Here is a 241,557-nt window from a genome sequence, read left to right as displayed (position 1 = left end):
TCAGTAGCTCATTCCTCTTTTAATAACTAGTGTTCCATTGTATGGCTTTACCACAGTTTGTTTATCCATTCACCAGTTGACGGATGTTCGGTTGTTTCCAGTTTGGGATCGTTATGAATGAAGATGCTGTGAACACTCATGTAGAGTCTTTGTGGGGACATATGTTTTCTTTTGTCTTGGGAAATACCTGTGAGAGGGAACTGCTAAGGCAAACTCTATTTTGTAAGAACCTGTTTTTTATTCTTTTTTTTTTAATTTATCATTGGAGCATAATTGACATACAGTGTTATATTAGTTTCAGGTACAGAAGATACTGATTTGACAATTCTATCAATGTATACAACAGTCACCATTGCCCACAACTACTGTTTCATATCCTTATTTATTTTATATCTGGAAGTTTGTGCCTCTTAATCTCCATCTATTTTGATCAACACCCCCCATCCACCTCCTTTCAGCAACCACCAGTTTGTTCTCTGTATTTAAACTGTTTATTTTTTTGTTTTGTTTTTAGATTCCACATATAAGTGGAATTATGTAGTGTTTGTCTTTGACTTATTTCACTTAGCATATAATAATATCTCAAGGTCCATCCATGTTGTCACGAATGGCAAGATTTCACTTTTTTTTATGTCCAAGTAATATTCTAGTGTGTGTGGCACCTGGGTGGCTCAGTCGGTTGAGCGTCCGACTCTTGATTTCGGGCCAGGTCATGATCTCAGAGTTTGTGATCAAGCCCCACATTGGGCTCTGTGCTGCTTAGGATTCTCTCCCTCTCTCTCTGCCTTTCCCCCACTTAGGTGCACATGCAAGCTCTCTGTCTTTCTCAAAATAAGTAAACTTAAAAAAAAATTCCAGTGTGTGTGTGTGTGTGTGTATGTGTGTGTGTGTATCACATTGCTATTATAAATAATGCTGCAATAAAAATAGTGCATACATCTTTTCAAATTAATGTTTTCATTTTCTTTGAATAAATAGTGGAATTATGGGATCATATGAATTCTATTTTTATTTTTTTTGAGGACCCTCTACACTGTACCGCACGATGTTTGCACAAATTAACATTCCCACTGAGAATGCCTGAGGTTCCCTTTTCTCCACATCCTTTCAGCATATTATTTTTTGTCTTTGATTCTAGCTATTCTGATACATGTAAGGTGGTATCTCATTGTGGTTTTGATTTCCATTTCCCTGATGATGAGTGATGCTGACCATCTTTTTGTATGACTGTTGGCCATCTGTATGTCTTCTTTGGAAAAATGTCTATTAGGTCTTCTGTCCATTTTAAAATCAGATTATTTAGTTTTTTGCTGTTGAGTTGTATAAGTTCTTTACATATTCTGGATGTTAACCTGTTATTAGTATCTATCATTTGCAAATATCTTCTCCCATTCAGTAGGTTGCCTTTTTGTTTTGTTGATAGCTTCCTTTGCCGTGCTTTTTATTTTGCTGTAGTCTCAGTAGTTTATTCTTGCTTTTGTTTCCTTTGCCTGAGGAGACATATCCATAAATACATTGCTAACGCTTATGTCTAAGAGCTTACTACCTATGTTTTCTTCTAGGAGTATCATGGTTTCACATCTCACAAATAAGTCTGTAATTCACTTGGAGCTTATTTTTATGTGTGGTTTAAGAACGTGGTCATTTCGGGGGCGCCTGGGTGGCTCAGTTGGTTAAGTGGCCGACTTCGGCTCAGGTCATGATCTCATGGTCCGTGAGTTCGAGCCCCGCGTCAGGCTATGTGCTGACAGCTCAGAGCCTGGAGCCTGTTTCAGATTCTGTGTCTCCCTCTCTCTGACCCTCCCCCGTTCATGCTCTCTCTCTGTCTCAAAAATAAATAAACGTTAAAAAAAATTAAAAAAAAAGTGGTCATTTCGTTATTTTGAATGTGGCTGTCCAGTTTCCCCAATTGTCTTTTCCCTGTTTTATATTCTCAACTCCTTTGTCATAAATTAATTGACCATATAAGCATGGGTTTATTTCTGGGCTGTGTATCCTGTTCCATTGATCTGTATGTTTATTTTTGTGCCATTGCCATACTATTTTGGTTATTATAGCTTTGTAGTATATTTTGGAATCTGGGATTGTGAAACTGCTAGCTTAGTTCTCTCTCAAGATTGCTTTGGCTATTCAGGGTCCTTTGTGGTCCATACAAATTTTAGGATTGTATGTTCTAGTTCTGTGGAAAATGCTATAGGTGTTTTGGTAGGGGTTGCAATAAATCTGTAGATTGCTCTGGGTGGTATGGATATTTTAATAATATTCTTCCAATGTACAAGCATGGTATATCTTTCCATTTGTTTGTGTTGTCCTCAGTTTCTTTCATCAATGCCTTACAGTTTTCAGAGTAAAGGTCTTTCACCTCCTTGGTTAAGTTTATTCCTATATTTAGTGCAATTGTGAAAAAGATTGATTCCTTAATTTATCTTTCTGCTTCTTCATTCTTAGCGTATAGAGACACAACAGATATCTGTATGTTAATTTTGTGTTCTGGAAGATTAGTGAATTCATTTATGAGTTCTAATCGGTTTTTTTGGCAGTCTTTCTGGTTTTCTATATACAGTGTCATGTCATCTGCAAATAGTGACAGTTTTACTCTTTTCTTAGAATTTGGATGCCTCTTATTTATTTATTTATTTATTTATTTATTTATTTATTTATTTTTCTTGTCTGGTTCCTACAGCTCGGACTTCCCAACACTATGCTGAATAAAAGTGGTGAGCGTGAACACCCTTATCTTGTTCCTGATCCTAGAAGAAAAGCTGTCAGTTTTTCACCATTGAGGATGATGTTAGCTGGGGAGTGTTCATTTATGAACTTTATAAGGTATGTTCCTACTATGCCTATGTTGTTGAGAGTTTTTACGGTGAAAGATGTTGTATTTTGCCAGATGCTTTAACTGCATCTTTTGAGAGGATCGTACAGTTTCTATCCTTCCTCTTGTTAAAGTTATGTATCACCTTAATTGAGTTATGAATATGAACCACCCTTGCATCTTGGAATAAATCCTACTTGATCATGGTGAATGATCCTTTTAATGTCTTGTTGGATTTGGTTTGCTAAATTTTTGTTGGTTATTTTTGCATCTGTGTTCATCAGAGATACTGGCCTATAGTTTTTCGTGTGGTGTCTTTGTCTGGTTTTGGTATCAGGGTAATGCTGGTCTCATAGAATGAATTTGGAAGTTTTCCTCTCTCTCCCTTTTTTTTGGAGTAGTTTCAGAAGAATAGGTATTCGTTCTTTAAAAGTTTGGTAGAATTCACCTATGAAGCTATCTGACCCTGGACTTTTGTTTGTTAGGTGTTTTTGTTATTACTGATTCAATTTCATTACTGGTTGGTAATTGGTTTGTTCAGATTTTCTACTTCCTTTTTATAAATTTCTTTTTGTTGTTGTTGTTAATGTTTATTTATTTTTGAGAGCAAGAGGGACAGAGCTTGAGCCAGGGAGGGTCAGAGAAAGAGAGGGAGACACAGAATCCGAAACAGGCTCCAGGCTCTGAGCTGTTGGCACAGAGCCCGACGTGGGGCTCGAACCCACGAACTCTGAAATCATGACCTGAGCCAAAGTCAGACGCTTAACCACTTGAGCCACCCAGGCACCCGTCTACTTCTTCCTGACTCAGATCAGAAGGTTATGTGTGTCTAGGAATTTATTCATTTTTTTTAGGTTGTCTAACTTGTTGGCATATATTTTCCATTATATTCTCTTATGATCCTTTGTACTTCATGGGATGTCAGTTATTATTTCTCCTCCTTCATTTCTGATTTTACTTGAGTTCTCTTTTTTTATTGATGAGTCTTACTAAGGTTTATTAACTTTATTTTTTCAAAGAACCAGTGTTTAGTTTCACTGATCCTTTCTATTGTTCTTTTAATCTCTATTTTATGTATTTCCACTCTTTTTTGTTTTCCTTGCACTAGCTTTGGGCTTCGTTTGTTCTTACATTTTTTAGTTCCTTTAGGTGTAACGTTTGATTTTTCTTGATCTTGATTTAGGCCTGTATCATTATAAACTTCCCTCTTAGAACTATTTTCACTGTGTCTCAAAGGTTTTTTGACCACTATATTTTCATTGTTATTTGTGTCCATGTATTTTTTTAAATTTCTTCTTCATTTATTTGTTGACCCATTGGTTGTTTAGTAGCATATTGTTTAGCCTCCATGTTTTTGTGGGTTCTTTTAGTTGTTTTTTTTTTCTCGTGATTGATTTCTAGTTTCATACTGTCGTGAGGAAACAAGATGCTTGATATGATTTCAGTCTTCTTAAATTTATTGAGACTTATTTTGTGGCCTAACGTGATCTATATTAGAGAATACTCCATGTGCACTTGAAAATAATGTATATTCTTCTGTATTTGGATGGAATGTTCTGTATACATCTGTTAGGTCTGTCTGGTCTAATGTGTTATGTAAAGCCACTGTTTCCTTGTTGGTTTTCTGTCTGGGTGATCTATTCATTGATTCGATAGGGTGTTTAACTCTTGCCTGTTTTTCCTTTATGTCTATTAATATTTGCTTTATGTATTTAGGTGCTTCTGTGTTGAGTGCATAGATATTTACGGTTGTTGTATAGTCTTTTTGGACGGATCCCTTCTATCTTTATGTAATGCCTTTCTTTGTCTTGCGAAAGTCTTTGTTTTAAAATGTATCTTGTCTGGAAAAGTATTGCTACTCCATCTTTTGTTCCACTTCTATTTGCATAGAATCTCTTTCTCCATTCCTTCACTTTCGGCCTGTGCGTGTCTTTAGGTTTGAAGTGATCTCGTGCAGGCAACACATACATGGGTCTTGTGTTTTTTTAGGGGGGGTGGTCTGGTGGTTTATCCATTTTGTCACCATGTGTCTTTTGATTGGAACATTTCATCCATTTACATTTCAAGTAATTACTGACAAGTATATACTTGTTGCCATTTTGTTGATTGTTTTATGGTTTTTAGTTCTCTGTCCTTTTTTGCTCTCTTGCTCTGTTTCCTTGTGGTTTGATGGCTTTCTTTAGTGTATGTTTTGATCAATTTCTCCTTATTTTTTTTGCGTATCAGAGTTTTTTGATTTGTGGTTACCATGGGTTTCATATATAACATCCTATGTGTATAGCTGTCTATATTAAGTTGATGGTCACTTAAGTTCAAACACACCATTAAAGCACTCAATTTTTACTCCTTCCTCCATGTTTTATGTCTATAGTGGCATATTTTACATCTTTTTATTTTTTTGTATCCCTTGACTAATTTTTATAGACATAATTGATTTTATTGTTTTTGTGTTTTATCCTCCATACTGGCTTTATTAGTGGTTAATCTATCATTATCATTATTGTATGTTTGCTTTTACCTGTAACATTTTTCCTTTCATAATTTTCTTACTTCTAGCTACAGCCTCTTCTTTCAACTTAAACAATTCCCATTAACATTTCTTCAAAAAGTGGTTTAGTGTGATGAACTTCTTTACCTTTTGTTTTTCTGGGAGTGACCTTTCCTTCACTCCCACGTGATAACCTTGCTGGGTAAGGTATTCTTTGTTGTAGGTTTTTTCCTTTCAGCACTTCAAATACATCCTGCCACTCCCTTCTGGCCTGCAAAATTTCGGCTGAAAAATTAGCTGATAGCCTTCTGGGGTTTCTCTTGAATGTAGCTGTTGTCTTTTGCTGTTTTTAAGACTCTCTTTTTATCAGTACTTTTTGTTATTTTAATTATTATGTGTCTTGGTGTGGACCTCCTGGGGTTCATCTGGGCCTCCTGGACCTGGATGTCTGTTTGCCTCCCCAGATTAGGGAAATTGTCAGCTATTATTTCTTCAAATAAGTTTTTGCCGCCTTCTGTCTGTCTGTCTGTCTGTCTGTCTCTCTCTCTCTCTCTCTCTCTCGTTTCTCCTTCTGGGATCCCTTTAATGTGAATGTTATTCTTGATGATGTCACAGAATTCCACTAACCTAGTCTGATTTTTTATTCTGTTTCCTTTTGCTGTTCAGCTTGGTTGCTGTCCATAACCCTGTCTTCCAGGTCACTGATCCGTTCTGCCTCCTCTGATCTGCTATTGATTCCCTCTAGTGTATATTTTTCCTTTCAGTTAATTAATTCTTCAGCCCTGACTGGTTCCTTTTTAGATTTTCTAGTTCTTGGTTGACTTTCTCACGGAGTTCATCGACTGTACTCAAGTCCGTGGAGAATTTTTATGACCATTACTTTTAATTCCTTATCAAGTATATTGCTTATCTCTGTTTCATGTAGCTGTTTTACTGTGATTGTTTGTTGCTTTTTAATCTGGGGTCTATTCCTCTGCCTCCTCATTTTGTGTCTGTATTTGTTTCCATGTGTTAGGTAGGTCAGCTCTGTCCCCTGGGCTTGGAGGTAGTAGCTTTATGTAGAAGAGGTCCTGTGGTGCCCTTGGGCACAGACCCCCGTAGCCGCCAGAATGAGGTGCTCCAGGGGCTTCCCTGTGTGGGCTGCAGGCATCTTCCTGTTGTGGCTGGGGCGCCGTCGCCTCCAGCCCAGCCTGAGGCAGTGACCCACTCTGCCTGCAGTGGGTAGACTGAGCAGTGTTTGTTCCCCACACTGTTGGGAGCCCAGTGGTGACTGCCGCAGGCTTCCTGGTGGGCAGGTCGGGCAGTGAGCCTGGCCGTCTGGAGTCAGCCTCGCTGCCACAGCTGCAGGTGCACCGGAGGTCGGGGCTCGCTCCCCGCACAGCCAGCTAAAGGGCCCAACTGCAGTAACCCGGGCGCGCGATGTGGGTGGTTATCTCCCTCACTCCCCAGGGAGGGAGTCACTTGGGAGTGGTGCTGGTCCTGGCCGGGCTGCCTGCGTGTGGTGGGGCAGAGGTAGGGTGGGTGGGTCTGTAGGGGACCAGAGGGGGAGGGCCTGCTCTGCCAGCCAGGTGGATGGAATGTGTTAGCATTGGCTCCTTCAAGCTTCTGGCTCTCCAGGCTGGGGCAGGGGAAGAAAACTGATGCTTCGAGCACTTTCATTCCTGAAGAAATGCCCTACAGATCCCTGCCCCCTGGCACATTGTCCTTCACGAATACCACAGGGACTTTTCACACTGCTTCTCCTGTGCTGTGCCTTGGGCAGAGCTATGTAGTATGCCGGCTCTTCAAGGCTGAGGACTCCATTGCCTATTGCCTTCACACTCTCCTGGAGTAAAACCTGCTGATAATTAAAACTTATGAAGTTAAGATGTCCTGATTTTTAAACTTCCTGGAGTTAAGCCCCACTTGCTCTCAAAGCTAGTTTTCACGGGAACTCCTCTTCCTTATTGTCTGTTCCCGTTGTGGGGGTCTGGGCGGGGGGGTGTCTCCCAGTGTGGGGTCTGATCCTCCTGCTTCTTCCTGCTGGTGATGCCCCTCCTGGTTTTGGTTAGTTGCTTGGGGTGGGGGTATGGAGTGGTAAAGGGGTTCCCAACAGTGTCTCCACCCCACCTTCCTTTTCTGGTGTGGGCTTCTGTCGAGGACGAGCTGTGATAGACCTGTTCTGCCAGGCTGCAGTCTGTTTTCAGAGTTTGTTACAACACGTGGAGTTGTTACCTTGGTGTGTCTATGGGACAAGGTGAGTCCAGACCCTCCTACTCTGACATTTTCCCTCAGTTGAACTCAAGAATCTGTTTTTTAAAGTGGCTGTACCATTTTGTATTCCCACCAGCAGTGAACACATTTGACTTGGCCACTTGTGCTTTGTCTCTTAGTGTTGTAACATGTTTTAACTGGTCTAGTGGATGTATAGTGAATGGCATCTCATTGTGATTTTAGTTTGCATTTCCCTATGACTTAGGATGGAAGGTTCTTTAATGTGCCTGTTTGCCATTTGGATATCTTCTTGTTGAGGTGTCTTGTAAAATCTTTTGCCATTTTTAAATTAGATCGTTCATTTCCTTACTGTGTTAAAATATTTTTTTAGGGGCGCCTGGGTGGCTCGGTCGGTTAAGCGTCCGACTTCGGCTCAGGTCATGATCTCACGGTCCGTGGGTTCGAGCCCCGCGTCGGGCTCTGTGCTGACCACTCAGAGCCTGGAGCCTGTTTCCGATTCTGTGTCTCCCTCTCTCTGTGACCCTCCCCCATTCATGCTCTGTCTCTCTCTGTCTCAAAAATAAATAAACGTTAAAAAAAAATTAAAAAAAAAATATTTTTTTAAAGTGTGCTCTAAAAACAAATCCTTTATCTGATACTATTTTGCAAGGCTTGGCAGTTTTTATTAATGTCTTTTAAGGAGAAAAATGTTGTCATTTTAATAAAGTCCAGGTTATCATTTTTTTTTTCTTGCCAGTGTTTTAATGTGTTATATACAAAATCTTTGCTTAAACCAAGTCACAAAGGAGTTCTTATACAAATTTTATAACTTTAGCTCTCACATTGAGGTATATCATCTAGTTCAAGTTAGTTATTATATATAGTAGGAGAGAAGATTTGAGATTTGTGAGTGTTTTTGCATATAGATATGTTTTGTTGTTGTTGTTGTTGTTGTTGTTTTTGCAAACACTGTCTTTTCCCTATTAAGCTACCTTGGAGCCTTTGCTGAAAATCAGTTACCATATATAAGGGTCTATTTCTGGATTCCTTATCCTGCTCCATTGATCTGTATGTCTTATCTTTATGACAGTACCATCTTGTATTTGTTTCTGTGGCTTTAGTGTATGTCTTTCAAACTTGTATTTCCTTTCCAAATTGTTTTGGCTTATTCAAATTCCTTTGCATTTCCATTTGGATTTTATAATCCAATTGTCAAGTTACAAAAGGAAAGAAAAGAAAAAAGCCTGCTTGTATTTAGATTGGATTGCATTGATTCTATGTATCAATTTGGGGAGAATTGCTATCTTAACAATATGGAGTCTCCCAATCCATGAACATAGTACATCTCTCTGTATATTTAGGCCTTTGCTTTCCTCATTAATGTTTTATAAATTTCAGTGTCCAGGCACCTAACATATTTTACTGAACTTATGCCCAACTATTTCATCTTTTTGATGGTATTTTTAAATTTCAATTTTAAACTGTTCATTACTGGTGATAAAGGAAAATTTCACAGATACATAATTTCCAGATGTAATTGACTATCATTTAGCAATTCATGATTTGGGAAGAATCCAGTCTAGAAAACCAAAAGGAGCTTCTTAAAGCAAGAGGGTTTCACAGACCAAAGTGAACAGGAAGTTGGGCATTTAACTGGTTAAAGTAAGATTACTTTGTTTATTTTTTGATTTTTTAATGTTTTTATTTATTTTTGAGACAGACAGAGCATGAGCAGGGGAGGGGCAGAAAGACAGGGAGACACAGAATCCAAAGCAGGCTCCAGGCTCTGAGTTGTCAGCACAGAGCCTGACGTGGGGCTCAAACTCACAGACTGTGAGATCATGACCTGAGCTGAAGTCAGACGATTAATCGACTGAGCCACCCAGGTGCCCCAAAGTAAGATTACTTTAAATGGAGTAAAGGGAAATCTTGGAGCTTGGTTAAGAAACTTCTGCTGAGCAGGTAAGTGCCAGGTGGTTGGCTTGGGCCTTCTTTTTCTGGGAGAGCTGAGCATTGGTTTGCTGATATGGGACTTAGAATAAGTGACTCCATCTTGGGCCTAGTCTGGACACTTTGACACTGATACACAGAAATATTGTTGATGTTTTGTATATTGGTCTTTATTATTTGATCTTGTTAAACTCACTAGTTCTAGAACATAGGGCGCTTTTTAATATACAGAATGCTGAGGATTTTCTACATATGAATGATGAGGATCATGTCATATGCAAATGGAAGATAATTGTACTTCCTTTTCAAATTGTATGTCTTTTCTTTCTGTTTCTTTGCTCAATTGCATGGGTAGAAACTCCAGTACAGTGTTGAATAGAACTGGTAAGAGTGGCATCCTTGCTTTGTTCCTCATCTTAGGGGGAAAACATTTAGTCTTTGACCATTAAGTATGAAGTGAGCTGTGAGTTTTTGTGTGTTTTTTTTTAATTTTTTTAATGTTTATTTATTTTTGAGACACAGGGAGACAGAGCACGAGTGGGGGAGGGGCAGAGAGAGAGGGAGACACAGAATCTGAAACAGGCTCCAGGCTCTGAGCTGGCAGCACAGAGCCTGGTGCAGGGCTCAACCCAACGAACTGTGAGATAGTGACCTGAGCCGAAGTCGGATGCTTAACCGACTGAGCCACCCAGGTGCCCCAATGAGCTGTGAGTTTTTAATAGTTCTCCTTTATCAAGTTGAAAATGTTCCTTTTATCCCTAGTTTGATGAGTTATCATGAATGTTGAATTTTGTCACATGCTTTTCCTGCATCTCTTGACATGATATGGTTTTTCTTTGTTAGTTTATTAAACTGACAGCAAATATTAAGCCAACCTGGTATTTCTGGAATAATGTCATTTGGTCATGATATACTTTTTGTTTTTTATTTATTTATTTTTTAATTTTATTTATTTATTTATTTTTAACGTTTATTTATTTTTGGGACAGAGAGAGAGAGCATGAACGGGGGAGGGGCAGAGAGAGAGGGAGACACAGAACCGGAAACAGGCTCCAGGCTCCAGAGCCTGACGCGGGGCTCGAACTCCCGGACCGCGAGATCGTGACCCTGCTGAAGTCGGACGCTTAATCGACTGCGCCACCCAGGCGCCCCTACTTTTTGTTTTTTAATTGATGGAGTTGATTCACTAATATTTGTATCATGTTCATGATACTGGTCTTCAATTTTCTTGTAACTCTTGTAATTGTTGATATAAAGGCAATACAGGACTCATAAAAGGGCTCTTACTAATATCAGGAGCGTTTCTGTAGCAGTGGTGTCATTACTTCCTTAGAAGTCGAGGGCATTGATTCATCAGGATTATTTTCATTGTATTTTATCCTTTCCATGCTATGAATATGTTTGAGAGGTAGGAGATCCATTTTCCAAGTTGGTTTACACTGCAATGACTTTCAACAAATTTGTAATCAGCTGATTACCCATTTTTCTCTTAGAGTATTTCCAACTTTTATAATCATGAATATCTAAAAGAAAGTTCTTGAAAAAATACTAAGTTTAGAGTGTGTGGGTGGCTCAGTCGGTTGAGTGTCTGACTTCAGCTCAGGTCATGATCTTGCAATTTGTTGGTTCAAGCCCCGCATTGGGCTTTGTGCTGACAATGTAGAGCCTGCTTCAGATTCTCTGTCTGCCTCTCTCTCCCCCTCCCCTGCTTGTGCTCTCAAAAATAAACACTAAAAAAAATCTTTGTAATATTAAGTTCAGCAATATTTACAAAGATTTATAAGTCTACAGTGAATATTCAAACACTACATATACCACCAGGAAGCATTTTGGGGTGGTTTTCAAATAACCTAACATTAAAATCTACTAGCAAAGTTAACAACCCTACTCAGAATCTGGTTTCAAAATTGTCAGTTGGAGGAGATATTTTGCTTCTAGAACTTCTCTTTTTCTTTTCTTTTTTTCTCAGCTCTAGGGTTAGAGGCTTAGGAGATATTGTGCTTCTAGAACTTATTTTTTTCTTTTTCTTCTCAGCTCTAGGGTTAGAGGGTTAGGGTTAGTTTATGTGTCTGGTATTTTGCAGTTCAGAGACTACAGAGGGTTAGGGTTATAGTTATGGTTATGGGTTAGGGTTAGGGATTAGGTGTGTACCTGGTTATCCTGCGGTTCACAGACCACTCAAGAGACTAAAACCACAGATTTCTGCCCGGGTGAGAATAGATAGACATAGCAGCCATCCACTGAGCTGAGGCAAGGAGGGATCGGCGGCTCAAAATACTCTAAATACCTATTCAGTCGGTCCTTCTGTTTTTATGTCTACTGTCACAACCATTTTCCGAAATACTACTAATACCTAAATGGGGTCTTCTCCAGGATAACTAGGCCGCTTTTCTCATAGTGTATTCAGGAAGCCACTCTTTTCACATCTCCAGTTAGGTTACTTTTAGGGATCTGAGTTAGGTGTTAAGTGTTAGATTCAGGTATTAGTGTATGTACGGGCCTGAGATTTTACAGCTCAGAGACCTCCCCCAGGAATAAAACCGTAGACCGCTGCTGGGGCCAGGGGTAGGGCTAGAGGTCCCCGCAAGGACTGAGTGCGGGGCACCGGGCTGGATCTGGGTAGCTGGCTCCCCAGCTGACCTGCGTACAAGCTGCCTGTCTGCTCCAGACCCCCGGCTCTTTAAGGGTCCGCTGTGCCCGCCTCTTGCTCACCGTTGTCTTCCGGGAACTAGCACCATGCCTGGCACACAAGACAAACATCTGAATAAAATAAATGAGTCTTAGCATGTATTTTCTTTTAGAACATTTTATTCAAAAACAGGGAACAGTGCAACAGGCTTTAAGAAATACATTCAATGGTACTAAAATCAATCTACGGAAAATATATAATTTCATTAAAGTGCAATTAAAATACTTGAAATGGCATATATTTCTAGATTTGAAGTCAGTATACTAGCTTTCTACTTTCTTAAAGAATTGCCTACTGTAACTAAGAAATCCACAGCTTTTCCTATTTCCTTCATACCGTATTTCTAAGTGCATATGTTTTAAGTATATACTGTAAGGAGAGCGGGACTGACCACAGAATGAGGCAGCGCTTTCTCTCCTTTAATCTAGACACGAGTGTTCAGTCTACAATCTATTAGCCTTTCTATTGGCTTTCATTGAGCAATTGGTGACGCCTAGATTCTTCTTACTTGAAAGCTTCTAAAGTCAGAGATTGTCCATTTACACTTGTACCTTCACTGTACTATATTCCGGTCTTGGACAGGTTACTTTTACTTTCTCTCAACTTCACTTTCTCCAGATGTAAACTGGGATAAAATCACTAATCTTCCAAGAGATGCTGCATATATTTCCGGTACTCAGCATGCAACAAATTGTATATTCATTTCCAGACAGTGTTCCTGTCAGAATCTTTGAGAAGCTTAATTCTACCGCCTGTGAATTAACTCTTCCTCCTACATTTGTTATCTGCAAATTTGGCAGACTGGACAAAGCCATTATAATAAGAATATGTGCAACAGGACAGAAAACTTACAGCATACCTCAAGGCACCTCGAGGCTGAAGCGTAGATTAATGTTATTCAAAGCTCTTTGTATGCATCGACTAGCAAGAATTGGCCACAGTTCATTTACCTATACTGTCATCTAGCTCATAATCTCTTACTCCATCCATGAAGATTCCAAGGCTTTCATAAAGACGTAAGTTTACTACATTCCCTCGATTCACTATAGTAATAAAACTTCCTATATATACCAAATTATTCATGTAGGCAGTGTATAAGACAAAGATACGTCAAGATTAAGTTGGTTATCTGAAATGCAAAATAATCATTTCAAGATGAGTTCTCCAGAAACCTAATCTGGAAGGAACTGTTCTTAACCCTGGTCACTCAGGATTCCCACAGAGAAAGCCCAGCTGAAGCTCACCTTACAAAATCACAAGACACACGAATCAACAGTCCGCCACATACGAGATTCAACAGACCTTACAAGCGCAGGAATGTGATTAATGTAGAGCTATCAGAGAGACTATAAGATTAGTGACAGAAAAAGAACAGAAAAGTTAAAAACAAGTGGATGTTAAAAACAAGTAACAGATCTGACGAATGATTCAGAGCTAAGAATGAAAAATTATTCCTGAAAAAAGAAACCCGATGAATGGTCTAAAAAGGAGATTATGCATGCTAACAAGAGAATTCATAAACTAGAAAAGGGATACAAGTCATCAGAGAAAGAGAAAAGAGCACAGAAGGGTTTCAAAGATGAAGAGAATAGAATGAGAAGGGCCAGTATACATTTTTAAAAAGAGAAACGATACCGTGTCTTTGAAATCTGTTCTCCATAACGTAACAACTTCACAATCTAGTAACGCTGAGGAATCTTCCTACTGAAAACCCAAATATGTTTAAGTACTAATTTGCTTTTAACGTTGATTATATTTTTTTCAATTTACTTATTTTTGAGAGAGAGAGAGAGAGAGCGTGCACGCAAATGGGCGAAGGGCAGAGAGAGAGGGAGACAGAGAATCTGAAGCCAACTCTATGCTCTGAGCTGTCAGCACAAAGCCCAACGCTGAGTTCAAACTCACAAACTGTGAGATCACAGCCTGAGCGGAAGTCAACGCTTAACCAACTGAGCCACCCAGGTGCCCCTCAACATTGCTTAATTTTATTGTAGCTTTACTATGATATATAAACGGTTACAATTGTAAAAGTTTTTTCCTTTTATAAATATCAAATAACTTATTCATACATAATACCTGAGAAACAAGTTTTAATTAAAAGCTACCTCAAACCTAGCAGTTTATTTCCTCTAATTCACTGTCAGTTATGTTCCTGCCCTTAAGCTGAAGCAGAAGTCAGTGGTTCTACTGCGAACAACACAAGTATGTACTTGGGAAGAAAAAATACATGTTCAGCCCAGAAGTACAGCATGAACGACACTTCTAAAATGTGAGAGAAGAGATTTTCATGGAGACTGTCGAGGCATCTTCTGGTGACCAAGGCAAGTATTAAACATTTTTTAAAAACACAGTACACGGTTCATTTGGTTGTACATTAACGCCTATTCCAAGTACGCCGGCTGCGTTAAAAATGAAGGCCGCGATGTCATTTCTAAAGGCTGAACCGCAGGGCGAGGCACGTGCTGCCTCACACCCACGCTTTCCATCCCGGGAAGAGCCGGCTGAGGTTCTTGGGGTCCATGGCCTGCTGTATGAGCAGATTCACCTGCCCCCTGACGCTGAGCACGGTTCCTTCCTCCACCCCTTTCAGTTTCTCTTGGAGCCGCATCAGGACGCGTTCGGCCACTTTGTTCAAACTCTGGTCGATGTCACTAAGGACAAACACAGAGGCTGCATGAGGCGGAGCGGGTTAAAGGGCCTTGGGTAGAGGAGGGTCTGAGCAGGCGACAGCAGGACTCACCCGAGACCGCGTCTGCACTCCTGGTCGTCTGCACTGGGAGTGGAGTGGAGCTCCGCGTCGTCCTCCGGCCTCTGCTGTAAATACAGAGCTTTCAAAGGATTCATGGTCCAGTCAAAGAGGGGATCGTACAGGAGGACCTAGGCAGGGAGAAGAACAATATGCATCTGGACGTGTATTTAGACACAGAAGAATCCGCGTGATAGAGGTAACGGAGGTCAAATGCATAGAGGTAGCAGAGGTCAAATGCTAGGCAGAGGGATGGAGGGGGGTGGAATGGGCCAGCCTATGGCAGGCACCCCCCCACCTCCTTGTGGAGGAGACCATGCGAGCACAATGCTCCGGGCTTCTCACCCCCCCAAACCATTCTTCTTGTGTAGGGGTGCCGAACTCCCCCCACCTGGAAACTGCTCTATTCAAGAGCTAAGGACTAGTCACTTTCCTCCTCCTCTCTCCTCCTCACTGCTATGGTCCTGGGCAAGGGCACCTGCTCTGCCCACCCCAGCTCCCCTCGGGCTGGACCCAGGCAGAAGTTAGGTGTGGGATGATTTTATCTGTACTATCCCAAACATTTTGATTTCTACCTTATTCTTAAGGCTTTTTCCTTTTCTCTCCATAAGTTTCAAATTTGGAGAAAAGAAAGGGTATACTTTATTAAAAACTCCTCAAAACCGAAGGTCTAGTGCAGTGTGGAGACAGATCTATGTAGTAGAATTTGAAAACCAAAACAACTGGCATGGCCAGAGCAAGGGACTTTAGGTCTTAAATTTTAGTAAATGAGGTCATGAGAGATTTTTGACCTTGGCAATGTAGAACAGCTAACTGCCCCTGCTGTTTATAAGCACAGACTTTTTTTTTTTTTTAATACTCCTTAGCAAAAATGCTTACCACACAGGTCTTAATAAGTGCAAACTCATTTCCAGGGGTGATGACTACAGAACTGTACCATTTTTTTGCTGCTTCGTGTTTTCTCAGTTCTGTGGGCTGCGACTATAAATTGCCTTTAGCGTTACATGTTCAATTCTAAGACATGTACTGATTCAGCAGTACCAAAATTGGCTCATCCATTTCATGCTTTCCACTGTTTTAAGCAACCCCCAGAGCCATTAAAAACCATAGGGGCACCGACTCTGAATATATGTGGTTTGTCTGCAAGTTCGAGGATTCCTGTGTGACATTAAGTTGGGCATTGACATGCTCTAGAGCTGAGGCATCCAAACCAGATTCACCCACACAAGGGAGGTACATTTTTTAAAATTCCAGTATACTTAAAACACAGTGTAAGATTAGTTTCAGGTGTAGGATACAGATATTCAATACTTGTATACATCACCCTTTGCTCATCACAAGTGTTCTCATTAATCCCCATCCCCCCACCCACTCACCTCCCTTCTGGTGACCATCAGTGTGTTCTCTACAGTTAAGAGTCTATTTCTTGGTTTGCCTGTTTCTTTTTTTTCCCCCTTTGCTCATTTGTTTCCTAAATTCCATATGGTATTTGTCTTTCTCTGAATAATTTTGCTTAGAATATACACTCTAGCTCCATCCATGTTATTGCAAATGGCAAAATTTTATTTTTTTATAGCCACGTAATATTCCACTGTATATATACATCACTTCTTTATTCATTCATCTACTGATGGATGTTTGGGCTGTTTCCGTAATCTGGCTATTGTAAATAATGCTGCTGTAAACATAGGGGCGCATGTATCCCTTTGAATTAGTGCGTTTTTTTAGGTAAATACCCAGTAGTGCAATTACTGGATCATACGGTGGCTCTATTTTTAACTTTTTGAGGAAACTCCATAGTGTTTTCCAGAGTGGCTGTACCAGTTTGCATTCCCACCAACGGTGCAAAAGGGTTCCTTCCCCCTTTCTCTGCATCCTTGCCAACATCTACTGGTGATTTTACCATTCTGACAGGTGAGAGGTGATATTTTATTGGGGTTCTGATTTGCATTTCCCTGATGAGTGATGTTGAGCATCTTCTCGTGTGTCTGTTAGCCATCTGGATGTCTTCTCTGGGAAAATGTCTATTCGTGTCTTCTGTCCATTTTTTAATTGGATTATTTGGTTTTTGGGTATTGAGTTTTATCAGCTCTTTATATATTTTAGATACTTACCCTTTATCAGATATGTCATTTACAAATATCTTCTCCCATTTAGTGGGTTGTCTTTTAGTTTTGTTGATTGTTTCCTTCACTGTGCAGTAGCTTTTTACTTTGACAAAGTCCCAACAGTTTATTATTTTTACATTTGTTTTCCTTGCCTCAGGAGACATATCTAGAAAAAAAGTTGCTATGGCCATTGTCAAAACAGTTACTACCTGTGTTCTCTTCTAGGATTTTTTTATGGTTTCAGGTCTCACAGGTTTTTAACCCATTTTGAATTTGTTTTGTGTATAGTGTAAGAAAAGGGGTCCCGTTTCTTTCTTTTGCATATTGCTGTCCCGTTTTCCCAACACCATTTGTTGGAGAGACATTCTTTTACCCGTTTTATATCCTTTTCGACTCTGTCAAAGATTACCATATAATTGTGGATTTGTATCTGGGTTTTCTATTCTGTTCCATTGACCTATGTGTCTACTGTTGTACCAGTACCATACTGTTTTGATTACTACTGCTCTGTAATGGAACTTCCAAGCCTGGAATTGTGATGCCCCCAGCTTTGCTTTTCTAAGACTGCTTTGGCTATTTGGGGTCTTTTGTGGTTCCATACGAATTTTAGGACTGTTTCTTCTAGCTCTGTGAAAAATGCTGGTGATTTATTAAACGTGTAGATTGCTTTGGGCAGTATAGACATTTTAACAGTATCTGTTCTTCTCATACATAAGCACGGAATGTCTTCTTCTTTCCTTGTGTCATCTTCATTTCTTTCATCAGTGTTTTATAGTTTCCAGAGTACAGCTCTTTCACCTCTTTGGTTAGGCTAATTCCTAGGTGTCTTATTTTTGATACAATTATAAAGGGGATTGTTTTCTTAATTTCACTTTCTGCTGCTTCCTTATTAGTGTATAGAAATGCAACAGATTTCTGCACATTGATTCTATATACTGTGTGTTTACTGAATTCATTTATCAGTTCTAGTCATTTCTGGAGGAATATTTTAGGGTTGTTATCTTTTTTGGCACCATGTCACCTGCAAATACTGAGTTTTACTTCTTCCTTACCAATTTGAATGTGTTTTCTTTCTTGTTGTCTGACTCCCATGGCTAGGACTTCTAGTGCTGTGTCGAATAAAAGTGGTGAGAGGGGCCATCCTCATCTTGTTCCTGATCTTATTAGGGGGAAAGCTCTCAGTTTCTCACTATTGAATATGATGTTTCCTGTAGGTTTTTCACATAAGGCCTTTATTATGTTGAGGTATGTTCCCTCTACACCTGCTTTATTGAGGGCTTTTATGATGAATGGATGTTGTACTGTGTCAAATGCTTTTTTCTGTGCCAACTAAAATTATCATGTGGTTTTTCCTTTTATCGATGTGAGGCATCACGTTGATTGATTTGCAAATACCAAACCTACATCTACATCTGTTTGTCAGAGATACTGGCCTGTAGTTCTTTTTATGGTGTCTTTATCAGGGTGATACTGGCCTCATTGAATGAATCTGGAAGTTTTCCTTCCTCTTCTATTTTTTGGAATAGTTTGAACAGAATAGGTATTAACTCTTCTTTAAATTAACAGTCTTTAAATGTTTGGTTGAAATTGTCGGTGAAGCTGTCTGGTACCAGACTTCTGTTTGAGTCGATAATCAAAAAATCCCAACAATTTTCATTGCCGGTAATCAGTCTGTCCAATTTTTAAATTTCTTCCTGCCTCAGTTTTGGTAGGTTATGTTCCTAGGAATTTATCCATTTCTTCCAGGTTGTCTAATTTGTCTAATAGTTTTTCATAATAATTCTCTTATAATTCGGTGTCTTTTTTTTTTTAAGTAGGCTTCATGTGCAGCGTGAGCCCAACGTGGGGCTTCAACTCAAAACCCTGAGATCAAGACCTGAGCTGAAATAGAGTCGGATGCTCAACCAGCTCAGCCACCCAGGTGCCCCCAATTGTTTGTATTTCTGTAGTGTTGGTTATTTCTCCTCTTTCATTTGTGATCTTGTTTGAGCACCCCCCTCCCTTTTTTTTTTTTAAATGAGTCTGGCTAGAGGTTTATCAATTTTATTGATCTTTTTAAAGAAATAGCTCCTGGTTTCATTGATCTGTTCTCTTGTTTTTCTTAGTTGCTATTATCATTTATTTCTGCTCTAATCTTTATTTCCTTTCCTCTGCTGGTTTTAGGTTTTGTTTGTTGTTTTTTTCTAGCTCCTTCAGATGCAAATTTAGGTTGAGATTTTGAGGTATTTGAGTATTGCTATATACTTCCCTCTTAGAACTGCCTTTGCTGCATCCCAAAGATTTTGGACCATTGTGTTTTCTTTTGTTTCTTTGATCTCTTGGTTGGCCCATTCATTCCTTAGTTACTTAATGTCCATGTATTTGTGGTCTTTCCAGATTTGGGGGTGGGTGGGTGGATTGACTTCTAGTATCCTAGGCCAGAAAAGATGGATGGTATGACTTCAGTCTTTTTTAATTTCTTAAAACAGAAATTTGTGGCCTAATATATGATCTGTTCTGGAGAATGTCCCATGTGCACTTGAAGAGGATGTGTAATCTGCTGTTTTAGGATGGAATTTTTAGATATATCGGTTTAAATCCATCTGGTCCAGTCGGTCATTCAAAGCCACTACTTCCTTGTTGATTTTCTGTTTGGATAATCAGTGTGAATGGGATGTTTAAAGTCTCCTTCTGTTATTATATTACTGTTGATTAGTTCCTTTATGTTTGTCATTAACTGTTTTACGTATTTTGGTGCTCCCTGTTATGTGCATGCTTACAATTATTGTATCTTCTTGTTGGACTGTCCCCTTTATTATTATATGGTGTCCTTCTTGGTCTGTTCTTACAGTCTTTGTTTCAGAGGCCATTTTGTCCGATAGAAGTATTGCTACTTCTGCTTTCTCTTGACATCCATTTGCGTGATAAATGTTTCTGCACCCCCTCGCTTTCAGTCTGCTTGTGTCTTTCTTTAGGTCTGAAATGAGTTTCTTGTAGGCAACATATAGATGGGTCTTTTTTTTTTTTTTTAATCTACTCTGTCACCCTCTGTCTTTTGATTGGAGCATTTAGTCCATTTATATTCAAAGTAATTACTGACAGATATGTAATTGCTATTTTGTTATTTGTTTTGTGTTGTTTTTGTGGTTTTTCTCTGATCCTTCTCCTGCTCTTTCATGGTTTGCTAACTTTCTTTAGTAATTATAATTGGATTCTTTTCTCTCTACTCTTTGCATATCTATTAGAATTTTTTGATTTGTGGTGACCATTAGGCTTATATATAATATTTTCATATAGCAGTCTATCTGAAATTGATGGTTGCTTAAGTTTGAACCCATAGGGAGGTACATTTTATTAATCAACCAAAAGAAATGGAGGCTTCTACTATTATAAAAAGCCTGTAAGTTCTTCTTGGGCTGAAGAAACATAAATTATTTCAAATTCTAGGGCTTCTGTTGGAGTCACAGTTGCCAACTCTGAAATCAAGGAGGAACCAGAGTATTTCAAAAATTGACTTTAGTCTTACTATCAGAATGGAACACAATAAAGGGACACAGCCTGATTAAGCTAGAATAGGGTTTCTCAGTCTCGGCATTACTGACATTATCGGGCTGAACGCTTTGTTGTGGGGGTGTCCTGTGCACTGAAGGAAGTTCAGCGGCATCCCCAGCCTCGACCCAGTACAGGTTGGTAGCTCATAAAAACCACAAATGTTCCTGCCCTATCCCCAGAAGTATGGTTTGAGTATGGTCAGCCTCAACATTTTTTTAAAAGGAGTGCAGGTGATCCTAAAGTACAGCCGGTCTGGCACCACCAGGTAAAGGAATAAAAGCTGAAGACTCTAAGTAAGGGAGGCTCGCCTATACTCTGGCCCCCACGTTGCCTTGTGGAGGAGATACTACTACCTCTTGCTCCACACACCCTTCTCGCCAGCATGGTGAGTGCCTGCTCTAGGTACACAATTTTGTCCTGGGTAGAGCTGGTGTCACAGGCACTGGAAATCTGCTTTCCTTCCTTCCCTTTCTGCCTGATCAACATGAGTCAGTGACTAAATGGTTCTGAACCTGGGCAGGAAAAAGGAGATACGACTTACTGATTTCTCTTAAAACTCCAACGGAAACCATTCTGAAAGCAAGTAATGCCATAGGAGAGATCTAAGACGTCAAAGTGCTGATTTATGAATTAAAGACTAGAGATTACTTATACTGCTGTAAAATGCCCAGAAATTTGAGAGGACTGGAGGCATTTCTAAACCATGATTTACTCATTTATGCATCCCACCCCCCTCCTGCTGCCCGGCATCTTCCCACCACATAAAAATGAAGCACCGATCCTCAAACCAGTCACCTTCTAACAAGATCCACAGTCTCTCAACAGAGATTTCCTTAGAATCCGCCTTACCTCCACGATGGTCAACAGGGTTTCCTGAGAGCTTCTCATAACCTCCATGGTTTTCTCACAGCATCTACAAACACGTTATAAATAGGGATTTTGTTACACAACACTGTTTCCAACATAACTTCATCTGTGTACATTCACGTATACCGTGCTGAGATTATTCTTGTTAATAATTCCCAAATTAGTACCTCAAAGAGCAGAGTACTGGGCAGACTGTTTTCAGTAAATGTTTTTGAAAGGAATAGAAGTATGTAGGTGAACGTAAGCTAAGCATTATAAGGATAACACAGTACTACTATGAAACATTTCTCTGTCCTTGATTATTGTGGTAATTTTTAGCTCTAAATTTTAACGAGAATCTACTCTATTAAAAGCGGAGTACACGGCCCAATGCTGGGAAAACTATGGGGAACTGCGAGGTGCTCTCAGCAGGAACTGGTACATCAGACACTCCTTCAGCACAGGTTATAGGCCCGACAATGAGCGCCCAACGGAGTTCTGGGCAATAACAAGAGAGTTCACTGGGGCAGAGAGAGTTCACCGGGACAGGGGCTTTAAAGGTGGAGGCTACTGCTTCCAGAGGGGGCTAGGAAGGAGGTTAATATGTCCTGTGAGGTGAGGTCCCGGATGGTCAGAAGGAAGGGAGAAACTATTACTCTTTCTATCTCAGGTTTCTCCTTTCTACCAATAAAGCACTGGAACATAATTTAGCAGTGAATTCTATAATCTACAGAAATCAATCATCCAAATAATTTTGACACCAAAAGCCATCTGCTTTACCTATCTTTTTAAACACCTTTTGCGGGAGGCAGGCAGGGGATGGGCTACATGGGCAATGGGGACCAAGGAGGCCACCTGTGATGAGCACTGGGTGTTGTAAGTGATGAATCACTGAATTCCAGTCCTGAAACCCATACTACACTATGTGTTAACTAGAATTAAATAAAAACTTAAAAAAAAAAAAAACCGATTATGTTTAATGTTAAGGGATTATAAGTAAAATTCTGTTTCTCTCAAAAAAACCCCCAAAACAGGCCGGTGGTCACCAGAGGTGGTAGGTGGGGGAAGGGACAGGGAGGAAGGTGGCGAAAGGTACAAACTCCCAGGTAGAAGACAAGTACTAGACACGGCAAGTACGACAGGAGGACACCAGTTAACACTCTAGTTCACCCTCGAACACAGCTGTGTGATAGAAGAGGGAATCTTAAGAGTCATCACAAACTTTTTTTGTCTTTTTCTGTTCTTCTTTGCTTTTTATAGTATTGGTATGGGATGATGGATGTTAGCCGAAGCTACTGTGATCATTCTGAGCATTCTCTCTCTCTCTCTATATATATATATAAATCAAACCATCATGCCGTGTGCCTTAGACTTCTACAGTGATGGATGTCAGTTATTGTTTAATACAACTGGGGAGAAAAAGAAATAAATACACACTTACCTTCTGAAGACCCCTTCAACACCAGTAATGCCCATCCCATCCACAATATCTCTGGTGAGTCTGAAAGGAACCGTCTCAGGAGTAGGCAGGATTTTACCCTGTTCAAAAGCGACTCCTAAAGTCAACAGTACAGCAGCGTTAGGAGCTTCCCTCCTCCTGTGTGGCACGTGAGCTGTGCATACATCCCAAATAATCTGTCACCGACAGTCCAGAGCACCAGAACCCACAGTGGTTTATTCTCTTTCTGCTCTGTTTGCCTAGGAGGTGCACCTCAGATTGAAAAAGCGTAACTACTCTAGACATTAGAGAAGTTCCAGATTAAACAGTGATTTTTTTTAAATGAAATAATGATGGATAAGATTTAAAATGCAAAACATACTATGTATGTAATCTTAATTTATATTTCTTTATTTAAATATACACAGGGGGACCTGGGTGGCTCAATCGGTTAAGTGTACAACTTTTTTTTTTTAATTTTTTAATGTTTTATTTATTTTTGAGAGAGAGAGAGCGTGCGAGCAGGGGAGGGGCAGAGAAAGAGGGAAACACAGAACCTGAAGCAGGCTCCAGGCTCTGAGCTGTCAGCACAGAGCCCGACACGGGGCTCGAACTCACGGACTGTGAGATCCTGACCTGAGCTGAAGTCAGATGCTTAACCGACTGAGCCACCCAGGCACCCCTAAAGTTTTTATTCTGAGACAGCTATAGATTCATATTCAGTTGTAAGATACAATACACAAAATACAAAATTTCTCGTATACCTTTTATCCACTTTCCCCCAATGGAACAGCTTACAAAACTATATAGTACAGTATCACAACCAGGATACTGACGTTGATCGAATCAAGACACAGAGTATTTCCATCACCACAAGGATCCCTCGTACTGGCCCTTTTATAGCCACCCACATCCTCCCGCGGCCTATCACCGCCCACCCTGTGCTTCCAGCAATCACTACTCTTTCGTAATAAATGCATTCTGGGGAAAACCACATAATATCCTTGATCTCCTCTATTCTAATGGAAATCAGCCTTACTCTCTCTTGGCAAACCACTTATGTGGCTACTACAGAACTTGTAATTTCCTAAGACTACACCCTTTTACAAATCTTAAATTCCACACTAAGTGAAATCTTTTCTTTTCCCTTGTCTACCTCTGCAGCTGCTCAGCGACATGCGGCCTTCACTCGGCCATATTTCGTGTCTCACCATTCCCGCAAACTCGTCTTCATTCTTCACCCCTCCGTATTTGCTCTCTCTCCTGTCCGGATGATCCTTGCTCGCTCACTCTAAGACCTGCCTTAAACGTCCTGTTCTAGAAGAACCACCCGTTACGCCAGCAATCAGCCAGTCCCTCCTGCACATGCTGATGCTATCTGAAACATCTCCTGCTGTGGTGTATCTATCTCCTTCTCACCTGTAATAAGCTGGGGGCAAACATCATTTCTTATGACACCGTATTTGTTAAACAGAATAAAGACACATTTCTCATCTTTCGCTACTTACCTAAATCTATGTGTACGAGCTCTGCGGACTGCTCATTTATCAAGATGTTCTGTACGTGTCTATCACCAAGTCCAAGTATGTAACCGACTGGGAGAAAAAACAACCTGAGATCACTGGTATCTATTTCTAGAACACATTTAGCCACAATGTCAACTAATACCACCACCACATGACTTTTTAGTGTAGAACATTTAGCCTAAAGGCAGATATGTATATAACTTGCCACTTTGTGTTTTAAGTCAAGTCTTGCCAGCTATTTTCATTTATACTGCATTTTACAAATCCTAGATGATGTGCTTAAAAAAACAAAAAGCTTTGCCTTTACAAATAAGCATACATCTAAAAATATTAGTACATACTTCCAAAATTAGTGTGGTTAAAGTCGAGACCCATTATGTGGCAAGGTCAAAGCAGTATTATATGCATTCGAATATTTTACTCAGTATACTTTTAAAGTGAGAAGCCTATGGGTAAATTCTTCATTCCTCAGTGAAACTTTCTCCCCTGTGATGAATTACATTTCACACAAATTAATCATTAATTCATTTCATCAGATATCTATCCAGGAAAAACTGCATTTCTGTTTTTAACATAGATGATGGCATGCATGAATGCTTTTAATCCAATGAAAAAACACCGTGCGGTATTGCGGAAGCAGTGAATAGGGTTGTATGTGTAGCCACATTAACTGGCTCTACTTTCTTGTTTATAAACTAAATTAGCTGAATCAGATTAGAGATTCTCAGTGTGGAAAAGAAGAGGGTTTTGTATTGCCTAGAACTTTTTCAAAACGTACATGCCCTGCCCTCCTGGAGTGTGGTACCTAAGTGTTGGAGGAATGGTCTTTATTACTTTAACATCAATAGATTAAGAAATCTCTGGTGTTCAACATGAGTTTTCACAGTTTAGGATTTTATTAATTGCCCTATCTAGCTATTCCAATCTCTTACCAATTAAAAAAAACAAAAAACAAAAAACAAAAAAAAAAAAACAAAGCCAAAATACGCATTTGTGGCATATTTAAATATATACCATGATTTCCAATGCAAAAATAAAATTCTATTAAGCAGATTCAATTACTGCGTGATATTAGAGATTCTGTACAGAACAACAACAATAATTAAAGGAGACAAGTTAAATATAGTTATTATGGGTTTTATGATTTTCCAAAGAAAATGTGAGAAAACAGTGTATCGAGGGAAGGGAAAATACACCATATGCACTATGCAACAAAGAGGAATGACCAGCCTGGTCTCTCTTCCTTAGAGGAGAGGAAGCCTTCTGCGCAAAAGCTCGCAGGAGCTACACTTAGAAGCTGAGAATCAGGGTGAACCAGAAACGAGATCTCACGATGAGGATCGCCCAGCTGACAGCCACCACCACGGCCGCCCCCCTGGAGCTCAGAAAGCACGAGTGCTGCATCTGCCCGAGTGTGTGAGAAGCTTACCGATAGAAGAAGTAGCCACACTGCGCGTGTAAGCCAGTCGTTTCTCGAACCAGACAGCCGGGTCCAAGAATTTTTCCATGCAGAAGTAACGGAAAACCGGTTGAAAATTTTGGCAGATATCCGTGAAGGTTTTATATTTCTCTTCGAAAGACTTCTTTTGTACATCCTTTTGAAAGACCCAACATAAAACTTTCTCAACGCTGTGTTCAACTACTTTCAACACCTACTTGGAGTTCATTTTCGATAGAACCTAGTTCGACAGACGCAGAGGCGACGAAGAGGTGAACGAGGCATCACCTCCGCCACCGGCAGCTGCCAGTCTGCTCAGGGAAACAATTACAAGTCAGAATCCCTTTAGGGTTCACGTGTCAATCTCGGGGGACACCAACAGTGGCTGTTCTTCTCTTAATTCAGTTCTAAAATGTATGTGGACATATACACAAAAAAGCCAGAGGCAGCTCTAGCCTCACAGCACCAGGGTCAAGAGGAAACAGGAAGAACGGAAGCGTCACCGATGGACGGCAAAGCAGCTCACGTGTTTCGGATCTGTCCTCCGAGGCCTTCTGATGGTGCTTCGTCCTTCCCTGAAGCAAAGCTTAACTAGTTCAGTGGGCCCAACTCGCAGCTCCGTGCTGACGAACCGAATCTGCGTCTCTGGCCCCGTGTCTTTATTAAGCTCCAGCTCGATGTGCTTCTCCAGCGGCTCACTCCACACGTGCGCGGGGAGCACTTCCAAACCCAAACCTCTTCCCCGTCTCAGCCTCGGCAAACCTCAGCCACTTCCTCTCTCCTTCCACCCCCTCACCAGAAAACCGGGTGCCTCTAATGACTCTCTTCCCCAAACCCACTTCTAGTCAGCAACCAAATCCCATCAGTTCTGCCTCCTTACTGTTTCTGGTATGTTCCCCCATTCTCCGTTCCTCTGGTTATTAGTCTTAATTCAGGACCCCTGTGTCATGCTTCTCGTCAGCTTCTCAAAAATGTAGCCCACGGTGCCGCCAGAGTCGTTTCTCTAAAATGCAAATGTGGTACCAGCACCTTCTCGAGGGTTCTCTACTGCCCACAGGATAACGTGCAAATTTCCCGGCATTTCACGAAGGAACCTTCCATTTTCTGACAACTATTGCTGCAAGTCTCACGTACACCTCCTCCTCAAAGACGAGGCCTAAGCAGTCTCTAACTGCCTCTCCGTGCCCCCTCTTGCCCTTTGACTGCGTGCTCCTTCTGCTTAGAAAACCAGCTCGGGCAGTAATCTCAGCTCAAAGGCCACTCCTCCATGAAGCCCTCCAGAATTTGACCCCACCCCTGTCTGTCTCAGGTAGAGCTGCCCACCTCCCGCCCTGCGCGGCGCCGTGGACAGCCTTCCGTGACAGCGCCCATAGAGCTCTATCACACACCTCACATGTCTATAGAACAGCACAATGAAAGGAAAAGCAAAGGACTTTAGAGCTGGACAGACAAGAGTCACATCCTTGCTCCACCATTTATTGCTCACTGACCGCGGGCAGGTTACATTTCTGAACTTCCTCTCGTTTTAAAATGGGAGACGTATGATGATGATTAGTCCTAACGTCTGTGACGTGTCAGCACAGTTGCTGGGAGACAGGGGGCATTCAGTAAATGTTGCTGACTGGCTGAATGACCGTCAGGCCAGATGGCGTCTTGTGGCACGTGTCTTTAAAGGTCTATCGGTTTCATATAAAAATTACTTCATAACCTGTTTTTGGCTTTAGTCAGCGCTTGAATCAGCTCACCCCAAACTGGAAGCAAATTAGCATTCCACTGAATGTGAAATCTCTCATCAGACCAAGGCTGACACTTTATATAGTTGAACAACTTTCATTTTTCACTCACACAAACTTCCATTCCGGTGAGCTGAGCCCACTTTCTCTTACTTCGTATCATTAACCTTAGAATCGTTAGCCGATGAAATTAAAATATTCTGTACTCAGTAACATTCGGTAACTGCCAGCTTTAATAAGCTATTAAATAATCTTGCAATGATTCGTACTTCTGAGTGTCACTCACCATCATTTTCTTTTGGCACTGAAGGGCGCTGAAATCCTTCGGCCTGTATCGCTTATGAGCGCCATTCTCGTTGTTAACAAGAAATTCACCGATAGGGACGGTTCCCGTGCACCATTCGAGAACTCCACTTCGCTGGGAAAGCGGAACCACCTGAGTCCCAGATTAGATACATTTTGATTATGCAAAGGTATCGCCGGGCACGCGGCGGTCACTCAACCCTCAGAGTCCGCACGAAGCAGCTCTTCAGGTGGGACCGCTATTTCCCTGTCCAAAGGAGACAAAACTCCTTGGAGGAAAATAAACTTATACTCCAAGAAAACGATTTTCCAGCCCGCCGCGTGGACTCCTGAGGGCCTGCTCCTCTCTCAAGCTCCAGGATTCGCTGAGGCCGGTCCTGCTAACTATACTTTCCTGCATCGTCTGTGACGCAACGGTTTGCTCCATTTAGCAGGGAGCTGCCTGCTTTCCTTCTACTTAATAGCAAACAAATTTAAGCAATGTCACTTTGAAAAATACTGAATATAAATCTTAATACTTTGATCATTACAAGTACATATATTCTTGCTTTGTAGTCTTGTTCGCTACACCAAGAGGAAATCTATTCCTGAACATGAAATGAGCAATTTTACCGCAAAGATTAGAAATTATGACACATGTAGAGATACGTAAAGTACAGAAAATGATATAAACATCCTTTTACCCACTAATCAGGTTTCTCAAATCTAAAGATTTTCTCCTATGTGCTGCAGAGAGGAAGCTCCCCTTGAACCCCTCACTGGTCCCATGCCGTCTGCCACCAATAACTTTATCGTGTTCATGTATTTTCTGCTATATTTTTATTTCAAAGCAATGTATGCATAAATAGTTGTAAGCTTTAAGTGAAGGAGTATTATACTCGGTGAATGGGCCTGCAATTTGTTTTTTTCTCACTCAACACTATTTTACCATTAGTTGTGTGAGTACATGTAACTAAATCGTTTAACAAACATACACTGCAGAAGTACACCATAATTATCCACTTGCTGCAATCTGCATATTAATTAAGATTACATTCTGTCCACATTCCCCTGAAGTGTTGCTACAATGCCCTAGTGTACTGGTTGGTGACAGTATCTCAGTGTCTCCCGGGTACGTGCATACCTGGGAATCCAATACGTGGGTCACAGGGGATGTACATCTTAATTTAGTTAACCAGATACTGCCAAATAACTACCCAGAGTGCTTATGCCAATCTATATACCCAGAAGTAGAGTTCATTCCACGACCTTCCCGACACAAAGTACTGTTAAGACTTTTATTTTAATTGTGCTAATCTGGGGCACCTGGGTGTCTCAGTTGGTTAAGTATCCAGCCTGGGCCCGGGTCATGATCTCACGGTTTGTGAGTTCAAGCCCGAGTTGAGCTCTGTGCTGACAGCTCAGAGTCTGCTGCCTGCTTCGGATTCTGTGTCTCCCTCTCTCTCTGCCCCTCCCCAACCCATGCTTGCTGTCTGTCAAAAACAAACTTAAAAAATAAATAAATAAATGAACTGTGCCAATCTGAGACTGGTAAAATGGTAGCTCACTGTGGTTTCAATTTGTATTTTCAGATTCCCAGTAAGGCTGAGTAAAATTTGGCAGGCTTATTGGTCACTCAAGTATTTTCCTCTTGTGACTTGTCTGTATTCTTTACCGGTTTTCCTACAGACATGTTAGTCTTTTTATAACTGATTTTTAAGAGCTGTTTATATGTTCTGTATATAAATCCCTTGTTATTAATATTACAACAATTTTTGTTATTATAATATCCTTAAAGTCATTTTTCTCAGTTGGCCACTTGTCTTCATAGAATATTTGATTCTATAAAGGCCTTACTTTAATGTGCTCAAATAGGCTGCACCGTACTGTTTTATGGTTTGTGTCTTTAATTTACTACGTGTGTTGAGGGTCTGTTCTGTGCTCACTGGTGCCCACGTGCAAGAGAGGGGCGCGTGAGGTAGACGAGGACCATGCTGTCCGACAGATTCACGCCGGCGATGGAACATATGCGCTCACAGACATGTAATGATGCCAGAGAACAAGGACGAAAGAATGAAACAGGCACTGAAAATAGTAAGAGACATCTGGTCAGAGAAGGGCTCCACGAGAAGGTGACCGGAGAGAACCTGAATGACATGAGGGAGGGAGGCATGAGCTGAGGGAAGAGCATTCCAGGCAGAGGGGAACAGGGAAGCCCTGAGCTCAAACAAAACTGGTGCCTGTGAACAAGAGAGAGTGGGAAGACCAGGTGGGCCCAGGGGAGGTGACGCCATCACGAGGAAGAAGTGAGGGATGAGGGTGGGAGAGGGGCAGATAAAGGTGGAAAGGGAGCAGGAGAGGCAAATCCCTTTCCTTCAGGGACAATGTGAAGTCATCTGGAGTTCCGAGCAGGAAACGGACATACCGATTCAGTCTTGGACTCTTTAAACAGATCATTCTAGCGGTTGTGAGAAAACCGCTAGCTTTGTGGGGCCGAGGCCAGAAGTAGGGGCTTAGCCAGACGCCAGTGAAGAGATGTGAGTGCAGGGCGGACTGCCAGACGTGTAAAAAGTGGGTCGAATGAAAGCGGACGGGTAAGGAAGTGCTGATGGAACAGATGTTAGATATGAGAGATGGGAGGGGTTAATATGCTGAATATTTGGTGATATTTAGAAATTACTGCTAACTCTCCTAGGATGACACTACTGTGGTTCTCTTTTCCTTTTTTTTTTTTTTTAATTTTTTTTTTTTTTAACATTTATTTATTTTTGAGACAGAGACAGAGCATGAACGGGGGAGGGGCAGAGAGAGAGGGAGACACAGAATCGGAAGCAGGCTCCAGGCTCTGAGCCATCAGCCCAGAGCCCGACGCGGGGCTCGAACTCATGGACCTCGAGATCGTGACCTGAGCTGAAGTCGGACGCTTAACTGACTGAGCCACCCAGGTGCCCCTCTCTTTTCCTTTTTTAAAGAGACATCTAACTACACATTGAAATAAACGTTTACAGATGAAATGATATGACATTTTGCTTCAAAATATAATTATCAGAGAGGAGGGAATGGGTGGAAGAAGAAATGAAACAAAATTATCCGTGAGTTGACCACTACTGATCACTGAGTGATGGTACAAGGGAATTCATTACAGTATTCTATCTACTTTTCTATATGTTTGAAAATTCTAGCAGTATTAAAAGTAAAAAGGAAACTGCACCTCCAGGATATGGACGGAGGACCGGGGTGAACTCAGGTCCCGCTGAGCTGAGGAAAAGCAGTTGTGTTTGGCTTGGGTGTTGGGGGGTGGAGATATTAATTCAGTATCTCTTAGACCTCGACATGACTCCCTGATCTGGTCAGGAGCCAGGCCTTCCAAGTGCTGTATGTGACCTGACACAGACCCTCATCACAGACCAAGCAGGGGAGGAGAAGCAGGGAAGACGGCCAAAGGGGGAAGGCCTGGGACTGCAGACCCGCCGTCCCCAGCGTGGACGCTGCCCGGGACCAGGCTGCAGAGACCTTACGTGGCACACAGACTCTAACGTGTTTACTATCCCAGGAAACACTGGCTGGCCCCTAGTCTGAATAATGGCTTCTTTCCTATGCTCTTGATGAAGGAGCAGAGGCCTGAGGTACTTACCTTGTATGTACAGATAGTCAATTTCCTCTTCCTGGTCTCGGTGTTTCTCTGCAGCAACGTGTTACACATCTGGAACACCTGCTGCATGACGGCGTCTTGTCTCAGGTCATCACGGCCCTTCAGGACATCAAACGCAAATAAGGAGGCTCAGTCCATTTTCTTTATTACAGGACCATACAGAGGGTCACATCAGGACAATGACAGGGCTCTCAGAAATCAATCCGGGCAGAGCGCCTGGGTAGTTCAGCCGGTTAAGCATCCAACTTCAGCTCAGGTCATGACCTCACAGACTGTGGGTTCGAGCCCTGCATCGGGCTCTGTGCTGACAGCTCAGAGCCTGGAGCGTGTTTTGGATTCTGTGTCTCCCTCTCCACCCCTCCCCTGCTTGCACTCTGTCTCTCAAAACTAAGTAAACCCTGAAAAAATTTTTTAAAAACCCCAAATCAATCTGGGCGTCTGTACTCCTCACAGTCTCTTAAAATAATTAAGACCTATCGCTACTCTTTCATTTAGAATTAGCTCTAACCCTGGGTAGCCAGACCGATTCAGGAAAAAGCTTCCCTCAGCTGCGTCTGTAGCCAGGCTAACTGGAACCCCTCTGTTCCTCCACTGGAGGCACAGCACTGTTCTCTCTACTCCTTCCCAGCAAGGCCCCCAGGACTTGGGAGCAGAGTCAGGGAGGAAGGCTGTCCCCTTCCTCATACAGTTAAGAGCAGCTGGCACAGTGCCAGTCTCAGGATAGGGAAGCAAGAGCCCTCAACTTGAACTATTCAAGAAAATAAGCAACAATCACCGAACAGATTTTCCAGAATAAGCAAGCTGTTAACCTCATCATACCTGTGCATGTTAAAGGCATTTTTTTATTTCAATCAACTTTTCTAATGATGGCCTTCCAAGAGACACAAAAAAATCAGGAAAAGCAATCTGCTTCTAGACAATGATGTAATTTATATTTTGTAAGTTTTCCTCACTTATAATTTTTGAAAAGAAAAATAAAGACCCAAGCAGGAAGTTGTGCTGTGACTTTTCTCACTAAGCCTGTAAGGACCACACCACACTCGAGGGGAGTCTCACCTTGACAAGCTGTCTCCTTTCCTTTCCATCAGAGCCCAAACAATCGATTATTTTAGGTAAATTTAAACCTCCTGCTAAATGAAATTCTGCTTTAAATGACTGTATAGTCACCAGATTTCCATATTCTCCAGTAGGATCCACCTGATAAAAGTATAAATGTGATAAACAGGTCAGGTATATTATGGGCGTTTAAAGACGAATTATAAATGACAATTTTACTCTTATTTTTTACTCTTTTGTTAAAGTTTGTTTATTTAGTGAGAGTGCATGAGTGCAAGAGGGGCAGAGAGAGAGAGAGAGAGAGAGAGAGAGAGAGAGAGAATCCCAAGCAGACTCCATGCTCAGCATGGAGCCCAGACATGGGGCTCGATAACCCACGAACTGTGAGATCATGACCTGAGCCAAAATTAAGAGTTGGATCCTTAACTGACTGAGCCACCCAGTGCCCCTATAGACAACAATTTTAACATGAAACACAGGAATGAATGACAACATGCTGCGGGTTAAGAGCTAGAGTGATAATTTACTTCCTGTTTAAATGAAGGAAACATGGGGTGCCTGGGTGGCTCAGTTTGGGCAACTGACTACTGATTTCAGCTCAGGTCATGATCTCATGGTTCGTGAGCTCAAGCCCGGCGTGGGGCACTGTGCTGACAGTATGGAGCCTGCTTGGGATTCTCTCTCTCCCTCTCTCTCTCTGCCCCTCCCCCACTTGTGCTCTGTCAAAATAAACTTAAAATGTTTTTTAATTACAAAAAATAATAAATGAAAGAACCAAAATGCAACATGGAAAAAGTTTATAAACTCCCACAAGTTACCTCCCCTAAGTACCTCTCACTAAAAGAGGGGCACACAGTGTTGGAAAGGGTAGCCAAAATGGTGCTTTCAGGTCTGACCAGTGACTGTGTCTATGTTCAGTCATCTGAGAAATAGTGAAATTTATCACAACAAGATAGGAAGGTAAATTTTAGAAAAGTGTGGAGAGTGGTTTCCAGGGTTGTAACTGCTAAATCTGGCATTTTCTAGAAATACTCAGCTAACTACCTTTGCTATTGTCGTTGGAAAGGTATTATTAGTCCAGATGACGGAGCTACATTTCAAATCAAGTAACTACGTATACCAAGAATGTACTCAAAATGATTTTTCTTTCATTAAAAAAATTTCTTTGAAGTTTTTATTTAAATTCTACTGGTAGTTTCAGGTGTACAATACAGTGATTCTGCACTTGCACACGTCGCCTGGTGCTCATCACAGCAAGTGCAGCCTTTATCCCCATGACCTATTTCATCCATACCCCCCACCGGCCTCCCCTCTGGTGACCACCAGTCTGTTCTCTAGAGTTAGGAGTCTATCACTAAACTATAACCTTTATTATTACTACATGTATCCCTGCCAACGTGGTATTTCTAGCATATAGCCAGGAGTATCACATATATTACAGTTACTACCATAACCTGTACCGTGTTACTTAATACCGTAGCACTTCACGGTCACTACATTCTAACGCATCCAGAATTTTTAAAATATAAAGTATTTAGGGACTTTATTGCCAAGTTAAAAATTAGTCTTGGCATAAGCACGGGAACCTTTCCTTATTTTGGCCAATGAAGGTAACCGTCTACAGACCTTCCCTACAGGGAAGATGGGAGGTACAAAACTGAAGGCAAAAGAAAAGAAAGCAGGAGAGTCCTTTAAGTATTTTAAGGGCTGGGTCAACGGAATGTAGAAAGAAACTGTATGCTGAAACAAATGAAAGTGCTAATTTTGGCAAAAAAAAAAAAAAAAGAAAAAAAAAAGTCTGTTTCAAATGGTTTAGCCTAATCAAGAGAAATGTGAATTTAGTTCAATAAAAAAAAAATCAAAACAGCTAATAGTAAAATACCTTAATTTCCATAGTTGGGACAACAACGTCTTCTAAATTCTTCAGTTTAGTAATTGGCTGGTCTGCTGGGATATTTATGCCTTCTGTATTTAAAATAAAGAGGTTCTGGTGAACACCTGGACCCTGACCAACAGCTCGGAAGGGAAAGCAGGAGAGTTCAGCAGACACCACAGACCCCAACCTGCGGCTCAGGCCCTGATTCAGGAATCAAGAGCCAGGGCTTGCGACACAATGTAGCTCAGAGCAGAGCATGGCTGACACACGGATTTGCAGGTAACCTGGCGCTAGTGATTAGGTCCCATTCCAGCTGAGGGTCCAGGCTGAGCACCTTAAGATAATTCCACAAGTTTGCACAGCACACAGATTAATGTACTCCTGCCACATCACTATCAAATGTAACCAAAGGATGTGACAATCAATACTCTTTGTTTGCTTACACAAATACCAGAAAGGTCTCGTTCTTATTTTAAAGTAGCAAAAACGTAAATATGAAGAGACAGTCCTGAACGGAAAAGGGAATATAATTGTCCAAGAATGCGGAGAGAGACTTTCGAGTGTATGCACATAACCAAATGTTATAGCAGCTTCTGATTACTGGAAGAGACACGGCAAGAAGAACGAGGGATTATATATGCGCCAGATACTCTAACACCTGTGGAGGAAATGGTGAGGGCTTCTCACTCTTAAGTACCAGAGCACAGTGAGTAACTGACATCATTTTAAGAACTTTCGACCCTGAAAATTGTCAGTTATTTTAACGCACTTGTCTCTACACAATGAATTCTCTGCGACAAGTATTTGCACCAGAATATTACCCAGAGAAACCAATTAATTCAGCGCAGTCATCTATCATCAGATAGATATAAGATATTAAATGAGAAGTGACAAGGGGATGTTGAAGTCACCGGGTAAAACTTAAGCTGTGGATCACATGTGAATCGTAATCATAAAGACCTTCATGTCTATAATTAATATTATGTGTATAAGTTAAAAGAGATTACATATTAAGCTCTATAATTAATATATCCCTACAGAGAAAAACAGCAAGAAAACAACACTCTTTCTTCCCAACACATACTTCTCTGCGTCCTCCACTGAGTGGCATCTAAGTTTGCTAATATGATGTAAGCATCACAAAGTGCCTCTACACTTCTGACCATATGAGGTCTCCTACTTCTGATAGTACATATTATTCTGTTTGCAGCCTCGGTTCGATCCTGTTAGTAAAAAAACAAACAAAAAAACATTACACAAAGGAATACCCGACACTGGCACTTTTCAGAGTTATAACAAAAAGAAACACCAAAGTTAATGGACTGATCTAAGCACCGGAAGGACTCGCATCCCCCAGAAATGAACAAAACAGTCACCTTGTGAATGCAATACATCAAAGGTATAATACTATCAACAGTAAATGACTTAGGTGTGCCTTGAAATGTTTTTTCTTTGCTCAATGATGTGAGGGAAAAAAAGTATTGGTATGTCCTATGCTTTGAGAATATTCAGGAATTTTGAACCATTTTTAGGTGGCATGATAACAAAGGATTTACAAACGGAGTATGAACAACACACATTCTTAGAATCCCTGACAATTAAGAAGAGAATATTCTGGGAAAAAATGAATACTATAATTCAAAAAGGTATGTATGTTTAATCCAAATACCTCATCCAGCTGAGAGCTTTGTTTAGGTGCATTTTTACTTATTCTACTCCTTCTTGCCGCCTCTGGTTTGGTCAAAAATTCATCTTTGTTTGCATTTGCTAAAGCCAGTATAATAAACAAGGTATGATGGGGGTGATCCATAGCAATTGTAGAGATAAGCTGTCAGAAAATAAAGAACTATTAGTTTTATGCAATCAATCAACCAAAAAACAAAAATGGAAAATCCATTACGTTTTTCATTTTGTTTGACGCTAAGACACATAGGGTACCAGATGCCATAGTGGGTAGAGCGTTGTATTATGTGTGGGACAGAGGAATGTGAGCACGATACAGAAATGGAGTAACTTACGTGGAGAGACGAGACAAAAAGCGATTTTTATTCCCGCCCTTTTACAGCATAATAAATGCAACTGACTGGGATATTTTTTATCTTCATCTCCTAGAGTGGGACATTAGTATACAACACACGAAAGACAACCAATTGTGCTTTGATCTGCAGGTGTACTTACGTTATTGAGGACTTCGTGGAATCCTAGGCCCCCCATCATTTTGGTCCCCATTCTAGCAGCCAGCTGGTACATAAGAGGCAGGAATTTGTATGACGGAATGTTCATTCCTTTGCTCTACGATTAAAAAAAAAAAAAACAAACCTTAAGAAACAATGCGTTTCAAGAAGCCTCACATCTAAGCAAATAAATTAGTCTAAGATAACGCTGCCAGCACAGTCATCTGCTGGTTACTAAAACTGCACTAGCTACGTTTTTCCCCTTAAGATTCATCTTCTCTTAGTTTCAGTGGTATTCTGGATTTGATTCACTGGTGAGTCCCAGTGCTTGATCCTAAAGTAAACTGTTCAGACCTGGAACACCTGCACTGATTACATTCCATGAGATGGGAGGGCTGCTGTGATGGTGACCCCTGGGAAGTCCGTGTATAATAAAATGGGGTAACCGGGTACCTTGACGCCAAAAGTTAACAGGATTGAATGTGCACTTGCAGCAGAGACTGCTTGCTTGTAACTACTATGTGTCTTATCATTCTTCTCATCCAGAAGAACCACTTTATTTTTAAGCTTCAAATGGATTGCCGATGTAGATCCTGTAAGCATAACTTTAATATTAGGTATCCTCACTGAAATCTAAAATTTTTAAGTAAAAACTCAGGAAATACTACTGCCTTAATGTTTCTTAAAAATGTGTTTGTCATTTGCAAAAGTAATTCACTGTAAAAATCCCAGAAAAGTTAAAGCCAGAGGAAAAACCTGCCTGAAATCTCCCAATCTGGCATTCTGGTACTTTCCAGCAGTAACTGCAAAGGTACAGTGAAAGACTGACCTAAAGGCTCTCGTCTCCGCATAAACCTGCATCATGAGAGCTGATCAAGTATGTAGGAGTAGAGCGCCGAACCACATGGCAGGGATACAAAGAACACACAAAATCAGTAACACTGGCAGGCTCTTGTCTAAGCTTTTCAAGCGCAGGCTGGAATCTGGGGTTTACAAAGACGACTTGCCTTCATCATGCCATTGACTTCAGAAACTCCAGAATTTTCAAGCCAGAGAGAACAAAGACGGAATATCCACATATCATGCGCTTCTCCACTCAATAAGCAACTGATGTAATTTTCAACTGCTTTACATAAGAACCGCTTACGATCCTCCTTCAGGGCACGGAGCGCACACTCATCCAGCTCCAGCTCTCGCTGCACCTTTATCGTGTATCTTGTGTTGGATAATTAAAGGAAGATGCAAAACCCATCAAAATGTATAGAACTACATCATACATGATATACAACATAAATGAAAAGTCAACTGTCCATCCTAGGAGAAAAAGCAAAATTCTAAAAATTATAAGGGAACAAACTTAGTATCTCAAAGTAAGTCTGGGCAATTCAAAAGTCATTGTAGGGGCGCCTGGGTAGCTCAGTTGGTTAAACGTCCAACTCTTGATTTTGGCTCAGGTCATGATCTCACAGTTTGTGAGATCAGCCCCGTGTCGTGATCTGCGTGGAGCCTGCCTAGGATTTTTACTCTCTCTCTCTCTGCCCCTCCCCACTTGTAAGCACACACGCTCTCTCTCAAAAATAAAAGTAAACATCAAAGCCATCCTAGGCAACCAGGGGCCAAGTGGACTCCACTCAAGATACCTACTTAACTTTATTCTCCACTTTCACTATCCTATTCAGACAAAAGGGATGCCTGAAGAAAGGGTTTAAAAAACACACACACATCAGAATAGATAACTCTTCTGTATTTAATTTCACCACCTATCTCCTTTTAACTATGATACCAACAAACCCAAAAAGCAAAACAAAAAGCTAACATCCATACAGTCTACAATGAGCTTAGAACCACAGTGCGCAATCACACCCTGGTTCTGTACATCTTGTCTATACATACAGTCACTGCATTTCTGTGCATCTTGTCACTTATCACTGGTGGACATGTAGTTACCTGGTGGTCTGAATTTTATGCTCCCTAAGAAGGCCCACTTCCTCTTTGGCCCTTTTCAGGAGAGCCTGCTTGTTTTCAAATTCTGATGATTTCATGTAGTTTTCAATTCTCTGGTACTGCGTATCCGAGAACCGTGCTAATGAGAGAAATGCCTTCATTTTTCCATTTCTAAGCTCATCACTGCTTTCTCCGTCATAATTTCCAGCAACTTCCACTGCCTTCAAGAAAACACAGTGATTTATGTTATTTACACAGATCCTAAACGTATCTAAAGAACCACTTAAAAGGACAGTCACAGTAAAGTTCAATTTATACATATTTTTATGGATTAGCTAAATTATATGAAGCACAGTATTTTGAATTTTCAAACAACTTTGACAGTGTAGAAATAACCAAAACAGCTAATATTTTAACAAACTGTAGAAAACAAAGGGCTTCATAAAATTTAAAGACGGTCATATTATACTTTTCATGCAATACTTATTTATAGTGAGATAGCTACTTCCAAAATTAATTAAACTACAGGAATAAGGGGAGAAACAAGAGGGAGAGAGGGGCCGGAGCACAAAGTCCTGATCCTGTTTGTAAGGCGGTTGGGTTACAAGTGCACAGTCAAGACTAACTTGCATGTTCCTTAATCACCTCTTCTTGTAGATAAGTAAATGAAGAAATGACCAGAAACAACTTCAGAGAGTAGGTGGGGGGGGGGGGGCACTAAGGGAAGACACATCTGGGCTTCCTTTCAAAACAGGGTCCTTCTTTTTTACCACTGTTTCATCCTGCCCTAAAAATTACATGGAGCTGCTATAGTAATAAATACCCCAAAACTGAAATCTTCCTTTTATTTGCTTTTGAAATGCACATGGCCTTGATGAAAGATCAAGCGTACTCATGCTGAACAGCTCTCATAAGGGTTGTGAGAAAACCTTACCTTTTCCAGGTAGGTCTGCATGATGACCGCAGGGTTTTCTAAGCAAGTTTCCGCCAACCAGGTGCCGCAAACCCTCAGACATTCTGTGTACAGAAGTCTTAGGCTGGGATCATTCTGTATATGAAAAGCAAAATCTTAAAATGTAATTCACTATCATGACTATGCGGAAGTATCTTCCATGTAGGGGAAAAAAGCAGGTTAAAAATATTTTTCCTCGTATATGCCAGGCACTTTAGCAAGGCTTGATTTCTGTATGTTACCTCATCTCATCCCCACAAGAACCCTGTGAGGGGAGGACTCTATTACCCTTCATCTGCAGAGTGCAGTGGCAGTACGGACGTACATACAGAGGTGGCAGGTACCTGGAGCCAGGCTGATTCCGGGCCCCACTTGTTAAGCAACGTGTAAACATCATACTGTATCAGCTCCCGGAGCTCTGGTATAATGGTAAAACTCTCCGATGAGGATGTCCTAAAGTGCCCAATACCGGAAAGGCAGGTGCGTGTCAGAAGGAGAGCACTGTGGCCACACCTGCAAACACCGCACGACTCCCGCAAACACCTCTACTGTGCCCATAATACGCTGGAGAGACAGCTACAGAGGCACACAGATTTCCAGTAACCAGTGGGTAATGTTAAATAAAATATGAGACATTCTTTTTCCTAAGTATGAAGACTGACAACTTAATTGTTCCAACTTGCTTCCTTTTTAAACTTTGGTTCTCTCACACATTTCCATTTCTTTATTTTGAATTTATAGTAGCTATTTCTTCCCCCTCCACCTCCTGTACTGGCTATTTCATGTTTGTTTCCATCATACTCTTCTCGAATTCTATATAAAGTTTAAAAAAAAATGCTTAACACTGGGTTAAATCAAATAAATCTACCACAAGATGGACTAACAGAATTATTGGAAAGAGAAACTAAAATTAGTATTTCTAAACTTCTTTACAAATAGTAATTTTCCAGGCTCCTTTTTATAATTTCTTGTTCATAGATAAGCAAATTTCAAGGCTTTAATAAAACTGTGGACTTATTAAAAATATTTTAGGGGGCACCTCAGTGGCTCAGTCGGTTGAGCGTCTGACTTGATTTCGGCTCAGGTCATAATCCCAAAGTCGTGGGATCAAACCTCCTGTTGGGCTCCACACTGAGCATGGAGCCTGCTTAAGATTCTCTCTCTCAGGGCGTCTGGGTGGCTCAGTCAGTTAAGCGTCCGACTTGGGCTCAGGTCATGATCTCACGGTTCGTGAGTTTGTGCCCCGCATTGGGCTCTGTGCTAACAACCCAGAGCCTGGAGCCTGCTTTGGATTCCGTGTCTCCCTCTCTCCCTGCCCCCCCTCCGCTGATGCTCTATCTCTATCTCAAAAATAAACAAACATTAAAAAAATTAAAAATATATCTATTTTAAAGCTCAGTGGTTGCTTTACAACAGTAAAATACTAATTCAGCCAATTAAAAAAAAACCAGTAAACCTCTGCACCACTGGAGTCCAGCTTCTTGATCATCTGCTTGAGGACACTCAGGGCGAGACTCCGCTCGTTTCTTGCCCAAAATACTTGGGCCTCCTCCAGCTGCCACTCGGAGACACCACGACCAGGTGGGTTGTACTGTTTAATGTGAAATATTGCCCGTTCGGGGAGCTGAAATGAAAACGACATATGGGAATAAATACCATTACTGTTACTACTGCTAGTACGAATCATGGAAGCAGTAACTCCCATCACTGACGACGGTTTGTCAGGACGGTCTCAAGTACATCTGTGCCTGCCTCCCTCAGCCCCGCATCCATCTGGTTCTCTCACAAATACATACATATAGATGTATACATAAGCACATGTACGAACACACGTGTGTGTATGCGTGCAGTATATAAGACCACTGAATTGTTATCAATATAGTCAGTTAGGTATCTTCTCATTTCAGAACCATGAGATTGAGGCTTAGAGAAGTACCCTGTCCAAGGCTTGAACTCGGGTCTGATGCCAAAACGGGAAATCTTGAACAATTATCCTAAGCAATATTTTTATAGCAATCTGTTTCTCGGTGACACTTCTGTTTTACTCGTGCTTTCCATTTTCTGGGTCATAGAAGAAAAAGTCATAGGGTGAGACGACATCATTTTAAATCTTATTACCTGAGTGTTCTTAAAAGTTCGGGCTAGTATGGAGAGTTCTACAAGGTGCGTGGTGAGAATATCCTTAAAACATTCTCTCTGGGAGTTTTCCATTTCCTTTTCCATCAAGATCTCCAAAATGACTGTGCGGAGAGCCATGATGGGCTCCTGAAAACTAAAGTCACTGTCTTTGAGAAGCTGGGAGTGTTTCCGCCACTTAGCGTAGACTTCGGAGGGCTGCCTACCGGGGACCGATCTGAAAGCAACATCACAGAAGCCACGTAAGCAAGAGAAATGAAGGACAAAAATGCTACCACACAGCTTCTGCATTTAAGATAAAACACAAAGGAGTTTTGACAGTAATGACATGAGAGCTTAAAAAGGATACAAAGTAAGCACCAAAGTTTAGAAAACTACAAAACCATCAGACTTGTGAGGGTCAGCACAGGGGCTACAGATGATGAATGTTTTTAAAGATTTTCTTAAAAATACTCTTAAAGCTCACAAAAAGCAGCATTTCTAAGTATATATTCTTCTGAAACGAGAACACCTTCATGAGGCTTGGTATCAGAACGCCGACACCTCTAGTCCCGCTTCAACGTTCCCTGTGGCAAAAGGCGGCATGTCAGCAAGGAAAGGGAACAAGTGTATTAATTTCTGCTGTGCCCAAGTGGGTGCAGGGGAGGACTCTATGCATAATTACAGCTGCTAAAGAAATCACAATTCAGGGGGAGAAATGCTGGTAGCCGGCAAAGGTCTCACTCCCCAACATTATTTATTAAAGGAAGAGAAAATGCATATTCTGCAATTAGTTTACATGAAAAGGATGCTTCCCACACGGTCACACTAAGCAATACCGTCCAATCCTTGAGGGCCACTGTACTGACAGGAATCAAGATGAAGAAGGGACAGTAAGAAGATGACAAGGTGATGACTAGGAAATGAAAGCTCCTTCAGGAAGCTTCCAGATGGGAGGGGCCAACATGGCAGAGAAGTAGGGGGATCCAAAGTTCCCTCCTTTATGAAACAAAGCAGTGTTGAAACTAAAGGACTTTGAATTCTCAGAGTTCCAGGGACCCACAGGGATAACCTGACTGCCATAAATGCGTGATTCTGAACTGGGAGAGATGAAACGAACGGAGGAGAGGGATCCCCTTCTGCAGAGACACAAAGGGAAGAGAAAGTGCAGCTGGGGAAGCATAGGACTGTATCTGGACAAGAGAGAAACCTCAAACCAGGACGGAGAAAAAGCCCATCTCTAACTGCAGGGCTTGCTCCGGACTGGGCCAGCTGTCCGGATCATGCGACTGGGGAGGAGGGGAGCCAGCCCCAGGCTCGGGGACTAGGTCGCGGGTGCAGTCCGCAGTAGGAGAAAGCGATCCCCTCCCTGGAGTGCTGCGGGAAAGGGCAAAGCCTGCTGCGCCTGCCAGTCGGGGACCACATATCTGGCGGCGTGCAGCGGCACTTCGCCAGTACCCGGGCGCACGGAGCGGGAGTTTGAGTCCCAGCCAAGCCCCAGGCATGGAGTCGGTGGAGCAGGACAAACCGCCTCGTCTGCGTCCTCATTTGTGTCCGTGGCACAGTGAGGACGGCTCGAACAGAGTGGTTTGGAACACCAGGTCTGTGAAGAAGAGACTGGGGGTTGCCATCACCACCAAGGGGGGGACTTCAGCTAACAGACGGCAGGGCCCACAGTGGAGGCGGGACCCGCCTACACCAAACCACGCCCCCCGGCGCCGGGTGCTGTGTATCTACGGGAACAGGATTGGCGCTGAGGAACCGGACGCCCCCTCCTCCAGACCTGAGCTGCTGCATTGCCTGGATTAATTCTCGGATAATTCTAATTATAGACATATATTCTTCCTTCCTTTTCGTCTTTTTCTCTCTTCCCTCCTCCAGTCTGGTTACTCTGGTTGTTGCTTTGTTTAAGCAGACATATTTAATCCATTTCCTTGATACATGTTCCACACCTCCTTCTTAATTCCCCATTCTCTCTCTCTGGATTAAGCTGTATAGTTTCTCTGTCTGGATAACTTTATTTTCTTTTCTTTTTCCCCACTTCCTTCTTTATTTTCCCTTCTCTCTCTCTGGATTAAGCCACAGAGTTTCTCTGCCTGGTCAATTTTTATTTTTTCTTTCTCCCCGGCCCCTGTCATTTCTCTCTCCGTATGCGATAAGGCCTCTTCCAACAGAACTGCCTCTACCCTATGGTTTACTTGCAGCTGGTGTTTCTGTTTCTGGCTTTTCGTTTGTTTGCATGTTTTTGTTTTCTGAGTTTTGTTTGTTTTCCTTTCCAGGGCTACTTGAATGAACAAATGAAAGCACACTTAGTGGAGGGTTCAAAACACCACTACCGTAGGGAGATTTAGAATTTAGAATAATAGTCATAATACTAATCGCTGGTGGGCGCCTGAGTGGCTCAGTCGGTTGAGTGTCCGACTTCAGCTCAGGTCGTAATCTCACAGTTCGTGAGTTCGAGCCCCGCAACGGGCTCTATGCTGACAGCTCAGGGCCTGGAGCCTGCTTCGGACTCTGTGTCTCCCTCTCTCTCTGCTCCTCCCCTGCTCACACGCTGTCTCTCTCTCTCAAAAATAAATAAAGATTAAAAAAAATAAAAAAAAAAAAGATTAATCGTTGGACTTGAAAAAAGCACAGAAGACAGCAGAGAATCTACTGCTGTAGAGATCAAGGAACTAAAAAATAGTAATGATGAATTTAAAAATGCTGTAAATGAGGTGCAAAATAAACTAGAGGCAGTCACAGAAAGAACTGAAGAGGCAGAGGGGAGAATTAGAGAACTAAGTGACTCAATGAAACAGAACAACATCCGTATCATAGGAATTCCAGAAGAAGAAGATAGAGAAAAGGGCCGAAGGTGTGCTTGAAAAAATCACAGTTGATAACTTCCCCAATCTGGGGAAGGAAACAGACACTGAAATCCAGGAGGCACAGAGAACTCCCTTCAGACGTAACTTGAATCGATCTTCTGCATGACATATCACAGCCAAACTGGCAAAATACAAAGACAAAGAGAGAATTCTGAAAGCAGCCTGAGATAAACAGACCTTAACCTACAAGGGTAGACATATAAGGGTAGTAGCTGACCTATCTACTGAAACTTGGCAGGCCAAAAAGGAATGGCAGGAAATTTTCAATGTGATGAAAATGAAAAACATGCAGCCAAGAATCCTTTATCCAGCAAGCCTGTCATTCAGAATAGGAGAGATCAAGGTGTTCCCAAACAAAACTGAAGGAATTCATCACCACTAAACCAGACGTACAAGAGATCCTAAGGGGGACTCTGTGAGTGTTACGGAGACCACAAAGGATCAGAGACATCACTAGAAGCATGAAACCTACAGACAAGACAATGGCTCTAAACCCTTATCTTTCAATAAGAACACTGAATATAAATGGACTAAATGCTCCAATCAAAAGACACAGGGTATCAGAATGGATACAAAAACAAGACCCATCTATTCGCTGTCTACAAGAGACCCATTTTAGACCTGAGGACACCTTCAGATTGAAAGTGAGGGGATGGAGAACCATCTCTCATGCTACTAGAAGTGAAAGAAAGTTGGAGTAGCCATACTTATATCAGACAAACTAGATTTTAAACTAAAGACAGTAACAAGAGATGAAGAGGGGCATTACATAATAATTACAAGGTCTATCCATCAGGAAGAGCTAACAATTATAAATGTCTATGTGCCGAATATGGGAGCCCCCAAATACATAAAACAATTATTTACAAACATAAGCGATCTTATTGGTAAGAACTGCAGGGGACTTTAATACTCCACTTACAACAATGGAAAGATCATCTGGACAGAAAATCAATAAAGAAACAATGGTCCTGAATGATACACTGGACCAGATGGACTTGACAGATATATTTAGAAATTTTCATCCAAAAACAGCAGAATATATGTTTTTCTCGAGTGCACATGTAACATTCTCCAAGACAGATCACATACTGAGCCACCAAAAAACCCTCAATAAATACAAAAGAATTGAGATCATGCCATACACACTTTCAGATCACAATGCTATGAAACTTGAAATCAACCACAGGAAAAAGTTTGGAAAACCTCCAAATGCATGGAGGTTAAAGAACATCCTACTAAAAAACAAATGGGTCAACCAGGCAATTACAGAAGAAATTAAAAAATGTATGGAAACAAATGAAAATGAAAACACAACAATCCAAACCCTTTGGGATGCAGCAAAGGCAGTTCTAAGAGGGAAATACATTGCAATCCAGGCCTATCTCAAGAAACAAGAAAAATCCCAAATACGAAATCTAACAGCACAGCACACCTAAAGGAACTAGAAGCAGAACAGCAAAAAAACCCCATACCCAGCAGAAAAAAAGGAATAATAAAGATCAGAGCAGAAATAAATAATGTAGAATTCAAAAAAACAGAACAGATCAATGAAACTAAGAGTTGGTTTTTTGAAAAAATAAGTAAAATTGATAAACCTCTAGCCATGTTTCTCAAAAAGAAAAGAGAGAGTGGGGCGCCTGGGTGGTGCAGTCGGTTAAGCGTCCGACTTCAGCCAGGTCACGATCTCGCAGTCCGGGAGTTCGAGCCCCACGTCGGGCTCTGGGCTGATGGCTCAGAGCCTGGAGCCTGTTTCCGATTCTGTGTCTCCCTCTCTCTCTGCCCCTCCCCCGTTCATGCTCTGTCTCTCTCTGTCCCAAAAATAAATAAACGTTGAAAAAAAAAAATTTTTTTTAAAAAAAGAAAAAAAAAAAAAAGAAAAGAGAGAGGACCCAAATAGATAAAATAACAAATGAAAATGGATATATCACAACCAATCCCTCAGAAATACAAGCAATTATCAGGGAATACTATGAAAAATTATATGCCAACAAACTGGACAACCTGGAAGAAATGGACAAATTCCTAGATACCCACACACTACCAAAACTCAAATGGGAAGAAACAGAAAATCTGAACAGACCCATAACTAGTGAAGAAACTGAAAGTTATCAAAAATCTCCCAACAAATAAAACTCCTGGACCAGATGGCTAGTCCCGGGGAATTCTACCAGACATTTAAAGCAGAGTTAATACTTATCCTTCTCAAGCTGTTCCAAAAAACAGAAATGGAAGGAAAACGTCCAGATTCATTCTATGAAGCCAGCATTATCTTGATTCCTAAACCAGACAGAGACCTCATAAAAAAGGAGAACTATAGGCCAATATCCCTGATGAACATGGATGCAAAAATTCTCAAGATACTAGCAAATCGAATAGGTACAAACAGAGAGGGAGGGAGGCAAACCACAAGAGACTACTAAATACAGAGAAGAAACTAAGGGTGGATGGGGGGGTAGGGGAGAGGGAAAATGGGTGATGGGCACTGAGGAGGGCACTTATTGGGATGAGCACTGGGTGTTGTATGTAAGCCAATTTGACAATAAATTATATTCATTAAAAAAAAAAAAGTATGCTTTTAGTACAGCATGGCAGCATAAACCTAAAACAACACCAATGCTAACACAGTGCTGAAGACAGAATGGCCGATCACGTGCTATGGCGAAAAAAACCGTGGAAAAGCAATTTTATCTGGGGTAGGAAGGGGGGAAAGCTGTGAATCAGTACAATGATGCTAAATTTTAAAAACCGGAATTTTTACAATAAATATTTTTTAAAATGTTTCAGCGGTCAGCGCTCACCTCCCGTCTCAGTTCTCTGGTCAGCACTCACCTCCTGTCTCAGTCCTCCGGTCAAGGCTCACCCTCTGTCTTAGTTCTCTGGTCAGGGCTCACTGCACACAGCAGACCTGCCCTCGGGGGAGAGGTACAGCATCACAGGAACCACATACCTGGAGAAAAGCTCCCCGATGTTTTCGAGCTCTCCAATGGCCTGCAGCCTGCTGAGGGTGGGGTAGAGCGAGTACACGGACTCGAGGCTGCCCCTACACAGCTCCTCCACTTCTCTCACCCTGGGGGCAAAAGACAAGACACTTGGGACACGAAGAGGCTTGCAGAAAGATCAAAGTTCAAATCTGTGGATACAGAGTTGCTTTGCTGGCTCTGCTGTTGACCTAATGCTGTGGGGGCTCCAGCATCCTGAGGCAGAAACACCATCCTCGCATGGACCTGTACTGCAACCCAGCCCTAAGCCGCAGGCTGTCTAACCTGCACTCCCCTGCACCTAGGTTTCTTCGCTTTCAGAATTCTTCTGAACATTAGAGAATACACAGAGAAAGAGCCTAACAAAATGGCCAGCACATAATAAGCACCAAAATAGCAGCAAACATTTTTGTAACCAAATATAGGATTTAACAGGTCACTAACTACTGTTAAATAAATAGTATGTTACCTGTGTTTAACCTATTATAGTTAAGTACCTTCTGGTGTATTATCTGATTGCGCCTCATAACAAGCCTAAGTATTGGTAAGTACTAACCACAGTCAGCACTTAACAAAAAGAACACCAGTGCTAAGAGGTAAATGCCATACAACTACCAACGGAGGCGAGGTTACAACTCTTGAGACACAGAGGCCCAGGAACAGGACAGAGAGGTGGGAATCTCGTTCTCGAGGGCTCTACATAAAGAGCTGACCTGGTCCCAAAGGGAATTTTTTTTTTTTAAGGAAAGAATAGATTTGAACCACATGAACAAGTAAAAAGATCTTATCAGAAAAAAAGAATGTAACAATTTATGTAAGCACCTAACATGAGCAAGCTCCTCCATCTAAAACAAAAAAATAAAAAGGTACTATTATAGTATGTGTGTGTGTGTGTGTGTGTACCTATATATACCTGACAAATATGAATAGAGAATTCTCTCATATAAAACCGCTGAAACACAGAGAATACCCTTCCAAGAGACGGAAAACACCCACAGTTCCTATTAAGAACATTCCTGCAGAAGATAAAACTCATCTGAGCACTTACTTCTCAGATGTACATAAGCTACAAAATTGTTACAGGATTTCGCCTCCCCCTTCTGCACTGTTTGAATCCCAACACTGACTGGCATGATTTATTCCACAGCGAAGGTGCTGCCTGACAAGAGGGTGGGAATGACGAAGACACAACCTGACCAAAGCCACCAAGTCCTTACCCTTCAGCAGTGCGAATCCGCTTGCTGAAATTACTCATCAAGTTTTCAGAAAAGCAGCCAGGACACTAAATGTTAAAATACAGTAACTCTTTTTACAATACCTGGCATATTTGAGACTTTCATAAAATGTGGAGAATTCTCTATCTCTCAGAGACTGTAGAGCATTGTACACGGATTCATGGTAACTGGTTCCCTCCATTCCTTTACTGAGATAATTAAAACATAAGAGAAAAAAATATATTTAAAAACAAAAAGTCTTAAAATGTACATGTATATACAATAAAACTGCACCAAAAAAACAAAATTTGACAACTAAAATTAAGGCGTCTCCATTTCAAACAATGCATTTCTAGAAATTCTGGCAAGAAATACAAAGAATCTTGTGGGTCATTTAAGTTATTCAAGCAGAAAAAAGGGTATTTCTCAGATCTTTGGCCTGGTTCTCATTCTCACTTATTCAGCGAACACCGACTATGTGCCAGGGGGCACCAGGCTCCAAAGCCGGGGCAGAGCGGGGGAAGGGGGCCCATGACTGGACAGGTCAGATGAGGTCGCCATTCCCATGGAGTTCATGTTGTGGTTCAGAGAAGATGGACAATAAATACGCCAGACGCTGACAAGGAACGTGCAGAGAATTAAAACGGTAACAAAAGAGAAGGCCCGGGTGGCAACCTGAGATGGGTGGTCAGGGAATGTCTGAGACACGACGCTGTCCAACTAGAATCTGCATGACGAGAAGCCACACCCGGGGCAACAGGGGCAACAGGCAGCAGATACATTCAAGGCCTTTACGTACCAACAGCCTGGTGTGCAGGAAGAACACAGAGAAAGCCTACGTGCCTGAAATACAGCAGGCAGCGGGAAGAGTATACGGTGACTTAGAGAGGAAGCAAGAGTAAATGCTATAAAAATATGAAAGCGTATCTCTCTAATCACACAGCAATCTAACAGTCTGAAATCTGAAAGACACTCCAATTGACGAAATTTTTTTCTGTGAAGGCAATTAAACATACAATTAATATGGTTTCGTTTTTTGGTGCCTATGTCATCAAAAGACTTTTTACATAAATGAGAAATCTTTTCTAAGATCAGGTGTTTGGCTTTCCATTCGGAGCAAATGGTGATGTTACATACAGGGCTACAAACGGTATCTTCCCATGTTCCTGGATTAGCAGTATTTTTTCATGAAAGAAAATATCCCATCGCTAAAGATAAGAAGTCTTAGGAGTGCTGTCCAGCCGCGATGGTGCTACCTGACCGCGGGGACTGGGAAGCGGAAAGGCTATACTTCTCTTTGGGTTCATAAACAATCAATGAGAAGATTCTCAGGAGAAAAAACATTTTACATTTCTATTTTCAAGTATGTCTGGCAGCAGGCGGGGGTGGAGGGTGGGGTGGGGGCGGGGAGGGGTGCCCTGATGGAATTAGAGGGTGTAACTCAACCCAGGTAGGTGAACTGCTTACTGCTGTCATGTTTAAGCCACTCGGGCATCTCTATAGCCTGCAGCATGTATAAAACATGAGAAACCCCCCAACTCTTGTTATGCTCACAGAGTAAGTTTAAAAACAGTTCATTATAGGGGTGCCTGGGTGGCTCAGTCCGTTAAGCATCTGACTCCTGATTTTGAGTCAGGTCACAGTCTCACGGTTCATGAGTTCGAGCCCTGCGTCAGGCTCTGTACTGTCAGCACGAAGCCTGCTTAGGATTCTCTTTCCTTTTCCTTGTCTCTCTGCCCCTCCCCTGCTTATGCACGCTCTCTCTTTCCCTTTCTCTCACTCAAAATAAATATATAAACTTAAAAAAGAATAAAAACAGCTCATCGGTTACAACCAGAAGAAAATGTCCAAGCTCTTACTTGGCAGAAACACAGTGGTCCCACTGCATATTCCTCCATGCTGCTTGGTAACAGAGCTCCTGCAGCTCTGCACACCACTCTTTATTTTCAAGGTCTAATCCTTTTAAATAGACGGAAAGGATATGGCAGAGTCCCAAATTCTGCAGGGCCTAAGCAGGAGTTTAAAAAAAAAAAAGTAGTCAAAGATAACAAAACTAGCGAAAAAAATAACGGCCAAACATGAAAAGTAGGGGCGCCTGGGGGGCTCAGTCGGTTCAGCAACCAGCTTCAGCTCAGGTCATGATCTCATGACTTGTGAGTTCAAGCCCGGCAGTGAACTCTCCATCCTCAGGAGCCTGCTTCAGATCCTCTGTCTCCCTCTCTCTCTGCCCCCTCCCATGCTTGCTCTCTCTCTCTCTCTCTCTCTCTCTCTAAAATAAACATTAAAAAACAACAAAACATGAGAAGTAACTTTCACAACACCATCACTGAAAATCCCCAAGTACCATTTCGTTTGCTCTCCCCGAAACATAAAGACAGACTGAAGCCCGGCTGAGGGGCGCCAGCCAGCAGCACAGATGACAGCCTCCGGACCACCTGACATACAGACTACGAGCAAGAGTTTACGTGAGGCTTTCCACGGAAAGGGTGTAATCCATGACCTGCCACACTGCGTGCTGGCAAGAAATGTCTTCTGCTGGCTAACGAGACTGTGATCAACAAACCCACACCACCTTTCAGGTCAGTGACCCTCTGGGTTTTGACCCCAATGCCCGTGTCCAGAGTTTACGTGGCCGACTGAAGACGCCACCCATGTACTGAAATCCCCTCACGTGACACGGGACTTCACCAGAGCAGAAGAGAACTCACCTGGATGATTCCTGCCTGGCGGGTGGATGAGGAGATTGCCGTCTCAAGGTCATATGTCACCAGGGCTTTCCCCCACATGGCTTCATGCTCGTACGTTCGCAGCCTGTAATTACAGATTCCCAAGGTACCTCTGAGTTCTACCTGCGTGTGGCTCCTTCACAGACAGAATTACCATCCCGCCATCCAGAAGCATGGGTTTTACCTGGTAAGGGGCTGCAGCATCTTCCCCCCACCACAGCCGTACAGGCTATCTGGCTCTCCGATACTTCTATAGATTTCTAAGAGCAGATCCTAAAAACAGGGCAGCAACAAAAATTGGAGATGGGAAAAATACCACTTTATGAATTCAACAAATTGGAAATTATATCATTACCAACATGTCTCCCAACTACACATTATTGTCATAAACGTAAAAGATAGTGATATGGAAATGTATACCAAAGATGTGAATCGGCAACACAACAAAATGATCCCAGACAACAGAATGACTCCCTGAAAAGAAGTGCTCACAATTTCATGCATTAAATAAGAAATCAACCTCAATTTATCAGGCTTTCAAACACATGCATAAGTAATCATTAAAACAAAAACAAAGAATCCTATCAACAGCTAAAAATGGACACAGGAAAATGACATCTGCAAAGTCTGACTCTTGGAAACTGAACGTAGTAAAAATAAAGGTCATGAACTTTTCTTTCAAAGAAAACTCGAAACTGAATTATGTTACAATTGGTAAAACAAAGTAAGGATAAAGAAGCAGCCTGATGACTCCAATCTTTGTTGTAAAATGTACACAGAATGGATTCTGTTTAAAACCATCTCAGTAAAATAAAAATGAAAACAGAAAGACAACAGAAGACTGGAAAAGCTAGAAACGTCTGCACAGAAAACCATTCAAGCAATTTTACTGCTTAATGGTGCTTGCTCTGGGAAATATTTACTAAATACAACTTCACGGATACTGGCATAAGTCTGTAATTCTGATTCTTTTTTTTTTTGTTAATGTTTATTTATTCTTGATAGCACAAGTGTGAGTTGGGGATGGGCAGAGAGAGAGGGGGAGACAGAATCCAAAGCAGGCTCCAGGCTCTGAGCCATCAACACAGAGCCCAACGCAGGGCTCAAACCCACGAACTGTAAGAACATTACCTGAGCTGAAGTCGGACACTCAACCGACTGAGCCTCCCAGGCGCCCCTGCAGTTTGAATTCTAATGAAACTGTTTCTATTCATGAACGTGAAATTGAGCCCTTGGTGCTGGAATGCTCAGTACCCAGCTTAGCGCAGTAGCCAGCCTAGCACAGAAAATACTGCAAAAACTCAGCAAAAGAGGGTAAAATATAAAAAAGCACAAATGGAAAAGAGAAAGGAGAATGGGATCAACAGTAGAGAACATACAAGACGCCAGGAGAGGCTAATGGTGCTAAGGGTTAGTGAAACATCAGAGAAGATGCTGAAAGGAAGGCGACCCCCATGCTAGTAACACAAAGTTCACAGGGCCCACGAGCAAGTGCTGCTTCTGGGAGGAGGCTAGTCTTTCACAAGTCCAGCTGTTAAGGAAAAGGAGGCCAGAAAGGGTGACAGAAGAGAGAAATGACTTATTTTTTTTTTTTTAATATTTATTTTTGAGAGAGAGAGAGAGAGAGAGAGAGACAGAGAGACACAGAGACAGAGAGAGACAGAGAGTGAGCTGGGCAGGGGCAGACAGGGAGACACAGAATCCAAAGGAGGCTCCAGGCTTTGAGCTGTCAGCAGAGAACCCAACGCAGGGCTCGAATCCACAGACTGCGAGCTCCTGATCTGAGCCGAAGTCGGACACTTAACCAATTGAGCCAACCAGGCACCCCGGAAATGACTTTATTTTTAAGTAGGCTCCATGCCCAAAGTGGGGCCTGATCCCACGACCCTGAGATCAACAGTCACGAGCTCTACCAACTGAGCCAGCCACGCGCCCGTGCAGGAGAATGACTTGAACAGAAGTGTGACAACATCTGGACACCTCCAGAGGGAGCAGAGCACAGTGAAGAGTAACTGTTCTGAGAAAGAACTCATAAACAACGAAGCACAGGAAGGACTGTGTTGACTAGAAGGAGAAAGTGTTTCTCCACTTTAACAACAGGAAAGGTTACACTGAGCGATGCAGGGGGATTTCGTGTTTGATGCGGAGATGTGCTGGGACTTCCTCTCTACCTCCCCGGTTTTCTTCGAGAAGCAGGAGGCAAGCTACAAGCAAAAGGGAAGAGACAAAGTGGAGAGGTAGAAACGGCCATTTCAGAGGACTGAGCCGACCAAAGAAATTCAGTGAGAATGGCCAACTTAGGAGTAGGCATGAAGAGATTTATAGAAGGGGTTCCTGGGGGGCTCAGTCGGTTAAGTGTCCAACTCTTTGTTTCAGCTCAGGTCACGACCTCATAGTTCATGGGATCGAGCCCTATGTTGGGCTCTGTGCTGACGGTGTGGAGCCTGTTTGGGATTCTCTCTCTTTCTCTAAATACATAAACATTAAAAAAAACTTTATAGAAGGAATCAGCCCTGCGATGTGACATACAGTAAACAAGTAAACAAATGAATATATGATTACAGATGTTAAATTCTATAAAGAAAAAAAACAGGCTACTGTGGCAGAAAAATCTGTGGTATAAATGTGCTGTATGAGATAGGTGGTTTTACTTCCAAGTGTCAGATGAAGGAACTCAAGGTTGGAAAGGGGGAGTAATCTGCACAAGATTCTACAAGTGGCAGAGTCAGGATTAGAACTCAACTCTGTCTACCCCGAGGCCTAACGTTCAGACCGTGAGCTTACGTACAGGGCACTCAGCCCAAACAGTAACGTCAGTCTGAAAATCAAATGATGTCTCTAGCATCTCTATAATAAAATAATAATACAAAATAAACAGTATCACAAATAATAAGGTCTCTGTAATATTTACCTGTAAACTTATTCCAGTTTCTTCTTTACTTTTTTCACTCAAACTAGAAATCGTTGTATTCTGGCTTGCTTCTTCAAACATAAGGCTTCTGTTTGTCACAAGAGCACATCTTTTAATGAAAATATACTATTGTGAAGCTTACTAACACACACACTATAGCCTTGAATGAGAAAAACTAACCAAGGTGACAGATAAAACATAATGAACCATTTATACTTTAAAATGTAATACGACTCACACCTAGAATGGAAAAAAATTGTGAATATTAATTCTTCTCATGATTATCAAATATTAATGACAATCTCATAGACAGGAAGGCCATATGTCAAATTGTGCTTATTTATAGGGCCAGGCCTGTTTAAAAATAAATGGTCTCCAACTTCTAATGTTTTGTCAGGGGTTTTACCCGAAGTTCAACCTCATTAATAATCACGGGCACACAAGACCACACCGAGACACCACATAACAAGTGATAAATCGGTAAAAATTAGCAAGTGTGATAATACTAAGTGTTCACAAAGAGGGGCATGGGTGGGATCCACCCACCCAAGGTTATAAAACCACTAAGTGACAGGATGGAGGCACAGATCTGGGCACCCCAAGGCCTCAGCTTTCAGCCCTGCACGTACATACAGGATATTCAGTCCCATCAGATAATTTCAACTCCCAAGTCGTGTCAGCTATAAAGTTGGTGACAATAATTATCCCGTGTATAAAATCAATAGTAACCCAAGTGGGAGTGCCTCTGTTATTACTTATCAATCGATTCCTGTTTGGCTCCCTCCTTCAAACGTAAGGCTTTCTACGGATCCACTCCCATAACTCCATTTCTGACAAGTATGCAAAGGGCTGTGACCACTTTCAGAAACAATCTGGCACTATCTTGGCAAGGCTGAACTTCTGCATCCCCTGCAGCCCAGTAGTTTTCCCCTTAGACACAGATCCTGAACCGGGGAAGGAGGAAACGAATCGTGGTGCACCGCCCCCCCCGCTGGGACACGCAGTGGCAGTGACAAAGTACTGACCACAGCAACACACGACATAGATAAATCTTACAAAGATACCGAACGGAGAAACAAGTTCTAGAAAAGCACACACGTAATTTGTCGTGAAGCTCAAAAATGAGGAAAACTAAACTATATTTATGTATTCATACTCCTAGGATAAAAACAGCACCTATAAGAATGAACACAAAACACGAGCTCATGTTCACCTCCTGGAGGGAAGACAGAGGGATGGGACAGAGGAGACTGCTGCCTGACAGAAGAGTAGCGACAACGTCCAATTTATGTGTAGCTATTACATCTATTTTCCTTATTGGCAGGTCATGCAGAAGACAGTTTTCAGAAGAGAAATTTGGAGAGCAGGGGAGACAGTACTAGAGGTTGTTAACTTTGTCCGTCTAAGGCTGTAATTAATCCAGGAAAAACAGAGCCGCCAGGACCTGGCAGACGCTGCCTCAAATACCAGTGACACTCCCATAACCAAGGTCGCGAATGAACACCTTTGGCCTAAATCTGTTTGAGGGAGTTTTACACTTCTTTCTGAAAAATTATGGACACTAGCTTTGAAATCTCGTATGTTCTCAGGAGCAAGTTAACAAAACTTTATGGTACCTGACTGAGTCACTGAAGAAAACCAGCGTTCCCTACCCTCCGTCAAGCTCATCCCTCTGTCTGCCCTTCCTGTCCCATCAGGCACTTGGGGAAAAAATCGAAAATCAAAACCAAACTGTTAAAGCAAATTGCAAGCCTTCTCTGTCAAGGACTTGTTCCTAAAGTTAACCAAATCAAAATCTGGGCCTCCTGCTTGTTAAACAATTCTGCAAAAGTTTCCCAAATTCTATCCAATCACCTATCTACAAATTAAGGTGATTTTATTTACACTCATAGACGAGTGGTGCCTGGGTGGCTCAGTCTGTTAAGCATCCGACTTCGGCTCAGGTCATGATCTCACAGTTGTTGAGTTGGAGCCCCACGTCAGGTTGTGTGCTGACGGCTCAGAGCCCGGAGCCTGCTTCGGATTCTGTGTCTCCCTCTCCCTCTCAGCCCCTCCCCCACTCATGCTCTGTCTCTCAAAAATAAATAAACATTATACTACTAGACAAGTGTATTCACTCCCGGTTACAAAGAAATACTAATTAGAAGAAATACTAATTAGAAAGAAACATACAATGAAACCAAGATACTGAAACACATTCAGATCATAATTACTACTGCCAAGTATGTAGACCCTGACTCAAATGTTAAGTCTCCAAGAATGGGCAATGATCCATTTCTTACTCATAACATATTTAACGAACATAACTGTCTTCATACAGTCTATAGTGATGATGAACCAATTACATATTATACATAGTATCTACATATCATAGATTTTTGTTTTCATTTGAAAAGGAGAAATTAAATACCAAACCAGAGACTTAAGAAATCAGTCCAAGTAACTCATTTATTTATGTTTGGACGAGGATCTGAATTCTGGCTCCTGGTTTTCCACAGTCTAAAAACCACACTGTTTCCAGCTTAAGGACAGTCCAAGGTAGAAATCGTTCAAGCATGAGAAATATAGCAACATATTATATCTTTGCCATTGCAATTCTGTAAGAGGAGTGATTCTGTGGTGGGAAAATGAGGCTAAGAAGAAAAATAAACACTAGGCTACTTCAAATGAGTAAGATCTCAGGAGTGCAGCTGGAATAATACAGTGTGCATTCTCTACTCTTTAACCTCCTTGCTTTCTTGTTTTTCACTAAGATCTAGGACAACACCTATTCAACTCCTATTAGAATTCTAACTCAGAGGACAAGTTAATTAAGTTGGTAGAAATACAGGTAGATAGCAAAGTAATGAAAGTAATTGAGTCACAGAAAGAAATCACTACATTACTTTATAATAAACAAGGAAAATGGACCTTGGACAAGCTGGGGGATTAGTGGTAAAAGTAATTTCGCTGAAATCAAGCAATCACTCAATCATCTGAAAACCATTTATTGATCACTTCTATTAAATTCCCAAAGCTACCGCTAGGGGGAAAAGAGAGATGAATAAGGAGTTTGCTATGTAGAATTTCTACAATTCTTAAGGAATAAACATCTGTGTTTTATTTCAGAGCAGAATTATTTATATCTTTTAAAATATTATTTCACTTTAATAGAAAACTTCTATCTAAAATGTCTTTTAAATGGGGGAATGGGAGCAAAATAAAATACATACCTTTACTGAAACAATGTCAACACTGATTTAAAAAACCAAGTGTCTAAATTCCATTACCTTTTCTCCTGGTCATCTGTGCTCTTCTTATCTGCATAAATTTCCGCATAGAGCAATGCTGTAAAGTGAGCAGCACAAGACTGAGCCACCTTAGCAACCTCCAGGTAATTCAACTCCAGCCAGAAAGCATCATCAAAAACCGTTCCTAAGGAAGGTCTAAGGAAAAACTTAACATCAAGTCATGTCCATTTCTTTAACTTCAATATCAAAAGAAGAGTATGCTGATATAGAACACAACGGTAGCAAGCGTTAAAAAGAAAATTAGATTCAAATAGCCAAAAACCGCATGTCCCCAACATACAGCTGTAAACATGTTAACATACTACGGCTGAAGAGCCCTATCTGACCCCTTTCGGATCACAAACCCCGTACGGAATCTGAGGAAAGCCATGGATCATCAGAGCTCATACAAATTTGGGGTTCACACTTACCCTCCATCAAGGGGTCTATGGACTCCAGGCTAAGGGTAGGCTACACAGAATACCCAGTAACACCTAGAGAAAACTTTTTTAAGAAGTGGCCAATTTAATGGAAAAACTGTTTCTTCAAAACACAAGTACATGTCTTTCCTAATGCAGTCTGTTTTCTCTTTGTTTTTTCGCCTAAGTTACTTAATAAAAACCTTCTGGGGGTAACAGTGGGTCACAATCGGAAGGGATCATCTATCTCTCTTAAAACCAGCATTATAAATGAAATGCGACAAGGTAGTGGGTAACAACACTGGTTTTAGACCAGCATATGGCCTGGTTCAAGTCCAGTTGGACCCCCCACTACAAGATGTATCACCTTCAACAACTTCGATTCTGAAGGTTTAATTTTCTCATTTGTAAAACCGGGGAACAATAGCCATCTTCCACGGAATTTGCAATGATTAAATAACACGTATCAGGCTGATGAATACAGTGCCTATCACAGAGCTGACGCTTAACTGTAGCTACGGAGGGGCGCCTGGGTGGCTCAGTCGGTTGAGCGGGGAGCCTGCTTGGGATTTTCTCTCTCCCTCTCTCTCTGCCCCTCCCCTGCTCCCACTTGCCCTCTCTCTCCCCACCTGTGCCCCTCCCCCAATTGCATGTGCTCTCTCTCTAAAATAAAAAACAAAACCACCACAAAACAAAAAAACCCTGTGGCTGAGGAACCTGAAGTTCAGAGATCACAAAGCTTCTAAGCACCAGAATCGGACATAAATTGAGGTCCTTTACATTCCTTTGTTCTGTTCATATTCTCTCAAGGAATCTTCCATACGGCCTATTCAGAATGAAAACTAAATGTGAAGAATGTTTATCTTCTCCAAGGACTGGAATGTCAACACCACTCTACCTTGATGACGAATCTGCACTGAACGATTCAGAGGTGAAACGGACTCCCAGCCCCAAGAAATAACATGCTTCTGGCTACAGCTACAGCTTTTTATGGGCTTTCTCGGGAAAGGATCTCTACGCGACAATATAGCGTGTCGGTAACATGTTGGAAACATACTGAAACTCTAACATTTCTAAGAGTGGTGCGGGATGGTATGCGGGGGACAAAGAGGAATTCATTTGAAAACGTAAAGGCATTTAGGGATTTTGCACTCCTCCCCTATTCCCCTTCCCACCCTTCGTCAACCACTGCCGCCACCAGCATACACGCACATAAGACGCCACTTCCTACCTATCCAAGCTGCAGGCCTGCTACATTGTTTCTTCAGAATTCTCTACTCCGGAGCAGTAGAGATCAATGAGACCTCTCTAGCAGTGTCTGCCCTCAGGGGCAAAAACCTCCTGACGAGTAACAGGAACAAGACACTACCCTGTACAACGAGTTCTCACAATCAAGGAAACAAACACTTCCCTGGCACAGTCTTACTCCACGGAACCGTACATTTTGAGGACCACAATGCACAGCCAAGAAACTTTCATGAAGTTCCCAGCGCTGATTTAACCAAAGTGCCACCTGAATATGGGTTATTTCAAGAAGACAGAAGCATCACACAAAGTACATACAGCACCTTGGAAAGAGCACCACCTCAGAGAACGGGACAATGCAGCCGGCAGTAACAAGTGACCCTTCTAAGTCCCCAAACCCCAAAAGCCATGTTCACTCCATTACCTCCTTTGTCTCCTCATGTAGTCCACAACAGCAAGCATGGTCCTCTGGGACTTTTTATCCACACAGCATCGGAAAAAGTGCTCTGAGTCTGACAAAGAAAGACAGCTCCCCTTAGTCTGGGCAGACTTGCTTAAGCTTAAGGGCATCCTTCCTTCTGGGCATGCGTCTGTCTCCCTCTACACTCTAAGCTTCTGGTGGGCAGTCACCTGGCACAAAACTGGTTCTTAATAAGTATGAATCGATAAGAACTTAATGGCATTTCTTACTTTTACAAGAAACTGTGCTTATTAATAAAACTGAGAATTTAATTACACTTTATATTTTATTTCTGAAGGGGGCTAATTCACTGGCTCAGTAAATACTTACCGAGGATCTTTTATGTACTGGGCAGTTGGGATACAACTCTGAATAAGAGAGACTGTTTTTGTGCACACAGAAGTCACTGGCTTGCCTGAGAGTCTCACCTCTGTGTGATGAGGATGTGACAGGGAAGTGGAGAGTGGACAGGCACAAAGGATGGAACCTAAACAAGGAAAGGTTCACAGAGAAAGGGGTATCCGATGGAAGAGTGGCAGACAGTGTCCCAGGCAACAGAAACAACCACCTACGGCGGCTGCAACAGGAACTCACTGTAAGAATTTCAGTTGTGCTGATAGCAGCAAGGATGCTGGGGGCAGACACAAACAGAGGGACTGCAGGATTTATAACACAGAAGTGGCAGGACCTGGCAGTCAGGTAAACATGAGAGAGGTCTAAGTGGGTGCCCTTCACTGACGAGGTGCATGGTCGGAGAGGCCGAGGGGAGGGGATAGGAGGAAGATGGCAAGTTTACTCTGGAGAAGTGAGTCCAAGGTGCATGGGACACAATCAAGTGAGGTCAGGGAGACTTACAGACATCAGATCTGATGGAAATGTGTATTTACTTTCCTTGTAAACAACAGATTTCTACAGGTGAAATTTAAATTTTCATTTATAGTCACAGATACTGGCACTTTACACAGAGATAAAATAAAATGGGCAGATTTCTACCAACGAATGGTGATAGGACACATATACATATATACACATGTATGTATATAGGATAAATATGAAAACAATTATCATGTTCATGATAATGAACTGCCAGGTCATCACAAGCAATGATTACATTAAAGTTGGTAATAAAATCGTCTTTAACAGAACTTTAAACTTTTTTAACATTTAAAGTTTAAACGCTTACTGGTAATTGAATCACTTACACCATATTTCCCAAATTAAGGACAGGAGACATAGTTTAGTTTGCAAAGTCTCTACGAGATTTCATGAATTTCATTCCAATAATCTGAAGACAATTCATGTAAGCATGTTTTGGGTCATTTACATGACAATGTATAATCTACTCAGACCACAGAGTGAGCTCCCAGGACTAGGTTTATAATTAGAGTATTTCACATGGTGGGGTGAAACATAAGCCTAAGTGACACCTCAGTCGTGTCGAAGGTTTTAGCAGTAAAGAAAGAAACGAGTGGGACAAGTCACAGCTTCTGCCAAAGTGACTAGAACCGAATCAAGACTGGGAAGAGCAAGTCAGTTGCAGCAAAACAGCACGTAAATCGGTCCTTCTCTTAGAACTGCACTGGTCTCCAGCACACCAAGTGAATTTGCACCTGGTTTTGTGTTTGCACATAAAATACGTTAATGACACATGTTAAAGACAATAAGTTACCATTACAGATTTGTGATTTGTTTTGCCTTTATTTAATCTTAGGTTTGAAAACCTGACCCAGAAGCAGCCCTCAACTATGCGCATATATATATATATATATATATATATATATATATATATATATGTATTATATACCCCCATAATACAGTGCTCCTGTTCCCGGTGGAATTTCTCCCACTATAAGCTCTTACCATGGGAAACACTTATTATAAAGCATGAAAAGAAAGGAGGTTATGTGATCAAATGAAGTATAATCTAATTTTTGTTTACAAAAACTCCAAGGATATGTACCACATGTGAATGGTTGTTACCCTTGACCATGGAATTATGGGCAACTTGATTTTTTAATTTCTGCTCATTTCTATTTTCCACAATAAATATTTGGTAATAAAAAGGGTTGTTTTCAAACAAATGAGTCGGGGCGAGAGCTTTAGCATGAACATTTCATCATCTTTCCAACATGGTACTCCTAACATTTGCTTGCATTTATTAGCCTGCTTTTTCCACTGCTAGACTGTAGGGCGTCTTCTCCGTGTGGCTGGTGTCTGTGCCAAGCCTAGTGCCTGACACACACCGAATGCTCAGTTAGTTGCTCCCTTATTAAAAGCCACAACTTCCTGAGGGAGTACTGTGCATCAAGTGTTATCCCAGGTGCTTTATATGTTATCTCATTGAAAACTGGCTACAACCTTCATCTCCATTCTACAGATGAGGAAATAGTTATTTAGATGCTATGGAATTAAGCCAATAAAGCATCCTGAAGGGATTCAAACAAATCCACCTTTCTCTAGAACTGAGAAGTTAAAGTATAAATGCTAGAAATTGAACAGAATACCTGAATCCAAATTTGCAGGGGTTGTGGATCGGCTCGTTTGTGAGGAGTGTCTGAAACAGTTAGTGAAAAATCCCTGAATGTGTGTAGACAGCAGAGTTCTCCATGATTCATTTGTATCTTGGAGTAAAATATCATGAATCAAGTATGGAAGCACAGTCTGACAAAAGTCAGTTTTCACCTAAAATATACAAGCATATCAAATCAAGAGTTTGAGTGAAAATAATGTACTTAAAATTTTCAATCCGTTACTGGCCTATTAGACTTAAAAAAAAAAAAGATAGATCAATCTGCCATGAACTCAACGTACCTCTAAAACACAACCAAAATACATGTATCAGGCAGTGCTTAAACAAATCAAACTAATCTAGAGTATCTATGTCAAACATGTGCCAATTACATGACAACTGTTCATTTCCGACCTGGGCCACCTGCATGCAATGAAACAGGATACTGTTTACAAGTGAAATTATTACGTCACTACAGCAAATAAAATTTCACTGTTGACAAGTGTTACTAATAACAAGCAGCTTTCAGGGAACCTGGAGAGCTCAGTCGGTTAAGTGTCCGACTTTGGCTCAGGCCATGATTTCATGGTTCGTGAGTTCGAGCCCCACATTGGGCTCTATGCTGACAGCTCAGAGCCTGGAGCCTGCTTCAGATTCTGTGTCTCCCTCTCTCTCTGCCCTTTCCCTCTCACTCTCTCTCTCTTAAAAATAAGTCAACATTAAAAAAATTAGAAAAAATAAAGCAGCTTTCTAATTTGTTATAAAGGAAAATGGGGATTGAAGTTAAAGAAAAAAGCTGGAAAGCTATGTTTGTACATTTTCTACACTCAGTGAAAAGCTACAACAGTCATGTTAAAATGTTTATTATTTTAAGAAACTCCAATTTATGGGTATATGATGTGGGTACTTGTTTGTGATCTACTCCAAAGTACAGATAAGTACTTTAATACCCGTGGTACACTGAAACAGCATACAACCTTGTATTTGTCAAGGCACTCTCTTCATTATTCATCACATACTACACACACAAAACAAATGATAGATTACCAAATGCACACTTTATCTTTTCCTTTTAGACTAAAGACAAATCAAAATGGCAGTTTTAGAAATAAAGAATTTAAGGAATTTGGAGCTGGGGTGTTGTCTCTATGTATATTTGGAATATTTTATCTTGTGACCCAAAGTCAGGACTTTATAAAAAATCTCAGGTATGTTCACTAATGGGAAATGCGATGTGTGTGTGTGTGTGTGTCCAGGGTTATCACCATGCTGACGTAGCACAAATGCTACGTAGTAATGCAGAGAGTGTGAGAATTTATTCACTGCCAACAGTTTTTCTGTAGAAGTAAGGACCGTTTTTTAAATTGCTTTCAATCAGGGCACTTTACCAAAATACTCATTTCTCTATCAGTACTTTGAACTGGCAGATGTCTGAACCAGTCAGATACTCTGTTTTCACACTGCTATTGAATCATGCAGCTTTTGAAGCCTTAGAGCATGATATTGTACTGTTTGGCACACTTGATAAAAGCACACAAAGTTCGTGTTTAATTGGGTATGTACCTTTACTCTCTATTGAAATAAACTGTACTGTACCTTCAAAAATAAAAGAGCAATGCTAACTGCTACCCTAGTTCTTTTTCTCACTCAAGAAAGTATATACCAGGGAAAGAGAATCACAAACACCTTTTTAAAAAAAAAGTAAACTAACAAAAAAGCAGGAGACTTTTGGTTCACATAAATAATTTACAACCATCCGTATTTTAACTATCATTAGTGGCACCCTTTAGAGCTCATCTAGGAGGTAGCTAGCCCACAGGAGAAACCGATTGCACCAAGTTATAGCTAAATATTTAAACACGTCCGTGCAATGGCTTCCCAACAGCCAAGCGCGGGCACTGCTCCATGGAGATGACGCTCCATGGAGATGATGTGAGTACCACAGATCTGCAGACCAGTATCGTGTACACAGAAGCCGAACGGGACGTGACCAGCCACGAAAGCTATTAAGAGAAGGCTCAAATAAAAACGGCAAAGGTAGGAAGGGAGTAATTAAGTCAGACTAACTAATCTTACTTCACACATTGGCTTTAATAATTGAAGAATTTCACTCTTTGTGCCTCCACTATCCAAAAATGCACAAGTCAGCCTCTTTATCCAACTGTCATGATTTCCACTTTGAGGAGTCCACAGGCTCGTATCATCCAGGCCTTCTAAAGGACTTTCTTTGTCCAGTCTGGGTACTTCTAAAAACTAGAAAGAAAACAGTCAACACATGTAAGTAAGGCAATTAGAAATACATTCTATCTTTCTTATGCAAAACAAATATCCAGACATAAACAAATCTGTTTCCAAACCAAACTACAGTTAAAACTAAATCTGGAAGCAATGGGTACATTTTAAAATTAAAATACATTTATGTTTACATGAATGGCACAGTGGTATGCCAAAAAGTTACTGGTCTACACAGCAGGATGCATGAGTTCGAACCTGAGCTCACTAGTGTGTTATATGAATCACAAACTCTCTGCGGCACCTGTCTTGTGGACAGAACCAGTCAGGGTCCACCACACAGAAATGATTTCAAGACCAAATCAGTTCTCAAAATGTTAAAACTACAGTATTTTATAGCTTAGGTGACTGGTTTTATTAATACTTTATATTACCAGTAACTTCACTGAGACCAAAACTGTATTGATGATCTATTAAAAAGACTATTACAATAATGGGTATATGTCCTTAAGTTAATTTGGTGAAAATTCTACTGTGTATTTCCCAGATGCTTTATGAAAAGAAAATACTAAAGAGGAAAGTTTAGACGAAAAGAGAAGGAAGAGTTCTTATGTATTTACTTTCAGTAGAACCTTGCAATGGTTATTACCGTGGACAAAGGAGAAATCTATAGGTCATCTTGTATTTCACTACAGATGGTGCTGGTTTTTTTTTTTTTTTAACATATGTAATTTACTGTCAAATTGGTTTCCATACAACACTCAGTGCTCATCCCAACAGGTGCCCTCCTTAATGACCATCACCCACTTTCCCCTCTCCCCCACCCCACATCTGCCCTTAGTTTGTTCTCAGTATTTAAGAGTCTTTCATGGTTTGCTTTCCTCCCTCTCTGTAATTTTTTTCCCCTTTCCCTCCCCCATGGTCTTCTGTTAAGTTTCTCAGGATCCACATAAGAGTGAAAACATGGTATCTGTCTTTTCTCTGACTGACTTATTTCCCTTAGGATAATACCCTCCAGTTCCATCCACGTTGTTGCAAATGGCCAGATTTCACTCTTTCTCATTGCCAAGTAGTATTCCATTGTACATATAAACCACTTCTTCTTTATCCACTCATCAGTTGATGGACATTTGGGCTCTTTCCATAATTTGGCTATTGTTGAAAGTGCTGCTATAAACATTGGGGTACAAGTGCCTCTATGCATCAGTACTCCTGCATCCCTTGGGTAAATTCCTAGCAGTGCTATTCCTGGGTCATAGGGTAGTTCTATTTTTAATTTTTGAGGAACTTCCACACTGTTTTCCAGAGCGGCTGCACCAGTATGCATTCCCGCCAACAGTGCAAGAGGGTTCCCGTTTCTCCACATCCTCACCAGCATCTATAGTCTCCTGATTTGTTCATTTTAGCCACTCTGACTGGCGTGAGGTGATATCTCAGTGTGGCTTTGCTTTATATTTCCCTGAAGATGAATGACATTGAGCATCTTTTCATGTGTCTGTTGGTCATTTGGATGTCCTCTTTAGAAAAGTGTTTATTTCATGTCATCTGCCCATTTCTTCACTGTATTATTTGTTTTTCAGGTGTGAGTTTGGTGAGTTCTTTATAGATTTTGGATACCAGCCCTTTATCCAGTAAGTTGTTTGCAAATATCTTTTCCCATTCTGTTGGTTGCCTTTTAGTTTTGTTGATTGTTTCCTTTGCTGTGCAGCTTTTTATCTTCATGAGGTCCCAATAGTTCATTTTCACTTTTAATTCCCTTGCCTTTGGAGATGTGTTGAGTAAGAAATTGCTGCACTGAGGTCAAAGAGGTTGTTGCCTGTTTTCTCCTCTAGGGTTTTGATGGTTTCCTGTCTCCCATTCAGGTCCTCTATCCATTTTGAATTTATTTTTGTGAATGGTGTAAGAAAGTGGTCTAGTTTCATTCTTCTGCATGTTGCTGTCCAGTTCTCCCAGCACCATTTGTTAAAAAGACTGTCTTTTTTTCATTGGATATTCTTTCTTGCTTTGCCAAAGATTTGTTGGGCATACATTTATGGGTCCAGTTCTGGGTTCTCTATTCTATTCCATTGGTCTATGTGTCTGTTTTTGTGCCAATACCATACTGTCTTGATGATTACAGCTTTGTAGTAGAGGCTAAAGTCTGGGATTGTGATGCCTCCTGCTTTGGTTTTCTTCTTCAGTATTACTTTGGCTATTTGGGGTCTTCTGTGGCTCCATACAAATTTTAGGATTGTGTCTTCTAGCTTTCAGAAGAATGCTGATGCAATTTTGATTAGGATTACACTGAATGTGTAGATTGCTTTGAGTAGTATTGACATTTTAACAATATTTATTCTTCCAATCCAGGAGCGTGGAATATTTTTCCATTTGTGTCTTCTTCAATTTCCTTCATAAGCTTTCTATAGTTTTCAGCATACAAGAGTTTTACATCTTTGGTTAGATTTATTCCTAGGTATTTTATGGATCTTGGTGCAATTGTAAATGGGATCCATTTCTTTATTTTTCTTTCCATTGCTTCATTATTGGTGTATAAAAATGCAACCAATTTCTGTACATTGATTTTGTACCCTGTAACTTTGCTGAATTTATGTATCAGTTCTAGCAGACTTTTGGTGGAGTCTGTTGGGTTTTCCATGTAGAGAATCATGTCATTTGTGAAAAGTGAAAGTTGGACTTCTTCTTTACCAGTTTGGATGCCTTTTATTTCATTTTGTTGTCTGCGGATGCTAGGGCTTCCAACACTACGTTAAACAAGAGTGGTGAGAGTGGACATCCCTGTCGTGTTCCTGATCTCAGGAAGAAAGCTCTCCCAGAGAGGGGAAAGTTTTTCCCTAGTGAGGATGATATTAGCTGTGGGCCTTTCATATATGGCTTTTATGATGTTTAAGTATGCTCCTTCTATCCCGAAGGATGGTGCTATTTTAACTTCCTTTGGGAATAAACTGTTGCTTGTTGCACAATACCTACACTACACACCACACCCAACACCAAAGGCTTTCAAGGGATCAACGTAAGGGTTTTCTACTCCTAAGAAAAAAGGCCTATCACTAAGAACTCCTCCTATCCCCTGCGTCAATCTGAAGTTGAGCTTTCTATCTCTCAACTATTCCACACCGCTATAATTAAAAACAAATCCCCTAGATTCAAGAAGTACAGTTGGAATTACTTATGAGAAAGGTTAAACGTTAGTATAATGCTACTTAAGAAACTTGACAGTCATATCTCACAGCACATACAACTGTTCTAGACAGTGTGTATTCAATAAACATTCACTATTTGACAGACCTTTTTTCTCGATGTTCTAAAAGGCTGTAGATAGATCAGCATGGGATCAGTTGTCGTCTTATAAATCTCCCAGAAAGTATGTCCAGTCTTTGTGGCTAAGATGCTTTTCAAACAGGTAACAGCAGCTGATCGCACTTTGACACTGAAAAACATATATAATTCAAATGCCTATACACTATATCAACTATGGTCATGAAGCAACCTCGAATAAAAAATTTAAGTAAATTTACATTACAGTTGGCCCTTGAATAAAACAGGAGTTAGGAGTGCTGATCCCTCCACAGTCGAAAATTTGCATAAAAATCTTGACTCCCCCAACACTTAACCACTAACAACCTGCTATTGACCAGAAGCCTTACTGATAACATAAACAGTCAATTAACATATATTTTATATGTTCTGTGTTATATACCGTATTTCTACAAAGAAGTAAGCTAGGAAAAAGACGTTTTTAAGAAAATCATAAGGAAGAGAAAATATATTTAGAGTACTGGGCTGTGTTTATCAAAAGAAATCCACATAGAAGTGGATCCGCAGAGTTCAATTCTGTGTTGTTCAACTGTAAACTGTAAAAGCCAACTGTGTTAGGCAGTTTTAACATAAGGAAAGTTTACATCTATAAAATTCTACAGCATCAAAGCCAAAATTATCAGTGAATTTTTAATATTCCTTCAGTAAGCCTGAGTTATTAATCACTGCAGCAATTCCCTTCAATGACTACAATAAAGTTTACATTATGACTGCTATAAATCAAAAGTACTCAGGAAAAGAAATACTTGGAAATAACAATGGCTAATAAATATGGGCAATGAGAACCACAGAATACAAATTCACCTGAGAAAACAATACTTTGATAGCGCTTTATCTAAAAGATATAAATAATTTGGGCAAAAAAGAATAGCTTTTCCCTCAAATGATAAAATTATTGTCTGGAACAATTTTATTTATTTTCTTGTAATGTTTATTTATTTTTGAGAGAGAGTGAGTGTGTGTGTGAGCAGAGGAGGGGCAGAGAGAGAGGGAGACACAGAATCTGAAGCAGGCTCCAGGCTCTGAGCTGTCAGCACAGAGCCTGATACGGGGCCCGAACTCACGAACCACGAGATCATGACCTGAGTCAAAGCTCAACATTTAGCTGACAGAGGCACCCAGGCGCCCCAAGTCTCCAACAATTTTAAACAAACAGTAAGTACACACGTATTCTGACCAGAACCTAGTTGAGAATCATGAGGTAAGGCATCTGAAACCTGTAATAAAACCCTGAAAGTCCCTTTGCTTTGCAAAATATTAGGAAAAGGAGGGCTGTGATACAAGAAAGCTGAAAATACAAGTGGACCAAAACATCAAAAGCCTGACCCTGTAAACTGGCGATGAGCCTTGAAATAAAGGCTTGTTCCTCCTGGGTTTCTCAATTGAAGATGTGGAAGCACAAACCCTAAACCTGGACTCACCTTTCATCCCCTCTCCCTCACTGCTCCACACCCGACTCACGGGCAAGTCCTGCCGGCTCTCCGTTAAAAACACACCTTGGCTCCAGTAAGGTTCCACCTGCCCTCTGTCCCCACCACCCTAACCCGAATCACCATCATTTCCCCTCTGGACCACCCCAGCTGCTCCATAACTGGGCTTCCCGTTTCCCCTCCACAAGCCATCTGCCACATACAAGCCAGAGTGAAACAGTAGGCTGCATCCTGACACTACTCTGCTCAAAACTCTATGGCTTTCATGTATGTTTCAAATATAATCCAAATTTCTTAATCAGAATTAGTCCTACCTTTTTAATTTCAAACATACCATCGTCTTCCATACCAGGCTTCTTTCTGCTCCTCAGACACACCACGCTAATCCCCGCTCTGGAGTTATCTCCCAGTCTGGAATGTTTCATCCCTTATCACCTACACTTCATTCCCGCTCACACCCATCAGTGATCAGTGGGATGACACTTCTCACACAAGCCTTCCAGGACCAGCTCTTGGGAGAATCCTCTGGTCAACATTCCCTTGGTAGACCGGAGGCCCTCAAACGTAATGATTTGTTCCCTCTTACACAAAGAGGTTCCTTATGGTTTACAGTTTAAGTCACATTAAATATCTTTGCCCACCCTTTTCAGAAGAGCCAATTCCAAATTACCATGTAGTGAAAGCTGCCTGCCAATTTTCTGTGGAAACATCTTCAACGACTATGTCATATACACTTTGAAATACAGTTTGACTAATGAGATGGATTACTAAGGATAGAAGGATGGCTTGAGGTGATGAAGCAGAGACACAGTGAAACAGTAAGGGTAGAATCTAGGTGGTGAGCATACGGGCATTTGCTGTAAAATTCTTTCAACTTTTATGTAGGCTTGAAAATTTTTAAAATAAAATGTTGAGAAAGAAATGCTGTCAGCATTTTTATTGTAACAAGAAAAGAGAAAGATACATGCCCATTAAATGAACAATGAAAACATGTCATGTGTCTACATTACTGCCAGGTATTTATTCTATCAGAGGTGGGCCAGTTGTAGGCAAACACAGGTAAGACACCTTATTACCTTAGAAGGGTGTCTGGTGGTGGGCAAAACTCCTCTGAACCCACCCTCCCCAAAACGGTGGTGATGAGGTGCTCACATACACCAAAAATAGATACATAAATGGGGCAGGGGTGTGCAGAAAGAAAGCCAAAGTGAACTCATAGCCACCAAAGCAGTAGTCAGGATAATATGTGTGGCACTTTTGTTTCGCATAATGAATAAATGGGCAAAAGAAAACTCTGTCTAAGCTGAAGACTGTTGGAGTTAGGAAGCTTCTGCTCCAGGACTTACTGGAAAAGGATAATTCTCTAAATGAGAGGAGAGCAGCACCTGTGATCTTGACAAGCATCCTCTTTGGCAATTCTATTTTAATGTTCTGTACAGAACCACGTGGTACTTTCCTTACTGTTTCTCTAGTCTACTCTCACTAGAATTTAACATGGACCTAGTCTGGTGTGCTCACCAGTGAATCCAGGGCCTGGCACCTAGCAGGGTTTCAGCGATTATGTGAATTAATAAAAATACACCAATTTCATTAAAATACCTGAGATTACAAGTATGGCAGTTTATGGGATGCCTGGGTGGCTCAGCAGGTTGAGCGTCCAGCTCTTGACTTTGGCTCAGGTCATGGTCTCATGGTGTGTGGGTTCGAGCCCCATGTCAGGGATTCTCTCTCTCCCTCTCTCTCTCTGCTCCTCCCCAGCATGTGTACATGCTCTCTCTCAAAATAAATAAATAAACTTAAAAAAAAAAATATGCAGCTTACAGGGGAAAAGTTTAGTTAGGAGAGATGTTTGTTTATATAAAGTATTATTCTTGGGGCGCCTGGGTGGCGCAGTCGGTTAAGCGTCCGACTTCAGCCAGGTCACGATCTCGCGGTCCGTGAGTTCGAGCCCCGCGTCGGGCTCTGGGCTGATGGCTCAGAGCCTGGAGCCTGTTTCAGATTCTGTGTCTCCCTCTCTCTCTGCCCCTCCCCTGTTCATGCTCTGTCTCTCTCTGTCCCAAAAATAAAAATAAAAACGTTAAAAAAAAAAAATTTTATATAAAGTATTATTCTCCTTGAACATAGGACAAGGTAGGTGCTATCAGATATAAAGTATCATTAAATACTCACCAATCTTCTACTAGCGTATTATTCAGGTAGGTCAGCGTTAGGAAGGTCCACTGAAGTTCTTTATCTTCAAAGAACTCCAGGGCCTTGGTAGAAGATGTATCTCTGCTATGCTGGATAGCTATCGTCGAAAAGTCTATAGGACCCACTTCTCCCAGGCAGCTTCCAACAGCCTCTGTATAGAGAAATTCCTTGTCAGTACACTTGTAGCTTAGAGTTCTTCCATAAAACAACTTTTCTAACTTCAAAAATAAAATGTTTTGTCATTCTTCAAGATTTAAGTGGTTAACCAAAGACTGAATAAAGAAGCTGCAATACATTGTATCACTGCCTTTATACATCCATGTGGGCAAAGGTATTTTCCCATATAAAATCATATCCAGGAGAGAGAAGTCATTAACAGAATGTAGGAATTAAGAATGAAAGTGTAAACAGAGCTACTGTATGAACGTTATCAACAGACTTAAGCCTGTTAAAATTTTAAGTATTACACACACGAAGCACACCAATCTGAAACACTTACTTTAGTGAAAATTCACACATGTTTTTTTCCACCTGTGTTATCACTACCCAGATGAAGATAGGGAGCAGTTTCTGCATGCCAGAGAACTCCCTCACGCTCTTTTCCAGGAGTGATGGAATTTATTAAAGTATGTTCACAACTTTTTTGATAGTTCTCTTTTCCAAAGGTGGAGCCTGATTCCTCTCCCCTTCAATGTGGGGTGTCCTTGGTAATTCAATTGTAACAAACAGATCATGTACAAGTATTTCACTTCCTTCTTTAAATTTATCCCCAGGTACCGGATTCTCTTAGAGGCTATTATGAACAGAATGGTAAATGAAATGAAATTTTCTTTTCAGATTGTTCACTGCTGGTGTACATAATCACAACTCAATCTTGTGTATGGATCTTATATCCTGCGATTGTGATTCATTTGTTGGCTCTGTTACAGTAGCTTTCTTGTAGATTCTCTAGCATTTTCTAGATACAGAATGATGTCATCTGTGGATAGAGACAATTCTACCTCTCCCTTTCCAATTTGGATGCTTTTTCTCTTCTTGTCCCACTGCTCCGGCTAGAATTTCCAGTACAACTTGGAACAGCACTGGTGAAGAGGGCAACCTTGTCTCTTTCCGGATCTGGGGGTGAAAGCTTTCAGTCTCTCACCGCTAAGTATGATGTGAGCTGTGGCTACTTAATAAAACCATGTTAAGATTTTACGCTACACAGGAAAGCCACTTAGGGCTCCTGTAGCAAATCAGGTTTGTCTCTAGAAACAGTGCCACCATGGACAAGGTATAAATTCCTTGGTCAAAGGAAATTTCTAGGGCGTTAATAAGATTCTGTTTCCTGGTCTGGATGCTAAAAGCACAGGTGTGTTCCATTTGTGAAAAGTTTTGGAGTTACATACTTATCATTTGTATACTTTTCTGTATGTAAGGTATATTTCAATAAAAAGTTTACAAAAAAAAAAAAAAAAAAAAAAAAGAAGTGCCCCAGATAACAGGCTCCTGCTGAGATGTGAAGGAAGGCTTCACTGAAAGGAAATAGTATCTGAAGGACCTCTTATTCCTCCATTTTTCTTATTTGAATCAAGGCTGTCATGACAACTTCAAGCTGACTTCAATCATTCAGTGTTTCCAGCCTGGGATCACTAAGTCTAAACACCTCTTCTAGGCAGGATGTATGGTGGCCATTTATCTTATAATAGGATACCCTACAAATAGTATAGGACTTGAATGTGGTTTTAATTTGGTTCTTTTTAATGTTTGAGAGGGAGAGAGACAGTGTAAGTGGGGGACAGGGAGAGGCAGAGAAAGAGGGAGACACAGAATTTGAAGTAGGCTTCAGGTTCTGAGCTGTCAGCAAAGAGCCTGACACAGGGCTCAAACTCATGAATGGCGACATCATGACCTGAGCTGAAGTAGGACATTCAACTAGCTGAGCCACCCAGATGCCCCGAATGTGATTTTAATATCTGAGTTTAATTCATCTAGCCCTCCAAAACCTCATCTTATTTCTGTCCTACAAAAAGACTAAGTACTAATCAGTTATATTTACAAAATGTATCAAAAGTTGATTTATTTGCAACTTAATGCTACAAACAGGTATTTCAGACTTTCCTAAAGATAACCAAGGCCTTTTCAAAAGAAAGGCTTTGCACACGTGTATATCACTAACTTTTCACTTTTATAAATGTTTAAGGAAAGTACGAAAGGAGGGCTGCTTCAGGCCATCTGAACTAGACAGAACTATACCTCAGCTAGCACCGAACGTTTCCCTAATAACCCAAATGACAAACTTCTACTGATTGTGAAAACAGGAATGGCCACTCAAACAGAAAAACTCACATTCATTTAGCCAGAGATTACCTAAAACTTCTCTTTCACCAGTGTGGCTCACTGCCATCTTGCATAACTGCAACAAGCTGACGATTAGTTTCACCATTATGCCATCTTGTGGGTTTTCTAGGAGCAGTTTTAAAAAAATTAGTTTCAACTACACCGGAGAATACACATTTCTTTACAATAGGCTTATATATCAAATTATCTATAACACTTTTATCAAGTTTTTTTTTTTTAAACAAGGTTTTAAAACCATAAGAAGGTCAAAAAATATATAGTGAATAGATCTCGACTTATAAAACAGGACCATGTAAAAATGATTGGCAATATTTGGCAGAGAGAGAAAGAGAAATGTCTTCATATGTTGCACAGATAAGTCAATACCTTAGGAAAATCACAGTAAGAAATACAAAAATCATTCAACATCAACCTGAAAGAGACCTTGGGAGCATGTCTTGTTCTTCAACATCTAGCATTTAGTCTAGAACAGCAATATCCAATAGAACTTTCTGCAATGACAGAAATGTTCCATAATCTGTACTGTCCAACAGCAGCCACTAGCTCACTTACTCCTGAGAACGTGACATGAGCTAGTATAAGAAACTAAATTTTAAATTTTATTAAACTTTAATTCACTGAAATTTAAGTAGCTATGAACAGCTACTGGACAAGAGAAGTCTAGACCAATGAATGACCCAAACATACGAGAACAAAAGATACAGTTTCTCATCTTTACACATTTTTACATCTCAGAACAAATGTGCTACGAGCTCTGAGCTCAGGTGGTCAAAATCAAAATTAGTTTTTATTTTTTTTTTTAATTTTTTTTAATGTTTATTTATTTTTGAGACACAGAGAGACAGAGCATGAACAGGGGAGGGGCAGAGAGAGAGGGAGACACAGAATCTGAAGGAGGCTCCAGGCTCTGAGCTGGCAGCACAGAGCCCGACACGGGGCTCGAACTCACGGACCGTGAGATCATGACCTGAGCTGAAGTCAGACGCTTAACCGACCGAGCCACCCAGGCGCCCCTAACGTTTATTTATTTTTGAGACAGAGAGAGACAGAGCATGAACGGGGGAGGGGCAGAGAGAGAGGGAGACACAGAATCGGAAGCAGGCTCCAGGCTCTGAGCCATCAGCCCAGAGCCCGATGCGGGGCTCGAACTCACGGACCGTGAGATCGTGACCTGAGTCGAAGTTGGACACTTAACCGACTGAGCCACCCAGGCGCCCCCAAAATTAGTTTTTAAAGTTACTGGGAAAAAAATCACAATGGAAATATGAAATTAATGGGTACAAGATGAAAATCAAAATGTAAGTAGAGAAAATTTCCAAGTACAATATTAAAGTAACCTAAACTGAAATCAAAATAACATAAAAATGAATGTTTTCTTAAATGAGAAAAAAGTAGAAACACATATACAAATATGTGTGTATACAGAAAAACACACACATATGCACACAATTACATGCACACACATGGCTAAGAGGCTGTAAGTGGGATACATTTCTTCTATGAACATGAGTTGGAGCAAGAGGCAGAGACACACTGCCTGTATGCCTGGCTTTAAGGAACTCAAATTTCTGTCTCAGGCAGCAGGAAGTGATTAAAACTTTTCAAGCAAGAGAATAATGCAATCATGTTTGGGTTCAGAGAAATCACCCTGGCTGAGGTGCAGGGGATGGATGAAATGAGGGTAATTCAAGGGGAGGAGGCCATGTAACGACCTCTTTCCCAGTTAGAAGAAAAATGATAGAGGTTTGAACTAAAGGATCAGAATCTAAACTAAGTCCGTGGCAATTAATCAAAGAGTAAGAGTTTACCAAAAAAAAAAAAAAAAAGTTTACAAAGCTCTTTCCCAAAGAAATAGGTGCAAATAACCCGGGTCGTTGACATCAGTACCCTGAGATGCTCTCATGAGATCCATCATCTGATCTTTATGTTGTGCCAGCTGTCTGCGAAGGTCCTTCAACCCTTCGAGCCTTGTCAAGGGAAGTGCATCATAAACACTCACGGAGAGAAAATGATTTATTTCCTGAAAGAGAGCATTAGTTAAAAACATAACCGGTTTTTTGATTTGTATGAAGTCTGCGAAATAAAACTCAAAAGAAAAAAATTACTAAGAGCCTTTCGCAGACACTGACTCACAGCTTTATTATTACCAAACAAGGTAGAAATAAATGACTTCTTCCATTTCAGTCCTACAATGTGGTTTGGTTTTTTTGTTTTGTTTTGTTTTGTTTTGTTTTGTTGGCCAATGTTTTAATCTTGACTCTCTCACAAGAACATCTTAAGATTTTAAGATTATAATTAGCATACTCCAAGGGAAAAGTTTAAATTTCTACTTATTTAGTACTATAACTCTCGTTTTATATCTTAGTACATTTAGCTATATTATCACATTGATATGTAGTCAAATATAGAGTATGGTTTTAAAATTGGAATAAAATTTATGCTAAAAAATACACTTGAAAATAATTTTCAAGTTTATAAAGATTAAAGATTAAAACTTGAAAAACTCTTTAAAAATTCAAATATCATCTCTACTTCAAACATCAAATTGTCCCTCAAAAGATCACACAGTCATTTTGAGGAATTAATGAATCTGATGCATATAAAAATCAAGCATATTTTATACCACATTTCTTCAATACTTAATTTCAGACCATAACAAAAAAAAGTTAATATTTACAATTTTGCTGCAATACAAGAGGATATATTAAGACTCACTTTTTGTTGAGAAGCTAAATCTCAGGTTATTTTTTATCACAGTTTTTTTAAAACTCAGTTGTTTTCTTTCAGAGAATTAGAAGTGTTCAAAAAGTACTGCTCTTTATCCTAATACAAAATAGTAAGATGATGGAATAATTATTACCTCCAAAAGTGAAAAGGGTCCTTTACTGTATTTAATTTTCTGCTGAGTAAGACGCAAATCCTTAAAGACATCATGGTCAGGAAAAGGATCTAAAAGTTTAATTGTCATATAGAGGTTTTCATTATCCTTGTTATCTATCACTAAATATTTCAACAAGTCCAATACCTAAACATAATTTAAAAAAGAAAAAATCAAAAGGAAAAAATGGTTTAATTATATTCTAAAGTAGAACAACCAAACCTACTATAATAAGTGCTAAAAACTCTACTGGCCTAGTTCAGATAAAATGTTCTAATTACTTCTATAGTACCAGCTATTACTGTTTTCAAATGAGTCAACAAGTACGTAAGTTGCTGCTACAGCACGGGCACTGGGGTAGAGAAATGCCAATATTACCGGAACATTTTATTTAAGCAGTATCTCACACACCATGAACAGTGGTATGAACTGCTGTCCCTCGTTTTCATTACCTCTACACTTCAAACCAAGTAAGAGACAGACACTGTTAGGTAATCTGTTAGATCCAAGTTACTGGGGGCGCCTGGGTGGCTCGATCCGTTAAGCACCCAACTCATGGTTTCAGCTCAGGTCATGATCTTGAGGTTTTGTGGGTTCAAGCTCCACACTGGTCTCTATGCTGGCAGTGCGGAGCCTGCTTGGGATTCTCTCTCTCTCCTCCCTCTCCCTGCCCCTCCCCAACTCGCACTGTCTCTGTTTCTTTCAAATACAAAAAATTTTAAAAATTAAAAAAAATTATTAGGTGCTCCGTAATTAAATGATTACAAGGCTTAATTAACTGAAAATGTTTTTCCAACCATTTTTCAAAGAATATTTTCACTGAAATGACTCACTGAACCAAGTAAACGTAAAACGTTCAGCTCCTTCCAATAACGCTTTATCAACGTATGTCAAATATCTTTGTGAAGATGATTTGGGCATCACCTGTTCCTGAACCTCCATCTGATCATCCACAAGGGGTATGAGTGTACCGACAATGACGTGAAGGTGATTTTCTAAAGCATCCTTGCAGTAAGTGACTGCTGTGTGGCAAACCCGGCTTAACAGGTCACAACACAGGGAGAAGCTTCGTAACGACACGTCCATGAAACGAGAAGGCCTGTGACACAGGCAAAAAACAGTAAGTTCTAGGAAACTGCTTCCATATGAGCTCATTAAAAAGTCATCTTTATTCAGCAGCTCTAATTCTGAAGTGACCCCGACACAAAAGTCACTTTTGTATCTAATTCCTTAATGGTTTAAAATCCAAAAGGAGAAGTGACGACAGCAAAATGAGAGAGTAGACAGCTCCAATCCCCCCTCCTGACAGAAACACTGGAAGACAGGACGAGCGGGCAGAACTTTGTCAGAACTCTGTCAAACAGGCAAAGGTGCACAGAAGTCGAGCAAATGCTAAAAAACAAACAAACAACAAACAAACAAAAACAGCAACTTATAAACAGTTGGAGGGGCGCCTGGTGGCTCAGTGGGTTAAGCATCTGACTTCGGTTCAGGTCATGATCTCACAGTTCATGGGTTCGAGCCCCGCACTGGGATCTGTACGGACAGCGTGGGGCCTGCTTGGGATTCTCTCTCCCTCTTTCTCTGCCTCCCCCCATTGGCGCGCTCTCTCTCTCTAAATAAACAACCGTTTAAAAAAAAAAAAAAAAAAAAAAGACTTAAAGCTTCATGGCGTTCTACCAGCCTCTGCCTCGCTACTCCCTCCCCAGCTTGGCGGGTGTGATGAAAAAACTACAGTCCCCATTCCCAGCATGGGATCCTGGCCCTTTGCTCTGGATGGAGCAAAGCAGAGCGTATTTGTTAATGACTGTATCTGTCCTAAGCCTGTCTGGGAGCTACCTGAAGGGCGGGTGCTTCACTCTGGTTTGTCTTACTTGAATCTCCCCAGGCTGTAAGAGCCATGAGCAGTGCTCAAAAGCACCATAAATAACACTGGCCAACTACCCACAGCTGTGAGGGGCAACAGATTATTGTTCAGACATGCAACAGACTGCCTAAAGCCTAGGATGAAAAGCTGGGAAGAAAGTTTCTTCCTGAAATTAGAGAGTTCAAAATCTCTCATATATCTGGGACACTGAGAAAGCCACACATATGCCCAAGGTACGAACCTTATTCAAAAAACACCCAGGAAGACCGTACGCGTTCATGCTGGGCTAGTCCCTAGGCTCGGTGAGAACCTGCCTGTGAAGGCAAGTCCTCACAAAGAGCCAACCTGCAGAAGTTGGGAAAGATTCTCATTCTCTCTCTGTCTCTCTCATATTCAATCCCTTGCTCTCGGCATTCAAGGAAATCTGTGTAAAAATACTACCTGAACACAAGGAACACTCTTCAGTAGCTATATACGGTGAGGAACACACCCTTGGCAAAAAGAGTTTGCACACTCACGAAACATATGGACCACTACAACCTTCGACAATTAGGGGAAAAAAAAGTCAAACCCTAGGGAAGGGGAGAGTGTGATTTCCCCATTTACCACAATTTAATAGTAAAATAGCCACTTTTCAGAACAAAACAGAGAGCCCAGAAATCCACACTTATATAGTCACTTAATCCACAGCAAAGGAGGCAAGAATCTACAACAGGGAAAAAGACAGTCATTTCAGCAAATGGTGCTGGGAAAACTGAACGGCTATGTGCCAAAGAATGAAACTAAACCACTTTCTTACAATTGCACACAAAAATAAACTCAAAATGCATTACACCTAAATGGGAAACCTGAAACCACAGAACTCCTAGAAGAAATCACAGACAGTAACTTCTTTGATATCAGCCAGAGAAACATTTTTCTAGGTATGTCTCCTCAGGCAAGGTAAACAAAAGAAAAAATCTCATCAAAATAAAAAGCTTTTGCACAGCAAAGGAAATTATCAACAAAACAACAAGGTAAGATATAAGATATCTCCAAATGCTGTATCTGATGAGGGTTAATATCCAAAATACATAAAGAATTCACACAAAAATTAAAAAAATAATCAGAGTAAGGTGCCTGGGTGGGTTGGGGGGCTGAGCATCTGACTCTTGATTTCAGCTCAGGTCTTGATCCCAGGGTTGTGGGGCTGAGCCCCACATGCTGAGCATGGAGCGTGCTTCAGATTCTCTCTCCCTCTCCCTCCCACTTGTGCTCTCTCAAAAAAACAAAACAAAAACAACAGCAAAAAACCCAGGTAGTACTGACACAAGGGCAAACCAAGGACATAGAATTGAGAATTGAGAAATAAATCCACACATCAAGGGCCAAATGATTTCTGATGAGGATGTCAAGTCCATCCAAAGTGGTGCCCACTTTCCCTATACATGGTCCTACGCGATTTCTTCCATCTGGCTTTTCCTGAGCTATGTCCTTCTATAATAAAGCGGTATTTTAGTCAGTAAACAGCTATCCTGAGTTCTGACAGCGGCTCTAAAAATGACTCAGAACTGTAGGAAGAGGGTCATTGGAACCTGCAGTGTAGAGCTGGCTGGTCAGCACAGGTGCTAATCCTGGCTAGTGACTGCCACTGGAAAGGAAGGAGGGGCAGGCAGTCTTGCAGAACTGAAACCTCAGTCTGTGGAATCTGACACTAACCAACTACATCTGAGTTGAACTGTAGGACACCCAGCAGGTGTCTGGAGAAGTGTGTGTGTGTGTGTGTGTGTATGTCTGGAGAGTGGGTGTTACACACACACACACACACACAGGAACTGGTGACCAGAACCACTATAGTGACATAGTTATTTCAGGCCATCTAAAATTCGTTTATTTTAAAATGATGAATTGGGGCATCTGGGTGGCTCAGTCAGTTAAGCATCAGATTTCAGCTCTGATCACAATCTCACAGTTTGTGGGTTCGAGCCCTGCGTTGGGCTCTGTGATGACAGCTCAGAGCCTGGAGCCTGCTTCAGATTCTGTGACTCCCTCTCTCTGCCCCTCCCTGACTCACACTCTGTTTCTCTCAAAAAAAAAAAAAAAAAAAAAAAAAAAAAAAAAAAATTTTTTTTTAAATGTTGAAGACCCTTAATACTAATATTTTTTGAGATGAAGAAATAGTAATGCAATTTTTAAAAAATATTAAGTAGATATATATTAAAAAGCAAAATAAAGAAAACAATACCGTGGTTTCTACATCTTAAAACTATGTAAATTTTCAACTAACAAGGTAGAAAAAACTTACATATTGCTCTAAATATATTTCTTACCTTTTGTTGATATAATGAATCAAAGTGTAAATAACGTCTCGAAGAACAAAGGCCCACGCTCCTCCTAAGGTACTTTTTATGTCTTTCAGTAATAAACTAACAAATAGGTGATATATTTTCAGAATTCTGTGCTTTTTATAAACATTATTTGTCTCAGCGGCTTGTTCACATATGGCTAGAAGAATTTTCTGATAGGAATCCTAGAAAATAAAGAGACATTTCATAAAAACTTACGTAATCATTTATACTCAGCTATAACAAATGTATTTTATATTCAAAATAACAAATTACAGAATTTTGTGTTGGTTTGATATCAATGGCAAATATTACATTAAGAAAATTAATACCATAAACTTAAAAAACAATTGTCAACTTATCTAGCTTTCAGAAAGCAAAAAATAATTTTAAAAAATATCTATACTCTGAGCTAACATATGACTAAACTGTCATGAAATTCAGGCTTCATCAATGAATACTGACAGGTAAGATACCAAGATATAAACTTGTTGAGGAGTGTTTTACTTTTTAATTAATTCAGATGAATTTTCCATTTGTTCATCTTTTTTTCTCTTTAAGATGCACTTACACAGATTTTTGAGCTGAAAAAGAAGGAATTCTCTCTTCAGTTATTTTAATAGGAATGTGTACTCACAGGGCTTTTGGAAAGAATTTCTAAGATGCTTTTAAGCTTGGTTTTATGGCAATTACTGATATAGGCAAACGTTGCTTTGATCACGTGTGATGGGAAATGAGGTGGGTTAGGAGCAGGGTCCAAATCCCTAAGAGTCAGAGGAAAACACGCAGTCATCATTTTCAGAACAGAATTAAGACAATAATAATCCCACATTCTACAACTACTCTTCCATTGAAAAACTTGGCTTTTAAATAAAATCACAAATGACTTATGACGGTCTACATGTTAGCAGTCAGCATATCTAAATACCTGTGCCCTCCATGACTGAATCAATTTTAAATGATTTGCTCACGAAATCTTTTATGAAGTTAATGGCAATCCCACAAATGAGCCTTGGTATCACTTCATATTTGAACTAAAGTTCTAAGCTAGTACTGTAAAAGCACTAATGCCTTAAGACTGGGAAATCAAACACTATTTACATCAAATGAAATTATACAGTAAAAGTACTCGGGTGGATATTATTACTTTTTTGCACAGCTGGCATGGTAGGGAACACAAAAAAAATGTAAAGGGTGCTTTCAAGAAGCTTACAATCAAGCTGGGAAAGTAACATTCATATACAGCCAAGTGCGTCTCACATCCAAGTTAAGCTGTCATAGGTAAGATTCTGAGAGCTAAGGAGCATTAAGAAAAGGTGGTCTAGAAATGCAAGCCACAGATAAGAAAACCATGGATGTGTCCATGAAATTTCAAAAAACAGATGGAAAGATTGAGAAGGAAAAGGTCAACGGATTTGCAAACCAGGTGATCCACCTGAAAGAGCGAGCAATCATGGTGGGAAGACTCCAGTAGAGGCAAGGAGGTGGTACTTCAAGTCAAAGGCAGTTACTTTTAAAGAAACAATTTAAAAGCACAGCTGTGCCTAAAAACTGAAATAGACATTTGGAGGTGTCAAGCAATAAGCTTCCCAAGGAAATTCTGAGATTGCAGCTAATCCGCTAAATTTAAAATACCCGTACCCTGAAAAGTCACCGAGGTCAGTGCTTTGGCTGCCACCAGAAGTTGCTGGTTCGTGTAATGTCATCAGTAACTCCACAACAATCTCTGGTAAATTACTGAGGAATAAGTGATCAATCTGTAAGGATACAAAATTAAAATAATGTTTAAGTTCTTATGTCTGTGAGCTTTAACACGGCTCAAGGGGCTAATGTTACGGCATCATTTCCAAAATTAATCAGTGACCGTAAAAGGAAATAGATGATGAAAGACCTAAGATCTGCCAAGACATACGGCTAACTCCACTTTTTTCTGCTATGCAACCGACTTGTAGCCTGGGGGAGAGTAAGGAAATCTAACCAAACAAGACTCCCTTAATCTGACTCTAGTTTCATTTTAAAGAATCATTTTAACTAAGGCTTCAGCTGTAGCACTGAATTCCTCAACCTAGTAATTTTCCTGCCAACCAAATTCCCCACTGATCTACATGGCTTCTCAGTCTGCGTTTGACTCTTGACTCACTTGGGAGATCTCTCTCATTTAACAATACTTGTAAGAATTCCCAGTGACTGGCAATAAGCATTTCTCTGTTCCCTGCAGAACTTTCCGCCAGATTTCTACTTGGCTGATGTGCCAAATTCTGAGCCTAGCTGGCCCCCACATCCCCTGTCATCATCAGTCAACTAAAATCCTCCCAGACAGGAGCAGGTTCTCCATCGATCCACCTCCTGTTACAGCGGCCTCCCAGAGAGAGGCACACATTCTCTAATTATACAGAATGGGCCTGCTGCGTTACGTATACCCCAGCCAAGTGAAGGACGGTCATGAAGTTGTGAAGGAGGACTCATTAGCTCTCCAAGTTAGGAATTACAAGGGTACCAAACTTAAAGGCAAATAAACGGCTGATTTACTTGGTGTGCAAGGAGGTTTGAAAACACACTTCCTCATAACAGAAGCATTTTAAAATGTGACAAAAAGGAAGCCAAACATAAAGGTGCTAGCCTTTCCCTCAGGCTTACACATCCGTCATTCAGGTCACCACTTCCAAGGTTTCAACCCTCTTAAAACACCAGCTCATTTCAAAGTATATCTGGGACAAGGAAGGACAAATTGGCCCCATCTGATTAATAACAAAGGAAAAACTCATGAATTCCCTTACACAAAAAATGACCAGCGGCTTCACTAGTTTCCTAGTATTCTGTAATAAGCCCGATCTGTACTGTTTAGCTGAGGGACATACAAATTGTTCAGATGTCTAGGTACAAGCAAACAATGTTGCAACTGTTAATATTTTTGGCTTTCCACAAGTGACAGTTTTAAGAGGCTTAGAGACTAATAATAATAGCTGCACCAACCCTTACTCACTGAAAAAAGAATCAACAAGATGGATTCAGAGAAAGTGTGTATTAGAGAATCAAAGAAAAACTTAACTTGTGACAACTTAATGCTAACTGCAATTGAAACTAATAAAAATTCATGTCTTTAACCAAGAAGATAAGAAATTATCATTTAAGTTTGCCTCTCTTCATTCTCAAGACTGATGTTTCAATCAGGCCTCAGTGTAATTATGTTCTCCTCCTAGACTTACTCTGACTCTGAAAATTGCTATCTTTTGGTTTGAATAATTTTAAAAAGTAGTAAGATTAGGTCTGCTTAGAAGTCTAAGCAGGAAGATGGGCTGGGAGGGGATAAAAGCAGCGTCTTTCATAAATTCCATAACCTCTGGAGCTCTAACATCCAGTTCCAAGTAACTTTTGAGAAGGGAGCTCCTTGTTTGCCTCCAGACTGACTGAGAAGCAACTCTGACCGGCAGTGGTCCCTCTAAGCAGCTGGGAAATTCGTTCCGTTTGCTGGCTCCATATAGGTCAGGGGGCAAACAAAAAAAAGTCTTTTGAAGTTTATCTAACTGTAATTTTAACATTAGCCAACTTTGCTTAGTCATCCCTTACTTACAAAACAAAACAAAAAAGTTGAGAGTTGCCAATCCTCTTTGACCTTAAACAAAGTTTATATATGTGTTTTTAATGTAATCTCCCTCAAGTTATTTTAGATGTATGTAAGTTATATTAAAAACAGAAGCTGTTAGATCCTTTTTTACTTGACTCCATCTTTTCTCAAATTATGAGTATTCACTACATACTAAGTAGCAGGGGTACAAAGCAGAAAAAAAAAAAACCAGCAGAAAGTCTGTCCGAGTACTCACAGCAGAGAAGATAAACCATATTCTTAAGTAACTTACATTACACGTTAAAAGGTGGTAAGTGTCATGGAAAAAACAAAGAGCAGAACATGGGAGTCTGGGATCATACTTCTCCCTGAACAGTAAAGAGCTCAATGGGACTGAAGAGAAAGTGAGGAACACTTTGTATACACTGCCCAGTAGTGCATGGATTGAACACCCAGCTTGCATTCAGGTATTACTGCCAATAAAAATAAATTTTAAAAATGAAAAAGCAATAAATTTCAAAGTTTTTAAAAATTTTCCTGATTAAAAACATTTCATTTATAAAAGCCACTCAAAAGAAGAGACCACTGAAATAACAACAATAAAAAAATTCACGGATTGCCTACACCAGACAGGACAGTGATGACTACATATTAAATTTTACTACATAAATGATGACTGGTCTTAAAACTTTAAAGTCACATCTCAGGGGGCACCTGGGTAGCTCAGTTAGGTGTCCGACTTCGGCTCAGGTCACAACCTCACAGTTTGTGGGTTCAAGCCCCAAGTCAGGCTCTGTGCTGACAGCTCGGAGCCTGGAGCCTGCTTCGGATTCTGTGTCTCCCTCCCTCTCTCTGCCCCTCCCCCACTCGCAGAGTGCTCTGTCTCTGTCTCTCAAAAATATATAAACACTAAAAAGAAAGTCTTTAAGTTACATCTCAGACCAATTAGGGGCTCAAGAGGGGTGTCTGGCTGGCTCAGTTGGTAGAGCGTGAGACCCCTGATCTCAGGATTGTGAGTTCGAGCCCCACATTCGGCCTAGAGCTAGTAGGTAAAAGTGAAGTCATACCTGTTTTCCTAGTAAGTTTTCATCTTTGAGTGTGTCGTAGACTTTGGTAGCAGTCTCTCTCTGCTGTGCTGTCTCACTTTCTCCTGTACCCTCATAGGCAAAGTAAGGAAGAATATTTACAAGAATCTTTGGAAAACAGTGTGTTAGAAGAGTTTTCCAATCCTCTTGAATCTGATTAGCAATGGACTTCACCTCATCAAAACGACTTCTAATCACCAGATGTGGGATCAAAACCTTGTAACAAGATCTAAAAATGTAAAAATTTCAAGTACATGTTATATATAACTTCTCAAAGTCAAATTTTACAATACAGCCCTTAAAATAATGAAACGGGCATTAGAACATCACTTTGTCTAGATCACTAAACATTCTTACTCTAAATTTATAAATGCAGAGATGAAGTTAAATAAATTTTAAATAATCACATAAGAAAACAGAGATCTTAGAATACACCAACCTAATTCTATGATCAAAAAAAGTGGGAAATGAATTTCTCTCTTCTACATAATCAATTTATGCAAAATTATTTCATTTATGTAGAATGAAATGTGAAAGAAATGTATGAATTCAAACTATTTTTCTGAAGTTTACTTGTTTATTTTGAGAGAGAGAGAGCACACACACAAGCAGGGGAGGGGTCAAAGAGAGAGGAGAAGAGAGAGAATCTGAAGCAGGCTTCACACTGTCAGCACAAGCCTGATGTGGGACTAGATTTCACAAATGGTGAGATCATGACCTGAGCTGAAATCAAGAGCTGGACGCTTAACCAACTGAGCCACCCAGGTGCCCGGTGAATTCAAACTATGAATGTAAATACTGTTATCGCCAAAATGAAACAAGGATCACTGAATAATGCACTGCTTTCCCATCATCCTGAGACCAAAACATTATTCTCTAGATGATTCTTCAGTTGTTCCAAATCTATTTTCAAAATTTTCTTCTCAAGAGTTAGGATTTAGCAAAATAAGTATTTTTACATTACACTTTAAATCTAATAAAAATAATGACAAAATGGTCCACAGCCAAGGAACAGAAAGGAAGAACAACGCAGAAATAACAGCCACTAGTAATTTCTCTTTGGTTTGTCATAGGGAAGAATACCAAACATTAAAGCTAAAAGAGGGGCGCCTGGATGGCTTAGTTGGTTAAGCGTCCAACTTCAGCTCAGGTCATGATCTCACGGTCTGTGAGTTCGAACCCCATGTCGGGCTCTGTGCTGACAGCTCAGAGCCTGGAGCCTGCTTTGGATTGTGTCTCCTTCTCTCTCTGCCCCTCCCTCACTCGTGCTCTGTCTCTGTCTCTCAAATATAAATAAATGTAAAAATAAAAAAAATTCAAAAAAAAATTTAAAGCTGAAAGAGTCCTTAGAGACTGATGTTACTTCCTTACTGTACAGATTGAAAAACCAAGGCCAAGTGGGTATTTTCATGGCTTGCCTAAAGTTACACAGCTGGCACAGCTAGGCACAGACACTGGCACAGCTAGGACCAGACCCTAAATCCAGTGATTCCCTTCAGGACACTCTAATTAAAACAAGCAGCCCTGTCTCTCCTACTATACAGCCCCCAAGCTCTGGATGTGTGTGCGTGTGTGCGTGTGTGTGTGCGTGCAAGTACATGTGTATGTGCATGTGTGTATGCGCATGTGTCAGGTGGGGGTGGGGGGCTCCCAAATATTACCCTCTAATTTTAGTATATGTGCTGCTGAAGCGAGCACTACCCTCTAATTTTAAAATGAACATATTTCACGTGTGTGTACACCTACCTATAGAAATCCTCAACATTTGTGTAGTTTAATAAAATAAAAGGAAAAGAACATAAGCTGTGTTCAGTATCTTGAAGATTCAGCCATTCCAAAACCAGATAATCCAAATGAGAAGCCATGAAGTCTTCTAAATGTCTGTACCCAAAAGTTTCAGAAACTTTCTCTAAAACCTGCACAAATCAGAAAGAAGTCAATGCTTTAAGAAACCAATGAAATAATATATCTAGATCTAAATCCTTCATTATTTATTTACAGTATAACCTTGACATATTCATTCAACTATTCTATACCTTGGCTTCCTCATCTATGAGATGGAGATAATAAAAGTACTTGTACTTCAGAGACACTAAACAAGAAAAATGTATTTAATATAATTAGCACATTGCCTGGCACATAGCGACCACTCAGTAAATGTTAAAAGGTTAACTGGTCTAAGATTGATTACCCACAGGCTGGCCTACTTTAAGGGTCCATGGAGACCATGCTGGTAGAATCCTGAATGGTCTGTCAGGCCACAGGTCTATCACTGGTTCATCACATGAACATCTATGATGGAAAGGCGTGGAACTTTCCAAACCATGGAGGTGAGGTAGTGGAACAGGGCAGAGGCAAACATTCAACAACAATGTGCTGATGTGATTGCACAAATGGACTCTAGTGTTCCTTTCCCAGTCTTGCAACTTTAAAAGTGTCACAGCTCTATGACTTGCCTTCTAGCCCTGCTAGATCCCAAGGTCGTGACCCAGAACTCCCAGACAAAACACCTGCTACTGCTCTTTTCTCTATGGGTCTCCCTCAATAAAAGCAATTGCAGAGGGCCTGGTCTGCCTGATGAAAGGTCACTGATCCCTATCAGTTCAATGAACACCCTGTGACACGCTGGAGGTAAAAAAATAAATGATACCGCATACAAATAAACATACACTAAAGAGTTACTACTTTCCAATATTCCGGATCTAAAAAATAAAACGGTCTCCAAGAGGCACTTTAAAATAAGTTTACACTTTTTAAATTATTTAAAAGTTACCCAAGGAAGATAATAAAAAGTATTCATCCACATGTACCTTTTTAATGAGGTGAGGTTCTAATCCACTCTCTTTCATAGCCTTGCACAGGGCAAATAAAGCCTGTTTCTCACAGACGGGGCTGCAGCATAAAATCACAGCCACCGTCATCAGCAGGACAGATTTTCTGTTATAAACCTCATCTACGAGTTCAGTGTTCTCAGCTCTGTGGGCCTGCAACGGAATTTTAAAAACAATGATGTCATATGAGTACACAAACATTACAAATAAACCAATCAGGCTAAAATCAATGTTCACCATTATAACGTCTAAGCAGCCAGTGAGCAATTTTATTTTTTTATTTTTATTTAAAAAAAATTTTTTTTTAACATTTATTTATTTTTGAGACAGAGGACAGAGCACGAACAGGGGAGGGTCAGAGAGAGGGAGACACAGAATCTGAAACAGGCTCCAGGCTCTGAGCTGTCAGCACAGAGCCCGACTGGGGCTCGAACTCACGGACCGAGAAATCATGACCTGAGTCAAAGTCGGCCGCTTAACTGACTGAGCCACCCAGGCCCCTGCCAGTGAGCAATTTTAAACCCTAGAGTGATGGAGCCAAGAGCAGAGATATGAGAAAATATCAAAGTTCCCAGAGTGCAAAAACTGTTTCTGATAATATCTTAGGGAAAGAATTCACAAACATTTCAGTGAGGTATAAAGCAATTTAAAGAAAAACAAGAAAGAAATTGCAACAAGGGCAACCTGATGGTCACCAGAGAGGCAAGCAGAGGGGTGGGGGGGGAGGGTAAACAGGTGATGGGGATGAAGGGTGCTCTTGTGATGAGCACAGGTGATGTAAGGAAATGCTGAATCACCACATTGTACACCTGAAGCTAGTATAACATTGTAGGCTAACTGACTAGAATTAAAACAAAAACTTAAATTAAAAAAAAAAAACCAAGTAGGGGAGAATAATTAAAAGCTCCTTTTCAATTACAAAGTATACATCCTGAGATGTTTTTATTATCATAACTTCATAGATAGCACTTTATACTGCAAAACATACAGTCACATGTACTGTCAAAAGTAAAAATGGGGGCGCCCGAGTAGCTCAGTTGGTTAAGCGTCCAACTCTTGATTTTAGCTCAGGTCATGATCTCGCAGTCGTGATCTCAAGCCCCACGACAGGCTCTGCACTGGGCAGGGAGCCTGCTTGAGATTCTCTCTCTCTCCCTCTGCCCCTGTCCCACTTGCATGCGTGCATGGGCATGTGTGCTCTTTCTCTCTCTCAAAAAAAAAAAAAAGGTAAAAATAAAATCATGCAACTAGACAGAATGACACATGCTTCTAGTTTAATGACCCATCATTATAATATCCCAACAGATGTGAACATTTTTTGACTAGCTATAATTGATAAAAGCTTCTCGGGCACCTGGCTGGTTCAGTAGGTGGAGCATGAGATTCTTGATCTCAGACTTGTGAGTTTGAGCCCCACAATCGGTGAAGAGATTACTTAAAAATAAAATCATAAATGGGGCGCCTGGGTGGCTCAGCTGCTTAAGCATCTGACTTTGGCTCAGGTCATGATCTCGTGGTTCACGACTTCAAGCCCTGGGTCAAGCTCTGTGCTGACAGCTCAGAGCCTAGAGCCTGCTTCAGATTCTGTGTCTCCCTCTCTGTCTGTCCCTCCCCCACTCACACTCTGTCTCTTTCTCTGTCAAAAATAAATAAACATTAAAAAAAATTAAAAAATAAAATCTTAAAAGAAAAGTTTATCTTCACATTTAGAAACTCTCCTACCCATTGATCCTACTTCTGGTTTTTTGGAACAAGGAAAAGAAAGAGCCTTCACTAAATGGCCATCATTGACATGTTTGAAAATAGCTATGAGGTTCCCACTAAGTCAGCTCCTTCACCAACTCCTTAGGAGAGACAGGATCTACAGACTAGTTTAACATCCTAGTTAAAAATCTACTTCTCCTCAGAACCCAGCCCAAAATACAAGCTGCCTTCTATAATGTATAGATGAGTCCAGATTCTTTTTATCAGCTTGTTTGTGACAGTAAGCTTCTATTAATGACATCTAAGGCAGAATTTGTTTCTTTTGATAACTATTGCAATGGGATTCATACAGTGCTCTCAAGAGTAAAACTTGTTAGGACTTGTTACAAATGAATTTCTATCAAGTCAGTATTTTCCCTTTTTGCTTAAGACAGGCTAATTTTAAAATATACCATATGCATCTCTATTAAATCTTATATAATTCACATTCATTTTTCCAATCTATTGAAACTTTTTTTGAAATTCACATTCTTTCACCCAACTGTCCAAAAACTGTCCTTTTGTGTTATCACCGACTAGATAGTATTTGATTAACCACCTCATATACTTTTCACAAACATATCAAGGCATAAATAAGTGAATAAATTCTAACAGTCAGATAATTTTGCCATTTAAGAAAAACATTATTCTACAAAGAAATATAAGAATCATAAGGCTCCCTAAAGAACACCAACATAAGTTGATCTCCCCTATCAGAACATGGTTTTCAATCCATTTCTTCCTACCATCACCTTTCTCCAAATTGGTTTTTAACCAGATCTTACAAGAAATATTTTAAGAAGACAGAAATCACATCAAGCAACTTTTCCGAACACAATGGTATAAATCAATTTAAAAATCCTGACAAAACCACAAATGCACGCGGTCTAAACAACATGCTACTGAACACCCAGTGGGTAAATGAAGAAATCAAAGAGGAAATAAAAATATACATGGAAACAAATGAAAATGAAAACACAATGATCCAATATATTTGGGATGTAGCAAAAGCAGTTCTAAGAGGGAAGTTTATAGCAATACCTCAAGAAACAACAAAACTCTCAAGAAAACAACCTAACTTTACACCTAACAGAACTAGAAAAAGAAAAAGCAAAGGCCAAAGCTGGTGGAAGGAAGGGAATAAAGATTAGAAAGGAAATAAAGAAAAGAGACAACAACAATAAAAACAAAAGATCAAGGAAGCCAAGGGCTGGTTCTTTGAAAAGATCAACAAAATTGATAATCCTTTAACCAGATTCATCAAGAAAAAAAAGAGGACTCAAATAAAATCGCAAGTGATACCACAAAAATACAAAGCAACTGATACCACAAAAATACAAAGAATAAGAGAATACTATGAAACATTATATGCCAACAAACTGGACAATCAAGAACAGATGGGTAAATTTCTAGACACATAAAGTTCCAAAACTAAATCAGGAAGAAATAGAAAATTTGAATAGATTACTAGTAAAGAAATTGAATTGGTAATCAAAAATCTCCCAACAAACACATCCAAAACCAGATGGCTTCACAGGTGAATTCTACCAGACATTTAAAGAAGAGATAATATTTATTCTTCTCAAACTACTCCAAAAATGAGAAGAGAAAGGAAAACTTCCAAATTTGTTCTATAAGGCCCTGATACCAAAACCAGGCAGACAGACAAAAAAGAGAACTAGGGGCCAATATCCCTGATGAATGCAGATGCAAAAATCCCCAACAAAATAATACCAAACTAAATTCAACAATACATCAAAAAGACCATTTGCTGCAGTCAAGGGTATTTATTTCAGGGATGCAAGGAAGGTTCAATATTCACAAGTCAATCAATGTGATACATCATATTAACAAGACGAAAAATAAAAACCATATGATCCCCTCAATAGATAAAAAAAAATTTAACAAACTACAACATCTTTCATGATAAACACTCTCCGAACAAAGAGGGTTTAGGGGAAACAAAGCTCAACATGATAAAAGCCATATGTGAAAAACCCGCAGCTAACATTATACTCAATGGTGAAAAACTAAAAGCATTTACTCTAAGAGCAGGCACAAATAAAATGTGTCCACTCTCACCATTTTTACTCAACACAATACTGGAAGCCCTAACTACAGCAACCAGACATGAAATAAAAGGCATCTAAATTGGTAAGGAAGAAGTGAAACTGCCACTATTTGCAGATGAAATGATACCACACATAGAAAACCCCACGGAGCGCCTGGGTGGCTCAGTCAGTTAAGCGTCTGACTCTTGATCTCAGCTCGGGTCATGATCTTGTGGTTTGTGGGTTCAAGCCCCGCATCGGGCTCTGCGCTGACAGTGCAGATCCTGCTTGGGGTTCTGTCTCTCCTTCTCTCTGCCCCTCCCCTGCTTGTGTTCTCTCAAAATAAATAAACTAAAAAAAAAAAGAAAACCCTAAAGCTCCATCAAAAAACCATTAGAACTCATAAATGAATTCAGTATGCTGTTGCAGGATACAAAATTAATACACAGAAATCTGTCGCAGTTTTTTATACACTAGTAACGAAGTAGCAGAAAGAGAAACTAAGAAAACAATGCCATTCACAATTATACCAAAAAGAATAAAATACCTAGGAGTATATTTAACCAAGGAGGTAAAAGACCTATACTCTGAAAAAATAAGATATTAATGAAAGAAACTGAAAATGACACAGAAAAATGGAAATATATGTCATGGTCTCCTATTGGAAGAATTAATATTATCAAAATGTCCATACTACTCAAAACAATCTACAGATTCAATGCAATCCCTATCAAAATACCAACAGTATTTTTCACAGAACTGGAACAAATAATCTTATAAAGCTTGTATGGGACCAGAAAAGACTCTGAATAGCCAAAACAGTCTTGAAAAAGAACAAAACCAGAGATATCACAATCACAGTAATCAAAGCAGTATGGTACTGGCATAAAAAAAGATACACAATCAATGTAACATGAGAGAGAGGCTAGAAATAAACCTACACTTACATGGTGAGTCTATGACATAGGAGGCAAGAATATACAATGCGAAACAAACAGTATCTTCAATAAAATGGTGCTGGGAAAATTGGACAGCTACATGCCAATAATAAAACTGGGCCACTAACTCCATACACAAAAACAAACTCAAAATGGATGAAAATTCTAAATGTGACACCTGAAACCACAAAATTCCTAAAAGAAAACATAGGCAGTATTCTCTTGGACACTGACCTTAGCAAGTTTTCTGTGTATCAATTCAGGCAAAGAAAACTAAAGCAAAAATAAACTATTGGGAGAACACCAAAATAAATATGTTTTGCCCACCAAAGGAAACCATCAACAAAACGGAAAGGAAAGAGATATTTGTAAGTGATATATCTGATAAGGAATTAACATCCAAAATATATAAAGAACTTCTACAAATTTTTTTTTTTTAATTTTTTTTTTTCAACGTTTATTTATTTTTGGGACAGAGAGAGACAGAGCATGAAAGGGGGAGGGGCAGAGAGAGAGGGAGACACAGAATCGGAAACAGGCTCCAGGCTCTGAGCCATTAGCCCAGAGCCCGACGCGGGGCTCGAACTCCCAGACCGAGAGATCGTGACCTGGCTGAGGTCAGACGCTTAACCGACTGCGCCACCCAGGCGCCCCAAGAACTTCTACAATTTAACACCTAAAGAAAAATTTGATTAAAAGATGAGCAGAGTACCTAAACAGACATTTTTCCAAAGAAGACATCGAGATGGCCAACAGACACATGAAAAGATGCTCAACATCATTCATCATGGAAATACAAACCAAAACCACAATGAGCTATTACCTCACACCTGTCAGAATGGTTGCTATCAAGAAAATCAGAAATAACAAGTGTTAGTGAGGATGTGGAGAAAAGGAACCCTGTGCACTGTTGGTGGGAATATAAAATGGTGAAGCCAATGTGGAAAACAGTATAAGGTTCTTTAAAAAATTAAAAATAGGAGGGGCGCCTGGGTGGCGCAGTCGGTTAAGCGTCCGACTTCAGCCAGGTCACGATCTCGCGGTCCGTGAGTTCGAGCCCCGCGTCAGGCTCTGGGCTGATGGCTCGGAGCCTGGAGCCTGCTTCCGATTCTGTGTCTCCCTCTCTCTCTGCCCCTCCCCCGTTCATGCTCTGTCTCTCTCTGTCCCAAAAATAAATAAATGTTAAAAAAAAAAAAAATTAAAAATAGGAATCCCTTATGATCCAATAATTTCACTACTGGGTACTCACTCAAAGAAACAAAAACACTAATTTAAAAGATATATGCAGGGGCGCCTGGGTGGCTCAGTCGGTTGAGCACCGACTTCAGCTCAGGTCACGATCTCACGGTCCGTGAGTTCGAGCCCCGCGTCGGGCTCTGTGCTGACAGCTCGGAGCCTGGAGCCTGTTTCGGATTCTGTGTCTCCCTCTCTCTGACCCTCTCCCATTCGTGCTCTGTCTCTCTCTGTTTCAAAAATAAATAAACATTAAAAAAAAATTAAAAAAACAAAAAAAAGATATATGCACCCCTATGCATTATTCACAATATCCAAGTGATGGAAGTAACCCAAGTGTCCACTGACAAATGAATGGATAAAGAATATATGGAGGATGAGTGCGCAGGTGGGTGCAACAGAATATGACTCAGCCACAAAAAAGAATGAGATCTTGACTTCTGCAACAATGTGGATGGACGCAGACGGTATTATGCTAAGTGAAATAAACCAAAGAAACACAAACACCATAGGATTTCACTTCAAGTGAACAAAAAAAAAATCAGACTTTTAAATACAGAGAAGTGGTGATTATCAGAGGGGAGGTGGGTGGAGGAACAGGTGAAAGAGAGAATGGAGATTAAGAGGTACAAACTTCCATCTATAAAATAAGTCACAGGGATGAAAAATACAGCACAGGGAATATACTCAATAATAATGTAACAATGCTGTATGGTGACTACGTTTATAATATGGTGACAACGTCTATCGTAAGCACTGGGTAATGTACAGAATTGTGAAATTATCATGTTATACACGTGAAACTAATGTAACATTGTACGTTAACGATACTTCAACTTAAAAAAAATTTTTTTTAAAGTTTATTTTTATTTATTTTGAGAGAGACAGACACAACGTGAGTGGGGGAGGGGCAGAAAGAGAGAGAGACAGAGACAGAGAGAAAGAGAGAGGGTATCCTAAGCAGGCTCCACACTGTCCACACAGAGCCTGATGCGGGACTCAAACTCACGAACCATGAGATCATGACCTGAGCCGAAACCGAGTCAGACACTTAACTGAGCCAACCAGGCACCCCTCAATTAAAATTTTAATGAAAAAGGAAGCCATTTACACTCAATAAATTTTGTTCTTCCCACAAAAATAGTACATCTAAGTTGAATCAAAAGAAATTTCCATTATTGGACCAAGTCTAACCTATAATAAGGTAATTTCAATTAACTCATACAGTTGTTTTAGTAAACCAGCGGATGTCGTCTTAGACCACACTTGGTAAAGTAGTATATACCATATTTATAAGAAGTGTATGATACTAGCAAGTATTAAAATTACTACTTCTCTCATTCCTTCCTGAGCTTTCGAGTATGCATTTTCAAAAGCTGTTTGCTGAAGCTTCAAAGGAAGTGCTTTCAATAATGTGGAAGAACCTCCGTTCTTCATATCCTGGAATAATCTTAAAAAAAAAAAAAAAAAAAAAAGTAAAAAGCGAAATAATTTACCTTAAATACAACTTTCCAAAGTATATTATCAGACACAAATAAATCACTATGTGACACACACTAACATACTGGGTCTTGTTTCAAAAAACTAATGAAATCTGAGCCCATGTAAGCAGCTTATATTTTAGGTAGATGTGTGAGAACATAACATTTCAAGCGTTCAAGAATGCTGAACAACCTGACAAAAACATGCAGTCCTAAAAAATTACAGTTGCTCCTTTAAGTACTCAAACATAAAACAGGTCTACATGATAGAATCACTCCAGTGCCTGACTGCATGTTCACCAGAATAAATATAATCGTAATTAGCACAAAATGAAATGTCCCAATCTTCATTTTATAAATGCATATAAAAGTCACAGTGACATCCAAACATTCAATACCTTCTGGAAGTGGTTAAGAGACACATCTTATTCAACTCAACCACTTACTAGCTGTATGGCACGGAGCAAGTTACTTTCTCTCACTGAGCCACACTTTTTACTCACAAAATGGAGAAAATAATAGTATCTAAGTGATAAAAGTGTCAGAATTAAGAGAAAACATAACTGCCAGGCCTACAGTATATGCCCAGTAAGTGCTACCTACTTTCAATATCACAACTAGTGACCCACGACTGTGCCAGACGAGACACTGCGATCTGCAGCATTCTAGACACGTCATGAATATAGGACCTATTACCTATTGATGGACTCTGCGGCCAACATGCTAACTTGATGATGATTATCAGCAAGAAAATGTGGAAAGACTTCGTTCACAGGAAACTCTTTGCCCATCACATTAAGAATAGCCCATTTTGAATAAGGATCAGCCTATGGGAAAAGAACTAAGGTTAAATATGAAATACTAAGACAAAAATTATCCACCAACAAACAGAAACAAAGGCTACTTTAAAAATTTCAATAGAGACCTTACTAATAATTGATGTGGAATAACTCACCTCGAGCAAAGTTTTAAGGCATTTTACTAGTGCCATTCTTACAGAGAATGTGCATTTCCCCTCCTTTGCTAAGTGCCTGAAATAAAGTAAGTGTTTCAAAGTCAAATAATTATTCCCCTAAAAGCTCAGTCACAATATATCATTGAGTATCATACTTATTCTAGGTTTCTTCCAAAATTTCTTTTCATACTAAATTTAATTCTCATTCTGTAATTCTCATAGGCCAATATTCTCAGCTTCCAAAAAACTCCAAATAAAAAAAGTTAGTTTGAAAAGGAGTTCATTTTAATGTACCTTATTTGTTTTCTATGATCATGCCTCATCTGGGGGCTATCATACTTCAGCAAACCATGTAATTTATAAACTTGCTTTAAAAGGAAAACATTTGTAAAACTTGTTTTTATATCAAAGATTTCAAAACCACACTCTACACTGATTCAGAAATCCTTACAAATCAAGTGGGAGGAGGGCTCTAAAGATGTGCTCCTCTGTAAACATGGTTAAAACTTGCCTCGTGTCACATCACGCTGTGACTACATGCATACACTGGTGACAAGGCCAATGTGTTCACTGTTCTTCAAGCAATCAAGGAAGGAAACAGAAATTACATTCTGCTATTGTTAAAAGATGTATATAGGGGCGCGTGGGTGGCGCAGTCGGTTAAGCGTCCGACTTCAGCCAGGTCACGATCTCGCGGTCCGTGAGTTCGAGCCCCGCGTCAGGCTCTGGGCTGATGGCTCGGAGCCTGGAGCCTGCTTCCGATTCTGTGTCTCCCTCTCTCTCTGCCCCTCCCCCGTTCATGCTCTGTCTCTCTCTGTCCCAAAAATAAATAAACGTTGAAAAAAAAAAAAAGATGTATATACTCACATTCAAGGATTCGAACAAATCACTAATGCAGAAAGACAAAGTTAACAATTGCATCCAGAGTAGTAAAAGAAAGTTAAGAACGCCACAAAATACTCTGCACCTACCAGAACGCTCCAATCACTGTTAGAAACTGCCCTTGAGCATCCCTTGTGTTTTCAGCATCCATACTGCCTTGACACAGGTTCATCACTATATGAACGACGTGGTTTAAAACTGTTTTGCAAACATCCTGGTCACGGCGATACAAAGAACACACGTTGCTGTAGTGGAAAAAATTTAACTTTATAAGTACAGCACAACACACCAGTTAGTTTATAAATTTAAAGTGAACATAACACATGGTTTTAATTTCTTACGATAGTGGCTTTAGGAGTTCAACAACCTCTTCCATCGGCAAAGGATGTTCTTCTCCAGGAAGCTCCTTTAAGAGCACTAGATACTAAGACAGTTGAGAGGGTTAAATCATTTTTTTTCTATAGGTCATTTGCTTAAATAAGTATACATATGTAACCATAAATTCACACATTAATGCATGCACACGTGTGCACAAATACACACACAAGACCAGTGAATTTGTAAAAGAGGCAGTATAGTAACAAAAAGGGTCTGAAGTCAAACAGAGCTGGACTCAAATCCCAACACTACAACCTATTACTTGCATGGTTAAAAAACGTGCCTTGTCATCGGGGCCTTGTACTCTCACCTGTAAAATGCGGACAGGGCACTTACATGGCCAGATTACTGAGGATTAAAGGAAATGAATGTAAATGTCTAGCATGTATTGTAGGAATTCAGTAAATAGATAGTTGTAATCACTGTTGGGGTTAAAAGCCTGCACAAGAATCTGAAATGATTATTATGTTCCTATCCTCCAAAAATAATGCTTCAGGATAAGACTTCAATGGTTCAAAACTATTCTATGGAATTTTGGACAACAGACATAGTGGTGGGCAGGGAAAAGGCAAATACACTGGCTTCTCTTCCTAAAGGCAACCTTGTAGGGTTCTCTATGGTACTGGGGATACCAAGGGCCACTCAGCAACTACCAGGTATAACAATGGCAGTTGTAACTAGGCAGCCGGTTTCCAAGAGCCGCCAAACAATTTTCTAGCTATAGTAAGAAATTCAAAGATACTTTTTCCTAGCATCCATATGTAGAAAAATGTTTCTTCCTCCTCCTCAGATATTATAAAAGAAGATTAAATTGGACCATTTTAAATATTTGCTTTGAGAGTCACATGCACGATGTCACAGAGTATCGTGAACTGACTTTAAACACCAAAGCCTCAAGAAAAGCTCAGAGCCTTTCTCACTGGTCGGGGCTGGAGACCTGACTAGAATGTTGGCCAGGGTCAAAACCAGGGGATCACACAAGGCTCGACTGCGCACATTTGCTGGGGTCAGAGGATCAACAAGCTTGTTCACGACAGCTGGAACATGACAAGGATTCCACAAGGATTCCAACTTCACGACCATAAGAGGTTCTAATTATGGAATCCCCTGGCATGTTTCCCGGGTCTGAGGAAACACGGGCATGTTTGCCAATTTTCTGGGACTAGGGACATGCCCATGGACTCACCCAGCATACTTGCTGGGCCACAGGCTCTCCCTAAATGTTCAGCAGTGCTGGGGCGAAGGAGATGACTTACATGGTCAGGAGCTAAGTAACATATAAGAATACTGAGTAACCAAGTAAATTGTATGGAAGTTAAACGGGAAGCCAGGTCCCTTACTGTTGGGAAAGGTAGCTAGAAATATGGACAGAGAAAACAACAAATCCTATGATGTTGGAGTGGAACTGAAGATATCTATTGGTAGGTGGACAGATTAATGGGGGTAGGGCAGGAGAGGGATTCCTTTCTTAATATTCTCAAAACAAACAAACAAACAAACAAGAAAAAACAAACTCCAAATCTGTATCTACTTATTAGGAAACATGAGACAAACCCAAAGTGAGGGCTTCTAAAGAACAAGTGGCTATATTTCCCTTCTTCTGATGCTTTTAGCCTAAAGCCAACAGAAGAAGAGAATAATAAAGATCAGAGAAGAAATAAACAATATAGAAACAAACAAACAAACAGAAAACCCAGAACAGATCAATGAAACTAGGAGCTGGTTCTTTGAAAGAATTAATAAAACTGATAAACCCCTAGCTAGACTTACCAAAAAGAAAAAAGAAAGGACCCAAATAAATAAAATCACAAATGAAAGAGATTACAATGAACACCACAGAAATACAAACGATTAGAAGAGAGTAATATGAAAAATGATACGTAACAATTTAGGCAATCTGGAAGAAACAGATAAACTCCTAGAAACATACAAACTACCAAAACTGAAACAGAAATAGAAAATTTGAACAGGCTCATAACCAGCAAAGAAATTGAATCAGTATTCAAAAATCTCTCAACAAACAGAAGTCCAGGGCCACATGGCTTCCCAGGTAAATTCTACCAAACATTTAAAGAACAGTTAATACATTTTCTTCTCAAAGTGTTCCAAAAAGTAGAAATGGGAGGAAACTTACAAACTCTTCTATAAGGCCAGTATTACCTTGATTCTAAAACCAAAGACTCCAATAAAAAAAAGAATTATAAACTAATATCCCTGATGAACATGGATGCAAAAATTCTCAACAAACTACTAGCAAATCCAATCCAATAAATAGTACATTAAAAGAATCATTCACCATGATCATGGTCCTGGGCTGCAAGGAGGGTCAGTATTTGCAAATCAATCAATGTAATACATCACATTAATAAAAGAAAGGATAAAAACCATACGATCCTCTCGATAGATGCAAAAAAAAGTATTTGACAAAGTACAACATCCATTATTGATACAAAACTTCAACAAAGTAGGGATAGAGGGAACATATGTCAACATTCATAAAGGTCATATGTGAAAGACCCACAGCTAACATTCTCAATGGGGAAAAACTGAGAGCTCTTCCTCTATGGTCAAGACAGGGATGTCCACTCTCACCACTGTTATTTAACATAAGACTGGAAGTATGAGTCTCAGCAATCAGACAACAAGAAAAACAAAGCATCCAAATAGGCAAAGAAGTCAAACGCTCATGATTTGTAGACAACATGATATTCCATGTAGAAAATCTGAAAGACTCCACCAAAAAATGCTAGAATTGATACACAAATTCAGTGAAGTCACAGGATACAAAATTAATGCAGGTATCTGTTGCAGTTCTGTACACCAATAACGGAGTGGCAGAAAGAGAAATCAAGGAATCGACCCATGTATAATTGTACCAAAACCCCTAAGATACTTAGGAATAAACCTACCAAAGAGGTAAAAGATCTATAGTCTGAAAACTATAAAACACCGATGAAAGAAACTGAAGACACAAAGAAACAGAAAAACACTCCAAGCTTATGGATTGGAAGAACAAACATCATTAAAAAGTCTATACTATTCGATGCAATCCAAACATTTAATACAATCCCTATCAAAATACAACCAGCATTTTTCACAGAGCTAGAACAAACAATCCTAAAATTGGTATGGAACTATCAACGACCCCAAATGGCCAAAGCAATCTTGAAAAAGAAAAACAAAACGGGAGTCATCACGATTCTGGATTTCAAGCTATACTACAAAGCTGTAGTCATCCAGGAAGTGTGGTACTGGCACAAAATCAGACACGTAAGTCAATAGAACAGAATAGAAAACCCAGAAATGGACCCACAATTATACGGTCAACTAATCTTCAAAAAAGCAGGAAATAATATTCAATGGAAAAAAGACAGTCTCTTCAGCAAATGTGTAGGGAAAACTGGACAGCAACATGAAGAATAAAACTGGACCACTTTCTTATACCGTACACAAAAAAATTCAAAATGGTTGAAGGACCTAAATGTAAGACACGAACATCAAAATCCTACAGGAGAACACAGGCAGCAACCTCTTTCACCTCAGCCATAGCAACTTATTAGACACATCTCCAGAAGCAAGGGAAACAAAAACAAAAATGAACCACTGGGACTTCATCAAAATAAAGACCTTCTGCACAGTGAAGGAAACCATCAACAAAACTAAAGGGCAGCCTATGGAATGGAAGAAGGTATTTGTAAATGACATATCGGATAAAGGGTTAGTATCCAAAATCTACAGCAAACTTAGCAAACTCAACACACCCCCCCAAAAAATAATCCAGTTAAGAAGTGGGCAGAAGATATGAATAGACACTTTTCCAAAGAAGACATCCAGATGGCTAACAGACACATGAAAAGATGCTCAACATCACTCATCATCAGGGAAATAAAAACCAAAACCACAATGAGATACCACCTGATACCTGTCAGAATGGCTAAAATTAACAACAGAGGAAACAACAGGTATTGGCTAGCATAAGGAGAAAGCAGAACCCTCTTACGCTGTTGGTGGGAATGCAAACTGGTGGAGTCACTCTGGAAAACAGTATGGAGGTTCCTCAAAAAGTTAAGAACACAACTAACTACCCTATGACCTAACGGTTGCATTATTAGGTATTTACCTGAAGGATGTAAAAATACTGATTCGAGGGGTGCCTGGGTGACTCGGTTGAGTGTCTGACTCTTGATTTCGGCTCAGGTCATATCTCACGGTTCGTGGAGTGGAACCCTACACTGGGCTCCACACTAAGAGTGTGGAGCCTGCTTGGGAATCTCTCTCTCTCTCTCTCTCTCTCTCTCTCTCTGCCCCTGCCCCATTCATATTCTCTCCCTCTCTCTCTCTCTCAAAATAAAGAAACATTAAAAAAACATACTGATTTGAAGAGACACTTGGGGGGGGGCGGGGAGAGGGGCAAACCATAAAACAGACTCTTAACCAAAACCAAACTGAGGGTTCCTGGAAGGGAGGTGGGCAGGGGAATGGGCTAGACGGCTGATGGGTATTGGGAGGGCAACTGTTGTGATGAGCACTGTGTGGTGTATGCAAGTGAAAAAAAGAGAAGGACAAATGCCTATACTATTCAAAAATACTAACGTCCTAAGGAAAGACTACAGAACTGTTCCAGATTCAAAGAGAATGAAAACGCATGACAATTCGAGGCAAGGATAGAGCGTTACTAAAAAGGCAGATGTGGTAAAATGTTACCTGTGGAAGCGTGTGAAGGAAATAGGGGAATTCTTGTAGTATCATTACTTTACTGTCATCTTGAAATTACATCTAAAAATATCTACAACATGTAAATAAGGTCAAGGCAAGACTCAGAATTCAACTACAAGGTATGTATTTTTTTTACTCGGGAGTCTGTGTTTCTTGGCCTACTTTAAAGTAATTTATAATTATAACTAAAAATAATAAATGTATCCAAAGTCCAACCGAGTTTTAATGTTTCACTATCCACTTAAAATTTTTTCACAGTACATGAAAAGGAAAAGTCTATTTTATAACTAGCATCAGATTTTTATATTTTTATAACCAGCATTTTTTGGTAACTAGCATTTTTATAACTGGCGTCAGATTTGTTCCTCAAGGAAGTAGTTTCAAACCATCACAAGTATCATATACTCTACTCTATTTATCCAGCAACATCAGACAGAACTGAAGGTGTGTCACTTTCCCTGAACTCACCATGTGCAGGTGGAGGGATTTAGCAGGGTCCAGCATGCTGGAATCAATTAACATTAACAGTCTCCTCCGAATGTCAGCTGCTCTGAATGACACGGTACTAGTCTGAGCGCTAGTTACACACATACACAAGAACTTGAGCATGTCGAGGAAAAGCAGATCTTGCTTTGAAAGATGTTCTTCAGCTAAAGGATTCATGGCACCTGAATAAAAAGCCCTTATTAAAACTAAGAGAGGGACACAACACACATATATTGAACATTAACTCAAACATTTTCCAGTCTACAAAAAAAAAAGAGGGATGAAAGTCTACGGAAAGCAAAATTATGGTGAAAGTGATTAAACACTAAAAGCTTCAAAATTCTTCATGAAAAGTTACTCTAGGATTCTGTCATCAATAAATAATCTATACAAACATTCACGGAAGCACTGCCAAGTACAGCGAAACAGAGAGGAACCCACACTTCTGACAAAAAAAAAAAATGGTCACGTGAGTTATGGTACATATGTTAATTTGGATATTACGAAGCCATTAAAAAGTACAATGATCAGAACACTTGGGCGGCTCAGTCAGTTAAGCATCCGATTTCTGCTCAGGTCATATCTCACAGTTCGTGGGTTTGAGCCCCGCATTGGGCTCTCTGCTAACAGTTCAGAGCCTGGATCGTGCTTCAGATTCTGTGTCTCCCTCTCTCTCTGTCCCTCCCCTGCTCTAAATCTCTCTCTCTCTCTCTCTTGCTCTCTCTCAAAAATAAACATTAAAAAAAATATATTTTTAGGTATAATTACCAATAAAGCTTAATGAAAAAAAATGCTCACAGTTGTTAAAAGGAAATGAAGGCATAAAAAAACATGTGAACGGTTGATGCTGATTCCAAAAAGCGATGGCCCCAGGGGTGTTTTCACTCTCCTGCTTTGTTTTCCAAATAATCTATTTTAAATTCCTTAGATGAAGAATAACACAGATAACTAATAAATTCAATTCAAAATCAAAGAAATCTAAGGTACACAGAAAGGAACCAATCCCAGCAGACTATAGAAGGGACAATAAAATGGGCAAAAAATTGGTATCTCTGAGGCCTTTCGTAATGCCAAATCAATACAAAGGGAAAAAGAAATCCCAAGCAGTAAATGCGTATTTACCAATAGTACTCTGACCCTCTCCAGATGCGTTAGCATCACTAACACTGCCGGCAGGGTAATCACTGAATAGACTCATGGATGACTGATCCTCCGCCTCCATCAGACTTTCGTCAGGATCATCTTCCACTGATTCCACTTCTCCATAGTCAAATGGCTTTCTGCTGAAGGATGCCTTCAGAGAAGAAAAACAAAGATGTTTAAATTAGCTTCTTCCAGAAGCATGTTTTAGTTAAAATTCACCTAATCAAACAATTCAACATTCACATCTATGAATGCTGCAGTATTATTTCTATTAAATGTCTAACAATAAAAAATGGATACACTGTAGTATGTATATACAACAATAATACGCAAACCTTAAAAATAATTTCTTACAATAAGCTTTGTAACACCCAAATGTCATGAGCATATGGGGAAAAGTATAAATTGGTAGGACTGTTTTTGAGGAAATTGACAATATCCATCAAAAAGTAAAATTCGCATTCCTTTTAAACAAGCAATTCCACTGCTAGAATTTTTTTTTTTTTTTTCCAACGTTTATTTATTTTTGGGACAGAGAGAGACAGAGCATGAACGGGGGAGGGGCAGAGAGAGAGGGAGACACAGAATCGGAAACAGGCTCCAGGCTCTGAGCCATCAGCCCAGAGCCCGACGCGGGGCTCGAACTCACCGACCGTGAGATCGTGACCTGGCTGAAGTCGGACGCTTAACCGACTGCGCCACCCAGGCGCCCCTCCACTGCTAGAATTTATTCTACATTCATGATATACACACATACTAGTAGACAGAAATACAAGAATCTTTACCACAAAACTCTCTGTAACAACAACAAAATAGAAACGACATCTAATGGTAAGGTCAGATGGACTAAAAATACATATATACCATTCCCATATAATGAGATACAATGCTACTTTAAAAAAACAAGTAGGAGCGCCTGGGTGGCTCAGTCAATTGGGTATCTGATTTCGGCTCAGGTCATGATCTTGCAGTTCGTGAGTTCAACCCTGCGTCCGGCTCTGTGCTGACAGCTTGGAGCCTGGGGCCTGTTCCAGATTCTGTGTCTCCCTCTCTCTCTCTCTGCCCCTCCCCTGCTCGTGCTCTGTCTCTGTCTCTGTCTCTCAAAAATAAATATACATTAAAATAAATAAATAAATAAAAAACAGCAGCATGTAGCAACATAGAAAAATGACCAAATTACAGAATATTTTTCATTCAACATACATTTGAGTAAGTAGTGTACATGCCAGGCACTGTTCTAGACTAAAGAATACATGTAGCAAAAGCCCATTCGTATGGATGGAAGAAAAGTTAATGCCATGATGAGAAGGTGTTGTTCGTCTGACACAGTTTTTGTTTTTATTTTTAAAGATAAACAATTACTTTGAATTCTGGTATAGTGTTACATAGAAATAAGTGTAAGCCTGGATGATTACTTTACAATCATTCAGTCTATTACTAATTACTGAAAAACTAAAAGCCAACCAGTATGTACCGATATTAAGAAGCAAAGAATATATTCCCCTCCAAAACCAAATAACTTCAATTTCCACATTTAAAAATACATAAGGTGCCATATATCGTGAGATGAATACCTACCGAAGAGAGGTATCAACGAAAAAAGAATCAAAGAATCAATGAAACAGGGTGGTAAAACACGCATACTTACTAAACTTCTACAAATATCTGCAATATCATTCATTAGCTTTGATGTCAACAATCTCAGGAAAAATCCAGATGCAATCTTATTTGGACTGGGCTGTAATGAAGACAAAAACACAAGCAAACAAAAAAATAAAAACTTATTCTTGGCAGACAATATCTTCTCTATCTTAAATGAAATACCAATTTTCTTTGACGCTGGAAATTCTCTATCATGAGAAGCATGGATGATCAGTTTACTATCAGGGCCAAGATATAAACTGCATCAACAACACCAACCTCTTTTCTTAGAGTAATAACTACAGCACATTTAAGTATATTGTGTATAAACATTAAAGTAAAATACCGACTACTGACCCTAAACACAAGTGATAACTGTAAGTTTGAATTCACACTTCCATTTCTCTCCTTCCCCATTTACAGAAAAACACAGAAAAACACATTACGTTTTTTTAGCTAAAAACAAAAACAAAAACACATTATAAAATCAAAAATATGTGCTGGTAATATTGTTATGTAGCCATGTAGTTATCATTAGCTTTCGAAAAACTTGCTTTCCAACTGTGACTGACACTCTGGCCTGGCTCAGGTACAACTTAGGTCTGTTCCAAATCGAAACAAAGATGACACAGAGCAACACTCTTTCTGCCAGGGTTCTACAAGACTATCTGGGCAAAAGAGAACAAGGCATGTGCTGGAGTTCTCTATCTTCATGGTGCTCACTAGCCCCGGTACAGTGGTATGCACCTCACATGGCCACAGTCAACAAATTTTTACTAAATGAAAGAAAATACGCTGCCCATAAAAGAGTTGCCTCTGTAGTTGGCTATAAAAGTGGTAATCCCAGAAACCTTCCCGAAATGATGAAATTCGTTCCTGAGAAACTCAGATTACCTGTTGCTTTATTCCTGTGGATGCTACCTTTATTTACATTCCATTTAATTGTAAATTACAAATGGACCAAAAAACAGTACCACCAGCACCCAGTTATCCACCACGCTGAGTGACCACACAGTGAAGTAAGAACACCTTACCCTGGTACAGTTAGACAAGCAACGCGTACAGAGATGCATCAAATTTCTCAGTGAGACAATCCTAGATTCTTCATGGGGCTTATTTTTAAACACAGTGATACTTTCTCCGGCACACTGCATGAGAGACTATTGATAAAAGAAGAAAAAATCCAAACTCTAGTTAAAATGACAGTTTAGGGAGTGCTCTTCAAAGTCTACTTAAGAAATAGAATCAGTGTTCTTAAGTTATACTTGGCTATCCAGAGTAACTAAAAGTCATAGTAACAATTAACAGTGTTTTTAATGACTTAACGTATACTCTGTTCTCCTTACAAACCACACGCTGACAGAACAGGACTCAGAGATGAAAGTAAGTTTCATGTGTCCAGCAAACCTGCTTAACACTCAGTCAAGGATTCTTTAGGATAACTGATCACAGAAAAAACGTTTAAAAGTGCCCATACAAGTCAGTATTTTTCTTTAACAAGATTAAGTGTTAATGTGATACTATTTCAATTACTCTACGTATAGTTGGGTTAAAATCAAGTTTTAAGGAAGGATGGATAATTCCATTTCTCTCAGACAGCATAAACCAAAGAGAAAAGGTTACCCTATGTAGAAGTTTTTATGTTTTCTCAAGCAAATATACCAATTTCCCCAGGAATACATTGCACTCATATTTATCCAGAATGTGAACAGAATGAATTCTCATACCTTGGCTTTCTGGAACAACTCTGATTTATATGCTTCCTCTTCAGCTATTACACCCATGTAACAATAGCAGCCAAGAACACCCACCACAAGACTTGAACATCGGATAAGCGTTTCTGCATCTGTAGACTTCAAGTGAACCAAGAAAGAAAAAATATACACGTTTCACAAATAATTTTGAGTACCACAGTTATCTTTTGTAGGAACAAATCTTAGGTACACATTAAGAAACTAGTTAACTGATTTAATAGTGGCATAATTCTGATTATCTCTAAAAACATCTAAGAGATCCCTGCGGAGTTGTGATAAGTAGAAATCTTGGGAAAAACAAAACTATCTCCTAATGGCCAAGTTAGGCATCTATCTCCTCTTAAAGTAGCACAATGTACTGTACACAAAGGCCCTTAATATTTGAGGTATGGTGGAAAGAAAAAAAATGATACACAAATAAAAGTCTATAACTCTTTGAATAGGAGCAGAAATCAGATTCATATAAAGAGATATTAAAATGACATTTTGAGCTTCAGAAAGATAAGAACCCTGACTTACTCAGCTTTTTAGACTCTAGAAACTACCACAAATTTTGCAAGTAGATATCACTCAGCCAAATTTACACAATTATTTACAAATCTGCAATGGCTACACAGAAAAATAACATTTCCAGATTGCTCTGTTCCTATATTGTAGGAAATGGCATTTTAGGGGAAAACACAGAAGACTGTATTACTTTGTCATGAAAATGGTTACAAGCGTGATCTAGCAGAATGTCAGTAACTAAGGATAAGACATATGAAACAGACACACTATCTCTTCTCTGGCTCTGTGGGTCATTATCCCACAGATAATGAATTCACTCCTCTGAGTAACTTACAAATTTTATTTTATTCAACAAATATTTCACCATTTACAATATAACAAGGCATTGTGGAAGATCCAAAGATTAACAAAAATACAGATGTCCTTTAAGGAGATTTACAGCATGGCTTGAAACATCTGCATATAAAACATACACACAAATATCCATGGGACAAGGAATATACTAAGAGTTACTTTAAAAAGAAATACTAGGGCGCCTGGGTGGCTCAGTCAGGTTGAGCATCCAACTTTGGCTCAGGTCATGATATCTTGGTCCTCGAGTTCAAGCCCCCACATCAAGTTCTATGCTGACAGCTCAGAGCCTGCAGCCTGCTTCGGATTCTGTCTCCCTCTCTCTCTTCCCCCACTCACGTTCGCTCTCTCAAAAATAAAACATTAAAAAAAATTTTTTTGACAAATACTAAGTACTGTGAAAATCAAAAGATGAATTATTATGGCTGAGATTATCTAAAAAAGGCTTTAGCAGGATTTTGACATGTGGATGATTTTGAACACACAAAAATAGGTAGAAAGATATTTATTTCACGTCAAAAATACCAGGAGTTTCGGCAAGAGAATAGTACACACAAAGAAAATTTGTGATCTTTTTTTCTTTGAGAAAGAGAGAAAGAGAAAGAGAGACAGAGAGAGACAGAGAGAGACAGAGAGAGAGAGAGAGAGAGAGAGAGAGAGAGAGAGAATCTCAAGCAGGCTCCATTGCTAGCGTGGAGCCCAACACCCAACGCGGGGCTCAATCTCACCACGAGATCATGACCTGAGCCAAAATCAAGAGACAAACACTTAACCAACTGAGCCACCCAGGCGCCCCATGAGAATGTGTGATCTTAAGACAGTGAAGAAAACGATTTATGAGAAATTACTGGTGACCTCTAAACTATGGGTGATTGCTAGATCATTTGTTACATTTTATTAACACTTCTCCCTCTTCAAGTGTCACCAAGATCTTTGAGATCAGTTTAAATGATGTTCTTGTCTGTTATTGTAACCTCTCCCTCCTCTCAGTGGAGAGGTTCTTTCTCATCAAATAATCCCTATGCTCCAAACCATTATTGTTCCCCACAAACCCACACAAAGAATTCTACTTCTTTAACATCTACTGGAATTCCTGGTACAAAAGAAACACAAATTATTCTTCTTGGGTCTTTCTGCTCTTGTAGTAAGTCTTCCCTATTTGTACGCATGTACTGTCACTATGCTTTTTTTAATTAAGCCTGTCACCATCCTCAGGGCCCCTTCTGCTGTTTCTCCTTCCTAACAGTCCACCAAAGTTGAGTCAGATGTAGTCTTTAGTTCTTCTGAAAATCTCACCTCAAAGGAGTAGTTATTTAGAAGCTGTTCTGATAACCCCAGAAGACAGCGATCCAGTGATTCCTTGAGGTTCTGGTGGACAGAAATGCGTCCACTGGACTGGAGCTTTTCTACAGGACATTCCTTCACAATGGTTAAGAAATCCATCTTGTCGAAAGTTGTCTGAAGAAACAGTTCTTCAATTTCTGAGAACGAAGACTCCTCTGCATCTTTGTGGTGTTGTTCACTTCAAGAGAGTAAGACCTTAAATGTACAATCAAGTGACCAACTGCTTCACCTCCACGCAGCAGCAATTTATCACAAATGAAAACTTTAACTTAGCATCTACTTTACAGACTGCTTACACAATTAACGGATTAGTCTTTTTAAAGGCTTCTCGGCTTTGGAATGGCTACGCTCGTGTACCAGCTTTCATTTTGCAATAGCAAATTCCACTAACACATGGATAAAAGACACATAGGTTATAATTTCAAAGGCAAAGTCAGAAAACATTAAAAAGAAAACATTAATAGCACCAGGTACAAACACTAAGATAAACATTATCTGAAAACATTTTCCTTTTTTCCGCTTTGATTTCTCCAAAATGAAGGAGTTTTTCATGCTATGCCCTCTCAAGGGAGATCAGGAGTCTTAATACTAGTGAGCCATTTTCCGCCACAGTGATAATCAGGGGCCTCTTCAATCAACTAAAATGAGGTTTTTAGACTTATTTTTACTTTGACCTATCCTCCATTACCATTAATTTTAAAATGAACAGATTTTACATGGCATACAAAAGTGGGTCACATCTTTAAAAAACTCATGTCTTAACCACCCATGATAACTATTCTATTTCTTCCATTGGCAAGTGTTGCCACGCTATACTACACGGCATTAAAAACCAGTCGACAGGATCTAAAATTATAGAACGCAGATCACTATCATTGAATTAAAAGCAGCTTTTTCCCTGGCTCAGAGATGGAATTTTCTTTAATTGATCAACTTAGTTCATAACTTTTAAGACGTAGCTACTACCCTGCTAAAATTATTATCTTTGTAATTAACAGCCATAGCTTAAACGAATACAGAACTCTATTAGATAACATACCATTCTGGCACTCTTTGGAAAAAATTCATTGCAGCTTTAGAGTTTTTCATAGTGAGACTCACAAGAATTTTCTCCAGTGCAAGATGAGGAAAATTACTACAAAGGAAAATTTAAAAAAAATCTTCACTTAGAAGACCAAAACCCATTGAATGCATTGTTTATACTTAAATATCCATGTTTGGTTGTAAATCTTGACATCACTTTCTTTCATCGTTACTGAATTTTTTAACATCTAAAACAAGAATTAAGAAGCATACGTTTATTTTATGTTACTATAATTTTCAATACTTCCTGGCAGCAGACTCATCTAATTTTTAAAAATTGTATCTGAAACAGATTGCGAAATTAAAACAAAAGCACTAGGACCCACAAAATCCCATCCTCTACTCCTTCAGTCCGGACCATCAGCTATGGAAAGGTTACAGGGTCAAGCTGCTCCCCATTCTGGGGCTTAAGCCCCATTCTGACTGTCTCCAGTTTCCTCCCCCCCATTAATTTAACACCCGTCACGCACAAGATACTCCCATTCTGATTCCGGGATACGTCTGCGTCAGACATACATGCAGATGAACCTACTCACAGAAAATCACAAAGGAACACGGAAGTGCTCAAAGAATTATAATTCGTATTATACAGGCACATCCCCCTGTGTTCTCACTGTCTCAGCAGAGATAAAAACAAAGTAAAAGGACATGAAGACATCCAAGCACAAAGACACAGAACACTGGAAAAACAAAGGGACTGTTTAATATTTGGGGTAAGGTCTGAGAAACCCCACATTACCACTGTGCGACAAGCCATCGAGTATCAAACAAGCACAAGCCTCCGGTACCTCCCCATACAAAAAGCAGCTGGATGCTAAGGAATTCAAATCACCTGTGAAGAACTGGGGGTGGCTCGGTACTGTCTTCAAAGTCATCCTCTAACTGATAGAATAAGAGCCATTTCATTATCAATTCCTTTAACGAAAAGCTTCTATTTACTTCACATGTATTCTGCTCCACTCCTGTCTTTACTGTTTCTGGAACAACGCAGATGGTCAGGGCCAAAGTCAAGCAGCACACTGCAGGACTACAACAAAACAGAGGGCGCTGTTGTTAAAAATAAGCTTTCCCCCCCCCCACCACCCCGGGCCCAGTCCTAATAGTTCTATGTTTTCTTTCTGCAGTAAGTGCTATCACGAGAATAACCAAAATTAGATTACATGTGATGAAAGAATGACAAAGCGTTCCCCACCCTTGAGTGACAGAATAGGAGAGTCAAGAATGGGAGAAAAGAATTGCAAGAGGAGACTATAAACGCTACCTATATATTCTTGCAGGAAAAGCAGAAATGCACCAATTTTAAGTTACCATCTCCTGTCCACATTCTTCCCCTCAAGAACAATTTGAATCTCTTTGGTTGTTTTTTTTTAAACGTTTATTTCTGAGAGACACAGACACAGCATGAGTGGAAGAGAAGTAGAGAGCGGGGAGACACAGAGTCTGAAGCAGGCTCCAGGCTCCGAACTGTCAGCACAGAGCCTGAAGCCAGGCTCGAACTCGGGAACAGGGAGATCATGACCTGAGCCGAAGTCAGATGCCCAACCGACTGAGCCACCCAGGCACCCCCAGAATTTAACATATTTTTAACTGAAGTGAAAAACTACAAAAACCAGAGGGAAAAAAAAAAAAGTATATGTATATATAAAAATCTAATACAATACATAAATCAACCTACCATGAAGGTCTGCAGGCTGACCCAGTAAATAACTTCCAGAATTCTCTATCAACCTCAATTAAACCACCTTGAATTATAGCTCCAAGTAAGCCAAAGTTTTCAGCTTGTATTCGTTCAGAACTTATACCGCGAAAAGTAATAGACCAAATTTTAGTCCAGAGTTTCAATAAATCTGATTTCTGTGAGCTTTCCAGGTCTGATTTCTTGCCTTGACACGATGCAAGCTCCACAAGGCACCGTAACACGTACGGCGTGCGCTCCCCATGTCGCTGCTGAGGCAGAAGCTGGTACAGTATCATCAGTAATGGTGACAACTCATAGTTAGGTAAACTTGAAGGATATTTTGATATTAATTGGGTTGCAATCTGTAACCTAAAAGAAAAAAGTGTAATTAATTTGAAAATGATTCAAGTCTATTAACAAGCTAACAGAAAACAAATCTACAGACATAGCACCTTTACAGTATCCTAAAGAATCACCATCATTACTTTCCATACTACTCTCCAAATAAAAGGCTCTTAGTATTTATTAAGCCCTACTTCCTAAAGTGACAGGAAGAATGACAACTTTTTGGCCAGGTAGGGGAGCTGTCATATTTCCCTTACACAAAAATTCTGAGGAGTAACTAAAGGTAAGTGCACCTGACTGGCTCCGTAGGTAGAGCATGTAACTCTTGATCACAGGGCTGGGAGTGTGAGCCCCACATTGAAGCCTACTTAAAAATAAATAAAAAGTAAATTATCAATTTTCTTTCATTTATTTTTTTGTTAATTTTTTAATGTTTATTTTTGAAAGAGAGAGAGAGAGCACACAAGTGGCAGAGGGGCAGAGAGAGAGGGAGTCAGAGAATCCAAAGTAGGCTCCATGCTGTCAGAGCAAAGCCCGAAGTGAGGCTTGAACCCCACGGACCATGAGATCATGACCTGAGCCAAAGTTGAAAGCCCAACTGATGGAGCCATAGTTGTTTGGCTTTTTTGTCCTCTAAAACAAGAACAAAAAAGCCAAACAACTATTCTTCCTAGATGTTGGTTAAGTCAAAAAATATTTGCTGTGAATTCTTAGAATGCATACTGCTCAAGAAGAAGAACTTTATCTTATTCATCCTTGCATCTATAATGACTGGCACAAAGCAAGTATTCAATAAATAACCCTGCAGGAAATGAACAAACTGAAGAATCTGAAATAGGGATCCTCCACTATATAAAATAAACATGAGCTCAAACACTAGGTATCTAAATCAAGATGCTTTCCCCCACAACGCAATTCTATTTAACTATTACATCAACATGGGGAAAACGGAGGCAGGGATCACAGAAGCTTGACTGTCACCTACAAATTTCTTAAGTGTCCTTGTTCAAGCTGCGGAACCTTCCTCAGTTTGATAAAACGAACAGGCTGGACTGGATGAATTCTAAAGACTCCTACCAAACCTATTATTTTATGTTATCACAGAGGTCAACAATTTAATCATTTAAGTAACTGTGTATGCTGTACCTGGCAAAATTTTAAAAAGACAACCTTTCATTGTGGCAAGAGGTCCAAATTATTCTGTGATTTCTGAATGCCATCTTTAATTTCTTCCCAAGCTACTTTTACTAGCAGGTGCTGTACCTGCTAAAATGTCTACGTTGAGATGCGCAACTCAGGAAATTCCACGAGCCACACATGACTGTCTCCCAGGCTGCTGTCCCCCCATCTCCTTTGCTAAGGCCGTGGCCCCGGCTCCAGCACATGAGCCACGGTGGTGGACCTCAACACGTCCCAGCAACCACCTTCCCCTCCGCCAATGACTGGTTTAGGAGTGGACAGATGACCTAGTTATGGCCAGGCTGTTGTAGTAGAGGTCTCATAAGAAAAACTAAATGAGACCAGGATGACACTGAAAAAGAGAACATTTTACCAAGGCACAAGATCAAAATCATTCTGTGACTTCTGAAGATGATCTTTTATTACGTCCCAGCCTAATTCTATTTTCCTCTTTTTGCAAGTTGCACCGTAATCATTAAGTTCTCTTTGTGTGATAGCGTAAGATTGAGAAATCTCCAAAGATCTGGTATCTTCATTAAAAACCTGTAAAATAACAAAAAGACAACTTACTTTTTTTGTTTTTTTACACTGTTCCTGTTTTCTAATAGTTCATGAGGGAAAAAATGTTCCTCCTCAAATTAGACACAGGAAAGTCATAGAGCAAAAGTAATAAATTATGGAAATATATAAGCATGATAACATAGTAATGAACAAACATTTTACAGGACTGTAACAGCTCTCCAGGAAGCACATATTACCAAGCAAAAATCTCTATTTTCAATGGGATTAAATTTAAAAAAGCTTTTTTAATTAAAAAAAAGTATTTTAAGTTTAGCATTAAGAAAATATCTGACAAATGAAATTACCCAGGATGTTAATCAAATTTCTGGGAAAAAGTTTTACTTAAGAAACATTAAAAAAAAAAAAAAAAAATTTTTTTAAAAAAAAGAAACATTAAGCCATAGGGGCGCTTGGGTGGTTCAGTCGGTGAAGCATCCGACTTTGGCTCAGGTCATGATCTCGCAGTTTGTGGGTTCGAGCCCCACGTCGGGCTCTGTGCTGACAGCTCAGGGCCTAGAGCCTGCTTCAGATTCTGTGTCTCTCTCTCTCTCTGCCCCTCCCCCACTCACACTCAGTCCCTCTCTCTCTCTCTCAAACATAAAATAAAAACATTAAAAAAAAAACCAAAACTGCCATCAACTGATGAACGGGCAAAATGTAAAATACCCACGCTACTAAACATTATCAGGCAATAAAAAGGAATGAACCACTAGTTCCTAGCACAACATGGACGAAAGACTACAAGTTGTTTCCACGTAGTTTACAGTTGTGTTTCTATTTCATTTACATGAAATGTCCAAAATAGCAAATCTTTAGAGACAGAAAGGAGCTTAGTGGTTAGCTGCTAAAAACTGAAAAAAGCTGGGCACTGGGACTGACTGCTAACAGGTACAGAGTCTGTTTGGGGAGTAGTGGAATTATTCTGGAATCACACAGTGGTGATGCTTGCACAATATAGTGAAAATACTGAAAACCACTCAATTGTGTACTTGTATGCTATGTGATTTCTAACTCAGTAGAAAAAAAAAATTTTAAACAAGAAACAATCTGATTTTCTACAGACAACCTTTTAAGAATGAAGAGTTCATCACTAGTTTTCACTAAGTTCATGTGTGCAAAATAGTTTTTTAAGTCAGAAGATTAATTCCAAATATTTACAGTATTTTGAACAGAAAAGCTACATATACAAAATAATTTGACAAGGTTTCCTATCAGAACGCACATTTGAAAAGTCCAGTAAAGGGCACCTGGGTGGCTCAGTTGGTTAAGCATCCAACTAGATTTTGGCTCAGGTCAAGACCTCACAAGTCGTGAGATGGAGACCCACATCAGGCTCCACGCTGGAGCCTGCTTAAGATCCTCTCTCTATCTCTAAAAAAACCAAAAAAACAAAAAACAAAAAACCCACCAAATAAAAGGAAATTAATGGAAAATTTCAACCAACTATACCTGGTGACAAATATCTGCCATCAGGTCAATCAAGTTTTCCTTGACAGCAACATTACGGGATCCTGAAGAGTATTTCCCTCTGCTTCCTATATGACTTATCTCATTAATCAGCAGATCATATAAGTTGTATAAGATACTTTTCCATTTATTTGATTCATAAGCACCTGTAATTCAAAAAAAGAGAATATAATCTACATACACACTCCATTTGCCCCACCACCTCCCACAAAACCATTCAGCTACTGAGGCGGAAACTGGGCCAACTGCCCACTCAGTACTAACGCCTCTTGTGACAATATCCTTGGCAAACTCTACTTTGTAAGTGTCCGCTTCATGCTCAGCTTACCTGTGTTTCCTATAAAATTCTTCAATAGTCTGATTTTTCTCTGATCAACTCAATGAAAATCTCAATCGAACTTTAACTGTGTCTCTCCCCTGAGGCAAATGTAATTAACATGCTCTGTCATTTACATGAGGACCAAGTTCTCACTACATCATTTAGAGAAAAATGTTACCAGTTCCTTTAACTGGTGTACAAATGACATGTTACCCAGACTTCTCATTATTCTGGTCACCTTTCCCTAAACACACTCCACTCTACTATATCTCTCTTCAAATGGTGACTGTCCAAAATCTGGTAGACAGAATACTCCCACTGTCATCTGACCAGATGGGTAACAAAGGAGCTGTTACTCCCCACAAAGAACCATAAAATCTATTAACGCAGTCTAACACTACATTAGTGTTTCTGGCAAACTCACCATCCTGTCAATTTTCATCCTAAATATACCATTAACTAAAACCCTAAACATATCATGCCATCCCATAAATTAAGCCTGATCTTCATCCTGGTGAAAGCTGTGTGAAAGATGACAAACTAAGAGAATCCGCCATTCTTTGACTTCAGGAGTTTCTTGGGCCACAAATACTCTGACTACACATACTAGAAGAGCCCATTAAACATTGCTACTTTTGAAAAAAATTGGCTATAACTGTTTTCTTCCATTTTAGCTGCTATTACTCAGTGTAGCATGATTTCCTAACACAGTCATTACGCTCGCCATGATGAATTCATCCAAAGGCCAGTACAAGGCCAAAAGTAAACACACCCTGAGCATGGGGGAACTCGTTCAGTTCCTGTTCCGCCCAATAAAGTTCCCTTCTACTGAATGAAGCGAAACCATCCCAGCAGTACTCTTTCTATGAAGGTATAATTGACATGCAACGTTAGTTTCATGTGTACAACGTAATTATTCGGTATTTGTATAACCTTGTGAAATGACCACAGTAAGTCTAGTTAACATACCTTACATAACAAAAAAAGAAAAAAAAAAAAGCTGCTTCCTTGTGATGAGAACTTTTAAGATCTACTATCCTAGCTGCTTTCAAATATGCGATATGTATTAACCAGCAATACTCTCTTGATGAAAAATGAAGGTAAAGGTATCAAAGAGGAGAAATCATTCATTTCTGGTATTCCCAGCAAACAGGGGCCTGGATCAAGTATGAGGTTTAAAGCAGTATGTACACATCTCCCTGAGGAACTGACTAATCTGACGGCTTTGGGTCCATATTTATCTTTTCTACCTCCTAATAAAAGCCACATGTAAATAAACAAGGCCCTGCCTTCTCTGAACTCTTTTACGCTACAGTATGAGAAATACCTTTTAGCACCTAACTGCTGCATCATCAGCTCCCAGAGGGGACATCGCGTCATATTTGTGTTTCCTTGTGATGCTTAGCAATGTACTAAACAAACGGCACAATATGACTTGCTACCACAACTTCAAATTCTAAAAAAAGTGTGAGAAATATCCCTATGACTAATACCATTATCAAGCACAGTAATCCATAAGAAGGTCATAACCTCCTACAAAATACAATTTTCATACTTAAGCCCCTACATTTCGATGAGGAAGTAAATTCAAAACAGCAAAAACTGCCTTTTATTACCTTTCTCTTGGGTTTTAGCTCCCTTTGGATGACGGATATAAATTTGCAGCTGAAATAATTCAATAATCACTTCTTTTAAGCAATCATTAAGTCTGTGTTGAGTCCAAATATAAAGCAAGGTAGGAAGAACTTCATCTCCTAACTGACACACACAAATTCGAAAGTTAACAGCCAACGTCTTGAGGAAGATAACAAACGCTGCTAAGATGTGGTTTAGACCTGCAGAGCTCTTCTCTTGTCTGTCACAGAAAATAAACACACTCCGCTTAACAGGGAAGACAATGAACACTGAAGACAGTTATGAAGTTGCACGCTGGAAAGAAAAAAGTATCTAATCTTCAAATAACAATAGCCTTAGTTTCAGAACTATTCAGGAAACAAATCCTAGTGGGACTACAGGCAGCAACAACATTATCTGGTGCTAGGACACCAGCTCTCTCTGCTGCTCAAACACCATGTATACAATGTTTCATGTTATAGACTAAGGCAGCACAAACGTAAGATATTGATACTTCCAAAATACACTAGTTCATTTTTTCTTAGTACATCTATTCTCAAAAATGGGGAAAATCAAACTACTTAAGAGGATATTTACCTTTTTTAATAAAGCAGCACTGATCTCCCACTTAAAAACATCATTTTCATGTTCTGCCTTTGGATATTCAAGAATAGCTGGAGTGCTACTTTTTTTTTTTTTTATTTTTTAAAACAAATTTTTTTTTTTCAACATTTATTTATTTTTGGGACAGAGTAAGACAGAGCATGAACGGGGGAAGGGCAGAGAGAGAGGGAGACACAGAATCGGAAACTGGCTCCAGGCTCCGAGCCATCAGCCCAGAGCCTGACGTAGGGCTCGAACTCCCGGACCGCGAGATCCTGACCTGGCTGAAGTCGGACGCTTAACCGACTGCGCCACCCAGGCGCCCCTGGAGTGCTACTTTCTTTAGGAATCTACTAATTCTACTACAATGGGCTGATGTTTTTGTTTTTTTAATTGGTAACATTTTCAGATGCTAGATCTAAAAGACAGACTTGCAGAGCACCTGGGTGGCTCAGCCAGTTAAACGTTTGACTCTCGATTTCAGCTCAGGTCATGCATGATCTCACAGTTCATGAGTCTGAGCCCCACGTCGGGCTCTGGGTTGATAGCATGGCACCTGCTTAAGGTTTTCTGTCTCTGTCCCTCCCCTCTTGCACTCTCTCTCAAAATAAATACACATTAAAACACACACACACACACACACACACAAAATAAAAGATATACTTGCAAAAAGATCAAATAGATTTCCAATACAGAACAAAACGAGACTAGATTACCTTGCATGATGAATAGCTTTGGAAAAGAAATCCAACAATTTGGAATTCAATCCATCAGTTTGCGAACAGCACCCTCTGGCCACAGCATGAATTATTCTAGCCACTAAAACTCTATTAATGTCTTGTGCAGGTTTAAGGTACAGATTGAAGTACACAGAGAACAACTCTTAAAAAACAAACAAAAAAAACCATTTTAGTTATGTTATCAAAAAGAAAATTATCAAAGCATTTAACTTAAAGGTCCTGCTACAATTTAAATTTCAATAATCCCATACAGACAAAAAGATTAAAAATTACACTAATTTACACTCAAAACAGTAAAAGTGTTCAATCAGTATTTAATGTTATGTTATGTAAACTGCCTTCGAGAGAGGAACAACTTAAGGCCGCAGACCATGTGCAGCCGGCCCTCAGACAAGCTGTGGCACCTCTTCAATATCTACGTCCTTCCATGTAGGTCTAACAGAGCATGTGACACAGGGCACACACAATCTACTATTTTGTTTTAAAGCCGACTGATTAATAACACGTGTAAAATATATCAAGAGCATCAAGAACCATGTCAAGGGGATAAAATTTTATTCTACTTGAAACCTAAGGAATCAGAATGCCAGTTTCCTGGGTGTTGGCAGAAGACAAGATATTCTTGATCCGAGAAAAATGACAGTTTATTTCTCACAGCCATGACAATAGCCACAGGACCTTCCTTCTTACATAAATTCCTCAGCCCTGAAGGCAACCTGAAGAGGGACAAGGGACATGATACAAAAGTGAGCTACATTATAGAAGAGAAATCTCAAGCCACTTGTAACAAATAGGCAGCAAGCAAGCCTGTCCTTTGCTCGGAGGAAGCCATCATCTCTGGCTTCCAAGGTCTGCTATACACACGTACTTAAAAAAAGGTTTGGACGGGGCGCCTGGGGGGCTCAGTCGGTTGAGCGTCCAACTTCACCTCAGGTCATGATCTCACGGCTCATGAGTTCGAGCCCTGTGTGGGGCTCTGTACGGACAGCTCAGAGCCTGGAACCTGCTTTGGATTCTGGGTCTCCCTCTTTCTCTCTGCCTGTCTCGCACGCATGCTCTGTCTCTCTGTCTCAAAAAGTAAATAAACATTAAAAAAAAAAAAAGCCAGGAATAAAGCAGCCAGTGTCTGCTTATAAGACACAAAGAAACATTGAAATGCATTGAGAATCATCTCCCAAAACAATGAAAACCAAAGTTGCTAATGCAGGATTTTCTTCCCATAAAGAGAAAAACACAAAGTCCTTGGCTGGTAAAGTAAGACTAACACCATGGGTATCTGCCTTTTCAACTGTATAATATCACTTAATTCTGCAAAAATAGTTTACAATCAGTTATCAAATACAAAAGAATAAGGACAATATAAATACCTCAAACATGATAGTAAAGAAAATGACCGTTCAAATGATTCCTATCGTATATGACATCAATTTATGCAACTCTACATCAGTGCTTCTCAAAGTTTCATCATGACATACAACACCTAAATGGTAAAACTGTGAGTTAATACACACAAACGTGGAGAAGAGAACACAGGAGTGGTTACCTTACTCTTATTAGTTGGTAGGTGCAGAGAGGTGAAATGAGAAAGCCAACTGTCTTGGATTAAAGCTCAAGTTCTAAGGCATTTATGTTAGATCAGGGAAGTTGATCCCAATTCTCATAGAATCCCACATACTATCCTGGCTAGCGGTTAAAAAAAAAAAACCAGCATAAGCCGTCAACAGAAGTCTCAAAAGCAAAGAGTCCAACTTCTTCAAAAAAAGGCTGTAGGACATGCCTCCAGGTGGATTCACTTCCTCCATGAATTCAACACTGACAGAAAAGCTCAAAGAATGAATAGTAAAGGAACATGATATTTAAAAGGACTTCTGGAGTTAAAAGTTTTAAATTGGGGCGCCTGGGTGGCGCAGTCGGTTAAGCGTCCGACTTCAGCCAGGTCACGATCTCGCGGTCCGTGAGTTCGAGCCCCGCGTCAGGCTCTGGGCTGATGGCTCGGAGCCTGGAGCCTGTTTCCGATTCTGTGTCTCCCTCTCTCTCTGCCCCTCCCCCGTTCATGCTCTGTCTCTCTCTGTCCCAAAAATAAATAAACGTTAAAAAAAAAAAATTAAAAAAAAAAAAAAGTTTTAAATTAAATGTAGATTCCTTAGGACTTTATACATAGACACTCACGCTATCTGCAAACTGGAACAGTTTTCTTTAGTCCTTTCTAATCTGTACGCCTTTTATTTCCTTTCCTGGCCTAACTGCCCTGTCTAGAACCTCTAGTGCAAGGCTCAACAGGAGTGGGGAGGGCACACATTCTTGCCTTGTTCCCAGTGTCTTTCATGAATGGTTTTAAATTATCGATTCATAACTATTCAGAGTATCTATTTCCCAGTGGGTAAGTTCTGATAGGGTGTGGTTTAAAGGAACTGGTCCAGAGGCATCTGGGTGGCTCAGTCGGTTAAGCGACTGACTTCAGCTCAGGTCATGATCTCAAGGTTCCTGAGTTCGAGCCCTGCATCAGGCTCTGCACTGACAGCTGGGAGCCTGGCGCCTGCTTCAGATTCTATGTCTCCCCGTCTCTCTCTGCCCTTTCCCCACTCACGATCGGTCTCTCTCAAAAATAAACATTAAAAAAAAAAAAGAAGGAATCCATAAAGGAACTGCTGCATTTAAATGCATAGAGTTGTCCATAGTATGTCAATACTCTTTTAATCGCTGCAAAACATGCAACTGTATCTATTTCCTTCCTCATATCAGCAATCTGTGTCTTCTTTTGTATGTAAGTCACTCCTGCTAGCAGTTCTAGATTTTCTTGATGTTGTCAAAGAATCAGCTTTTTATTTAATTAATTGTTCTCTCTTGTTTTTCTGTTTTCAATTCCAGTGATTTCTTTACTTCCACTTGCTTCAAAGAGTTTGGTTTTGCTTTTCTCGTTTCTTGAGGTGGAAGCTAAGGTTACTGATGTGAGACTTTTCCTCCTTCCTAGTATGGGCAGTTGATGCTATAAAAATTGCCCTTTCCATATAACTTTAGCTGCATTCTACAAATTTTGACATCTTGTATTTTTTTTTTTTTCATTTTCATCCAGTTCTAAGTATACTTTGATGTCCTTGAAGACTTTTCTTTTGACCCATGAATTCAGAAGTGTGTTATTTATTTTCACAAAAGTACTATTGTGGTAGGGTCCCCTCCCTAAGGGGAGAAAAAAAGGGAGAGAAAACTTCAAGGTAACCTGGCTATCCGCCTGCGTGACAACATCCCTCATGACCTTGTAAACGGAGACTACTTAATCAGACTACATGTTAATCTGTTACCTACCATATATGGGTAGCCAAAGAAATAGAAAATGTATTTTAAAAAACTATGTCATGAGGGGCGCCTGGGTGGCTCAGCCAGTTAAGCGTCCGACTTCGGCTCAGGTCATGATCTCACGGTCTGTGAGACTGAGCTCCACATCAGGCTCTGTGCTGAGAGCTCAGAGCCTGGACTGCTTTGGATTCTGTGTCTCCCTCTCTCTGACCCTCCCCCGTTCATGCTCTGTCTCTCTCTGTCTCAAAAATAAAACGTTAAAAAAAAATTAAAACAAAACAAAACTATGCCATGTGACGTTGAGTGCTCAGTTCTTTGGGTAGGAACCCAACTGAGTGGTGCTGGCACAAATAAAGTTCCTTCCTGGATAAAAAGCTTCCGTGTTTGGGACACCTGGGTTGAGCATCTGACTTCAGCTCAGGTCACGATCTCATGGTTGGTTCATGGGTTCAGGCCCTGCGTCAGGCTCTGTGCTGGCAGCTCAGAGCCCGGAGCCGCTTCTGATTCTGTGTCTCCCTGTCTCCCCGTCCCCCACGCGTGAGCTCTCTCTCGTTCTCTCTCTCTCTCTCAAAAATAAATAAACGTTAGAAAAAATTAAAGAAAAAAGCCTCGGTGTCACGACTCTGCGAGAATCCTGAGGAAACAGGGTACTATGGTAGAATATAAAAAGACAGGAACAAATTTAGAAGGGGAGACCAGAACACAGCAGTGGCATTAAGTTGAGACCTGCAGGATGAGAAGAAACCAGCCATACAAAGGGTAGCCTCTAACAAGAGGACAGGTCATGAGGCAAGAAAGGGCTTGCACTCTCGAAACAGTGAGAGATGATCCATAGCAGTGTCAGAAGGAAATACTAGAATTCTTATTTTTTAAATTAAAAGTAATTACAAATAAAAAATTAAGCTTTATTGATGTAGAAATCAATAACGGCCATTTGGGAAGAGAGCTTTGGCAGCTTCTTATAAAACTAAACAAAGTTTTACCATATGATCCAGCAATCATACTTTTTGGTATTTACTGAAATGAGCTGGAAACCTATCTGCACACAGATGTTTATGGCAGCTTTATTCATAACTGTCAAAGCCTGGAAGCAATCAAGGTGTCCTTCAGTAAATGAATGGAAAATTACAGTGTGGCACATGCAGCCAATGGAATATTATTCAGCGCTAAAAAGAAGTAAGCTATCAAGCCATGGGGTGGCACGGAGGAACCTTAAATGCATATTACTAAGTGAAATAAGCCAGTGTGAGAAGACTATGTACTATGACTACATGATACCAACTACATCACATTCTGGAAAAGGCAAACCTAGAGAGACTGTAAAAAGATCACTGGTTGCTGGGAATCAGTGGGAAGGGAAGGATGAACTGATAGAGCACGGAGGATTTCTACGGCAGTGAAACTATTCTATGTGACACTATAATGGTAAATACCCCTCATTACACACTTGTCACAATCTATTGAACGGACGACACCAGGAGTGATCCCAGTGTCAAGTGTGAATGCCAGGTGACAGGAGGCGTCAGTGTGGGTGCGTGGACTGAAACAAATGTGCCACTCTGATGCAGGAAGTTGACAAGAGCAGAAGCCGTGCCTGTGTGTGAGGGCTCGCTCAGACTCTGTACTTCCTGCTCAATTTTGCGATGAATCTGAAATGGCTCTAAAAAAATGCAGTCTGTTTTTTAAAAAGTGTCTGGAGACCACTGGGTTAGAGAATCTGAATGAGGGCCACTGCAGCCAGAACACAGAGATCAGAAGGACGGGGGCAGGCTTTTGGTTACGGTCAGAGAGGCAGGCAGAGCTACCCCGCACTTCCAAGGCCGAGCAAAGGGGGAGTCGACGTTTCTTGCTAGTTTTACAGGAAAGCCACGAAAAGTTTTAACGTTTCTTCCTTCCTACCCCATTAGAAAACCTGCCCTCTTCCTTGGGACAATCCCAGAGCTCTTCCTTTGGAAACACTTATTCTCAGAAAACATAGTCCATTTTCCTGTGTATTCACACACTCTCTCTGCATGAAATCCTTCCGATTATATTTAGGTATACTCTAGTTACTCTCCTCTCTAGCAGGACCCCTCTTTCCCTTCACCTCACAACCAAAGCTTCGGAAACCGTCGTTTTGCTAATCCATTTCCTCACTTGTCACTCAAGCTCTCACACCAGTCTGTTACAGGATTGAACACCATCAACCAACTGACTCTAGTTGCCATTTACAGAACGAATCACCCATAACAACAGACAGACATTCTTTTCAAATGCATATGGAGCATTCATCACATTAGACTTTATCCTGGGCCCATGAAAGAAGTCATAATAATTATAAATATGTTATAAGAAGTATGTTCTCTGACGATAATGTAATTAGACTAAAAACCATAAAAGGGAAAATGAAATAAAAAATAGGAAAGTACCCCCAAACAATTGGAAATTAAATAACACACTTCTAAATAATCCACAGGTCAAAGAAGAACTTTCAAGAAAAACAAATCTTGAACTGAAGACAAATGAAAATGTAATAATGCCAAAATGCGTGAGATGTGACAAAGCAGTGTTTAGAGAAAAATTTATATTATATTAAATACATATATTAGGAAAGAAGCTCTCAAACCAATGATGCAAGCTTCTACGTTAAGAAACTAGAGAACAAATTAAACCCAAAATAAACATAAGGGAAGAATAATACCAGAAATCAATAATGAAAGAGGCAATACCAAATCAAGCCTACATACATTAAAAGGACAACAAGGTAATAATGTTTAAGAACAACTTTATGCTCCTGCATTAAACAACTTAAAGTGTACAAATTCTTACACAAGTTATTAAAGCTAACAAAAAAAGAAATAAACTAAATATTCCCATATCTGTTAAAGAAATTGAATTCATAGTTAAAAATCACCTTCCAAAAATAACCTTCAAATTCAATCTAGTAATACGTAAAAAGAATAATACATCATGCCCTAGGAGGGTATGTCCCAAGAATGCAAGGTTGACTTAACTTTTGTATACCAAAAAACACTATTGTCAGCGTTAAAGCAACCCATGGAATGGGAGAAAATAGTTGCAAACCATATATCTGACAATCAGGGGTTAACATCCAGAATATGTAAAGAATTCCTACATTTCAACAACAAGATAACAAGCTGATTAAAAACTGGACAAAGGAGGCACCTGGGTGGCTCAGTCGGTTAAGCATCCGACTTTGGCTCAGGTCAAGATCTCACCGTTCCTGAGGTCAAGCCCCACGTCAGGTGAGCTTAAGCCCAGCACTGACAGTGCGGAGCCCATGTGGAATTCTCTCTCTGCCCCTCACTCTCTCCCTCCCTCCGTCCCACTCTCTGCCCCTTGTGGGATTCTCGGTCTCTGCCCCTTGCTCACTCACGCCCTTTCTCTCTCTCTCTCTCACTCACTCAAAAACATATAAATAAATAGACACACAGATACATAGAATAAAAACTGGACAGAAGACAGGAATAGATACTTTTCCAAAGATGATGTGCAAATGGCCAATAAGTACATGTTAAAGTCATTAGAGAAGAGTCATTAGAGAAATGCAAATCAAAATCACAACAAGACACCACTTCATACGCATTCACATTAGGAGGACTACTATCAAAACAAGAAAAAGAACAAGTGTTGGTAGTAAGAGTGTGGAGACACTGGGAACGCTTGTGATTGTGGATCTGTAAAACGATGCAGCCCTTGAGGAAAAGTTTTGTGGTTCCTCAATAAATTAAACACGGAGTTACCATATAATGCAGTAATTCTACTTCTGGATAAATACACAAAAGAACTGAAACAAAGGACTCAGGCAGCTCTTCCTACCCAAGGGTCCTGTTCTGTCCCTGTGCTTTAATAAAATCACCTTTGTGCCACCCTCCCCCCAAAAATAAAGGACTCAAAGAGCTATTTGTACGCTCATGTTCATAACAGCATTATTCACAACAGCCAAAAGGTAGAAACCACTCAAATGCTCAATGACAGATGAATACATAAACAAAATGTAGTATATACACACAGTAGAATATTACTCAGCCTTAAAAAGGAAGTAAGTTGTGAGACACACTACGACATGGATGAACCTTGAAGACACGAGTGAAATGGGCCATTGACAAGAGGACAAACACTGTATGATTTCACTTACACGAGGCGGCCAGGGTGGTCAAACTTACAGATACAGAGAGCAGAATGGTTGCCAAGGGCTGCAGGAGTGAGTTTCAGTTTGGGAAGATGAGAAAAGTGTTGGAAATGGAAGGTGATGGTTGCACAACAATGTGGATATAATACGTAACGCCACTGAACTGTACACTTAACAATGGTTAAGACGGTAAATTTTATGTCATGTAAGTTTCACCATTTGAAAAAATCATACTGAAGCTCTTCATCAATAGGATACAGCAGAAAAAAATAAATAAAAGTCACACAGCTCAGAAATGAATGGAAAAAACACAGATACAGGACTGCCTAAAGACAAAACCCCACGGAAGCTAAAAAAGAACTCCTAGATCTAATAAGTGATTTTAGCAAGGTCCCAGGACACAAGATTAATACATTAAAATCAGTTGTACTTCTGTATGATAGTAATGAACAATACAGAAGTTGAAAACTTTAACATTATACAATATATAAACTATTGCTATATAAATCTAATAAAAATATACAAATCCTGTATGCTGATAATCATAAAACATTGACTTCTTTACATCAAAAAAGACCTATTACAATGAGCACTGGGTGTTGTATATAAGTGATAAACCACTAAATTCTACTTTTGAAATCAATACTAACGCTATGTATTAACTAACTTGAATTTAAATAAAAATTTGGAAGAGAACAACAACAACTACAACAACAAAAACAAAGACCTAAACAAAGAAATACATCATGTTCATGGATTAGAAGACTCTACATGGTTAAGAAGTCTATTCTTCCTTAATTGTTCAGTAGAGTCCGTGCAATCCCTACCAAAATCCCAGCAGGGTTTTTTGTAGAAATCAACAAACTGATTCCAAACTTTGTATGAAAATGCTGGATGGCTTCAGGCCATCTTCTCATCTCCTCAAAACTCTCCCTCTAAAAAGTCTCATCCCTAACCATGGGCTCCATCAACATCACTATTAAAGATGGTTCTGAACATGAACTTCACTTCTTGAGCAAAGTCCTCATTAGAGAAGCAAGTTCTCATCAGAGGAGGGAGCTAACTAGAAAAACAATTCAACCAAGGGGCAGATAGTGAGAAGTGAAAGTAGTATGCTTAAAAATAAAAAGAGCGTTTCAGAGAACATGCCAGATAATGGAACCATACTTAGGATGCTACAGGAAGGACCACCTTTGTTTCAGTGAGACCTGTGGTTACATGTAATAATCTAAGATACACAAACCCTCTGAATACTTAGGATGGACCACTTTGGTCATAGAGAGGTGTCACAGTATCCTGGATATCACTAGCCTATTCTCTATATGACTTGTTGAGGGTCGGATTTGGGACACAGCCTCCCTTATGTCCAGAACAAGAGAGGCCCCAGATGACATCTAAGAAATTAATACAGCAGCTCAGAAGGCTTTCCTTCATGTGGGAACAGTAGAGTATAATGCAGAGCACTGATCAGGTCATGGTTTTACCATCCACATTTATCTCATTTTGAAACGAGAAACTGACGACAAATAATACAGACAAACATCTTTTCAGGTAGTCAGCAAAATTTATCTTGAATACTTACAATGAAAAATACCGAGCTTTTAGATTTTCAGAGGTGGTTGTGTTAGACGACTCTGACATGGCTTAGAGTGGCTTCACTAAAGCCAAATCCCATTCTCACCCACTGAACCCACTCAGCAATGAAAATGCTCCACCTCTGAAATCAATAAACTCAAATGTTTCAGTCTCTGACCCTAACTTCCTTCCTTTGTGGTCTCTACTAACTTTCACCTACAGGCTGTCAAAAACACTCGATTCCTCCCTGGCACCCACTCTCCTTATCTTGTAGTCACTGGGGCCTGTACATCCTGTGCTATTCGTGATGTGCGCTACCTTACAAGTGACCTGCTACAAGCCTAATCCAGTGGATTCTTATGTGTTTTATCATTTCCGCCACACTTAAAACGTCATCCCCCTTCCAACCTGAAACTCTGTTGCTTTCACTTCTACAACACCTCTCCCTACTGGTTTTCTTCTTTGTACTTTAATCATGGTGGGGTTTGGGTGTCATTGATCTGTGAAGTCACGGCTTCCAAACATATCTATGTCATAGTGTGTTAGAATTTTTGGTTTACTTGGTTTTTTCCTGCCACTGGCCTGTCAAGTTCTTGAGGAAAGGTATGGCTTCTTTCAATTCTGTAACTCGTTATCTATGATAGAGACAATAACTTCGGAAGTCCTTAAAAAATGAAACTAGGTGTTGGATTCTGTAATCATTTCATTTTACCAGGATACTGTTAAACGGCCAGGTCATTTGGGGGATACAGATTCTGACCAGCCTTTTAGTGACATTTCATTTCACAGAAAAAATTCAAAAATAACAAACTTCAAAACATACCTAGCCACTGTTGCTGAGTTATTTCACACCAGTATTTTCTCACTGAAAGAATATCCTTGAGCAGTATGTTGCTGCAGTCGGCTCCATAAACAGTACCATTAAACGAATCTTTCACCGTATCCATGATGTAATTCAAGAGTTCTTGACATTTTAGTCTGGGTGCTCCTATTTAAAAATAAACAAGCAAGTAAATAAAAACGTATAAATCTTAAGACAAATAAGAACACCTGGAAGTACAACTATATAAATAATTCCATGTGGGAAATTACTATTAATCTCTTTCTCACAGAGCAGGGAGCAGCAAACTATGGCCCATGGGCAAAATGCAGCCAGCTGCCCGTTTTGGGAAATAAAGCTTTACGGGGCCACAGCCACATCCATTCATTTCTGCATTGTCTACAGCTACTTTTATGCCACAACAGCAGAGCTCAATAACTGAGACAGACTAGAGAGCCTAAAAAGTCAAAAACGTTTACAGTCTGGTCCCTTGACAAAAGAAGTTTGCTGATCTCTAGGGGAATATATAGCAAAAACAATCATTCATCCTATCCTTAATAATTCACAACTTCTGGAATTAGACCTAAAATGATCCAACGTTTCTTGGTACTTTTTAAAAAGAACGAATTCATTAGAATAACTTGAGATTGTAAGGAAGATATTTACACTAAAAATCAAATTACTTTCAAATCCTACAACAGCATGTATGGCATGTAAGTATGTAAGGCAGTAATATTTCCTCTTTTATTTACTAGAGGTCCCAAAAATTCAGTACTAAAGGATATACTCTTAACAAAAGGATATTTAAAAACTGTTTCCTATTTTCAGCAAATCACACTGATGTTGCGGCTAAAATTTTATCCTATTTCAACATTAACAATCTTAAAACCACACATTAACATTTTTTTGTTATAAGCTATCAGCAGGTCGCAAATCATACGTATCTGATCATATTCTAGTTCAGCATTTTCATATGGTGACAACCATCAAACTACGGTAAATAAATACACACTGACATAATCGGAGTACTATTTTCACTTGTGGCCTATATTACAATTTTAGGCATCTCTGGCCAATCATGAAATGCACAATCCCACGATCCTCTGCTTTAACACCCTGTGTATCTTTCTCTTATGGTCCTTGTATCATTTTCTTATCCATAACGTCTGTTGTAACATTCCTAAGGAATTAATTAATCTCTATATTGCTACACAACCCAGTAACTGTCCTAAATAGTGTTTGCTTAGTAAACATTTATTAACTGCATAAATTTATGTCAGGATGAAGTCACATTTCCCTATGGTCTTAGTCCCAACATATTTCCTTCCTCTGCCAAATGTGAGAAAGGCCTCAAGAATTATGCTGACATTCTTTTCTAAAAAAATCTGCCTCCAGAGGACAACTAAGTTGGCTGAAAAGGATTTAAGGAACCTCATAGAACTTAACATTTTACAAATGTGCTTTGTGCAGAAGCAGATAAATGCCTACATAAAAGAATGAACAAATGCTTATTGGTTCCTTCCCAAATGTGTTTTTTCAATCTGTTTCTTTCGTCACACTTTGAATACCAGTGCTAAGTCTGGCAAAGTCTGCACATGTGTTTCAATTCCCATCAATTCTCTCACCTCTTTGAAAAACACAAAGAAGTGAGAAGACATAATAGTAACACCCTACCTTTGTTCTGAGGTTAAAGACATTTAAGTTACAAAGTTAAACCTGAAACTGGGGAACCTGGGTGGCTCAATCAGTTAAGCATCAGACTTCAGATCAGGTCTTGATCTCAGGGCACATGAGGTCACGAGTTCGAGCTCCGCATAAGGCTCTGTGGTGACAGCTCGGAACCTGGGGCCTGTTTCAGATTCTGTGACTTCCTCTCTCTCTCTACCCCTCCCTCACTCAACCCCCCCCATCTCTCCCCTTCAAAAATAAATAAACTTTTTTAAAAAATTCAAAGTTAAACCTGAAAGAAAAGGAAGCTTCAAATGAAAACAACCACTTTTCAACCATTTAAATGATCTTATATTGATAATTTTATCTACTCTTTCCTGTAAACAAAATATTGATACTTTCACACATTTTCAAATGTGATGTCCACTGTTAATTTTGTGACTAAAGGTCTTTTCACTCTAATGAAAAATTACATGCTGCAAACTTTTCTGAGGGGTTACAAATGGGCTTGGGTATCATTCTCTCCTTACTCTCTAAGTACAAATTAAAATCTATTAAGAACCCAATGTCAGTAGCCAAGAAATCAAATTTTAATAAATGCAGGGCTATCCTACAGGGCAAAAGCAGGTGCAGAGTATTTCAGTGTAGCTTTCCTCTGTCCATGCTGGAGTCCCTGACATGGGCTTGCCCCTATCCACACAACTGGCATCTCAGAGCTGGAAAAATAAATTTCTCCTAAACCACCACTTTTTAGACTCAAGTCTCATACCACCATTCTAAAATATCATTTGCTAGCCATCTGTATCCTTCTACTTAATAACGTTTACCAACACTGGCCTTTTCTGATTCTTTTTATTTTACTAAGTTCCTTATTTTAACTCCAAGATAGCCTACAGTGTCATATTTCTTTCAGGTGTCCAAAATACAGTGACTCAATGGCTTTTCTGATTCTTAAACTAAACTTGGTATCGCAAAGCCACATTTTTTAAAATTTATTTTTGTTTTCAGTTTACATCCAAATTAGTTAGCACATAGCGCAACGATTTAGGAGATTCCTTAGTGCCCTTTAACCCATTTAGCCCTCCCCCCTCCCACAACCCCTCCAGTAACCCTCAGTTTGTTCTCCATATTTATGAGTCTCTTCTGTTTTGTCCCCCTCCCTGTTTTTATATTATTTTTGTTTCCCTTCCCTTATGCTCATCTGTTTTGTCTCTTCAAGTCCTCATATGAGTGAAGTCGTATGATTTTTGTCTTTCTCTGACTAATTTCACTTAGCATAATACCCTCTAGTTCCATCCACAGTGTTGCAAATGGCAAGATTTCATTCTTTTTGATTGCTGAGTAATACTCCATTGTGTATGTGTGTGTGTATATATATATACACACACACCACATCTTCTTTATCCATTCATCCTTCGTTGGACATTTGGGCTCTTTTCATACTTTGGCTATTGTTGATAGTGCTGCGTAAACACTGGGGTGCACGTGTCCCTTCGAAACAGCACACCTGTATCCCTTAGATAAATGCATAGTAGTGCAACTGCTGGGTCGTAGGGTAGTTCTATTTTCAGTTTTTTAAGGAACCTCCATTCTGTTTTCCAGAGTGGCTGCACCAGCTTGCATTCCCAACAAAGCCACATCTTTGAAGAGTGAACAGAGTTTAAGCCCAAGAGTCTGTACACAAACATTTCTGCTTCTAGTTTTCAGGATTGTATGAAGCCCATTTCTTTACATGAGCCTACAAGGATCCTGTGTTTTGATCCAAAAATATGAACTCTTTAAAGCATCCACCGCATCAGTTCAAAATGGAAATATGTGGCTCAACAGAAGCAAAAAAATCAGTTATTTTCTTTTTTAATCAATAGAAGGCACAGTTATAGTTACAAGGGTGGGTTTTGACTGCCAAGAAAGCCACTGTGATCTCAAAATGAGTTACAAGTATAGAATAAAAGATATACGAGTCCTGCACTGCTCTGTACCAATCAGAACATACCTATAATTGAGTCCCACACTTTGAGATAGAATTAAATTGAAGAAAATTCAGAAGAGACTGACACAAATACTAGGTCATACGAGCTGAAGGAAGTTTATCTGTTTAGCTTAGAGAAAAAGCCTCAGAGAAAATGTCATGGCTAACTTCAAATACCTCAAAGGATACCATTTTGAAAAAATTTATTGGGATGTGTCTTTATTACCTGAGAAGGCAGAAGCAACAAATAACAAAGGGAGACAAGTTTTTACTACTATTAAAGCTATTCAAAGATAGCAAAAAAAAAGCCTCAAAAGGTTATGTTCATCATTAAGGCCACCTAAGTGCTAAGAACAAATAGAGGGGGTCCAAGAAGAAGAATGGGCAGCTGGAATAGTAATTTTTAATCTTTGAATCCAGGCACTACCATTCCATGCTTGCATAAATTCATCCAAATAGTTAAATCTATAGTATTAAAAACCACGATATGTACTAGAGATTAGAGTTAGCATCAACTATTACCTCAACACATTCCAACCAGACTCAGGCCACAGTAACTCTTAACAAACCAGCTCGTTACAACTAACAACAGCACTTACTTTTATTTGCACATTTGATGAAGTATTTGACCAGACTACTAATTTCTTGCATCTTTTTCTGCCTGGTGGCTTGTGTTGAGGCTGATACACCTGCTTTTGCTGTTCTCAGACATTCTGTTTCTTTTTGAACATATTTCTGTAAAAATCTTCAAGAAAACAAAGTAGAATCTCAGAAAACTCATTAAATGCTTAAATTATTACAACAGTTCAGGGCGCCTGGGTGGCTAAGTTGGTTGGACGGCTGACTGCGGCTTGGGTCATGATCTCATAGCTCGTGAATTCGAGCCCCACATCGGGCTCTGTGCTGACAGCTCAGAGCCTGGAGCCCGCTTCGGATTCTATGTCTCCAACTCTCTCTGCGCATGCCCCCCACCCCCCACCCCCCACCCCCCCCCCGCCACTCACACTGTCTCTCTCAAAAATAAACATTAAAAAAAAAATTATTGCAACAATTCTAAAAAGTCCTTATGCCATTATACAGAGAACAAGCCACAATGTGCCATCAATGTACCAGCTAAATAAAACAATTTTCTCTTTCAAGGCCTAAGCCCCACCACACCCGCTTAAAGTCTGGTCTGGATCTGGAGCCTCCGTGATTTTCTATTGCTTTCCTGCTTGCTTTCTCACCTTATTATTAAAAGCTTACAATGGTTTTAGGGCTCTTGATTCTTTATTGCCTGTTATTCTGTACAACCCACACCTTTCCTAAGCAGTTGGTAACACTTCTACCTTTGGAATAAAGGCGGCCTAGAAAATATTCATGATTAGCTGAAAGTGCCAAGTGCATCTCTGACCTATCTGAACAGTTTACGCAAAAGTCATCTTTAGATAATAACTATAGTTGTGGTATTTGAAATAAACTAACCAGAGGAAGAGAAGCATGCATTTTTCAGGTTATCTGCATTGAAATCTGTAAGTCATTCCAGTACCAAATACACAGTAAAAATAAAAGTGTTCTTTCTAAATACTAACAACTTCCTTGACTGAAAATGTTGTTTCATGTTTCCCAGTATTCTCTTTTAATTGAAAATATTTCACTCATGTGCCCTAAGTCTTACGATCTATTTCTGGTTACAGACTTCACAGTTAAAAATTACATTTTAATGTAAAAAAGCATCAATTCTGTCTGCCATTCCAGTCCACTAATCAATTCTGTCTTTCCAATGCCTGAATCCTGAATTTTGTTTGTTATTGTTAAAATTTAACATATGGCAGTTACTTAGAGCAATATAGATGTAAAAATAACAGGGGTGCGGGTGGGACTCAGTCAGCCGAACATCCGGCCCTTGGTTTCAGCTCAGGTCATGATCTCACAGTTCGTGGGTTCAAGCCTGGTATCAAACTCCACAAGCACTAACAGTGAGAAGCCTGCCTGGAATTCTCTCCCTCTCCCTTTCTCTCTGTCCCTCACCCTCCTGCGTGCTCTCTCTCTTTCTCTCAAAATAAATAAACAAGCTTTAAAAGATGCAAAAATAATAAAGTACTTTTTATAACTTAATTTTATTCTCGAATTAGAAATAAAGACTTTTGAACTAACTAGTATGAAAGGAATTTTCTCTAATCTTTTCATTCATTCATTCATTCATTCATTCATTCATTTATTTATTTTCTTGAGAGAGAAAGCACCAAGTAGGAAACAGCAAAGAAAGAGGATTTCACCAAAGTCAAAAATCAACTAAATCTGCATAGCGCAGAGCCTGACATGGGGCTCAAATTCATGAAGTGTGAGATCATGACCTGAGCTGAAACTGAGAAACAGACGCTCGACATACTGAGCCACCCAGGCACCCCAGAATTTTCTCTAATCTTGAGTGAGATATGTCTAACACCTTTTATTGATCAAATGACTTAAAAAATGTAACTTTTTCTACATGAACATCCTTTAAAACTTATGTTTCAGATGAATATTAAGCACCAATTTTATATACAAAGCACAACTGTATATAGGGAGCAAAGTAACACCTACATACACAAAAATATCACAACAAATAAAAATGAAAGCAAAAAATAAAGACGCTAAAATGAAATGAGAATGGAATACCTAAAAACAGCATCCCAATTCAAGTATTTCCCTTGTTTGGAATCTGAATGTCGATCTAAATGTTGAACGGTTTCAGGATCCCGGATAAGGCGCTTAAATTTCTCAACTTCTTTCTGAAAATGAAGAACAACATGGTAATGGGTTGCCAATCACACACCTGCTACAAGGAAAGATAAAATTTCAGGAATTTACTACCCTTCGTTCTGTAGCTCTATCGTGTTCCAATTGACGACAGCAAATAAGCAGATCGTTAAGTGCTAGACTCATGGTTCAGAATTTCAGAAAACGTCACTGTAAAAAATACGTACATGCAAAATTATTTTAGACCTTCGGATTGTGGTATTAATACATAGGCAGGTCAAACTATACAACTAGAGATATAATGTGCTCAACATACAGTGGTTTTTCTTAACGTTTCCATGTTCAAGTGAGATTTTCTTAAAATATATCAAAACAGGGGCGCCTGGGTGGCGCAGTCGGTTAAGCGTCCGACTTCAGCCAGGTCACGATCTCACGGTCCGTGAGTTCGAGCCCCGCGTCAGGCTCTGGGCTGATGGCTCAGAGCCTGGAGCCTGTTTCCGATTCTGTGTCTCCCTCTCTCTCTGCCCCTCCCCCGCTCATGCTCTGTCTCTCTCTGTCCCAAAAATAAATAAACGTTGAAAAAAAAATTAAAAAAAAAATATATCAAAACAAAGCTTCAAACATGTAAACTTGTGTGCAGCAGTGGGATAAAAATAGAAAACATGTAACTTATTGTTCTGAGAACTTTTCTTTTTTTTTTATTTTTTTGTTAATGATTTTGTTTATGTTTGAGAGACAGAGACAGGGCATGAGCAGGGGAGGGGCAGAGAGAGGGAGACATAGAATCCGAAGCAGGATTCAGGATCTGAGCTGTCAGCACAGAAGCCAACATGGGGCTCGAACTCAGGAGCTGTGAGATCATGACCTGAGCTGAAGTCAGACACTTAGCCAAGTGAGCCACCCAGGCGTCCCTGAGACCTTTTCTAGGAGACATGATACTTCTATTTTTTTTCAATATATGAAATTTATTGTCAAATTGGTTTCCATACAACACCCAGTGCTCATCCCAAAAGGTGCCCTCCTCAATACCCATCACCCACCCTCCCCTCCCTCCCACCACCCATCAACCCTCAGTTTGTTGTTTTTAAGAGTCTCTTATGCTTTGGCTCTCTCCCACTCTAACCTCTTTTTTTTTTTCCTTCCCCTCCCCCATGGGTTTCTGTTAAGTTTCTCAGAATCCACATAAGAGTGAAAACATATGATATCTGTCTTTCTCTGTATGGCTTATTTCACTTAACATCACACTCTCCAGTTCCATCCACGTTGCTACAAAAGGCCATATTTCATTCTTTCTCATTGCTACGTAGTACTCTGTTGTGTATATAAACCACAATTTCTTTATCCATTCACCAGTTGATGGACATTTAGGCTCTTTCCATAATTTGGCTATTGTTGAGAGTGCTGCTATAAACATTGGGGTACAAGTGCCTCTATGCATCAGTACTCCTGCATCCCTTGGGTAAATTCCTAGCAGTGCTATTGCTGGGTCATAGGGTAGGTCTATTTTTAATTTTTTGAGGAACCTCCACACTGTTTTCCAGAGTGGCTGTGCCAATTTGCATTCCCACCAACAGTGCAAGAGGGTTCCCATTTCTCCACATCCTCTCCAGCATCTATAGTCTCCTGATTTGTTCATTTTGGCCACTCTGACTGGCGTGAGGTGATATCTCAGTGTGGTTTTGATTTGTATTTCCCTGATAAGGAGCGACGTTGAGCATCTTTTCATGTGCCTGTTGGCCATCTGGATGTCTTCTTTAAAGAAGTGTCTATTCATGTTTTCTGCCCATCTCTTCACTGGGTTATTTGTTTTTTGGGTGTGGAGTTTGGTGAGCTCTTTATAGATTTTGGATACTAGCCCTTTGCCCGATATGTCATTTGCAAATATCTTTTCCCATTCCATTGGTTGCCTTTTAGTTTTGTTGGTTGTTTCCTTTGCTGTGCAGAAGCTTTTTATCTTCATAAGGTGCCAGTAGTTCATTTTTGCTTTTAATTCCCTTGCCTTTGGGGATGTGTCAAGTAAGAAATTGCTATGGCTGAGGTCAGAGAGGTCTTTTCCTGCTTTCTTCTCTAGGGTTTTGATGGTTTCCTGTCTCACATTCAGGTCCTTTAACCATTTTGAGTTTATTTTTGTGAATGGTGTGAGAAAGTGGTCTAGTTTCAATCTTCTGCCTGTTGCTGTCCAGTTCTCCCAGCACCATTTGTTAAAGAGACTGTCTTTTTTCCATTGGATGTTCCTTCCTGCTTTGTCAAAGATGAGTTGGCCATACGTTTGTGGGTCTAGTTCTGGGGTTTCTATTCTATTCCATTGGTCTGTGTGTGTGTTTTTGTGCCCATACCATGCTGTCTTGCTGATTAAAGCTTTGTAGTAGAGGCTAAAGTAGAGGCTAAAGTCTGGGATTGTGATGCCTCCTTCTTCAAAATTACTTTGGCTATTCCGGGACTTTTGCGGTTCTATATGAATTTTAGGATTGCTTGTTCTAGTTTCGAGAAGAATGCTGGTGCAATTTTGAGTGGGATTGCATTGAATGTGTAGATAGCTTTGGGTAGTATTGACATTTTGACAATATTTATTCTTCCAATCCATGAGCACGGAATGTTTTTCCATTTCTTTATATCTTCTTCGATTTCCTTCATAAGCGTTCTATAGTTTTCAGCATACAGATCTTTTCCATCTTTGGTTAGATTTATCCCTAGGTATTTTATGCTTCTTGGTGCAATTGTGAATGGGATCAGTTTCTTTATTTGTCTTTCTGTTGCTTCATTATTAGAGTATAAGAATGCAACTGATTTCTATACATTGACTTTGTATCCTGCAACTTTGCTAAATTCATGTATCAGTTCTAGCAGACTTTTGGTGGAGTCTATCGGATTTTCCATGTATATGATATTTCTATTAAAACGTAAAAGATAAACAGAAGACAGGTCAAGAACAAGGAAAAGGGCACCCAAGGATTTAGCACTTTAACAGCAGCACTCTTTCTTATATGTAGTGATGTGTCATTTGTTGAGCCAAAAGTTTAATTTGCTGTGCTCTGGAATTGATAGCTAGGAGGTTATCAGAGCTGGCAAACCTTGCCTAGCACTTAAGTCTCAACTGGCTTGATGGTTCTCATTTAAAAAAAAAAATTGTTTTTAACGTTTATTTATTTTTGAGAGACAGAGCATGAGTGGGGTTGGGGCAGAGAGAGAGGGAGACACATAATCTCAAGTAGGCTCCAGGCTCTGAGCTGTCAGCACAGAGCCTGATGTGGGGCTTGAACTCACAGACAGTGAGATCATGACCTGAGCTGAAGTCAGATGCTTAGCTGTGCTGACAGCTCAGAGCCTGGAGCTTGATTTGGATTCTGTGTCTCCCTCTCTCTCTGCCCCTCCCCTGCTCATGCTCTGTCTCTGTCTGTCTCTCAAAAATAAATAAATGTTAAAAAAAATTAAAAAAAAAATACTACAGAGATATCCCTTGCAAAAGTCAAAAATCAACTACATCTTACTGGGCTTGAATGCCATTGCTGTAGCTCTCCTCTTAGGTTTTTGAACATAATCAAGCCTACCTCTGATAACCTTTAAAAGAACTCATATAAGAAAAGCATTTCGTGTCATTAATTTTGAGTCACTTTACAAAGAAGCTTCATTTTTGTTAGACTATAAATATTTACAAAGAAAATATGTACTTTTTTGTGTGTATTACCTATCTCAAGAGGCAAGGGGGGGGTGTCCTTTACCCATGCATTCACATAAATTCTACTCATTCTTTAAAGATCAAGTATGTTTCCCTGCTGCTATTTCACTCACAGGATCTTAAAACCGGAACTGAGAGAACACGTCCAATCTTCGTACAAAGAAATCTCTCCTACAAAATTATTTCAACACTCTTTTAACATCCAGTGAAGGCACACTACCTAATGAGCCTACCTATTTCACTGGTAGAAAAGTCTAAGTCACTTCTTCATTTTTATTCATTGGTTGTTCACTCTTTTATCCCTAGTACAACCTCCTCTACACTGCTGTGGATTACAGGATGTTATTTACTTGACAGTCTTATTTGTTTGGTCGTAAACTTCTCGAGGAAAACAACTATTATTTCCATGTTCATGCTATTTTCATTTCCATTCCTCACAATTTTATCTAGGACTCTTCCCCCTTCTTACTCACTCTTAGCTTAAAACCCTCTTGGAGTGAGTCAATATGGAAAACAAAACTGGGATTGTAACCAATGAAAACACCTTAGCAATATCCAAAGAACCATAAAGGTAGGCACATTTATTTCTAGATATGCAAAACATGTTGTTTGTAATGTAAAAAAAAAAAAATCACATGTTTACTGACCACGTGACACTTCCAGGAAGATGTAGCCCTCAAATTTTCTTTTTTAAAGCTGTGATTTTTCTGCTGGCTTCTTTCTATTTTTCTCTCTTCCGTTTCCCAAAAATGGATTACTTTCAAGAAAACACAACAGTTCAATCAGGAAATGTTCAATCACTGATACATGCAACATTTACTGAGCAACTACTGTGTTCGAGGTACTATGTTACGGGTAAGAGACACAAATCCTACCCTTGTGGAGTCAGAAGTGGTGAGGGAGAGTGACGACAAACGAGTACACTGAAAAATCAATGTATAATTCCAAACTGATAAATGACTCAAAGGAAACACAATATACAATAACAATGGAGAAGATCACTTTTGATAAGGTGCCAGGGAACACATCCCAGCAGAGGTTACAACAAAGCCAAGATCTGAACGGGTACCAATCAATGAAACAGCTAGAGGGCCAACATTTCAGCGGAGACTAGTATCACCAAAAGGTCTTAAAATGGAAAAGTGCATGGTATGTTGGAGGAAGTGAAAGAAAACCAAAGAATTACAAAGCAGTCAGCTACAGCAAGAGAGTCAACAGATCAGGTAGAATTTGATTAATACATTCATCCAGAACTATCTACATTCCACTACCAACAAGCAGTTAAACAATACACATTTCCTAAGCAACAGCCTCTGAAATGGCAAATCCAATGTCCCTTTTTAGATCTCCATCAAGTTGGTCCCTTTACAGAATTTGACAATGATACCTACACCTCATCTTCCTGCATACAATTCTGCCCTTGGCATGCCATTCTTTCCCGGTGTAATAGTGTGGGCTCTGTACTTAGATCATACTGGTTCAAATCCTCGTCCTGCCATTTACAAACTGTATAAGCCTGAGCAAGATAGCTATTTCCTCTAACGTCAGTTCTGTCAACGATAAAATAAAAAACAATACCAAAGGTATTGTAAGGGTGCCTACTTCAAAGGTTTTGTAAGAGTGCATGCGCGTGTTTAACACAGTGCCTGGAACACAGCAAATGCCCAACCATTGCTACCAATTATCATTATTCCCTTTGTTTCCTTAATCTTTTTTGCTGGTTCTTCTTCCACCCACACCTGCAAGAGGATCTTTGTGTCCTTACTTCTCAACCTATGCTCTCCCAGGGTTGAGCATCCATCCCTAAGACCCCACCATGCTGAAAATGCCCACATCTTTCATTCCACGCCAGACCTCACCCTTGAGCTTCTGAAACCTTCCACACTTTATGCCTTTACATGCATTTCTCCTTGTCTGCAAGGCACCTACCATACCCCTCCGGGGGCAACTGAACAATTGGAGGTCTTACCACACAACCTCATTTGCTCCTCTGCCGTCACAGTTCTCTCTCAGATTATCCCCCTGAGCTCTAAGGGTCCTTTTACTGTCTGTGCCTAGCGGGGCACACGGGTGGCTCGGTCCTTTGAGCATGGGGCGCTCGATTTCTTTTTAGGTCATGATCCCAGGGTCGTCCGATCCAGCCCAGCGCTGAGCTTGGAGCCGGCTTGGGATCCTCACTCTCCCTCTGCCACTCTTTAAAAAAAAAAAAAAAAAAAAAAAAAAAAAAGTCTAAAATTTCTCGGTACCCGGCAAGAACAGCAGCGAACGCTCTTGAGTGCTCACCACAGGCCAGAATAATCACAAGGGAGACTGTACAGCGCGGCTGCAGATGTCAGCCAGAATTCCAGCTCCAGCAAAAGTAATTACACACTCCGCGCTCCAACGCACGCCAATCTAGTTTAAACCTCAACAGATGCTCGTAGATCAAATCTAATAAAGAAGGGGGGGGGCATGATTAGTCATTTAGTTACAGCTGGTCCATACGGGGACAGAGAAAGGGGACGCGCACGCGGCATTTGGCAGAAGAGTCCCGGCTATTAACTCCGCTAAGTCCGCTACGGGACCGCAGAGAGAGCGGGAGAAAAGTGCAGCGCGGAATAATACCCCTCTAGAGAGCAGCAGGGTAGACCGGCCATCAGGGGGCTGGCACAGAATGGCTTGGAAGCCCCTCAAGTACCCCCACGCAGAAGCCGCTGCCTGCTCGCCGCGCACCTACCGCTGCACTCGAACGGCCAGAGTGCAATTTTCCAAAGCGGAGGCGGCGGCTGCAGCCTAAATCCCGCTCCACTCGCCTTTCCCCGCGTCCACAGCGGCTCCAGCCGAGTAGACCCCCACTATTCCCGCTTCCGGTTCAAACGCGGCGTGCCCGCACAGCCTGGGTCTCCGGAGGAAGAAGTCAGGGTGACCCAGAAGCGGGCACGGTCTGCCCATGCGCGACGACCCCCGCACGCTCCCCGCCTCCTGCCCTCGCTCCCCTCAAAACATTCGGCTCGTCTGAACGAACGCGCCTGCGCGTCGCCCGCCAATAGCATGCGAACTTGAGCTCTCCGCTCGCCCTCCGACTTGGGCTCCGGCGCTTGCATCCCACCTCCTCGCCGCCTTCAGCCCCACCCCTTCTAACGCGAGGACGGAAGTGACGACAGTTCCGACGGGAACGGAGGCGGGTTTCATTTCGGCGCCTTTCTTTCTCCGGCGGAAGCGATTGGCGGACGTGGGGCGAAAGAGGCGGGCCAAATTGCCGCGGGTTCGGTGCCGCCACTGGAACCGGGAGATGCGGCGCAGGAGCTGTCGGTGTGTGGGCTTTCACCTGAGTCTCGTCTCCTATTGCGGTTCCTGCTGCGGCTTCGGTCATGCTGTTACCTTCGGACATTGCGCGGCTGGTTCTGGGTGAGTGCAGGCGCGGCAGGGACAGTTAGTGGGCCAGGCAGAGCAGGACGGAACGACCTTTGGGGCCAGAGGTTCTCCCGGGGCGGGGAGGCTCTGGGGCTTTGCCTCCGCGTTTGCAAGTTCTGACCGGCGGCCGTTCTCCCCCAGCCGGGCTCTCAGACCGCTTAAGCCTCTTTGTGTGGATGCTGCGCTCCCCGGAGGCTGCGTGGCGAGGGGAGGGCCCAGGAGAAGCCCAGGCGGAACACCTGAGGCCTGGATTCGGAGGGGGAGCCGGGCCTGCAAGCTTCGTTGGGACCCCTGCAAGGAGCCTTGTGGACGAGACGGACGGACCCACGTTCTAATTAGGAAAAATGAGGACGTCCCTGAGCCACCCGGTCGTGCAGAAAGACCTTCCCGACGCCCTATTCGTCCCTCGCCCTTAGAACTACGAATGTGGGGCGAACGGGGGTGATCTTGCCTCCCCATCCCTCACCCTCCCTCCCCGCAGTTAGTCGTCCGGCACCGAGGTCTGAAATGCCAGCTGCATGTTCTAAAACAGGACGGGCGAGCAATTTCGCAGAGGAAATGCCTTCCAGTTGAACGTTTTCTAGCTCTGATGGTTAGTGTTTTCCTCCATTTGAGGACGGTCGGTTCAGCGGGCCTGTTGTCAGGGCGTATTGTTTCTGTGGGAAACGGGTTTTGTTGTTGTTTGTTCCCAAAAGAATGGAGAGGGTCGTGCTGCTGAGCACCAGATCTGTAGGAAGCTCAAACCCTCAGATCCCGAGCCAGTGGTTTGCAGACCTCATACGCGACACCCCTGAAAGTAAATGGTAAACATCTGTGATGAAATTTCCCGTCGTGTCCACAGTAGTTGCTATTGTTACCTTATTGTTAGAAAATCCCATTAGTCTTACTTTTTTAAATACTCAACCCTGCCCAGAAAAACAGGTCTTCGTGCACGGGGCTTTTGATGAGCACGTTTTGCAGGAAACAGGAGAGACTTAACGGTTCCACGGCCCGTTTTTGGAGAAACTAGTGACATAAGCTTAAACTGGTATTTTTGCTAATGTTTGGTTACTGTTTTGTCCACTTTATGAGAACTTATCAGTAGTTAGCCTCCATCTCTATCTGTGAGAAAAAGCTGGCTATCTTGTGATTGTTAGTTACATTTATGAGGTTTATGGTAAACCTCATAACCTGAAGTAGACTTTCATGGTGTTGAAGATAATATTGACATACTTTGTTTTTTCTTGAAGGTGTATCATTTGGTTATGAATTTTTGAGTTTTGGCAATTTGGTTAATGCACCGGATTTTATGTAACTATAGAAGTCCTTAACAGGGTTTCTCACCTTGTTCGATATTGACTTTTGGCGCCAGGTAATTATTTATTATGGGGAGCTGTCCTGTGCATTGTGAGATGTTTAGATACCTGGCATGTATGGATAGATGCCAGTAAGACCTCAGTCCCACCCCCACCCACTTATGACATTTAACAAATGTCTCTAAATATTGCCAGTATGTTCCCTGGAGGGCAAAATCACCCCCAGCTAAAAACAACCGGTCTGAAAGCAATATGATTTTCTAACTGGAATAATTCACACCTACTTGTGTTCTCCACAAGCCATCTGCTCTGCTTGACTTCCTAGTTTTTTTAATGGATAAAAACTCCAAATTAATTGTTTCTTTTCCTAAAATTCTTTGTCATTCACATTCCAATTTAATTGCCGCCAGTCCTACTTAATATGCCCGCCCCCCATGCCTTCTTTTGGACCTCTTTCGTGGCTTCTCAAATAGTCTTGCTATTGATATTTACTATTGAGCAAGTCTGCCTAAAGCATTTACATTACACCTCCTATTCTAAAAGTTGAAAAACGTATGCACTTACCAAAATTTAAAGTTGGGCAAAAGAGTGTAGTGTAATACAAAAGAAAAGAAAGTCTCCCCACCCACACCCATTCGTACTCTTCTCACTTAGTATTATGTATCATGAAGTTATGTTAGCACCTGGTGGTCCATAATTACAAAGCGTAGAAGCCTAAAATAGTAATAGTTTCATTATTTCCTCATGATTCTTCTTTCAGTACAAAGCACCTTTTTCAGCAGCTCCCTTTTTGTTCCTTTTATTCATAATGTTCTGTAAGCAAATCTTTGCTTAGTATCGGACACTGTGCTAAATGCTAAGAATAGACAAGTTCTCCCTTTAGAGTTCACATAATTAGGGTTGTGGTTTTTTTCTTTTACCCTTACGCATGTGCCCCTCCTGCCCCCCAAATACTTTTCCTAGACCCCACCTGACGTTCCATCTAATGCCGTATTTACTTACGTTTATGAAATGTACATAATATAAATATATACAACACTTGAGCCATTTTTAAGTGTATGGTCTTGTGGCATTGAGTACATTTACATTGTTCTGTAACCATCACCATCATCGACCTGTAGTTTTTCATATTCCCAAATTGAAAGTTGCCTTTCTGTCCTTGGTATTTTTGATCAGAGATTAATAAGACCAGCTTCGAGGGTTCTTGGAAGCCCCCCAAAACTGTCTGTAAAGATTTATGTACAGTTGGGCACTTTTATGGGTATAGGATCCAGAACTGTTTTTGGATTTGTCAGTAGGTTTGTTCCTTTCTATATGATTGAGAGTCCGTTCAGGAAAACTTAAAACCAATGTGAGTATTTAAAGGGAAGGGATTTAATGAGAGAATTGGTTACACTGGTGATAGAAGAACTAAGAAGACAAGCAGCTTATGTGAACAGACTCAGAGTAGCCTCAGCAGGAAGCCACTATGATAATCAGGAGGACAAGGAGAGATGAAGCAATCCAGAGGCTGGGTTCTCTCTGGAGAAGATGGAAGGTAAACTTGTCTGGTGAGGGAGCAGTTGTCACAGAGGATATTCTGCCAAGGTAAAGAAGAAGTGAGAGAAAACAATATGGCTTCTTCCAGTTGCCCTCCAGTCCCCCACCAGTGCTTCGCATTGTTTGGATGCAGCTAGAAGCCAGCTGACCTGGAGCCTAGGAAACATTGCGTGGGGTCAGGTTTCCTATCTTTCGCAGCAGAGAAAGAGGAAGAAGAGATTGAAAGCAAACAGAACCAGAATTGACACACTCCTGGAAGGTCAAGAGCCACTGATCCTATTCACCTGTATATAGCTAAGACATTATAAATACTTGATAAATATTTACAAACGTGCAACTGTGATCGTAACAGTCCTTTTTGCCTACTGATGTCATTTACCCATGTTTTCTGTTTTTATTCAGATTGTGTTTATTCATATTATTCATAATAATATGTCATTGCTGACATTTACAGCTTTTTATGATCCTTACTCATTCTGTCTTTTCAGTTGTATCTCCAGCTGTTCTCTTTCATATACGTTGTGCTTCCTCCAAATTGGGCATGTTCTCCATACATGCTTTTCATCAGCTTTGTTGGGGATTCCCCAACCGTCCTTTGAGACTCAACATCTTCTTTGTGATAGTCATAATTTTCCCCAAGTCTAGTAATACTTTCTCTAGCCCCATCCCCTCAGGAAGTAACTCCTATTGTGTTACTACCTTTTCTTTGTATTACAGTTACTTGCATATGTATCTTTTGGGTCCTTTTAGATAACTTTTTTATAGACAGAAACTTGTTATTTGTGAATCTAGTTACATTAGTAAGTTAAGTCTTCCCAAGGATCACTTTTTTTTTTTTAATTTTTTTTTATTAGTTTTCTTTATTTTTGAGAGGCAGAGAAAGAGAGCGTGTGAGTCGGGGAGGGGCAGAGAGAGAGGGAGGCACAGAATCTGAAGCAGGCTCCAGGCTCTGAGCTGTCAGCACAGAGCCCAATGCGGGGCCTGAACCCATGGACCGTAAGATCATGACCTGAGCTGAAGTCAGATGGTCAACCGACTGAGCCACCCAGGCGTCCCAGAATCACTTACATATTTAAAATATCATTAATCATTAAATAATTGGATAATTTCTGGAAAAGTATTATATGTCGGAGATTGGGGCACCTGGGTGGTTCAGTCAGTTAAGCTCAGGTTGGGCTCAGGTCACGATCTCGTGGTTGGTGAGTTCGAGCCCTGTGACGGGCTCTGTCTGACAGCTCAGAGCCAGGAGCCTGCTTTAGATTCTGTGTTTCCCTCTCTGCCCCTCCCCTGCTTGCATTCTGTCTCTCCCTATCAGAAATAAAACAGTTTTTTAAAAAAATGTGAAGGAGTTATTTTCAAGTCGGGGGTTTTGAGATCTCTTGCTTTCTTCATGAGGCACCTTTCTTTCTCCATAAATAGAATGAAAGAAGATCGACTCTTGCCATGAGTCTAAAATTTTAATACTCTAGGTATAATTAGGATTTTATCTTTCCTTCTCTTTTCTAGTTATATTTCCCGTTTGGTCTGTTTTGTTACTCATTACTCCCTCCACTGAAAAGCAGGCTGAAGACAGTATTATATTAAGAAAAAAGGAAACTCAGGCATGCTTTCTTACCTTTTGTACATCTTTGAAAATAAGTTTACATAAAAGCTGTCTTTAGAAGTAAAAAATAATCACTAATGTTAATTAAAGAGTAATTATATGTATTATAATAAGATCTTTGACCCCTATTTTGTATTTTCATTGTAAATTTTGACATTTGGAATAATTTATACCTAAAACTTACACTATTTTTTTTTTACAATTTTTTATTAAATGAAAAAAATTTTTTTAAGTTTTTTTTAACGTTTTATTTATTTTTGAGACAGAGAGACAGAGCATGAACGGGGGAGGGGCAGAGAGAGAGAGAGACACAGAATCGGAAGCAGGCACCAGGCTCTGAGCCATCAGCCCAGAGCCCGACGCAGGGCTCGAACTCACGGACCGTGAGATCGTGACCTGAGCTGAAGTCGGACGTTTAACCGACTGAGCCACCCAGGCGCCCCTAAATGAAAATTTTACGTACAGTGGAAATCACTCGTTCTCAGTTCTGTGAGTTTTTGTTTTATTTAATTTTTTTAATTTACATCCAAATTAGCATCTGGTGCAACAATGATTTCAGGAGTAGGTTCCTCAGTGCCCCTTACCCATTTAGCCCATCCCCCCCCCCATAACCCCTCCAGTAACCCTCTGTTTGTTCTCCATTTTTATGAGTCTCTCATGCTTTGTCCCCCTACCTGTTTTTATATTTTTGTTTTCCTTCCCTTATGCTCATCTGTTTTGTCTCTTTAAGTCCTCATATGCGTGAAGTCGTATGATTTTTGTCTTTCTCTGACTTAATTTCACTTAGCATAATACCCTCCAGTTCCATCCACATAGTTGCAGATGGCAAGATTTCATTCTTTTTGATTGCCGAGTACTACTCCAATGTGTATATGTGTGTATATATATATATATATATACACACACACACACACACACACACCACATCTTCCTTATCCATTCATCCATCGATGGTCATTTGGGCTCTTTCCATACTTTGGCTATTGTTGATAGTGCTGCTATAAACTTAGGGGTGCACGTGTCCCTTCGAAAGAGTACATCTGTATCCCTTGGATAAATGCCTAGTAGTGCAACTGCTGGGTCATAGGGTAGTTCTATTTTTAGTTTTTTGAGGAACCTCCATACTGTTTTCCAGAGTGGCTGCACCAGCTTGCATTCCCAGCTTCTATTATTCTAATAGAATTGGTCACAATCTAGTACTTAATGATGATAAGTAAGCTTTTAGTAAGCAAATAACTGGTTTTATATATATATATATATATGCGTGTGTATATGTATGTGTGTATATATACGTCTGCGTGTGTGTGTGTGTGTATATATATGTATGTGTAAGCTTTGAAGTAGTCAAAACTGTGAAGTAGGCACTTAATACAATTACCACATTGTTTTGGAAGTCTTAAGACAAAAGTAAAGCAAAATACATCAAGTCTAATCTAAAGTGTCCAATCTGGATCGCCCAAAGTTGGGCATGTTTTTTGTTTTGTTTTTAAAGAATTGGTGTGTTTTTTTCTTAAGATTTTATTTTTAAGTAATCTCTACACCCAACATGTCACTCAACAACACGAGATCAAGGATTGCATGTTGCGCTGGCGGAGCCAGCCAGGCGCCCCTGAAGAATCCTTTTACTTCATCTGAAGCAGTCATCAACCCAGATGGTATTCTGATTCCAGTGTCCAAATCACATCAGTCTAGAATAATTGACCCCACCTTCAGGACCACTCAGAATCTGGATTTTAGCATGCTGTGGGTATTTGGGTTTTTTCCTAACTATGTAACCTGATACAGATCTTGGAAAAACCATTTAATGTCATCTGTGCCCAGTTTCTTCTTCTTCAGATTGAGGAAGCCCAACGTCCATCTCAGGTCTAAATTCTGTGATTCCTGGATAAAGAAATCTGCAGGCAGGAGGCTCTCGTCAGTGTCTCTGGGAGGACTCCTAGTGCCCTGCAGCCCAGCAGCAGAATGAAGCTCACTTACTGAAGGGCCACCTCATGACTTAATGGGCTTTGATGTGGGCAACTATGTTTTAATTTTCTCTGAGAGCACATTCCCTGGGGTAAACTGTGCTTTGCAGTGGAATAATGGCCATGTCAGATATTTGGATTGCTAGAGAGTATCTCATTTAGAAGTCAGTTTCAAATCACATTCCTCTGGTAGTTTTTCTATCAAAACAAAATAAAAGCTCCCAAACGAATATTTATCTCGGAGTTTAAATCTGTTGGAATGATAAAAGGATCTAAGAGTTAAGCATCTGTAAAATATTTGAAGCTGGGTGAAATCGCAAATACTAATTCTAATAATCTCTGTTAAATTTGAGTAGAAGCCAAAGGAACTAACAGAATCCCTGGGAACACTTTCAATATAAACTGTTAATCCTATGGTCATGACTAATAACTCGAATTATAAGAGTTGAGGAAAGGCATAAATTGTCTGTACAAGCACAAAATCAGCCCTACACATGAGAAAATGGGTCATGTGGAGGATGCTGAAAAGTCTCTTGTCCCTCTCTGGTAAACTGATGATAATGCTACAAGATGGAAACCAGGCTATAAAATAAAGTAAGCCATTCAGCCTGAATTTTCAGGATTAGGTACCCATACTCCTGCACACATGCATCATAGCTTTAAACATCACTAGTTTTCTCTGATTATGGGCCAGACATATTAAATATTTTTTTTACATCTTTTTTAATGGACTTTTTTAAAATTTGTTTTGAGAGGGGGTGTGTGTGTGTGTGAGTGAGTGAGCGCGCGAGCGAGCGGGGGAGTGGCAGAGAGAGAGAGAGAGGGAGAGTGAGAATCCCAAGCAGGCTCAGCACTGTAAGTACCAAGCCCAGTACAAGGCTCAATCTTAAAATCTGAGCCAGTATCAAGAGTTGCACACTTAACTGACTGAGCCACCCAGACACCCCATATTTTATTATCTTATTTGATCTTCTCAAGGGCCCAGAAAAGTAGCAACTGCTTGCTCTATGATACATTGGTGGAAAGCGAGGTCCCAAGACGATATATGTGTGCTGTAAACTGCTTTTCTTTTAAATGCCAGAAAACACTGAAAGACCATCCTTTATCATAGATTTTTATTCATTTGTTCATTTAGCTATCCATTTATTCAGGAACTCGTTCAATTTTTAATTTTTTTTTTCAACGTTTTTAATTTATTTTTGGGACAGAGAGAGACAGAGCATGAACGGGGGAGGGGCAGAGAGAGAGGGAGACACAGAATCGGAAACAGCCTCCAGGCTCCGAGCCATCAGCCCAGAGCCTGACGCGGGGCTCGAACTCACTGACCGCGAGATCGTGACCTGGCTGAAGTCGGACGCTTAACCAACTGCGCCACCCAGGCGCCCCAATTTTTAACAAACCCTACTCCAAAGAAAGCTTCCTGAAAATCCAGCCTATCCCTCTTTTTTGCTGTATTTTATTGTATATGTGTATGCTACATATACAATATGTATTGTGTATGTGTAAACAATATATGTATTATTAATGTATATGCTGTGTTCACCAGTTGATGCATATTTGAGTTTTATAAAGCTTATACAAACTTAAAAAATGTTTATAACCTTGCTTACAAGTTTGTGTGTGGACATGAGTTTCATTTCATTTGAGTAAACACCAAAAAGTAGTTGCTAAATTGAGTTTACTATCTCACTATTTGTTTTCTGTTTGTCTCATTTGTTTCCAACCAAAAATGTGCCATTTTTTACTACATTCTTATGGGTTATTTTTAGTATTCCATTTTGTCTACACTACTAGCTTATTAACTTTAGCTGTTTGTTTTCATTTTTAAAAAGTAAAGCAGAACACATTAAATCTAATCTAAAGTGGGAACTCTAGATTGCCCAAACTTGGACATGTTTCTAAGAGCCAAAGATAAATATCTTAGATATTTTAAGATGCATTGTAATTTTTGAACATTTTTTATAGAAGTAACTTAGTCTTTTAACAAAGCCTTTTCTGAAGTGTATACTGAAGTGTAATGTCTTATGATAAGCCATAAACTGTCTGATCTGTAACCATTCCTTGGCCAGCATATGCTACCACAAGTGATCATATTATTCTGAGAAAGGTTACTTCTGTTACTGCATTGTGTTTAGGGAGGTATTTCTCAACCTTACTTCATTATCATACCCTTAAGGAGTATTTTTAGACTCCCCCCCCCCCAATTTCCAAATATTTTAATGTCACAAGTACACTATTTACATAGTGTATGTATGTCTGTGACTTATGCATAAAAACAGTGGTATTTTCTTTGTTCCCTTGCTGCCTCTGTACCAATTTTCATCCCCTTAAGGCTATGTTGTTCTTTTGAGAATGTTTGGTCTGCAGAAAAGTAAATCCACTTTAAGGAATTAGATTTCACACCACCACCTGTTAGAAGTCTCAAGTGGTTATGAATACATCTGGGTGATTAGAAGTTTTGAAACTCTACCATGGAAAGAAATTGTTTATCTTCAGTTTAAATTCTGAAGCATATAAAAAGCTCCACCTGCCCTGATTCCAGAGTGACTCCAGTGGTTCTTAACATATTTTAAACTTCTGTATTCATGAAATCCTAGTAGCAGCTGACTTACTACAAATAATGTAACTCAAAAAGCAAACCTTCATAAAAATGATAACTTCTCAGCTGGCTGTAGAATTATAAGGGTTTATATTTGAGCTCTTTATTTGTAAAAAATAAAAAAGGAAAAAATAGCCATTTATCCTTGATCTGCTTTCCTATTTGAGGTGATTTCACATCTTCAGTGATAGAGATATTGAAGTAGTAATATATGAGATAAAAGGTTTCTTCTGTTTCTAAATGTCCTCCCATACTCCAAAGGACATATCTTTGGGGTTTTTATTGGTATATTTATTTGTTTCTTCCTGTAGCATTAGTTAACAAAAGGTTGGAAAACTGATTCATCACCTGTAAGTAGAAAGTGGTGAATTGGTTCCCAGATCCCAATTAGGCCATTTCCTAAAATGGGATGACAGTTTTCTGGCTCTTTCCTTTTATAACCTTCATATATAATGACTTCATAGGCACTCTTGCTACTTTTTTGACTTGGAGGGCCTGGTTAAAGACACAGTTCCAGGTGAGAAGAGTAGAACCTTATAATTTTAAAGTTGGAAGAGACCTAAATAATTGCATTGGTAGTTAAATACTTGAGTACTGTACTAGCACTGAGATGAGTCTACTACAAAAGTATCTGATAAGAGGAGTATAATACATGCCAAAAAAGAGTCTCTGAGTAAGTGGTAGTTACCCTAGACCTGAAAAATGAGTTGGAATTAGCTAGACTAAGAAAGGATAAGCTGCCCAAGCAACAGGAATGACATTTACAATGGCCTTGATATCAGAACATTCATGAATTTGCACAATTGAGAGACCAGTTAGTCTGAGAGAGATGGAATGACACAAGTCTCAAGAAGAAATTGGGATGGAAAACAAGTAGAACTTCATATAACATATTAAGAATTAAAGATTACATTTTTACTTTGAGTTTCATGTACCACAACATGTAGAATTCAGTGGTTTTCAGTATATTCACAATGTTGTGCAACCATCATCACTATGTTAATTCCAGAATGTTTCTGTCATCCCAGAAAGAAACCCCAAACCCGTTAACAGTCACTCCCACTTGCCCCATCCCCCCCATCCTCTAGCAACCACTAATTTCCTTTTGTCTCTGTGGATTTGCCTATTCTGGACATTTTATATAAATGGAATTATAGTAAAACCTTGGTTTGTTGAGCAGAATTCATTTCGGAAACATGCTTGTAATCCAAAGCACTTGTATTTCAAAGTGAATTTCGAGAACCATTGACTCAGTTGTGATCACATGACATTCATTGTCATGCACTACTAGTATTGTGAGACATCACTGGTTTATCAAGTTAAAGTTTTGTATTAGAAATGTTCACTGCTCTTACAGAACACTTGCAGAACAAGTTATCCAAGGTTTTACTGCATACAATGTGTGAGCTTACTGCTGCAATCCAAGGTTTTACCGTATACGATACGTGATCTTTTGTATCTGACTTCTAGAATGTAATGTTTTCAGGATTCATCCATGTTGCAGCAAGTGGAAGTAGTACTTTGCATGGCTGAATACTGTTCCATTGTATGGATATTCCACATTTTGTCCATTCACTGATGGACATTTAAGTTGTTTCCACTTTTTGGATATTAAGAAAAATGCTGTGAGCACTCGTACAAGTTTTGTTTGGACATACTGTTTCAGCTCTCTTACATATACCTTAGTAGAATCACTTGGTCATTTGGTAATTCTATGTTTAATATTTCTGAGAACTTCACAAGGAATTTTCTAACGATTTTGTACTACTTTAAGTTCCTACCAGCAGTGTATGAGATTTCCAGTTTCATCACATCTTTGCCAATATTCACGACTGTCTTAATTCTGGCTATCCTAGTGGTATGAATTGGTGTATCCCATTGTAGTTTTGGTTTTAAATTTTCCTAATTACTAATGAAGTTGAGCCTCTTCTCGGGTGCTTAATGGTTTGTTCTTTATAAATTCTGGATTGTGGTTCCTTATCAGGTAGATGAGTTGCACATATTTTCTTCCGTTTCATCCATTGTCTTTTCATTGAAAGCACAAATTGTTTTTAATTTTGGTGAAATTCATTTCATCTAATTTTTTCTTTGGTTGCTTGTTCTTTAAATGTCATAACTAAGAAACCATTACCTAATCTGATGTCAGAAATATTTACACCTCTGTTTTGTTCTAAGACTTTTATGGATTTTGCTCTTAAACTTACATCTTTGACCTATTTTTATTTTTATTTTTTTTTTAATTTATTTTTTTCAACGTTTATTTATTTTTGGGACAGAGAGAGACAGAGCATGAACGGGGGAGGGGCAGAGAGAGAGGGAGGCACAGAATCGGAAACAGGCTCCAGGCTCTGAGCCATCAGCCCAGAGCCCGGCGCGGGGCTCGAACTCACGGACCGCGAGATCGTGACCTGGCTGAAGTCGGACGCTTAACCGACTGCGCCACCCAGGTGCCCCATATTTTTAGTTAATTTTTATATTTGGCATGAGGCATGAGGATCCAACTTCATTCTTTTGCATGTGGGTATCCAGTTCTCCCAGCATCAGTTGTAAAGACTATTTCCCCCATTGAGTTGACTTGGTGCTGTTTCTGAAAATCAGTTGACCATAAATGTCTGGATTGTGAATTCTGTCCCATTGATCTATGTGTCTGTCCTTATGCCTGTAACATATTAGCTTGATTACTATTACATAGTAGTATATTTTGAAATGGGTGTTTCTCCACCAGCTATTTCATCTTGAAGATTGTTTTAACTACTCTGTGTCCCTTGTATTATGGATGTTAGGATCAGTTTGTGAATTTCTGCACAAAAGACAACTAAAATTTTGATAGAGATTATGTTGAGTCTGAGAGTATTGACATCTCAATAATATTAACTCTTCTAATCCATTAACAAGGTATATCTATCCATTTCTTTAGTCTTTAATATCTTTGAGTGGTATTTTAGTTTTTAGTATAATTTCCTTCTTTTGCTAAACTTATTCCTGTTTTATTCTTTTTGATGCTGTTGTAAATGAAACTTTTTTTAATTTCATTTTTGAAATTCATTGCTCATTGCAAGTATATAGAAATGCAGTTAAATTTTGCATATTCATCATGTATTCTGCAGCTTTACTGAAGTCATTTATTGACTTTAATAGTTTTTCTGTGTACATGGATTCCTTAAATTTTCTTATTTAAGACATCATATCATCTGCGAATGGGGATATTTGATTTTTTTCCTTTCCAATCTGGATGCTTTTTATTTTATTTTCTTTCCTAATTGCCCAAGCTAGAACCTCTAGTACAGTGTTGCATTGAAATGGCAAGAGCAGGCATCATCTTGTCTGTGATCTTATGGGGGAAGCTTTGACTCTTTCACCCTTGAGATGTGATATGTTACCTGTGGGATTTTCATAGATGCCTTTATCAGGTTGAAGAAATTCCCTTATATTCCTAATATATGCATCATGAAAAGATACTGGAATTTGTCATGGTTTTTCTGCATCTTATGAGATAACATGGTTTTGTTCTTTATTAATATATAGGGTAATGGCTACTAGATATTTAATATCGTGTGTTACATGGGTTTATTTTTGTTTTATTGAACTGGTCTTGCATTTCTGGCACAACTGTACTTTGTCATGGTATATAATCATTTTTAAATGTGACTGAATTTATTTTGTTAGTATTATGTTGAGAATTATTACATCTACTTTCTCATGGGGGATATTGGTGTGTAGTTTTCTTGTGATGTTATTGTCTGGTTTTATTATCAGATTATTACCACCACTAGCAACTGAATTGGCAAATCTCTCTTTTATTTATTTATTACCTTTTTTAAAAGAGTTGGTGAAATTTTTTTAGTGTTTGATAGAATTCACCAGTGAGGCCATTTGATCGTAGGTTTTTCTTTGTGAAAAGATTCTTTATTACAGTTAAATCTCTTTACTTGTTTTAAGTCTGTTCAGATTTTCTCTTCTTTCTTGAGTCCGTTTAATGTCTCTGTAAGAAGTATCTGTTTTACCTGGGCTCTCTAAATTGTTCATAGTACATACAACTATTCATAGTATCCCTTTATAATCCAGTTTATTTCTGTAATTTAATAGTAATGTCCCCCCTTTTCATTTCTGAATATAGGAATTTAAGTCTTCTTTATCAGTCTCATTACAGATTTGTTGATTTTTGTTAGTCTTTTCAGAGAATCAACTTTTAGTTTCATAGATTTGTCTCTTTTGTTATTCTCTGTTTCATTTTTTTTTTCTACTCTATTTTCTTTCTTCTGCTTTCTTTTGGGTTTAGTTTGCTCTTCTAGTTTATAAAATGGAAGGATAGGGTATTGGTTTGAGATATTTTATCTTTTTTTTAAGTTTTTATTTATTTATTTTGAAAAGAGTACATGCAGGAGGGGCAGAGGGAGGGAGGGAGGGAGAGAGAAAATCCCAAGCAGGCTCCAGACTGTCAGCACAGAGCCATGAAACATGGGACCATGACCCAAGCCAAAATCAGGAGTCAGTTGCTCAACTGATTGAGCCACCCATGCACCCCCAGGATTTTATCTTTTAAATACAGGTATTTACTGGGACGCCTGTGTTGTTGAGTTAACCCAGCGTCTGACTCTTGATGTAAGCTCAAGTCTTGATCTCAGAGTCATGAGTTCAATCCCTGCGTTGGGCCCTGAGCTGGACGTGAAGTCTGCTTTGAAAAAAAAACAAAAAACAGGTATTTAAAGCTATAAATATGCCACTAAGCACTGCTGTAGTTGTATCCTGTTTTAGCATGTTGCATTTTTGTTTTTGTTTATCTCAAAATACTGTCTCGTTTTGTTTTCTTCTTTGATGCTTTGATTATTTAAGAGAGTGTTGTTTAATTTCTGAGTATTTGTGGGGCGCCTGGTTGACTCAGTCGTTTGAGCGTCTGACTTCACCTCAGGTGATCGCAGGATTCGTGGGTTCAAGCCCCACGTTCACTCTGTACTGACACTTCAGAGCCTGGAGCCTGCTTTGGATTCTGTGTCTCCCTCCCACCTCCCCCTTTTGCACTCTCTCTTTCTCAAAAATAAATAAACGTTAAAAAACTTTTTAAAAAATTTCTGCATATTTATGAATTTCTTATTATTGATTTCTAATTTCATTCTGTTAGGGTCAGAGAGTATCCTCTATATAATTTCCATCAATTTTTAAATTTATTATACGTCCTAATACATAGTTTATCCTGGAAGATGTTCACATACACCTGAGAAGAATGTATATTCGGCTATCGTTGGGTGTAGTACACTGTAGAAGTTAGGTCTAGTTGGTTTATAGTGTTCAAGTCTTCTGTTTCCTTATTGAACTCTCTAGTTGTCTATTCATTATTGAAAGTGAGACTTTTTTGAAGTGTATAACTTTTATTGAATTGTCTAGTTCTTGTTGCACTTTTGTGAGTGTCTCCTTTGTGTTTTGTGTATCTTTTGAATGATTGGATATTTTTTCGCCATCTTTGCCCCTACTAACAATGTTTGTCTTACTTTGTCTGATTCAGTGTAGCCTCTTCAGCTCTTAGTTCCTGTATGAATGGTGTATCTTTTTCCATCCTTTTATTGTAATCCATTATTTAAGTGTTTATTTCTAGAAGAGGGAGAGTGAGTGGGTGAGGGGCAGAGAGAGAGAGGGAGACAGGGGATCTGAAGCAGGCTCTGTGCTGACAGCCCAGAGCCCCATGTGGAGCTGGAACTCACAGACTGCGAGATCATGACCTCCTGAGCTGAAGTCAAACACTTAACCGACTGAGCAATCTAGGCGCCCTGAGAGAAGGAATATGAAACAGGCTCCACAGTCAGCATGGAGCCCGACATGGGGCTCAATCCCACAATCCGGGGATCATGACCTGAGCCAAAATCAAGAATCAGATGCCCAACCAAATGAGCCACCCTAGGGGCTCCCCTAGGTTTCCCTTTAATATTTCTTATAGAGTGAGTCTGCTAGCAACAGTGCATCTGGGTTTTGTTTTGTTTTGTTAATGTGGAAATATCTTAATTTGTCCAATTTGAAGGAGTTTTGCTGGTCTTGGTTGACTTTTTTGTTAGCATTTTGTGTGTGTCATCTTCCTGCCTGTGGTCTCTGTGGTTTCTAATGAGAAAAAGCCATTAATCCTACTGCGGATTGCTTGTATGTGATGAGCTGTTTCTGATTTCAAGATTCTCTCTTGGTGTTTTGACAGTTTGAATATGCTGTGTCTAGGTGTGGATTTCTTTCACTTGATCCCACTTGGAGTTTATTGACCTTCCTGCATGAATAGATTAACGTGTTTCCAAAAATTTTGGAGGTTCATTATTTGTACATTATTTCTTCAAATAGTCTTTTTGCTTTTTTCTGTGTCTCTTCTCTTGGGACTTTGATAATGCGTGTCTTGGTACAGCTGATGATACCCCACAGCTCCCGGGGATTCTGTTCACTTTTCGCGATCCTATTTGTTTTTGTTCCTTATGCTGGATACAGATCATTTGATCTGTGTTCAGGTTCACTAATTCTTTCATCTGCCTCAAATCTGTTGAGCCCCCCTCTAGAGAATTTTTCATTTTAGTTCTACTTTTCAACTCTAGAATTTCTACTTGGTTTTTATTTTGTTTATGCTTTTTGTAGAATTTCTGTCTTATTTCTGTTTGGTGAAACATTGCTCTCATAACCTTTTTAGTTATGCTCTCATAACTATTTATGAATAGTTTTCTTTAATTCTCTGAACTTATTTAAAATAGCTGACTTTTTAAAAGTTTTAACTATAGTGTCTTGGTTTCCTTAGGAATGATGTCTGTTGACTACTTTTATTTCCCCTTGCATATGAGGCATACTTTCTTGTTTCTGTGCGTGTCTCATAATTTTTTGTTGAAAATTTGACGTTTTAAATAATATAATGTGACAACTCTTATAATCAGACTCTCTTTGTTACTGCACTTTATTGCTTCAGTAGTGGCTGTGAACTGCTGCCTGAACTAATTCTGTGAGGTCTATAGTCTTTAAATTTATATCCTATGATTGGAGAATGATTTTTTTCATTTTTTAAATTTATTTTTTTTTTTGTTTTTTTGTTTTTAATTTTTTTTTCAACGTTTATTTATTTTTGGGACAGAGAGAGACAGAGCATGAACGGGGGAGGGGCAGAGAGAGAGGGAGACACAGAATCGGAAACAGGCTCCAGGCTCTGAGCCATCAGCCCAGAGCCTAACGCGGGGCTCGAACTCACGGACCGCGAGATCGTGACCTGACTGAAGTCGGACGCTTAACCGACTGCGCCACCCAGGTGCCCCTAAATTTATTTTTTTTAATGTGTATTTATTTTTGAGAGAGAGAGAGGGAGAGCCAGAGCTTGAGCAGGGGAGGTCCAGAGACAGCAAGAGACACAGAAATCGAAGCAGGCTTCAGGCTCTGAGCTGTCAGCCCAGAGCCCAAAGCGGGACTCGAACTCACAAGCTGTGAGATCATGACCTGAGCTGAAGTTGGACGCTTAACTGGCTAAGCCTCTGAAGCGCCCCCATCCCCCTGCCTTTTTTTTCATTTTTTAAATGCTTGCTGTCAGTTGGTCTTCCTTTGTTTACCAAGGGGCTGTGTGTATATTGGGCACACTTCAACATTCAGCTAAACCATTGACGACTCTGCCTGAGCTTTCACTTCCTGCTTCCGCAGAGCCTTACCTAGTAAGCCAGAGGCGAGGGCTTGGGACCTTGTCACGTATATTCTGAGTATGCACATTGCCCTACAGTTGCACGTGGCCTCCTACTATCTCAGGAATATATCCTAGCTCTTCATAGCCTGCCATGTACTCTTCATGCCCCAGCTTTTTTTTTTCCTTTTAACTTTTTTGAGTTAGCTTGTTTGTCCTACTCTTCTGTCACAGGCAGCCGTAGTGTTTAGCAATTCGTGCCGGTAGTTTTAAGCAAACATCTTAAAGAAGTTTCTTTGCACTGGGTAAATTCGGATTCATCTCAGAGACAAGCCATGCAACCAGAGTTTTACAGGGAATTTTCACACAGATCACATTATGACAATTTCTGGAAATGAGTCTTTGGAAAAATTCCAGCATATCCAGCCCCTCCATTGGCTGCTAGGCTGTTTGTTTTAATTGTGATTGCAGGCTATTGACTTTCAAGTATATATTGCTCAGCTAGGGAGATGATCATGGGAATAGAGCTAGTTTAAGTGCCAAGGTGTTCATTATACGTGATGTTCATCTATTTTTCTTAAATGCTCTCAAAACTTTGATTATATTCAGAGTTTTGTGACCTTTTTTTAATAATTTGTGCTAGCGTTCTCATTTCTTTTATGGACGAGAGGATTTTTGGAGGTCCTTATGTTGCCATTCCTACTGAAACTGCTGAGATTTTAGAAATTTAAACTGAGAGATACAGGAAGTGATGGAAGGGCTTTACACATGATCAAAGGGCTTTACACAAGGGTTTAATTTCACCAGCTTCGATCCACAAGTCAAGGCAAGTGTGATGTTTTATACATGAAGCACCTTAGTTCTGCAGAATATAAGTGATTTTTTTTGCCCTATATTCACAATGCTTATTTTAACAGAATGGAAGAAGAACCTGGTCTCCCAGGATCCTATCCAATGTTCTTTCTGTATTATACTACCTTTTTTTAGTGGTTGGTAATGCTAAGAAACAAAACAGCAAGGATAGACTGACTGCTAGTCAGGTCGTATGTGTGCAAGTACCAAGCACTGATACGTAAGATTGTTCCATAAATGTTGGTTAGATGTAAATGCTAATAAAGTTCTTGTTGAAATAGTGTTTTGACTCCCAAAGGGCATAAATTAAAAATCAAAAGAGTGCCGTTCTTGCCTTTCTTGAAAAGTAGGTCTTTTGTTCATTTTTCTCTTAAACCAGCAGGCAAATAAGTGAAATGTACAAGTAAGTAGCAATTTTAGGAGAATATAGTATTTTTTGATAAGCCAGTAAGTTAATTTATACTCTATGCCATCCTTGTGAGTATGGAGTTCATGGAGTAGAAGAACATTTATCATTTCCTTATTAGTTCTCCTGTTATTGATCATTATTTTATTCTCTTCTAAGCATTACTGGGTGTTGGTTGCTGTTTATCAGACACCTTATATTTCTCGTTTACCTGGAGTTTTTTCCATCAAACAGCCATCTATTCTATGAAGACTACTTTGTACTGAAGCCCATACTGGTGGTTCTGGGCAAGGCTGCAGAATCCCAGCACATTCTACCTAAGGGTTCATTTGTGATATGAAACTGCTGTAGCATTTCAACAGCATTTTGGTAAAAATAGAGAAGCTTACTGGCATCACCTAAACTTCTGTTTTTCATTTAGGTTACTTGCAACAGGAAAACCTCACTTCTACCTGCCAGACTTTTATTTTGGAAAGTTCAAATTTAAAAGAATATGCCGAACATTGTACAGATGAAGGTTTTATCCCAGCCTGCTTACTGGTGAGTGATGTTCCTTACAGGAAATATTTCCTCACTGGCCAACATGAGAGACTGTAAACACAGTCTTAAAATCAGCTCATTAGCAGTATCAGAATTCGCAAAGATTTGATAGTATTCATGCATGAGTGGAAAGACCCAGAGAAGGCCAACTCTTCTTTTCACACATTTATTTCACACAATTACAACTTTGCCTCTAAGAATCAGTTTCAAAATGACTCTCTCATTTCTAATTAATTCCACTACTGTTTGTCTTGAGGCTCACTTGTTTTCTGCTTGCTATGGACTAAAATATTTGTGTCCCTCAAGATGCATATGTTGAAACCCCATCACCAGTGTGATGCTATTTGGTAGTGGGATCTTTGAGAATTAATTAGGTTTAGATTGGGTCGTGAGGTTGGGCCTCATGTGTTGTGATTATTGCCTTTGTAAGAAGTGGAAGAGAGAGATCTCTCTCCTTGAATAAGCACAGAGGCGATGTCTAGAAGCCAGGAAGGTGGCCCTCACCAGGAACTGAATTGGCTGGCACCTTGACCTTGGACTCGCTGGCCTCCAGAATAAGAAATGCCTATTATTTAAGCCACCTGCTATATAGTGTCTTACAGTTAACCAATTTTTTCCTGCATCTGGTTGCTTACTTTAGATAAATAAAAAACAGGTATTTTGTTATCTTTGTTGTCACTTCAGCTGTGCTGACAGCTCAGAGCCTGGAGCCTCTTCGTATTCTGTGTCTCCTTCTGTCTCTGCCCCTCCCCTGCTCACAGTCTGTCTCTGTCTCCGTCTCTCTCTCTCTCAAAAATAAATAAACATTTAAAAAAAAAAAAGATTACTAGACCAACAGAGCATCATTGGGAATACAGTGGGTGTATTTTGTAACCACGTTATTTGACATATTATTTTGTTAATTTAAACATGCCTCCTTAGATTCATTTCAGCTGTCACAAACAACATTCTTTTCTGTGGAGGAAACCTGAAAAGACAAGTAAAACTGCTAGAGAATATCAAAGATAGTGCACTCATTTAAGATGTCCATTCTCCCCATTTTGATCTATAGATTCATTACAATTAAAATCCCCATAAGCATTTTTATAGATAGCAACAAGCTGATTTCTAAATTTCATGTGGAAAAGCAAAGGGACTAGAATACTCCAAACCATTCTTAAAAAGGATAAGTTGGAAGAGTCCTGTTACTTAATTGTAAGACTTGTTAATGAGTTCTGGTCATCATGATCCGGTGATGTTAGGGAGAGGTTTGGCACTTACATCAGTGGAACAGAATAGAGCCCAGTGTAGACCCATGCAAAACTGATTTGTGATTGAAGTACAAAGGGAATTCACTGGAGATGGTAATTTATCAACAAATGGAGATAGAGCAATAATCATGCAGATTCAAAAAAAGATTCTCTACACATACATCATACAAAGACTACCAAAATGGATAATAGACCAAATGTACAGCATAGAACTATAAGACTTTTCAGGAGAAAATTTATTATGTTAACTTGGATATGATGGTGAGTTTTAAGTATGACACTGACAAAAAGGAAAAATTGGTAAATTAAACTTCCTAAAAATTTAAAAATTTTGCTGTACAATAGACTGTTCAAAGAATGACCAACCATAGGCTGGACAAAAAAATTTACATTATCAGTTATGTGATAAAGGATTTGTACCCAGAACACCCTTTTAAAAACTATTAAAAATTTTTTTAATGAAATTATTTTGGGGGTGCCTGGGGGGCTCAGTTGGTTAAGCATCCTACTCTTGATCTCGGCTCAGGTCATGATCTCATGGTTCGTGAGTTCGAGCCCCACATCGGGCTCTGTGCTGACAGCTCAGAGTCTGGAGCCTGCTTCAGATTCTGTGTCTCTCTCTCTGTCTTTCTTCCCCTCCCTTGCTCTTACTCTGTCTCTTTCTCTGTCTCTCTCAAAAATAAACATTAAAAAAAAAAAAAAAAAAAAAACCTCTTTAAAAAGAAAATCTCTTTTTTTTTAATTTTTTTAATGTTTATTTTTGAGGAAGACAGAGAGTGTGAGTGAGTGGGGGAGAGGCAGAGAGAGAGAGAGAGACACACACACAGAATCTGAAGCAGGCTCCAGGCTCTTAGCTGTCAGCACAGAGCCCCATGCTGATCTCGAACTCATGAGCCGTGAGATCATGACCTGAGCCGAAGTCGGGCACTCAACCAACTGAGCCACTCAGGTGCCCCAAAAAAGAAATTCTTTTTAAAAGGCAAGGGATCTGAAGATGGCAATAAGCTAATTTAAAAACTCCAAAATCATTTGTCATTGGGAAAATGCAAATTAATACTCTAAAGAGATACCAACAGGGGTGCGTCCATGGCTCAGTCCTCAGTCCGTACAGCCTCTGACTTCGCCTCAGGTCATGATCTCACCGCTTGTGAGTTTGAGCCTCACGGGGGCTCAATGCTAACAGCTCAGAGCCTAGAGTCTGGTTCCAATTCTGTGTCCCTCGCTCACTCTGCCCCTTCCCTGCTCATCGTCTGTCTCTCTGTCTCTCAAGAATAAGTGAAACATTAAGAAAAAGAGAGAGATACCAGCATATATATATTAGAATGGCTACTGTAAAGAACAGTTTAAAAACTGTCAGATCATTAGCAGTAATGGTGCAAAACAGCAGGAACTCACATTTATTGCTGCTGAGAATGTAAAATCATACAACCACTTTGAAAAACAAATTGGCAGTTGTTTATAAAGGTAAACATGTGTTCCCCATGTGACCCAGCACTCATACACCCAGATACTTAATCCAAGTAAATTGCAAAACATGTTCACACAAAAGCCTGCACACTGATGTTTATCTGTGATGGTCAAAAACTGAAAACAACCAAGCTGTCCTTTAGCCAATAAACGGATAGACTGTGGTACAGCCATAGAATGGAATATTACTAAACAACAAAAAGCAAACATGCTGTTGACTCAAAAAGCGTGAATGAATCTTAAATAAATCCCTCTGAGTTCTACTAAATTAGCCATTCTCAACAAATAATGAAAATGTAATGTAGATAATGGGAGCCAGGTTTCTCTGTGAGAAAGAACATACAAATAAGATTAAGAATGGTCGTGGTCGCGGGGGTGGGGCACCTGGGTGACTCAGTGGGTTAGATGACCAACTTTGACTCAGGTCATGGTCTCACAGTTTGTGGGTTCAAGCCCCACTTCAGGCTCTGTGCCGACAGCTCATAGCCTCTAGCCTGCTTCGGATTCTGTGTCTCCCTGTCTCTGCCCCTTCCCCACTCACTCTTGTGCACTCACATTTCTCTCTCTCTCTCTCTGTCTCTCAAAAATTAATATTTTAAAAAGAATTTTTTGTCGAAGAAAGGGCAGATTAGGAGTGGGTCCTTACAGTTTTAAAACTTAGGTGACTGGATCCCTCCCTTGCAGCTGAAAACTTCTTTTCTGCCTTTGGACTATCTTAGCTAAAAAAACATAGTCTTAGTGTCTTATTCAAACAGACAACGTCCTTGGGGTGCCTGGGTGGCTCAGTCAGTTAAGCTTCTGGCTTGGGCTCAGGTCATGGTCTCATGGTTCATGAGTTTGAACCACACGTCAGCCTCTGCACTGATGGTGCAGAGCTTGCCTCAGATTCTCTCTCTCCCTCTCTCTCTCTCTCTGCCTCTCCCCTGCTCACTCTTCCCTGTCTCTCTCAAAATAAATAAATAAAATTTTTTTTTAATTTCAAACAGGCAATTTTCTCGACTTGTGGAAGATTTGATGCAACTCCTGACTTAAGTGACTCTTTATTTTTGATAACTTGTTCTTCACCCCCATCAAAAAATCCAGGTCTTTTATAATGTTATATAGACGTTCTATGGTGGAAGATTATTGGCAGTGTTGCACAATTTTTGTAATGCTTGATTTTTTTCTTTTCAGTCCTTGTTTGGAAAAAAACTTGACAACAATTCTGAATGAATATGTAGCTATGAAAGCAAAAGGTAAGAATTCAGGTTCAGGGATTCTTTTTATTTAATTTTTAAGTAGAAATAATTTTTAAAGGATATTAATGCCTCTTGCAAATCAAAAGAAAACTTTTCAAAAAACAAAACAAAGCAAAAAACTTATCTCCATTACGATAAGAGAAGTTTTACTGGGAAATACCTAATTAAAAAGTTTGCATTTATATAGAGAAATTGTAAAAATCTGAATGCTGATGAATGTAACAAAATAAATTTTGTAAAAAATAAAACTAAATGTAGGTCTCTGCCTTGATGAACAGCATTGCTGCGTGTTAGAGAATTTCAAGATAACATTTTAAGTCCTTTGTAGTCTAAATCTGGACACAGGACCCAGTCATAAAATTCTGATTTATATTAACCAGAATATAAATTAATACTTGCCTAAGTTAATATTTTAAGGGGAAAGTTAAAATTGTTTTATTCTCTAATATTATTTTTGTAGCTCAGAACATTAATAAGAATTACCATAAAACAATAGCATTGAAAAGATACTTCATGTTTATTGAGTATTTGTCTGTAGGCAGCTTTGTGCTAGATGCTTTCATTGAGACAGAATGAGTGTGAGCTCGGGAGGGGCAGAGAGTTGGGGGGAGAGGGAGAATCCCAAGCAGGCTCCGTGCTGCCAGCACAGAGCCTAAATCAGGACTTGATCCCACAAATCGTGAGATCATGACCTGAGCCAAAATAAAGAGCCTGATACATAACCAACTGAGCCACCCAGGTGCCCCTCTACAGGAATTTTTACAGTGTAAATAACATCAAAAACTATATGCTATTGCAATATGAACGTTTAATCCCATTTTTATGTTGGGTAGCTTTCTCTGGTTTGAGTTTTTTGTAAGTATATGATAAAGATTTTAAATATCCTGTAAGTTCCCTAACACTGTGGACTTTAAGAGCATATGCTAAAAAAAAAAAAAAAAAAAAATCAGTTCTCAGGAATTTTACCTGTAACTCTTAAGTATAGTAAGCGGTGGTGCTTTTATTGAGGGGTTGCTGGCCAATCACGGTAATTTGGACATGAAAAAATTGGTTGTGGAAAAATAATTTCCATATTCACAGGAGTTTGCATAACCTTTATGAAATTTATTATAAATCACATTATTTTAATTCACTTTTAAATGTCACATGTTGTCAAATAGAACACATTTAAGATAGTTTGTCCTTTCGGGGGCACCTGGCTGGCTCAGTCAGTGGAGCATGTGACTCTCGATCTCAGGGTTGTGAGCTCACCATGTTGGGTGTAGAGATTATTTAAAATTTTTTTTAAATCTTTTTTAAAAAAAGGAAATAAAATAGTTTGTCTTTTATTTAATGCAAAGAAGATATAAAATCGTTCTTAAAAAGCTTCAGAGACTTTACAGATGTCCATTTCCACTCATTGCGTCGGATAGTCAGTGGCTTGAGAAAAGAAAGAAGTACAGCTTTGCAGGTCATTTTACAAAGTAGGCTTATTTCCTAGTTTCCAACATAAGGTCAACAGTTGAGAGAAAAGGTTTTTTCCTTGTCGATTTTGTGACCAAATTAAGTGATGAGTTTTCTTCAGCCATATTCATTAACTTTTCTTCTTCCCTAGAAACATCAAATGATGTTCCAGCAATTATGTCATCTCTGTGGAAGAAGTTAGACCATACGCTTTCCCAGATCAGGTAATAAATAAAAAGCCTGTATAGTAAAGTTATCAGAACATGCATCATGATTTGGGAATGCAAACACATGCAGAAAGCTCTTCAGATTTAAATCTTCTTATGACCCACACAGTGCACTTCTGTAATACTGATCTAATTTTAAATTTACTCCAGAGGTTATGGATATTCCTGTTTTTTATTGGAATAATTTGAAATAAAATACATAATTAATAAAATGTTTAGAAATAAGGAAATTGAGACTTACACATGTTTAATGATATTCCCAAAGTCCCTTAGCAATTTAGAGGCAGCTCTCTGGGTACAATATAAATCTAATCCAGCCTTGTGTGAATTTCCTTACACAGTTGAATCTTCATTACTCATGCAAAGAATTGATGTGTTGAATTCGTGCCTCATTGGTTCTTCCCCTGTAAAGAAACAAGCCTAAATAAAATGCTACTTGTGGAATCTTCTAATTTTGGAATTTTCTCATGGTACTAATATGCACCTTTTACCGAGGTCATGGCCATGCAATGCCCTACTGGTAAACAGCTCTTACCTAACTTTAGAGTGTATATGAAAACAGTTTCTTACCCTTTCTCCCAGAGAAAGTGGAACACTCAGCATAAATGCAGCAGGGGGCTTCATTTCCTTCCCAGTTTAAACTGCTGAAATGGCTTCAAATGCTTTCTGTCTAACTCTATCACATCTTATTTGGTTCTCTTACCTTTATTCCCCCTTTCTTGACTTTTTTCTCCCCTTTCAAATAATCTTGAAAGACATTCACAATTTAATTAGCACCTATAAATATTTATAAGTTACTGAGATGTTTTGTTGAGATGCTACATAAAAATAAAAGACTCTTAGTCAAATATTCTCCAAGATTGGTGTGTGTGTGTTATTAAAAATGCTTTTTCAACTTAGTAAGTTTTATTGCTCTTTTTCATAGAGACTAATTTAACAGATTTCCCAGGAAGAGAGCAGTTTCTGTGATTGGGTAACCAGTTCGTAATAAAAGGAGAATCACCTTATACTGTGAATTTTCTTATATGTTTGCTTTCCTGTTTGTTTTCCTTCTTTGTTAGACACTGGATAAAATAGTTTTATAAGTAGTAAATTTGTTAAAAGCAGGATATTCTTTGAAATTAACTTCGGGATTCTGATGTATTTATGTATGGAGTCCTATGTGAAATGAAGAATTTCCTTGTGAAGGTATCACTGTAGTGATAAAAGGTAATTAATAACTACAGAATTTTATCCATGGCTTCCTTAAATATATAGACTTCCTAAAGTCAAGTCGAATTCTAAATGGGATGTCAGAGTTCTCTAACGCTTACCGCATTGGATAAAAACTTGATTATTAAAATTCGGTGTGTGTGAGTGTGTTAACATGCCACCTTTCTAAAGCAAGTAAGATTGGTCACCCCTCAAAAAAATGTGCGTATCTTTTTTATCTGAGAGAGGTCTATTATCTTTTAATTCAGTTTACTTCAGGTCTGACTGTTAATAAACTAGACCGTATCTTTTAACATCTAACTCTTTTATTTGTTAGGAGCATGCAAAGTTCCCCAGGGTTTGTTGCCAGTCAGAGAGGTAGGTATTCAGCTTTATAAATAATGTTTAGCATTAATTCAGACTTAAACTGTCAAATTTATGCTAAGTATATATTTTGTTTAAACTACCGCTCTTTGGGGCGCCTGGGTGGCTCAGTCGGTTAAGCGTCCGACTTCGGCTCAGGTCATGATCTCGCACTCCGTGAGTTCGAGCCCCGCGTCGGGCTCTGTGCTGACAGCTCAGCACAGATTCAGATTCTGTGTCTCCCTCTCTCTCTGACCCTCCCCCGTTCATGCTCTGTCTCTCCCTGTCTCAAAAATAAATAAACGTTAAAAAAAAAATTTTTTTTAACTACTGCTCTTTGAAGTATAGTTATTACCATAATAGGAAATTATATTGTAGAAAAGAGCATTTGAAGTACTCCCTGTTTTTTTTCATTGACTCTAATGTATTCATATCTTTAATTCTCATTTCATTGGTTTGTTTCTTAATTTGTAGAGGTGTTATCAGTATGAATTACTAAAGAAATATACTCATAGATTTATAAACTTTGTGTATACAGTTGACCCTTGAATCACACTGCTTTGAACTGGGTGGGTTCACTTATTCACAATTTTTTTCTGTAAACAAATACAGTACAGGAATATAAATGTATCTTCGCTTCCAATGACTTTGTTAATCACGTTTTCTTCTCTAAGGCTACTTTGTTGTAAGACTACAGTATAATATAACATACAGAATATGTGTTCAATTGTTGGTTATCGGTAAGGCTTCTGGTCACCAGTAGGCTATCAGTAGTTAAAGTCTGGGGGGAGGGGCGCCTGAGTGGCTCAGTCAGTTAAGCTTCTGACTTCGGCTCAGGTCACGATCTCACCGTTCATGAGTTCGAGCCCCACGTCGGGTTCTGTGCTGACAGCTCAGAGCCTGGAGCCTGTTTAGGATTCTGTGTCTCCCTCGCTTTCTGCCCCTGCCCCCCTTGTGCTCTGTTTCTCTCTGTGTCAGAAATAAATAAACATTAAAAAAAAAAAAAAAAAGTCTGGGGGGAGTCAGAAGTTGTATTTGGATTTTTGACTGTGCAAAGGGTCGGTGCTCTTAACCCCTGTGTTGTTCAAGGGTCAACTGTATGCATTTTAGTTTGTTTCATACGAAATTAACACCTAAACTTAGTTGTTACTTTCAAGGGCTCTTTTTCAATCTATAGCTCTAACATGTTATTAAATAGTAGGATGTGTATCACATAGACTTGTTAAAATTGCTAGAGCACTCTGACACTGAGTTAATTTTTTAAATTCTCCTGTGTTGCAGTCCGAACGAGAAGTGGAATTGCAGAAATCAAAAGGCAGAGAAAGCTCGCTTCTCAAGCGGCTCCCGTCAATTCAGAGTTGCTGACTTTAGCGTATCTTTCAGGACAATGTCCTGCTACTACTCCTTCAACAGCCACACAGCTTGTCCGGTCAGCTGGCCAGATTACAGCTCCTGTGAGGTCAAATTTTGTAGTGGTTAACCATTCACAGTCACAAGACACTGTGGCCAGTGAGTTTAAATTTTGTTCTCTGAGTTTTGTTTTTAATCACATTGTGTAAATAGATGATATATTACTGTCTTTATAAATTGTAAAGTACTATAAACTGGAACAGACTTTGGGTAAGTTTGTTTTAAAGTGAGCATGTTGTTATACTTAGAAAACATTTTAATCTAGAATTCTTATCTCTATTCTGAGGTCCAACCTTGAACTTTCTTCTAATTCTCCGTTTTCTACATTAATAGAAAAGACTTGTGTTATATTTGATTTTAAAAGTAATACACAGTAAATTTGACCGCCTCCTTATATTTGTTCATGCCAGTCTCCTAGAACGAACAGTGTTCTTCCAGTTCACCTCCATCTTTATCTACATGTTGAAAATCATTCATATTCTGTGAATCACAGAGCTGGAGGTACACTTAGAGATCGTCTAGTATAGCTTGCTTGTTATGTACTTGAAATGGTTGAAAACACCTGATACTAAGGGGCGAAAAGCTATTTAATAACAGAGTTGGGATTAAAATTCAGATGCCAGTCTCACTTAGACAAGTTTTCTTTTCTCTTCTGTGCAGCTGAAACTTACTGCCATCCATGACATCCTCCCTCATTTCCATCTCTTCTCCAACCTTTTTTACACCTCTGGATAAAAACATGTAGTATATACGCACTCTAGTGTACACTTAGTTTACAATTCTTACACTTCCTCCAATCTGCCATGTTTTGTTGAGACTGTGTTCTACTTAATTGTAAAACCTGAAGTCAGACAATGGGGCGCCTCAGTGACTCAGTTGAGCGTCCAACTTTGGCTCAGGTCACGTCTCATGGTTCTTGGGTTCGAGCCCCGCCTCAGGCTCTGTGCTGGCAGCTCAGAGCCTGGAGCCTGCTTCAGATTCTGTCCCCCTCTCTCTCTGCCCCACCCCCCCACCTGCACTCTGTCTCTCAAAAATGAATAAATGTTAAAAAAAAATTTTTTTTTTAATCTAGGGGAGCCTGTTTATAATGACAAAATACTGAAAATAATCTGAATCTTGTCTGTTCAAATGGTGGTCAGTGGACCAGAAGTATCAGTATTACCTGGGAGCTTGTCAAAAATGTAGAATCTCGGGGCGCCTGGGTGGCTCAGTCAGTCAAACGTCCGACTTCAGCTCAGGTCATGATCTCTCAGTTTGTGAGCTCGAGCCCTGTGCCGGGCTCTGTGCTGACAGCTCAGAGCCTGCATCCTGCTTTGAATTCTGCGTCTCCCTCTCTCTCTGTGCCCCTCCCCCACTTATGCTCTGTTTCTTTATCTCGCTTAAGAATAAATAATAATAACATTTAAAAAAAATTTTTTTTTAAAAACCTGAAGTCAAACGATAGATATTACTCATTCTAATATATTCTACAGTGCCTTGCACATAGTGAAGCATTCAGTGTATGCTAACTGAATTTAATATAAAATAATCAGTATGTGATGCTGCTTATTCCATTAATTCAAGTTTAGAAAACTATTCCATGTCCTTAACTTAATACTTTTTTTCTTGAAATACAGCTGGAGAGTCTTTAAGTATCATTCCTGGTCCTCAGGAAAGGAAAACTCAAGCCAGTGTAATGTCTCCTGCTAGACGCAAAAGGTAAATGCCTTTTAAAAGGAAGAGTGTCTAATAACCATTAAAATTAAATAAGAATTACACCAGGATATTTACATTATGAATAAAATAACAAGAATGGATTCACTTCTTGGGATTATTTACTATTACATTCATTGCAAAATGCATTTTTTTCCCACATTTTAACCTCCTTGATACCTAGTTGTATCTTATAATCAATGGCTTATCACTGTTTTGTTGGAAATCTGTTCTTTCTAAAATAGTGCATAAAAATATGTCTTAAAATTGGTACTATCAGATTTTTTTTAAGTAGGCTGTTTTTGAGTAAATATAAATAATACTGGCATTTTCACAAACAAATATTTAGAGTCTCAAAGTCAGAAATCCTTTCAGGAAGTCTTTGAGATCAAAGTTCTTTCTGTACTTAGCCCTGTGTCTTTGTTTGAAGGATATTTCAGAAAAGAGAGAGAATAGTTTTTAAATGCTTTTTCTGATTTCTTAACTGCCATGCCATGGGTATTTTTGTTATGGTTTTTACTTGGTTGTCTCCCATTCAAGGCTGACCTCACCCCCCTTTATTGTTTTAATAGTAAAATAACGATAAGAGTATCTAACATTTATAGAAACCTTGGCCCTTTTTCTTAATTTATTTATTGTTTAATTTACATCCAAGTTAGCATATGGTGCAATAATGATTTCAGGAGTAGATGCCTTAATGCCCCTTACCCATTTAGCCCATCCCCCTCCTACAACCCTTCCAACTCTCTGTTCTTTAAAAGTCTGTTATGTTTTGTCCCCCTCCCGTTTTTATATTATTTTTGCTTCCCTTCCCTTATGTTCATCTGTTTTGTATTGTAAATTCCTCATATGAGTAAAGCCATATGATATTTATCTTTCTCTGACTAATTTCGCTTAGCATAATACCCTCCACTTCCATCCACGTAGTTGCAAATGGCAAGATTTCATTCTTTTTGATTGCTGAGTAATACTCCATTGTATATATATACCACATCTTCTTTATCCATTCATCTGTCGATGGACATTGGGTTCTTTCCATACTTTGGCTATTGTCGATAGTGCTGGCTATAAACATCGGGGTGCATGTGCGCCTTCGAAACCACATACCTGTATCCTGTGGATAAATACCTAGTAGTGCAATTGCTGAGTTATAGGGTAGTTCTATTTTTAATTTTTTTGAGGAACCTCCTTACTGTTTTCTAGAGTGGCTGCACCAGTTTGCATTCCTGCCAGCAGTGCCAAAGAGATCCTCTTTCTCGCATCCTCGTCACCATCTGTTGTTGCTTGAGTTGTTAATGTTAGCCATTCTGGCAGGTGTGAGGTGGTGTCTCATTGTGGTTTTGATTCGTATTTCCCTGATGATGAGTGATGTGGAGCATTTTTTCCTGCATCAGTTGGCCATCTGGATGTCTTCTTTGGAGAAGTGTCTATTCTGTCTTTTGCCCATTTTTTCACTGGATTATTTGTTTTTTTGGGTGTTGAGTTTGAGAAGCTCTTGATAGATTGTGGATACTAACCCTTTACCTGATAGGTCGTTTGCAAATATCTTCTCCCATTCCATCATTTGCTTTTTAGTTTTGCCGATTGTTTCCTTCACTGTGCAGAAGCTTTTTTATTTTGATGAGGTCCCAATAGTTCATTTTTGCTTTTGTTTCCCTTACCTCCAGAGATGTGTTGAGTAAGAAGTTGCTGTGACCGAAGTCAAAGAGGTTTTTGCCTTTGTCCTCGAGGATTTTGATGGCTTCCTGTCTTACATTGAGGTCTTTCATCCATTTTGAGTTTTTTTTTGTGTATGGTGTAAGAAGGTGGTCCAGGTTCATTCTTCTGCATGTTGCTGTCCATTTTCCTAGCACCACTTGCTGAGGAGACTGTCTTTATTCCATTGGATATTCTTTCCTGCTTTGTCAAAGATTAGTTGGACATACAGTTGTGGGTCCATTTCTGGATTCTCTTTTCTTTTCCATTGATCTGAGTGTCTGTTTTTGTGCCAGTACCATACTATCTTGATGATTATAGTTTTGTAGCATAGCTTGAGGTCTGGGATTGTGATGCCTCCAGCTTCGGTTTTCTTTTTCGAGATTGTTTTGGCTATTTGGGGTCTTTTCTGGTTCCATACAAATTTTAAGATTGTTTGTTCTAGCTCTGTGAAGAATGCTGGTGTTATTTTGATAGGTATTGCCTTGAATATGTAGGTGGCTTTGGGTAGTATCAACATTTTAACAATGTTTGTTCTTCCGATCCAGGAGCATGGAGTATTTTTCCATGTTTTTGTGTCTTCTTCAATTTCTTTCATAAGCTTTCTCTAGTTTTCAGTGTATAGATTTTTCACTTCTTTGGTTATGTTTATTCCTAAGTACTTGATGGTTTTTGGTGCAATTGTAAGTGGGATCAATTCCTTGATTTCTCTTTCTGCTGCTTCATTGGTGTATAGGATAGCAAACAATTTCTGTGCGTTGATTTTATAATCTGCGATTTTGCTGAATTCATGGATCAGTTCTAGCAGTTTTTTGGTGGAATCTCTTGATTTTATAATCTGTGATTTTGCTGAATTCATGGATCAGTTCTAGCAGTTTTTTGGTGGAACCTTATGGTTTTCCATATAGAATATCATGTCATCTGTGAAGAGTGAAAGTCTGACTTCCATCTGGCCAGTTTGGATGCCTTTTATTCCTTTGCATTGTCTGATTGCTGAGGCTAAGACTTCCAATACTTTGTTGAATAACAATGGCGAGAGTGAAACCTTGGCCTTTTTATGAAGTCTTTTCACATACTTCACTTTATTCAATTATTTCATAAAACTAATAATACAGTTGGTCTTATCCCATTAAAAAGTAGGTCAAAGAGTCAGAACCTACCTTGCTTCAGACCACATAGTAAGTGGTAAAGCTGGACCTCAGATTCATTTTTTATTAATCCAAATTTAGTAATGCTTTTCTGTTCTACTGCCCTTTGTTCCCACCACAAAGAGTAAAAATGCCTGGTGTTCCGTGATCTTAAGATTTGTGTCTGCATATGTAATTATCATTGAATCTGTTTTACATGCTAGTTAAAAAACAAGCTTTAAAATGTGTTTCAGTGAATCTCAAAGGAAAAGTAACACTCTGTCTGGGCCTCATTCAACAATACGGAATTTCCAGGATCCAAATGCATTTGCAGTAGAAAAAGTAAGTGACCTTACCAAGCTTTGCAACTTGAGACATTCCTGAGTTTTAAAATACTGATAGAGAAATGGATATATATATTTAGTGTGTATATGCATTTGTGTGTTATAATATTTCTACAACACTGTGCAGAGGAATTGCCTTCAGATAGAGAGTAGTAAAATTTATGAGTAGGAGACAGTCCATTTAGATTAGGTCACATGAGCAAATGCACTAAGTAAGAAACAGTGTAATGTTTGGGAAACTGTAAATATCTTGTGGGTGCTGGCTTATGCGATACAAAGGGCATTTTACTAGAGGCAAATTATTTGAAACCTTGTATAAAAAGATAAAGAGCTTGGGGCGCCTGGGTGGCGCAGTCGTTTGAGCGTCCGACTTCAGTCAGGTCACAATCTCGCAGTCCGTGAGTTCGAGCCCCGCGTCGGGCTCTGGGCTGATGGCTCAGAGCCTGGAGCCTGTTTCCGATTCTGTGTCTCCCTCTCTCTCTGCCCCTCCCCCGTTCATGCTCTGTCACTCTGTCCCAAAAATAAATAAACTTTAAAAAGATAAAGAGCTTGGAATTGTGTTTTCTAATCAGTTAAGAAAAGGTTGGTAAAGGATCTGTGAAAACAATTGTGAAGTGTTGTATTTGAGTATTAATACGGAGGGAGCCACAATTTCGGGGTTTCCACCTAGATTTATTAAAACTATCCTCGCTGTCATTTACTGGAAGCTCTACCCTATTTTTTTTTCTAATATTGACTTTCTTTTCCAGCAAATGGTTATTGAAAATGCACGAGAAAAAATATTAAGTAACAAATCTCTTCAAGAAAAGCTTGCAGAAAACATTAATAAATTTCTGACTAGGTAAGCTATGTGTGTTTAAAATGCTTAATTGTTTTCACCTAACTGAGAGCTATGGTAAAATTTTTCTTTCTGTATTACAGTGACAACAATATTGCTCAAGTACCTAAGCAAACAGAGAGCAACCCTACAGAACCAGAGACTTCAATTGATGAGCTCCTGGGACTTCAGGTACAGGTTATGGTGTGTGCATATAGTGCATATGCTCATAGTTAACATTTTGGTTTCATTTCACATCCATTGCCAACAGATTAGATGTATAAAATTATTTAAAATCATAATTTTAGAGATTTCCTTCTTTATCTCAATGTAATATAATGTGTTCCTGAAAATGTGCTAGTGAATTTTCAAATCATCAGTGTAAATTGCATTGTTTAAATGGTAAAAGGAGTAAGGCATCCTAAGCCATCTAATATCTCCAGTTTCTCCATGTATCACTAAAGCTGTCTGCTATAGCTATACAGCCCTTGTCCTGGATATCCAAGTATTTAATACTTTCAGGTACCTGAGTGGGTACATGGGTGCACAGGAAGCAACAATACGATACGGCGTATATTTAAATTAGATTCCTTTTATGTGCTACAGACTAGGTTAAAACGTGAGGGAACAATGAAGTTCTACGTTGAAGATATTTAATGATTCCAAATAAAATGAACAAGACACTTGAAAAAGAAAGGTTACTAACTAGTGTGACCGCTTACCACTAACAGAAGGAAGGTGGGGCTGTAGTCACTTGGGCTGCTCAGTGATAGTGAAGATGGAGGACTGTAAGCTGGTGGAGGGAGAATATAATATTGTATCTTTGAGATTTGTTCCTGTGCAAATACTTTCTCAAGAGCGGCAGAGATTTGTGACTGTAGCGCATCCTTTCACTTGGGCTCTCACGCAGTGTAATCAGTGCTTGTTGCCATGCCCACCAATGGAATTCATTGTAGCAGGTTTGCTTCAGATGAATTCTGGGTCAAACCACTGAATTATTTTATTTATTTTTTGTCCGTTCTTTCAGAATACTTTAAGAAAATTTTCTAGGCACCTGGGTGAGTCACTCAGTTGAGCATCTGGTTCTTGGTTTTGGCTCACGCCATGATCTCACGGTTCATGGGATCAAGCCCTGCCTGGGGCTCTGTGCTGTTAGCATGGAGCCTGCATGGGATTTTCTCTCCCTCTGTATCCCTACCCTGGTCAAACTTTGCTCTCTCCCTCTCTAAATAAATAACTAAATAAATAAATAATTTTTCATTGTGATATTTTCCCATAGTGAAATTCTGTAAATTTAACGAAATATAAGTTGGGGTTTTTTTTTGTTTGTTTTTGTTTTTGTTTTTTGGTGGAGAGAGAGCATAAGTACGGGAGGGGGCAGAGAGAAAGAATCTTTTTAGTGTGAGAGAGCGTAAGTAGGGTAGTGGGGTGGAGGTGGGGAGGGGAAAGAGAGACAGAGAATCCCGAGCAGGTTCCACACTCAGCATGGAGCCCAACACAACGCTTGATTCCATGGCCATGAGATCATGACCTGAGCTGAAATAACGAGTCAGCCACTCAACCACCCAAGCCACCCAGGCACCCAGAGAGAGAGAGAGAAAGAGAGATTCTTAAGTAGGCTCCATGCTCAGTGCGCCGTCCATTGTGAGGCTGGATCCCGTGAACCGTGCAATCATGACATGGGCTGACATCAAGAATCTGATGCTCAACTGACTGGGCCACCCAGGCGCCCCTAAATAACTTTTTACAAGAATAGCAAGACATATTGCCCAACTGAGTAGTAAAAACATCAGATACACTAAGAAGTGATTAGTTAGTTGTATGAATAGGTGAAGTAGAAATTTTTAAGTAGTTAAAAATCTTTGTGACCTTGGAGTAGCAAGATATTTTTACACATAAAAAATTTAAAAAAAGAAAAAGAAAAAAGCTTCCTTAAAATTTAAAATACCTGCTTGTTAAAAGCATCATTAAAGAAAATATCAAACCACCAACTTGGAGAAAATATTCATAATACATTTATCTGACAAGTTTGTATCCACTGTATAAAAAGAGCTCCCACAAATCAATAGTAAAAAGATAAACCACCCATTTTAAGAAATGGGCAAAAGACTGGGACAGACAAAAGAAGATAGTGGAATGGCTAATAAGTCTATAAAAAGAAAACTTTATTTGTCATTTGGGAAATGAAAGTTAAGAATACAATGAAGGGTGCCTGGGTGGCTCAGTCAGTTAAGTGTCTCATTCTTTTTGGCACAATTCATCATCTCATGGTTTGTGTGAGTTCGAGCCCCGTGTCCGGCTCTATGCTGACAGCTCAAAACCTGCTTGGGATTCTCTCTCTGCCCCTGTCCTGCTCATGTGCTTACTCTCGCTCTCTCAAAAAAAATAAGTAAACTTTAACAATAAAATGAGATACCCTTTCACTCACTACAGTGGCTAAAAAGTTAAAAATCTGACAATATCAAATGGAGACAAGGATATGAAACACCTGGAACTCTGAAAGATTGCTGATGGAGGTTATGAATGGTACAGCCTGCTTGGAAAACGGATAGTTTACAAAGTTATGTATACACCTGTATGCCTTCCTTTTAACCTAGCAATTACGAGGCTGCTTACCCAAAAGAAATAAGTATATGTTTACAAAAGGACTTCTATAAGAATGTACACCAAATGTCCATCAGCACAAAAAGGAATAAACAAATTTTGACAGCCATGAAATAGAATACTGGTGAATGGTAAGAAGGAATGAGCTATTAGTATATATAGCAACATGGATGAATCTTAAAACATGTTGATCAAGAAGATAGACTAACAATGCAAATGGTGTGCTTCCATTTATATAAAGTTCTGAAACATGCAGCACTAATTTATGGTGATAGAAATCAGAAGTTGTTGCCCCAGTGAGGGTGAGGGGAGTGATTTGCTGAGGAGAAGAATTCTCTAGAAGAGGGAATGGTGTGTATAGGTATGTGAGTTTCTTGAGTGGTGGAAATGTTTTACTTTTGTTTTGTTTTGTTTTGTTTTCCTTAAAGATTTTATTTTTAAGTAATCTCTACTCTCAATGTGGGGCCCAAACTCACAGCTCTGAGATGAGCCCTGGGTGTCGTAAGACATGAGTCAATCACTGGGTTCTCCTCTTGAAGCCAAGACTACACTGTATATTAACAAACTTGAGAATAAGAAATAATAGTGATAATAGTAATAAAATAAAATCCAGACTGACAATCTTTGTTTCTTAAACTAGAAAAAAAATAAGAGTCACGGTCTCCCCCGACTGAGACAGCCAGGAGCCCCATTTTAACGTTTTTTATTGGAGTAGTGGTTACATAGTCCTTAAAATTCTCAAAGCTCATTGAGCTGTGGACTTAAAATCTGTGCCTTTTATTGTGTGTAAATTCTACTTTGATTTTTAAAAATAGTTAGAAGACTGATTGGAACATGTATTTCAGGATTCTTCTGGTTGTAACTTTTGAAGTTTAGAGTAAAACGATTGACCAGAAGAGTATATTTCATCAACATTAACTTTTATAAGAGTGCATCCACCATTTCATAATTTGATTACATTGAATCCTTGACATTATTTACATGACTGTAAATCTTCAAGTTCATGCATATAGAAATATTTGTTCAAGCTCCAGGCTTCCTCCCAAATCACATTTCATCAAGAATTGTTGATGTTCTCTGTACATCCTCATAATCAAAGTTGACTGGCTCTTTAACTTCAGACAGGTTCTTCTTTTCATTTTATGGCCATTTTTATTAAAAAAAAAAAAATCCAAGTTTTTTACCACTTCATGAAAGTTCCCCTTTAACTCTTGCTGCATGTGAATTTCCTGTTCCACAGTATTCAAATGTGCGCCTTATCAATCTTGAAAAATGCAACATTGCAGCATGACTTATAAATAACTAAAATTGAGAATTTTAAATCTTCAACTATGAGAAGAGTAAACGAAGACTCCAGCCAGAATGTACTGAAACTTCTTTGAAATAATAATATTTTAGTTGACAAGATTACCAGTTTTGCTTCTTAGTCTATATTTCTTTTATTTTTTTCTTTAAAAAAAAAAAATTAAAAAAAAAAAAAGGGGGCGCCTGGGTGGCGCAGTCGGTTAAGCGTCCGACTTCAGCCAGGTCACGATCTCGCGGTCCGGGAGTTCGAGCCCCGCGTCAGGCTCTGGGCTGATGGCTCAGAGCCTGGAGCCTGTTTCCGATTCTGTGTCTCCCTCTCTCTCTGCCCCTCCCCCGTTCATGCTCTGTCTCTCTCTGTCCCAAAAATAAATAAACGTTGAAAAAAAAAAATTTTTTTTAAAAATTCTAGGGGCGCCTGGGTGGCTCAGTCGGTTAAGCGTCCGACTTCGGCTCAGGTCATGATCTCACGGTCCGTGAGTTCAAGCCCCGCGTCGGGCTCTGTGCTGACAGCTCAGAGCCTGGAGCCTGTTTCAGATTCTGTGTCTCCCTCTCTCTCTCTGACCCTCCCCCATTCATGCTGTTTCTCTGTCTCAAAAGTAAATAAACGTTAAAAAAAAAATTTTTTTTTAATAAATAAAAAAAAATTATATTTTCATGTAAAATGGATGCAAGTGGAAAATACATCATTTTATCTAGCTAGATTGCATACCCTCTGGCATACTACTCCAGCCTTTCACTGAGTATCTGTCATATCCCTGTGTGAAGTAACAATCTAATCTGTTTGCTCCAACTTTTAAAGGAAACAAAGCTGGTGGCGATGGTGGTGCTTTACCCCAATGACTTGTGAACTTGAAAAATCTCAGCACGTTTTTGTTGACTGCTTAAGAGTAGGATGTACCCTTCACCCTCTTGGTTCCTCACCAGCTTTGAATGCATTGTTTTAAAGTGTGTTCAGTGTCATTCTGTTTAAATCATATTGGTCTCAAAAAGATGTTGAAATGTTTAGTAAACATGGAGATAATATTCAATTCAATAATAAACACAAATTAAGAGAACAGATTACTTTTATTTAATAGACTAACGATGCTTAAAAATTGATATTGCCCATTATTGTTAAGAGTTTGTACAATGTTACACAGAACGAGAACTCTTACACAACTTCTGTGAAAGCTACTTGGTAGTAGTCTTCAAAATTTTATTTTATTTTTTAAATGTTTATTTTGAGAGTGGTGGGGAGAGAATCCCAAGTAGGCTCCCTGCTGTCAGCATAGAGCCCAGTGTGGGGCTTGATCCCGTAAACTGTGAGATCACAACCTGAGCCAAAATCAAGAGTTGGATGCTTAACCAACTGAGCCACTCAGGCTCCCCAGTTCTCAAAATTTTAAATTTTTTTTTTTTAACGTTTATTCATTTTTGAAAGACCAGGCAGAGGGAGGGGGAGACACAGAATCCGAAGCAGACTCCAGGCTCTGAGCTGTCAGCACAGAGCCCTATGCGGGGCTCGAACTCACAAACTGCTAGATCACGACCTGAGCCGAAGTCGGACGTTCAACCAACTGAGCCACCCAGGTGCCCCATTTTTTTTTTCCCCCAGTTCTCAAAATTTTAAATGTGTATATCCTCCGGCTGCTTCTCATCAGTGGAATCGGTAATTCTGTTGGTAAGAATTTATTGTAAGAAATGAACAGATTCCAGGGCGCCTGGGTGGCTCAGTCGGTTAAGCTTCCGACTTCAGCTCAGGTCATGATCTCACGGTCCGTGAGTTCGAGCCCCGCGTCGGGCTCGGTGCTGACAGCTCAGAGCCTGGAGCCCATTTCAGATTCTGTGTCTCCCTGTCTTTCTGCCCTTCCCCTGTTCATGCTCTGTCTCTCTCTGTCTCAAAAATAAATAAACGTTAAAAAAAATTTTTTTTAGAAAGAAATGAACAGATTCCTAGATAAAGATTTTCATTGTAGTATTCACTACTGTAACTGAAAATTTGAAAAAATTCTAACATCCAGCAGTGGTAATTGGTTAAATTGTGGCATAGTTAGCAAACAAAAAGCCTGTTACAAAGGGATTCATTTTTCTTACATAGATAGTGGATTAAACATTTAGTTTTGTACCCTACTACTAGACAGTATAGGGAAATTTTAAAAACTCACAAGAACAAAGGAAAGAGGATAGAAAAGGGAAAAAAAGAAACTTACAAAAGTCAAAATGGACATGTAGTACTTACGAGATTCCAAGTTCTAAGCCAGTAAAGGCGAAGCTCAGGAAAAACCGACTTTACCACATAGAAATCCCAAAAAGCTTAGCACCAGTAGCTCTGAAAGCAGATGTAAAGATAGCTAAAGCAGGAAGACAGCGTGCAACATTTAGGAGGTCGTATTTAAAGTCTCAACATTGCCCCCATTCACACTGTTTACCAGAAACACGTTTGTCAGCCCTAAGCTCATCCACCAAGAAATCTAACTCCCTCAAAACAAACAAACAAAAAACTTAGTGGTGCCTAGGTGGCTCAGTCAGTTAAGCTTCCGACACTTGATTTCAGCCCAGGTCATGATCTCGTGGTTTGTGAGTTCAGGCCCCACATCAGGCTCTTCACTGACAGAGCAGAGTCTGCTTGGGATTGTGTCTCACTCTCTGTCTGCCTCCACCCTCTGCACACTCTCCCTCTTCCTTTCTCTCACAAAAATGTAAAAAAGAAAAAAAAAACTAAAAATACGGATGGTTCTGTGAGATTATTCTGTTGCATACCTGGTAATTGACAAGCTCCCTCCCTTAGCACAGAGTTTGCAGGTAGCTTTTGACATGCTACTCAAATGTGAATGGACATGCAAGGATTGTCTGACACTTAAGGAAAGCATTTAATATTAAGAGGCCAAAACAGGTAGATAAAAAGTGTGAGATTTTATACAGGAGGAGGCCAAACTAATAGGAAAATAGATGAGATTTGTGGTTACCAGAGGCAGGGCATTGAGAGTGGGGCAGTTGGATGAAGGCGGTCAGCACTGCGGGGTAATGTACAGCATGATGAGTCGTTAACACCGCTGTGTGGCATATTTGAAAATTGTTAAGAGAGTAAGTCCTAAGAGTTCTCAGAAAACTTTCCCTGTTGTTATATCTGTATAAGATGATAGATATTAACCAAACTTACTGTGGTCATTATCTCACACCATATGTAGGTGAAGACATGATGCTGTGCACTTACTCGGTGCCAGATGTCAAGTTTTTAAAAAAGAACGTTTATAGTGTGATTTTACTTATGTTTAATGTTTGGGAATATATGCACCAAGACAGTTAACTTTAGGAAGTTGAATGAGGGAACATTCATTTTCTGCTTTCTAGTCTTGTTTTAATTTATTTCACATGAGCCTAGTGTCATAATCAGAAGAAATTTTCCTGGAGGGAAATAATTATACATAGAAGTTGAGAGCTATCAGATGTCCTATGATTATTTTGCTGGTATTAAACTATACTAATTGAGTTAGGATCACTCTTTTTTTTGCAGAGTGAAATCCATATGTCTGAGGAGGCTATCCAGGACATACTGGAGCAGACAGAATCAGATCCGGCATTTCAGGCACTTTTTGATCTCTTTGACTATGGTAAGTAGACCATTTCTTTCAAGGCAGTTAGAAGAAAAAAGTTTCCATTTCTTGGGCACCTTAACCAGACTGAAGCAAAATTCCCAGAGCATCTGGAAAAGTATCCTATTTTCTTCAAAGCAAATCTATGGCTGTGAAGGGTCTGGGAGTGGGGGAGGGTGGGTTTTTTCCTTAAACTTTAGCTATAAAAATGGAAAACAGGGGCGCCTGGGTGGCTCAGTCGGTTAAGCGTCCGACTTCGGCTCAGGTCATGATCTCACGGTCCGTGAGTTCAAGCCCCGCGTCGGGCTCTGTGCTGACAGCTCAGAGCCTGGAGCCTGTTTCGGATCCTGTGTCTCCCTCTCTCTCTGACCCTCCCCTGTTCATGTTCTGTCTCTCTCTGTCTCAAAAATAAATAAACGTTTAAAAAAAAAAAATGAAAAACATTTTGTATTTTGTTTTTTGTGTGGACATTTTTGCCAGTCAGCACAAATATGTTGAGGTTAACACATACATTATATTAAACACAATTGGGTAGTACAAAAGGAATGCAAGAAATTGGCTATTGCCCTCAATTTTATGGTCTCATGCAGTATTCTCAGAGTTAGTCTCCAGACCAGCATTATCAGCATTATCTGAGAACACGTTAAAAATGCAAATTCTTGGACTCTCCAGATGATTCTGATGTAGGCTAAAGCTTAAGAACTACCAGTCTGTTACAAAAATCTTTGGTTTTGTCCATGATATACAAGGCTATATCCAAAAGACATAAAGTTAAACATTTGATGGATCACCGTTAAGTTGTATTAACTGATGCTTTTTTTAATTTTGATCATTTAACCAGTTATTTCCCTGTTCCCTTTCTAACAGGTAAATCCAAGAATAATAAACAGATATCCCAAGGCATTTGCAGTCCACATCTGGACACCAATCCCAGTGTAGTGTTAGCAGATGAAACTAATCTAGCAGTTAAAGGTTCTTTTGAATCAGAACAATCTGGTAAGAATAAGTTTTTTTCTTTTCATTAAAGAAAAAATCCCAAGCCTTTTAGTAATTTTATTAAAAGGAGAATTTTTAGTACTCATTCTTTCATAATTGTTGACCTGCGCAATTTAGCATTAATAGAATTGACCAGTTTGACAAAAGTCTATATAACATTTAACAGTTTTTTGTGTGTTACAAGTCCAAATCTCTGCTATGTAACGTTGGTGTGTGTTATTAATCATTTAGCTTGGTAAGCAGGTGCAACTGAGTGCTCAAGATCTATATCTTACTTGCTTAGAGGGAATTATATACTGTAGTGATAGTCTTGAATTCTGGATATTAAAACATTTTAGGTCATATTCCTATGTTTCTACTGAACGTTGAATATTGCACACAGTAGACAGTAACATCAAATGCTGATGATGCACAGTGTACTTGGCCCATTTCACCGTGAAAAATATATCAGATAAAGTAAGGTTGATAGAAATGGTAGAAGTTGAAAAGCCAGCTATTGTGAAAACAGCTGCATGTGTGGGGCCAGTTTTACCTACTGATAAACATTGGATGTTCTGAAACCTATATACTTTTTCCTTCATTGTGTCATTTGTTTTCCAAGAGGTTTGAAAAACAATCTGGCAGTTACTCAGAAAGGCATCAGTAATTAAAAAAAAAAAAGAAAGAAAGAAAGAAAAAAAAAGTGCCTGTGAATTTTTTGATACTCAGAAAATGTGAGATACGGTTTTTCAGACTTGCCCTTTCTGTTATGTCCGAGATGCGTTACTTCCTTGACAAAACAGGTTTTACAGTAAACGTGACTCCCTCAGAAAGCAACGCATACTCCCTATCTGTCTCTTCCATCCTATTTTGCAGGTGATCAGTCTGGGCAGCCCCCATTTTGTACATCCTATCAAAACGAAGACACATCCAATGCCTTGAAGAATGGCAGCAACCACGATGAGCTTAGACCAGAAGCACAGGAACACTTTCCTCAGATAGGCTCTAGCGTCCAGAAAAAGGCATTTAAAACGGGTGTACCTAATGAACAGAAGTGTAACCTCGATATTTCCTTTGAATCTGTGCCTCATTTGAATGACTTTAACCAAAGAGTAAATTCTGATGCAGAATGTAATCAGCGTTGTGCCGAATTATACACCCATCAGATGTCCACTGAAACCGCCATGGCAATGGAGGTCGGAAAGAGTTCTCTCTTGCCGGATGCGCCACGTGATTCTCCATTACAGCCTGATCAGTCTGGTATACCAGTAACGTCATTTGTTTCCCTCGGGGGGGAAACTAACAGTGAAAACTTCGTTCTCTCTGGGAAGAGTTCTCAGCTTTTATCCCAAAATATTCCATTAACTGGAAAGACATCTAAAACAAGTCAGTTTTGTGAAAGCTCTAACAACACAGGAAGACTTAAAACTAACCTCCCTGGTTCTAAGTCACCAGACCCTAAAGAGATTCTGCAGAGTGAACCTGAGATTCACAACGGATTGCCGGTCACATCACAACAACATGTGGATTGCCATGATAATTCTCCACTTCAAAGCAAGATATTACCTGTATCGGTTGAAAGTTCAGGTTTAAATATATCCGAACAAGTAGACATTTGTCTGGAAGATACAACATCTTCGGTTAAACAGCCGCCTGATGGTTCATCATCTCTTGAGTTAAATCACGCGGAAGAACATGAAACTCAGCCCTCAAGGTCTGAGAAAGTTGCTGGCGATTCGCAAGAGCCTTCCTCTTTAAAAGAAGATGGAGATAGTATTTTTCTCACTTTAAGTGAGAATGGTAACTGTGGGGAAGTTGCATTGATTGCTCCAGAAGGTGATCCTGTAGAAGATAAACGTGCTGTTCTGTCAGAATCTGTGTGTTCTTCAGTGGGAGGTTCTCACCCTGAGTCCCAGAACACCACTGACAGACCTGGTGTTGACAGCTCGGCAGACGTGGATGCAGCAAATATTGTCTCTCTCAAAATTATCATTAGTGACGATCCATTTGTTTCCTCAGATACTGAACTGAACAGTGCTGTTTCTAGTATCAGTGGGGAGAACCTGCCGACTATAATACTGTCCTCTCCCACTAAGTCCCCTGCCAAAAATGGAGAATTGGTTAAGTGCCTGTCTTCAGAAGAAGCCGCAGGCGCTCTCACATGTGCGGAAAGAACGGGGGATTCAGCATCGGTGGAACAGAGCCTCTTGGCCCTCAAACCCGAAGACTCCGCAGTGAATGCTCAGAGTGAAGGCAGCGTGGCTTTTTCAGCCAGTGCCCCACCGTGCGTCTCCAAGGATGGCGGATACATACAGTTGATGCCAGCTACAAGCACAACTTTCGGAAATTCAAATAACATTCTGATAGCTACGTGCGTGACTGATCCAACAGCCTTAGGAACCACTGTCAGTCAGTCTAATGTGGTGGTGTTGCCTGGAAATTCCGTACCTGGGACTGCTCAGCCCCCGCCGCCTCAGTTACAGACACCGCCAAGGTCAAACAGCGTATTTGCTGTCAATCAAACCGTGTCACCCAGCTTTTCACAAGGTAACTTCAAGAACACGTTGAAGTTCACGTCTCTGGAATGGTATCTCATTTCTCTTGCGTGTGCAGTTATTGACTAGCAGGTGATAAATCATGGATATATAGTGTGAGAAAAGACTGAAATTTGTGTTGATGCCCTTGTTTTCTCTCCCTAATTCATTCACTCAAACCTTTTTTTAAATCTAGTAGTAAGTTATGGAATTCATGGAGAGCCTGGGTGATTCGGTCAGTTGAGCGTCCAACTCTCGACTTTGGCTTAAGCCATGATCTCATGATTTGTGGGTTTCGAGCCCCATGTCAGATTCTGCACTGCCACTGCGGAGCCTGCTTGGGATTCTCTCTCTCCCTCTCTCTATCTGCACCCCCCCCCCAGATAAATAAAGTTGTTTTTTTTTTTTTTTTAAGTTACAGAATTCACTGGTTTCAGTGATTCTTGGAGATTGGAGCTGATGATACATCATTCATGTACCTTTCCTTATATGTTGGTTCCCAAACTCCTTTCCTTTTTTTTTTTATATTATAGGCATATAATAAAATGTGACTAAATGGGAACAATCAACTAGCAAACATGATGGATCTGCTTGAAGTGCTGTTTAAAATAACAAAAGAGGGATCAGAATTAGTAGAGAATGTGGGACTTGAGCTGAAGCTCAGAGAAATGAAGTAGTAGTTGGAGTAAAGGAGGGGAGTTCTTTTTTTTTTTTTTTTTTTTTTGGAAGGTTCATGCATTTATTTTGAGAGTGAGAGAGCAGGGGAGGGGCAGAGAGACAGAATCCCAAGTGGGTTCCATGCTGTCAGCACAGAGTCTGACAACGGAGCTCAGTCCCACAAGCTGCGACATCATGACCTGAGCCAAAATCAAGAGTCGGATGCTTAACAGACTAAGCCCCGGGCATCCCAAGGAAGGGAATTCTTAAGTGTAAGTAGGTATTTGAGAGACAGAAGTGGGTGTTTGTGAAAGTGAGATCCACCTGACAGGAACTGTTAGTGACTCTAAGGAAAAGTTTCACTTGTGCGACAGGGATATATGAGGATAGCCACAGACTATATTGTTGATTTCTAGGGAGCATATAGCCATTGTAATTTCCCCCCATGGTTTTGTCGGTTTGTACACTTCCCTGGACTCTTTTTGACAAGTAGCATTAGAGGCTATAGGTTGGAGTCTGAGCGAGTCTTGAGCCGTAAACATTCAGTTGAGACCCTAATTTTCTGGTATAAGATTGAAACTTGAAGCCTTCACCATCAATTTTCTAATCAGTTTCACTATTCTAGCCAGACAGTCAACATATAGCTATAATGTGATCTCCTGGCTGTGAAGTCTAATGCATTACTCGTGATACTTACCTTGACCAAATGCTGTAAGATTGCTTTGTATATTTGTGTGTGTACGTATGTATTACAGGCCTGAGGTCTTTTATTTTTTTACAGTTATCACACCATGAACTCATAGGCAATGGACTCTGGCAGCTCAGGCTCCTTTCCCTTGGTTCTCACAAAGTGTGTTTCTCTGGGTGGGGCAGGCTGGTGCTGCAGTTGAACCCAAGTACCTTTCTCTTTGGCTTCCTGCTTTATCTGTTCGTTTTCCTTCACACACTTCAAGAAGCTATCTCGGCTCTTTGAGTGCTTAATGTGCTCGATATGTACATTATTTCTGGGTGAGAATCTTGACCTTAACTTACTCTTAACAGTGCCAACAGCATGCCAGGTACCATTGTAGACTGTTCAGTTGTGCCCTGTTAACAGTTGTGGGGCATTCCCTTTTGAACAGTGCCCATTCGCTTGATGTCCGCAACATCACCTTGCTTGTAGATTTGCATGAATGTGTCCAAAGAACAACTCCGTATTTTCTGAAAGGCCTAGAGAATATATAGTGGGTACTCCCCCTCTTTCCCTTTGTGTTGGTCATTTGCGTGAATTACTGGAAGATGGCAGTTCTGGCCGAAAGGGCCATAAGATTAATAATTCAGGTTGCCTTTTTCTTAATTTGTAGCCTTGCTGTTCCTAAATTTTTTTAAGGAGAGTAGATTCTAAGGGAAAGAGATATAATTTTATAGCATTTACTTTAAATTAATAATTACTTTGGAGTCTCTTGTTTATGAGAAGTGTACTGAGATTTTTTTTTTTCTTTTTTTTAAGGATCTGCCATCATAATTGCCTCTCCTGTCCAACCTGTACTCCAAGGAATGGTGGGGATGATCCCTGTATCTGTGGTTGGACAGAATGGAAATACCTTTCCTGCTCCACCTCAGCAGGTAAGATTTTTGAATTGAAAATGGCACAGTGATGCTTCTCGAACGTAGTATGGTTAACAGCTGCTTCTCTTCTAGGTCCTTCATATGCCTTTGGCGGCACCTGTATGCAGTAGAAGTATCCCTCAATTCCCCATCCCTCCAAAGTCTCAGAAGACTCAGGGACTGAGAAACAAGCCTTGTACAGGTACATTTTTAAGTTCATTAATGTCAGTTTTATGTTCTCTATATGCATTTGTTTGCAGCAACGCCACAGTATTTTCTTTTTGAATACTTGTCTCATTCCCAACAGGTGATTGTCCAACCTTTGCTTGAAGTTTTTTTTTAGTAATAAAAACAAAAAAAGGCAAATGGAACAAAATAGAGTTCGGAAAGAGACCATGTACTTAAGGGAATTTGTATGTGGTGGAGGTAACATCAAAAGTCAGAGAGAAGGGGAAAGATTGTTTAATAAATTAATCCCATTGGCCATTACATACATTATAGGAAAAACTTTACATCCCTTCCTCATACCATATACAAAGGTGAAAGGTGAACTCCAAGGTGATTAAAGACCTAAAAATGTAAAGCAAAACAATTAAACAGTAAAAGAAATGTAAGAGAATGGCTTAATGGCACAAGGATAAAAGGATTGCTTTAAAAAATGAAAAAAAAAAAACATCACTTTCCACTTATAGTGGAAAAAGTTGATAGCACTGACTACTCCAAAATTAAAGGTTTGTGTTCACAGAAGACACTGTGTACAGAACAATATCCGATCTTCATTTCGGGGTTGCATCTAGTTCTCACACTTCCCATCCTCATGGATGATGAATGCCTGTGGTGTCAGCCTGGCCCGCAGCCTAACCTGCATGATCCTTAGACCCCTCCGTCTCCAAGTCTGTATGTGTGTGCCAGTCAGCCTCTCCCGTACCTCTTCCCCCCGTACCGGAGAACCTCGGCCGCCAGTGTGAGTTCCCATTACTTGAACTTTCACACTTCACATGAACCTCCCATTTCCTTCCTGGAGACTCCCTTCCCCATCCAGGCTAGACCGACGGTGTACGGCCTCAGCCAACACATTCTTCTACCGTCCCTCTTGCTGCTGTCCGCCCTGGGTCTGTCCCGACACCCATCCCTGCCTTTATACCTGGGCTCTCTGGCATTGCATTCAAAGTGGGGCTGTTCACAGTCTCTTAGCGGTCACTCCACATGTCTTCCTGGCACTCTTTCCCATCCCCCTTCAGGCTCTTTCTGACTTCACAGCTCTTCTCACGTCTCTTCAGTCCCCACCCTCTTCCTGTCAGGCCAGCACTCTTCTCTCCCACCTCATCAGTAAGAAACTGCATTTTCTCACATCACTCCCATTTGGTGTGTACCTGTTCTTCCAGAATCATTCCTCCCTTTCCTTTCTTTTCTTACAGGAATAATGATCTCGCTCTTCCTAAGGTTAATGCAGTCTGCCTGCATCTTGTGTCCTATGTATGTCTTAAATTTTTCTTGTTTGGATCCTTCCCTCTCTGGCTGTCAAGTTCCTTGGGTTTGTCTCACCTGCCAGCCCTTTGTTTATCCCCAACACTTCCGTCTCCCATTCTTTCTTCATCCATGTTACTGTCTTTTCTCCTCTTTCCACTACAGCTGTTTAAATGGAGATCATCAGGGGCCTCCTGATAATGTCATATGCTTTGCATCGTTTCCATTCTAACCTTATTCCCTCTAGCACTTGATACTGTTGGCGGCTTTTGAACCCACCACTCAACTAGTGCACTCCTGCTCTCGTGCCTAACTCAAGACCTTCAACTTCGACATGTCTCGGCCTCTCAGCTCTTCCCTGTCAAAGACCTCCTCCTCTCCCTGCTTTTTCTCCTTGGTTGATGTCACCATTGAGTCTTCCTTCACCCTTCATGTCTTTATGAATGCCCATCCCTGTCTCCTGACGCCTCTCTCATCTCTTACCTGGAGTATTTGTAGTCACGTATGTAGAATTTCTCTTTGCAGTTTTCTTGCTTCTCTAGTCCATCTTCTACACTACCGCCAGAATGACTTCCTAAAACATAAATCGATTTATGCATCTTCCCTATTTTAAACTCTTAAGGATTCTCCATGAAACCTTTTGCAAAGGGGCGTCTGGGTGGCTCAGTGAGTTGAGCGTCCGACTCCGGGTTTCAGCTCAGGTCATGATCTCATGGTGTGTGAGTTTGAGTCCTGTGTCAGGCTCTGTGCTGACAGCGCACAGCCTGCTTAAGATTCTCTCTCAAAAAAAAAAAAAAAAAAAAAAAAGATTCCCTCCCTCCCTCCCTGTCTCTCAAAATAAATATATATATAAAAAAAGAAACCTTTTGCATAATGCACAAGGTCCTTTATGAGCTCATCTCTGCTTTTCTCTCTAGCTTCATATCTTGCTACTCCCCACATCAGTTCCTAAGTCCGTGGAAATTAAAATATGGCTATTAAAACTCCAGAGCTGGTGCTCTGCCTGACATAGGCTTGCAAATGTGACAGTGAAATGGGCAGAATTTCAAAATAGGCATTAATATATTGCTTTCTTTAACTTTCTGAATCTAAGGAGTACCCTTAAGTGCTATGTTGAACATTGTAATCGATAAATCCAGAGACTGGATTCATAATATTTGCCTGAAGTTGGAAACAAGTCATTTGCTCCATGTGTGTATTTCCTCTGTAAAATGGATGAGTGACTTTCTTTTATATAAAATTAGAAGCTGCTTTTTACACCCAGTATGTGAGAGTACTTCATTTGTACATTAGCGGTCATTTAAATTTTTCTCATGATGTGTGATACTGTGGTCTGTTCCATTTCCTTTCAGAGTAATGTACTCTTTCTCTCAGGAATGTTTCTCTTTTCTAATTATTTCATTTATAATTCCAGGAAAGCAGGTAAATAATTTGGTGGATTCGTCTAGTCATTTAGTTGGATGTCATGCACAAAGGTGAGCATCCATGTAGTTTCCATTCTAGATTTTTTGAATGCTCAGATAAAAAACATAAAAGATGTCTTTGTGTTGCTAAAAACAGTTAATTATTGATTTGCGGAACTGAAGTCTGACAAGGATCTCTTTATGTTGCTAAATTTTATTTATTTACTTTACAGAACTGAAGTGTCTGACAAGAATATGGCCACCGATCTCGGGAAAAAATTGGAAGAAATCACGGTTCCCTTCTCATTAGAGAGTGTAGTTCCAGCTAGCAAACCATTTGAAAGCCACAGACGTGTGCTCTGTTTTGATAGCACTGCTTCTGTGGCGAATACACAGGGCACAAACCATAAGGCGGTGTCCCAAAACAAGGAAAGGAATGACATTTCACTTCCTAATCTCGAGTCACCCACTGTGTCCTCCACCTCCAAGGCCCCTTCTAATAATGCTCTCAAAAGAGACCGAGAGAAACCTCCTTTGCCTAAGATTTTATCTAAATCAGAAACTCCCAATAGCCGACATAGCACCACAAAAGAAACTCAGTCAGAAAAGAAAGTCCCACCGACAGAAATTGTACTTGAATCTTTCCATAAAACAACAGCTAACAAGGAGAATGAATTATGCAGCGATGTCGAAAGGCAGAAAAATCCCGAAACTTCAAAACTGTCAAATGGGCAGCAAAATGGGGGTATACGGAATGAGAAAACCGTAACTTCACTGCAAGAACTGACCAAAAAACAAGGCACGTCCTCAAGTAGTAAAAATGTCATTTCGGTAGGTGCAGCTGGGAAGGATCCAAAGCAAGAACAAACTAAATGTGCCGCTTCTTTGGTTAACCCGCTAACCAAACCTGGCTCAGAAATGCTGCAGGATGGTCAGTGGCACAGCCCAGTAAGTAGGCTCCCCGATAGCTCTGACTCCTCTGTACCCCGGACGGCGGGCTTGGGGGCAGGGGACAAACATAAAGAAGAACCTAGAGATGGGATCAAGGTCCCCTCCAGTAGGCGTTTTGGTGAAGACAGTAGCACAGCCAAAGTCATGGTCCCTCCTGTCACCCCAGACCTGCCTGCCTGCAGCCCTGCCAGTGAGACAGGGAGTGAGAACAGTGTGAACATGGCTGCCCACACGCTGATGATTCTGTCCCGGGCTGCCATCTCCAGGACCGCCTCGACAACTCCCCTGAAAGACAACACACAACAACAATTCAGAGCATCTTCGAGGAGCGCCACCAAAAAGCGGAAGATTGAGGAATTAGATGAACGCGAACGAACCTCCCGTACTTCCAATAAAAGTCTTGCAAATTCGTCACTACCGATGAAAAAGAAGAAAATTAAGGCAAGTTTGAAAGTCTTAATTTCAAAACCACACCTTTGCCCTTCGTTCAGTGCTCACAGTAGAGATCTCCGCGTTTTTGCCAGAGCTCCCTAACTGCACGTTCTGGTCAAGACAGCTCTGGGTTTTGGTTGACAGAATGTGTTTATGGTGGTGTGTCTCAGCCAGTGTGGTACTCAGTGTGTGTCTAGGTGGAATGGAGCGTTTGCAAAACCGTTGCTAAGGCGTTTATCTCCAAACGTCTTCCTTGGGGAAAGGAGGTTTTTGTTTCTGTCACGGTAGGACCCAGGTGTTTGGGAGAATGCCGTAAGGCATAAAAGATTGGGAAGCCACTGTCACGTGTGGAATTACCAAGTAGAAAGCAACTTTGCGGCTCTTCCTTCTTGTTTTTATTCCGCACGTCCTGCCATCTCTTCCATTGGCTCTAACAGATGCTAATGTGTTGGAGCAGAGGAAAAATTACATTTACCTGTTTTTTCTTTGACCATAGTTCTCTGTGGGAAGGTAACGCAGGGAGAGCATTGATAACTGAAACCCATTTTTCCTAAACCTCTTTAGCCATTTAGTGAGTGAACTGAATAGAAAGAAAGGTGTTCAGGATGTCTTACGGGAAGTATGGTGTCGGGGGAAGAGTGTTGGCCTCGATGCCGTGCCAGCCTGGGTCGGAATCTCACATCTTCTGTTCACTGGGTCTGTGGCTGTGGTGAAGCCCGTGGTGCCCGAGTCTCAAGTCTCGGCTGCATCACTTGATACGAGGTTACCACACGTCTTCCCTGAGTGTAGTGTTGATAAAATACGTGGGGTGCATTAAGTGTTGAGAACTTGAACGGTACCTGTGACTGACAGTCAGTAAAGCTTTCTAAGGTTTATGGTTTGGTAATAATGACCACCTTTATAGAAAGCGTGTTCTATCTTACTCAGCATTCATCAGCTCTGGATTTGTATAATGTCTTTTGCCCTAAACTAATGTTAAAGTACCACTGAGGTATAATTTAGTAACTTTGGATTTAGAAAATGTGTTTCTGCTTCTCTGTGTAACTCAAGTTCCAGTGAACTAAAAGTTTTGGCAGAATTGTAGTACTATAGGAAGAACCTGATATAAGGTTGTAAATGAAAGTTTTTTGCCCTTGTTTGAGTTCAATATGTTAACTTAGGTTTATTTTTTCTTTTTTTTCTTTTCTTTCTTTCTTTTTTTTTTTTTTTTCTTTTCTTTTCTTTTTTTTTTTTTTTTTTTTTTAACAGAAAAAGAAGCTACCCAGTTCATTTCCAGCTGGAATGGATGTGGACAAATTTTTGTTATCATTGCATTATGATGAGTAAACACTCTGAACCTAAAAGAACAGTAGCTGTTTAAAACTCGTATCCCTTAAACTCTGAGTGTAGGGAATGAGATACTGACAGAACCTGACCTGCACTTTCCTTGTACTGAAATTTCACTTTATACCTGAATCATGCTGTTTCTGAAGCAGCTTCCTACTTTGTAAATAGATTTACCTGGTATATTTTTTATTTTGGAAAAAACATTTGCAGAAATGTAAGTAAATCCAATCTGCAAAACTGTATAGCTGTGACAATTATGTACTGTAAATACTGTATGAATCTGGTTGAAATAGAGGTTAAATCAGCCTAGTGTTCTTACATTGTGTTTTTTGACTTCTTGTGATCCCTAACTCTGAGGTTGATGCATCTGGACTAGTTTCTCACTTTTGGGGGGAAAATGATGCTTTTCCTTACAGTTGCCTTTGGTGACTGTCATACAAGATGTTTGAAGACAGCCACAAAGTAGTACAGAAGTGATGACAACCTCATCTGGTGGTAGAGAGACCAGAAATTAACAATTTAGGATTTTTTCTAGAGTGAATACTTTATTACCCCTTCTTATTACAGTAAAGGTTATATTCCTGAAGTTTTACATTTTCACTGTTTCTTCTGATGGTTCTGGTCTCTTTGTTTTAAAGAGAATTTTGTAAACCATTTTTGAGTGTTCTGATCTTTTGTTTATAACTTTTGAGATCTTTTACAGAACTTTAAATGTTTAGACTATTGAGCCATACAAAGTCTATTCATGTGGTAGTTGAGACTTCTTGGTATGTATATCCTTTTCCCCCACATACTGGGGATTTGAAGAATTGCACTAATCCATAGCACTTCTTACGTAGTAGTGACCAGTGCACATTTGATTTAAGTCTTGTGTTCTGGGTTAAAGCTTGTGTGGAGGGCCATCGTCTGGGAAGCTGTGTCCATCATAAGATGTAAAAAAGAAAAATCATAGTTTTATATTTTAATGTAGTTTCTCCTAAAATGGGCTGTTACATAACTGTGTCTATACTTAGATATAGTGCCCCCTAAGGTGTTACGAAGAGTTACTGTCACAGAGTCCTTAAGGAGAATGAAAGAGGTGCCTTCTCTGTTTCAGACTCAAATGCATCAGTTAAGTTGAAAAATTCGTTTAAATCTTTATGAGAACAGAAATTATCTTTAATATGTGACCAATTGTGCCTAGATTAAAGTATATTCTCTTAAGTGCTTTCTGTTTGGTTAAATATCAGTATATCAGGATTTTTTTCTACAGGTGTGTATGTTGTTAAAGAGTCCTTTTCCTCGGCCTTTTTTTTTATACTGGGCCTTCAGAAAACTAAATGCATCCTACTTCTCTTTCTCAGTGTGGAAATCACGTCATAATTGCTGAATCTGACTGCAGAAATTTGTCTTGTGAGTTATGATATGGCAGTGGTCTATTCATAAGGAACTACATATCATACACTTAATGTTTATTTAACTCAGTGTGATACTGTACTACAGTTAGGTTTGAATAAATATTTTCGGTAACTTCAAAAGTTTGAACTACTTTATATTGGCAGTCATTCTCATTTAGATACTTTGATTAAATTCCTTTGCAAGCCACTTTTTCACAAGTTCACATACTGTTGGAAAATACAGATTTTCTTCTCATTCAATTAATATGTATTAGTATTTGCTAAGTACTAAGAATTCACATACAAATAAAGTTTGCTTTATTCAAGATTGTTAGGTCACCAGCCAGGAGCCATTAGATATAGTCCAAAAACAACCTGTACTTGGAACTTGCATTCACGTTCAAGAGTAAAACCATAACCTCCATTTTACCTTAAAAGTCCAAAGTCCTGGACTTAGTTGTAGCGTATACTCGGTAATCTATTTTAACAGTCAGGTGCCCGGGGACTACGTTTTTGGATAAGAGTATATATACTATAAACAACTTATGCCTACTTTTGTAAGTACACGTAAGGATCTACTCTTTATTGTGGACATTACTTACTGATTAATGTCGTCGTGTATTAAATCTGGGAATTCTTGTAATTAAAGTGTTTGACTATTTTAGCCCGGATATTATTAGAACCTTTTAGTATGTTGAAGTTGTACATGGGAAGAGCATCCATCAGCATTCAGCCAAAGGCTAGATGTCATGACTCTTAGGGGAGGATAAGATTTTATTTTTGATAAGGAGTAAATTCAAACGCAATATTATTATATATTTTACATTCATTATTTCTCAAGCCACCATCTTTCAGCCATAGCCTCAGCTTCTTGAAATTCCGCATGAAGTTTTCACTTTATTATTAGCCTTTTTGTTTTCTTTCCTTTTTTTTAGGTAGGCTCCGTGCCCAACGTGGGGCTTAAACTCACAACCCCCTGATTCAGAGTCACATGCTCTGCCGACTGGGCCAGCCAGGCGCCCCCTAGGCTTTTTCTCCTCATAGACTTGTTTCTTTTTATAAGCACTAGTTAACATTTGGCATGCTTTTTTCCTAAATTATTTGCTCTGTATAGCTGAACTTAAACTGTAAATATAACATCCTAATGCTGTTTTTCACTTCAAATAATACCAAGCATTTTCCAGTTTTTACCAACAGAAAAAAGAAAAACATTTATATGACAGCCATTAAGAGTCATGATTTTAATTTATGAATGATTTAAAAGCTTAGAAAGTTTAAAAAAAAATAGCACTGACAGATTTGTAACCAGTTATTATTTGTTTGTGTTATCAGTTGCTTCCTTAAGAGACATTTTTTTTTTTAATTTTTTTTTTTCAACGTTTATTTATTTTTGGGACAGAGAGAGACAGAGCATCAACGGGGGAGGGGCAGAGAGAGAGGGAGACACAGAATCGGAAACAGGCTCCAGGCTCCGAGCCATCAGCCCAGAGCCTGACGCGGGGCTCAAACTCACAGACCGCGAGATCGTGACCTGGCTGAAGTCGGACGCTTAACCGACTGCACCACCCAGGCGCCCCATTATTTTTTAATGTTTATTTATTTTTGAGAGAGACAGAGACAGAATGCGAGTGTATTAGAAGCAGAGAGAGAGGGATCCGAAGCAGCATCCGAAGCAGGCTCCAGGCTCTGAGCTGCCAGCCCAGAGCCCCACGTGGGGCTTGAACTCACAAGCTGTGAGATCATGACCTGAGCCGAAGTCAGACGCTCAACTGACTGAGCCACCCAGGCTCCCCTAGGAGACATTTTACAGAGCAGAATTACCAAATTAAAAACTGAGTGCACATTTTTTTTAAGGATCTCAAAATTTTTTCACAAATTCTTGCAGAAAATTTTTTCAGTTTGTCATTTCTTCCACAGCATCGGTTTCTCCCTTACCAGAGATACAGTGAAGAATATCATCACTGGTTTCTAGGCTTTTATTTCTTGATTTATTAAAATTAGGTATTAGCTCCTAACCCATATAAAAATTTTTTTAGTATCTGGTCTGAGGTAAGGATCAAAGTCTAATTTTTCCCTAAATATTTAACCATTTGATTCTATAATTGATGAAAATAAGGTTTCTCTCTTCACATGCATCTGCTTATAATGTCTCCCTTACTCTGTCCTGATCCACAATCTCTTACTCACAGTTCTAAAATCCAAAAGGTTCTGACACCAATTTTTTCCCCTAAGTTTAGCATCAAAATCATTTTATGGCAAAACCTGACCTGATTTGACATGAGGCTACATGAATCTTTATCTCATTTGGTATGGATATTCACGTTTTACTAGAAAAGTGGTAATGTGCTTAGTGTGCTGTTTGAGATTCGACTGGGTATGATAGACACATCATGTTACTTTTTAAAAATCCTGAATATTATGAATCATGAAACCCAGCTAACCTTAAAGGTATAAGACCAAAGACGCCGAACCTATATTAAATTTATACATACAGGGGCACCTGGTGGATCAGTCAGTTGAGCATCTGACTTTGGCTCTGGTCACGATCTCACGGTTCGTGGGTTCAAGTCCGGCTGTGGGCTCTGTGCTGACAGTTCGCAGCCTCCTTCAGATTCTGTGTCTCCCTCTCTCTCTGCCTGTCCCCACCACTCGTGTATCTGTCTCGGTCTCAAAAATAATAAACTTTAATAAAAGTTATACATAGGGGCACCTGAGTGGCTCAGTCTGTTCAGCGGCCAACTTGAACTCAGATCATGATCTCACAGTTTGTGAGTTGGAGCCCCGCCTCAGGCTCTGTGCTGACAGCTCAGAGCCTGGAGCCTGCTTCACATTCTGTGTCTCCCTCTCTCTCTGACCCTCCCCCGCTCACACTCTGTCTCTCTTTCTCTGAAAAATAAATAAACATGAAAAAAAATTTATACGTATGTATACTATATACTGTGGTGTATAGATTTTGTGCCATTGATTAAATGATTATAGCTTTGTGTCCATTATAACTACTATTTTTTTCAAGTACTCACTCCTGCCATGTGTCCTGGTTAACTGTTTAGGATCACTAGTTTTATTTAGAATTAAAATTCTTTTATGGGGGGCGCCTGGGTGGCTCAGTCAGTTAAGTATCCAACTCAGTTTCAGTTCAGGTCATGATATCATGGTTTGTGGGTTCAGGCCCCTTATCAGGCTCTGGGCTGACAATGTGGAGCCTGCTTGGGATTCTCTCTTTCCCTCTCTCTCTGCCCCTCCCCTGTTAGTGTTCTCTCTCTCTCAAAACTAAAAACATTTTTTAAAATGTTTTAATTCTTTTGGAATATTCATTTGAAGTACATTAACCCTGTAAGTTAACTGATAATGAAAGAGGCAAATGGTAAGGGCAATATGGTATATATCTATAGCTTTGTAGTTGCCGCTAGACTCATAAATTTCTTGCTAAACAGAGTATTTTGTTGTTGCTATTTTTAGAGAACTCTTGTTCTAACTGGTTATTGTTTTTTAGTTAGTGTGAAATCTGTATGGAAGCATAAAATAACAGAGTGTACCAGCTGTTAAGTTCACATATTAAAGTGGGTTTCCTAAAAGTACACACATCCACTTAATCATCCAGATGAAGACCAGAACATCACCAATACCCTAGAGGCCCTTCATACTTCCTCTAGTGACTGCTCACCCCAAGGGTAATAATTGTCTTGGTTTATATATACACCATAATTTGAGCTTTTTTTTTTTTAAACTCTGTGTGAATGTATTCATGCAATATTATAGTCTTTTATAAAAAGTTCTTTTGCTCAATATTGCAAGATCCACTCATATGTAATTCAGATGTCATCTTCAATGCTATGTATTTTAAGTTAATCCATTTTATAGTTGAACATTTCAGTTTGGAGCTATTATGAATAGAATTGAATATATTTGTACGTTTTTGGGGTGAATGTATTACACTTCTCAGTTGGTTATATACTCAGGAATAGGGTTGCTGGCTCATAGGGTTACACATATACAGCCTTATTCACATTTTTCAGTTTCTCAGAGTGGTTTTGCTAGATCGTGCCACTATCAACATTGTAAAAAGAGTTCCATTTGTTTTACATCATTGTCAGTAATCGGTGTTTTCATTTTAGCCATTTTGATGGTGTGTATTGACATCATAATGCAGTTTTATTTTGGTTCTTCCTGACAGTTGAACACCATTTCAAACGCTTATTGGCCATTTGGATAGTTTATTTCCTTTCGTGAAGTATCTGTTCATGTCTTTTTTTTTTTTTTTTTTTTTTTTTTTTTTTTTTTTTTGAGACAAAGAGTGAGCAGGAGAGGGGCAGAGAGGGAGGGAGAATCCCAGGCAGGTTCTGTGCTGTCAGTGCAGAGCCCCTGCACTGCACTAACTGGCCAAGCCACCCAGGCGCCCCTCTGTTTGTGTCTTTTGACCACTTTTGTACTGAGTTGTCTGCCTTTTTCTTACTGATGCGTACATTTCTGTGTTCTAGATACAAGTCCATGGATGTCCAATGTCTGAATATTTTACCATGTTTTTCTTCTAGCAGTTTTATTGGTCAGCCTTTTGTGTTTTCATTAAGCATCCATCTGGAAATCATTTTCCATATGGATATCCAGTTAACCCAACACCAGTACTGAGAAAGACTGTCCTTTCCCAAATATGTCATACTGTTCCCATTGTCAGGAGCTGATAAACTGTGTATGTGTGAGTTTGCCTCTGGACCTCTTTTTTCTTAACTGAAATATCATTAACCTACAGTGTTATCTTTCAGGTGTACAACATTGATGCAAACAACTTTACACATGACTTGGTCTTCACTACAATAAGTGTAGTCACCATCTGTCGAACATTACCGCAGTGTCATTGACTGTATTCCCAATGCTGTACTTTTCATCTCCATGACTTAATTTATAACTGGAAGTTTGTACCATTGGTCTACATTTTAAAGATGTGCCAGTAACACACCAGCTTGATTACTGTAGGAAATCTTTGTGTTTTAGATTTTATATTTGAGCCCCTTAACAAAGTGAGCTCTATGAGAGCCATGGCTTTCCTGATGCTTACTTTTTACTTAACAAGGATGTATCATCCCTAAATAATTATTAACTAATTTCATTTCTTCTTACCACACTGATTAGCCCTTCAGGTACAACTAGTAATGATCAAAGTAGACTTCCATGTCTTATTCCTCATTTTAAAGAGAATGTTCAATACAGTGTTGGATTTTGTTTGCAGTGTTTTAAGAATTTACATCAGGAGTATTTGTTCAGCTTAATTAGGTGCTGTTCTCACATCAATTAAAATATTTTTGTTAAATCCATGAATTTGTTTTTATATTCTAATATTGTATACTTTGCAATCTTAGTGATTCTTTAAATATAACTTGATTTGTCAGCATTTTAATGTTTATAATGAGATTGGTTTCAAGCTTATGCCAGTTTTTCAATGAATTTGAAACTTTCTGTGTCTTTCCACTTTATCTGAATATTGGAATAATAAATAGTACTTGTTTTAGGATTAATGTGATGTTTAAGACAATTTAGAGCATTTACGTCAATGGAACATAATAAGCACCTTCACAACTAGCTACCAATGCTGTTTTTTATTTCTGTACTCTGCAGCAGATTATTGAGAACGGGAAATAATTATTCTTTGAAACTGAATCACCTAAGCCTGCAGGCTTTTGCAGAAGCAATTCATTTTATTTCCCCAAGATTTCTTCTAGGCTGATGGGTATAACCAGGCTTGGAGCTTTAGTCTGAATTAAATACCATATTTTTCCTCTAAATCTTACCCATTCTTTTTAGAGATTAATTTTTTGACAAAACCACCTCTTAAATTTAAAAATTGTATACTGTTCTGATTGGCTAATTTGTAGTTTATTCTTAAATGGTTGCTATTTTCTTCAGAGTTCTTCTGCATGTTTTACTTCTTAAATTGAATCAAGAGTTATCTCGCTTTTTTTTCCTTTTAAAACTATGCAAGCATTTAATTAAAGGCTATGAATTTAGTTCTGATTTCAACTTAATACATCAAGATTTGGAAGATAGGGTAAGTACTTTCCTATTCTTGTTATTTTTTATATGTTAATTACTTAGAATAAGCATGCTTTATTTGCCTAAAAATTTGTTTTTATTATTCTGGTAAGAAGATAAGTTGATATTTCTGTAAATCTTGCATGGATGCCAAAAAACAAATATTCTCGTTATAAATATGCTTAGCTTTGATCTTTAATTTTGTACTGTCAAATTCTGTCTACCTTTGTTTTTGACTCTTTTGTCCTAAACCTTTACTTTCCCATAGAATTATCTTGGCCATGGTTTTCTTTTCATTTTTTTTAACTTTTTTTTTTTTTTTTAATGTTTGTTTCTGAGGGGGCCAGACAGAGAATCCCAAGCAGACTGCATGCTGTCAGTGTAGAGATGCCCAACATGAAGTTTGAACTCATGAACCATGAGATCATGCCCTAAGCCAAAATCAAGTCGGACTCTCAACCACCTGAGCCACCCAGACGCCCCTGGGCCATAGTTTTCGCTTCATTTGTTTTACTATATTGCTTAGGGCAGTCTGTCACTGTCATAACTATGACTGTCATTTGTTTTTTAGCTTTATTGAGTTAAAATTGATGATTAAAATTGTTAAAATATTTAAAGTGTACATCATGAGTGGATCTACAGTACATTTTGGAAGGATTCCTCTCATCAAACACATCCATCACCTCCCATGTTTATCTTTTTGGGTGTGTGTGACCTTTGAGCTCTTAGAAAATTTCAACTATACAGTATTATCCACTGTTGTCATATATTAGATCCTGAAAGCATATTCACATTAGACTGAAATGTTGTACATACGCATTTACAAAATCTTGGTTCCACCCACCACTCTCCCCATCCCAACCCCTAGCAACACCTCTCCTACTCTGTTTCTAGGAGTTGGACTTTTTTAATTCCACATATAAGTGATAGCATGCAATATTTGTCTTTCTCTGGCTTATTTCACTAAGTATAATGCCCTCAAGATCCATCCATGTTGTTGCATATGCAGAATTTCTCTTTGTCGTGGCTGAATATTCCATTGCATGTATTTACCACCTCTGTTTTTATATGTTCATTTGTTGACTATCACTTAGATGTTTCCATATCTTAGCTACTGTGGATCATGCCTTTTCAACGTCCTGTTTTCATTTCCTTGGAATATTTTTTTTCCTATTTTTTCTGATTTTTTGTCTTTAATTTTTGAGAAAACTCCACACTGTTTTCCATAATGACTGCACCAGTTTACATTCTCATTAACAGTGCACAGGGGTTCTGTTCTCCACATCCTTACCAGTGTTTGTCTTTTCAGTGATAGCCTTCTAGGTGTGACGTGATACGTTATTGTAGTTTTGATTTTCATTTCCCAGGTGACTACTGACAGCACCTTTTCATGTACCCCCTGCTCATTTATACGTCTTCCTTGGAAGAAGCTCTCTTCAGATCCTCCTGTCCATTTTTTAGTTGGCTTGGTTTTTTGCTATTCACTTATGGGAGTTCTTTTTGAACATTAACTCCTTATCAGGTACATGGTTTCTAAATATTCTGTCCCATTCCATATGTTGTCTTTTCTTTTTGCTGGTTTCCTTGGCTGTGCCTAAGCTTTTTAGTCTGATGTAGGCCCATTTGTTTCCTTTTTTTTTTTTTTTTTTGCTTTTGCTGCCTTTGCTGCCTTTGCTTTTGGTTTCAAACTCAAAATACCATTGCCAAGGTCACTTTCAATGAGGTTGATGGGGGATGGGCTAAATGGGTGATGGGTATTAAGGAGGGCACTTGTGATGAGCACTGGGTGTTCTATGTAAGTGATAAATCACTAACTTCTCCTGAAACCAATACTACACTGTATATTAACTAAACTTGAATTTAAGTAAAATCTTGGGAGGAAAGATGGTCACTTTCTGTGTATTCTTTTAGAAGTTTTACAGTTTCAGATCTTAGATTTCAGCTTTTAATTTACATTTTGGGGTAATTTTTGTGTATGTTGGAAAGGGTCTAGTTTCACTCCTGCGTGTGGTTACCCAGTTTTTCCAACACCATTAATTGAAGAGACCGTCCTTTCCCCATTTTATATTCTTGTCTCTTTGTCATAAGTTAATTGATCACATGTTGCATGTTTTACTTCTAACTCCTCTATTCCATTCATCTTTGTGTCTGCTTTATGCCAGTACCATACTGTTTTGATTACTGTAACTTTGTTTGAACTCAAGAAGTGTGATTCCTCTGTCTATATTCTCTCTCAAGATTGCTTTGGCTATTCAGGCTCTCTTGTAGTTCCATACAAATTTTCAGATTCTTTGTTGAAGTCCATCAACATGGAATATCTTTCCGTTTGTTTCTTCTTTAGTTTCTTTCGTAAATGTCTTAATAGTATCAGTGTACAGATCTTTCCCCTCCCTGGTTAAAGGTATTACTAGATACTTTATTCTTTTTGATAAAATTGTAAATGGGATTGTTTGTTTAATGTCCCTGTTAGTAGACTTAGTGTATAAAAATGTAGTGGACTTTTGTATATTGATCTTATGTCCTACAACTGTACCAAATCTATTAGTTTTAACAGTTACTTTAATAGTCTTTAGTGTGTTCTGTATGTCATATTGTCTACAAATAGAGACAGTTTTAGTTCCCTTCTGACTTGCATGCTTTTTATTTCTTTTCTTTGCATAATTCTCTGGTTAGGACTTCCAATCTATTGAATAAAATTGATGAAAGTGGGCATCCTTGTCTTGTTCATGTTTTGGAGATGAGACCTTGAGCTTTTCAACCATTATTGAAAGTATATTAGCTGTGGGCTTATCATAGGTGATCTTTATTAAGTTGAGGCATATTCTTATATCCAGTATGTTGGGAGTTATTATCAGATTTTTTTGTTTTGTCAAATGCTTTTTCTTCATCTGTAAAGATGATCACATCATTTTTACACTTTATTTCGTTAATGATGTATCATGAATTTGCAGATACTGAACCATCATCCACTTGCATCCCTGGAATCTCATTTGATTGTGATATGTGATCTGCTTAGTATGCTGTAGAATTTGATTGGCTAATATGCTGTTCAGGCTCTTGGCACCTGTGTTCATGAAGGATATTAGTCTGTAATTTTCTTTCTTGTAGTATCCTTGTGTGGTTTTGGTTATCAGGGTAGTGCTGTCCTCATAAAATGATTTCTTCTATTTAAATGCTTGATAGAATTAAGCAGTGGAACTGTCTGGTCCTGGACTTCCATGTGAGGTTTTTGATTACTGAATCAATGTCCTTACTGTTAATTGATCTGTTCAGATACTGTTTCTTCATGATTCAGTCTTAGTAGGTTGTTTCTAGCACTTTATCTGCTTCTGAGTCTTCCAATGTGTTGGGAATTATTCATTGTAGCCTCTTATTATCCTTTGTATTTGTGTGGTATTTGTGTGATGTCTCCTTCATTTACACTTTTATATATTTGAATTATCTTATTTTCATTCCATTTTTAGTATATTTGCTGCCAAAGCAAGTTCTCTTAGTAAGTCTAGCTAATGGTTTTTCTGTTTCTGCTTTAAAACAACAAAAAACAGCTCTTAGCTCTATTGGTCTTTTCGTTGTCATTTTTGTATCTATTTCATATATTTCCACTCTGATATTTGTTATTTCTTTCCTTCTACTAACTTAAAGGTTGCTTTGTTTTCTTCTCCTTGAGGTGTAGTGTGTTTGAGATCTTTCTTGATTCCTAATGTGAGCATTTGTCACTGTGAACCTCCCTATTAGAACTGCTTTTGCTACATCCCATAAGTTCTGGTATGTTGTATTTCCATTTTCACTTGTGTGTCAGTCAACGTTTTCTTCTAATTTTACATTTGAGTAATCTGCACCAAACATGAAACTCAGACTTCTAACCCCACCATCAAGAGTTACATGCTCTGGCGACTGACCCAGCCCGGTGCCCCTGTGTCAATATTTTTTTTTTATTTCTCTTTTGATTTCTGTAATCCATTGATTCCATTTAATGGTTTTTAATCTCCACATATTTGCGAATTTTTCACTTTTTCTTCTTGTAATTGATTTCTAGTTTTATACCAATGTTAGAAAAAATGCTGGATAGTATTTCGATCACCTTAAACTTACCACGATTTCTTTTCTGGCCTGACCCATGATCTATCCCAGACAGTGTTCCATGTGCACTTAAGAAGAATGTGGATTCTGCTGTTAGATGGAATGTTTTGTAAATATCTAAGTCCATCTGGTCTAACATGTTAAGTGCAGTATTTCCTTTTTGATTTTATGTCTGGACAATCTTTCCATTATTGAAAGAGGTTCCTGAAGTCCCTTCCTAATTATATCATGCCCCTGTGTCAGGTGCATCAATACTTGAAACTGTTTAACCTCATGTTGGCTTGACCCCTGCCTCCTCTATGTCTTAGTCTAATTTGTTCAATGTGAGTATAGCTTCCGTGCTTTTTTTGGCCTCCGTACATGGAATATCATCTTCCAACACTTCACTTGCAGTCTGTGCCCTTGAAGCTGAAGTATGTCATTTGCAGGCAGCATATAGTCCAGTCTTTGTTTCTCCATTCAGCTACTCTGTATCTTTTGATTGGAGAATTCAGTTCCTTTGTATTTAAAGGTATTAAATTTACAGGTATGGATTTACTATGGCCGTTTTGTTAATTGTTCTCTGGCTGTTGTGTAATCCCTTTGTTTCTTTTTTCACCTCTCTCTCCCTTTGTGATTTGGTAAATTTTTGACTCTATCTTTTTGTGTATCTGCTATAGGTGTTTGTTTTGCAGTTACCATGAGGCTTACATAAGGCATTTAAGTATCCTTTTTTTAATTTTTAGAAATCCCCATCAGGGGAGAGAGGCAGAGGGGGAAAAGAGAATCTTTTTGTTTATTTTTGAGAGAGCACGTGTGTGCACAGGTGGGGGAGGGGCAGAGGAGGAGGGTGGGACACAGGATCCGAAGCAGGCTCTGCCCTGACAGCACAGCCCTATATGGGACTCGGACTCATAAACCTCAAGATTATGACCTGAGCTGAAGTCAGATGCTTAACCAACTGAGCCATCAGGCTCCCCAGAGAGAGAGAGAGAGAAGACTCCACCCAAATCAGGTCTTGATCCCTCAACCCTGGGTTCATGACTTCAGCCAAAATCAAGTATTGGTGTTCAACCCACTAAGTCACCCAGGTGCCACCAGGACATTTGTAATAGTTCATTTTAAGCTATAACAACTAACTTCAAATGCATACAAAAACCACACTTGTACACTGTGGTTTTGATGTCGCTATTTTTACCTTATGCAACCATTAAAATATTTGTAGTTATACTTATTTTAATACTTTTGCCTTTTAACCTTCTTACTACAGTTACAAGTGACGTACCCATCACCATTACAACATTAGAGTATTCTGAATTTCACTCTATTTGTCTTTACCAGGGACACTTAAACCTTCAAATGTCTCCTTGTTACTAATTAGCTTACTTTTGTTTCAGGTTGAAGATGTCCCTTTAGCATTTCTTTTAACAGTGGCCTAGTGGTGTTGAACTCTCAGCTCGTCTGAAAAACTCTCATTCAAATGTCAAAGACAACTCTGCTGGGTAAAGTACTGGTTGGCGTTTTTCTTTCAGCACTTTGGACAGATCCTGCCAGTCTCTTTTGGCTGCAATTAGCTGAAAACTGCACTGATAGTCTTAAGGAGTTTCCCTTGTAGGTAACAAATCATTTTTCTCTGCTGCATCGAAGATTTTCTCCTTGGCTATAACTTTTCACGATTTAATTTTGGTATGTCTTGATGTGGAGCTCTGTGGATTCATCTTATTTGGAACTCTGTGGGCTCCCTGGATGTGGATTTCTGGTCACTTCCCCAGATGAGGGACTTCAACCACTATTTCCTCGAATAAGCTCCTGGCCCCTATCTTCTGGGACTCTGGTAATGCATGTATTTGTCCCCTGGATATTTTCACATAAGTCCTTTAAGTCACCTTCATTCTGTTTACTCTCCTGATTAGAGGAGTTTCATTGTCCTGATTTTGGTAATCCTTTCTTCCACAGGGTCAAGTCTGCTGCTGAACTGAAGTTTTCAGTTCAGTTATTGTATTCAGCTCTGATTTCTCTTTGATACTTTCTTATACTTTCTCTTTTTTGCAATACTGCCCTTGTTTATATATTGTTCTCCTAACCACAGTTAGGATCTTTATGACTATTATTTTGAACTCTATCAGGTAAATCACTGGTCTCTGTTTCATGAAGGCTAGTTCAGTTTTATCTTGTTCTTTCCATTTTCCTGGACTCTCTTCTTTGGTTTCCACACATTACATACAACAACCCCTCCAAGTCTTGATGGTGACCTTGTGTAGGAGATGAACCAGATCTGTTAGCCTGGCCAGAGTTCTTTGTTCTCTTACTCTGTGACTGTCCTGCTGCCGTTCTCAGTGGCTCGCAGTACCTGAGGGCACACCCATACCTGAATGTCCTGAAGGGAGGATCACGGGCATGACTGAAGGCTGCACTGTCAGGCAGCAGCTGGGAAGGCAGGTGGTTAGGGCCCTTTCAGAGAGAAACCAAACAATAGCCTTCTCTGCCCCCCCCTCCCTGTGCACTGGAGCCTGTGGGGATGCTCCTGCACCCATTAATAATGGCTTATTTGCTGCCATTCTCTAGTACCCAGGAGTGCAGGCCCTGTTGCCCCCCAAAGCCAAGTGATGCAAGTACCCAACCTTTGAGTGGCAGCTGCAAAATGTGGGACACCAAACGTACACACTACTTCTAGGAAGATGCCGGCAATGTGCAGTGGGTTCAAGCGAGAAATCAGAGGTAGGGTCTGCTGGCTTCTCTGGTCTGTCTTCAGGTTCTCTAGAACTTTGTTTTGAATAGTCCTTTCTTTATATAGAAAGTCCTATCTTAACACTTTCTGCCTTCTCATAATTTGTGATACATGCCAACCCTCTAATTTTTTCAGCTCTTATATTCTATGGTGATTCATTATATAGAACTCATGTTTATACTCTAACGGCATTTGCCTTTATTTAGCATATATATGTATATATATATATTTGTTTTTTTTAACTCCTATTTTACCCCTACATTCCCTTTCTCCCCAGCCAGTTCTTTTAAACTTAAAAAATTTTTAATTTGGGGGTACCTGGCTGCCTCAGTGAGTGGAGTATACAACTCTTAATCTTGGGATCATGAGTTCAAGCTCCATGCCAGGTACAGAGCTTATTTTAAAAAATAAATAAAGCTACTTTAGGGATGCCTGGGTGGCTCAGTGGGTTAAGCGTCCCAACTTCAGCTCAGGTCATAATCTCATGGTTTATGAGTTCCAGGCCCCACATTGGGCTCTGCTGGCAGCAAGAACCAGCATGGTTCAGATCCTCTGTCTCCCTCAAAAATAAATAGCATTTTGATTCTTCTTCCTCTGTGCTGGTAATAAATTTAGTCATTTTTGGAGGAGATATCAAAGCTCTTGCATACCTAAAGATTTCTCTTATCTTTAACACTTTATTTCAATAAAAATCTGTAGGTCGCATGTATTCTAGTGTTTAACAAATAAGAACTAAGGCTACTCATTTTTCTACCTAGATGTTTTCTCCAGAATATCTTCGTATGATTCTGTTCATTAATTTTGCTAATGAAAGGCCTTCCCAACCTGCCCACTTAGTACTTAAAGATGGGAGTGCCACAGGTTTTTGTTTTTTAAAGAATACCATTTACTGGTTGGTTCTTTTTTTCTTTTCCTCTCAGTTTTTCCCCAGAATTAGCAGAGAGCTTTTCCAGATCACTGACTTTTAGATGCAGTGTTAATTCTGTTAGTCTTCAGTGAAATATTCTAACATATTTTGGGTTTTCTTTTCTTGTGTATGTTACCCACCTCATGTTACAGTCACGGCAGATACTTACCGAGCACAGTGAGTAAAGAACTTGGGCTCTGGAGTTCTGCTTGGATTTGTATCCACCTCAGCTACTCCGTGCTTCAGTTTCCTTGTCTGTATAGTAGAATAATAGTACCTACCCTCTTGAGAGTCTTTGTGAGAATTAAGAGAGTTAGTCCAGGTTGAGCCACAAACGTTAGCTGTGACTACTATACAGATATTTTTTTTTAAGTATTATTTGAATCTTAGTAACATTTTTTTCAAGGCGCCTGGCTGGCTCACGTAAGTGTCCAGCTTCAGCTCAGGTCATGATCTCATAGTTCATGAGTTCAAGCCCTGCGTCAGGCTCTGTGCTGACAGCTCAGAGCCTGGAGCCTGCTTTGGATTTTGTCTTTCTCCTCTCAAAAACAAACATTTTTTAAAAAGAAAACTTTTTTTCCTTATGTTGCCTTTTCCTTCTAAGGTAAGGATCCATAATGAAGTATTTGCCAGGAGACTATGCACAGTGACCGTTTCTGCCCCTCCCCCCACCGCGCCCACTCCCCACTGCCCACCTCAGCTTGAACAGGAGCTTTCCCTGCAGAGGGAGCTCTGCAGCTGAGGCTGGCATACGTAGCCCAGCCTCTGCCTAGAGTGTAGTTTTTGTTCCCAGAGGAAATGGAATTCAAGACACGGTGCATTTTATGCTGCTTAAGGACAGGTACTGTGGCACACCGGAATAGGCAGTCTGTTCCCTTCCTTCGTAATCCAGAGTGCAATGCCCAGGATCTTCTCAGACCCGTGTCCTCCCAAATCCTGCCTGCTGATAGGAGAAATTGTACCCATCCGAGACCTGAGCACATGGGTATCTTCCTGTTTCCACCAACACTGACCACACTACCTGTGGCTTCTTCATTAACGGTAGGAGGCCCTGCCGGTGTGACAGAACAGCTGCCCTCACTTTGAAGAGGCTGCAAGGAGGGACACCGAGGTGACTCAGTCTGTTAAGCATCTGACTTGATCTCACGGTTCCGTGAGATTGAGCCCCACGTTGGGCTCTGTGCTGACAGTGTGGAATCTGCTTGGGATTCTTAAATTATGATGGTCTCAAATGGAAGCTTCTACTTAAAAGTCACTAATACTGAACACTGGTGTTTCAACTAGTATAGCTTTATAACAAAAATATTTTAAACTTTTCAAGATTACCAAAGATTGAGAGAAGAAAAAATTTATTTAGAATTTCAAAAGATTTGAGAGTTGACCTTGTTATTAAAAACGTTAAAAAAACAAAACCCCAAACAGATGATCTTGTTACAGCCTGACCCCGGGGTACTTGGTCATACTGGTGGTGCCGGGCCCTTCGAGCCACCTCAGGTTGTTGCTCTGGACACGCGGATGTTCTACAGCCTCTGGACCAGCATGGCAGAAGCCCCTCCTCCTCCGTTGCAGATACTGGCAAGACCATATTGCCCTGGCTTCAAGGTGTGAACCATATGAATGACAATCCGGGCTCCAGACATCCTGGGATGGAGAGATCATTTTGGTCTTTAATAAATTATAGAATACATAACCAAAACCTGTTTCAATTCCAAATTAACTTGAAAAGTCTAGGGGCCCCTGGGTGGCTCAGTCGGTTAAGTGTCCCACTTCGGCTCAGGTCATGATCTCGGGGTTCACGGTCCGCGAGTTGGAGCCCCAGCATTGGGCTCTTGTGCTGACGGCTCAGAGCCTGGAGCCGGCTTCAGATTCTGCGTCTCCCTCTCTCTCTGCCCCTCCCCTGCGTGTCTGTCTGTCTCAGAAATAAATATTAAAAAGAAAAAAAGGCTTTCATTACAGACAACAGAATTTGACCCCTTTTCTTAAACCGGAGAGAGAGGTTTCCAGAACAGGGCTTTTTTTAAAAGCCCAATCGTAAACTTTACTTTTAAATAATCCTCTTCATCGTAAAACTAACCGTTCTTAGGCAACAGTGACATGGCTGTGTTTGGTATCAAGTCCTGTCACAAGTGGGGTTTGCTCTTTCAAGGACGCTGGGAAGGAAACGGTTAAGAGTAATAGGAATGAGCAGGAAGCAGTCTGGTGTAGACAGAGATACAAAGGTCGTTAAGTAGCCACGAGCCTAGATGCAGGTTATTTCCAGAACCACCTACCCGATGGGATGTCCCAGAGAGACGGCACCTCCGTTGATGTTCACTTTTTGGGGGTCAAGCTCCAGCATTTTCATGTTGGCTAGCACCACCAGACTAAAGGCTTCATTTACTTCCCACATTGTAATATCCTCTTTTTTCAATCCTGCATCTTTAAGAACCTAAAAATTTAATTTTACACTTAACATTTATTTTCACTGTTTTCTTGGAATTCCGCAATTTGGGTTTCTATTTCCCCCTCATGCAACAGATATTTAAATTTGGAGTTTCTTAGTTTCCAGGAGGAAGGGCCTTTTTATTTTCTGTTTTAATTTCTCATCTTACTGCACTGTGAGCAAAGGATTTTCTTTGCATTTGTTTTGCAGCGAAACAATTTTCTTGAATGTTCCATGGGTACCTGAAACGAACACGTATTCTCGATTTGGGGATTCTGACTTGACAGCCTTGAGATCTATTTGCCTTGATGCTTGGTTGCAGATCTTGGTCTGCCAAATCAAAGAGTGTGGGTCTTTCTCTACATCTCCTGTAGTTTCTCCTTTATAAAAGTTGCCGTGGGGTGAGGGGCACAGACACTCTTAGCTGTTGTACCTTCACTGTAAATTACTTCAGGTCTTTTATTCTATCAGCTATTGTTCTGGTAGTTCCTCAGCTATGCAGGAAGGCTTTGGGGTGTTAACGGTTGGATGATGATTCTCTCTCTAAAATCAGGCTATTTCCCCTTTCATTGTGAACTTGAAACTATTCCTCCCCCTTCCTCTCTTCCTCCAGAAGGCTCAGTATTTTAAGCTCTACTGCTCCAACAGCCTAAGGCAATAACAGGGCACCTGAGCGTGGCCACCTGTCGAGCTCTCAGTCGGGCCAGGGTCAGGGGCACACTTCTGCCTTCAGAATCCCTGTTGACCCCCCTTGCTCTCCAGGGCGGCACTCACTTTCAGAGGCCGTACCATGCCGTTCCGTTCCTTTCAGATCTGCCACCTGCTGCCAGACCATCACTTCCCATCCTTTCTGATCCTCTCTACCCTTCTTCCTCACTGATTTCTGCTCTGTGGCTGCTGGTCTCAAGTTCTTCCTCAGGGTGACGCCCTCTCTTTATTTGCGCAGTCTTCTGCGATCCTTCAGCCCCTCAACGCGTTCAGCACCGTCTCTTCCTGTGACCTCCCCCCCACGCACACAAAGCAACTTCCCTGAGACATTATCAGAGCGATAGCTTGGAGTATGTAGGTTTTCCGTTTTTAGGTTTACTCTAAGACCAGCTCCCAACAGTTCCCTTGCAGAATGGAGACCTCCTAGTAGTGAGTATGTGCTCTGAATTCTAGAACCAGGCCCCTCAGTATCCCCTTTTCCCTTGCCACGCCAACCTCCTACTCTGGTCATCACACCAGGTGTGAGGTTCAGCATCATACTTAAAAATAATTCACAGTTTTTGTCTGTTCCACCGAAGATGTCTGCGGATTGCTCAAATTATTTTCAGGAGAAGTTGGAAGATTCAAAACCAAGCTATCTCTGTCCTTCAGCAGACGAGTGACACTGAAAACCTAAACCCTGCAGCGTTGGTAGAAACAAACCAGAGGCCGGCACAGTGGAGGACCGGCCCTCATCTGTTCTCACCTTAGGTACAGCATATGCGGGTGCAACTGGAAAATCAATAGGGTCCACAGCAGCATCAGCAAACGCTGGAGTTTAAAAAATTTAATAGGTCGTTAAAATCTTTTGTACAAGTGATAGCTAACAGTTGTTACATATCAAAGCTTGCAAAGATGCAAGCTTCCCAGTCCTAATAGATGTAAACGTATTTGTTCCTTTTCTAGGATTCTATGCTTTATAAAGCCACATTAGTCATCAAAGCCATGGATTTTCACAGGTAGGAGGTTGGAGGGAACTGGCCTCCAGGGACACTGGCATGATCTACACATAACCGTGGGCGCTGCAACAGGCAGAATGCCACGTCCTGCCGTATCCAGTGAGGATGCCTCCAAGCATCCAAAGTACACGACAGCCTCCACAACGGCATCATTGGTTACAAAATGTCAACAGTGCTGAGGTTAAGAAACCAAGACCTGGACTAGAACTGAAGTTGTGAGGCTTTTAGTAAGTAACGAAATGGTATTGGTCTAACACATTGAGAAGGCAAAGCAGATTTTACAACTAGAAATACGTGTAACGAGATTGAGGGTATGACGAGGTCACACAGGAAATCTAGGTACTCGGGCATTTATTATGAGCTATTTCTTAATCCCTAATTTCGCACACTTTTAATAACTACCTTTCCCCTTGGTGCCACGGTAAAACATGTACGTTGTACTCTCCCACTCCTCATATCGGACAGGACAAGAATTTTTAAAGCTCACTCTTCCCGTAAAGCAAGTTGTAACCAAGGTTAAAGGAGCTGCTCGCTCCCACTATGAGTTACATCCCATCACACGGTACACGTGTAGACACCGTGTATTACCAGCATGGAAACCCCACTTCGGGAAGTGTGCAGACGTGAAGGGATAAACGAGCTGAGAACACGACCTACCCGCTATCCTTGCCAGCGGCTTAACGCTGAGCCTCTTGGCGGCATCTGCGGTCATCAGAACCACGGCGGCCGCGCCGTCGTTCAGCGTGCTGGCATTGGCTGCCGTGACCGTGCCTGCAAGCACCAGTGAGCAGGAGGTGAGAACACAGTTTCACACGGAATTCACCGGGGTCGATTTAATAAATTCCTGCAGGGTAATGCCTGGGTGGTTTGCCGCGTGAAAAAAGACCACGATGCATGGTGAGAATTCCAGTTTCCGGGAAGCACATGCAGAGCTAACTCTAACACTCGTGTAAGAGTGCCTTGGGTTAGTTCTGGACCCGTCTGGTCAAAGCTAGCTCAGAAACACATGTATGATGGCACTAGGTACGTGCTGGCTTGCACTTCAGACATACGGACCAGCCCGCTATTTTTTTCTCCCCAGAGAAAGAGAGAAGCAAAAACTCAGTATCAAAACCAGGCACTTGTTCTCTATAATCACTTCAAGTTAGATGTCAAGAACTCTAAAGATCATTCAACTTTTTAAGTTTATTTGAGAGTCCGTCTGTGAGCACTGGAGGGGCAGAGAGATCATCCCAAGCAGGCTCCGCACCATCAGTGCAGAGGCCAAAGTGGGGCTCACGCTCAGGAACCGTGAGATTATGACCCGAGCAGCAATCAGGAGTCAGACATTCAACCGACGGAGCCACCCAGGCGCCCCTCGACTGAACATTTTAAACATCGGAATGTTACAGTATGTAAACTATGTCAACTAAGCAGGTTCTTTTTTTTAATTGCAACAAAGACCCTACAGTAGACCGCAGCTAAAAATATAAAAATATGTTTCTGTAATATGAATTTTATATGATACTTTAAAAAAGACTGACCCAGGGACGCCTGAATGGCTCAGTCAGGTAAGCCTTCGAGTGGATTTCGGCTCAGGTGGTGATCTCACGGTGCGTGAGTTCAAGCCCTGATTCAGGCTCTGCCCTGACAGCGCAGAGCCTGCTTGGGATTCTGTTCCCCCCTTTCTCTCTGCCCTTCCCCCCGCTCATGCATGCATTCTCTCAAAATAAATAAAACGCTTTTTGAAAAATAAAGATGACTGATCCATTCCTATAGTTGGTATTGAGAAACTCAATCAGGAAAGGCAGATAAGTAACTTTGGGTTACGACAACTGTATATACAGCCAATTTTAAAAGCAGAACTGACCTTCTCAAGGATTCCAAAAGCATTAACTTAAACACTGGCATCCACTTATGGTAGCATTTGACAGTTACTGAGGGCCCACCTGGCACTGGCGATAAAACAGGGAACAACTCTGCTGTCGGCTTCCTAGTCAAGAATCTTACAGGGATTTAACATCTCAACGACTTTCGTGTCACAATGCACTTTCAAGATGAACCGCGAATGAAAAACTGCATTCTATACCCAGTCTACAATCTCTTCCCTAGGATTTCTATTTTGAAGGTATTAACCAGTAAGCGATTTTAAAGATTTTTTTTTAATAAACATAATTTGTTTGTTTCACATGAGCCCGACATAACTGAAAATGTTAAGTAACAGCTATATGTTTTCTAGAATTACTTTTTATTTATTTTTTTTTTCAACGTTTATTTATTTTTGGGACAGAGAGAGACAGAGCATGAACGGGCAAGGGGCAGAGAGAGAGGGAGACACAGAATCGGAAACAGGCTCCAGGCTCTGAGCCATCAGCCCAGAGCCTGACGCGGGGCTCGAACTCCCGGACCACGAGATCGTGACCTGGCTGAAGTCGGACGCTTAACCGACTGCGCCACCCAGGCGCCCCTAGAATTACTTTTTAAAAAATCCTTAGGTGGTTCCCAGACTAGCTATGGTACATTCACTCCTCTTTTTGTCACGCTTCATTTCACAGTACTAACCATTTTCTTTCTGGAAAACGGTCTTCAGCTTTGGAACTTTGCTAAAGTCAACACGTCTATATTCTTCATCTTCTTTCACCACTACATCTGGTTTACCTGAAACACAAGTCTTTTAAGTAATCACCAGCCAAGACCACAGTGAGTCGGTGCGATGCGTGGGCAAGGACCTGGGCAGCCTGGGCCGCCTCTGTGCCCGTGCACCTCGCACGGCCCCGGGGACCCCACGCTACCTTCCGTCACCTGGGCCCTGAGAGTGACTGAAAGAGGAGCTTATTACATAGTTGGACGATTCGGATCTTGGATGTGGCCACACCTCGTTCTCTTCCCTCCCTATTCTGCCACCACAGATACGACCCACTCTCCTGACCCTGGGGTCGGGAGAGGCTCCGGCGATTCCGTCATTCGGAGCCTAGTCATCATTTCTGAATGGAAATGTAACCTAAGCCAAAGGAACAAGACTTCACTGTGGATTTAGTCTGCTGGAGTCGGGGGGGGCGGGGGGGGGCATCTGCCCTGTGACCTCTGTGACCACAAGCCCTGCAGAGGGGGCTCTGCAGATGCGGGTGGGACAAAGGGGTGTGGAGCCCAGAGCCGCGTAGCCCCGCCCTTCTAATAAATCCCCGGTTTCACTTAAAAGGCTAATATATGGTCTGTCACTTACACTGCAAAGGTTTTTAATAAATCCATTTCTCGAAAGTATTATTCTCAGCGGAATCTGGGGAGGTGGAACCTGATACTAAATTGGGTTTAATTCTATTCTCTCTCAACTGGCAACATTTCCCTTTAGTAACCATAACCATCTGTGTCCTCAGTTGAACAAAGATAAAAACATACTAATTTAAAACCAGACTTCTACAACATGTAAGTCCACTAAAAATCAAACCGATTTTGGAACGTCACGCGTCTACCTTTCGCCGAAATCGTGACAGGAACGACCTCCTCGGCAAACCTCCCGGCGTCCCAGGCCGCCTGACTCCTGCCGTAGGAGCCCACGGCGTACGCGTCCTGCTCCTCGCGCGTGATGTGCAGCTTCTTAGCCGTGTTCTCGGCACAGTTCCCCTGATTCAAGTTGGGATCTTTATCAAACTAATTCACTTGGCGTAACTTATAAAATACCAACTTTGTATAACCTAAAACCGTGGCTAGCAGGTAAACTCAGTTTCTAAAAATACACTTCTTTCCATACCGGGTAATTTTTCACTCCTGTCTCCTCATCAGGTACTTGAGTGAGCTCAGAAGTTGCCAGTTCAAAGGCAAGTTCAACAGCTGCGGAATCCGTCATTAGAAGTCAGGACATACCCTATCCCCCCGGGTGGGGCGGTTTATTCAACAACTGAGTCAAACTGATGCAGTGGGCAAAGGACAGTATTTTCCCAAAACGAATGGTAAAAGTGAGCATTTACAGAGCCCATCCTTCCTCTCCAAAACACACTTATTTTAAAAAGTCAAGCAGGGACAGTTGGGTGGCTCCGTCGGTTGAGTACCCAACTCTCGATTTCGGCTCAGGTCACGATCCCAGGGTCATGGGCTCGAGCCCCGTGAAGGCTCCGCACGGAGTACGGAGCCTGACTAGGATCCTCTCTGCCCCTCTGCCCCCTCCCCAGCTTACCCATGCACTCTCTCAAAATAAACTTAAAATAAGGTCAAGCAGTATTGTATACTAGCCGATATTTCTCCTTAAAAAGCAATAATTACCATATGGATTTTATTGTAGACGTCAGTCAGCCCATCCTTCACAATCAAGTCTTCAAGCTTGACGCCACCGTACGGTGTAGCGCCTCTGTTCATTACGTAGGGAGCGTTGGACATGCTCTCCATCCCACCTGCCACCATCACATCCTGCCCGGCAGCGAACACGCACAATGTCAGTTCCAACAGGAGCTGAGCTGCAGACCCAGTAGGCCCGCTTCACAGCTCCAGCACACAAGCGTTCTGTGGGCTTCATTCAACATCTGTTACACGTCGAACATACAAATACCCTCTTGCCCCCGATGAAAAAAATGGTCTCAAGTGTGTAATGATGGGATGGGGCGCCCGGGTGGCTCAGTCGGTTAAGCATCCAACTTCGGCTCAGGTCATGACCTCGCGATCCTCGGCTCTGAGTCCCACACCAGGCTCCGAGCTGACGGTGCGGGCCTGCTTGGGATCCTGTCTTTCCCTCTCTCTCTGCCCCTCCTCTGCTCACGCTCCCTCTCTCAAAATAAACATTTAAAAAATTCTGTCTCTGCCCTTCCTGCACTCGCGTGCGCTCTCTCACACACTCTAAAATAAAATTAAAAATTAAAAAATTCAGCGAAGCCAGGAGAAAACCTGCACAATTTAACAAATGAACCTGGGTGTGTAGGAACCATAAATGCGTCATCAATTCTGGGCTCAGTCGAGGATTTGATTCCCAGGGTCAGCACCTTATTCTCATCTCTGATGAAAACCCTCTTATTCTGGCAAATAAAAAAGTCATGATGTTATAAATCACCCAGAATCTCAGAAAAAGACCAAGTAAAAGGTCACCCAAAGACTAAAACATCTTGGCCGAAAACTGTTTTTTAACACAAGACACAGAAGCTATCATCTGACGTCTCCTCCAAGCGCGATAAGCAAATCCAGACGGCGAGCGTCAAACACCACAGCGGCTGGACTCGGGACAAAGGTTCCCACTTCTAAAGCACTCAAGGGCGACGTTTTTGGGGACTCCCGACACCACAGATTGGAAAAGGAGGTGCTTCTTACCTGATGTCCACACATGAGGCTCTGAGAGGCCAGCATGATGGCCTTCATCCCCGAGGCACAGACTTTGTTCACAGTCGTGCACGGAGTAGACAGAGGTAAGCCTAAAACCGACACAAGGCAGGTCACACTTGTGAAAAAAGAAGACACTCTTCGACAGCCGCAGAGTTAAAATGAACACAACAGAGCACGTTAACTTCTGACCCACAACGGCATCGCTCTTGCCCATATAAATCCATGTTCTATGACGCATTTGACATCTCGTTTAAGCGGACATGGCCTCCAACGTGCTGCGCCAAACACCTTAAGTGTAGAAGAAGAACAATTCCCGGTACCTGCGCCCAGGACCGCTTGCCTCGCAGGGGCCTGGCCTTCACCTCCTTGTAGAACGTTCCCCATGTATGCTTCCTTCACTTCTTCTTTCGGAATCCCTTTTGTTACACAAATAAAACAGGCATGTCCGTATTTTATTCAATTGAATAATCAGTGATTACTAATAAGGTATTATATTATATATATTTATATATATATATATATATATATATAAAACGACATTATATAGCGGGAATGGTTTCTTTTTGTCAGCTGTGAGATTCAGACTCACTGTAGGATTTTCTTTTTAAATTTTTTTTTTTTTCAACGTTTATTTTTGGGACAGAGAGACAGAGCATGAACAGGGGAGGGGCAAAGAGAGAGGGAGACACAGAATCGGAAACAGGCTCCAGGCTCCGAGCCATCAGCCCAGAGCCCGACGCGGGGCTCGAACCCACGGACCGCGAGATCGTGACCCGGCTGAAGTCGGACGCTTAACCGACTGCGCCACCCAGGCGCCCCAGGATTTTCTTTTTAATGTTTAAGAGACAGAGAGAATGAGTGTGAGTGGGGGCGGGGCAGAGAGAGAGAGAGAGAGAGAGAGAGGAGACAGAATCCAAAGCAGGCTCTGAGCTATCAGCACAGAGCCGGACACAGGGCTCCAGTCCATGTACCGTGAGATCATGACCTGAGTCAAGATCAAGCATCGAACACTTAACGGGCTCAGCCAGCCAGGCGGCCCTGTAGTACAAAGATTCCTTCACAAGAAAATTAGAAATAGAGGCATTGAGGGACACCCGGGTGGCTCAGTTAAGCGACGGACGCTTGATCTCAGCTCAGGTCATGCATGATCTCACGGTTTGGGAGTTCAAGCCCCGCATCGGGTTCTGCACTGACAGTGCAGAGCCTGCGTGGGATTCTTTCTGTCCTCTCTCTCTCCCTCCCTCCCTCTCAAAATAAATAATAAACATTAAAAATAAAAGAAATGGAAGGCATTAAGTCATTTCTAAATGTTATGTATGCAGTTAGTGCAAAACAAATACTTGTTGCATTTAATCACTGCCCCCCTCAACACAGAAAAGCACGGGAGCTGGGGTGCCTGGCTGGCTCAGTGGGCAGAGCACACGACTCTGTTGCTTTCTTTTTTTGTCAGTTTTTATTTAAATTCCAGTCAGTTAACACACAGTGTAGAATTCATTTCAGGTGTACAACTGAGCGATTCAACACTCTTGATCTCGGGTCATGAGTTCAAGCCCCACGTTGAGCACAGAGTTTACTTATTTAAAAAAAAAAAAAAAAAAGCCAAGCAACTACTGACCTGCCTTTTCAATGGCCCCTTGAATTGCAAGGGAACCAAGCCTAGTGGCTGGCAGGGAGGAAAGGCTGCCTAGAAAGGATCCAATGGGCGTTCTCGCGGCACTTACTATGACCACTTCCTGGCAAGACACAAGATGGGAAGAACTATTTCAAAATTTCACCCAAACCCTCTCTCATTAAATCAACATCACTCACAGATCCACAGTGGTCCCCCAGCCTTATCCACCGGGGATACCTTCTCAGATGCCCAGGGGATACGCCTGAAACCGGAGAGAAATGAACACTATACTGGTTTTCCTACGTGTGCACAGCCGTGACGGAGTTCAATTCATAAGTCAGGCACAGTAAGAGGCTGACAACAATGACTAGTCAAACAGAACCACTACAAGAATATACTGGCATCAAAGTCACGTGCACATGGTCCCTCTCTCAGGATCTTACTGTCCTGGATGCCCCCTGAGGACCACCGTGGTGGGTGATGATAAAATGCCCACGGACGCAGGTGACGTGAGGTGAGCCGGCCAGGCACTGGAGCGGAGCGTTAGGTTACTACTGGCTTTCTGGGGACATCACAAGGAGGATCGTCTCCTTCCAGGCCCAGGCTGACCACTGGGGAATGGACACCATGGAAAGCGGGGTCGCAGATAAGGGGACCGCTTTATTATCTAAAAAAAACAGACGTTTTATGAATGACTACTCCTTAAAACCATCTCAATATTTGAATAGCAGTAAGACTAATCAACCCAATAATGGTGCTTTAGGACTTAAGATCTAACTGAAAACCTCAGACAAACCAAGTCTAAAGCAGGCACAGATGCTTCCCCATTGTCCACAAGAGGTCTGAAACCAGAAGCTTGAGTTTTGATTCTACTACGCAGTCACAATTTAGGAAACAATCAGTTTCCTTGTCACCCGCACCATCAAGGGCGCTAACCAAAAGGCTTCTTCACTGACGGGGGGCTCTGGGTGGGGGGCGATCCAGACCTGTGTGCTGGGTGGACGGGGCTGGGCCATGTAAGGAGGACACGGCACAACCATAATTTCTTAAGTGATTAGTAAGACAATATTAATATGAACCATAAGAAAAAATAGATAAAGCCCTCTTAGACACTGTCAAACTATTTTAACAGTTTTCTCCTCACACTTGCCTTGAGCATTCTCCTAAGGCCGGAGATAAATAAGGGAAGTGTTCCTTAGATTTCTGGCCATTAGGGACACTTGGGCGGCTCAGTCAGCTAAGTGTCCAACTCTTGACTTAGGCTCAAGTTATGATCTCACGGTTTGTGGGTTCAAGCCTCACATGGGGCTCTGCACTGACAGTGTGGAGCCTGCTTGGGATTCTCTCTCTCCCTCTCTGTCTCTGTCCCTCGCCCAATTGTGTACCCTCTCTCTGTCTCCCTCCCTCCCTCAAAATAAATAAACTTTTTTTTTTTTAAGTTCAAAAAAAAAAGATTTATGGCCATTAAGAAGTCATTTGAGGGACTCGGAAAACAAAGACAGCCCCTCAGAAAGCACCAGGTGATCAGATGATGGTCCTTCCTATCTAATACCCAGCCTGGTTCGGTTTCTTTCTGCTAGTATCTTCCATGTGGCCTCTACACGTCCCTCACGGTATAAAGAGGGTCCCTGAGAGTCAGGATGAACATGGCCCAGGTGAGAGAGAAGGCTGTTCGGCAGGAGACAGTGGGGACGGAGCAGATATTTATTATCCAGGGCAAGGGCAGTAGACTGATGTCTCTTCAGGGGCATTTGGGAGTTTAACCTAGTATTTCAAGAATTAGCTATTCCCAACCACAGCAGCCCCCAAGGTGGCCCCACAAACATGCAAATATAAAGATAGACATTTTTTTTATTGACCACATTTTCCTTTAAATTTTTAAAATTTTTAAGTACGATTTAAATTTATACTTACATTCAAAGTGGGTTTTGATACATAACTTCGCTCCATGTATTTTATTTCCTGTAATATAAACAATTATGAAGTTATCGTTTAAAAAATATTAACCTACATCATTTTATACTTCTCGGCAGCGAGGTTATGGGGACTTCTTTCTGCTTCCGCGTGTTTTTATTTCCACATTCTACACCATGCATATCACTGTTACAATCTGAAAAAATACTACTTTGTTAATACACTTTTTAGCTATTCATTGAAACGTTGCTTTAACTTCAGATAAGTTTATAAACTTAAAATTTCTAGGCCTTTTTAAGTGTAAGTTTTATAAAATGTAGTTTTAAGTTAAATCTAAGTTCTAAATTAAGTAATTTTAGAGCTCCACAAGAAAATATCCTCGTTGTTTAAAAAATATATAAGTAGGGGCGCCTGGGTGGCGCAGTTGGTTAAGCGTCCGACTTCAGCCAGCTCACGATCTCGCGGTCCGTGAGTTCGAGCCCCGCGTCAGGCTCTGGGCTGATGGCTCAGAGCCTGGAGCCTACTTCCGATTCTGTGTCTCCCTCTCTCTCTGCCCCTCCCCCGTTCATGCTCTGTCTCTCTCTGTCCCAAAAATAAATAAACGTTGATAAAAAATATGTAAGTAAAACTTGTTATTTTCTTCATCCACTTCTAACGAATGTACTGATTTATCTGAGGCAAACATACCTCCTATAAACATGGCCTATATCCCCAGACAAGTTATTTTTCAAGAAAGAAAAGGGTAAATACCTTGCCGTACACCCCACTTCTTTCTGCACTGCTCTTAGGAACAAAACCCATCAAGACCAAGTTGAGGAAATACAAGTCACAGTTCAGAGACCTGACTTTCCTGGAAATGAACAACTTGCAGGACAAAGAACAAAGAATAAATTTTTTTAGCCTCTGAAGTCAGTAAGCAAAGTAAATACTCAAAACTAACAACTTCTATTTAGAACCTACTCTTGTTGATAGTTATCAATGGGCACTCACACCTCAGTGTAACAAACCCACAACACACAAAGGCTGGCCTGACTTCGCGCAAATAACCCACGGCAGCTCTCGATTTGTAACTCGGCACGAAAAGAAAGTAGATTCGACGAGTGGTTACGAGCAGAGAGAAGCGCAGTAACCACAAGAAACTGGTTTATCAAGTGTTTAGATAACAGATGCAAACAGCAACGTAAGAGAGAGTGCTGTTCCGGGCAGTGGAAGAACAGCATTTAAGATCATCTTCTTTCCCCAGGTTAATACGATGGAGTAAGTCACTCTTAGGTAGAAAGTTCACATGAACGACTTTGCTACAAGAAATAACCTAATTTAGGGGCGCCTGGGTGGCTCAGTCGGTTAGGCGTCCAACTTCAGCTCAGGTCATGATCTCACAGCTCGTGGGTTTGAGCCCCGCATCGGGCTCTGGGCTGACAGCTCGGAGCCTGGAGCCTGCTTCGGATTCTGTGTCTCCCTCTCTCTGTGCCCCTCCCCCACTCATGCTCTGTTTCTCCCTTTCTCAAAAATAAACATAAGAAATATATTAAAACATATATATATATATAATTGTTACAATATTCAAAGCAGCTCATATTCTGAAGCGACGTCTTTACAGTCTTTGTGAGGAAGGGATGTCAAATACACCTGCTAATGACCTGATCCTTCACTCGCTCAGGAACCCCTGGAATCATTTACTTTCCCGAAGGCGACATCAGGAATCCGGTATCCACAAAATATAATCCCTCTATTACAGCAGCATCATAGTCTTACAAAATGAGAAATGTCGAAATTACATGTACACATTCCACGCTCCAAAGACAACATGTAAAAAAAACACAGGGAGCCTCATAAACCATCCCCAGGGATCAGTGAGAAGGCTTACTTGGCGTGACACAACGGTCTCCAGACAGAGTTCCAACAAAACGCTGCGGGCAGCAACTCTACCTTCTAAGTTCTTCTTTCCAATAAATACGTCACAAGTACACACAACAGAGGTCACCGACATGTTGTCACTTCCAGACTAACCCATCTGCGCAGACCCTGAAAGGACATTCCCCCGCCATCTCTACCTGTGCCTCCAGAAGCTGAGTCATTAGACGAGCCAGGTTTGTGACTTCACTCTCCTGAGCTTGCCACGTTCACACTGGCCCAGGGCAGCACACGAGGGCCCCGGCCGGCGAGACCCAAGTGCACCTGCCGAATGCCCACACTCCTCCCTCTCAGCTGTGCGAAAACAAGTGCGCCCTTAACACATCGTATAATCGGGGCTGCCGCGGACAGAACCGACTTCTCGTGAAGGATTCCAGCTTATCCTCTGCGATCCAACTTTGAATTACAAGTTCCCGCTGGTATTCCCAAATATTGGGAAACTAACACACTTTTAATGGAAACCCAACATACTCGATCTTGTGGGCTGTAACTAAAGCAGTGAAAAGAAATTTTTTAAGTTCCCATTTGCACTGAACACGCCAGTCACGGCCTCGCCAGCTACAGCCCTTTCTCAAACGGGGTGGAAGGGACAGCCCTAAGTACCTCTGACTGCACCCTCCTCCCGCTGGCCAGAGCTGACAGCACCACGGACGGGGTGGACTGTGACCCAAGCGGCACCCCGAGAGACCGGCTCAACTGGGTGATGACGGGCCCTTCAACGGAGGGGTCCTGGGCGCTGGAGCCGGTGGGCACCACGGCCAACGCGGCGTCACAGCAGAGGTGGCAGGGGAGAAGGGAGCCCTCGGCAGGCAGAGAAGTAAAGGAAGGCAACATAACTGTTCCCACAACAGGAGGAAAGAGCTTGACGGGCCGCAAGAGGCAAAGGCAGTTCCTCGGAGACTGACCTTCCATCATCGTCCAGTAACGCGGCCTATGATGCGTTGGATGCCGGGAGCCGCCCGCGGTGAATATTCCCAACCCCCAACCCCCACTCCACAGCGAGTCTGGAAGGGAGGCGGAGCCTCGGAATCACGCGGCCTTTACTCGGGCCACTCCTCCTCTTCAGGGGTCCTGGTTCTAACCCAGGGCTCCCAGGCCCCTCCGCCGGCCCCCGGCCCGATGCTGCCTGCAGCTGCGCTTTCACAGAGTCCGCAAGTTCGGGCGCGCCTCCCCTCCTCGTCCCCCTCCCCCCAGCCCCCGCCCGGCCTGGACCCAGGCGCACAGTCAGGCTCCGCACGTTCAGGTGCACCTTCCCCTCCTCCCCACCCGCGCCCAGATCCAGGCGCACAGTCAGGCTCCGCGGCTTCCCACACAAACACCCGCAAACTTCCCAAACCGCCGACCCTGAGCGTTCACCTCACTGCTGGGCTTCCCGGTCCCCAAGTTCTCCCAACAGGTGGCCTACGGTTACCACCCGCTTACCAACGCCCCTTCCACCCCCGGCCTGGCACCAGCTCAGCAGGGTCGGCGCGGCAGGCAAGCCGCTCGGTCTCGGGAAGCGGGTCCGGCCCCGGGCTCCCTGCCTGGGCCTCCTCCAGCCGGGTCCCCTCCACCGCAGGGCGCCGGGACCACCAACTGAGGCCTCCCTGTCCTTGGCGTCCACAGTCACACGGTCCTGGGCTGTGTCACCCCTCCCAGCCCGCCCAGGGCCAGGGCCTCCCTTCTCCCTCGGTCTCACGGTCGCCCAGATGACCTGCAAACTGTCTCCAGCCTGACCTCCCCACCGACCTGCAGACTCAGGATCCAAGCACCACCTCATTGGCCTCAGTTCCGTGTCCAAACCACTGCCCTCAATTTGCACCCCAGGAAACTGGCTGCCTCCCAGCACGTCCCACCTCCAAACATCGCAGTACCCAAGTGCTCAAGCCCAGACCCTAACACTCACCCTTCACCTTCCCCAAAACCCAGATACCCTACCCCAGATGCGGGCACTCCCGTGTCCAAAATACACCTAAATTCTTCCCCCTCTCCACCTCTACTACTGCCACCAGGTCCTGTCCCGCTCTCCCACCAATAGGACAGCCTCCTGCCCAGTTCCCTGCACCCAGCTTTAAAAATGTCAATCAGGGGGCGCCTGTGTCTCTCAGTCTCAGCCTGTTAAGCATCGGACTTTGGCTCAGGTCACGATCTCCTGGTCGGTGGGATGGAGCACTGTGTCAGGTTCTGTACTGACAACTCAGAGCCTGCTCGGGATTCTCTCTCTCTCTGCCCCTTCCCCACTGGCGCTCTCTCTCTCTCCCCCTCCCTCAAAACAAATACACAAACTTTAAAAAGTTATGCTAGGGGCGCCTGGATGGCGCAGTCGGTTAAGCGTCCGACTTCAGCCAGGTCACGATCTCGCCGTCCGTGAGTTCAAGCCCCGCGTCGGGCTCTGGGCTGATGGCTCAGAGCCTGGAGCCTGTTTCCGATTCTGTGTCTCCCTCTCTCTCTGCCCCTCCCCCGTTCATGCTCTGTCTCTCTCTGTCCCAAAAATAAATAAACGTTGAAAAAAAAAAAAAGAGAAAACCTTTAAAAAAAAAAAATAAAAAAAAAATAAAAAGTTATGCTAATTGCAAGCAACAGTTTTCAATGTAGGTATTTCATTTCTCTAATCCCACTGTTAAAAAATCTTACCTAACTACCTTGTTATATTAAATCTTTACAGTCTGAGTGCCCCGTTACTGGTTGAACTGTGCTCCACTTCCCAACCCTGCCAAAACAAAGAAGCCCTAACCCTTGTACCTTAGGCTGTAACTTTATAGATAGTGGTCCTTATGGAAACAAGCAAGACGAGTAGCCCTAATCCGGTAGGACTGATGTTCTTACAGAAAGAGAATTTTAACACAGAGACAGACATGCACAGAAGAAAACAGAAGACTGGGGGAGACTGCCCAGTGCAGACAGAGAACTGGAACCATGTATCAACAAACCAAGGAACTCCAAAGATCGCCAGCAAACCACCAGAAGGGATGAAGAGGCAAGGCAGGATTTCCCTACAGGATGGGGGGGGGGGGGGGGGGGGGGGGTCATGGCAACACCATGACTTTGGAATTCCCAGCCTCCAGAACTCTCAAACGTTTCTCTTGTTTTAAGCTGCCCAAATTGCACAATTTTGTTACAGTAGCCCAAGAAAGCTAACACATCCCCCTTGCTGAAAACCTCCCCTCCCTGGGCTTTCAGACACAGTCTCTTGCCCAGGGTTTCCTCCCATGATGCCATGCTCTCTGCCCTCCCCTTCACAGGATCCTGCTTGTCCAGCCTGTCCTGAAATGCCCTGTCTCCCTAAGGCCCCATGCGAAGTCCTGCTGTCTTCTCCCTCCATGCACTTGCTCTCACGGAACTCATCAATGCCTGCGAAGGCTACCGCCGACCGCAGCTGGTCGTTTCCAAATGTGTATTTCACGCAGTTCTCTTACAGGCCACACCGTTTCCTCTAACTGGCAACTCCAAACTCAAGTCCAAAATACAACTCATCACTTTCTTTCTACTGCCCCACATCTGTTCCTCTGAAAACCTCTACCGTCCACTAAATGGCAGGCCAAGGCCCCCAAATTATACCTAACTCCTTCTCGCTCAGTTCTTCTTAGCCAATTAGTCATGAAGGGCAACAGATTCTACTTCCAGGCTACCTCTGGAATCTCTCCTTCTCTGCCTATGTTTATTAGCACATCCAACTGCTATACGACTTGCCAGCTTACGGCAATATCCTGACTTTTCTTTTGGCCTGAGTAAGAAAGCAGGCCGAGGGACTGAGGTGCAAAAACCATGGGGTGAAAGGGAATGGGAAGTGTATCCACCAGGGTTCAACGAGGAAAATGAAAACCACTGTATTTGAAACATACCTGAATGCAGAGATTAAATACAAAGGTGATAGGAAAGCTAAGAACAACAGGAGACAGGCAGTACAGATTAACAACAGGAAGGCATTAGCACATTTAGGATGTTAGGACAAAGGGAAGAACCAAGGTTACCAAAGCCAAGGGGTCAGGGTCACCTTCCAAAAACAAGAACCAAAAGAGCCCCTGACTTTGTCCGCAACACCATCTAAGGGCAGACGGAGAGAAAAGAATCCTGGCTTCTCCCTTCCTATCTCCCAATCTCTTACCAGCCTCTGAACACAGCCAGAAGTCAGCTGGTAGACACTAAATGTTTGTACACCCAAGAGGAAGACCTGGAGCAATACAGAGGGCAGAAAGGAATCTGACAACCAACAGATCCAGGACAGGCACAATGCAGTAATTTGTTTTATCAGTTCGAGTATTTAAGACAAAAACAAAAACAAAACAAAACAAAACAAAGGGCTCCTGGGTGGCTCAGTCAGTTAAGCATCCAACTTTGGTTCTAGTCATGATCTCACAGTTAGTGAGTTCCAGCCCCGCATGGGGCTCTGTGCGGACAGCTCAGAACCTGGAGCTTGCTTCGGATTCTGTGTCTCCCTCTTTCTCTGTCCCTCCCCCACACTCACCCTCTGTCTCTCTCAAAAATAAACAAACATTTTTTTTAAAGGCAATAGTTTTGGGTCAAAAAAGGAGCTTCGAGGAGGCGATGCTCAGTAGTATCAAGAAGGTAAACAGGAAGAAAAATAATACAAAAAAGAAAAGTGCTGGTATTCTTTGAATGAGTGGCAGGGAAATCTACCTCCAGCCGCTTAGTGATTACAGCTGGCAGGGCAACAGGCTCCAATGAAGTCCGTTCAGGTTGGCTGATCATGACACCCTTGTGTGCCAAGGGTAACAGTCACATTCCATTCAACAAACTGGCACTGAACACTGAAAATCCCCTTATAACAGATTTCTGTAGTTCAGTAAATGACCACTTAATTCAAATTACCAACGCTGTGAACTTACAGCTCCACTCTTTCATCAGCAACTGTGTGTTTGACGGTAATATCTTAACTATAAATTAAGAAGGCTCTGCATCTGTGTTTATTTCTTAACAGGACCTAGTTCACCTGGTCAACACTGGCTGAAACCCTGACTTCCCCAATCATTCCATGAAATACCAAACAACCTGATCCTGGAACTGATCCTGGTACATTTCCCAACTCCCCTCTGCAGCTATGTGGGGGGAGGGGGAGAAAGAAAGAGGAAAAGAACTCCTGGTTCCTGGAAACGCACTCTTCCTGCCTTTTCTATTTGCTCAGTCACCGGGGGTTATTTTTAGACTCTTCCTTTCTTTACCCTTGGCCCTGCACCCTCCCTGTCAAGTTCCACATTTATTCTTTCATCAATCTCTTGCATAATAATGCTCCCTTTTTCAGCTTCTGTTGCCAACATGCAGCTCAAGTTACCTCAAACCAAAACAGACAATGGTTTTCTCCCCCACTTCAATCCTCCAGATCTCTGGCTATGACAACTCCCCCCACCTCCAAAAAAAAAAAAAAAAACCACCACAACAACGGTCTCCACTGACTTGGGTCAAATCCCAACTCATAAAAAATGACGTGGGTGGACTTCAAAGCGTATTACCCCAATCAGCCTGGAAAACTCAGGCCTCACCAGCCACACCCTGAAGTCTTACTAATCCCTAAATTTTGCCAGATCCTGAATCCAAGGTGCAGGCTCCTTTGCTTTGACGTATGGGAAACACAGTCTCGGCGTTCAAGGCCGTGGCTCCTGTGCACCGCCGGCACAACAACCAGAGGCGATGTACGCCCACGGAGGCCACCCCTTCCAAAATACGAAACACCAAGTATAATCTATTCCTTGTATGGTGAGCAGCCATTTATTTTCCCTGGCAAATTTGAGCTGCACCAAGGGCCTCTTTTTATTCCCCCTTAGGGCCTCACGTCTCGCAAACCCAATGATGACCTACTGCACGAACATAAAACATCCTGACAACGATGCTCACAAACATGTTTTGTTTTGTTTTTTAATCCCGGGAAAAATTTAAAAGGAAAGAAGGAAAACCCCGGGGAAGACGTTTCGCTCAGGGTGCCCGCCAGGGAGGGACCCTTCGGCCTGCAACGGTCCGAGCCCCGCACAACCAATGCGCGGGTCACCGCAGGCGCCAGGCAGCGGCGCGCATGGAGCATGCGCGGTACAGGTGGGCTTCCCGGCGAGAGTTCCCGAGGCCTGAGCCTGGAGCTTCGCGGGTCCTTCCCTGCGCGGGCCGGCATTCTGCAGCCCGGGTCCCAACCCCTCTCACCCGCATCAGCCTCCGGAGCAGGGGGCCGCGCCCACGGGCGCCGCCACGCAGGAGAGCCGCCAGCACAGCCATGACCACCACGCACCCAGGGACACCTTCTACGTGGAGACTGCCGGCGCACGCCAGGGGTCCCCGCGCCGCTGCCCCGCCCACCCCGGACCGCCGCGCCCCGCCCGCTCCTCCAATAGGAGCCTCGGACGGCGACGATGCACGCAGCTATTGGCCGACATCTAGGGGGGCGGGGCCACGGAAGACCTTCTGGCCGGAGGAGCAGGCCTGAGCCCGGAAGGGTCGGGAGGCGCCACTGCTCCAGTCTTCGCACTTCCGACCTTGTAGTGCCAGGGGTGTGGGGTCACCTGAGTGTTTTCTGCCGCTTAGATCTACACAGCTCATTAAAGTATTATTCAGACATCTGATTGGGTTTTAATTTATGATCAGATACTTTTGCAGCTATTTCAGTAGGAGGGGAATAGAATGCATATTAACAGCTAACTTTACTGAACAATTAAGAATTTTAATTTAATTTTATCTTTTAAGTTACTTTTTTTCATTTTATTTTTATGTAGGCTCTACACCCAAGGTGGGGTCCACCTGAGATGTAATCCCATGCTTCACCGACCCAACCAGCCAGGTGCCTCTTTTCTAATTACTACACCCAATATGGGACTGGAACTCACAACCCTGACATCATGAGTCACATGTTCCAGCGACTGAGCCAGCCAGGCACTCCCACAATTCAAAAAAGAATTCTGTTAGTCGTCAGGGCACCTGGGTAGCTCACTGGGTTAAGTGTCCAAGTTGGGTTCAGGTCATGATCTCATAGTTCATGATTTCGAGCCCTGCCCTTGGGTTCTGTGCTGACAGCCCAGACCCTGGAGCCTACTTCAAATTCTATGTCTCTCTCTCTCTGCCCCTCCCCACACGCACTCTGTCTCTCTCTCTCAAAAATAAACATTTAAAAAAAATTTTTTTCAGAAAAGATTCTCTCCCTCTCCTGCTCCTCTCGCACACCCACACACTCTTGCTCTCTAAAAAAATATATTTTTTAAAAAGAATTCTATTAATCCTCACAAAAACTCCACGAGTTAGATGCTCTTTTTATCTCCCCCCTAACTAATGCGCTAACTGAACAAAGAAAGTTTGTCAGGTTGCACAGAAAGTGGTAGCACTGGGGTCTGAACTGGTATCTTCACGTGGCATTGCTTTCCTGTTCCTTTTCCCAGAGAACCACGTAAATGTTACGATTATTATCCTCACAATTTGGGGAACCCATTACTTAAGTTTGAATTTTCACCTGTAGACAGTCAATCTTTGTGTCGCTAACATTACTGTCTTTTGTATTGATTGTCATGTAGAGGATACAAGGAGTGACAACAAAGTGAACCTTCAATTCAACTAACCCCAAGCCCAACTCAAGTTTTTCCTACAAGAAAATTCCCACCCTTCATTAGGTTTCCTTGGCAGCTGAGGGAGATTGAATTTTTAGAAGATGGCCACACCCGTACTCAGCTCACCCGACAACAAGCTCTTCTTTATGACGAATGCTCCCTCCCCCTATCAGCGGTGGGGGCCGTGTCCCTAGTCTGGAATCTGGACAGTGAGTGCAGTCTGGCAGGAGCGATGTTGTGTGACTTCCCAGGTGAGGGCCAGGCAGAAACATGAATAAAAAGCCTTCAGGTGATTCCAGTCCCCAGCCTTCAACCCTTCCAGGTGAAACCCCAGACATCATAGTGCAGATAAGCCTTCCCTCTGTGCCCTGTCTGAATTCATGATCCATGGAAACCATCAAAGAAATGAAATGCCTGTTCAGCACCCCTATCTTTAACTTGCCAGACACCCCAGGTTGTCCCTTAAAGTGGTGTTTGATTCCTCCACTTACCAGAACTTCTATATTCAACAGGTCACCAAGTCCTAACCCCTTCCTTTGAATGTCACAGTGCCTTCTCTTTTGCTGACCCTCTAGGACAGGAACAAACCTATTCATACTTAGTGCTTCAACAGCTACTGAAAGAAAATCATTACACTGTGTATCCATGTTTAAGCTACATTTGTGTATATGTGTGTGTGTGTGTGTGTGTGTGTGTGTGTGTGTGTGAAAGGCCCAAGATATAAAGTTAAATTTTTTACATTGAGTTTTAATTGGATAATTATTTATTTTTCAGAGAGGGAGACAGAACACAAGCCAGGGAAGGGCAGAGAGAGAGGGAGACAGAGAATCTGAAGCAGGCTCCAGGTTCTAAGCTGTCAGCACAGAGCCCGACGCAGGACTCCAACTCAGGAACCGTGAGATCGTGACCTGAGCCGAGATCAAGAGTTAGACACTTAACCGACTGAGCCACCCCAGGCACCCTAACATTAAATTTTTAAAGAAATAACTCCGAAAATTAAACAGCTGGTCTGGCCTAGTACACAGGGCGACCAGTTGTGACAAGAGAAAGCTGATGAGTACAGGAGGGGATCAAGTGGTAAAGAAGCGTAAAGAGGATACAAGAAGAGTCACTTATGCAGCTCTTCGTAGGGGACTGTTCTTTCGCAGTGTAACCCATTTACTGCTCACAAAAAAAAACCCCACTGAACTAGGGGATGTTACTATCCACATTTCACAGCCAAGGAAATTCAGATACAAAAGTGGCATAGTTCGCCCAAGGTCACAGAGCAAGCAGTTAGCGACGCGGCTACAATTTGAACCTGGGCCGTCTAGCTGTGGGTCTAAGCTCTTAACCTCTGTACCAGTTTTGCCTTGCGCAAGGCTCACCCTGGAAGCGCAGGGGGCAGTTTTGATTGGACGGTCGCACCACTGTGTTGGGCGGGACAGCTTCTAGAGAAAGTCAAAGAGACTTAGGGGTAATTGGGGGAAGACAGCAACTCCTGAGCTTCAGTAAACAGCTGCTTTTCAAAACTAAAGTTCAAAATAAATAAGAGCTTGGGGCACCTGGCTGGCTCAGTCAGTGGAGCATGTGACTCATGACCTCTGGATCTGAATTCCAGCCCCACGTTGGATGTACAGATTTTTTTTTTTTTTAAATAACAGGGAGGTGGGGAGGGAAGGCAGCTTCATCACTAATGTGAGCAGCATGCAAGAAGGTAGTTAATCATTTCACTTAGGATTCTAGGGATTGAGGGGTGCTTGGCTGGAGCATGTGGCTCTTATCTCAAGGTCACGAGTTCGAGCCCCACACAGTGGGGGGGTGGGTAGGGCTTACTACCTAAATAATCAATAAATAACAAAATTAGCTAAGACCCGAAGGCTTACATAGACTAGGAATGAGAACTTTCCAGGCATAAGGCACGGCTTATTAAAAAGAAAAAACCTGGGGCGCCTGGGTGGCGCAGTCGGTTAAGCGTCCGACTTCAGCCAGGTCACGATCTCGCGGTCCGGGAGTTCGAGCCCCGCGTCAGACTCTGGGCTGATGGCTCAGAGCCTGGAGCCTGTTTCCGATTCTGTGTCTCCCTCTCTCTCTGCCCCTCCCCCGTTCATGCTCTGTCTCTCTGTCCCAAAAACAAATAAACGTTGAAAAAAAAAAAAAAACCTAAGCATTTGAACATTCAAGATTTTTTTTATAGGAAATAGAAAAACGGCCTGCCAGAATAATTGTAGCACTTGAGTGGTCTAAATTTGGTGCAGTGTAGACTCCTACATAAGTCAAAACTAATTCTGGTCTTTATCTACATCTGCCAGATAATGGTGAGCGTCCTCCAATCCCCGTCTCCCCTGCTGCCCAGCCACAGGGGAGTGTGACAGGAGAGCCACCACATACACAGTAAATTCTGTGTTGTGAGAGTAGACGTTCCCCGATGTAAGCCAGCTTGTCTAAAAACATAGCCCACAGGAACACTAGCTGTTAAACAGAAGATTGAGGTGGTCGCCTCCTCACAGAAAGGCCTGGTGATCCACAAAACCCTAAAAGAGCCAACAAGGCGACTCTCCTCTTATAGCTGTAAAGAGAAGACCAGTTAACAGAGCTCGAACTGCTGTTCCTCTTGTTTTGTTTTTCTGGGAACCCTGGACGTCACTGGACAAGTCGAGGTGGGTGTGAGGCAGACGGGGAAGACAGGAATGCCGAGGACAGAAGAAGTGGAGGGAATAATCCTCAAAGCGACAGACCTCAATTTATGAAAAGATAACGAAATTTGACTGAATTTAGGTGAAAATGACTGGATTGAAATTTCTTCCAGAGATAGAAATGGAGTGTTAAGATTAAAAAAAAAAAAAAAAGATGAAGTCCAGTTTAAGAGAGAATTTAAAAAATTTTTCTTTTGTATAACCGGATGTGTAGCTTTAATTTTTTAAAAATTTTTTAAAATTTATTTTGAGAAAGAGAGAGACAGAGCCGGAAGAGGGGAGGAGCGGAGAGAGAGAAGGAGACACAGAATCCGAAGCAGGCTCCAGGCTCTGAGCTGTCAGCCCAGAGCCTGCTGTGGAGATCAAACTCATCAACCTTGAGATCCATGACCTGAGCTGAGTCGGACGCTTACCCGTCTGAGCCACTCAGGTGCCCCTCCCACCCCCCCAATGTGTAGCTTGGAGTTATCTTTTCTGCTATGATAGGTAACACAGTATCTGAACGTAGTTATATTAATAAAGGGCTACATCTTTCAGGGCACCTATCTGGTTCAGTGGGCAGAACATGAGACTCTTGATCTCTGGTAGTGACTTCGAGTCCCACTTTGGGTACAGAGTTGGTCTTTTTTTTTTTTTTTTAACAAAAACAAAACAAAACAAAACAAAACAAAAAAACAGCTACATAAGTTCAAAAGGTAGCTCATCTTAGATTGTAAGTGAACTACATTTGTTAAAGAGACCTAGCCAGTAACCCCATCTACTGGCAGAAGTGTAATGTGGATACTTATGTCTTGGAAAGCAATAGTACTAGTCTTGATAAAATAAATTTTTTGGCCTCTTCCTCTCCGTAATGCCCAGAACTACAGTCATAAGCCCTAGCATGGTTTTCTAAAAGTAGGAGTTAGTTTTAGGAAGGTTAGAACAATATTTTCACATCAAGGAACACAGTGGAAAATAAAAATATTTAAGAGAAATGTAGGGGGAAATGTGGATATTAGATTCATAAAACAAGAAAGATGTTATTGTTCACGTCAAGTTAAATCTTTCTGTAAAGGTAACTTCTATAATAGTCCATTGGAATAACTCATTGTACTAGGTTGAAGAGTGTAGCCCAAAGTTCTAATCCCCGTACCCATGAAGGTGATTTTATTTAGAAACAAAGTATTTTGCAGATGTAATCAAGTGAAGATGAGGTTAGGATGGATTAGGTTGGCCCCTAAATTCAGTGTTGGTGTCCGTGTAACAAGAGAAGACACACAGAGACACACACAGGGGCAAGAGGCATGTGGAGAGAGAGGAAGACGCTGCTGTGGTACATCCGGAAACCAACAAACACCACAGGTTCTGGCCACCACCAGAAGCTGGGAGACAGGCATGGAACAGTCTCCCTTAGAACCTACAGAAGAGGGGCGTCGGGCCCAGTGGGTTAAGTGTCTGACTTCAGCTCAGGTCATGATCTCGCAGTTCTTTGGTTCAAGCCCCGCATCGGGCTCTATGCTGACAGCTCGGAGCCTGGAGCCTGCTTTGGATTCTGTGTCTCCCTCTCTCTGACCCTCCCCTGCTCATGTTCTGTGTTGCTCACTAAAAAATAAATGAACATTAAAAAATTCCAAGAAAATAAAATAAGAACCTACAGAAGGAACCTCCCAACACCTGTATCTCAGACTTCTAGCCTTCAGAATTGCGAAAGAACACATTGCTGTCGTTTTAGGCCACTCAAACTGTAGCGTTTTGTTATAGCAGCTGTATGAAACGGATATACTCATCCTGGGTCAAATTAATATATGTAATTTCCTTATATTTTCCATTCGTATGTTCCATAAGACATCTCCTTGCTTGAAATTCTAGGAAATACAAAATACAGAGTGTCAAGACAGCTTCTCTGGGAGACATATGGAAATGTTTATACCCCATCATGGAAATAAGTTTCTAGGCCCAAGGTGGACACCTCCTGTCTGGGGTCCTATGTCAGGAAATCAAAACTTAGGTGAACTTTCGAGTCCCCGTAAATGCTCCCCTTGACCAGACATGCAATATATCCAGCTGGTCAATAGCCAACTGCCAAGAATCTGTAATGGTTTCCTTGTTCTAAATAAAATCAGCTATGCACACCCAGCCAATCAACAGAGCCAAATTAAGCCAAATACAGACGTCCCTGACTTACAATGGTTCAACTTATGGTTTTCTGACTTTGCAATGGTGAGAAATAACACACATCGGTAGAAACCATATGTGGAATGTTAAATGTTGATCTTTCCCTGGCTGGGATATGCGGTCCATCCAGTCTTGTGACACTGGGCAGCTCTCAGTCGGCCACGGGATCACTAGGGCCAACAACAGATACACTGACAACACTTCTGTACCCATACAACCATTCTGTTCATCACTTTCAATACAGCATTCAATGAATTACACGAAATAGTCAACACCTTATTAGAAAACAGGCTTCGTGTTAGATGATTTTGCCCGACTATAGGCGAATGCAAACATCCTGAGCATATTTAAGGTAGGCCCTTAGGCGGAACTACAATGTTCGGTATGTTAGATGTATTAACTGCATCCTCAATGATATTTTCTTTTTTAAAAAAATTTTTTGTAATGTTCATTTATTTTTGAGAGAGAGACAGAGCACGAGTCGGGGAGGTGCAGAAAGAGAGGAAGACACAGAATCCGAAGCAGGCTCCAGGCTCTGAGCTGTCAGCACAGAGCCCGACGTGGGGCTCCAACTCATGAACTGCGAGATCATGACCTGAGCTGAAGTCAGATGCTCAACGACTGAGCCACCCAGGTGCCCTAGTGTGGGAAATTTTTAAGAGGTAAAAATCCTTTCCCTGCTTTTATGCTTTAGATTTGGAGTGATCCCTCAGCCATAGGCTACAGAGAATGACCTGATTCACATCTTCTGGTGTCTGAGGCCTCAAACAATGAGGTATAAGATGAATTAGATAAAAAACTGGAGGTATGCCAGTCATCCAAAAATGTCACAGATTTAGAGCAAATCTAATTTTACTGATCCCTACTTACCACTTTGCACAGTCTACTTCAAAATGTAGGGCAAGACACAACCCAGCTGCCACCTCAGATGCTCCAAGCATGGCACGAAATGTTTACTCATTCAGCAAACACAGTAGAAGTAAAGGTAAACGAAGGTCAGATTCTAGGCATAAAACAGAAGTAGAATTAATAAAGTGGGGTGGGGAGGGGAGCAAGAGAGACTTAGATCAAGGTTACTAACCTGGGAGACTGAGTTAGTTCTTAAATAGAGCAAGTTTGTGATACATGATAAAATGTTCCAGAATGAGCTGGAAAGACATGTTGATCCTGGCAGGGAGAGCCTGGGCTGGAGGCGGACTGGAGCATTAACATGCAGTTAGCAGTGGAAGTGAGGGTACTGGATGAAATCACTCCGGGAGATCATGTGGCTCAGCAAGAGGAGGGAATCGAGAGGAAGCTCTGGGGTGTGCAGGCAGAGAAAGAGCCTGAGGTGAGTGTAAGCTGAAGGGAGAATGGTATCTTTGACACCAAGGGTTGAAATAAATTCACTAACTAGGACTGTGAAAGATGCAATGCTGAATGTGGAATTTAAGAAACAAAACAGACGAGCAAAGGGGAAAAAGCAAAGAGAGAGGCCAACCAAGAAATGGACTCAGCTACAGAGAACAACACACTGATGGTCACCAGAGGGGAGGTGGGAGTGGGGTGGGGGAAATAGATGATGGGGATGAAGGAGGGCACTTGTGGTGAGTAATGGGTGATGTATAGAAGTGTTGAATCAGCATATCGTACACCTGAAACTAACATTACACTGTGTGTTACCTAACTGGAATTTAAACAAAAACTTAAAGGAAAAAAAAAAGATGGAGAGGTGCCTGGGTGGCTCAGTCACTTAAGCTCTTAACTCTTAATTCTGGTCTAGGTCATGATCTCAGTTTGTGAGTTCAATCCCCGCGTTGGGCTCTGCACTGATAATGTGGAGCCTGCTTGAGATTCTCTTTCCCTCTCTCTCTCTCAAAAATATATAAACATTTTTTTTTAAAGATGGAAATACTGTAAGATCGAGTAAGAGGAAGATTGAAGATGAACCTTTGAAACTTTGATGAAGCAACAGGGAGGTCAATGCTGACCTCGTTAAGGGGACTGGTGGGGATACAAGGCAATGATACTAAGTGGAAGAGAGAGAGAGAGACAGCTGATTACTCTCTTAAGACAGAAGACAATGGAAAGAGGAAAATAGGGTCGCAGTGCGAGCAAAGTAGGGGAGGAATATTTTTAAGCATGGTGGGCACTTGCACATGTCTGCGCGCCGGTGGGTCTCAACATCAGCATTACATCAGCATTACCTGGGGGGCGTGTGGAAATTCAGAATGCTAGGCCCTACCTGACGATTTCTGCAGATCTCAGGTAGAGCTCAAGGATGTACTCTTCCAAGTTTTCAAGTATGGCACTGCTGGTCCATGGACCAGATGTTTAACAACCGCTGTTGTAGGCTAAGGACGAAATAACCAGATGGATGTTTGGAAGGTAGAGGAAACATAGGAATTTTTGGAGCACTACACGGGAGGCAGAAGATGGGTTTTAGCGAGAAAGTAAAATAGTTTGTCCTTGACTAAGAAGTGAGGTATCTCTTCCTCTGAGACAGGCAGGCAGGTGAAGAGGTGCAACTATGAGAGATAAAGCTAGAGGTGGAAGGAAGGCAAGTTATGAAAGTTCATGGCTGAAGGCTTCATTTCCTCTGATCTGTTCAAAGCAAGGTCATCCCCTGAGAATGGAGAAGGTAAAGTAAACAGTCAGCAGCCACAGGAAAAGGACCTTGTAAAGATATTCCCAAACTCTACTCTTTCTCAGAGGCATGACACTTGTGGTGTCTTAACGGAGTGTTAACTTTCAAACCCGGCTCATACAACCTATGTGCCAGACAGGTTTCTTTTAGCACTCATTTTTAGCAGGACTGGATCCAACTTTTGACATTTTGAGAACTCTTTTTGAGAAAACAAGTTATATGAAATTACAAATTTGCCATTTAAATTGGATTTTTTTTTTCGTGTTGAGTTGTAGTTCTTAATGTATTTTGGTTATTAACCGCTTATCAGAAATATCATCTGCAAATATTCTCTCCCATTCAGTAGCTGCCTTTTTGTTTTGTTGATGGCTTCCCCTGCTTCACTTTGATATGATCTCAAGTTTTATAGTTTCAGGTCTCACATCTTTAATCCATTTAGTTTTGTGTATGGTGTAAGGAAGTGGTCCAGTTTTCCCAACATCACTTACTGAAGACTGTCCTTTCCTCATTGAATATTTTTGGCTCCCCTGTCGTAGACTAACTGATGGTACAGGCATAGGTTTATTTCTGGGCTCTTTGTCCCACTCCATTGATTTACGTGTATATTTTTGTGCCAGTAACATACTGTTTTCATATCCAGGCTTTGTTGTTCCATCTATAGGGAATAGGAAGAAGAGATTTGGCATAATTCTGAAGGGTGCTAAGATTTTCAGAATGGTAAATGAGCACTGGCTCCAACCTAAAGTCACCAGCTGCGTAGGCCCCTAACGGGGGTCAGCCTGTCCGTTGAAGCTTTCGGGCATGGACTTCTCCTCTTCGGCTATGAAGTTCCTGATTGCACCTTCTTCCAGTAGGCAGCTTGTATCATCCACACTGAAGATCTGTTAAGTGTAGCCACACTCATTAATTTCTCTTAGCTAGACATTCTCGATTACTTGCTGCAGCTTCTACATCAGCACTTACTGCCTGACCTTGCACTTTTATGTTACGGAGATGGTTTCTTTCTTTAAACCTCATGAACAACCTCTGCGAGCTTCCAACTTTTCTTATGCAGCTTCCCCACCTCTCTCGGCCATCACAGAATTGAAGAGAGTTAGGGTCCTGCTCTAAATATCAGGCTTTGGCTTAAGGAAGTGTGGCTGATTTTATCTCCTGTCCAGACCACTAAAACTTTCCCCATGTCAGCAATGAGGTGCTTTGGTTGGTTGGTTGGTTTTTATCATTCGTGTGTTCACTGGAGTAGAAGCACTTTTAATTTCCTTCAAGAACTTTTCCTTCCATTCACAACCTGCTGACTGTGCAAGAAGCCTGCTTTTGGCCCATCTTGGCTTGCAATATGCCCTCCTCACTGAGCTTAATCATCTCTAGCTTCTGAGTCAAAGTGAGAGATGTGTGATTCTTCCTGGCACTTGAACGAGAGTTACTTGGCTTAATTTCAGTACTGTTGTCTCAGGAGTAGGGAGGCTGGAGGAGAGAGAGATCGGGAAACAGCCAGATGGTGGGTCATCAGAACACACAGAACATTTAAGTTTGCCACACCCTTACATGGGTGCGGTTTGGGGCACCTGAAACCATTATACCTTTCAAATACACAAAAATTATCAAAATAGGACACACACACAAAGTGAGCAAATGCTAATTGGAAAATGAAGCTGGGTTGCCACAAGCCTTCTATTTGTAGAAAACTTACCTGCAGAGTATAGTAACGTGAGGTGCAGTGAGGTAGGCTGGTGCAAAATTCCTAGAGCCTTTCCCAGGACCTGGGCGGGGGCCTGACCAAATTAGAGTTACCATGAAACTCAAGCTTCTGGGCCCGCCTCTAGGTTTAGGTGAATCTTCTACCGACACCATATTTTTCATTGCTTTCATTTCCAAGTCAACTCCCTGCCCTGCCCCAATCCCTGCTCAAGTCCAAAGTTGAGTTTAGGATCATGACAAAGTACAATAGACTTAATGTCTGTGTCTCTCCAAAATTCATACTTTGAAACCTAATCCCCAGTGGCGTGGCATACTAGGAGGTGGGGCCTTTGCTTGGAGAGGTGATTAGCTTGTGAGGCAGGGCCTTCATGAAGGGGAGTAGGACCCTTAGAAGAGAGACCCCGGGAGCTCTGTCAACCCTCTGTCCTCCAGGTGAGGCCACAACCACAAGTCTGCAGCCTGCAACCTGGAACAGGTCCCTCACTGGAACCAACCGTGCAGGCACCTTGATCTGGGACTGACTCCAAGCCTCCGGAAGTGTGAGAAACACGTCTGTGGTTTATAAGCCAGTCTGTGGTACTTTGTGAACACACTGTCCATCCTCATAACCTTATTACTAATCTCTAGCTTTGGAATTTAAATACCTCATAGATTTTCAAATAAACGCAAAACATGAGATAATTCACTTTATATGTTTTCATTTTTATCTGATATAAAAATTCAATTTGTGGGTCTGATACGACCTATCTAACCTGATGAAGTAATGTGTCAATCACTTTCAGGTCTGAATTTTTCTCCCTTTTCC

The 241,557-nt window shown here is 40.6% G+C and overlaps 3 protein-coding genes across 6 annotated transcripts; 1 reads left to right on the top strand and 2 right to left on the bottom strand.

Moving 5' to 3' along the window:
* Positions 1 to 12,236: 12,236 nt before the first annotated feature.
* Positions 12,237 to 142,349, bottom strand: ATM (ATM serine/threonine kinase). 4 transcript variants are annotated; one of them, XM_043579250.1, is made up of 65 exons: positions 141,977 to 142,349; positions 141,507 to 141,690; positions 139,908 to 140,017; positions 135,699 to 135,794; positions 135,504 to 135,616; positions 133,463 to 133,608; positions 129,230 to 129,394; positions 119,382 to 119,547; positions 118,065 to 118,303; positions 116,112 to 116,275; positions 114,475 to 114,644; positions 112,575 to 112,946; positions 111,732 to 111,926; positions 110,856 to 110,951; positions 109,769 to 109,994; positions 107,588 to 107,713; positions 106,895 to 107,020; positions 105,868 to 105,957; positions 104,199 to 104,370; positions 103,059 to 103,258; positions 97,838 to 97,920; positions 97,586 to 97,741; positions 96,615 to 96,690; positions 96,356 to 96,486; positions 95,508 to 95,628; positions 88,193 to 88,366; positions 87,129 to 87,298; positions 85,365 to 85,611; positions 82,374 to 82,489; positions 81,370 to 81,496; positions 80,718 to 80,917; positions 77,466 to 77,640; positions 76,524 to 76,688; positions 75,551 to 75,683; positions 73,673 to 73,768; positions 71,303 to 71,474; positions 67,674 to 67,815; positions 64,233 to 64,409; positions 62,152 to 62,329; positions 59,612 to 59,699; positions 57,524 to 57,679; positions 54,255 to 54,363; positions 51,528 to 51,616; positions 51,326 to 51,428; positions 50,477 to 50,625; positions 48,722 to 48,826; positions 47,373 to 47,492; positions 41,556 to 41,790; positions 40,894 to 41,061; positions 39,420 to 39,533; positions 38,489 to 38,706; positions 37,549 to 37,756; positions 36,546 to 36,659; positions 36,037 to 36,195; positions 35,452 to 35,590; positions 34,374 to 34,456; positions 32,492 to 32,632; positions 31,418 to 31,534; positions 27,788 to 27,937; positions 25,760 to 25,925; positions 24,313 to 24,399; positions 22,808 to 22,922; positions 21,370 to 21,433; positions 14,876 to 15,012; positions 12,237 to 14,786 (listed from the first exon to the last, which is right to left on the bottom strand). In XM_043579250.1, exons 4-65 carry the CDS (start codon positions 135,768 to 135,770, stop codon positions 14,603 to 14,605), a joined length of 9,195 nt encoding a protein of 3,064 aa, XP_043435185.1. In that variant the 5' UTR covers positions 135,771 to 135,794; positions 139,908 to 140,017; positions 141,507 to 141,690; positions 141,977 to 142,349; the 3' UTR covers positions 12,237 to 14,602. The 4 variants fall into 4 exon arrangements, with proteins under 4 accessions (XP_043435185.1, XP_043435188.1, XP_043435186.1 ...); XM_043579253.1 differs by having other exon boundaries at positions 54,255 to 54,342; XM_043579251.1 differs by having other exon boundaries at positions 141,544 to 141,690.
* A 100-nt stretch (positions 142,350 to 142,449) lies between these two features.
* Positions 142,450 to 195,660, top strand: LOC122482920 (protein NPAT). The gene is given in 19 exon segments (XM_043579254.1): positions 142,450 to 142,647; positions 160,948 to 161,066; positions 164,957 to 164,968; positions 164,970 to 165,018; positions 166,616 to 166,688; positions 168,220 to 168,260; positions 169,527 to 169,754; positions 171,272 to 171,353; positions 174,424 to 174,511; positions 175,263 to 175,354; positions 175,435 to 175,522; positions 182,733 to 182,829; positions 183,679 to 183,807; positions 184,663 to 186,333; positions 188,467 to 188,582; positions 188,658 to 188,766; positions 191,446 to 191,506; positions 191,668 to 192,826; positions 194,066 to 195,660. Coding segments are annotated over 19 exon segments (4,329 nt in total). The 5' UTR covers positions 142,450 to 142,610; the 3' UTR covers positions 194,144 to 195,660.
* A 14,916-nt stretch (positions 195,661 to 210,576) lies between these two features.
* ACAT1 (acetyl-CoA acetyltransferase 1) lies at positions 210,577 to 230,427 on the bottom strand. Its single transcript, XM_043579249.1, has 12 exons — positions 230,212 to 230,427; positions 222,172 to 222,219; positions 220,261 to 220,378; positions 218,966 to 219,061; positions 218,634 to 218,734; positions 217,602 to 217,745; positions 216,815 to 216,965; positions 215,907 to 216,002; positions 214,023 to 214,136; positions 213,113 to 213,177; positions 211,508 to 211,665; positions 210,577 to 210,878 (listed from the first exon to the last, which is right to left on the bottom strand). The coding sequence occupies exons 1-12, from the start codon at positions 230,281 to 230,283 to the stop codon at positions 210,758 to 210,760; spliced, it is 1,284 nt and encodes a 427-aa protein (XP_043435184.1). The 5' UTR covers positions 230,284 to 230,427; the 3' UTR covers positions 210,577 to 210,757.
* Between the last annotated feature and the right edge of the window lie 11,130 nt (positions 230,428 to 241,557).

Source organism: Prionailurus bengalensis, chromosome D1, assembly GCF_016509475.1.
Source record: "Prionailurus bengalensis isolate Pbe53 chromosome D1, Fcat_Pben_1.1_paternal_pri, whole genome shotgun sequence".
Lineage (NCBI taxonomy): Eukaryota > Metazoa > Chordata > Mammalia > Carnivora > Felidae > Prionailurus > Prionailurus bengalensis.
This window is presented reverse-complemented; position numbering and strand designations above follow the sequence as displayed.

Coding starts and splice junctions, on each gene's coding strand:
- ATM (XM_043579252.1), bottom strand. CDS start 135,770: ATGAGTCTAGCACTTAACGATCTGCTTATTTGCTGTCGTCAATTGGAA. Junction 109,995..110,855: donor TTCCAAAGAGTGCCAGAATG/GTATGTTATCTA, acceptor ACTCTCTTGAAG/TGAACAACACCACAAAGATG. Junction 25,926..27,787: donor AGTGCCAAAAGAAAATGATG/GTGAGTGACACT, acceptor GTCTTTCAAAAG/GATGTACAAAAGAAGTCTTT.
- ACAT1 (XM_043579249.1), bottom strand. CDS start 230,283: ATGGCTGTGCTGGCGGCTCTCCTGCGTGGCGGCGCCCGTGGGCGCGGC. Junction 217,746..218,633: donor GCCTCATGTGTGGACATCAG/GTAAGAAGCACC, acceptor GCTGCCGGGCAG/GATGTGATGGTGGCAGGTGG. Junction 213,178..214,022: donor GCCGCTGGCAAGGATAGCGG/GTAGGTCGTGTT, acceptor TTTAAACTCCAG/CGTTTGCTGATGCTGCTGTG.